This window comes from Aotus nancymaae, unplaced genomic scaffold (assembly GCF_030222135.1).
Source record: "Aotus nancymaae isolate 86718 unplaced genomic scaffold, 86718_ANA_hifiasm-v0.15.2.pri h1tg000041l, whole genome shotgun sequence".
Taxonomy (NCBI): Eukaryota; Metazoa; Chordata; class Mammalia; order Primates; family Aotidae; genus Aotus; species Aotus nancymaae.
Window position 1 is genome coordinate 12041652 of NW_026988455.1, and position 261463 is coordinate 12303114.

Sequence of the window (261463 nt, forward strand, 5' to 3'; positions counted from 1 at the left end):
ATGTTGGTCCTTCCCTTTATTGCACCTGGATTTTGAGTTAGAAAAGTTTTCTCATTTCTTTTCTTTTTTAATTTTCAATTTCTTGATTATAGAAAAATTTTGTCATAATTTCTTCTAGTATTTATATAGCTTTACTTCTTTCAAAAAATTAGATCTTTGATCCATTGGAATTCATCTCACAGTGGAAAAACAAATATGATGGTGCTCTGGTTTGAACATGTCCTCCTAATTTCATGTGTTGGAAATGTAACTCCCAAATTTATAGATTGGTGGCATTTGGATGTGAGGCCTTTGGGAGGTAATTAGGATTAGATAAAGTCATCAGGGTGAGGCCTCCATAATGGGACTGGTGGCTTTATAAGAAGAGAGACCTGAGAGGTTGACATGTTCTTGCTCTCTTGCCACGTGGTGCCCTCTGTTGTACTATGATGTAGTAGGAGGACCCTCACCAGATGCTGGCACCACACTGTTAGACTTCCCAGCCCCCATAATCATGAGCTAAATAAACTTATTTTCTTTATAAATTACCCAGTCTCAGGTATTTTGTTATAGCAACAGAAAACAGACTAAGACAGATTGTATCTTCTTCCACTGGCTACCCATTTATCATAGGACTATTTATTAAGAATGTCTTCTTTTTCTCTGTTGATTTGAGATGGTATCTTTATTATTTATTAGACTTCCAGATACCATTAAATTTATTTTTTTGGTTTTCTTATTTTTTGAAATGTTTAGGCTTTCTATTCTGTTTTATTCATGTGCTGCCATGGGTTGCCATTTGTCCCCATTCTATTCTGTTTTATTCATGTGCTGCCATGGGTTTGAACATTTGCCCCCATCAAAACTTATGTTGAAATTTATACCATTGAGACAGTGTTGGGAAGTGGGCTCTTTGGGAATAATTTGGGCCATGGGGCTCCACCCTCCTAAGTGGGTTTAGTGCCTTAATAAAGGGACTTTCGGGCATGCTCTCTCTCTGTTTCTCTCTCTCTCTCTGTCTCTCTCTGTCTCTGTCTCTCTCTCTCTCCCCACCCCTCGCCTCTCTCTTCCCCACTAGATGCTAGCACTCGGATCTTGGACTTCTCAGCCCCCAGAACTATGAGCAAATATGTTTCCTTTTTATTATAAATTACCCAGTCTCAATATTTTGTTACAGCAGTACAAAATAGACTAAGGTATGTGTCAGTATTATCTTCTTATTGTACAGGCTTCGTCGTCGTCCGTTTTTCTTACGGCTTTCTCAGATATTCTTATTTATCCTTCCAAGTGAATGTCGTAATAAAATTGTCTTAATTCTAAAGCTTCCTCTTCTGTTTCTTTTGCAAAGTGTTAAAAAATATGACATTGTAGCATCTGAGTTCCACCTCCTCTGTTCTGTTCCTTGACTTTTGTCTAGACATTATCTTTCTTTTTTCTCTAACATCTTAGTCTGGATAATTTGAATTCTACTCCCATAAGTTTCTCCTCAGAGAAAGCATTTCCTATATTCATCCAGTACATTTTGAAATTACTAATTTAGCTGCTGAATAATTATAGAATTTTGGGCAAAATTATCCTCATTTTAAAAATCTATACATTGTTAATGAAATGTAATTTATTTCATAAGGGTTTTTTTTTGACAATTAAAAAGTAATTTTCAATCAGTTCTCAGTCCTATCAGCAGAATTTGACTCATTTAATCATACTCTTGTTGAAACATGTTCTTCAGTTGACTTTCATGACACCGTACTCACCCAATTCTCCTGCTAATTGGCCTCTCCCCCTCTTTCAGGCTCTTTTAATGTTTCTTCCACAGCTTCCAAACTCAAAATGTTGGAGAACCTCAGAACTCAGATTTTAGACTTCTCCTCTCTATTTAAAGTTACTCCCCAGTGAGCTCATACCATCTCATAAATTTAAATATGTTGACAACTCTCAAATTTATATCTCCAGCCTGGACCTCTACTATGTGGTCAAAATTTATACATCTGCCTGCTTCCTTATCCTCTCTGCCTGGATGTCCAGCAGGTATCTTGGAGTTAACTTATTCCAAAACAACCCTAATATTTTCACCCAAACCTGTTTCTCTCATAGTCTTCCCAATCTCAGTTAACGACAATTCTATTCTCCCAGTAGCTCAGGAGAAAACTCTGTTTTTCCTCCATGTTAATCCACCTAATCCACCAGAGACTCCTGTTGGGTCTATATTTAAAACATATGCAAGAAGAGGGCATCTGCAGAGGAGAGCTGCCCAGCACAAGTGACAGAATCTGAGTGAAGTGAGGAAGATGTCTCCACATGGAGGGCACTACAGTGTGGCTCAGGGTTTTGGAGCCTGTGCAGGGTGAGTAGAATGCTCATTGCGATAAACAGTCTGTCCTGTGATGTCAGAGCCCAGAAGTGGCAAGGAGGATGTCTGTGGAGGGGGTGGTCAAGCATAAAGTGTCAGAGCCCCAGCAAGATGAGAAGAGTGTCCACATATCAGGAGCTGATGAGTGGTCGGCATGGAATTCTGTAACCCAAGTGGAGTGAGGAGGGCATCTGCATGAAGAAAGGGTAGGCAGTGGTGATGGAAGGTTGGGTATACACAGGGTAATTGATCCTAAATGTGCATACATGAAAGACATGAGAGTCTGTTAGAGACACTAACTCAAAATCCAGAAGCAATGTGTTACTGTGTGTTAGGTAGATAAGAATAAAAGAAGACTGAATGTAGTGGTTCACACCTGTAATCCCAATATTTGAGAGGCTGAGGTGGGAGGGTCCCTTGAGCCCAGGTATTTCAGACCAACCTGGGCAACATAGCAAGACCCTGTTTCTCCAAAAAAAAAAAATAAATAATAAAAAATTAGTTGGGTGTGATGGCATGTGCCTGTAGTCCCAGCTACTTGGGAAGCTAAAGCAGGAGGATCACTTGAGCTCAGGAGGTCGAGGCTGCAGTGAGCTATCACCACGCTGCTGCACTCTAGCCTGAGTGACAGAGTAAGACCATGTCTCAAAATAAAATAAAATAAAAATTGGTGGCTTCAGTGTATGAGGAGAAGACAAGACTAGGATTGTAGTGAAGGATGGAAGGGAAAAAATGAAAATAAATCCTAGAATATTAGATCAGAATCAAAGTTGTCAGTGTAAACTCATGGCTTCAATAATACACACATAAACACAGAAATAAATGTAGATGTAAAGGTGTGTGTAAATGAATACAAACATATTTACATATTCCTTAGCTCTGTCCTCTGAGAGGACCTTAAAGCAGCAACACATTAATAGTAATGAGCACACTGAATGCATGACCTGAGTTTCTAAATTCCATATTCCACTAAAGGGAACCAGTAATTCTTGGAGAAATGATTGATCTCAGCAGTTTCAATGTGTTGCTGGGTCTAGGAAGTACAAGATGAACCTGGACCTTCTTATGCCAGAAAATAAAGAACTGCACAAAGAGAAATGGGGACATGCCAAAAGGACACAGATGCTAGCTGACATGAAAGAGATTCCATTAGCCAAATCTTAAATGATTTGAACATCAAAATAAATAATAATGACAATGGCTTATAACCCATTTAATAAAATAAGAAACCATATAATTAAATGTAAGATAAGTGAGTAAATTTAAAGTTTGATGAAAGATGAGATATTTACAGTCTCAACTTCATCTACCCTCTCACAGAATACTTTTCTTTTTTTAAAGACAGTGTCTCACTCCATTGCCCTGGCTGTAATGCAGTGGTATGATCATAGCTCACTGCAGCCTCGACCTCCTGGGCTCAAGCGATCTTCCCACCTCAGCACCCCGCTCACTCAGCCCACTCCCTGAGAGGCTAGGAATACAGGCTGGACCACCATGTTCAGCTAATTTTATTTTTTAATTGTTGTCCAGCTGGTCTTAAACTCCTGACCTCAAGCAATCCTCCCTCCTCAGCCTCCCAAAGTGTTGGGATTACAGGTGTGAGCCATTGTGCCCAGCCTAGAATACTTATTAATTACAAATGGGAAAAGAGTAACTTTATAATGGAGAGATCTGGCAGACACCATCTTAACTAGGTGATCAAAGTTAGCATCATCAGTATTCAACACATTAAAATCATATGCCATCTGACAGAACATCACAAAATCACAGCACTACTTCTGTAATATTGTCTACCAAAGATGAATAAGCTGAATATAATAATGAGAAAACATCAGATAAACTCAAAGAGGGTGTTCTACAACAACCTTCCCATAATCTTCAAGAGTGTCAAGGTCATTACATCGGTATAGTATGGGAAGTTAAAAAAATTAACAAAAGAGTGTCAAGGTCATAAAAGTCAAGGAAAGACTAAGGAATTACTCCAGACTGAAAGAGAACTGAAAGAAAATAAAGACATGGAAACTAAAAGCAATGTGTGATTTTGGAAAATCACACAACTAAAATGTACTGTATTATTTAATAACTTCTGTTATAAAGAACATTAGTGGAACATTTAGGGGAAATTGAATAAGGTCTGATTAAATGTTAGTTATGTGACTTTTTTCTTATTTTAAAAGTTATATTGTGGTTATACAAAAATGTCATTGTAGGAAACATACATGAAAGTATTCAAGAATGATGGGCATCTCAAATGGCTCAGAAAAACAGAATCTTTGTACTGTATTTGCAACTCTTCTGTAAGTTTGACATTATTTCCAAAAAATAAATATTTGTATTTGGAATCCAACTAGCTCACATCGTCTATGACATGCAAGCCCAAGTCATCTTCCTCTCTCACTTGCTTACTTAAAAGCACCATGATTACTTTTATTTTCTCCCATGGCTTCTGTGTGTCAGGAATTTAGGAAAAGCTCAGCTATATGGTTTTGGCTTGAGGTGTCTCATGCAAGTGCAGTCAGATGGCTAGAATTGGGACACCTAGAGAATAAGGCACTTCTCTCTCCATGTCATCTCAGGACCTAAGTGGTTTCTCCATGTGGACTAATTTGTACTTCCTTACAGTCTAGTGGCCTCAGGGCAGTCAGATTCCCCATGTGGCAGCTGTAGGCTTCCAAAATGAGTGTCCCAGTGAACAAATCAGAAGATGCTTTGTCTTTTATGACTTAGCCTTGGAAGTCACATAACATCACTTCTACCATACTCAATTGGTAAAACAGTCACAGAAGCCTACTCAGTTAAAGGTGGAGGGGACAGGGACCTCACCTCTTGATTGGAGAAGTGTCAGAGATGAGCTCATGGACTGGGAGTTGGCATCATGGCTATCTTTGGACAATACCGTTTGCCACGGTGGTTTGTTAGGCCCTGTAGGGTCTGGATCCTCACTACCTCCCTGAGTTTTCCTGTTATTTTCCTTCTTGCTCTCTCTGTTTCAGGCATAATGGCTTCTCTGAAAACTCAAGCACACTCCTCCCTCAGGGCCTTTGCCTTTGTTCTTTTTCTCTCTAGAACATTCTTCCCCTATATGTTTATTATTTTATTATTTTATTTTTATTTTTTTGGAGACAGAGTCTTGCTCTGATGCCCAGCTCGAGTGCAGTGGTGCGATCTTGGCTCACTGCAACATCCATTTCCCAGGTTCAGGAGATTCTCCTGCCACAGCCTCCTGAGTAGTTGGGATTACAGGTGTGCATCACATGCCCAGATAATTGTTGTATTTGTATTTATTTATTTATCTATCTATCTATCTATCTATCTATTGAGACAGAGTCTCACTCTATCAATCAGGCTGGAGTGCAATGGCATGATCTTGGCTCAGTACAACCTCTGCCTCTAGTTAGGATTACAGGTGTGCACCACTGTGCCCAGCTAATTTTTGTATTTTATTTATTTATTTATCTATCTACTAAGACAAAGTCTCACTCTGTCACCGAGGCTAGAGTGCAATGGCATGATCTTGGCTCAGTACAACTTCTGCCTCCTGGGTTCAAGTGTTCAAGCGATTCTCGTACCTCAGCCTCCCAAGTAGCTGGGACTACAGACACACGCCATCACGCCCAGTTAATTTTTGTATTTTTAGTAGAGACAGGGGTTTCACCATGTTGGCCAGGCTGGTCTCGAACTCCTGACCTCAAGTGATCTGCTTACCTTGGCTTCCCAAAGTGCTGGAATTACAGGTGTGAGCCACCGCACCTGGCCAGGATATTTCTTTCTTTCTTTCTTTATTGAGACAGAGTCTTGCTCCGTTACCCAGGCTGGAGTACAGTGCTGTGATCACCGCTCACTACAGTGTCGACCTTCCAGGCTCAAGCAATCCTCCCACCTCAGCTTCCCAAATAGTTGAGACCACAGGTGCATACCACCACATTGGCTAATTTTGTTCATTTTGTTTTGTTTGTTTGTTTTTTGGTAGAGAAGAGGTCTCACTATGTTGCCCAGGCTGGTCTCAAACTCCTGGACTCTAGTGATCCTCCAGCCTTGGCCTCCCAAAGTGCTGGGATTACAGGTATGAGCTACCACACCTGGCCTGAAGTGGATTTTTATAGCAGTGGATAACTGATGCACCTTCCTTCTCTTTGTCACACTACAATCCTGGTCATGACTTCTCAAACATAAACGCTTCTTTTCTTTTGTTCTCATCTAGGTAACATATAGTGTGAAGCAACATACAAACACATATACATATATATATTTCTTGGAAACAAACTGCATTAGTTCCCTAGAGCTACAGTAACAAATTACCACAAGCTAGGGGGCTTGAAACAATAGAAAGTTATTTTCTCACAGTTCTAGTGGCTGTAATTCATAGTCAAGATGCAGGCAGGGTTATTCTCTCTCAAGATCCCTAGGGAGAATCAGCTTTGTGTCTTTCTCTTGGCTTCTAGTGTCCCCAGAAATCTTTGGTGTTCCTTGGCTTGCAGCTGTGTAAGCTCAATCTTTGCCTCCATTGTCACATGGCATTCTGCCCCTATGTTTTCAGGTCATATTGGATTAAGAGTTGACCATCTTCCACTATGACCTTATCTTAACTAATTATGTCTGCAAAGACCCTATGTGCAAGTAAGGTCATGTTCTGAAGTATTGGGGAGTAGGACTTCAACATATCTCCTGGGGGAATACAATACAACCCATACACATGCCCATCATTTCCCCCTCAGTTGTACATTCTAGAGCCCTTAAACATTTCAATCTTCAATGTGACAAAGGCCAGACATGGTGGCTCATGCCTGTAATCCCAGCACTTTGGGAGGCCAAAGCAGAATAATTTGAGGTTAGGAGTTCGAGACCAGCCTGGCCAACATGGCGAAACCTCTACTAAAAATACAAGAATTAGCTGGGTATGGGCACAAGCCTCTAGTCCCAACTGCTCAGGAGCCTGAAACAGGAGAATCTCTTGAATCTGGGAGGTGGAGGCTGCAGTGAACCAAGATCGTGCCACTGCACCAGCCTGGGTGACAGCGCAAGACTCTGTCTCAAAAACAAAGAAACAAACAAAAATGATAAAACTAATTCTTTGTATTCAATCAACAAAGACCTACTGAGTGCCTACTATGTGCAAAGCACTCATCTGGGCTTTATTTGCTTCAATCTAATCTGTATAAACACTTGGTCATTAAATTAGAATTTGCATTAATTTGACCTCAGTGTTTTTCCGTTGGAACAAGGTAAGCAAGCAGTGAGGAACAGATCCACACAAATGCCTGTGAATGGTGAAATGTCTATGCCAAGCATAGTTGCCAGGAGATTTGACAGACTGGCAATTACTCATTTGTAATCAACAACGTTTTGCAAAGCCAAAGTTGGTTGGTGTTTTGTGGGCCCGTTAATATGACCACAAAACTCAGCTTTTCGCCCTTGCAATGAGAGAGGATGATTCCTCAGCTATTGTTGTTTGTTTGAACATTTTTTTTTCTAAGCCAAATTTCCTCAGGATTTTCTTTCCGGTTTCTTTTGGAGTTGGAACCTCCTATGTTCCCAGCTTTGGAGATTAGAAGTACTTTCTCCACACCTTCAGATTTTCTAGTATTGCAAATTTGTACTTGTCCAAACTTTTTCATTCTTTAGTTAGTTCTGTTTAAGTTTTCTCAGCCTTTCATTTATGTTGTTTACTTCATCCCCTCCTCTGCATTCTATGGGTTTGGAATTTTGATGTCCTTTTCCCAATTACATGAATTCAATGTTTAATTCATTTATTTTCATTCTTTCTTGCTTAGTAATGAGCATGTATGAGCTCGGCTAGGCACGGTGGCTCAAGCCTGTAATCCCAGCACTTCAAGAGGTCAAGGCCGGCAAATCACTCAAGGTCAGGAATTTAAGAGCAACCTGGCCAACAGGGTGAAATCCCATCATTTCTGCTAAAAATACAAAATTAGCCGGGCATGGTGGCGGGCGCCTGTAATTCCAGCCACTCACGAAGCTGAGGCATGAGAATCACTTGAACCTGGGAAGTAGAGGTTCAGTGAGCTGAGATCCTGTCACAGCACTGCAGCCTGGGACCCTGTCTCAAAAAATAAAAATGTACAAGGTACGTATTTTCTTTCTTTTTTTTCCACAGCAGAATGTAAAGGCTAATGCCTTTTCTAAGTACCAGGCTGTCTACCTATTGAAATCCCCCCACCCATTCACCCAACTAAGATTCACTCCCTGAGCAAGTCTTCCCTCAGTGTCTTGCCCTGAAATCATTTCTATCTTCTTTGAAATCAGTTCTGGACCTCTGAGGAGAAAGGTAACTGTGTTCATTTTCACAGAGCCTTCTTTCTGCTTTAGCATAGTGTCCCCGCACAAAGCAATGATAATAAATGGACTTGACCAATTACCCCGTAGCTGTAATTGCACTAAGTACTACAATACTTGAACTCCTCCATTCTAATCCTCTATGTCCATTTTACAGACAAAATGCTACTCACTGAAATGTCTGTCCTCTGTTTCCATTCTTGAAACATGCCAAAACTCCAGTTTTAGGGTCTTCCTCCTAGCCTCTGTCTCTCCCCTTCCATATTCTAATTCAGTACTCAGCAAAAAGGCCATCTCTTCAAAGCTCTTCGGATCGCCTATAGACAGTAGCCTGCCTCCACTCTTTCACACACTCTCTTATGTTATTTATAAAATAATCTCACTTAACGAAAGCTGGATTTCCTCTCCTGTAAGATGAGGTAGGCCTTCTCGGCTCAAGGTCACTCCCTGTAATTCTACACAGAGAAGGAGTGGGAAGAGAGGGCGCTCGGCAGCAGAGGAAGAGGAGGAAGGAGGGAGGGGCGACGCGGAAGTGGGTGCAGAAGCGGCGCGTCTGGCGGTCCAGGGGAGCAGAGGGAGGGGGTCTCGAGTGGGCGCCAGGTGGAGCGGGGACAAGGTTGTCAAGGGAGCTCGGAAGTGAGTGCGGTGTGTCCGGCAGGGACTGGGGAGGGCAGCGCCTGCCATGGACCAGGGGCGAGGGCTACGAAAGGGTTGATGGAGGGGTGGGTGCGGGTGGATTCCGAAACCAAGCGGCTCCCAGGGGCGACTAGAGGTAGGCATGGGGCGCTCAGGAGTTACCAAGGTCGGACAGAAGGCAGCGCGGTCCACCCGGCCAGGACTGGGCCGGACAGGGCGAGAGGTGCGGGGGTCGCGGAGAGGCGTGGAGTAGATCTGAGCTGAGTGGAGGGCGCGCGGAGGTGGGTGCAGAGGGGCGCCCAAGGGATCCAGGCCAAGCGGCCGTTGGAGAAAGGCCGCAGAGCGGTGCAAGTGGTAGCCGGGCGGCCCAGCGAGCGCTGAAGGGGCGCGGCTTGCACTGAGGAACTGGGCCGGGAGCCGGACAGGGGGCGCGCCGGGGTTGCCGAGAGGCGGGCGCAGCAGTGGGGTCTGGCGCTAGCGGGGCGGCCCGAGAGGCCGTCGCCTCACTTCCGGGAACGCCTGGGAGCCGCAGTCGCCGCCCCTTAGGGCGCTGCCAGACGCCTGGCGCGGGCCGCAGAGCGGGTGAGCGCGCAGGCCAGGCCAAAGCCCTGGTGCTGGCGCGGCGCGGGCCTCGGTCTGCGGCCATGGGGGCGTCCGCGCGGCTGTTGCGCGCGGTGATCATGGGGGCCCCAGGCTCGGGCAAGGGCACCGTGTCGTCGCGCATCACCAAACACTTTGAACTGAAGCACCTCTCCAGCGGGGACCTGCTCCGGGACAACATGCTGCGGGGCACAGGTGGGAGCTCTGGACCAAGGGCCGGCCGTGCGCTGTCTCCCGGGTCAGGCTTTGCGGGCGAGGGGCGGGACTGGGCACGCGGGTGCCTGGCTGAGGGCGCAGCATTTCCCTCCCGCTGCCCGGGACAGAGACCTCGGGCTGCTGAGCGACTGCGCCCCGAAACCTCCGGCCTTCGTGGGTCTCTTTGGACGGGTTATGGGGTGAGGAAGGGACTAGAAAGTTAGGTCAAGCTCGAAGTCCAGAGACGAAGGGAAACCACCGGGCTTTGTTTCAGAGCCACAAGTCTCCCCGGTGGCAGCCACTCTTGGGAGTCCATCGAGCTGAGCTTCGGCTTATTCGATGTGCTGGTGTATATAGAAGACTGGCGTTAGCCCTGCTAGAGTTTGCTCGTCTTGTCTTTTCCTTCCTTCCTTCCTTCCTTCCTTCCCTTCCTTCCCTTCTTTTCCTGCCTCCCTCCCTTCCTTCCTTTTTTCTTTTCTTTTCTGTTTTATTTCTCCTCCTCCTCCTCCTCTTCTTCTTCCTTTCTTCTTCTTTCTTCTTTTCGGTGTGGTTAAGCTCTGTAGGATCTTGTAGTTCTGACCTTTCCCCCATAATCCAAAGGCCAAGTATTATTTACCCTTGTTACGATTACAAAATTATCTCAAATTTTGATATCCCTAGATTTCTTAGACAGCAAAGCTATTCTTGTACTTGGTTACATAAAATATTTTGTTTCTCATGCCAAATAAATTCTTACAACTCAGCACAAAAGCCAGTTAGCAATCTACACTATACAGTGGGTGAATTTGTGGTATGTAAATTCTCTCTTAAGAAGGTTGTTTTTAAAAAGCCAACAGCAGGAGTTTTTTTTTCTCAATAAATGTTGACCTTTACTTTTCAAAATAGAACCCGTTTTGAAACTCATTTTGAAACCCATTTACATAGAAATAATGCCTACACAAGGCCTTTTTTTTTTTTTTTTTTTAGGATAGAAAACAGGATAGAAGTGCATAGCATAAACAGCAAACACCCTCTTTCGTTCCCTACCTCAGTCCCATTCTTCGGTGGAGAACAGTGTTTCCTTCTAGAGAGGTTTATTTTACAAGCACAGATATGTGTGTCCTTTCTCGTATGTAATATGTGATCATACTATGTGTATACACTCTGCACCAGTGTGGTTTCACTTTGTATCTGGGATATATTTCACATGAAGATGGACAAATCCATTTCATTCTGTTTTTGTAGACATGTGTTTTCAGAATCTAGTATGATTTATTTAACCAGTTCCCCTTTAATGGACATTTAGGTTATTTCCAGCTGGGTTTTGTTTGTTTATTTGTATATTTAAAAACGACTGACATTTAAGTGAAAAACAAACAAAAAAAAAAGCCCAGTGTTTTTAGTTTGTCTCTTGGAGTTCTTTGGTTCAGTACCCAGCATCTCTGATGCATTACTACTTTTCTTTCTTTCTTTCTTTTTTTTATCCCTGCCCTCTACTTTTCTTTCTTTCTTCTCTAACATCTTAAAAAATAATGAAGTGTCTTGTGGTAATTAAACTTCTTCTTCAGGTTAAGTTAGGCCCAGCTAGGTGGCTCACACCTGTAATCTCAGCACTTTGGGAGGCCAAGGTGGGCGGATCACTTGAACTAAGCAGTTCCAGGCCAGCCTGGGCAACATAATGAAACTTTGTCTCTATAAAAAATTCAAAAACAATTAGCAGGGTGTGGTAGCAGGTGCCTGTGGTCCTAGCTACTTGGGAGGCTGAGGTGGGAGAATTGCTTGAACCTGGGAGGTGGAGGTTGCTGTGAGCCCAGATCACAATGCTGCACTACAGCCTGAGCAAGACCCCATTTCAAAAAAAAAAAAAAAGAAAAAAAGTTGTTTGACTTGCTTCATAAATGTTGTTAACGCAACATATTGAAGTAGTTAGGTAACAGTAAACAGTCCCAGATACTGGTACTGGTTAAGTCAAGTTAACCAAAGTATAAGAGAGTAGGCCTGGCTTGTTGGCTCAGGCCTATAATCCCAGCACTTTGGGAGGCTGAGGCAGGTAGATCACTTGAGGTCAGGAGTTCAAGACCATCATAAGCAACATGGTAAAACCTTCATCTCTACCAAAAATACAAAAAATTAGCCAGGCATGGTGGCTCACACGTGTGGTCCCAGCTACTCAGGAGGCTGAGTTTGGGAGTATCACTTGAGCCTGGGAGGCAGAGGTTGTAGTGAGCCAAGATTGCACCACTGCACTCCAAGCTGGGTGACAGAGTGAGATCCTGTCTCAAAAGAAAAAAAAATAAAGCATATTTATTATAAAAGAAGAAAATTGTGTCTATGTCATGCAAATATAAAAAAGGGAAATTAAGATCCCTCATAATTCTGCCTTGCCACACAGAGATAATTATAATTAACCCTTAGGTGCATTTTCTTTTATTCTTTTTTTCTTTCTCTTTTTTATCTCTGTTGCATTTGTATTTGCAAAATAGTTATATTCTAAAAACAAATCGTCATTGCTAAATGATGTTACTTTTGTATTCTCATTTATAGTCAGTATGTTCACACATCATTAAGCAGTCTTAAAAATGATGTTTAGGCTGGGCACGGTGACTCATGCCTGTAATCCCAGCACTTTGGGAGGCTGACATGGGCAGAGCACCAGAGGTCAGGAGTTCGAGATCAGCCTGGCCAACATGGCAAAACCTTGTCTCTACTAAAAATACAAAAATTAGCCAGGCATGGTGGTGGGCACTTGTAATCCCAGCTACTCGGGAGGCTGAGGCGGGAGAATTGCTTTAACCCGGGAGGCGCAGGTTGCAGTGAGCCGAGATAGTGCCATTGCACACCAGCCTGGGCTATAAAACCAGAACTCTTTCTCCAAAAAATAAAGATGTTTAATTTTATCAAGGTCGTATAGTTATTAAACATTTTCCTGTTATTGGACATGTACGTTGTTAACCATTGTTGGTAGTAAATACTGTTAACCTTTCACAGAAACATTTGGCACATCTTTGCTTATTTCCTTCAAATAAACTCCTAGTATAGAATTTCTACAAATGTGGTACTATCAAATAATACAACAGAAGGATTATGCCAATTTACTTTTCAACCATTGTTTCATGAGGGTGCTATATAGCCCATGGCTGTATTTTATAGCTAAGGTTTAAAGTCATCCCAGGAGATATGATAAGGACTCTGGAAACATTAGGTAACCCATTGACAGTAGCAAAGCTGGAATAACTGTAGATCATCACTGAACCTTTGAATCAGGGAACTTGAGTCTGACCTTTAGACATTTAGTCCAGTCCTCTCTTTTATTTTATATTTTTGAGATGGAGTCCCACTCTGTTGCCTTAGGCTAGAGTGCAGTGGTGCCATCTCGGCTCACTGCAACCTCCAACTCCTGGGTTCAAGCGATTCTCTTGCTTCAGCCTCCCAACTCAAGTAGCTGGGACTACACCACTGTGGCTGGTTAATTTTTGTATTTTTAGTAGAGATGGGGTTTCACCATGTTGGCAGGCTGGTCTCAAACTCCTGACCTCAGGTGATCCACCTGCCTCAGCCTCCCAAAATCAGGCCTCTGTTTTAAAGATGAGGAGACTGAGTTCAGGAGAGGTTAAAGAACTTGCTCGATAGTAAACAGCATTTATTGGGGGATTAGGGTGAAAACATAGATTTCCTTGTGTGCTAATTAAATACTCTTTTCTCTATGCAGTATTTCCCACATTGAGATTCATGAGATAGACATGAATAGATATTTTAGGTAGGAAAAACTTTTTAATCTATTTTAAAGTAGATTTGAAACAACCAAATAGACACAAAACTAGCGCACCAAAGCTGTATTCCATGAAAATTATAGCCATTAATTTTTAAAGCTAAGTCCCTATAAAGAACTATATAGTAAAGAAAACACTATAGTGAATAGTAGTTCAACTATGTTAGAAATTGTGAGGTTGATGTGTGGTTGCTCAGTCTGAGAAACTGCTTTTTTTAACTGTTGAGCTGTAAGAATTCTTTTTATGTATTTATTTATTTATTATTATTTTTTAGAGATGGAGTCTTGCTCTCTTGCCCAGACTGGAGTGCAGCAGCATGATCTTGGCTCACTGCAACCTCCACCTCCCAGGTTCAAGCGATTCTCCTGTGTCAGCTTCCTGAGTAGCTGGGATTACAGGCGTGTGCCACCAAGCCTGGCTAATTTTTTTTATTTTTAGTAGAGACGGGGTTTCACCATGTTGGGCAGGCTGGTCTTGAACGCCTGACCTCAGGTGATCTGCCCGCCTCAGCTTCCCAAAGTGCTGGGATTATAGGCGTGAGCCACCGCACCCAGCCGTATGTGTATATTCTTATACTGATACTTCATAGTCTTGATTGCAGTTTTGAAATACAAAATGTGCATCTTCCAACTTTGTGCTTTTTTTTTTTTCAAGATTGTTTTGACTGTTTTGGGTTCCTAGCATTTCCATGATTTTTAGGATCTGCTTGTCAGTTTCTGCAAAGACACTAGTGAAGATTTTGGTAAGATTACATTGAATCTGTAGATCATTTTCAGAGAGTATTGCCATCTTAACAGTATTAACTCTTAGGCCAGGTGCGGTAGCTCACACTTGTAATCTCAGCACTTTGGAAGGCTGAGATGGGAGGATAGCTTGAGCCCAGAAGTTCGAGACCAGCCTGGGCAATATAGCAAGACCACATCTCTACACATAAAAATTAGCCAGGCATGATGGTTTGTGCCTGTAGTTCTAGCTACTTGGAAGGCTGAGGTGGGAGGATTGGCTGAACCCAGGAGATCAAGATTGCAGTGAGCTATGATCAAGTCACTGCACTCCAGCCTGGGTGAGAGAATGAAATCCTGTCTCAAAAAAACAAAAACAACTCTTAAAAGTTATGAATATGAGATGTCTTTTCATTTAGTTAGATCTTCTTTGTTTTAACAATACTGTAGTTTTCAGATGAAAAGTTATGTACTTCTTTTTAAAAAATGTATTGCTAATTTTCTTATTCTTTCTTTATTTTATTTTATTTTTAAAAAAGACGGGGTTTCACCATGTTGGTCAGGCTGGTCTTGAACTCCCGACCTCAGGTGATCCACCCGCCTTGGCCTTCAAAGTGCTTGGATTACAGGCGTGGGCCACCACCTCTGGCCAATTTTCTTATTCTTTTTATGCAACTATAAATGGAGGCTGGGCATGGTGGCTCATGGCTGTAATCTCAGCACTTTGGGAGGCTGAGGAAGGGGGATCACTTGAGCCCAGGAGTTCAAGACCAGCCTGGGCAACATGGCAAAACACTGTCTCTACAAAAAATACAAAAATTAGCCAGGTGCAGCACACATCTGTAGTTCCACCTACTCTGGAGACTGAGGCAGGAGGATCGCTTGAGACTGAGAAGTCAAGGCTGCAGTGAGCCGTGTTCATGCTACTGAATTCCAGCCTGGGTGACAAAGCAAGACCCTATCTCAAAAAATAATAAAATAAAATAAAATAAATGGAATCATTTTCTTAGTTTCATCTTCAGATTTTTAATTACTAGATTTTTGTATATTGATCCTGTACTTGGCAACATCGCTGGACTCATTTTTTTTATTTTTTATTTTTGAGACAGAGTTTTGCTCTGTCACCCAGTCTGGAGTGCAGTAGCGTGATCTCAGTTCACTGCAACCTCCGCCTCCTGGGCAGGTTCAAGCGATTCTCCTACCTCAGCCTCCCTAGTAGCTGGGGTTACAGGTACGTGCCACCATGCCTGGTGGCTAATTTTTGTATTTTTAGTAGAGACAGGGTTTTACCACATTGGCCAGGCTGGTCTCAAACTCCTGTCCTCAAGTGATTCACCTGCTTCAGCCTCCCAAAGTGCTGGGGATTACAGGCATGAGCCATCGCACCCAGCCAAATGGACTCATTTTTTGGTTCCAATATTTTTTTAGTGGATTCCTTAGGATTTTCTATGTACAAGATAATGCCATCTGCAAGTAGACATAGTTTTACTTCTTTTTTTCTGGATGCTTTTTATTTCTTTTTCTGGACTAATTGCCTTGGCTAGAATCTCTAATATTATATAGAAGCGGCAAGGGCAGAGAAACTTTTCTTAAGCCTATTCGTATACAGATGCAATTAAGTACTTTATTAATTAACCCCATCTTTTAACCCATCTGTTGTAGCTGGTTGGGGATTTAGAAGAGGGCTTGGCCTGATGAGTGAGAGGTAAGGGGAAGGGCCAAAAACAATTTTTTGGGGACTTGGCTTCAGAGCATTGCACGTTTTTACAATTTTTTTCCAAATGCTGTTGATGAGGTTGAAGCTCTCCTCCCCAGAGCAGTGGTCAAAAGCCTGGAGACACAGAGGTTCACACATTAAGTATAAGGCTGTTTTAGTGAGTCCTGAGCTCTACATCCGCCAAGCCCTCTTCTAAGAGCAGTCTGCAAATCCAGCAGCACACTTGCCACATGACAGCCGGTGTCCATGCAATTACTGTTCTTGGTTAAAAATCCAAAGTTTCATGAATTTGACAATTTAGAATCTGTTTTGAGGTCAGTATGGTAATTCATTCCAAAGTCTTAGGAAAATGTTTATATGTACCTTGATCCTTTAATCTGACATCTGGGAATTTATTCATTGGAAATAATTCCAAAGAGAAATAAAAAAAAGCAAAGTCAAAAAAAAAAAAATAGTCTTTGGTGATGAGGAAAAATAAAGACTAATTTATGCAATTTAAATGTCTAGCAGTACTGTTGTAATAAAGTGTATTTTTATATATTTATTTCTAAATGTCTTATGTAGATATTTATAGTGGACTATACGTATTTATTAAATAATACTAAGTGACAAAAAGAACATAAAATTGTAGGTATGCAGATTACAATAGTATTACAGTTCTGAATGTATAACAATAATTCGGTAAAGGAACATGAGGAAATTCAAATACTGTTGCATAAGAGTGACATATAGTTGTAGGTAATATTATTAAATTGTTCATAAACCCTTTTCCAGAGTTGTTTTGTTAGTAAAACTGTAATATAATCATAATGCTAATCTGGTTAAAAATTGAATTGTGTCATAATAGCAGCACCTGCTTTACAGGATTGGAAAAGTCTCTACAATAACAAGATAGCAGGCATTTAAACTGAATCATTTCAAAATAATGATAATTTCAAATTCTTATTTTATTTTAAAAATTATTTTAAAAGAAAATAATTTTAGCTATTTCATAGTTTTTTTCTGGTAGAAAATACAGAAAAATACATATATATATTTTAAAACACTTATAAACCTATCACACAGAGATGACTATAATTAACTTATTGGTGTATACCTTTGCAGTATTTTTTTCTGTCTGTATATTTACATTTATGTAGTTTTCCATAATGAAGAATATGAAGTTTAGATTATTTTGTAACCTTTGTTTTTTGTTTCTTTGTTGTTTTTGTTTTTGTTTTTGAGACAGAGTCTTGCTCTGTTGTTCAGGCTGGAGTGCAATGGCACGATCTCTGCTCACTACGACCTCTGCCTCTAGGGTTCAAGCGTTTCCCCCGCCTCAGCCTCCTAAGTAATTGGGATTACAGGCGCCCGCCATCATGCCCAGTTAATTTTTGTATTTCTGTAGAGACAGGGTTTCACCATGTTGGCCAGGCTGGTCTTGAACTCCTGACCTCAGGTGACCCAACTGCCTCAGTCTCCCAAAGTGCTGGGATTACAGGCATGAGCCACCATACCCAGCCGTAACCTTTGTTTTTATCAGAAAAGTTGATGATGCACATTTTCATATGAGTATGCCATTCAGACTTTCCCTTTAGGCAACTCGTTCCAAGGTGCCTGAAATGGGATAAAACAAATGCACTTACTGATTTTCCCCCTCTGCTGTAGAAATTGGCGTGTTAGCCAAGGCTTTCATTGACCAAGGGAAACTCATCCCAGATGATGTCATGACTCGGCTGGCCCTTCATGAACTGAAAAATCTCACCCAGTATAACTGGCTTTTGGATGGTAAGTAGAGTGTCACGAGCATATCACCTGCCCAAAATAAAGAGTGCTGGCAGGAGAATGAACATTTCATGGGCTTTGGACAGACGTCAAGGATGGTGGTTGGGGGTGCTTGGGACTATCCTGAAGCCAGTCATCTTCTTCTCTGGGACCAGTTCTATATCCAAATGGAAAGAGGAAAGTGAATTGCATGATTTCTAAGCTCCTTTCAGATGGAGCTTTGGTTCATTTCCCTTTGTTTGAGAATATTCTGCGATATGGGAGGATCACCACAGAAGAAGCAAGACCCAAGAGTAATCTACAATAACCTGTAAACTTTCCGTAGCCAGAGGTATGGCAGAATCCTTGAGGGTAGGTTGATTTTTAGTTTTGCTAATATAGAGAGGACACAACAGAGATTTGTTTTAGTCGAGTCCTGAGCTCTCACTAAAACTGGGATAAACTTGGGATAAGCCTTTTCTTCAAGAAGATCTGAATCATAATCCTTTTTTGGAAGAGGGTAGCTAATCTAGTCTTGCTGCTTACATACTTTTCTCTCTTACTCAACCCCAGTACTCCACCTTCTCGCACAGGCATGCATACAGTCAGCTGCCCTCACCAAGCCCTGCAGCCCTGACTTGCTTTATCTAAGAAGAAGTGAGGAGACTGGGGTGGGGGGATCACGAAGTCAGCAGTTCGAGAGTAGCCTGACCAACATGGTAAAACCCCGTCTCTACTAAAAATACAAAAATTAGCCAGGTGTGGTGGCGTGGGCCTGTAAACCCAGCTGCTCAGGAGGCTAAGGCAGGGGAATCACTGGAACCCAGGAGGCAAAGGTTGCAGTGAGCTGAGATCTCACCAGTACACTCCAGCCTGGGCTAGAGAGCAAGACTCTGTCTCAAAAAAAAAAGGTTCTGAAGTCTTTGTCCTTATGTAAAGTACATTCTCGTAGAAGACGAGTAGCAAACAAGTAAACAAAAACGCGGGTAAGCACAGATATAAGTGCCAAGAGGTAAATTAGAAGTTGATGTGGGCCAGGGGTGGTGGCTCATGCCTGTAATTCCAGCGCTTTGGGAGGCAGAGGAGGACAGATTGCCTGAGGTCAGGAGTTCAGGATCAGCCTGGCCAACATGGTGAAACCCCGTATCTACTAAAAATACAAAAATGAGCTGGGCATGATGGCGCACGCCTGTAATCCCAGCTACTCGGGAGGCTGAGACGGGAATTGCTTGAACCCAGGAGGCCGAGGTTGCAGTGAGCCAAGATTGCTCCACTGCACTCCAGCCTGGGTGACAAAGTGAGACTGTCTCAGAAAAAAAAAGAAGAAGTTGATGTGAACAGAGAGTAATGTAGTGGAGAGACAGGCACTTTTTTTTCTCTTTAATTGAGACAGTGTCTGGCTCTGTTGCCCAGGCTGGAGTGCAATGGTGCTATCTCATCTCACTGCAACCTTCACCTCCCCAGTTCAAGCGATTCCCATTTCTGAATGTATATGTGTATATATATTGTGTATATATATATTTTATCATGAATTACAGAAAAAATTCTAATAAATTACATACCAATAAATTAAAAGTAATTATTTCTAAAGGATGTGATCATTGAGGATTTTGAGGCTCTCTGTGATACATTTACATCTTCCTTAATTTTTAAAAAGAAAAGGTATTTTTGCAATAGAACAATGACAAAATTGTCATTGTTGTCCCTCAGTAGCCTCAGGGGGATTGATTCCAAGACCCCTCCACCCACCTCCTGTGGATACCAAAATCCATGCGTGCTCAAATTCCTTATATAAAATGGTGTAGTGTTTGCATGTAACCTACGCCTAGCCTAGCCACCTGTGTACTTTAAATCATCTCCAGATTTCTTGTAATACCTAATACAATGTAATTGCTATATGAATAGTTGTTATAATATATAAGTTAGGGAATAATGACAAGAAAACTAAGTCAGTACTTGATCAGTACAGATGCCACTATCCATTTTTTTTCCTGAATATTTTCGATCTGAAGTCGGTTGAATACACAGATGTGGAACCCACAGATGCCACTATATTTGGTATAAGATGTGAGTTAAGTGTCTAGCTCCCCTCACCATGAGTAGTATCTAATATTGTTTATATGTATTTTGTATAATACACACACATACATACATATACCATGTTTTGCATTTTGCCTTTTCATTGAATAAATCTGTATTTAACACATAGATTTGCCTCATGAAATAAAAAAATGCATCGGCTTGCATTTTGTGTCTGTATCATAATTTAACTAATCTCCTACTGAGGAACATTTAGGTAAGACAGCTTGTGTTCAAATCCCACTTCCATCACTTTGCGAGCTTTGTGAGCTAAAGAGTAAGTTACCTAGCCTCACAGTGCCTCAGTTTCCTTATTCATAAAGTGGGAATAATAGAAGTACCTCTCTTAGGGTTGTTATGATGGTTAAAAGAAGTGATTCTTGTAAACCATTTAGCATACAGTACTTGGCATCTAGAAAGTGCTTGAGATTTAGCTGTTGAAGTCCATTTGTGCTTGTTAAATGTACTAAATTGTTTTCACCAGGATCACTTACTTCAGTGTAAATTTTATAATAAATACTTTATTTTTTATTATATAAAATTGTATAGATTGAGATTTTGCCATTATAAGCTTTCTTTGGGGGCCATTATTTCTCCCAAATCCAGTTTTTCTGGGTATAGTTATAGTCATTATCGTTATCTTAGCACATTGTAAGGTCTAGGTCACTGGCAAATTTTTCCACATTTCATTGTTAACAAGAAAATGTAATTTTTCAGGCAGTATTTTTAGTGCTAACAAATTGTGCATGTGCAGTTTTAACCTTTGTCACTTTTCTTTTCTTTTTAATTGGAGACAGTGTCTTGCTCTGTCACTAGGCTGGAGTGCAGTGGTGCCATCATGGCTTATTGCAACCTTGACCTCCTGGGCTCAGGCGATCCTCCTGCCTCAGCCTCCTGAGTAGCTGGGACCATAGGCATGTGCCACCACACCCTGCTAATGTTTTTCTTTTGTTATTTATAGAGAAGGAGTCTTGCTGTGTTGCCCAGCCTGGTGTCAAACTCCTGGGCTCAAGCGATCCTCCTGCCTTAGCCTCTCAAACTGCTGGGATTACAGGGGTGAGCCACCACACCTGGCCTAACTTTTCTTGCTTTTGAAAATATATTATTTCTACCAATTTTAATTTTTTTCTGGTATTCTGGACAAAATGTCCTTAATAACAACATTGCAAAGTCAAACATTTTTGATCCAAATATTTTAAATTCCCAAATATGCTTGGGTGTATTTCTGAATTCACTCATCAGGTACATTTGCCTCTCTATTTTTGAATCACATTGTTTAGCTGTGTAACACATCTGTTAGGGTTTGTTCTTTTGCATTAATAGTTTTCCTTTAGCTGAACTTTAGTTTCATTTTGTCATATTTCAGAAATACGGAGTTTTTGTTTGTTCATTTGTTTGTTTTTGAGAAGGAGTCTTGCTCTGTCACCCAGGCTGGAGTGGAATGACATGATCTCGGCTCACAGCAACCTCTGCCTCCTGGGTTCAGGAAATTCTCCCACCCCAGCCTCCCAAGTAGCTGGGACTACAGGCACCCAGCATCATGCCAGGCTAATTTTTGTATTTTTGTAGAGAGGGGGTTTCACCATGTTGGCCAGGCTAGTCTTGAACTCCTGATCTCAGGTGATCTGCCTACCTCAGCCTCCCAAAATGCTGGGATTACAGTCGTGAGCCACCATGCCCGGCCAGCCTCTGGAGTTTGAGTGAAGATCATGAGTTTGGTTTGAGTTGAAAGACAAGAAAAGACCTGTGTGCCAGTTAGAGGTAGCAGGCAGGAGGAATTCTCCATTATTTGGGTAAAGGTCAGCCTTTTATTCTATTCAGGCCTTAAAATTGATTAGATAAGACTCACCCACATCAGGAAGGGCAATATACTTTACCCAGTCTGCCTATTTACATGATAATTTCATAACAAGAGCAGCCTGACAGATATGCCCAGAATAATATTTGCCAAATATCTGGGCACTCATGCCCTAGTCAAGTTGACAGGTAACCATAACAGTTGCCCTGCAGCTGTGATCAACCTGCCTGGTGAGCCTCATTCCTTTTGTTCAGATTGTTCAACATTGTCTTTCTTTTTCTTTCTTCTCTCTCTGCCCCTCTCCCTGTGCTTGCTTTCTTTTTTCTTTTTCTTTTTTACTTTATAAAGGTTTTCCAAGGACACTTCCACAGGCAGAAGCTCTAGATAGAGCTTATCAGATTGACACAGTGATTAACCTAAATGTGCCCTTTGAGGTCATTAAACAACGCCTTACTGCTCGCTGGATTCATCCCGCCAGTGGCCGAGTCTACAACATTGAATTCAACCCTCCCAAAACTGTGGTAAGTAATTGTTGTGGAACTGTCCTATAGCAGACTGTCCCTGAATCCTCTTGCCCTCACAGACATAAGTTTTGTGAACTTGGAAATCCTCTGCCTGACCAAAACTCCTGAGGGTGTATTCTCAGGTTACTTGGTATAGTTGAGTGATCTAGTCCACTGAGCTTGGTGCTAAAGGTGCCCCAGGAGCAACAGGGGTTTGTTACTCATTCAAAAACATTTGTTGATTTCCTACTCGGTCAAGGAATGTGTTAGGAGTTGGGCTGATAGAGATTCATAACACCTTGGTTTATTTAGGACTTGCAGTTGAGATTCCCAGTTTATAGCTGAATCTCTTTGGATATATGTGAACTTACTTAGAGGCTGCTTAGAAAACCTTTTACTCCAAGGCTAAAGTGACTGATAACTATGGAAATGAAACTGGCATCTCCTGTTTCTGTTGGTGATGATCTGTCTTGAGGTTGGATTTCATTTATTTAAAAGTTAGCACATTTTTGTGCTTGGCACTTGCACAGAGATGTCTGTTTAAAAATAATTGAACCGCTTATGAAAATATCCTTCAGAAATATGATATCTGATACTAGTCTCTTCTAATCCTGTTTAGGGCATTGATGATCTGACTGGAGAGCCTCTCACTCAGCGTGAGGATGATAAACCAGAGACAGTTATCAAGAGACTAAAGGCTTATGAAGACCAAACAAAGCCAGTCCTGGAATATTACCAGTGAGTTTTTGCTTTTCCGAACTTCTCTTGCATAATGGTGCACTAAGTCTAGTTTTGATTTTCCTTACTCTACAGCTGAAATGCTAAAATACCAAAAGACCCAGTTCACATGGGCTTAAGTAATAAAGGAAATACATTAGCATGTGTAACAGAAGTCCACAAGGTAGATTGTGCTTCAGTCACACTTGGGTTTGACCATGTTGCTGTTCTCTTGGTTTTGCCTTCCTGTGTGTATTGGCTTTGTCCTTAGGCTTCCTGCATGGTAGCAGACATTTGGAGGAATAGCCAGGGCTTCCTCTTTCATGAAGGCTGAGGGGTGACCTTTCCCCCAGTGAAAAGAAGCCCAGAGCATCACTCAGATGGAGCTAACTTGAACAGCCACTGCAGTCAGAGAATGCCTGGCACTAATTGTTACAGGCTTGGGTTACTGCCCATTGCAGAACCAGTCATTGGGGTGGGAAGGATTACACTGATAACACTGACTAGCCACATCCAGAGCTGGTGGTGGGACAGTCTCACCCAAACTCTGCTATGTACAGATATTCCTCAATGTATAATGAAATTATGTCCTGATAAATTCATTGTAATTTGAAATACCAAGCACCATAACTTAGACTGCCTTAAACATGCTCAGAACACTTAGATTAGCCTACAACTGGGTGAAATCATCTAACACAAAGACTGATTTATAATAAAGTATTGAATATCTGGTGTAATTTACTGAATATTGTACTGAAATTGCAAAGCAGAATGGTTGTACCGATGCTCGAGGTACAATTTCTACTGAATGCGTGTTGCTTTCATACCATCATAAACCTGAAAAATCCTGCCTTGAATCTTTGTAAGCTAGGGATCATCGGTAGCAGAGGGAGGGCTGGAATGAATGCTGGGGAGGCAAATCTAATATTGCCCACCACATTTGCCAATACAGGATGCTGTGGTGTAGAAGAATCTCAGATGATAGCTAATCCCTCAGACTATGTAATTGGCTAGCAGTCTTTAAAAGCTTACATTCTAACATTGTTTTGTCTGCAACACATATGGGAACTGTACTGAATAAGTATTTGACTTAAGTTAAGAAACAGTCCAGTTTTATTACTGAGCCTTCCCTCTCCTTGCAGTGGATTGACTGCCTCCTCTTTCATTCATTTGCTTATTGAATACTGATCCTGATCACAGCAGAACAGTATCACGGGCAGAACAGTATCACAGGCAGAACACAGACTCTGCAGCCAGAATACCCAAGTTCAAGTCCCACTCACCATCTTTGCCTTCACCTTCTGCTTAACCTCTGCCTGTTTTTTCCTCTATAAATTGGGGAAGAGAGTAAAGGGTTGAAAGATTAATATGTATGACTCTTAGAACTGTGCTTGACACATAGAAAGCACTATAGAAATGTTAGCTATTGTTATTGTTGTTGTAATAGAGTATGTATGCAGTAAAAATCTGAAGGAATAATTTCCAAACTGTTATTATTTATTTATTTATTTTTTAGAGACAGGGTCTCACTCTCTGTTACCCAGGCTGGAATATAGTGGTTCTATCATAGTTCATTGCAGCCTTGAACTCCTGGACTCAAGCAATCCTCCTGTCTCAGCCTCCCAAGTAGCCAGGAATACAGGCCCATGCCACCACACCTGGCCAATTAAAACATTTTTTAGAGATGAGGCTCTTGCCATATTTCACGGGCTTGTCTCAAAGTCCTGGCTTCAAACAAGCCTCCTGCCTCAGCTTCCCAAAGCATTGGGATTACAAGTATGAGCCACCATGCCTGGCCTTTCAAACTATCTTAATTGTTTTTGGAGCATAAAATTACAAGGTTGGCAATCCACTTTTTATAGTAGCCATTACTGTAATTTTGTCATTTGTTTAATGAGGCTGGTTCTGAAAATTACTATCTCTTTTGCCCTGCCTGGGCAAGTTTTTTAACCTCTATGCAACAAATTCCTTATTTGTAAAATCAGGCAATATTAAATAGTATCTACTTTATAGGGTTGTTAAAGTGTTAGAATTCACTGAGGGTGGTTGGCAAAATATTAAGAGAAATATTAGGGAAAGTTATAAGACTATAGTCTCAAAGGTTTGAGATTATAATCTTATAACTTTCCCTAATATTTCCCTTAATGTTTTGCCAAAAACCCTGAGTGAATCTTAACAATTAAGTGAGAGATCCTAGAAAGTCTTACAACAGCCCTGATGGCTATTAACTCAGTTGTTGTCAGCAATTATTGTTTACTCTCTTGACACTGTGCTAGGCCCTTGGTCCACACAGACAATTAGATCCAGTCCCTGACAGGTCCCAAGAAGCTCTGTATGTGGGTGAGGTGGGGGGCTGGGTAGATAGTATTTATTATACAATGTGAAATATGCTTATATTAACTAGGAACCTAATTCACACCAGCTTAAGCAAAAGGGAAATTTATTGGTAAGGTAACTAAAAAGTCAAAAGTAGGTGGCTGGGTCCAGGTGTTGAAAAACACCCATCATGAGGCCTCAGTCTCTCAGCTCCATTGTCCTGTGTTGGCTTCAGTCTCAGGTGTGCTCTCCCTGTGTGGCAGCCCCTCAACTTTCCAGTTTACCTCCTACTAGTCAGGAACCCCAGAAGAAAAGAGCCTCTTTTGCCAGCAAAATCTTGGGGTTGGCACTGATTAGCTCTGATCATGTCCATCCTTGAAGATGTGGAGTGGGGACAGTCTCTCCTGAACCTCGTGACTGAGTCTGGTAGAGAGATTGTTTCCCAAAAGTAACCAGAAGGGAGAATGCATTGTTGCTGGGCAGATAACACCAGCACTGTAAGGTTATGAATAGATAATCCCCCAGTGCAATCACTTACCAGGGGTTGTTGGGGTTCGTTCTGTCAAAATATCAAAATATGGGAAGGGGCCCGGGACAGTGCCTCATGCCTGTAATCCCAGCACTTTGGGAGGCTAAGGCAGGAGGATTGAAGAGGCAGAAATTCAAGATCAGCTTGGACAACATGGTGAAACTTTGTCTCTACAAAACATGAAAAAAAAATTAGCCAGTCATGGTGGCACATGCCTATAGTCCCAACTACTTGGGAGGTTGAGGCAAAAGGATTGCTTGGACCCAGCAGGTTGAGGCTGCAGTGAGTTATGATTGCACCACTGCAGTCCAGCATGGGTGTCAGAGTGAGACCTTGTCTCAAAAAAAAAAATGTAGGAAAGGAAGTCGAGGAAGGCTGCGAAGATGAAGTGAATGACACAGGTCTCTATCTTAGGAGATACCTTAAAAGTCTTTGTAGGCTGCTTCTGGCTTTTGCTACCTCTTGCTGTTAATTCAAGCTTTTCTTTTCTTTTTTTTTTTAAGAGACAGAATCTCACTCTCTCTCTCAGGCTGGAGTGCAGTGGTGCCAACTCAGCTCACTACAGCCTCCGTATCCCAGGTTCAAGCTATTCTTGTGCCTCAGCCTCCCCAGTAACTGGGACTACAGGGGCGTGCCACCACACCTGGCTAATTTTTGTATTTTTAGTAGAGATGGGGTTTTGCCGTGTTGGCCAGGCTGGTCTTGAACTCCTGACCTCAGGTGATCCACCCTCCTGGGCCTCCCAAAGTGCTGGGATTACAGACATGAGCCACCATGCCCGGCCTAATTCAAGCTTTTCATTCTCAGCTCCCACACATAGAACTAGAGTGAGACTTAACTAAAAACTGAAAGTTAGATTTGCAAGAACGTTAGTAATAGTGTTACTAGAGTGAGACTTAACTAAAAACTGAAAGTTATATTTGCAAGAACGTTAGTAATAGTGTTATTATTTTATTTTATTTTTTTAAGACAGAGTCTTGCTCTGTCACCCAGGCTGGAGTGCAGTGGCACAATCTCAGCTCACTGCAACCTCCGCCTCCCAAGTTCAAGCAATTCTCCTGCCTCAGCCTCCCAAGTAGCTGGGATTACAGGCTTGTGCCACCATGCCCGGCTAATTTTTTGTATTTTCAGTAGAAACTGGGTTTTGCCATGTTAGCCAGGATGGTCTCGATCTCCTGACCTCGTGATCTGCCCGCCTAGTCAGCGTTGTTATTTAAAAATGCTGACAGTTGTATTGTTGGGGTTTTTATGTTTTGTTTTGTTTTGTTTTTAAAAAGCCTCTTAGCTGTGGGACATTTTAGAGTAATTGGTCTATGTTTACAAACAACATGATGACCTTACTCTTTGAAGGACCAATTGTTGAAGCTGGTTCCATTTTATTACACAGAAATAAAAATGACAAATGTTCATCCACGATTTAGGATTTAATAGGCGCCTGCAATTGTGCCCTCAGTAATTAACCCACTTGTGACATTGGCTTGATTTTTAAAGTGGCTCTTCAAGTGGCTTACAACAATTAAGAAGCTTGCTCCCTTGAAAGCTATATCAGGTGCCTGTGAATTTAGAAGCAGGAGGGTTTCTAATGTCCCAAGAATGCCGTATTTGCATAATTTCCCATCTTTGCAGTGTTTCTTACCAAGAAAACAGTGGGTGTTATTTAAGTTAACTGTGGTAAATTTTATGAGGTATCAAGAAAGGAATGCTTTTGTCCTTAGTTAAACCCCTGAAAACCTAGTACGAAGGGCTACAAAGGTATGAGGGATCCTGTTTTCACAGAAAATATTTCTGTGTAAAAATAAACCAGAGTTCTTAGGTTGCCCTTATGCACCCTTTAAACCAGTGCGTATATGTGTAGGTGGGCTAGAGGAGGGGTGTTAGCAAAAGGAATGCCAGAATCTCTGGAAGGAATCTGCGTGGCTTTAAAAGCAACCCAGGATTCTGATCCTCACTCCTCACTATATTATCCACAGGAAACTGGAGTAAATACAATATACTTTGGCTGCTGGTCTAGTGACAAGCTAGACAAATCTGCCTGGGGAGAAATGAAGATAGTCAATAGGAAACCCAATAAAACTAACAATTTTATTCCCCTTTCTGTTAAAATTCAAAAGAGTGGAATAGAGGAAAAAATAAATGTTGGCCTAGGCAAAAAGGAAGGATACTCAAGTATTAGAAAGTAGCTTTTGCAAAGGAGTAAGTAGACCAAAAAAAAAAAAAAAAAAAAAAAAAAAGCTGACAGTTGTCCTAATATCTTACAGGTTCTCTTCGGAAATGTACTACCAACTTGGTGATTGGGGCTAAGCTGCATTATGTGATTTTATCAGTAAAATAAGAAAATTTGAGTTTTGGAAAGGATTAAATAATGAACTATTATATGTAAAGCATGTAACACAGCCTTTGACACACAGTGCATGCTCAATAAACTCAATAAATGATAGGTGCTGTTATTATTTACTTAATTTTATTTATTTACTTTTTTGAGATGGAGTCTCCCTCTGTCGCCCAGGCTGGAGTGCTGTGGCATGATCTTGGCTCACTGCAACCTCCGACTCCCTGGTTCAAGCAATTCTCCTGCCTCAGCCTCCCAAGTAGCTGGGACTACAGACGTGAGCCACCATGCCAGCTAATTTTTGTATTTTTAGTAGAGATGGGGTTTCACCATGTTGGCCAGAATGTCTCGATCTCCTGACCTTGTGATCCTCCCGCCTCAGCCTCCCAAAGTGCTGGGATTACGGGCTTGAGCCACCGCGCCTAGCCTGGTGCTGTTACTTTTTTAAGTGCCCATTTCTGTAAGCCAAAGAGTACAACTGAAACTAAAATCTAAATTTTCCAATGCCCAGCCAAGTGCCTTTCTCTTCTGATTACACAGACCTATACTTACCAAGACTCCTAAATCCACATCATCATCATTTACAGAAAAGCTTTGAAAGAGCTTATTAGGAAGACTCAGACCTGTGTTTGTTTTGTTTTTGTTTCATCTTTAGGAAAAAAGGGGTGTTGGAAACATTTTCTGGAACAGAAACCAACAAGATTTGGCCCTATGTATATGCTTTCCTACAAACTAAAGTTCCACAAACAAGCCAGAAAGCTTCAGTTACTCCATGAGGAGAAATGTGTGTAACTATTAATTGTAAGATGGGCAGACCTCCTAGTCCTTGCATTTAGAAGCTGCTTTTCCTAAGACTTCCAGTATGTATGAATTCTTTGAAAATTATATTACTTTTATTTCTACTGATTTTATTCTGGTTACTAAGAATGTGCCAAATGAGTCAAATACTAAGATTCATCCTTTGAAATCAACTAGTGTGTTTTATTCAGTTATCCTCAAAAACATCAGTCATGTCTGAACTTTTAAAACATCTGTTAGAGCAAAATTAAAAGAGCATTTGGTAGTAATCTAACATTTTGTTCAGTTAATAAGTGGTCAGTAAAGTTTCCATATTTTTCTGGAAAAGCTAAAAAAAAGTTACATGTCATTTGGGGAAAATGTCAGAAATTTTTGCCTAGAGTGATGCCAAAAAAGACATTTCCAGCAGTTTGGAACATGGTGAGACACTATATAAAATTCCAGAACGAAGGCAACTGGATTTACAGATTTGTTGTAAGACACAAATTCACTGCTGCCTTTACACTAAGAAATGTATATGCTAACCACATATGCTGTATTTATTTTGTTGTTAACCATACTTTGTTTACTCAGAATTTACAATTTGCTATAAAAATTTATCAATTCACATATAGAAAAATCTTACTTTAAGATGACTTGTTTCCTTTGAAAATGCATGTGTACTGAGGGTTATGATTTATGTCAGAAACTGACATTGTAAGTCCTTGGACAAGCACCAAAGTTGAATGAATTTTCAACAAAATGTAATTAAAGTCTGTTTTCAGATGTGACTCAGGTTAAGAAATGTGTTTTAGGATCTACTTGCCAGTTTCTCTTTTTTTTGATCCAGATGATTTATCTGCCCTGATAAAATAACAAGTTATGGTACCATCCCCAACCCTGCAAAAAAAAAAAAAGAAAAAGAAAAAAGAGAAAACCCGTGGCACTATGTAAATAAAGTAAGCATACTGTCATTAGTAAATAGATGAGGCATGCCTGGGAAATGCTCCCTTGGCATAAATAGCAATCAATCATAATTAGTAAAAAGGTATGCCAATAAAAAGAATTTACTTGATATGTTAACAGGAAAGTAAGTAGGAGTTCTTTGTTCCTGATCAAAGAAATCAATACCTGTTCTCCAAGATAGCGGAGAAAAAAAAAATCAATACCTGTTAGCATTTACTGCCACCTTATTTTAAGGAGAAAGAACTCTATTGGTGTCATCTGAGCAGCCATTTAAAAATTGGAATCTAAAATGATTCCTTAGTGGGACAACAAGGATGGTTGCTGATGTACTGTTTGGTCTGGTAGGAGAAGTGGGGCAATATGAGAGGTGGAGGAAAAGCTTGATTGTCTTTGATGGCATATTTACTCTTACTTTACTTGGTGCCAAATCAAATGAAACAAGCCCTCGTACAAGCTTGTTATTGTTATTAATTACCTTTAAAAATGTTTTATTTGTTTCCAGGTACTTAAAATACAAGTGCCAGTAAGTGGTTCTTATGTATTTTGGAGGGAAAATTTTGTTTTCTTTTTCTTCCGATATTTTAAAAATTCATCGATCTTTTAAGATGAACCAAGGTTTTTTAAAAAGAATTCTAGTAAACATTTTATTCTTTATAAAACTTTCTCTAATGTCTTATTTGAATGTTAATCTTATATATTTTCTAAAAATGTTGTGAACTACCAAACTTATGGATTATCACTAGGTTATCAGGCATACATTAGTCTTTATCAGAATAAAATGAATTTCGTAACTGTGGCTACTACTTTGTTGTTGGTTCTTCACAGGGCCTGCTCCATCCACCTTCCTTTCTGCTGCCTGATGTCTCAGTGGCTTTGAATGTGCTCTCGTAAATGATTTTTTTTTTTTGAGACAGAGTTTTGCTCTTATTGCCCGGGCTGGAGTGCCATGGTGAGATCTCGGCTCACTACAACCTCCACCTCCTGGGTTCAAGCAGTTCTGCCTCAGCCTCCCAAGTAGCTGGAATTACAGGCATGCGCCACCATGTCCAGCTAATTTTTTTTTTTTTTTTTTTTTTTGTATTTTTAGTAGAGACAGGGGTTTCTCTATGTTAGTCAGGCTGGTCTCAGACTCCTGACCTCAGGTGATCTGTCTGCCCTGGCCTCCCAAAGTGCTGGGATTACAGGCATAAGCCACTGTCCCCGGCCCCTAATAAATGATCTTAAAACAGTCCAGGAGGCCGAGGCGGGTGGATCACGAGGTCAAGAGATCGAGACCATCCTCGTCAACATGGTGAAACCCCGTCTCTACTAAAAATACAAAAATTATCTGGGCATAGTGGCGCCTGCCTGTAATCCCAGCTACTCAGGAGGCTGAGGCAGGAGAATTGCCTGAACCCAGGAGGCGGAGGTTGCGGTGAGCCGAGATCGCGCCATTGCACTCCAGCCTGGGTAACAAGAGCGAAACTCCGTCTCAAAAAAAAAAACAGTCCATAGGCTTGTTTCAGTTTATGCAGTACTTTATCTCCTGCTATGGTAGCCATACCTGCCTTCATAATACCCTTAGGAGCTTGGAAATCAAAGTGAGCAGAGGAAGAACATAGCTATGAGAATTAAGACTCTTCTTTCCTGTGACCACTCCCTCTCCACTCCCAAAACACTTAGCCCAAAGTTTTGCACATACATTCATTACTTTGGGAATGAATATGACTGTAATACAAATTTTTTCTTTATTTTTTTGAGACAGGGCCTCACTCTGTTGCCCAGACAGGAGTGCAGTTAGTGGCATAATTGGGTCACTGTAATCTTGAACTCTTGGGCTTAAGCAATTCTTCCACCTCAGCCTTCCAAGTAGCTGGAACTATAGACGTGCACCACCATGCCTGGCTAATTTTATTTTTTGTAGAGACGGGGTCTTGATATGTTGCCCAGCCTAGTCTCCTGGCCTCAAACAATCTTCCCGATTCAGCCTCCCAAGTGCTGAGATTACAAGTGTGAGGCACTGTTTTCAACTCACAAAAAAATTCTGTAATGATCATCATTAAGAATTTGGAAATACATGTAGGGAGCTGACTGCCATGGCTAGGAGAAACTACTATGCTTTAAAAGTCAGAACAGCACCTCAACCCATTTATTTTATAGAGTAAAAGTTATGTTGCTGTACCTTTTGTAAGCAGAGTGTACTGTGGGGAATGCAAACTGGCAGTTGTTAGCACCATCCAGAAGTTTTCTTTCAGTTCTGAGTTCCATTTGAAATAGCTTAAATACTGGCTCAAATTTCCAAACCCCACCTGGTGGATACTTTTCCCCCAGCTATATATAATGGCATTCTAACAAGATATTTTGGATCATTAACAACTTGTGACAAAACTGCCCTATATTAACAACAAATCATTGTAATTATATATCTCAAATTATGTTAAATTGCTATACTTGCAACCAACCGCGAGAATTTGTATTTAGAACATGTTGTGTCTTCTCATTGACAGAAGTATATCCTCAGACCCTGATAAACTGTAGAAATAGCTTTCCTATGTTTGCAGTTAGAGATTTTCATCTCGGAAGTTATGGTTAAACAATTTTAAAACACAGTTAAAATAGTCTAGCTATGCTTCAAGCTTCTGGTAAAAGCCAATATGCTTTGTAGAGTCCTTATACCCCTCTCCTGCTTTTTGTTTTTAGCTCACTAAATGATACTAAACACTGAGTGAGTTTTTCCATATACAGTACTAAATAAACTGTCATGCCAAAGTATAAATCAGTCCAGCACTGTGTCATATTTTTCTAAAAGATTCCAAGTTAAATGTCTGAAGTGTAAATAACATGAAGAATCATGCTGTTAACTATGTGAAAGATGTGGGAATTTTAAAAAATCATTTTCTATATTTAAAGAAGATCAAACAAGTCTAATTCTTCAAAGCTTATGAGAATGGTTTCACTACATATTAGAAGGTAAACAATCCATAATGAACTTATATTCATCCTTGTATTCCCCTCCCCTGACCCCCTTGGCTCACATAGTAAGCAAATACTTTTCAGATAAATCAATTTCTCAGAACTATGCAATTGTATATAAATGACCATTACAGAGAAATGGATGGATAGGATTTGAGGGTTTTATTAAAAGTATAATGTTTGATATAGTGGCAAAATTGAAATGGAAAGCCTAACCTCAATCCAGACAAGTACCATGGTTTTGTCCCACATGAAGTTAAGAACTGAAATACATGACTTTTAGAAAAGTAAGCCTATGTTTTGTTCTCCTCTGAAAATATCCCAAGGTTGACTTCAGGATCACTTTGCCTAAACCTACAATGAACTTTTTTCATCCTGTAAGAAAATCTACTTACGGGTGGGTTGTGCTGACTGAGGCCCGAAGTCCTGACCTCACTGCCATGCTGAACCGAAAGGCCAGCAGGAATGCTTACTATTCCTTCGTGCAGGAGAAGATCCCCGAACTACGACGGCGAGGTCTACCTGTGGCTTGCGTCGCTGATACCATCCCCTACTGCTCCACAGACTGGGCACTTCTGAGGGAGGAAGAAAAGGAGAAATAAGCAGAAATGGCTCGAGAGTGGAGAGCTGCTCAGGGAAAGGACTGGGCCTTCAGAGAAGCAGAAACCTGTTTTCACACCACTGAGGAGGCCAGGCATGCTTGTACCAAAGCAGAATGTTTCACCTCCAGATATGTCAACTTTGTCTTTAAAAAGTGAACAAGCTTTCCTCGGAGGCATTTTTTATTTTTTGAACATTTTTAGCCATGGCAAGCTACCTCCTCATTGTGAACAGCGCTTCCTCCCTTGTGAAATTGGCTGTGTTAAATATACTCTCTAAGATGGTATTATGGCAGATTTCCATAGTTTTATAAATCCTGGTGAAACTCCACGAAGATTTCGATTTCATTGTCAGGCTGCAAGTGATTCTAGTCACAAGATTCCTATTTCAAATTTTGAATCTGGGCATAGCCAAGCAACTGTGTAACCAAACCTTTATAAATTTATTCATCCCAATCCGGGGAACTGGCCATCCATCTATTGCAAGTCTGATGATAGAACCAGAGTCAACTGGTGTTTGAAGCATATGGCAAAAGTATCAGAAATCAGGCAAGATCTGCAACTTCTTACTGTAGAGGACCTTCTAGTGGGGATCTACCAGCAAAAATTTCTCAAGGAACCCTCTAAGACCTGGGTTCGAAGCCTCCTAGATGTGGCCATGTGGGATTATTCTAGCAACACAAGGTGCAAGTGGCATGAAGAAAATGATATTCTCTTCTGTGCTTTAGCTGTTTGCAAATAGATTGTGTACTGCATCAGTAATTATCTGGGTACTCTCTTTGGAATCCAGCTCACAGAGGCTCATGTCCCACTACAAGATTATGAGGCCATCAATAGTGTGACACCCAAAATGGTTGTATTGGATGCAGGGTGTTACCAGAAGCTAAGGGTCGGGAGTCCAGGATTCTCTCATTTCAACTCTTCTAATCAGGAACAAAGATCAAACACACCCATTGGTGATTACCCATCTAGGGCGAACATTTCTCACCAAAACAGCAGTGTTCGGGGAAGAGGGATTACCCGCTTACTAGAGAGCATCTCCAGTTCCTCCAGCAATATCCACAAATTCTCCAACTGTGATACTTCACTCTCACCTTACATGTCCCAAAAAGATGGATACAAATCTTTCTCTTCTGGCTGGGTGCGGTGGCTCATGCCTGTAATTCCAGCACTTTGGGAGGCTGAGGCGGGTGGATCACAAGGCCAAGAGATCGAGACCATCCTGGTCAACATGGTGAAACCCTGTCTCTACTAAAAATACAAAAAATTAGCTGGGCATGGTGGCGCGTGCCTGTAATCCCAGCTACTCGGGAGGCTGAGGCAGGAGAATTGCCTGAACCCAGGAGGTGGAGGTTGCGGTGAGCCGAGATCGCGCCATTGCACTCCAGCCTGGGTAACAAGAGCTAAATTCCGTCTTGAAAAAAAAACTTTCTCTTCCTTAATGATGGTACTTTTTTCAATTTCTGAAAAAAATCACAGGCCCAACTTCCCTTCTGACTATAGTCATATTAAACAGATCACATCAATGATAAATGTCACTACTATAAAAACTACTTAATTTGTAAGGAAATTGTTTCATAGATTTAAAAAAAATGGTGGTTGGAGAGCATCTTGGCATTTTTGCTTTTTTTCTTGAGGGATTGTTCTGCTTCCTGACTGTACGATGGGTGTATCATTAAAGTTTGGAGTCCTATGTGCACAAAAGAAAAAAAAAAAAAAGAAAATCTACTTACTAAAACAGATGCATGTTTTTTGGGCAGCATGTTCATTTTTATTTTTGAGATGGAGTCTCGCTCTGTCACTAGGCTGAAGTGCAGTGGTACGATCTTGGTTCACTGCAACCTCCTCCTCCCTAGTTGAAGCAATTCTCCTGCCTCAGCCTCCCAAGTAGCTGGGACTACAGGTGCATGCCACCACATCCAGCTAATTTTTGTATTTTTAGTAGAGGCATGGTTTCACCATCTTGGCCAGGATGGTCTCGATCTCCTGACCTCATGATCTGCCTGCCTCGGCCTGCAAAATGCTGGGATTACAGGCGTGAGCCACTGCACCCGGCCATTCATTCATTTTTAAAAGGGCAATATGCCAGTCTGAAAGAAGAGGAGGACCTCATTTTCCTAAAGTTATAAGAGATTGTGAGCTCATTAGACAAAATTTGAAAAAGCCCACTAATGGTATAATTGGAAGAGACTGTTACCTATCTACCTAAGAGTAATAATTTTAAGTCAATATCTCCACTACCACTGAAAAAAATGATGAGTTAACAGAAAATAAATGGACAGCTATTTATTAAATTTTTTTATTTGAAGATTAATTGTATCAAGTGAAGCAAGAATCTTTGATGATACTTTGATGTAAAAAATGTTTCATTCATGTGTTTGTACTTCCCATGGTTTAATTTGTTTAGGGTAAATTGTCCAACCTGAAATCTAAATTATCCCTTTGCTTAGTATACTCTCATTATTTCTTAAGAAACAAAAAAAAAGAAAGGCATTTCATTTGGTCAGAATTAGTTTTTAATACCAAAGCAAAATAAAAAGGATGTCAACTGACTGTTTCTAGTACTAAAGTACGGCTATGTAATTTATAGTCTTTAAGTGCAAATTATGGCATCAGTCAGTGGTTCCCAAAACAAACCCAATCATACTTTCATACTCAAAACACAGCATTTTCTTTTGCAAGTAAAAATATATAAATCAAGTTTCAAAGAACATCTTTTCAGTAATTCCTGTTTTAAAAGCAAAACCCCTCAAGAATAGTTTACTCAGTTTTTGATACTTTATCTCCCGCCAGTCTTCAGTCATTAAATACCTCTAACTTAAAGAAGGCAAAATGAAATTCAAAACAATTTGAATGCTTACAGGCAAATCCTGGGCAAGAAGGGAAAGTAATAATTCAAGTAACATTTCTGTGAAACTGGGAATATGGTTCCTGTGTCTGCCCATTCTGTCAATTTGGTAGGAAGGGAAAAACAAGAGCTTGCTTCAGAAGAGAATAAAAAGAAAAAAGTGTCTATGACTAGGTCATGGGTTAAAAACAAAGTACAGGCTGACAACTACTACTATATAAATTAGTCAAACATTTTATTATAGAGTACATAAAGCACAAAAAGACTTTATTCTGAAAACCAGGAAGATTGTGATGTTACAGAAGTAAGATTCAATAATTCCAGTCCATTTCTAGGGTACTAAGTGCCTGATCACCTCAGTTAAAACAAGATACAAATGAGGCCAAGGTCACAGGTCTGATCACCCTATGGGTCCCTTAGCACTATTTGGTTTTTCAAGTTGAGACATGTATTCCCAATCCCAGTTAGCCACCTTCCAAGTGTTAGCTACTAGTCTTAATGGGTACTTAGCCAAAGATTAAACCCAAATGTAACTAAAGCTTATGTTTAAGTCATACGATTAATCTTTCAAGCATAAGGATAGCATAATTAGCATTGTTACCTAATTCTAAATAAACTAAATCATCAAATATCCTGGCGTAATTGAAATGACTTACAGAGGAACTAGTAAAGCTTGGAAGCATTCTATGGTAACTGAGCTGAAAAAGGGGAAATGCCAAATGTTGTAAATGCCATCATTACCGATAAGAGTCACCAAATTCTCAGAAATAGGTAATTGGCAGCTCAAGGCAGTTAGCACTATAAGATTTTTCTTGTTTTTGAAAAAATCATTTTTAAGAGTCCTTTTTTAAAGGGCTACAAGAAAAACCAAACCAAAAAAAAAAAACTAAAAGGCTACATCAGAGTGAAACAAACAACCTCAAATTTAAAAATCAGATTATTCCTGTTTGTTCTTACAAGCCATTAGTATTCTTTTAAAACTTACTCCCTGAGAGATCCCAGACTATGTTAAGAAATTAAGACTGAGCTTGATGTTATTCTTATTAAAAAAGAAAATCTGTATTAGCTCATCACTTTGATATTACTAAAACTCTTAATATTGAAGTTAGCAGAGTAAAATCAAATTCTAAGGAATTCAGTTTTGAGATTCATTTGAGGGCAAATGTAGTGTCCACATCAAATTTGTATTATAGTCAAGGACTTAACTGATGGTGCCGAAAGTCAAGTATTTAAGAGTTAAGACTTTTAATAATTGTACCCCCCAACTTTAGTAAAGCCAATTACCAACTACTGATTTATTGCTTTTAATGTGATTAAACACCAGATTTGACAGCTAAATTAGCAGTGGGATACAGGTACATTTTTATCTTTAATCATTTTTATAGAATAGGACATGTACATACATATCCATATAAAAAGAGACTGTAGCAGATGCCTCCCAGAATCAACCAGTTCTTGTAAACATTGCATTTGTGCAGATTTTCATACTTCGATTCCAAAATTGAGAACAATAAGATTAAAGGCAAATTTAGTAGCCACAAAAAGTCCAGTTTGACTTCCTGCAACATATGGTACCACTCCTCTCTTCAGAACAAAACAAAACAAAAAACCTAGCAGCACATTAAAAAAAATTTACAAAACATTTCAGTACTCTTTCCCTCCCATCAAAAAACGAACAAAAATAAAGTGCAGCACCCATAAAAGTGTCAAGAAAATAGCCAAGTTCTTCCTTTCTTGTAACAAAATAGCACTTGGCCTCAGCAGTTTTAACCAAATTATACAGTGTCCATCATTTTGGGTTCATCATCTTCTTTATGTACCACTGAGTTTAAGCTGCAGAGAGCTGTATTGATAGAATACTGAAGATAATCTGGATTCTGGGGAAAAAGAAAAGGTGGATCGGGGGAGAAAATGCATTATAACCAGTTTTATGATAGTACATACATACATATTCAATTTCACAGTCCTATTTCTCTGCAGTGTAGTAGAGTAGTAGGGAAGAAGATGGAGTCAGACTTGGGCTGAAATCCAAGAAAATAAAGAAAAAAACAGGATGCTACCACCTAAGAGATGTGATAAAAGAATGATACATGTGAAAAACAGAATTGTTAACAAATACCATCTTTCTTCTCCATTTAACAAAACATACATTATTTAATCATACAAGGCAAGGCTACAACTTCCATGTGATTATATATACATAGCTACTGATAATTTAAATACAGTTTGAAGCCAGCAATGCACTTTTAAGATTACCATCTAATTATAACAGTAAATACTAAAAATGCAAATCATCTGAATAAAAAAAAATCGGTTTACTGGGTAAAAGTTATGGATATCTTCAGGGTCTATTTTGTTTTCCCAAAAGTTAAAACAAACTCAGTGAGAAATCTGTACTCTTTTGAGAGGTATTTAGACCCTTATTTTTTAAACTGAGAATAAAATGTCAGGTTGTATTATACTATGAATAAAGGTGTAGCCCTTAAGACCCAGAACTTTAGAAAATTCTTCCCCAAGAATTCAATTTTGTTTACTCAACTGTTCTGAATATCTGCTAGTTACTTAAGACTTTTACCATTTGTATTACTAGTTTTATTTATATTTATTTTATTTAATAAACACCAATGAGGAAAATAGGTGAGATGCCTTAAACCTCACCATCCAACAGGAGAAATGCCTTAAACCTCACCATCCAATAGGAGGTTGGGAAGCAGAGTTTTCTAAAGATCCTCCTAAGAAAGTACAACACTTCATGAGATTCCTTTATTGTAAAAGTCAGAAAGCTAGCTGGAGTTTGGATGACTCCCAATCAGGTCTTTATAAAGTAAGTAGCAGAGACAACTGACTGAGGTCTGGGACACTCACACTGGGCCTCAGTTTTAATCCTGCCTCTATTTAGTAAAGCAATCCTCAAGGAGAAAAAAAATTCACAATTTGGTAAAATTAAAAGCTAGTCTATAGGATAAACCCAAAGTAACTGTTGTTATATCTACATCCAAGAAGACTTGGATTAGACCTTTCAAAACTAAGAATAATGAATGACATTTGGCTAATTTCACAAGATTATTGTCAATTATATATATATAAAAAAAATTAAAAGCTAAATAGTTATCCACACTTAAGCTTTATCCAAAATGATCAATATTCTTATCTTGTCCTAGTCTCCAAAAAAACAGCCTTAAGACCTTTTTCTGACAATCCAAGCCTAATTCTCTGTAAGCTCACTGGAACAGAGCTTACAATTAATTACTCTATTAAGATGGGCTCCAGTTTTCCATGACACAGTTTTGAATAAGAGAATTGGCTGAGGAGATTCTCCAAAACTCATCTACCCATCTTCCTAAGGACTATAAGATGCTATCATACAGAGACTTTCAAAAATAAGGAATTGATATACCCAACCTAACCTATACTTAAATTTCATTAACTGTCCCATATTTTCATCTAGTAACATTCTCAACACATATGATTCAACAGTCTGTGGTATAGGTGAACAAATAGTGAAGCAGAAAAGAAATCCAAAAGTAGAACATTAATCACTTATTGTGTTGACTTCAGGCAAATTACTTAAGTTCCATGACTTTCAGTTTACTCATCTATAAAAATGAAATGAAAATGAATCATAGGAAAACCGAGAAGATTAAATAATATGTGTGAAAGTGCTTTGTAACCTATAAACTGATATAAAAATGGGATGTTATTATTATGGTAAGATTTTTCTTCCAAACCTCTAAACTGATGATTTGGTCCCTCAAGTAGCCTCTTTTTATTTCCTTCAACTAGTCAATGATCCTTTCTGCACATGTAGCATCTGACTGAAATTTTGTCCAGCTCTTCTATCTTTCAGAAGGACTATACCAGGATGCTCAAATTACTCACCAAGAGAAATTGGTCTCCCACCATGAGGAGATTAGCCCAGATTAATTAAATCTGAATAACCCTGATAATATCAGCAACCCAAAAGTGTCAGAATTGTATAATCCTAGTCTGCCTATGACTCTAAGGGATGCTTAGTATCTGATATCAGTTGCTATCTAATATGTGTAACAAAGACTCCTCTCAAACCAGAGGCAATTTCTAAATAATATAGGCCTAAGACACTATAATGTGTACCTTTTCTTCTTATGTTTAGAATCAATTACACCCTTCCAAAGTCTCTTTTTTCTTTCCCATACATTATGTGACATTTTAATTGCAGGAGGTTTATATATTGGATTTCACAGTGACTTGGTCACAGAATTCCCCTGGAAAAACTACTTCGCAGTGGGCTACTTCTCAGGAACTGAAGAGAAAAATAATCACTGACATAAAATTAAGAGATAATCTGTAGGAAATTTGTAGGGGGAATATTCCTTACATGTCTAACTAAGGGGGAACATTACTAATTATTTAAAAATCAGACATTTATTATTTCCATCCTTGAGAAATTTTTTTTTTTCCAGGCAGCCTCTAGAGCCAGAGTAGGCTCAGAGACTCATGAGAATAATATTTTTGAGTGGGGTAAATATGATCAATTACTTCCCTTAAAGGGCATACACTACATGTAATTGGAATGGCGAAATTACAGTGACATAGGTCGGGTCACTGAAAATCTCAATTTTTAGCACTTTAGGAGGTTTAAAACTAAGTATAGGACTCTCCTCACATTGTCTTTTGAATGAAACTTTTCTTCTTACAATGTAGACAACAGATTAAAGTGGCTAAGGCTGGTCTTAAAATCTTGGAGCCTGGAAATGAGAGATGACTGGGCTCTATTGAAGTGCTACTAGTAAAATCAAATGGATAGGAATTATCTAATAACTTAAATACTAACTAAATGCTAGTTGTAATGCTAACTAGGATCAGGCAGACCAGTGGTCTGATGACCTCTCCTTTTTGATGTAAATTGTTTTGTGTTGCCCATATGACATGGTTTTACCTTGATCAAACCACTGAAGACTTTGAAGAGGCTCAAACAGTTGGCCAATATTACCAGATACAATATTATCAGCTACATTAATGTGTTCTAAAAATGTCACCTCTGGCAGACAATACCAACACTTAACAAGAAAATACTAAATAAATGTAAGCAACAGATCACACTGGTTCCACCTGCATGTCCACTTTGAAGCTAATTCCTCCTATAAAATTCAACATGGCATAGTTCTAACTCAGAATGAGATTTTTAAATTTGAGACAGAGTCTCGCTCTGTCACCAGGCTTGAGTGCAGAAGTGCAATTTCAGCTCAGTGCAACCTCTAACTCCCTGATTCAAGCAATTATCCTGCCTCAGCTTCCCCAGTAGCTGGGATTACAGGCACATGCCACCATGCCCAGCTAATTTTTGTATTTTTAGTAGAGTTGGGGTTTCACCATGTTGGCCAGGATGGTCTCGATCTCCTGACCGCGTGATTTGCCCGCCTCGGTCTCCCAAAGTGCTGGGATTACAGGCGTGAGCCACTGCGCCCAGCCTAGAATGAGATGTTTTAAGGAAGAGCCATCTTGAAGAGTTTATGATTGAGATGATCAATAGCTAACATTTGTTCTTAAGAATGGTTAGGTACAACTAATCACTACTACATTAAAAGGAGAGGAAATCTGGTGCCTCTTAAATACTTAAGAGGTGAGATTCAGTGCCAAAACATGGCATGAAATAAGATTCAACAGTTATCTTCTGAGGCAGGAATATTTAAAATGGTAACACATATTAAAAAGAAAAAGTGTGGACCAAAATAACAGAAATTATGTGAACTAATATGCTTATAAAATAAATATTTGGCCGGGCACCGTGGCTCACATCTGTAATCCCAGCATTTTGGGAGGCCGAGGCAGGGGGATCACGAGGTCAGGAGTTCGAGACCAGTCTGGCTAAAATAGTGAAACCCCACCTCTACTAAAAATACAAAAAATTAGCCTGGTGTGGTGATGTAATCCCAACTACTTGGGAGGCTGAGGCAGGAGAATTGCATGAACGCAGAAGGCGGAGGTTGCACTGAGCCAAGATTGTGTTATTGCACTTCAGCCTGGGCAACAGTGCGAGACTCCGTCTCTAAATAAATAAATAAATATTTACTTTTCCAACTTACCTGTGGTAAGGATTCTGATAAACCTATAGATCCAACACCAGAATGGGGAACACGATTCTGAACTGCCATAGGTTGAAAACTTTGTGATTGAGAATAAAGTCTTACTCTTGACTTGAAAGCTTCAAGTTCATTTTTGAATGCTTCAAAATAACCTTCTTCCTCTGCCTAGAAAAAAACAAAAAAAACAAAGACTGTGTTCTTCAAGATTTCTAGACATAGTAAACTCCAGAAAGCATATAACACATCTGAAGTAAAGAAGTAATGACAAGGTGAACAGTCTAAACATAGAAACCGCCACAATCCCTGTCACATTTGTGAAAACTACCTGATTTATAGGAACATTAATTAGTTTGCTCCATTTTGTTATGCTTCAGCAAAGTAAACTGATAAAAAACGACCCCTCCCTATACATATGCACACAACTTAAAGAAGCCTTTCTCTGTATTTTCCTTGATTTATTTGAATCCTTAACAGGATCCAAAATGGTCCTCATTTAATCTCTCAAATTCATTCTATCATATTCCCACTACCAAACAATCAAGGGATATTCTTAAAACCTTGTAATTCTTCAACAATTAATGAGGGGGCATTATTACCTGTTTTTAGTAATTTTCTTTCTTTTTTTTTTTTTTTTTGTTGAGACAGAGTCTTGCTCTGTCGCCAGGAGCCAGGCTGGAGTGCAGTTGCGCAATCTCAGCTCACTGCAATCTCCGCCTCCTGGGTTCAAGCAATTCTCCTGCCTCAGCCTCCCGAGTAACTGGGACTACAGGCGTGCGACCACCACGTCCAGCTAATTTTTGTATTTTTTAGTAGAGACAGGGTTTCACTACGTTGGCCAGGATGGTCTCCATCTCTTGACCTTTTGATCCGCCTGCCTCGGCCTCCCAAAGTGCTGGGATTACAGGCGTGAGACACCGTGCCCGGCCAGTAATTTTCTAACTCTATATTCCCTATTTATAGGAGCTATGAAAATCAAATAGAATTCGACAGTCAACGCCATTATGGAAATATCTTCTTGTTCTAGTTAGGCAAGTACCTTCTTTTCAATATTATGGAAAGAAAAAGTATGATAACTTACATTGAGGGAGTAGAACTCTTAGGCAACTCCCTATTGGCAACTGCCTCTGTTTATGTCTCCTCTGAATACAGAGAAATGATACAGAGTTTTATTCTACCAATAGAATGCAGGTTTTAACTTCAAGTAGTGTGGACTGTAGGTTGTGTAATCAGGTTAAAACCTGTGGATTAGTTATTAGCATCAGCATCTATTCAAATAATGCAGAGAATGACCTGTGCTGCCATCCTATCTTCTTACAGATTTAGGAAGAATTTCCTCAATTACATTTTAGCACCTCACTTTATAAGAACTTGTGTGGACACACAGTAAGTCATATCCAAAAGTATTCTTACTGAAAATTAAGAGCCACAATTGGTGACCTCACTGCATGCCTAAGGTTTAGGGATGCAGATAAAGAGTGATGACAGACTTTGTATTATTAAGTCATCTATGGGCCACTTGCTTAATTTCTTTATGCCAAGTTCTTCACCTATAAAATAGCAACAGTAATCTTCATAAAATGTTATATGGATTTAATGAGTTAATCCATGTGAAGTGCTTAGAACAGTCCCTGGAACAAAGTAAGCAAACCATGAAAGTGATTATTTCATAATTAAAACGTATTATTAAGAATACAATGTTAAGATTGAAGACCAGTGCCTTTCAGTTTTATTTCATTTACTCTGATAAAGTAAATGTCAAAGAATATATATATGGTTTGGCCATGTTCCATTCTTTTATTAAGGACCAGTTTAAACACATCTATTAATGTAAGATGAAAAGGAAAGTATAGTTTTTACTAATTTTATGTGTCAAGTTAAAATTTAGGCTAGATTGGGTGAGGTGGCTCAATCCCAGTATTTTGAAAGGTTAAGGTGGGAGGACAGCTTGAGCCCAGAAGTTCAAGACCACCCTGGGCAACACAGTGAGACCCTATCTCTACAGAAAATTAGCTGGGCATGGTGACATACACCTGCAGTCCCAGATACTTGGGAATCTGAGGCAGGATGATTGCTTGAGTCCAGGAGTTCAAGGCTACAGTGAGCAATGATTGCACCTCTGCACTCTAGCCTGTGTCACAGAGCAGGACGCTGTCTCTAAAAGCAAACAAACAAAAATTTAGACTAGTCACCAGAAGTAGCCTAGCTAAAATACCAAGTCAAGCATTTACTATTAAAGTTCAACTGTTTGAGGAAAACTTCGTATTTTGGTTCCACTTCAGAAGAGTTTAGGGCATTTAAGTTAGGACTACTGCCACATTGATAGGTTTTTTTAATATAAAAATAATAATTTTATCTGTTTATAAAAGGAAATGTTCATTGTAGTACATGAACTTAATGAAAAAGAAAATGGAAATCATTTATAATTCTACCACACAAATATAACTGAAGTTAAACTTTTGGTATATTTCCTTTTAACTTCTAATTGTATATGTCCAAATATATCCTATGTGCAGAAGAGCATGTAAAAGATATATGCACAACCCCCATTATGTACCCATAGAAATTAGGAAATAGATCATTACTAGTATCCTAAAAACTAGTTCCCAAGAGCATTCCCCCTCCCTCCCTGAGGTTATCATTATTGTAACTTTTGTCTTCTTAATTATTCCTTTGTTTCTTTGGTTTTACTGCATATATATGTATCCTTCAACAATATACTTAGTTCTCCCTGTTATTAAAAAAATACTTTATGGCTGGGCATGGTGGCTCATGCTGTAATCCCAGAACCCTGGGAGGCCAAGGTGGGTGGATCACCAGAGGTCAGGAGTTCAAGACCAGCTTGGCCTACATGGCAAAACCCCATCTCTACTAAAAATACAAAAATTAGCCGGGTGTGGCAGGTGCACACCTGTAATCCCAGCTACTTGGAAGGCTGAGGCAGGAGAATTGCTCCAACCCAGGAGGCAGAGGTTGCAGTGAGCCAAGATCACACCAGGCTGGGTGACAGAATGAGTCTCCATCTCAATATATATATTCATATACTTATAAAGTACTATATATACTTATAACATATATATATATATATATATATACACTTTAAAAGAAATACAAAATATGAACTTTGATACCAGATATATCTATTTAGTCTCTATCTAGACAGATATATCACTCTGTGGTTTGTTTGATTCACTCTCCTATTTTTTTCATCCATGCTGATGTTGGCTAGTATTTTATAGAATGAATATAAAGCTTGCATATAAGAAATGCTTGGTACCAGAAGTTTTTCAGATTGTGAATTTTTTCAGATCTGGGAATATTTGCATTATACTTACCAGTTGATCATCTCTAATTTGAAAACACAAAATCTGTATTTCCTTTGAGTGTCATGGCAATGCTCAAAAGTTTTGGATTTTGGAACATTTTGAATTTTGGATTAGGAATACTCAACCTGTACCACAATTTATTCATTGTTCCCAGGCTTTTTGCTATTATGAACAATCTACCATAAACATTATGGCAATCTAATACACATGTGTTAAGAGTTTTTCAAGGGAAGCAGTTCTCTTTGCAGTCTTGAAAATTATTGAGGACCCTAAAGAGCTTCTGTTTATGTGAGTTATATCTGTCAGTATTTACTGTTAGAAATTAAAACTGAGGAATTTTTAAAATATTAACTAAAAATAACAATGACAAACTCATTACACCACCATTAGTAACATTTTTATTTAAAAAAAATTGTTTGCCAAAACAAAAAAATTAGTGAGAAGAGAGCTGCTTTTCCTTCAGTTTTTCTAAATCTAATGTCTGGCTTTACAGAAGATGGCTAGATTCTCATATTCGTACTTTCGCATTAATCTCTGTTGTATACTACTGAGATAATGAAAATGAAAATAAAAAAATAACATCTTAGTTTGTACTTCTGCATTAATCTCTATTGTACACTACTGAGAGAATGAAAATGAAAATAAAAAATAACATCTTGTTATTATTATGAAAATAGTCTGGACTCAGGACCTCCTGAAAAGGTCTTGAACTCCCTCAGGGGTCCCTGGACCACACCTTGAGAATCTACTCTCTAGGTTGTATACACCTAGGAGAATTTCTGGGTGTTAAGGTAGGCACTTGTTGAACTTTACTAGGAAATTTTGCAAAGTAGTTGTTCCAATTTATACTCACACTAGCAGTGAATGCAAATTCTTATTGCTCTATTTCTTGGGCAGTTTTTAAATTATTACTAATCTTGTGTGAAATGTACTTAATCTTTCTAGACATCTATTTTTCTTCAACATGGCCAACATCCTCTAGTATGTACTGCTCCTTGTGAATTTATAACATAAGCATTTCTTCAGCTCACTACAAATGATCCATTAATATAATTTTAAAGGATGCATAATATTCTATGTACCATAGGTATTTTTAAATATTCCCTTAACTGATGAATTTTTAGGTTGCTTCTCATTTTTTCTTTGTAAAAGTCTGATTTTTCATTAAACTGTTGAGTTCTACATATGAAGAATCCTGTATCTATTTTGCTCAACAATGCATCCTGAGCATCTGAAACAGCTGTGCTTTGCATCAGGCACTCAATATTTACTGAATTAATTAATGATGGAACACAAGTTTCCTGAATACACATATTCCTTTGAATGGGTCTCAATTTCATACATATGCTATAGTACAGCCTCTTATATAGCTCTTGTAAATCTAAATTAGCATGAAATTAGCAATATAAATTTTCTTTTCACAAGAAAATCTACAGAATTTAGCTTGTGGCATACTGCTTGGATATTTTCTATTGATATGAATAGAACAAAGAGGTCTCAGCTGGGGCCTAATCTTCCCATTTATCAGTATCAAATAACTACTTACTTTGGCTTTCTGGAAAAATAAACGAAAACACCCTCTTGGATCCACATTACAGTTTTTGGCCATTTCCATAATAAACTGCATTACAACAGCCTGATGTGCTATTTGTTCCATTAAAGCCCCTTTCTGAAAAGAAAGAGATTTAAATGATATAATAAATATATAAATATATTTAATTGGCATACTGATTCAAATTTTGAATTTTTAGAATACTTTTTATTTACTCTCTTTAGTTATAAGTCAAATACTTTACAAACATATAAACAATATATCTTAGGGTTCTTTTTTTGATAATTTGTATGTGGACCAGAATAACTAATGGAAGACCATGCTCTGAACTTGATTTAATACCGTGATTACTGTCTGGATTTTTAAAAAATATGACTTTCTGCCGGGCATGGTGGTGGCTCATGCCTGTAATCCCAGCACTTTTGGAGGCTGAGGTGGGAAGATTACCCGAGGTCAGGAGTTTAAGACCAGCCTGAACAATGTGGTGGAACCCCATCTCTACAAAAGTTAGCCAGGCATGGTGGCAGGTGCCTGTAATCCCAGTTACTCAGGAGGCTGAGGCAGGAGAAGCGCTTGACCCCGGAAGGTGAAGGTTACAATGAGCCAAGATCCGTGCCATTGCACTCCAACCTGGGCAATCTATATATATATGACTTTCAGGTCAGGTGTGGTGGCTCATGCCTGTAATCCCAGCACTTTGGGAGGCCGCAGCAGGTGGATCACTTGAGGTCAGGAGTTTGAGACCAGCCTGGCTAACATGGTGAAACCCTGTTTCTACTAAAAATACAAAAAAATTAGCTGGGCATGGTGGCACATGCCTGTAATCCCAGCTACTTGGGAGGCTGGGTCAGGAGGATCACTTGAACCCGGGAGGCAGAGGTTGCAGTGAGCCAAGGTTGCACCATCGCACTCCAGCTTGGGCAACAAGAGTGAAACTCTGTCTCAAAACCAAAAAATAAATAAAATAATAAAATACTTTCAAATTAGTTTGAAAAAAGATTATAGTATATAGGAACAGGAGAGACAGGGGTAGAGTGGCAGAGAAAGTATAATGGAAAAGCCTCTGTGTGCTAACTCAAACAACAACAACAAAATCCCACATTAAACTCAAGCACATCTGAAAGCAAAAAATGGTAATTCCATCTAATGACCTTCCTGCTTTCTTTTAAAGGACATAATATAGAAAACAGAACAAAACATCAATAAAGTATGAAATCAGATTTCCACTAAGGTTCCCAGAAACTCAAGGTTCACATAATAATACCTTCTCAGCTTCTAGGTGAAAACACCATAAAATAAGATATTTAGCAGTTTCTTCACATACAAGGTATGGATGGTCAGACAAAAATCTCTGACTATCATCCCATCGACTCAACATACCTGTAAAAAAAAGAATTGAACCATAAATGTCAAATATTTTCTTTCTTCCTATAAGGAAGAAATACCAACCATTCTTAGTTCATTAATATCTCAATGGTATTTTTAAATAATTCTCTTTAAAGACAATTCATATTACCAGAGCAACAGATTATGGTAAAAGAGCAAGTGAGAGTTAATACTCTTTAAAGCAATATACAGTAGACTGGAAATAGCTTCTAAAATTCACAGAAAGCTGTATTTCAGATAATTAGGCTAGAGTGGCCAGTTCAATATTAGAAAGTCCTGCATCTAGGAATGCCCGAAGTCTTGGGCAAACTGAGAATTAGTTATGTAAGCCATTTACTCATGAGTCTGTTATAAACAAAGTCTTTCAAAAATTACTTAAGCATATTTGAAAATGGTTGCCATTTTGTTTCAAGATGTCAAAGAAATCCAAATACTATTTAAGGTATATCTGTACCTTTATCTAAATTAGTAGGAAATTTGGTCAAAGTTAATACCACCACCAAGAAATCATGGAACCAGCAAAATGTTAACTTTTTAATGTTGTCTAGTCAGTCTTATAAATGAATAGATTTTTTTTTCTTTTCTTTTTTTCTCCATAAAGATGAGGGTCTCGCTATGTTGCTCAGGCTGGTCTTGAACTCCCGGCCTCAAGAGATTCTCCTGGCTAGGCTTCTTGAAGTGCTGAGATTACAGGTGTGAGCCACTGTGCCTGGTTAACTGAATAAATTCAATACAGCAATGTTAGGTTTAGATTCTTTAGACTCATGCAAAGAAGTCTGATATTCATGGAAATTTTGTAGAGCTGACTCAAGAGTTTAGCAGTAACCCTTTCCTGTGGGCAGGAAATGAACTCCTATATATTTAATTCTACATCACTACACAAGAAAGAACAAAACTGAAGACAAATGTCCTACTGAGAATACACAGCAAAAATGCAAGTCAATTAAAAATAAATGATTAATTTTTACTCACTTAAAAAAAGGGGATAGGGCCAGGCATGGTGGCTCACACCTGTAATCCCAGCACTCTAGGAGGCCAAGGTGGGCGGATCACCTGAAGCAGGAGTTCAAGACCAGCTTGGCCAACATGGTAAAACCCTGTCTCTACTAAAAATACAAAAATTAGCTGGGCATGGTGGCAGGTGCCTGTAATCCCAGCTACTCAGGAGGCTGAGACACAAGAATTGCTTGAACCCAGGAGGTAGAGGTTGCAGCGAGCCAAGATTTTACCACTGCACTCCAGCCTGGGTGACAGAGCAAGACTTCGTCTCAAAGGGGATAGGCTGGGCATGGTGGCACATGACCGTAATCTCAGCACTTTTGGAGGCTGAGGCCAGAGGACTGGTGGAGTCCAGAAGTTACAGGCCAACTTGGGCAACATAGTAAGACCCTGTCTCTACAGAAAAAGTTTAAAATTAGCTGGGCATGGCAGTGTGCACCTGCAGTCCCAGCTACTTAGGAGGCTGAGGAGGTTGGATCACTTGAGAGCAGAGGAGTTGGAGGCTGCAGAAGGTATGATGGAGCCACTGTGCTCCAGCTTGGCTCACTGCAACCTCTGCCTCCCAGGTTCAAACAATTCTGCCTTAGCCTCCTGAGTAGCGGCATTACAGGCACGTGCCACCATGGCCAGCTAATTTCTGTATTTTCCTTCATCATGTTGGTAAGGCTGGTCGCGAATTCCAGACCTCGTGATCCACCCACCTCGGCCTCCCAAAGTGCTGGGATTACAGGCATGAACCACCGCGCCTGGCCAAACGTTAGTATTTTTTAACTACCTATTTAATACCTGAGACAAATTAACACTTGACGTTGAAAAAAAAATTTTTTTTTAAATCTGAGAAATACTTACCATCACTTGATTTCAAAAATGCACATTGAATCAGTATGAAATTGAAAAGTTAAGTTACAGGTAGTCGATACAGACCTTTGTGGAAATAGTGTGGAATTTTGTAAACAAAATACTTAAATAGAGGTGGGGTATGGTAGCCCACACCTGTAATCCCAGCACTTCTGGAGGCCCAAGCAGGAGAATCACCTGAGGCACAGAAATTTTAGGCCAGACTAAAACTTTATTTGGGCAATAAAGCCAGACTCTGTCTCTACTAAACACAAGATAATTAGCCAGGTGTGGTAGTCCCAGCTACTTGGGAGACTGGGGCAGGAGGATTGCTTGAGCCTAAGAAATTGAGGTTGCAATGAGCTATGATCTTGTGACTGCACTCCAGCCTGGGAAACAGAGCAAGACTCTGTCTCAAAAATAAATAAATAAAAGAGAATCAATAACTTAGTGGAACAGAATATACCTCAAAATAATGATATTATTTTGGAATTTGTAAACAAACTTGTATACAAATGGAAAGTAACAATCTAAGATGGTGGCTGAGAAAACAGAGCTTAACGGCCCAGGTTCAAATACTGGCTTCACCATTTTACCATCATGGGCAAGTCCCTTCATATGCCTCCATTTCCTCATCTGTAAAATAGGGCTAAAAATAGTATCCAACTCAGGATTTTTGTGACAATTAAATGCTATTAACTCATATAAAGCACTTAGAACAGTGCCTGAGACATAGCAAATACTCGATAAATGATAAACACCAATTTAAAAATGTTTATTTATCTAATCCTTTGGTTAAGGATAATACAGTCATTTAACAACCTAGCCAAACAAATTCTTTGAATGCTTGACCACTTTGACAAATTTAAATATTTTAATTATATGCTTTAGCCCATGTATTTCCCTAGTGAACATCTAAATCTGAATCCATCCATTAACCCTCAATATGCCACCTGATTCCTAAAATTGTCCTGAAATACACAAATACACATGTCCTTATTACTGATTTCCCCTTCCTCTTTCATTATACTGATAGAATGATTTTTTTTTTTTTTTTTTTTTTTTGAGAGACAGGGTCTTCCTCTGTTGCCTAGGCTGGAGTGCACTGGTACAATCACAGCTCATTGCAGCCTCAACTTCCTGGGCTCAAGCAATCCTCCCACCTCAGCCTCTGGAGTAGCTGGGACTACAGGTATAAGCCACCACAACTGGCTAATATTTTTTTTTTTGGAAGAGGTGAGGTTTCACTGTGTTGCCCAAGCTGGTCTTGAACCCCTGGGCTCAAGTGATCCTCCAGCCTCAGTTTTCCAAAGTGCTGGGATTACAGGCATGATCACCATGTCAGGCCTAGAATGATACATTCTAACACATTACAATAATTCATTTTAATTTCTCTATGTACTAAAAATCTCCCAGCTAGTTTGTGAATTCCTTGAGGAAAGCTGTATCACTTTCCCATATTCCTAAACTCCAGATCTCCTATATTTCCAATCATCTACCACCATATGCATTTCTACCAATATGTCTGCACATAAATCTGTCTTACTTGAATCCAAACCCTTATTTGTCTCTCTGCCATCCTACAATGCTTCCTAGCCTCCATGTTACTGAATCAAGCATTCTAGAAATTCCTCTGACATTTCCATTTCTCCCACATCAAATTGATCACCAAGTCCTGTGGTTATACTACTCTGATCAATTAATATTGTGAATCACATAATAAATTTTCTAATATTAAGCCATTTTGAATTCTTAGGATAAACTCTTTGAAAATATGTTTCTCAGATTATAAAAATAAAGTTTATTTATTGTGAAGAATTTTTAAAATCCAGAAAATAAAAGTTATCTGTAATTCTACCACAAGAGATGATTATTAACATTTTGATATATTTCCTTCCAGGCATATTTTTGAATAACTAAAAAAAAATTAAAATCATATACTTTTTATATTTATTTCACTTCATATGTAAGAGTGCTTTACATTAAATGTTTTTCAAAAATAGGATTTTGACGTTTTTTAAAAGCAATAATTATATTGAAGAAGTTGTAAATATTCAGTCAGTACAAACAAAAAAAATCCTACTATAGTACTTGCACAAATGTTTATAGCTCTTGATAAAATTTCCAGTGACAACATCCTACACATTAAAAAAGGCTGAATCACAGCTAACTTTCGCTGAAAGTGAAGATGATGTGCTATGAAAAATTAGATGACTCAAAAAAGCTTCTGACGATTATAAAGCCAGTGATGTCACAGATGCATGTAACTTTGAATATAACTGTTATGAAATTTAAAAGATAAAAGGCTTTGTTTCTAAATTAATATTTTATATTTATAAAATGTGAATTAACTAAATTAATAAACTAAATACAAATATAGAGGAAAAATCAGATTTCAGTGCGTTATAACATTCTATGATATACTGTACCATTTACCATTAGGTGGTAAATTCCACCTAATTTTAAGGGTAAAAGCAGCACAAGAAAAGTAGTCAACAAATAGTGTAAGGGAAAAGTTAGGAAAAACTCTGAAGAATATAAGTACAGATCAGACCAGAGAAACACTGTAGTGAAGGCCCTATAGCCCTACATAGCCCCCATACATACTAGGCTCATGTCATCCAAGAGTCCAGAATGCAATCCAAGTCCAGAAAGCCTCCAACTGGAAGCTTTAATTACATTTCCTATTGTAGATATATTTAAAAGAGTATACCACAGGCCATTATCCTGAGCAAACTAACACAGGAACAGAAAACCAAATATCGCACGTTCTCACTTGTAAGTGGGAGCTAAATGATGAGAATACATGCACACACAGAAGGAACAATGCACACTGGAGCTTACCAAAGAGTGGAGGGTGGGAGGAGGGATAGGATCAGGAAAAATAACTAATGGATACCAGGCTCAATACCTGGGTGAGGAAATAATCTGTACAACAAATCCCCATGACACATGCTTACCTATGTAACAAATCTGCACATCCTGCACGTGTACCCCTGAACTTAAAACAAAAGTTCAACAACAACAAAAAAACTCAAAGGAGTTATACCAATATAGTCATCATTTTGCTAAGCTTTCTTCTTTTATCACAATAAGCAGACATCAGAAACCTTCCATCAAGCAGGTATAGCCACAAATTTTTACTGTCTTGTCTCACACCTCTATCAACTCTGTGCCATAATTCAGTCTACAGGGATTTTTATTATCTCATCGTTCCCCATGACTACAAGTTGGTCCACTCCCCATAGATGGAATTTGGTAAAGCAGAAATAGCAGGTATTCCAGGTCCCTTGTTAAGATGTATCTATGCCAAAGTGGGAAATAAAACACATGAAAATTTTGGGAGCCTACTACCTTCGTAACATTCCTGGGGAATCCAAAGTGCTGTGGCAACTAGTGTATCTCCTCTGAAGTAAAAGGCAATATGCATTTCCACTAAGAAACAGGCACAATGTGACTCTGGGAATGGCTATTGATCTGGCCAGGTGTGAAAACAGCAAAGCTCTGGTATTACAAGATAATATATGGGAAGTTCACAACACACAATGGCAAAATGACTGCTTATTAATCACCTGCAGATGTTAAGTCAGTCTTTTTCCTCAACTATCTTATTATTTGCACGACAGTTTCATAAACTCAGGGGTCATGGTGGCACAGGTTTGAGATTATGCATAGATTCAACAGTGTAGGCTTTCCCCATCAAGGATGTTCCGGTATCCTAATCCAGTTTAGCGACTGAACACCTAATTTGCCAGTAGCAAAAAACACCAAAATCTCAATATGGCACAATGCACTGCAGACATCAGTCAGCGATCAAGTAGCAGGTTAATTACCTTGGTTCCATTTCACCTCAGAGGGACTGGTAATTCCTCACTTGAACGAGCCCACTCTAGATCTGGAAGTGCCCTCCCTCCTTATCATCCTCCAATCAGTAATACATCTGTAGTCTTACTAAATGAATTATGACCACATCACATTATTTTTTGACCCAGAAACTCATTTTACAGCAAAAGAAATAAGACTGTAGGGTTCATGAAATTCACTGTTCTCATCATGAACATTACTACCCAGAAGCAGCACGTTTTATAAAATGGTGAAATGGTTTACTGAAGATTTATAGTGCCAGATGGGTTACAACACTTTGTATTATTTGGATATTTTCCTACACAAAATTGCTTCTGAACAAGGCACTCAGCTTACAGTAAAAGTGAAACTGTTTCTCATTTACTAGGTTTCTCAGGGCTTCAAGGCAACCAGCTTTCAGAGTGCCAACTGGGTGAAAACACCTTGAGGAATGTTGTTTCACCAGATGCAGTACATGCTCTGAAATAGCAATCAGTATATGGTAGTATTTTTCTTTCAGCAGAAAAACATGGGCCTAGAAAGCAAGAACTGTAGGCGGGAGTGGCAACTCACATATCACAACTAAGATTCATGTGCAAATTTTTTGCCTTCTATCCTTATGACTCAAGGCTCTGCTCATTTAAAGATTTCACTATCAGTCCAAGGGAGGCCTGTGTATTCATTTTTTTCCCATTATAAATAATGCCACATTGATTTTATGTAGAAAAACTTTGTCTTTATTTCTTCAGGTACTATTCTTGAGTTAAATACAGTCTTTTTTCTTTTTTTAAAATAAAAAGTATGAGAAAAGTGAATATTTTAAGAAAAATTTGCAAAAAAGGAAGGGAAAAAATTGAAAGTAATATTTTTTGTATTGACATAACTGAAGCATAAATGAAATAAAAAACTTTAGGTAAAAAAAAACACCAATAGAAAAAGGATTTCAAAATACCATGTAAAAAAGTTCATGAACATATTACAAATAAAAACCATGTTTACTAAATTAACAAACTACTTGGAATTAAAAGTTTTAAACCTTAACCCCCAACACTTCCCAGTAGCATTTTCATGCCAGCAGTATCATACTGCCTATAATTCTCAGAACACACCATGCTGGTTCCTAACTGCCTTTCTCATGCTGTTGGTGTTGGCTTGCCTCCCTTATACATGAAAAACTCCTATCTGTTCCTCAAAATCAAGCACAGATGCTTGCTCCTCTGGGAGGCCTTAACTTATATCAACCACCCTCTTACCCCTTTTCCCCAGTAGAAAAAAAAGTATTTTTCAGTTATTTATATATATATTTCTATTACTGTATTTATCTGAGTAACAGTTCAAGGATCTGCCTGAATTATAAAGCATCATATCCAAAACCTGAAAAAAACGAACACTAATCTTTTAACCAATAGATAATCAGATTCCAAGAAAGCAAAGAGGAAAATGAAAAAAGCAAAGACTAGCTAGGAAATGGAAAGAGGCTATGGAATACATAAAGTGGCCTTAGAATGTAGTACCATATAATAATAATTTTGCTTCTCTTTGCCATTTGCTTTGCTCTGTCAATTAATTTTATTTATAACAAAAACAAATTCTAAAACAAGATCTATACAGCTGTGCCAGAAGTAGCTACAAAACTGGAGTTTGCCACTTTCCTTTTTGCCTCTCATTTTGTAAATCCATTTATTGCACATGTACATATGATACCAAACATTACAAAGAAGGAAACCCAAGTAGTAGACTTACCAAAATGTCTGATTTTTTGCTCATATTTTTGCATAAATGATTCTGATTTATCTTCAACTTCTGTTTCTTTTCTTTTATCTTGATTAATAAAACTCTAAGAAAAAATTTCAGAAACTTGTATCAGATTTTAAATTCTAATTGAATCTTCTTTCTCAAATACTGAATACCTAGCAATTCTTCCTATAGACAATATATGTGGTATAGTATCATACTGATACTACATGATTAAATTCATCTGTTAAACTATTTTTTAAAATTAAAATTTTCTTATATGGGAGACTTATTAATTTTGTTTAAAATGATGTATATGTGGAAAATTATAGGTTCATCTTAGAAATCATACAGAAAAGCAACCGAACTAACCTTTATGGTAAGCTGAATTTCTCAATTAAAAGCAGGTATGGAAACATCCTTTATATTTTACATGCATAATTTACTTTTGCATTATTTATTTCCTATAAATATTTGCAACTCTTGCCTAATCTTTTGCGTTCTTGCTGGAAATAAACTCAGAAATTCAAAGCATATAGAGAATAAAGTATATTTACTGTAAATTCTTTATTAAGACATAAACCAGAAATAGACCTTTATTGCATGTCTTTTTTAATTTTTTTGAGACAGGGTCTTGTTCTGTCACCCAGGCTGGAATACAGTGGCACAATTATAGCTCACTGTAGCCTCAACCTCATGGGCTCAAGTGATCCTCCCACCTTAGCCTCCAGAGTAGCTGGGACTACAGGGGTAAGCTACCATGCCCAGCTAATTTTTAAATTTTTGTAGAGATGAGGTCTTGCTATGTTGCCCAGGCTGGTCTTGAACTCCTGAATTCAGGTAATCTTTTTGCCTTGGCCTCCCAATGTGCTCGGATTACAGGCCTGCACCACTGCACCTGGCCCTTTGTTGCATTTCTAATTAACTTCTTAGAAGAGGCCAAACAGTTTGATTCTTAAAGTCAAGTACAAATTTCTATTAAGGAAGTACTTATTTTCATTTAAATAAGTCATAAAATACACCAAGAATAAAGTTTGTATCTAGCTAGAAAAACAGGCAGAAGTTTCTTAGAACATTCTGTGATCACATTTATACTGTTATCATCACTGCCAAAAATGAAAATTGCAAGCTAGATCACTGCCAGTTTACAATCAGGAAGCACTCAAAAGTTGACATAATTCAAAATAGAAGATTTTGTTCTGGCCGGGCACAGTGGCTCACGCCTGTAATCCCAGCACTTTGGGAGGCTGAGGCAGGTGGATCACCTGAGGTCTAGAGTTCATGACCAGCCTGGCCAACATAGTGAAACTCCATCTCTACTAAAAATACAAAAAAATTAGCTAGGCGTGGTGCCAGGCATCTGTAATCCCAGCTACTTGGGAGGCTGAGGCATGAGAATCACTTGAACCCGGGGGGCAGAAATTGCAGTGAGCCGAGATCACGCCATTGCACTCCAGCCTGGGCAACAACAGTAAAACACGGTCTCAAAAAAATAATAATTTTTTTTCTTTATATCGTCTGCCAGTCTACAGTCTATCTACAGTCTAGATAGATCAGCACTGTCCAACAGAAATATAATCCAAGTCACAAATGTAATTTAAATGTAATTTAAAGTTTTCTATTAGCCACATTAAAAAGCAAAAAGAAACAGATGACATTGATACATTATTTTATTTATCCTAACATATCCAACCTATTATCATTTCAACATGTAAGCAATACAAAACAATTATTAATATTTTACTTTTTTTGGTACTAAGTCATTGGAATCTGGTGTGTATTTTACATTTACAGCACATCTCAGTTCAGACTAGCCACATTTCAAGCACTCAATAGCAAATGTGGCTAGTGGCTATCAAGTTGGATAGCATAGACCTAGACCAGTTCTCTCAAGTCTCAAGCTCCCAGACAAAACCAGTGTAGGATTTTGAGCAAATAACTTGAACATAAACATAGTCCTAATTAATTTGTGAGATAAACGTAGGCTATCTTAGAACCTAAGTTTAAAGAAATATTTTCTTTGTGACCACTGTGTTAAAATAGAGACATTAATTTTACAAAACAAGAAATATTATGTTGAACATTCCTTCTGGAAGAAAAAATTACTTTAATAGTTTTGGGATATAAATGCAGAACAGAAAATAACAAGAAGATGCACCCCTTTCAAACAATATATACAGATAAAGCAAATTATTCAGATAAAGAATAATCCTATTGTGAAGGGGGAGAAAAAGTATATATAAATGAGTACAGGCACAGAGAAAGTTCAGAAAGATATGACTTGCTGTTAAAGTACTGATAGGATTAGTGGTGATGTACATTTATCTATGTGTGTTACTGACTGCTGTAGCAGAACTAGAGCTGGTCCAGGGAAAAGCAATTAAGAATGCTCATGAGGGTAGGTGAAAGCCAGGAGCACAATTAACAAGTAGGTTACATGCTAAGAAGTCTAGAAAATGATGGTAAAAGATAAGATTCATTGTGGACTTACACAAAAAAATGAGCAGTCTTTCCCTGAAACTTGAGGGTGAAGTACAAATATAAAGAAATACCACTTTACAAATTAGTAGAAAATGACTGAATTTTATTGCCCCATAGGTTACAGACTAAAGATTTAAATACTTATTTTCTAGGTGCTACATTTCATGCCTTCAAAGGAGTGTGGATTACACACATGAATGTATTTGTTAAAATTTTACACCTTCTTGCAGTAAAACAAAGCCTAAAGCAGTGTAAAAAAAAAAAAAAAAAGAAAGAAAAAAAAGTTACACTTAGGATTTGTGCATCTCAAAGTATGTAAATTTTACCCAAAAATAAAACAAAAAGTAACAATAATATGCAGGAATGTGTGTAGTGGAAGGTACAGATAAAATGAGAATGGCAGAATGATGACAGCTGTTGATGTGGACTGTGGGGTTCATCTGTTTACTTTGTGTATGTTGAAATTTTTCACAAAAAAAAGGTTGAAAATAGGTTTAAAGTCCAAATTCACTCCTAGATGATATATCCATGGGCTAATTAAGAAAAATGAGGAAACCTGAAGGCCTCTTTCTCCCTATTCTCTGATGTTTCAGGCCTAAAGAATACTCACAGTGGATAACATACAAAATATATCTTTGTGGTAAAGCCAAAAGCTTTTAGCGTCTGTGAACTGTGTTTCTTTTAGCCATTATGGGATAGTGAAAAAAATCAACACCAAAATATCTGTACCCATCAGCATGTTCACAGACTTCTTTATAAATGTTTCTCCAAAATAAGGCTTAATATACACTATTTTTCTTTTTTTTTTGAGATGGGTTCTCACTGTTGCCCAGGCTGGAGTACAGTGGCATGATTTCGGCTCACTGCAATCTCCACCTCCCGGCTTCAAGTAATCCTCCTGCCTCAGCCTCCTAAGTAGCGGGGACTACAGGCACACACCACCATGCTCAGCTAATTTTTCTATTTTTTGTAGAGACAGGGTTCCATCACGTTACCCAAACTGGTTTCAAACTCCTGGACTCAAGTGGTCCACCTGCCTTGGCCTCCCAAAATGCTGGAATTACAGGTGTGGACAATTGAGCCTGGCCTATTTTTCAATACATAACATTTTATTCCACATTTAAAACATTCGTTCATGAAGTTATTAGGCTTTGCCTTTTCCCCCCTTTTTAAGCATTTGAAAATCAATCTCTAGAAACTTTAGTTTTCAAATGGAATACTGAGGTATAAAATCCTGATGTCTGAAGAACACGGGATTTTAAAAGCGTAAGCCTTCATTCTTAAAGGCACTTAATAAAGGATATTCAACACTTCTCTTTATCTTATCTCTCATTCCCAGTCAGGAATTTTTCACATTTAACCCACCACTAAGTTATCAAGTCACTCTACTCATTTTTCTAGTTTCTTCATTTATAAAAATAAGGTGACTGAATTAAAGGAACTCTAAAGTAGTGATAATCAATGTAGCAGGTACAAAATATGAGATGTAGAAGAAAATATTTCATAACTGATATATTTTCTTATCCCTTTAAATATCAAATTTTTCTGAATGTTGTTTAATATATGTAATATATGTTGGGCAGTACATTTATATAAATATGTATATGAGACTGGTCAATTAACTGCCTGGAGTCTGCAGTTCTAGAGCAAGAGCTTTGAGACTTTTTGACTTTTATAAACTTTTCAAGTACCTTTCATTAACTGTCAAAATTGGACACTGTTTATGGGATTCTGCTGCTTTGCTACCAAATATGCACAACTGGTTTGCACAAACATGTAAGTTTTTCTTCTTTCATTATGGCTCAATAAAAGGTCATACCTTATTAAAAACATCCTTGCTAATGGCATCCATGCTCCACAGACACATCTTCTCTCTTTGCACCAAAGCCTCTTCTTTCTGTCGCCACTCTTCTTCCCGTTGCCTCAGTTCTGATACTGCTGTTTGTGCTTTGGCATGCTCCTGATCCAAGGACTCAGAATTATGCAGTGCTAAGCTACCAAGTTTCTGTTGAGCTTCAGCGAGATTCCACTTGCACGCTACAGAGCTCTTCACAAACTCTTTCTGCTTTTGGCAAGCCAATTCAATTCCATGGCTATACATCTGGATAAAAACAATATTTGTAAGAAATGAAGAAAGCAATGGATGTTTGTGCAGCACAGTTCAATTTCTTTTTAATTCAAAGGATTTCTGTACAATAATTTGGTACATAGTATATCCTGTGTTCTAGATCTGCAGTCATGTTTTTATATCTTAGTCCTTGTTTCATCAACTAGATTCTAAACTTCTTTGTTAATTTATGCCTATCCCCTGACAACAGCAACAAAAAGCCTGGCAACTATCACAGTGTCTTGCATAAAGCTAGTGCTTAACATTTAATTAATAGTCTTCATAATCCTCAACAAACAGAATAATGAGAATGAAGTTTAAATCTAGTTCACCACCTCAATACTCAACATGCTGACAACCAGACCTTTACAATTTTGTTCTGCAAATTCGTCACTCCAAAAAACCTCCTTTCATCTAGAAGTAATTGTTTCTTGGTTTCTATTTTCTATCTGTATAGTTCCAATCCTTGGAAATTTCTATTTATAATTGATTATATCAGATAGATATCCTTTAACTTATTCCTAATCAAAATAGGCAAAGTTAAATTTCTTTGAAGTGCCAATGGTCTACCATGCTGACTGTACTACTTAGAAGCAGTAGTAATTAGTTTTAATATTTACTTAATTACTACATGTAAAGTACTGTTATACACATTCAATTCCCTATATTCCTTGGCTGTATAAAACAAAAGCTGAAGGTACATTCTTCATGACTTCTTAGTCAAATGTAGATCAACTTCAAACTACTTATTCAGAATAATTTCTCTCCAATCTATTCCCATATCTGATTACTCTTCAAGTCCTGATTTTGGGAGGCTGACGCAGGTAGATCACCTGAGGTCAGGAGTTCGAACCCAGCCCGGCCAACATGGCAAAACCCCGTCTCTACTAAAAATACCAAAAATATTAGCTGGGTGCTGTGGTGGGCGCCTGTAATCCCAGCTACTCAGGAGGCTGAGGCAGGGGAATCACTTGAGCCTGGGAGGCACAGGTTGCAGGGAGGCAGAGGTTGCGGTGAGCCAAGATTGTGCCACTGCACTCTAGTCTGGGTGACAGAGTCAGATTCTGTCTTGGAAAAAAAAAATTAGAAAAAGAAGGAAAGATGACAATATTCCAAGAAAATAATATGGATACACAGAAATATTGTGCATTTTCAAATCATTTGGGAGCAAATATTCTTTTCTCAACTCAAACAATTCTAAAAATAATTTATGTCTAAATTCTCCACAAACTACCCAGACAACATTTGGCCATTTGGGCACACTATCCAACATGTATTCAGGTGATTAAATAAAACATTACATTACATTCTAATCCATGAACATACAGAAGTTTTAGAGGGACATTAAACATGGTCTTCCTTTACATTAATTGGATCTCAGAACTACATATCACATACTACATTAAGGAGTCTAGATCCCCCCATTTGACAAAATTAAGCCAAAGCTGTTTTTTAAATATTATAAAATGTTAATCAAACATTTTATTTTTTCCAAATATTCCAATCTAAAAATTTAAGTCTTAAAGCCAGCAAGACCAATAGGTAGGTTTGTAATAAACACATGAACTTAGAATTAATAATCACTTTGCAAATTTTTTTTGAGACAGAGTTTTGCTCTTGCTGCCCAGGCTGGAGTGCAGTGGCACGATCTTGGCTCACTGCAACCTCTGCCTCCCGGGTTCAAGTGATTCTCCTGCCTTAGCCTCCAGAGTTGCTGGGATTACAGGCACGCTCCACCACATAGGGCTAATTTTGTATTTTTAGTAGAGACGGGGTTTCTCCATCCTGGTCAGGCTGGTCTCAAACTCCCAACCTCAGGTGATTCGCCCACCTTGGCCTCCCAAAGTGCTGGGATTACAGGAGTGAGCGACCACGTGTGGCCCACTATGCAAATTTTAATACCATTTAAAGGTGGTTTCAGAAAAAGTTTTACAGTACTTCACAGGGTAGGCAGTGCAGTAGGTGGGAAGATATACTGGACTAGGAGTCGTAAGTGGGTTCTAGTTTTAACTTGGGCACTATCTAGTTATATGGTCTCTGGGAAATCACTTTTAATGAGAGAGACAAGCTTACTACTCACTTCTAAAATCTCTTCTAGCTAAACGAATTTATAAGCGCACAAGTAAGAAACAGATATTTCTCTAGATTACTTCTGTGATTCAACCACAATGCACTGAAATTCTTCATATGCCTTCAAAATTGACAATGGTACCTGCTGTTCACTCTTTCTTCCCCTTCTCTCCCTAACACATCGTGTGCTTATAATACATTTTGTATATAAAGATGACACTAGTGATCCAAAATTAGAGGGTGACTAACGACGGACCCATCAACTCTCATTCTGTCCTCCTAAAAAAATGTCTTGTAGTTCCCCAGTGACTAGCTGGCCACAGTACAGACTGTGGTTATGAAACAGCATTTTTCTCTGTGTGAAGCCAACTAACCCCGTTAGCTGGGCATAAGATCGATAATCTCATGCTTACTGGCAAACAATTTAACTCATCCTCATTTAACATCTAGCAAAATAAGTTGAGAGGAAAACTCTTAAATCTGTTACACTCTTGGGAACCTCATTTTGCAAGAAGGCGGCAGAACACATATTAGTGTTTAGTCTGTGATCCTCAAATATACATCCAAAACACACATGGATTCGGAGAAAAAAACAGGACAAGGTGATATGAGTATGTATCTCCTAAGATAGGTCCCTGAAAAAAGGCTTAACAGTATATCACATTTGGATACGTTTCAAACGCAGGAAGGCAGGAAAGCTGGACTGAAAACACAAATAAGTATCAGGAACCTAAGAGAAGTCTGAAGGAAAAGGCAAGTATTTGCGTATATATTTTCACTGGAGAATGACGTGAAGCAAAACTAAAAAAACAAAATAGTAAGGCAAAAATAGGCCAATGGGAGAGGTGTACGCCAGCGTCAAAAGCGAGGTTTAAAGAATTTAATCAGTTGTCGATATGGGTGAAATAGGATGTGAAATCTTTGTCAGGACTCAGTGTGATGTTGAACTGCAATCATTCACTGTGCCTATCAACTGTGCACAAGTATGCTAAAGCCTTTAATAGAATAAAGTGCTCGGGGAAAACCTCTCACAAGAGGACAAAGGGTCAATGTTACCGCACGGGCCGCCCCCAATCTGGGTGCTGACAGGAAGGGGAGATTGAGTAACGTCTTCCAAGCGTGAGAAGCAATCAGCCAAGGTGAAAAAAAAGGTGTGTGCGTAGAGGTGGAGGTTGGTAATATATGGCCACCCCGTTCCCCCTCTGAAGATGCTATAAAAGGGGTGGGATGGCATCAGGCATCAGGTCCCCGGCCCCCGGCCCCCAGCAGTGAGGTGGGCGCAAAAAAGACGTAGAAGAGGGTCTGGGAGACGCGGCATTCCAGGGGTTTGGCGAAAGCACAACTCCATCCCTCCGCAGAACGCGGCCCGCTCTCACCTGGGCGCCGCCGCCCGGCAGCTGCGGGCAGCGGGGAGAACTGGGGGACACATCCAAGTCACTCTCTTCCTCAGCCTCACCCTCGGCCCGAGGGAGGCTCCAGGGTCCCGGAGGCGGCCACGGTTGCTCCATGTCCGACTGCCCCGGGTCCTACAACCGCCCCTGGCCCTACAACTGCCACTGCCAACTGACTTGGCGTGAGTGGAACCTGCTGCGCCGAGCCAGAAGCCCTAGCCGGCCGGGGCCGTTACCCAGAATCCCTCTACCGGCCGCGATGCCAATGCACACCCAGCGATAGCCTGGGCCTCGCCACCGGCGGACGGCGGAAGAAATAGTCGGCATGGTACGTCACTTCCTGTTGGGGCGGAGCTGTGGGGGCGCGTCCCTGGACCTGCCTGTAGGGGCTGGATCTGCAATTGTATTCCTGTTTTAAGCACCGTTCTTTGGAGCTTTTCGGCACTGGAGCTTTAACCGCTGATGGCGCTGTGGGTGGAGAAACGTTTGTTAGGTAGTGTTAGATATTGCTATATGGTGTTCCCTACGCCGAAAACGGTGGGTCCTGGCCTCCGGGAGGTACTCAGACCAGGTGTCCACTTTGCATGTTGCTTGAAAATTGCAACTCATTCCTTTACATTGACATTGAAACCAGTGATTCTAAGGCAGAGCTGGGGTGGGTGGAGGAAAATTTTGAATAAGCGGAGCCAGTTTTCCTCTCATTTCTAATTACAAGTAACAACAGAATTCTGAGAAACTTGGTTGGTTGGAGGAGTACACCAAAAATAAAGTACCGGAGCGAGTACGGATTCAAAAAATTAGGATCAGTACCGCTAATAGCGAACGTATAAGGAGGGCTTCCTGTATTCCTACGTATCTTGTTTAAGCCTAAAGATATGTGCTTTCTTTATCCCCTTTTTTTGAGACGAGGAAATAGACCCAACATGCCCGAGATCATACATTTTACGAGGAAGAGGTAGGATCCAGCCTAGGGAGTTTAACTTAAAAACTTGCACGTTTAACAATCAGGTCTTGCTGCGCTACTCATAGAGACCCTAATAAAAACAACACGACGCCATTTTTTGCCATGTATTTAGATTGGCAAATTTGTGAAGTCGCTTAATACTAAATGTATACCAAGACGTAAGGAAATGATGTAAGAATGTCATTCGTGTAACCTTTTGGGAGGAGTGATTTGACAATGTGAAAGGCTTAAGCGGATTTATTCAGCAATTTCACCACCAAGCAAGTATGCAACAGTTATTTTTGCACCAATATCCAAAGATTTATCTACAAAGATTTTTGGCAGCAATTGTGTGTGTGTGTGTGGGGGGCGGGTAAGTAAAAAAAGCATTCTAGTTGTCCATCAATAGAGAAACTTAAATTATAGAATCTTAATACAATGGGAAATTATCTGTTTTTTAAAAAGTAAATTGTAGCAAAATATGCTGATGCAGAAATACCTCCTAAAGGTAGTGAATTTTTAAAAAGCAACTTGCAGAATTAAACACATGTGTGTAAGTATATAGAGAGAGGGGAAGAGAGATCGATCTTATTTGTCTGCATGCAGTGTGTGTGTGTGTGTATGTGTATGTGTGTGTCGAACATTCCTGGAGGGTATACAGGAAACTTAATGAATGATTACCTCTGGTAGGTGAGCCTGGGAAGGAAAGCTTCTGAGGATCTTTCCTTTCCACATTTAGCTTCTCTGTACTGTGTTGTTTGAATATTTTTCCAATTAAAGTATACTATAATAATAACAGTATCAGATTACCATAAAATTAATTAATTACAAATAAAAGCTCAGAATCACTTTTGCACCTAACCCTTTTGAATTTAGGGTTGAAAGTCACAAGAGAGACTGGAAAGGGAGGAAAAAAAAGGAAAACATTTTTATTTTTGCTTCCATGAAGCCATAAAGTGCTTTGAATAGTGCCTAGTGTAAAGAAGCCCTATAGAAACACTGATGCTGTTGTTTTTTCTCATACCTCTTTCACTACTTCTCCTTAGTCTTCTTCCCTTCTAGCTGATCTCTAATTTTAGAGTTCCTCATATTTTGGCCAGTGGGGAGAATCCTGTCTATTCCTGTGGCTTTAAATAACATCTGTGTATCTATAATTCCCAACTTGAAATCCAAGTTCTGACCTTACCCCTGTGCTCCAGACTCATGTCTACCTGCTGATTTGACATCTCTTTTTCAATGGTTCATACACATCTTAAATGTAACACATCCAAACCCTTGATCTCAGCCCCTTCCCCAAACTTCTGTCTTCTCCGTGGCAATCAATGGCATCACCATCCAGTCCAAAACCTAGAATTCAGCCTTAGTTCCTCCCTCTCCTTTACCTCTCATACCTCTCAACAGCAAGTCCCACTGTTTTTACCCCCAAATACACCTTGAATCTATGTACTTCTCTCAAGGTTTACTGCATCCTCCCTAGGCCAGAACACTATGATTGTTTCTAAGAACTACTGTAGTAGTCTTCCTTGCTTCTGTTCCACTCTTGCTCCTCACAATCTCTTCATACTCTTGCCAGAGACATTTTTTAAAAATACACAAATCATATCATGTCTCACCCCTGCTGTATCCATTATATGCTTTCAATGCGAATAACTAAAACCCCAGCTAAAAGAAACCTAAACTCTAAGGACATTTATTGTCTATTTAACAAGAAGAATTATTCCAGGATAGGCTTAGCAGTTCAAAAATGTCATTAAAGATTCAGGTTCAGGCCAGGTGTGGTGGCTTACACCTGTAATCTCAGCATTTTGTGAGGCTAAGGCGGGTGGATCACTTGAGGCCAGGAGTTCAAGACTAGCCTGGCCAACAAGGCAAAGCACCATCTCTACTAAAAATACATAAATTAGCCAGGTGTGGTGGTGTGTGCCTGTAATCCTGGGAGGTGGAGGTTGCAGTGAGCCGAGATCTCACCATTGCACTCCATCTTGGGCGACAGCGTGAGACTGTGTCTCAAACGGAAAAAAAAAAAGATTCAGCTTCTTTCAATCCCTATCCCTCCTCCCTAGCATCCTAAATCTGTTGACTTCCATCTTCAGGCTTGTTACATCATGGTTGCTGGATGGCTGCTACAGCTATGGACATCACATCAAAACATGGCGGAAGCTAAAGCAGGAAGAGAGAGGAGGAGGCAAAACAGCTTTATTCACTTGTGGCTCTCGTGAAGAATAAAGATATTTCTCAAAAGCTTCTAATGAAGTCTTTATATCTTACTGGCGAGAACTGGTTTAAATAAATTATGATTCATTCTCTGGAGCTGGATGCATTGCTACCTAAACAAAACTGGAGTTCTGTTAGCAAAGAGGAAGAGTTTATGGTGTAAGGTAGGCAATCACATTCTCTGCCATAACTGATAAAGTTCCTGTGCAACCTAGTGGCAGCCTAACTCCTGAATGTCAGAATGTAATTTCTTTTCTTTTCTTTTTTTAGATGAAGTCTCACTCTGTCTCCTAGGCTGGAGTGCAGTGGCACGATCTCAGCTCACTGCAACCTCTGCCTCCTGGGTTCAAGCAATTCTCCTACATCAGCCTCCTGAATAGCTGGGATTACAGGTACACGCCACCATATCCAGCTCATTTTTGTATTTTTAGTAGAGCCCGGGTTTCACCCTGTTGACCAGGCCCGTCTTGAACTCCTGACCTCAGGTGATCCATCCACCTCAGCCTCCCAAAGTACTGGGATTACAGGCATGCGCCACCATGCCCGGCCCTGAGTGTCATTTCTTTTTTTTTTTTTTTTCTTTTTTTGAGACAGAGTTTCGCTCATTACCCAGACTGGAGTGCAGTGGTGTGATCTCGGCTCACCGCAACCTCCACCTCCTGGATTCAGGCAATTCTCCTGCCTTAGCCTCCCGAGTAGCTGAGACTACAGGCATGCGCCACCATGCCCAGCTAATTTTTGTATTTTTAGTAGAGATGGGGTTTCACCATGTTGACCAGGATGGTCTCGATCTCTTGACCTCATGATCCACCTGCCTTGGCCTCCCAAAGTGCTGGGATTATAGGCGTAAGCCACCGTGCCTGGCCTGAGTGTCATTTCTTAAACCCTTTCCTTAACACTTTCCTTGCCCTCTCCCACCCTGATATCTCTCTTGGCCTTCTTTCAGTTCCTCAAACATACCAGTACCTTTCCTGACTCATGGCCCTTTGGAGTTGTTCCCTTTGCCTGAATATCTTTTCTCTTACTTTGAAAGGCTTGCTAGTGGTCATGCTTCTCTTTGTAGATCTCAGATCAAATCTCATACCCTTAGGCCAATCTGGCCAATGAGTCTAGATGAGGTTCTCATTTATTCTTTGATCTGTAACCTTCTATCTCACCACCTTGTATATTTCCTTTCTACTATTCATCATACTATTATTTTATGTTCACTTAGTTATTATGTTTCTTCTCCCAGTAGAATGTAAGCTCTATGAAAGGACAGATTGTTTCTTATTCACCCTTGTACATACATGGCTCAGAATAGTACCTGGCTTACAGTACACACTCAGTAAATGTGTGCTAAATAAATTGATAGAGAATGAATCAATGGAAACAAGGATAAAAGAAAAGGTTAAATAAAGGCAGAAGATGGTGAAAAGAGAACAGAAAGAAGTATATTTTGGTAGGAGATAAGGTGTGGATATAATGACATCAGAGGTAGCCTCATCTTGAGCTATTGCTGACTTCGGGGTCTGAATCCTGTGCCCTAGCATAGTAAACACTTTTTATTTTTATTTTTGAAACAGTTCTTGCTATGTTGCCTAGGTTGGCCTCAAACTCCTGGGCTCAAGAGATCCTCCTGCCTTGGCCTCTCAAGTGGTTGGGATTACAAGGCATGCTCCACCAGGCCCAGCTCCAGTAGACACTTTTTAAGCAAGTCTTGGAATGTAATCATACTCTTCTACTTTCTTATTTTGGATAATAAATAAAATTCCTTGGAAATTGCTTTGGGTCATAATTTGCCTACTACTTTCATGGACATAGAGCTAGCCAGCTGAAACTCAAAGGAGCAAATTGATTTTTTTCTGAGTAGAAATTACTTTTAAATGGAAAGACTATGTAGTCCAAAATGCCCAAGGGCAGCCCTTATGGAAGGGCTTGTGTGGCATCATTATGTAAGCATTGAGCCTACAAATGCCAGTAAATCAAAGTGCAAGCCAAAGAGTAACATATGAGTCTGACTCATGAACTCTAATAAAGTTTTGTGAAACAGAACCCATGTGTGAGTCCAGATCCCAGATGACTTCAAGATTGTTAAAAACTGTGCAATTGCAATTTGATTCTGTCCTTGGAATATTCCTGGAAAATTCTTGAGAAATGTGTATATGTAAATAAATACTCAAATTGCCAGCTCCTGTTTTGGATATTCATGCAGAGATCACTATTATAATACAGAGCTACTTTTTTCCCTTTAATTGGATGTCCCTCTGAATTACTTGTAAGGTATTATTACACACCACAATAATTTTCTCATCCTATCTGCATTTGAGGTGAATAGATCCACTCTATTTTCTCTTTCAGTATGTGTAAGACTCATATTGAAGGGAATTGTTTACGTTAAAGGTTTTTAAAAATTGTTATTATGATTTTTTTAAGAGACAAGATTGTGCTCTGTCACCCAGGCTGGAGTGCAGTGGCAAGATCACTGCAGCCTTCAATATCTTGGCTTCAGGGATCCTTCAGCCTCAGTCTCCTACTGCTATGCCCAGCTAATTTTTTTTTTAATGTAGACATGGAGTCTCACTAGGTTGCCCAGACTGGTCTTAAACTCCTGACCTTAAGCAATCCTCTGGCCTCTGCCTCACAAAGCACTGGGATTACAGGTGTCAGCCACCATGCTCAGCCTATTGTGAAGTTTTTGAACACACAAAAGAATAGAATTACAGAAACACCATTCATTCATCATCAAGAGTCAATAATTATCAAGATTTTACAGCATTTGCTTTATCTATCCCTTTTATTCACTGATTAGAATACTTAAAAGCAAAATCTTAGACATTAAATCATTTTACCACTACATATCTTAATATATATCTCTAAACAATGTTAATATTTGCCTTACATAAACACAAGGGCATTATCATATGTATCAAAATTAATTGCTTGTTGTTATCTAATGCCCAAACCATAATCAAATTTCCCTGATAGTCTCAAATTTTACATTTGGTTTGTTTGAATTAATGTCCCAACAAAGTCCACATGTTCCATTTGGTTGTGAGGTCTCTTAAGTATCTTTTAATCTAGATCCGTTCCCTCACCTCTTTCTTTCTTTCTTTTTTTAATGCCATCGATTTATGGCAGAATAACTGGGTTAGTTGTCCATTAGAATGTCCCAGATTCTATTTATTTATGTATTTGCTTATTTATTTATTTATTGAGAGAGGGTCTCACTCTGTGGGCCAGATTGGAGTGCATGGCACAATCATGGCTCACTGCAGCCTTGCCCACTCAGGCTTGGGTGATCCTCCCATGTCAGCCTCTCAGGCAGCTGGGATTGCACGTATGTGCTGGAATGTCCCACATTCTATTAGATATGTCTGCCTGCTTCCATGTGTTGTCATTAACATGTTTCTCTATCCTCCGTATTTCCTTTAAGTGAAATTAACTCTAGAGCAATGCTGCCCATTAGAACTTTCTATGATTATGGAAATATTCTTCCTGCACTATCTAATACCAGTAGCTACTGGCAACATGTGGCTGTGTGTGCTCTAAATGTGGCTAATGCAAGTGGGGAACTGCATTTTAAATGTATTTAGTTGGCTGGGCACGGTGGCTCACACCTATAAGCACTTTGGGAGGCCGAGGCGGGTAGATCACCTGAGGTCAGGAGTTCGAGACCAGCTTGGCCAACATGGCCAAACCTTGTCTCTACTAAAAACACAAAAAAATTAGCTGGGCATGGTGGCGGGTACCTGTAAACCCAGCTACTTGGGAGGCTGAGGCAGGAGAATCACTTGAACTCAGGAGGCAGAGGTTGCAGTGAGCCAAGATCGTGCCACTGCACTCCAGCCTGGGTGACAAGAGTGAGACTCCATCACAAATAAATAAATAGATAAATATATTTAGTTTTAGTTCAGTTAAATAGCTATAAATGGCCACTATATTGTTATTATTGGACAGTGCAACTCTCAGTGTAGTTGATTAGATTCAGCTACAACTTTCTTGGTAAATGTGCTTCATAGGTACTCCCTATGAATCACATAGGGAAGTATATAATGTTGACTATAATAATGTAGAGTGGGGCTGGAATTGATCAGTGAGTTCATATGGTGACAGCCAGATTCTTCTAGTGTAAAGTTTGCCCAAAGCATATGATGTAAAGTTTGCCTAAAGGATATTATTTTAACATTAATATATATTATGTAAATTACATATGTGTATATATGTATGTATGTATATAGTATATATGCACATATGTATATATATTATATATATATATGCACACACACTTCATCTTTTTTTTGAGACTACATCTTGATTTGTTGCCTAGGGTGGAGTGCAGTTGCATGATCTCGGCTCACTGCAACCTTCATCTCCCAGGTTTAAGCGATTCTCCTGCCTCAGCCTCCCAGGTAGCTGGGATTACAGGCACCTGCTACCATATCCAGCTAATTTTTGTATTTTTAGTAGAGACAGCGTTTCACCATGTTTGTTAGATTGGTCTTAAACTCCTGAGACACTGCTCACCTCAGCCTCCCAAAGTGCTGAGATTACAGGCGTGAGCCACTGTGCCCTGCTATACTTCATCTTTATGCTATTTGTTAGAACCAAGGAAAGAACTCAGTATAGTTCATTGGGCTTTCTCATACACACAAAAGTGAGAAAGGTAAAGCTTTCTTCTCTGTATATCAGAGTATGAGAAAACTAAACTATTATAATAAATTTTAGAGAAAGACTTTGGAGAAGGCCAAATATAAGACAATTATTTTTTGGGTCTTGCGGCTGGGCCCATGCTTTAAAACAAATAAAAAATCAATGACCTGGAAATGCACTACTACTGAAATAATCCAGATCATTTCATGTTCTTGGGTGTTTTTTGTTTTTGTGTTTCTTCCTTTGCAGGCAAAGGCAAATGACCAACTCACTTTGGAAACTCAATCTGCTGGTGTTATTCATACTTGCTAATGAATAATTCACTGGCTTAAAAGATTGTAGGGCCTGACAAATTAGTCTGTTGAGTTCAGACATAAATGGCTTAGAACAGGACTTTGAAGGTCTTTTTTTTTAAAAAAAAATTCTTATTATGGAATATAGCTGTCTTTTTGCTCTAATAAGGGAGTATGGATGTGATGGAGAGAACAGCCCTTCTTTTCTGACCTGCGACCTTGTCTGATAACCCAGGTGGCCTTTCTTTTTGCTGTAGGTGGGGAACTGATGGCAGGAAGAGGACTCAGCATGCACTGAACAGTGTTGTAAAACCTGACTTGATTAACCTTTCCTCTTTCAGATTATGAAAGCTACAGACTCTTTCCTGGACAAACACATATATGCACATGTGGAAAATGTTGCCAAACATTTCAGGAGGTTTATGACCCCTGAGATAGCCAAGGATCACAAGATAAGAAGCCCTGCACTGGAAGCAGAAATGGCAGACACACTTGCATGGATATTTTTATGGCATACTGTATATACAATTTAGCTAAAAAAGCTGAAGAAGCCAGTTTCTGCTCCTTTCAATATTCCCAGATCAATCCTTTCTATTATTTTACGTTTTCTACTTGTTTTAAGGTGGCTTCCTTTTTGGACTAAATAATGCAAGTCCTTGGCAAAAATATATTTTTAAGTACCTAAAGATATTTAATGAAAAATAACTTCCTCTCTGCCCCCCTACCTTGGGTCGCTCCCCAGAGGCACACATTATTAGCAGCTTCCAGTGTATCCTTTCAGGGATATTCTAAGCATATATGTAGATATAATATTCTCCTTCTCTCCCAAATGGCAGCACACTGTATACATTTTTATGCCATTTTTTTTCTTGGCTCTGTATTTTAGAGACTATTTACTTTTAGAATGTATAACTCTGTCTGTCTCATTCTTTTTCCATGCTGCATAATATTCCACCATATGGCTAAACCATAACTGATTTAATCTGATCCTAACTAATGAACATTTAGTTGGTTTCCAGTATTTTTTTTAACTAGAAATAATTGTGCATCATATGTTTTTGTGAAAGTATATCCATGGGATAAATTCCTAGTAGTAGAATTGCTGAGTCAAATTAAACATTTTGACAGACATCAAATTGCTCTTCAGAGAAGTTATACATAGTAGGCAAAATAATGGCCCCCAAAGATGTTCACATCCTAATCCCTGGAAACTGTGCATATGTTACCTTACATGGTAAAGGGGAAATTAAGGTTGTAGATGGAATTAAGTTTGCTAATCAGCTGACCTTAAATTAGGGAAATTATCCTGGATTATCTGGGTGTTCCCAATGCAATCACAAAGGCCCTTAAAAGTGAAATGGAGGCCGGGCATGGTGGCTCACGCCTGTAATCTCCGCACTTTGGGAGACGTAGGCAGGTGGATCATGAGGTCAGGAGTTTGAGACCTGCCTGGCCAATATGATAAAACCCTGTCTCTACTAAAATTACAAAAATTAGCCGGGCATGGTGGCACACACCTGTAGTCCCAGGTACTTCGGAGGCTGAGGCAAAAGAATCGCTTGAACTCAGGAGGTGGAGGTTGCAGTGAGCCGAGATCGCCCACTGCACTCCAGCCTGGGCGACAGAGTGAGACTCTGTCTCAAAAAAAAAAAAAAGGAAACAACCAGAGAGATGGCAGCATGAGAAGACTTGGCTCTATGTAGCCACTTTTGAACATGAAAGAAGGGAACTTTAAACCAAGAAATAAGAGCAACCTCTAGAAAAGCAAGAAAACAAAAAAGGCAAGGAATGCAGCCCTGCTGGCATCTTGATTTTAACCCAGTGAGATCTGTGTTGGACTTCTCATGAAATTATATGATAATAAATTTGTCTCGCTTTAAGCCCCTAAATTTGTGGTAATTTGTTAAGTAGCCATAGAAAACGAATACATTGTATGTATTTACACTCCCATCAAAGTGTTTTCCCATACCCTTCCTATTAGTGCTATCTAACAGTTTCTTCCTTTCCTATGAATACACCTATTTGAAATATTTACAATTTTTCTGTCTTATAATTTATTTTTTTAGTTAAAAGAAAAATCTAAGCCATAAATTATTTGTCATATTCTTGTTCTTTGTTAATTTACTCTTTGGAAAATCCCCATTTGGGGCATGTTTCTTTTTCTTGTCTGGGACCAGGATGTGAACAGGATGTGCTGCTGTATCATTTCTGCAATGCTGATGTCATTGCTGGCCAAGCTGCACTGCAGACACTCTCTGGAAATAGAGGTTGTTCATTGAAATGTTTGCTGTCACCAAGAGGTACCTACCCAGGTAATAAAGCCTTTCTTTTGAAGTGGTGACAGTTCAATCCTTAAAAGGCTTTGTTGGCTCCCTGCAGAGGTAGACAGCCTCAATGATAAATTACTTTGCAAGATGAGTGAGAGGCATCATGTAAGTAGCAACTTCCACATTTCCACAGCAGCTGAGAGCCTCAGGTGACCATGGTGGGTGGGGACAATTAAGAGAGTGTGAAGTATCCCCATCAACTCATTTAATATCACCATAGCAGACTAGCAGAAGTAGCTGTGCCTGGTCCTTTCTAATTCCACAGATTTCTTTTACCCCATGTGATGGGACCTCTCTTTGCCCATGTACGTTAACCCTTACAGGTTGGTTTGACCATCTCTGCATTTAATATTTAAAAATATTTGTTGAGTATCTTCTATCCTATTTAGGGTATAGACACTTAGCCATGCAGAGTTTATAGATTATGGAGACAAATAGTAATCAACAGTCACAGGAACAAATGTAAAACTGCTATTATGGCAGTTGCTACAAAGAGGAGACACATATATTTATATGTATAATATAAGATATGATATTGAGATTCCACCTTGTCAGGGGCAGCAGAAGAGAGATCTTGGTGGGGTATGTAAATCTGTGTACATGTGTTAAAACCTCGCACTCTAAGTTTCAATGGATGACATTCTAAGTAAAGGGTAGAGTGAGGAAAGGAAAGGACCTAGAAACATTGCTTAGCTAGAGAGAGGAGGACAAACAGACAGAGAAAGAATGACCAGAAAGTTGGAGGGAAACCAGAAGAGAGCTGTGCCCTAGCGGCCAAGCAAGGAGAGTCCAGTTAGATCAAGAGTTAAGACTAGGAAGGGCAGAGGATGGAACATTGTGTCTCTAGAGATCAACAAGATGTCTATGTTGCAGAACCAGTGACATAGCTGGGCACGCCTGGATTCAAATGTGGCTGCTCCCTTATTAGGTCTGTGGCTTTTAGTAAAAGGCTGTCTAACTTCAGATTCTGCATCTGTAAAATAGGGATAATATCTCCCTGAGAGTTATTGTGGGGATGAAATGAATTAGCATATGCAATGTGCCTAGCACTTTGCAGATCCTCAATAAAGACTGATTCATGGCCAGGCACGATGGCTCACATCTGTAATCCCAGCACTTTGGGAGGCTGAGGCATGTGGATCATGAGGTCAGGAGTTCAAGACCAGCCTGGTCAGCATGGTGAAACCCTGTCTCTACTAAAAACAAAAATTATCTGAGCATGGTGGTGTGTGCCTGTAATCACAGCTACTTGGGGACGCTGAGGTACGAGAATCACTTGACCCTGGGAAGCAGAGGTTGCAGTGAGCTGAGATGGTGCCACTGCATTCCAGCCTGGGTGACAGATTGAGACTCTGTCTCAAAAAATAAAAAAGACTGATTCTTCTCTCCCAATACATCTCCGATTGTTTATTAGTTTTGCTTGTCACTCTCCTTGATTTCTTAGCATTGGTGCTGGTGACCTACAGAGGTAGACAGCCTCAGTGATAAATTAGGATCATCGCAGGCCATGTCCCACATCATTCTGTGTGTCAGCAAGTTGTGAGTGACAAATCAGTGATCTGGACACTATAGGTAGCTAGGTTTCCACCTGTATCTCTTGGTGTGCAGAGACACACAGCACTAGGAACTGGTTAAGGATACAGAATGCCCTTCTTCATCGTACCAAGTCTTTCCCTTCCAGGGAAATGAATACCTAATCTTGTCTTGACCATCTTTCTGCACTATTTCCAATTGTATAACTCTCTAAGGCAAAATACTAGTAATAAATGACAACACAATTTAGGATTTTTAACTTTTTTTCAGAGACAGGGTTGGCCTTACTAGATTTTTTGGATTGCTAGAAGGAGCCACTACCTTCTCCTTTCCTTCATTATTGTCTATTAGACATAGTGAATGACCCCTATTCATTCAGAACTCTTGCTATGTCCATCACCTCTGATGGTTTTTACAGCGTAACTGTGGTTTTGGCAAATACAGTAACAACCCATTGGGCTACTTAATCCTTGCCGTAAACAAAACCCCAGAAAGGGCTGGACACCTTTATGGAGAGAATGACATACTTCTATTGTTGCTAACACGGGATACCTAACTTTTAAATCTGTTTAAGAATTAGCCTTGTAGTTTCCAAGGCGCGGAATCTTCCGCACACACCGATTTAAAGCGGCGAGGAAGGGGCCCTGGGACCATGGCTTTCCCTGAGCCAAAGCCGCGGCCACCGGAGCTGCCGCAGAAACGGTTGAAGACGCTGGACTGCGGGCAAGGGGCGGTGCGAGCCGTACGATTTAACGTGGATGGCAATTACTGCCTGACGTGCGGCAGCGACAAGACCCTGAAACTGTGGAACCCACTTCGGCGGACGCTGCTGCGGACATACAGCGGCCATGGCTACGAGGTGCTGGATGCGGCCGGCTCCTTTGACAACAGCAGTCTGCTCCGGGAGCGGAGACAAGGCGGTGGTCCTGTGGGATGTGGCATCGGGGCAGGTCGTGCGCAAATTCCGGGGCCACGCAGGGAAGGTGAACACGGTGCAGTTTAATGAAGAGGCCACAGTTATCCTGTCCGGCTCTGTTGATTCCAGTATCCACTGTTGGGACTGCCGCTGACGGAGGCCTGAGCCAGTGCAGACGCTGGATGAGGCCAGAGATGGCGTGTCCAGTGTGAAGGTGTCAGACCACGAGGTCCTGGCAGGCTCTGTGGATGGCCGCGTGAGACGCTATGACCTGAGGAAGGGGCAGCTCTTCTCAGACTACGTGGGCAGCTCCATCACCTGCACTTGCTTCAGCCGGGACAGGCAGTGCACCCTAGTGTCCAGCCTGGACTCCACATTGCGGCTCCTGGACAAAGACACAGGGGAACTGCTAGGCGAGTACAAGGGCCATAAGAACCAGGAGTACAAGCTGGACTGCTGCCTGAGCGAGCGAGACACACATGTGGTCAGCTGCTCTGAGGACGGGAAGGTGTTCTTCTGGGACCTGGTGGAGGGTGCCCTGGCTCTGGCTCTGCCTGTGGGTCGCGGCGTGGTGCAGTCGCTGGCCTACCACCCCACGGAGTCCTGCCTGCTGACCGCCATGCGGGGCAGCATCCACTGCTGGCGGGAGGAGGCCTACGAGGCAGAGGATGGAGCAGGCTGAAGCCAGAGGACCTACCACCAGGACCAAGCACAGACACAGACGCGGAAGGACCGCGGAGACCATTTTATTCTAGAGATGCAGCTGACCAAGGAGCAGGGGAGGGGCTGGGTCTGCAAATTAATAAATAGAGACGGGGTGGGTAAGGCCTCCCTGGGACCGCAAAAAAAAAAAAAAAAAAAAAAAATTAGCCTTGTATTTCTAATTAGCACACGTTTATTGTTATAGTCATGTTTTCCAAAGCAAATATGAGAACCTAACATTTGATAAGCAAAAGACTACTTTTAGAACAGGAAACTATATTAAATGAGAATTGTTCCAGAAATTCCAAGGCTTGGGGGTCGCGCAGCTACTAAACGTGTGTACTATTTAAATTATAACAGAGCTGTGATCTCATTCTACTTTTAGAAGGGAAACAGTAAACATTTTAACGTGGTAATTGGGGATAACAGGAACTGATGGAAAGAAATCTGGTATTGTTAGCATTTCTCGATCCGCCTACCACGCCAGAGAGGGCCCCTCTCTCTGGTTAGGGCACTGCGTGGGCGACCGCGCAGGCGCTTCCAGGCGGCGCACCGGGAGTGCGCGCGCCTGCGCTGGGGCCTATGCGCGCGTTCCACGATGGAAGACCGCGTTTGAGTGTCCTTGGCAACGCCATGCTTCCGCCTTCTGGAAGCCTGCACTCCAGCTTCGAGTGAGACCTGTCCCGGTGGGAGGGACCCGGGCTAGTGGGGGACGGATGGGGGAACAAGTGGGAGGGGGCTGGGGAAGCTTCTGGGAACATTTGCTCTAAGGATTGAGTTAAACTAAGAAAAATTGGTCCAAGGCTCGGCACAAAAGGATCTTTTCACTCCAGTCCTTTCGCCCACGCAGGGAACGATGCCTCTGGAGGTGGTGGTGGAGCTGCGTATCAGGGCGGTAAGAGATCAGTGAACTCCCCTCCTTAACCTCAAGTCGGACTCTTAAACGCTCTCAGCTGGTTTTCAACAGTCTGCCCCCATCTCCCCCACTTACCACAAACACATTATTTGCTGGGACAAATCGTACCTTTGTACAAAAGATTCCCCATATTGGTCTTCCCAGACTTCCTACCCTTTAATTCAGCTCCACCTGTTCCCACTTTTTTTTTTTTTTCTGTTCTAAAGCTAACATGTTTCTTACCTTTATCATGAATTTTTTGTTCTTTTGAAGCAATCTTGCATTAAGTCCAGGTAGAATTTTATTTTCTTCTCCTGGATAAAGATTTGTGAAAGGATTTTAAACTTCTTTAAGTAACCAGGGAATAATTTTAAACAGCTTCATCGCTTCCTGATTATTTGCCAACTCTATGAACCAATCAGATATTTTCTATGCTATTTTCCCCTTAGTGATGGCTCTGGCTTGCTAATTCCAAAAGGGGAATCAATCGATCAACAAATATTTTGTAATTAACCACCAAGTCTTTCCTAAGTGAGGTGCTGTGGAAGAGTGACTCCATGGTTCCTACTTGGGGGTCTGTCATTCCCTCTTATTTCAGTTTCCATGTTACAATCCTTCCATGTAGTTAGTGACAGAATGTCATGCACTGGCTGTGATTACAAGCAGAATGCTAACAGAAAATTGTCATGGAATCTGGCTAGCCTCCATCCAATTGGCAAATGCCAACGGATGTTTCATCATACATGCGGCAGTGAAACAAAGGTGATCAAAACTTCCTGGATTTGTCCCACTTTGCTGACAGCAAATAAGGCTAGACCATATTAGTCATGGTATACCAGTTTTAAGCTCTCAAAATTGTGCAGGAAGATGAAGGAACTCTTGAGAAGCTAAGTGATAAAGCAGTCTCCCTCCTCATCAAGGCAAAAATGAAGCAAGTTTTCATCTCACTTTGTTCAACATTATTGGTTAATTTTATTTTGATTTTTAAGAGGCATTCCTCAGTGTACAATTGATTAACGAAGAAATCCGTTTTCTACTCCATAGTACTTAGGATGCTTCAAAAACATCAGGTGAAATTGATTTATGCTTTAAAAAAGCCAGAAAACTCAGGCCCCAGCAACTAAAACAGGGAATTCCAAAAGTGTAATTTCGAACCAAATGGTAAGCTTGATTTCATGCCTCTAATATTCAGATTTGTGGACACTGCAAGAGGAAATATCATTTGCTTCCAAATATCTGGCCTGAATATTGCTGCAGTTAAAACAATCTCCCTAAGATTAAACAACAAACCCAAACCACTTAGAACTTCACCGTTTAGCTGCTTTTGCAAATGAAGAGGTAGTCGGTGTTCAGGGTGTTGTGGGAATGCAAATCATTTGATTTTGAGGCATAGCTGTTCCTTTTTTAGTATGCCCCTCATTCTCAACAAGTTCATGGTTTCACTCAATCAAAACATACTTATCACAGCAATTCTCTAGGTTCCTATCTGCACCTCAGTATGGTAGATAAAAGTCCATAATCATTTCTATTTATAAATGCCAAGATAGTCATTAAGATTATCTAAGGACAACACTTCCATAGGTAATTTAAAGGATTTCTTTTCAGGCAGAGCAGCACTTAAAGCACATACCTTCTCCAGTCTTTCTGGGTCAAAGAATAATGAGCAGAGCCCACCCTGCGTTTGGTGGTCTTTGGTCTTACGATTTGGGGAGGCACCATGGATGAATAGCTTTAAATGTAAAGGTCAATATAAACAGAAATTTAGGAGTTAAACTTTGTGCCTGGTATAGCAGCAGATGCCCCTGATGAATTTCAAGTTAAATACTGTTACCTAAAATGTGCTGTATCTTGGAAAACGGAATTCCATGTGAAAAGCTGTAGCATACAGGTATAAATGAGAAAACTTACGTTTTTGCATCGAGAAGACATTCTTTCCCCATTTTATTACCCTGCTAGAGGAACATTATTCTTTATTCAGGGGCGATGACTGGCAGCAGGGCTCCATCTCCTGTCATACTGGTAACTGGCATAACATGTGGGCAGCCTATTTCCAAACTTTCAGTTCCTCTGACTCTCCCCAGCAACTTAGTTTTTCTGCCCTCTCTCATGCCATGTTAGGTTGTAAACAGAAATAAGCATGGGGCCATGTCCCATTCTTTCTTTTCTATGAGCATCTTAGATATGCCTACCTTTTAAGTGTTTCCTCTTTACGCAAGTTCTTGGCTTTTTCTCTGAATGTTAAAAGGCAGGGAGTAGTGGGAAATCAAGATCTTTTGAGGGGTGGAGTGAGAGGAGAGAAAGACAAGTATTATAATCTCTTTTCCCACTACCCTATCCACAAATATGGATAGAGAGAGATAATAAAGAGATAATAAAGTAAAAAAGCTTACCAAGAAAATCAGGCTTAAGAAGAAATCTCCCAACTGTGGCAACAGATCTTCAGGGAATAAATTAGAAAAACCTATTTTTACAGTCTCTTGGACTTTAAAAATACTGTTTAAAATCTACCTCAGGAAAAGGACTAGGATTATTATGTGGCCTGTCTGCATGTATATTTACAGAATGAAGATGTTTCTCAAAGTTCAGTTTACAAGTGATATGTTGATTTTGGGATTACCACAAAACACAAAACTTACTGATAACAACTTTTGAAAAACAGCAACAGTATAGCCACCTCAGCTTGGCTTCTTTGCAGTTGTCCTGGAGATATAAACAGTTGAATAAATATACAATAGAGGGTTTGGGGTTTTTTTGTTTTGTTTTGTTTGCTTTCCCTAATATGGCTGTGTTCAGCAATGGCCGGCATGTGCTCCAGGCTAGCAGCACATCAAGATGATGGGACACCTGAAATCCCAAAGGAAGCCTGAAATGCCTAAGAGGGACAAGCAGAATGGCTGCTGGTTTAGGTTGGCATCATCGAATGTGGAAACCTTCGGACTTTCTGGTGCCATAATCAATGCGATGGTGTCATTGTTGACTCCACAGTAAAAAGAGGACAGGAGCATTATGGGGTGAGAGCCAGCAATAGTCCACGATGCTGTACTGCATGTATCCCAGAAAAAAGCCAAAAGCCACGTCGGTGACATTGTGCCGCCCCAGCATGACCCTGGAGAGGCCCAAGACGAAGGCCCACAGAACCACCAGCACCCTCAGTGGAATGGCCAGCACCAGGTGGTTCAGGATGAACCTCGACATCAGGGCGGCCCTTGTGGCATGGCCCGACGGGAAGGAGTACTTGTCCACCGAGAGAGTGACAAACATGTCCATCTGGTTGTGGGCCGGGCGGCGCCTGCGGACCAGCCCTTTGATCAAGGCCACCAGCATCAGGTCCAATAGCAGGGCGAAGAGCAGGTTCATCAGCACCTCGCGCCCGGCCCAGCTGTCGCTCCTGCACAGGCAGTAGAGGGTGCCCACCAGCCAGGGGATGCCGTGTCCCGAAATCTCCAGCAGTTTCATAAGGGGTCGCACGCTTCCCCACGACGAGCTCTCTCCCGCGCACACGCCCAGCTTCTTGGACAGCCACAAGTCAATGGCCAGCAGGGAGCGCAGAGCGATGCCCAGGAAGGACGGGTTCAAGTTCATGCGGTCCTCCTCGGGCAGCGGAGGCGGGGGCGCCTGCGAGGGGCCCGCCGCGGCCTGGGGGAAGGAGCCGCGGCGGTGCACCGGACTTTCCGACGCACGGAGCCGGGCGCAGGCGGGGTCGACCCCCGTAGCGCGGCTGCTGAGCAGCGACTGGAACTCAAACCTGCTGCCGCCGCCGCCATGGACAGGGCTGCCTGGGCTGCTGCTGCTGCTCGAGGCGGAGACGCCCAGCGGCCGTCCCTCGACGCTCCTCCTGGGACTTGGCATCGCGGCTGACGGCCCCAACCCCGGGACCCGGCCGGACTAAACAGACGCTTCCCGGCCCTGCAGCCTCTTCCGCTTCCGCACTACCATCCTGGAGGGGCGGGGAGAGGAGCCGGGGAGAGCGCGACTGTGACACCTGGTGGAGACGTGGGAGGGAACTGGAATTTGCAATGTGAGGAGAGCAGAGGGGAGGATGTTGGTGCTGGGAGGTACAGGTGAGGGCGTGAGGTGATGGGGGAAATGTCAGTGTCTGCAGGAGCTTGAGAAACAAAGCAAACAAACAAACAAAAGCAAAGCCTGTTTTCTCTCTCGTTTGTTGTTTTCTTTCTTTTTAAGATTTCTTGCCCAGGGGTGTTCCTGCCTGGCAAGCAAGATGTGTACCTCGGGGTCTACCTCCTGAATCAGTACCTGGAGACAAACAGCTTTCCTTCTGGGTTCCCTATTATGATTCAGCAAAGCATGAGATTTGAAAAGGTGACCTTGACTTTCTTATTGGGTTTTGTTGTCTGAAGATAACCTAATAGTTCTTGTAAAGAACACAGTTTTTACAGCATTATTTTGTAAATTTCCTTTAAAAAATTATCCGAAAGCACTTCAGCACAGTGCAAAACCGCAAGTGGCCTTGAGGCAAACCCACAGTTCCAAGACTTGCTTTTGTAATGCAGGTCTGAGCCAAGTTCTGTCAATCTAGTGCTAAATACCGCGGTTGATGCTTCCTATTCTTGGAACTCCCATGGCATTTTTTAACTGGAGCAAAGAGAGCATTTCTGAACGTTTTCGGAGGTGTTAGAGGTAGCTGCATTACATTTGTGAAAGGGATTATTAATAAACTGTGGACCTGAGGAAAAAAACTGTATTAGACCAAGAAAAATAATGAAAAAACTATAATGAAAGTAGTTAAATACTGTAATTGAAATCCTGTAACAAAACAAAAAGTCTGTTCAGATTTACTGTTTCCTTAGATCATACCTGTTTTTTTTAACTACAGTGATAAAGGCTAGATTCCATTCTGGTAAATAACGTGGTGATATAAATAGTCAAAACATTACCAGCCCTCTTCCCTCTAAACTATTTCACAGAATATTGATGCCATTACTATGTCATCACTGACAATTTCTTAACGTTTTTGTTTTGGAATTTGGAGATGGAATCAGTTTTAACCTTAATAAGTCTAATGATTTTGCTCCAAACAATGTCACTGAGGGAGATCTGGGGAGAAGGAGGGTACAGAGTAGAGCTTGTCACTTTTCAAGCTCTGGAAAGTGATGCCCAGAAAGTGACCTATCTGTTTCAACCTGAGGTTGAGAGAGGAGAGAAGGATCAATTTTCTGAAGGGCTGAGGTTGTATGTAATATTTTTTATAAATCACAACCTATTAATTTAAACAAAGAATATACCAAACTGGCTATATAAACGAGGAGAGAAACAAATGGCTATTACCTTGGAACATAGAATCTAAAGAAACTTAGTTCTCCCATTTACATGTTAGAAGTAGTAAAAAGTTGGTGGTAAAATTTCAGTCTTTCCTCCACTTCCCCCCAATAATTTCTTATTAGCTACATCGATTTTGAATTTGCTCTGTAGAAGTCTTTTTTTTTTGGAGAGGGACGGGCAGAGTCTTGCTCTGTCACCCAGGCTGGAGTGCAGTGGCAAGACCTTGGGTCACTGCAGCCTCTGCCTCCCAGGTTCAAGTTATTCTTCAGCCTCAGCCCCCAGAGTAGCTGGGATTACAGGCATCTGCCACTACATCAGGCTAATTTTTGTATTTTTAGTAGAGTCAGGGTTTCACTGTGTTGGCCAGGTTTATCTCAAAATCCTGGTCTCAGCCAGGCACAGGCTGACACATGTAATCCCAGCACTTTGGGAGGCCGAGGTGGGCGGAACGAGGTCAGGAGTTCAAGATCAGCCTGACCAACATGATGAAATCCCGTCTCTACTAAAAATACAAAAATTAGCCAGATGTGGTGGCCCGCACCTGTAATCCCAGCTACTCAGGAGGCTGAGGCAGGAGAATCACTTGAACCTGGGAGAAGGAGGTTGCAGTCAGCCGAGATCTCACCACTGCATTCCGGCCTGGGCAACAGGGCAAGACTCTGTCTCAAAACAAAACAACAAAAACTCCTGGCCTCAAGTGATCTGCCCACCTTGGTCTCCCAAAGTGCTGGGATTACAGCATAAGCCACCATGTCTGGTCTGTAAAAGCCTTTAAAAATATTTTTATAAGAAGCCCAAAGATACAAAATCATAGAAGCACACAAGTAGATAACTAGATAACTAGTTAAAGAATTAAAGTGTGAGCCTGAGTCACATTTCTGATGCCACTACTGCTGCTCTGTTGAAAAGCTGTACATTTCAGATTACTAGTCAAACAAATCATGGAACCATTTTTCATTTTATAAAATTAAGTAATTGTCCTCTTGCATGAATTGTTTGGGTTCATATTCTTTTCTTCCTTTTGGTTTTAGCTTCTTTATAACTGTTCTAACCGCAACTACTTGCAGCAGGTAGTGACAATATTTTCTCTTCCTTGGATCTTCTGTTTAATTCAAAATAGAATTTTCTGAAGCATTTGGGTAAACACATTACTCATAAGAATATATGAGCTGGCTGGGCGCAGTGGCTCATACCTGTAATCCCAGCACTTTGGGAGGCTGAGGTGGGCAGATCACCAGGTCAGGAGTTTGAGACCAGTCTGGCGCCAACATAGTGAAACCCCATCTCAACTAAAAAAATATAGTCAGGTGTGATGGTGTGTGCCTGTAATCCCAGTTTCTCGGGAGGTTGAGGCAGGAGAATCGTGTGAACCTGGGAGGTGGAGGTTGCAGTGAGCCGAGATCGCACCATTGCCCTCCAGCCTGGGCAACCATCAAGACTCTGTCTCAAAAAGAAAAAAAAAAGAATATATGAGCCATTGTTCAAGCAGTTCATGTTGATCCTTTATTTTCCAAGATCCTACTTGAAAAAATCCTTACATATGGATATCTTAGTTTCCTAGAGCTGCTGTACAAAAATACCACAAATTGAATGGCTTAATCAACAGAAACATATTGTCTTACAGTTCTGGAGGCTAAAAGTCTTGAAATCGGAGTGTCAGCAGGGCCATACTCCTTTTAAAGGCACTAGGGAAGGACATATTTCAGGACTCTCTCCTAGTTTCTGGTATAGTTTCTTGGCTTGTGGCAGCATAATTCCAATATTTACATGGCATTTACTCTGTGCATATACTGTTAGGAAAATTGGGGGTCAGGAGGCCATTAGACTGGAGCAGCTCCAGTGCCTTAAGTTCCTGTGTAAGCAAACTGAAGCCAAACATACTGTCAACTAACCTCTAACTAGAGATTTTACCAATAAGAAACTGCCAAGTTTAACTAGAAACTTTACTATCAGAAACTGCCGAGTAATCTCTAACTAGGGTCTTTCCACTCCAACCAATTTAATGTATTTTCTTTGTCTTATTTTCATGTTAGGCTGTAAAAGCTTGCTGCCCACAATGCAGCAGTGAGGTCTCTGAACCTCTTTAGTTCTGAGTGCTGCCCAGTTTATGAATTGTTCTTTGCTCAAATAAATTTAATTTTGCCTAAAGTATTTTTTCTTTTCTTTTTTTCTCTTTTTTTTAAAACAGTTTCTGTGCTCAAATTTTTGCCTTTCATAAGGACACCAGTCATATCAGATTAGAGGCCCACCCTATCCTGGTATGACCTCATTCTAACTTAAGTAATTTTATTTGCAGTGACCCTTTTTGCAAACCAAGGTCATATTCTGAGATACCAGGTTTAATAACTCAACCTATGAATTTTGGAGGGGACACAATTCAACCCATAACAATGGGTGAAATGAAAGGATTATTAAAAATAGTTTAGGCAAAAAACCCCACTTACTCACATTTGCTTGATAAATTCAAGTCAGTAGGACAAAACTGGATTATATGAGACATTTTCATTTTTGTTTAAGTTTAAACACCATTTAAATCAGAACTTTAAATCCTGAAATCAAACTCTGATGAAAATGTTTTGTTTTTCTTAGGGTTCTAGAGTTTAGGGGGAAAGACATGATGTACCTTTATTTCAATCCTATCCCAGGCCCTTTTATTTCAAGAGCAAAATATAAAGATTTGGTAGTGGCTAGACAGATATTACAATGTTTTTCTTGTGCTTCAAGATACACTTAAAACTTATGAGACTTTTCTTTCTTACTCTGTGGGATGTAGCTGCTAGTACTAGCTTTTGTGTTACACATAGGTAAAATTTCTTTTTATGCTCCTTTTTAGCACAACCAATTGCCTGGGAAAATCAACCATTCATTGAGTTAACATTGAATAAGTATCTGTTGTATACAGAATGTTTTCCTAGGTGGTCAAACAAGACTCTTTGAGGTTGATTCAGGATGTGCTTTTAGCAACAAACAGTAGAGCTAGGTCAAGTTAATAACATTTTTAGCATGTGGTAGACTTAGCTAATTGAGATTTTCTTGCACTTCTTATTGTTGTGTTAGTTATCCTTCATTTATTCCATCATCACTTGAACTTTTAGTCAGAAACCTACTAAAGGTGCATCTGTTGCACCTTTAGAACATATTCTAAAATGTTATGTGACTGGATTTTACATATGTTAATTATTTGGAAGAATATAATTTACAGTTTCTTTCTTTTCTTTTTTTTTTTTTTTGAGACGGAGTTTCACTCGTTACCCAGGCTGGAGTGCAATGGCGCGATCTCGGCTCACTGCAACCTCTGCCTCCTGGGTTCAGGCCATTCTCCTGCCTCAGCCTCCTGAGGAGCTGGGATCACAGGCACGCGCCACCATGCCCAGCTAATTTTTTGTATTAGTAGAGACAGGGTTTCACCATGTTGACCAGGATGGTCTTGATCTCTTGACCTCGTGATCCACCCGCCTCGGCCTCCCAAAGTGCCATGGGATTACAGGCTTGAGCCACCGCGCCCAGCCCTCTTTTTTTTTTTGAGACATGGTCTCACTCTTTCTTTCATGCTGGAGTGTGGTGATGTGAGCTCGGCTCACTGCAACCTCTATCTCCTGGGCTTAAGTGATCCTTCAGCCTCAGCCCTGCAAGTAGCTGGGAATACAGGCATGAGCCACCATGTCCATGTAACTTTGGTATTTTTTGTGGAGAGAGGGTTTCACCATGTTGCCCAGGCAGGTCTCAAATTCCTGAGCTTAAGCAATCCACCCACCTTGGCCTCCCAAAGTGCTAGGATTATAGATGTGAGCTACTGCACCTGGCATTTACAGTTTCCATATGCACTTATTAAGACAAATTTATTTTCCCCATTTTCCTCTGCAGGTATTTGAAAATGCAGTAGATCCTGGAGCTGTAGCAGACATTTTGGAAAGTAGGTACTCTGAACAAAACAGAAAACCAAAAGACTATTGTATGTAATTCACAGTTTTAAAATTCTGCTCTTTTCTAAACTGTGATATATTCATGTTTCATAAATATTTACATTCAAGACAATCTATATACAATTTGAATCATGTTTTTGATTCTGTCACATACCCTTTTCTAAATATAGATGGCTTTGATTGATGGTACGATTCTGTTTGGTTATTTATTTATAAAAATTGTTTTCATGTATTTCATTTAATTAAAATATCTTTATCATTGCAAAAGTCAGCCCTATGCCCATTAGTAGTTACTCGCTGTTCCCTACCAACCCTCCCAGCTATAGGCAACCACTAATCTTTCTGTCTCTATAGATTTGCTTATTCTGGGTATTTCATATGAATGAGGTTATACAAATTGTACTCCTGTGTAATTGACTTCTTAGTGTAATGTTTTCAAGGTTCATCCACATTATAGCATGTGCAAACTTAATTTTTTATAGCCAAATAGTATTCTATTGGAGGAATATATCACATTTTGTTTTTCTAGTCATCAATTGATGGACATTTGGGTTGTTTCCACTTTTAGGCTATGATAAATAATGATGCTGTGAATATTTGTGTATAAGTTTTTGTGTGAACATATGTTTTAATACCTCTTGGGTATACCTAGGAGTGAAATTGCTGGGTCATATGGATATAGGAGTGCTGGGGAGGGAAGAGCGTGGTACCTTTAAATGATAAGGAAGAGGGAAGAGAAGTGCTAGGTAGAAAGGGTGTGGTCCCTGGCTAGGGCTCCATCCCCACGGACCTAGGTGAGGACAGGCACTGCGCTCAAATGTTGCATTTCCCAAGAGCATCCTGGCCTGCCACGCCCCCATCTTGTGCCTATAAAAACCCAAGACCCTAGCAAGGCAGAGACAGAAGTGACTGGACATCCAGAGGAGTGCCTCAGCCTTGCAGAGCAACATGGAGTTTGGCCGGGGCAGTTGGAGGAGAGCTGGGGCTGCCAAGCGGCCCAACTCCAGGGGAAAACCATCTCCCTTCTGGCTCCCCCATCTGCTGAAAGCTACTTCCACTCAATGAAATCTTGCACTCATTCTCCAACCCCATGTCTAATCCAATTCTTCCGGTATACCAAGGCAAGAAACCCGGGGATACAGAAAGCCCGCTGTCCTTGTGATAAGGTGGGGTCTAATTGAGCTGACTAACACAAGCCAGCTATAGATGGCAAACTGAAAGAGCACCCTGTAACACACGCCCACTAGGGCTTCAGGAGCCATAAACATTCACCCCTAAACACTGCTGTGGGGTCGGAGCTCCACAGCCTGCCCCTCTGTATGTTCCTCTAGAGATTTGAGCAGTGGGACACTGAAGAAGCAAGCCACGACCTTATCGCATGTCCTGTGAGGGGGAAGAGGGAGCTTTTCCCATTTCAATATGGTAACCGTATGTTTAACCCTTTAAAGAAGTTTCACATTATTTACCAAAGCAGCTGAATCATTTTACATCCCACCAGCAATGTATGAGGGTTCCATTTTCCCATATCCCGGCCAACACTTGTTATTATCTGTCATTTTGATTGGTAGTCATCTTTGTGAGTTTGAAATGGTATCTCATCATTGTTTTGATTAGCATTTCCCTGATGGCTAATGTTGAACATTTTTTTCCTGGGATAATTGGCCATTCGTATAATTTTTTTGGGGGGAAATGTCTATTCAGATCTTTTGTCTACTTTTTAATGGGGTCATTTGTCTTTATTTATTTTTTTGTTTATTTTGAGACAGGGTCTTGCTCTGTCACCTAGCCTGAAGTGTGCAGTGGCATGATGATAGCTTATTGGAGCCTCGACTTCCTGGGCTCAAGCAGTCCTCCCACCTCAGCTTCTGAAGTAGCTGGGACTGTAGGTGCATATCACCATGCCCAGCTAATTTTTGTTTTTTATATTTCGTTTTGTTTTTATATTTTATTTAGACAAGATGTCACTATGTTGCCCAGCTGGTCTTGAACTCCTGGTCTTAAGTGATCCTCCCTTCTGGGCTTCCCAAAATGTTGGGGTTACAGATATGAGCCACCATGCCTGGCCTGTAAAAATTCTTTATATATTCTACATACAAGACCTTTGTCAGATGTATGATTTGCAAATATTTTCTCCCATTCTAGAATTGTCTTTCACTTTCTTGTGGTATTTTTTGAAATGCAAAAGTTTTTAATTGTGATGAATTTCAGTTTATCTATTTTTTCTTTGTTGCTTGTGCTTTTGGTGTCATGTCTAAGAAACCATTGCCTAACTCAAGGTCATGAAGACTTACATCTATGTTTTCTTCTAACAGTTTTATAGTTTTGGCCCTTACATTTAGCACTATGGTTTATACTGTGTTGATTTTTGTAGACAGTGTGAGGTTGGGGACCAGCTTCACTCTTTTGCATATGGATATCCATTTGTGTTAGCACCATTTGATAAAAGACCATTCTTTCCCTCGTTGAATTGTCTTGGCACCCTGTCTTGTTGAAAATCAGCTTACAGTAATGTGAGGATTTACTTTTAGGCTCTCAGTTTTATTCCACTGATTCATATGTCTATCATTATGCCAACACACAATCCTGATTACCATAGCTTTGTAATAGATTTCTTTTTTTCTTTTTTGAGACAGAGTCTCACTCTGTTGCCCAGGCTGGAGTGCAGTGGCGCAATCTTGGCTCACTGCAACTTCTGCCTCCTGGATTGAAATGATTCTTCTCCCTCAGCCTCCGGAGTAGCTGAGACTACAGGCGTGTGCCACCATGCCCAGCTAATTTTTGTATTTTTAGTAGAGATGGGGTTTCACTGTATTGGCCAGGCTGGTCTCAAACTCCTGACCTCATGATCCGCCCACCTTGCTTCCCAGAGTGCTGGGATTACAGGCGTGAGCCACTGCACCTGGCCTAGCTTTAGAATAAATTTCAAAACCAGGAAAGGTAAATCTTCCAGCTTAGTTTTTCTTTTTCAGAACTGCTATTTTGGGTCATTTGAGTTTCCATAAGAATTTTTTAAATAGTTTGTCAATGTCTGCAAAGAAGCCAGCTGGGATACTGATAGGGATTCCATTGACTGTATATCAATTTGGGGATTATTTCCACCTTAGCAATATTAAGTTTTCCAGTCATGAATGTGGGATGTATTTCCATTTATTTAGGTTATTTTTAATTTATTTCAATAATACTTTGTAATTTTCAGTTTACAAGTGTTGCATTTTTTAGTTAAATTTATTCCTTCGTATTCTGAAGCTGTTGTAAATGGAATTTTTAAAAATTTCATTTTCAGATCGTTCAAGTTTATAGAAATGCAATTGATTTTTATATACTAATATTTTATCCTGAAAACTTACTGGACTCATTTATTAGTTTTAGTAGTTTTTTCTTGATTCCTTAGGATTGTCTATATACAAAATTATGTCATCTGCAAATAGAAACAGTTTACTTCTTCTTTTACAGTTTGTGTGCATTTTATTTCATTTTCATGTCTAATTTCCCTGGCTAGAATCTCCAGTACAGTATTGAATAGAAGTAGTGAAAGTGAGCATCCTTATCTATTTCCTGATAGTAGGGAAAAAGCATTCAGTTTTTCACCATTAGTTGTAATATTAAATTATGGTTTTTCATAAGTGCTCTATATCAGATTGAGGAAGCTCCTCTTTATTCCTAGTTTATTGAGTTTTTATCATGAAGGAATGTTGAGTTTTATCACATGCCTTTTCTACATCTATTGAGATGATCTATGTTATTATTATTATTTTTGAGATGGAGTCTCACTCTTGTTGCCCAGGCTGGACTGCAGTGGTGCCATCTCGGCTCACTGCAACTTCCACCTCCCTGGTTTAAGCGATTCTCCTGCCTCAGCTTCCCAAGTAGCTTGACTTACAGGCACCTGCCATGATGCCCGCCTAATTTTTGTATATTTAGTAGAGATGGGGTTTCACCATATTGGCCAGGCTAGTCTTGAACTCCTGACCTCAAGTGATCCTCCCACCTCAACCTTCCAAAGTGCTGGGATTACAGGCATGAGTTACTGAGACCGGCCAATCATGTGATTTTATCCTTTATTTTATCGATATGTGATTTTTAGATATTAAACCAACCTTATGGTATATAATCCTTTGTATATGTTGCTGGATTTGCTTTGCTGGTATTAGGTTGATGATTTTGGGGCTTACAATCATAAGAGAGATTGGTCTGTAGTTTTGTTTTCTTATGATGGCTTCATCTGATTTTGGTAATGCTAACCTCGTGGAATCCGTTTTGGTATGTTGTATCCTCTTCTATTTTTTGGAAGAGTTTATGAATAATTGGTACTAATTATTAAGGTAGTGTTTACTAGTGAAGCCACCCGGACCTGAGTTTGTCTTTGGGTTGTTGTTTTTTGATTACTGATTTCTTTCTACACATTATAGGTCTCTTCGGATTTTCTGATTCTTCTTGAGTCAGTTTTATTAGTTTGTGTCTTTCTAGCAGTTCTTCCATTTTATTTATCTAATTTATTGGCATAAAGTTGTTCACAGTATTCCCTTAAAACTATTTTTTTTGGAGACCCTGTCCATACAACAACAACAAAAAAAATTAGTGGGGTGTGGTGGAATGTGCCTGTGATGTTCACTCCTCAGGAGGCTGAGGTGGGAGGATCACTTGAGTTAGGGAGGTTAAGGCTGCAGTGAGCTATGATCGTATCACTGCACCCCAGCCTTTTAAGACAGAGCAGGACTCTTTCTCAAAAAAAAAAAAAAGAAAAAAATTATTTCTAGGCCGGGCATGGTAGCTCATGCCTGTGATCCCAGGACTTTAGAAGGCCAAGGTGTGGGGATCACTTGAGCTCAGGAGTTTCAGACCAGCCTGGCCAATATGGTGAAACCCTGTCTCTACCAAAAATACAGACACACACACCCATAAATTAGCCAGGTTTGGTGGTGATTGCCTGTAATCCTAGCTACTAGGAAGGGTGAGGTGGAAAAATTGCTTGAGCCCCAGCAGCAGAGGTGGCAGTGAGCTGAGATCGTGCCAGTGCATTCTAGCCTGGGCAACAGAGTAAGACTCTGTCTCAAAAACAAACAAACAAACAAACAAACAAAATTATTTCTGTAAAATCAGTGGTAATGTCTGTCCTTTCATTTATGGTTTTAGTAATTTGAGTCTTTTCTGTGTTTTCTTGGTGAGTCTAGCTAAAGGTTTGTCAGTTTTGTTGATCATTTTAAATAACCAACCTTTAGATTTATTGATTTTCTGTGTTGGTTTTCTGTTTTCCATTTCATTATTTTTTGCTTAATCTTTATTTATTATCTTTCCTCTGTTTGCTTTAGGTTTAGTTTGCCCTTTTGTTTTCCCAATGTCTTTAGGTGAAAAGTTTGTGGATGGTGTGATTTTAATCACATTTTTAAGCTTTATGAAATTTGCAGCTGAGATGTTACTCAGTTGAAAGAATTGGACCAAGGTTACAGATAATAGCAGAATCTAGGGAAAGGACCAGAATCTAGGGAAAAGACTAGAGAACTTACTCATGTAATCAAGTACCAAGTGAGCTGAGGCCATCCTGGGTAGAAGTCAGAATGAAAGCAGGCTATGCCTCAGGCTGACATACCAGGTAGATTAAAAAGTTTGAAATTAGGTAAAGAGTAAGTCAGTGCCTACAGAGGTAGCATGGGTTAGGGTAGTCACTGAGCAAGTATGTGTCTCAGGAAGCCATCAAGGCAACTGGGTAAAAAATGATGCCTTTGGCATTTGGCCTTTAAAAAAGTGGATTCAATACCCAGTTGATTTACTGCATTTATGTTTCTATCTGAATCTTAAAAAGCAGGAAAGTGAAACATCTCTCTGAGATGGGTCACATCTGTAAGAACACTGATTCTCTCAAGCCTCTTTAAATTCAGAAGAAAAATTCAGCATTTTAAATGATTGTCTAAGAATTGGGATTTTTTTTTTCATTTCCCAATATTAACCCTGAGAGGTGGACTGAAGCATAAAAGAACATAAGAACAGTTCTCTAGGTCACTTATAAGTGATTTCCTCTGTCCTTGATATTTAAAGCAAGTATGAATTATGTTATGCCATTCCAGAAGGCAATTAAAAGGTGTAGTTATATTTATCAAGCATCCTAATTAACTCTCTCTGTGGAAGAATAGGATTTTTCAATGAAGTATCTTGTGGATAAGAGGACAGGCCCTGAGAGCAGACTACTAGGGTTCAAATACAGCCCTGTCACTGTTAGCCAGTGTGACCTTGCCTACATTACTATAGTTTTCTCTTTGAGATTTAGTTTCTTCATTCATAAAAATGAGGCTAGCCCTTGCTTTGGACTCAGAGTTATGTCGAGAATTAATTGACTATATAGAATTTAAAGCCTGACCATAATCAAAAAATAAAAAAATAGTAGATGTTGGCGTGGATGCAGTGAACAGATAACAGTTCTATACCACTGATGGGAATGTAAACTAGTACAACCACTATGGAAAACAGTGTAGTGATTCCTTAAAGAACTAAAGGTAAAACTACTATTTGATCCAGCAATCCCACTAATCGGTATCTGTCTACCCAGAGGAAAAGGAGTCATTTTATTAAAAAAATACTTAAACATGCTTGTTTATAGCAGCACAATTTGCAATTGCAAAAACATGGAACCAACTCAAAGCCCATCAATCAACGAGTGAATAAAGAAACTGTGAGATATATATATATATATCGTCATATACATGATATGATGGAATACTACTCAACCATGGAACGGAGTGAATTAATGACATTAGCAATGACCTGGATGAAATTGAAGACTGTTATTCTATGTGAAGTAATTCAGGAATGGAAAACCAAACATCATATATTCTCACTCATAAGTGGGAGCTAAGCTATGAGGATGCAAAGGCAGAAGAATGACACAATGGACTTTGGAGACTTAGGGGGAAAGGGTGGGAAGGTAGTGAGGGATAAAACACTACAAATAGGTGGCAGTGCCTACTGTTTGGGTGATGGGTGCACCAAAATCTCACAAATCACCACTAAAGAACTTACTCAAGTAATCAAACACCACCTGTTCCCCAACAACCTGTGGAAATAAACACATTAAAAAAAAAAGAATTTAGAGCCTGAAACAAATGAGGTGCTTAAATTACCATTGGGGTGATGTTTGTCAAATATATATTCCCTCCTCTCATTTTGAAAGCCTGAAGTTTCAGGCTGTGTTGGCTTTTAAGTTTCTTGGCATTTAAAGTTTTGTCCTATAAATTCAAAACTTTTTCATAGATCTACAAAGTTAGAATTTTACTTTTGTTGTCTATTTAAAATGTTTTCACGGTTGGTCACAGTGGCTTACTCAGTGTAATCCCAACACTTTGGGAGGCTAAGGTGGGCAGAGCACCTGAGGTCAGGAGTTTGAGACCAGCTTGGCCAATGTGGTGAAACCCCATCACTATTAAAAATATAAAAAATTAGCTGGGCGTGGTGGCACGCACCTGTAGTTCCAGCTACTCAGGGGGCTGAGGCAGAAGAATCGCTTGAAGCCAGAAAGTGGAGGTTGCAGTGACCCAGAATCACACCACTGCACTCCACCCTAGGTGACAAAGTGAGACCTTGGCTCAAAAAACAAAACAAAAAAACTAAAATGTTTTCACTTGCTATGTTATTTTGTGAGAATTATCTTTGTTGATGTTTAAATTTTATAATTGCACCAACCTAATGTATCATTTGTTTTAAGTTATCTTAAAGATCTGAATTTTATTCTTGTCCTTATTTTAGTTTTATTCTTGTCATTGTACATAGGCTCACTATTTCTAAATATATTTTGAACTCAAGAAAAGTTTAAAAAGTTATATTTTATATCTAATTTTTATAGCCATATTGCACACTTTTAAGCAAGATAAACTTTTGTATGTTAATGGATAACAAGTGGATTTTGAATTTTTAAGATGAAAAGTGCATTGTTATTTTAAAGCTCTATGTATACACTTATTTATTTATTGTATACACTTTTAGGAGACAAAATATTGCATGTTTTTTTTCCCAACACTTTTCAGGAGGCGAAACGCTGTTTTTTTTTTTTTTTAACTTTTAGGATTAGGGGTATATGTGCAGGTTTGTTACATAGGTGAACTTGTGTCATGGGGGTTTGTTGTATGATTGTCACTCAGGTATTAAGTCTAGTATCTTATAGTTCTTTTTTCTGATAGTCTTTCTTCTCCCACCCTCCACCCTCAGGTAGGCCCCAGTGTGTATTGCTCCTTTCTGTGTGCCCATGAATTCTCATCATTTAACTCCTACTTGTAAGTGAGAATATACTGTATTTGGTTTTCTGTTTCTGCATTATTTTGATGGCCTCCAGATCCTTCAAAAGACATGATCTTGTTCTTTTTTATGGCTTGTGAAATGCTATTTTTTTTTTTTTTTTTGAGACAAAGTCTCACTCTGTTGCCCAAGCTGGAGTTCAGTGGCTGTGATCTTGGCTCACTGCAACCTCCACCTTCCGGGTTCAAGTGATGCTTCTCCCTCAGCCCCTCAAGTAGCTGGGACTACAGGTGCGTGCCACCACACCCAGCTAATTTTTTGTATTTTTAGTAGAGATGGGGTTTCACCATGTTAGCCAGAATGGTCTTGATCTCCTGACCTCGTGATCCACTCGCTTTGGCCTCCCAGAGTGCTGGGATACAGGCATAAGCCACCACACCTGGCCTGAAATGCTATTTTTATAGCTCTGTTACTCTCATTTCACTCTCCTAATCTTGATTGATTAATTCTAGAAATAGCTGATTTGATGTTGATATGGCAGTTATTTTTAATTACTGTTTTTATTATTATTACTATTAAATGGATTTTATGACAGTTTAAAACTTAACAATTATTGAAAAACTGTGGCAATTTTTGGAAGTATTAAAATCTCGTTTTTTCCTTTTTAGGCTTCCTAACCAGGTTTGAATTAATACAGCTAGTTCCTCCAGGTAATGTGCCCATAAATACATTTCTAAATTAGCTTAATTTTAAAATAAACTTGGCCTGATAAAATGGGGACTGTACTTACGAGCTGTGTTTTAAAATAACATATAACTTCAATACCTGTAAGTCTATATAACACATGCCTTTTTTCTGCCAATCTATTAAATTTTGTCTATTTTCAGAAGAAAAATTTTATGATGTTTGGTGTCAGGGAGCATAACTTAAACAGGCTCCTTACCTTTCCATTTTTAAATAACTTTATCTAATTGTTAAATAATTTTTCAGTTCTGGTTTAGCTGATTTCAAGTTTTGACCTTTGGCTGTGTTCTAATTTGCTGTGTGTGTGTGTGTGTGTGTGTGTGTGTGTGTGTGTGTGTGTGTGTGTATGTAAAACCCAAAGGTATTTTCCCTGTTAGATGCTAGAACAGGGTGGGTAAACTATAGTCCCCAGCTAAATCCAGCCTGTAGTTCATTGCTGTATGGCTTGCAAACTAGGAATGGTTTCCACATTTTTTATTGTTATCGAAATTATATATCATACAATTCCTCATTTTCAAATGTACACTTCATTGGTTTTAGTATGTTCGTAAGATTGGGCAGCCATCACCACTAATTCCAGAACATTTTCTTTACTCCAAAAAGAATTTTTATATTTATTAGCAATCATTTCCCATTCCTTCCTCCTCCAGGCCCTGACCACCACTAATTCTGTCTGTTGGTTTTCTTATTCTAGACATTTCATATAAATAGAAGCCTACAATATGTGGCCTTTTATGTCTGGTTTCTTTTACTTAGCATAATGTTTTCAGGGTTCAGCCATGTTGTAGCATGGATCAGATCTGAATTCCTTTTTGTGCCTGAATAATATTCTTCCATATGGATTGGGTAATGAAGGCTCTACCATTATGAATGGGTTGATCTATTCATGGATTAAAGGATTGATGGGTTATCTTGGGGGTGAGACTGGTGGCTTTATAAGAAGAGGAAGAGAGACTTGAGCTAGCATGCTCAGCACTCTCACTGTGTGACGCCCTGTGTCACCTGGATACTCAGCTGAGTCCTCAGCAGCAAGAAGGCTCTCACCAGATACAGCCCCTCAACCTTGGACTTCTCAGCCTTCATAACAGTAAGAAATAAATAGTGTTTTAAAAATAAATTACCCAGTTTCAGGTATTCTGTTATAAGCAACAGAAAATGGACTACCACATTTCTACTTTTTGGATTTTATAAATAATGCTGTTATGAATGTTTATATACAAATTGTTATATATTTGCTTTCAGTTCTCCTGTGCTTATATCTGGGAATGGGGTATACGATAACTGTTTAACTTTGTGAGGAACTGCCAAACTATTTTTGGTTTTTACATTTTTAAATGATTGGAAAGAATTTTTGAAATGAATATTTAGTGATGTGAAAATTATATGAAATTCAAATTTCATTATTTATAAATAAAGGTCTTTTTGGAACATAGCCATACTCATTTGTTTAAGTAGTGTTTTTAGCTACTTTGGCAGAGAAATGACAGAGATGAGTAGTTCTGAACAGATGGCCTACAAAGCCTAAAACATTTATCTGTCTGACCCTTTACAGAAAAAGTCTGTGACCCCTGTGCTAGAATCATGAGATTCTAGGAGGAAACTGTTCTGTGGTACTTTTGCTTTGCGGTGTGTCTTGAGTGACATAAGACTTGAGCTGGTGAGAGAGGTTAGGACCTGCTACCCAGTGGCACCAATTCTCACAAATAGTCTTTCACTATAGCTATCTAGTGATTTTAGGGTTGTCAGCATAAGAGAGTGCGTGTGTGTGTAAGAGAGAGAGAACCCTGAAAACTCAGAAAATTCTCTTCTAATCTTTGCTATTACACATTTCTGCTTTTTTTCTTTCTCTAAATGAAAATAGCTTCATAATTTTTACTAGTAAAAGGCATCCCCAATTCACATAATCCTGAGATAACCTTTATATTTTGGTGAACATATTTCTTGATATTTCTCTGTAGATAGAAGAATAGATATGGAATTTTTACATAGCATCACATGCATTTATTTTCTGTTATTAACTTTCCCCATTATATGTTACCATTATATTGTTTATTATTATTTTTTTTTTCTGAGACGAAGTCTCACTCTGTTGCCCAGGCTGGAGTGCAGTGGCACAATCTTGGCTCACTGCAACCTCTGCCTCCCACGTGCAGGCAATTCTCCTGCCTCAGCCGCCTGAGTAGAGGGATTACAGGCGTGTGCCACCACGCCCAGCTAATTTTTGTATTTTTAGTAGAGACGGGGTTTCACCATGTTGGTCAGGCTGGTCTCGAACTCCTGACCTCATGATCCACCCGCCTGGGCCTCCCAGAGTGCTGGGATTACAGGCGTGAGCCACTGTGCCTGGCCAAATTTTTAAAATTTAATTTAATTATATATATATATTTTTTGAGACAAGATCTGACTCTGTCACTCCTACTGAGTGCAATGATGTGATCATGGCTCAATGCAACCTTGACCTCCTGGGCTCAAGCAATTCTCCTGCCTGAGTTTTGCAGTAGCTGGAACTACAGGCATGCACCATGCCCAGCTAATTTTTTTTTTTTTTTTAATAGAGATGGAATTTCACTATGTTGCCTAGGCTGGTCTCTAACTCCTGGATACGAGCGATCCTCCCACCTTGGCTTCCCAAAGTGCTGGGATTATAGGCATGAGCCACCATGCCTTGCCTGTGTTGTCATTTCTAAAAGCATAAATCTACATCATTTTTATTTTTTTTGAGATAGAGTCTAGCTCTGTTACCCAGGCTGGAGTGTAGTGACGCAACCTTGGCGCACTGCAACCTCTGCCTCCCAGGATCAAGTGATTCTCCTGCCTCAGCCTCCTGAGCAGATGGAATTACAAGCGTCTGCCAACACACCCAGCTAATTTTTATGTATTTTTAATAGAGGTGGGATTTCACCATATTGAGCAGGCTGGAGTTGAACTCCTGATCTCAGATGATCTGTCCGCCTTGGCCTCCCAAAGTGCTGGGATTACAGACATGAACCACTGCACCTGGCCTACATCATTATTTTTGATAACTATAAAGAATTTCATTAATTTATATATGTGTTTTTATGGATCTATAAATGGCATTTACATAGTATTTTGGGTTTTACTTTTCTTACTTACATTGTTACCTATAGTTTACTTGTCATTTTCAATAGCTATGTATTTTTCCATAGTGGTGGTTTTATCCATAAATTAATATTGTTGAGCATTTAGGTTTTCTTTGTCTTTCACATTTTTATAAAAATAATATTTCTCTCTTGGTTTATGTACAAATACTAGAATTACTAGATTGAGCCATGCCTTCTAAACTGGGGTAGACGAATCCCCAGTAAGGTTCCAATACTTGTACCGCATCCAGGAGTGCATAGTGTGCCCATTCCCCTATCCTAGTAAATGCTGGATACTGTCATTTGGATTTGTTGTGTTTGCAAAGTATGTCATGGCTCACACCTATAATCCCAGCACTTTTGGAGGCTGAGGTAGACAGATCACCAGGTCAGGAGTTTGAGACCAGCCTGGCCAACATAGTGAAATCCCGTTTCTACTAAAAATACAAAAATTAGCTGGGTGTGGTGGTGGCCATCTGTAATCCCAGCTACCTGGGAGGCTTAGGCAGGAGAACTGCTTGAACCTGGGAGGCAGAGATTGCAGTGAGCCGAGCTCATGCCACTGTATTCCAGCCTGGGCGACAGAGCAAGACTCTGTCTCAAAATAAATAAATAAATACATAAATAAAAATAAAATAAATTTTATCCTATTTTATGATCTGTCTCCTTTTCAGATATGACTTATGACAACCCTAAATTTAAAACTTCTTAAAAATTTCCGTTTTACCATATTATGATTCATTTTATTTCCTTCTGTATAAAGTGACTGTCGCTGTCTTTTGATTATTTATGGAGTGATGTCTGGACATAAATGTTGTATTTTGGTATAAACTCTTATTTTTAACAAAGTTTTAAATCAGTTATGCTTAAAACAGTTATATTTCCCCTGTTGTGTTGCATTATTTTGATGTTTTATGGTGTGTGCTTTTCTTTTTCTTAAGAGAACAGACTAGCAAATGCCTCAGCTAAAGCAGAGGGGACTGGAGGCTTTTATAGGGATCATAGTCCTGCCTGTTGTGAATGTCACTGGAGCAGGTCAAGGGCCTGGGTGAAGTGCAGTGAACCCAGGAGTCTGTAGTTCTTTCTTCTGCTACTTGGTTCTTTGGCAAAGGCTGCCTCTGGAGACAGATAAGAGCCCCACTCTGTGAATTTCAGAGTAAGTGTTTATGGAGATGCCATTACCTTCGTAGGTAGATGCAAATGAGCAGGTGCCTCCTGCCTACTTTTTAGAAATTCTCATGGAATTTTTTTCAGCCTAAAACTGACAGGCTGAAATCAGGACATTGAGTTTTTTTCCATATGTTTTTTATTCTTATTTGACCCAATTTTTTGATCAAACATATATCATTGCTGACAAATTATATTTTAGTATGCTAATAAAGTAGAAGCATCCCCACTTTGGTCTTATTTAATTTCACATGGATTTTTTAAAACTTACCCAATACCTAAGTAATCTCACTATAAAAAATTTAACTAACATGAAAGTATATAAAATAAAATGTCAAAAGCACATTCAACAATCCCTGACAGATAATTACCATTAACAATCTGATGTGGGCTAGTAATCCCGGCACTTTGAGAGGTAAAGGTGGGTGGACTGCTTGAGTGCAGGAGTTCAGGTACAGCCTGGGAAACATGGTGAAACCTCATCTCTAATGAAAGTACAAAAATTAGCTGGGTGTACTGGTGCATGCCTGTAGTCCCAGCTACTTGAGAGGCTCGGGAGGAGGATCACTTGAGCCAAGGAGGTTGAGACTGCAGTGAGCTGTGATCTTGCCGCTGCACTCCAAGTTGGGCGACAGAGTGAGACCCTGTCTCAACAAAACAAAACAGAACAAAACAATTTGATGTGAATCTTTTTAGACCTTCTAAAACACATTTAGTATTTTCAGCCAACCCTAAAATACATATTTACTTGCACATGCATGCTCCATATATGGTTAGGCCTTCTGATGGTCAAGATCCATAGCCATGAATTCAGCTAACCATGAATCAAAAATGTAGTTAGACCTATGATGGTTGTGTCTGTACTGAACATGTACAGACTTTTTCTTGTCATTAGTCCCTCAATCATACAGCATAACAACTATTATATAATATTTACATTATATTAGGTATTATAAGTAATCTAGAGATGATTTGGAGCATACAGGAGGATGTGTATAGGTTATATGCAAATACTACACCATTTTATTTATTTATTTATTTATTTATTTATTTATATTTATATATACTTATTTATTTATTTGAGACAGAGTTTTGCTCTGTCGCCCAGGCTGGAGTGCATTGGCACTCACTGCAACCTCTGCCTGCAATCTTGGCTCATTGCAACCTTTGCCTCCTGGGTTCAAGCAATTCTCCTGCCTCAGCCTCCTGAGTAGCTGGGACTACAGGCATGCACCACCACGCCCAGCTAATTTTCATATTTTTAGTAGAGATGGGGTTTCACCATGTTGGCCAAGCTGGTCTTAAACTTCTGACCTCAGATGATCCTCCTGCTTTGGCCTCCCAAAGTGCTGGGATTACAGGCATAAGCCACCGTGCCCAGCCTATTTTTTATTATTATGCTCTTTTTACCTTCAATCAAGTTACCCCAACTACACCATTTTATATCAGGGACTTGAGCATTCGTGGATACTTTCATATCTGCAGGGGTTCCTGAAACCAACCCCTGTGGATACTTAGGGATGACTGTATATTAAATATGGTATATATAAACATGAATATTTTTAGTATTTAGTATATACAGTTGTGTGTGTATATATTTTATGGTTGGTTGAATATACTAAATGTTGGTTTTCTGGTCTCTTGAAAAACATATGACAGTCCAAGATATATTACATTTTAAAAAGCCAGTTGCAGAATATGTATTTTCAACACACGCACACACACACACACACACACACACACACACGTTGACTATATATATATTCTACAGTTTGCTTGTTAAAACTTAATATGTCTTGGACTGCTATATGTTTTTCATGTGACCAGAAGCCTGTCTGTGAGAAGATTATAAGAATAGTTGTTTGAAAAGAATGATTGCAGAATATTCTAGTTGACGTTATAAATACCGGTTATAACTAAAAAGTTAATCAGATGCAAAATGGAAGCTGTGTTATACTTGTTTTCTTTTTATCTCCTATCAATTTCAGATCATAATTTTAGTGGAATTGCTCAAGATAACAATTTAATTGTTTTTACTTAGCTTCGGATGTAATACAGAGTGATCCATTAATTTGTTCAGCATATGTTACTGCAGGCATACTTTGCACATGATCTACACTGTACCAATCTTCGTAGTGTGATGTTGGTAGCACTGGGCATGTAGCCGTGGCAGTGAGCCCTCATGATCTGCTGGTCCTTGATACTAACTAAATCTTTTTTTTTTTTCTTAAAGTCTCTTGTGGACTGCACTGTGGGGTCACATGGGCCACATTTAGGTTCCCAGGGACTAATTTCTTTATTGGCTGAATTGTTACCTTTTCATTTTGCTGAATTTATTGCTTGATTTTTTTTTTCTCATTGCTTTCAAACACACTTATGGTCAAAAGACATGTTACGATCATTAATAGTGCAAGTAAATTAATAATACAAGTAATAATATCCAGATGTGCATATGGCTTTACTGCCAAAGAATGAAGAAGTCCAGTGATTTTTGCAGCTGAGTAGTAAAGACCCCTCCTGTTCTTCAGTTTACAAAGGTGGACAAAAGGGAATGGACACAGGGGGGCAGCGTGATCCTATTTGACAGTCAGCTTGGCGCTTTCCTTTTATTAACCTCTGAAATAAATACCTTCACTTTGGGTAAGTCATGTATATTCAGTCCAACTGTAAAAGCCTATTCTAGTGGGCACCCATTCATTTAATCAGAGCTTAATTATATATTTTTATAGCAATGCTTGTATAGCAATATTTTATGCTTTTATAGCAATGCTTTTATACTTTTATAGGCACTAGCAAGGAAAGAACTTTTTCCTCAGATGATTTGGTTTTGAATTCCTACTTTGCCATGTAGTATCTATCACTAGCCATGTGGCATCATGACAGGTCAAACTCTCAAGCCTCAGTTTCCTTATCTGTAAAGAGGGAATCAAATGTGATCCTGTATCTGGAAGCACAGTGTCTCTCAATTCCGATATGCACTAAAAATGTTAGATATGCCTCCAGCCAATATTGTTATTAAAATTGTTAGTTCTCTTAAAGTCTCATTTGTTTCCTTTTTGGGGGAGAATTTCATTTATGCCATTGATGATGTCACTATCTGTGTAATTAGCTCTTTTTTTTTCCTCTTCCTAAAGCTTTGAGCAAAATGTAATTAGCTCTTTAAGGAGAGCACTGAGTTCTTTCAGATACTTCCCTTGACCTATAAGACTTGTTCAGCCTGTAAATATGTTTATTATTTATAACCTAGGCTCTTGCTGTACCATCCTTTAAGTGTGCTGACATTTTCACACTGGGTAGCAATTTGGATTTCTAGAAAATGACTATACCAGAGAGACTGTTTTGAGAAGCTTCATAGCCTTCTATTTATTTGTCTAACCCTGTTTCAGTCTATTTTTATTCCTGTGATTCTAAAAATAGAGTATGAGCTCGCTTTCAATTTTCCCAGCCTCTTAATTTTATCTAAATTCTTGCTAAACACAGCAATAATATTTTAGCAGTTATTTAGGTGCAGTGACAAGAACTAGCCAAAAGCATATGAAAGGAAAGAGGGAAAAGGAAAGGCATCCTGTGTAGAGCATCATATCATGCACCTAGGTGTTTGTTCCTGATAGGAACATAGTGATGTTTACAGAGACCAGAGCAGTTCTGGGGCCACTGCTGGGCTGGTGTCAGGGAGCAGTTGTGGTAATGGTAGGTAATGTCAGGTGCTGTGCTGTGCTCTGCCCTCTACATACCTTTGTCATTCATCCTCACAGTAGTCCTAAAGGGCAGGTACGATGACAGTTTTTACATTTTCTTGAACAGGAGACTGAAGTTAGTTTACGTGATTTGCCGAAGATCACATAGTTAGTAAGTGGTGGAGCAGGGGTTTGAAACCAGCCCTGCCTGACCCTAGAACTTGAGTTCTTAACTCTATACTATAGGCTTCAGGAGAAAGTTGTATTTTGTTGCTAGTGATAGATGGGGAAATTGGCACATCACTTTCCATTTGCAGATTGTACTTCAGAGTTTCTGGATGGAGGCAGAGTCTGTTTTTGGCCAGCAAAGTTGGGAGAATTATGTCCATCACAGGGAGCATTGTAAAAGGAGTGCTGATGAAGAAAATGCCAGGATGAGACTAGTAAATAAAGCAAAGAATTGATGTTAGAATTACACCCATTGGCTGGGTGTGGTGGCTCATGCCTGTAATCCCAGCACTTTGGGAGACTGAGGCAGGTGGATCACCTGAGATCAGGAGTTTGAGACCAGCATGGCCAACATGGTGAAACCCCATCTCTACTAAAAGTAAATACAAAAATTAGCCAGGCATTGTGGTGGGTGCCTGTAATCCCAGCTACTTGGGAGGCTGAGGCAAGAGAATCACTTGAACCTGGGAGGTAGAGTTTGCAGTGAACCAAGATTGTACCATTGCATTCCAGCCTGGGCAACAAGAGCGAGACTCTGTCTCAAAAAAAAAAAAAAAAGAATTAAACCCACCTTCCCTCCTGTCTCCCTACCCTCTCTATCTCTTTATTCCTAGTAATTTACTCTTATAGAACCTACTTCTTATCATTTGTGGCACTTATACTTTTTAATTACACGTTTATTTGTGTAATAGTTTAATACTCACATACCATAAGCTCTAGGAGGGCATTGATTATATTTATCTTGTTCACTAGTATAAATTCAGTGTCTATAAGTCTTGCTACATAGGAGGTTCTCAATGAATGAAGTATTTTTTGAATGTATGAATGAAAACAGATTTATTTTTAAATTTATTTTTTTGAGAGTGCAAAAAAAAAAAGACGCTGGAGTGCAATGGTGCCATCTTGGCTCACAGCAACCTCCGCTTCCCATGTTCAAGTGATTCTCCTGCCCCAGCCTCCCAAGTATTTTTAGTAGAGATGGGTTTTCGCCATGTTGATCAGGCTGGTCTTGAACTCCTGACCTTAGGTGATCTGCCCGCCTTGACCTCTCAAAGTGCTGGGATTACAGGCATGAGCCACCACATCTGGCCTGAAAATAAATTATTGAAAAATGAATGAAGGGTAAGAGTTAGGAAAGCTTTTAGAGAATATTTAGTCTCTCTTTACCCCTTGCCCCTTTTTTAATAGTGTGGAAACTGAGTCTCAAAGAGGGTAAATGCTTATTGAGTGCTAACATAAGCTGGCACTTAAGCAAGTTATCTTACTTTAGTCCTCATGTTCATTCATTTAAGAAGCATTTATCAGGTACCCATTATGTCCCAAGCAGTGTTCCACAGGTTTGGGGGCAGTATCCAGGATGCTGCACTTCACTACTCGTCTCTGAACATCATTGAAGTTCAATTTTAAAATGTCTATCTTTAGTGATATTTTAAGTGGCTTGTTGAAGATGCTGACAGTGAGGCCCCTTTTCAGGTGTGATTGTTTTGGCTAGGCCCTGTACTGATTGAACTGCTCTGAGTTCACACCTTTCTAGGGACAGCCCTGCCAGAAGTAGAATAATGTACAGAAAAGACAAATTCACTGCTTTCATGGAGCATTGATGGAAGCAGATCATGAATAAATACGTGGACAAAAATATCAGTTAGTGGTAAATATTATGTTGAAAGTAAAATAGTGTGATACGGTGGGGAGCATCTGGGAAGGAGTGCTCTTTTGGGTTGGGTTGCCACCTTCTGATAAGATGACATTTAAACCAAGCCTGTTATTCAGTAAGAAGGAGCCAGCCATGCAAAGACCTGGGGAGGGAACCTTACAGGGAGGAGAATGATAAGGCAAAAGCCTTACATAGAGGTGAGCTTGGTGTGTTTGAAGGACAGCAAGAAGGGTAAAGGATGACAGGGAACAGCGATCAAGGAAGAGAGTGGCAATAAATGAATTAGGAGAGGTTATTAGAAGCCTGATTATATAGAATCTTGAAGTCTAGGGTGAGGTGCTTAGATTTTGTTCTAATATGATGGGAAGTCATTGGAACGTTTTAAGCAGCAGAAAGGCACAGTCTGATGTATTTAAAACATTGTAGTGTGTGGACAGTGGATTTGAGTGCAGGAGAATGGAGGCAGGGAGATCAACTAAGGCCATCGCAGTAGTGCAGGAGAGAGGTAGGTGGTGGGGGCTTGGACCTGATAGTAGCTGTAAAGATGGAGAGAAGGGGACAGAGTTTAGATTTATTTTGGAAAGAGTCAACCGGACTTGATGATGGATTGATGTAAGGTGTGAGAGAAAGAGCAGAATCAAGGATGAATCCTAAACTTTTAGCTTGAGCAACTAGTGCACATTCCTCTAGGGAGAACTGATGTTTAGGAAACAATCAAGAGTTCCACTTTGGACCTATAAGGGGAAGATACTATAATACATTTACAGTGAAACTTTAAAGATTAATAGGGTCCCAACAGGATGAGAAGAAGGAATAGCATGCATGGTGGAAGTACATTGCTGAGGAGGGAACATCAATCAATTGTGGCTGGAGCAGGGCTGGGAACACAAGAGTGGAAAGAAATGCTGTTTATGATGAAAAATGTAAAATAATCTCTTTTTGCACTTTGATTCTTTCCTTGGTAGAACCCAAACATTCATATTAAACGGAGTTAGTAGGAGGAAGAATTTAATGCATCATATTATTTGATGTAAGGACAATTATGTTCTATGGTTGATGTACCGAAAACAAAACCACCCTCGTCAGAATTCTCAAAGTAAAAATTCTTCGCAGTAACTAAATAGCAAAACTGCCTCATTGGCTACAGTTACTTTTTTGATGGTCCTCTGTGTAGGGACTCTCAGTCCACAGCACTTGTGTGGACCTGCTGTGCAGTCGAGGATGATTCAGATGGCAGCTTTCTGTCCTTCAGCTAAGTAAATGTTCATCCCATTAGACCCAAGATCTTTTGGTAATGAGTATTTTGAGGTGTCTGTTTTGCAATACTGAAAATAATATTTGTAGTTAATATAATCAACTTTTACAAATAAGTTGATTATATTGATGTAATATTCTGACTAACATAAAGGAGAAATAAAAGTAGAGTGGTTTATAATAAAATGTGTATGTTAATATGTAAGTGTCAAGCATAATGAAGCATTTAGGTGGGATGTCATTTTCAAAATGTCAAACAGGTCTGGTTAAAGAGTCAAACAAAACAAAATACAATTGTTCCTTGATTTACATGAAACTTGGAAAAATTCCGTGTATTTCTAAATTATGTAAGAAAAAATGCTTTGCATTTACATGTAACATAGAGTTAGTTAAGTTCTAGGCTTAGACAATTAAATAGTTTTTAGCCTGCAAGAATGTCTGTAGGATATTAGAAAGTCATTGGGGATGGGGAGATTGCGTGATATGCATGAGTGTCTTGAGCACTGCAGGACTCCCTCACACCTTTGATTCCTGCCCTTGAAATATTTCCAAAAATGTCCAAAATGTCCCTTGGGTTGGTACCCCTCCTGAGAACCACAGTTGTAGCTGTCATCTGGGTCCTTGGCATCCATGCATCACAGAACACATTGAACCCCAGTCTAAATTGTAAACTTTGTGTGAACAATGCTATGTTCACCTTGTTCCTCTTCTATCCCCAGTGCCTGGCTTTAGGTTATTAGTAAATATTTGTTGCAGGAAAAATTGGATGGATAGATGGAAAGATGATTTTCCTTTTTGTTCTGTTTTGTGGAACACCTCTTTAGTCTTTTTTTTTTTCTCTGTTATGACTTGGGAAGGCTTTAAAAAATTGTCCATGAGATAAAAAGTAGTAGAAATTAGTCTCCTCTTGAATAACAGGTGCTAGGATCAGTATGTCTATTTTTACCTGAGTGCCATCTCTGCTGTCATCTACCTAAACTTTTTGTTAAGCCTGGAGCTGTAAATATAGACGTTTATGCTTTTTTTCCTTTCTTTCTAGTGTGGAATGAGTTGGCCTGCTATGAAGAAAACACACGGGATTTTCTTTTCCCTGAGCCCAAGCTGACACCTTCATATCCTAGGAGGTATAGGGAGGTGCTCATGAAGACGGCTCTAGGTTTTCCGGTAAGTGATTTGCCCATCGGCTTCTGTTAGGAGAAAAATTCTTGGGACCTGAACATTTTATTACTGACAGGGTTTGATATTTATCTTGGTTAGTACCTCTGCTGTTCTGTTTAGTAGCTGTGTTTAGATGCCCAAATCAAGGTACCAAATTATACTGATTTCCAGTATTGATCTGAGAGGTGGAAGTTTTATCTAATCAGGCTATATTTACATTGTCACATAGTTATAAAAGCCTCCTTTTGTTGCAGATTAGCAGAAAGATTTGTTTGTTTAGTCATAGCTATTATGACTAAATAGAGTAGCAATAGTAGCTGTGTTACCTCTCATTTATTTTGCGCTTTCAATTTTTTACATAAGATATTTTCCTCCCAACAATTCTCAAGTTAGCCAAGGCAGATATGGTCTCCATTTAACAGAGAGGAAACTGACAGAGGCCCACAAATTTATATTTCTGACGGGATCTTAAAGGATATAGCAGATATTCTGTTGATAATTTAACTCTTAGGGGGACATTATCTGAGCCCAAATTCAAGATATTCATTTTAATGTTGTCTTTGACAATTTCTATCCCGACAGCAACCCTGACAATTTTCTTGACTTTTACATCACTTGAATGATCTCCATTTAAAGGGCCACACCTTTGAGAATTATAAAAAATTTTGATACTCAGCTTTTCTCTTATTACCGCATGAACTACAATCATTATAATTAGATGAAGTGTTATTGTTTCCACTTTGTTGAGAGTACTGTGTAGAACATATTTAATGTAACAGTCAGGACCTCTGTTTCTGTGAAGCTTAACATGACAGAGCTTCTAATACTTCAAATAGCAAACATGCATCAAAGGTTGTCCTAGTCAGAATTCCTAATGACTATAACCCCAAGGCTTTCATTATCTTTGAGAGTTTAATGAATCTCATGGAAACTACCTTTGTTTCTCCAATATCTTCGTGTATCATTTAAACTCATGGTATGTGTGAGAAGCTTGCCTTTAATTATTTTATTTCGAGTTACTGGGAGATTGCTCTTTAGAAGCTGAAAGGGAATAAAAACTGATGAGAATCAGGTAGGGGATACTTTGTTATAGTTACTTTGGTTTGCCTAGTTCTCTGTTAAATAAAAGGCATCTACGAACACTGAGCTGGCATGCAGCTAACTATCAAGATAAGAAGAAATAAACTTTCTTATATTTTTTTGAGTGTTAACTCTGTTTATGGTCATAAATAAGAAAAATAACCTGTAGGAGGTTGTATTTATAGTTACTTATAAATGCAGTTAGTCATTAGAGAAAGGGGTTTTTAAATGTGTGGAAATACCTGCATGCATTAGAGGTATTCTTACAATTAAGTTTATCAAACTGTATTTTAAACCATTTGTGAAAAGATAGAGGGACTCAATTTCTCTCAACCATTCTATAAAGCAAAATAAAATAAATTGCCATTGCAATGGTTTTTGGAGGGTGGGATCTGATCTTATTTGTTACTCAAAAAATTTTATTTTTGACTGGACTCAGAAGTAAAAGCTTGCAGAGAGGGCAGCCTGCATCTGTTGGCAATCTATTCCTGGCATTTTTCTTTGGTCTCTTTCATTCTCTTGGCCAAAAGTTTAGCATATTCTGCAGCCTTTTTCTTATTTTCCTTAGTAGTCTGTTTCTTCAGAGCAATATGCCAGAATTTGTGTTACAGGACATGTGGAGTAACAAGACACTGAAACTTGGGTGCTTTGGTTCTAGATTTTTTACCTTCTTTGTTTAAGGCCTTTATTACAATATATTGGCAGCTATCATCTTTTTTAGAGTGATTGAAAAGTGTAATCTTTTCTGCTAGGTCTTTTGGGCTCCAGGTGACAAGGCACCATAGAGTCAGTCAGTCCAAGAATATCCTTCTCTGCTTTTCTGATGATAACCAAGTTGAGAATGATCAGACTGGTGACCACATTGTGACCCTGAACATATTTGTACTTTATTTTTCCAATTCTCTTTGGTTTATAACAGGAATACCCCTTACACAGTAGCAGGTGTACATGGCCATTGGTCAAGACACCCTGCTTTACAGAGAAAACATGTTTGTCATTCCCACCACTGATTTGGATCACATAACCCTCCCATTCTTCACCTAGAGCATCTCAGTAGTAACTTCTGTGGCCATATGCTTTTCATAAAAAGTATGAAGTTTGCTTTCATCATCTCCTTCAATGAGTTTCTCGCAGCCAGTGACTGGAAAGGAAATATTCAGCTTCAACTTTTTTTTTTTTTTGAGATAGAGTCTTGCTGTGTCGTCCAGCTGGAGTGCAATGGAGCCATCTCCGCTCACTGTAACCTCCACCTCCAGGGTTGAAGTGATTCTCCTGCCTCAGCTTCCTATGTAGCTGGGATTACAGGTACCCACCACCATGCCCGGCTAATTTTTGTATTTTTAGTAGAGATGAAGTTTCACTATGTTGGCCAGGCTAGTCTCAAATGCCTGACCTCAGGTGATCCTCCTGCTTTGGCCTCCCAAAGTGCTGGGATTACAAGCATGAGCTACTGCGCCCGGCCTTCGGCTTCATCTTCAATTAGCTGATTACCTCCAAGATACCACAAAAAAGAGCCATCACTTTCAGAATAGCTGATGTTCCAGCCTGACCAACATGGTGAAACCTCATCTCTACTAAAAATACAAAAACTAGTTGAGCGTAGTGCCAGACACCTGTAATCCCAGCTACTCAGATGCTGAGGCAGGAGAATTGCTTGAACCCAGGAGGCAGAGGTTGCAATGAGCCGAGATCGTGCCACTGCACTCCAGCTGGGTGACAGAGTGAGACTCCGTTTCAAAAAAGAAAAAAAAAAAGCTGATGTTCACTGTGTTCTACCTGTATACCAGGCAGTGTGTTGAGCTCATTACATGGATCATCCTATTCAGTTCTCCTCCACCTTGTGAGGTGGCAGCTATTCTTTCCCCACTTTAATGGAGAAGGAAGCTGGTGTAAAGAGTTTCAGAAATGTATTCAGGGTCACAGAACTGGTGAGCGATGGAGCAGGGATTTTCATGCTGGCCTGTCTGGCTTCAGGGCTTGCGCTCTTACTCACTGAATGATGCTCATTTTCTTTTTCTTTTTTTCTTTGCATGTCCTTGAATTAGATGCTCATTTTCTTATATTTATTTCAGCCCACTATCTGATTTTTTTTCATTAGTATTGTAAGAAATAAGAATGAATTACATGTACGTGAGACAAATCATTCACTTTATTTTCTCCTAATTTATCAATTCATTAATTAGATTTATTTCCTCCACTAGAATGTGGCTTTTTGTTTGTATTTCTGTATTTTGTTGTTTTATTTCACTTGATACTTTAACAGTATTTTTTATTTCCTGGTGAGGTCAATTTTTTTATTTTTTATTTTTGCAATGGTATCTAGTCTCATCTATTAGATAATAGATAATACTACTGTCTCATCTATTAGGTAATAGATAGTAAAAGATAATAATACTGTCTCCCTATGAGGCAGTGAGAAGATTGCACAATTATCTATTATCATGTTAGGTTAATACTGACTTTGTAAGGTGAGCAGAAAAAGCATTTTAAAAAGATTATTCTTTATTTTTTTGGTGGAATGATTCTAGAAAAATTCTACCGTTAAATCCTTTCATTGACCTAACCATTATCACCATCATTCCATTGGTAAGGAGAGTGGACAAGATATAGTCTCTGAATTTCAACTCTAAACTATAATGTTATGCTAAAAGCAGCACTGTGTGAAAAAGAAAATACATTATTCTTTATTGTCAGTAAGTCATTGCAAGGAGTGGAGGTCAAATAAGATAAACAAAAATGTGTTACAGTGTGTGCATTCCTTACCAGCAGGGGACTTCCTTCCTCCTCTCTAGGCAAAGTGGATCAGGAATCTGTTAGGCAGCTGCATGTATAGTGGTTAAGTGTGGAATCAGATTGTCTGGGTTCATTCCCAGTTTTGTCATAAATGGCTGTGAGACTTTGGGTAAATTAATCTCTGTGTGCCTTAGTTTACTCATCTGTAAAATGGGACTGTAATAGTACATCCCTTATAGGATTATTGTGAGTGTTAGATGAGGTAATATATAGTATTTAGCACAATACCTGATAGTTAAGTATACAATAAATATAAGTTGTTATTATTTATTGTGCTGTCATCCAAGGGTTAATACTGTCTCCCTATGAGGCAATGAGAAGATTGCACAAGTCTGTGGCATGAGAGATGATGTTTTCAGGCTCAGGCCACTGGGCTATGGGAGACCTGGAACTTGACACACGTGTGAGGGTCTTGTGATTCTACCAGTAGCACTGTGGACACTGGAACTCTCCCTGCCTTCTTCATGTGCGCCATCTCATTAACAGGAGATGAGGCTGTGCTAGTCATATTATTGTATATTCTTTATCAAATGTTCCTTTGCATTGTCTGACTCTGTGTAGCATCTTGGCCCTTGTGTTTATATGCCCAAAAACGTTTCCTTGAATTGCCATCCAGGCTTTGCACTCTTGTGTGCATACTGCGCATTCTATAGGCAAAATAAAAAGGAGTTAAGGATATAGGTTGTACCTGTAAGGACTTGTATAGACAGGATAGGTGCACGTGAATGAATGAATGCACAGGAAACAAGCTGACTAGCTGATTGACAAGGCCCCTCGAGAGGTAGCATGGGGAAATGGAAAGAAGGTAGTTTGGCATTCAGCAGAGTTTCAGATCCTGGCTCTACCCACCTGAGTGACATTGGGCATACTATTAAACCTCTCCAAGCCTGTTCTCTCCTGTGTAAAATGGGGATACAGTAGTCTACTACACAGGTTATATGAGGATTAGATGAGATTATGCCTCTGGAAATCCTTAATAGCACTTAGCACATGTAATAAGCATCCAATTCGACTTCTTTTCCTTCGAGGGCTTTAGCTGGGGTAAACCCTTTTTGGAAGCACCTTGACTATAAATTTTATAAATGAAAATGAAATATTAGAGGCTGGAGGGAGAGACTACTATGGGCTTACTTGGAGGAATTAGAGTGAGACCAGACATTGAGAGATGGGCAAAATTTGGATGGAAAAGAAGAGAAGGAAGGTGCCTTGGGGCAAGAGGTAACTTGGCCAAGTGGTGTTTTCTGGGGGAGAGTAGAGCAGAGAGGTCATGAAGAGGGGCCACAGGTGAGTTGATGGGGTCAGGGAGACAGTGTAATTTAGTCAGATCCTGGTCCTGTCCCTGTGGTGCCATTTATAAGCCTTGTACATTTCAGAAAGTTGCTTTAATGTCTCTTTAAGCCTCATTTTTGGAGGGAAAGCAATTGTATTTTAAAAATTATTATACAACAAATTGATGCTTTTTTGGCCTACAGTTCTATAAATTTTAATGCATGTATAGATTTGTAAAGCTACTGCTATGATCGGGATATAGAACAATCCCATCACTCCTAAAATGCCCCTCATGTTACCTCTTTATAGGCACACCCTTCCCCTGACCCTAAGTATTAGTCTTTTCTCCATCACCATAGTTTTGTTTTTTTGAGAATGTCACATAAATGGAATCATACAGTCTGTAACCTTTTGAGACTGGCTTTTCTCACTTAGAAGAATGCTGTTGAGATCCATCCATGTAGTTGTGTGTGTCAGTCATTTGTTCATTGTTATTGTCAAGTAGCTTCTATTACGTAAATCACCACAGTTCATCTATTCACCCATGAAGGACAATTGGATTGTTTCTAGTGTTTGGCCATTTTTCAGTTTTGTCATCTACAAAATACGATGATTATAATAATTATACCTACTTTATAGGATTATAAGAATTAAACAGGATAGGGTATATATATATACATATATGTATATAAAACACAATATTTTAGACAAATGGTACTGAGGGCAAAAAATAGAAGTATCAAATCAATGAAACAAAATGAATTTGGAATTAGATCTAATAAATATAAGTATCTGATATGAGATATAAAGCAAGTTTTTCAAAGCAGGTAGGTAAAGAGGAAGACTCTCTATTCACACCTCTCCCTAGGTAATCTCATGTGATTCCATGTTCCTGTGTTTTAAATAGAGTAGCTAACATCATGGACACTGGAGCTGGAATGCCTGGGTTCAATTAACAGCACTTAGTACTAGAGGGACAAGTTACTTAAAACTGTGTCTTAGTTGAGGAGATACTATTATAAAACCTGCCTCATGGGGTTGTGTTAGGAGTAGATGAGTTAATATGTACAAATGACTTAGGCCTGGCTCTGATACATAATATACGCTACGTAAATGTTTAGCTATTTTTATTACAGATATATTTTGGATAATGTGTGTGGATTATGCCAACCACATAGAAGAGTAGTTAGGTTCTTGTATGATTTCAAGTTAGAATGAGATGGCCAAATAACTGTTTCTAGTAATTTTATTTGCTTTTTTATGCTCTTTTATTTTTAGGGCATTGCTCCCAAAATAGAGTTTTCTACAAGGACAGCCATCAGAGAATGTGTGTTTCTGCACAGAAACAGATTTCTTGTAAGTACAATAAAAAATCTAGTGATAGATAGAAATGACCGGATTTTTTTTTTTTTTTCAAATTTAAAGAATTTTTGCCCAAACTGAGTTTATCAAGTTTACATGAAACTAAACAAGAAGAAACCTGGAAAGTTTTTAGTAGGTTTGAATTTCTGTAATTCAAACTGTTTGCTCAGCCAGTCATATTAGAGTATGTTTGGCACATATGTTTGGTAGCATGATATAGTTGGAAGCAAGGTTATTCCAAAGCTAAAATCACAACTCAGCTACTTAGCTTTTGTTGTTGTTCTATGACTTTTACTTTGTTGTTGTTGTTTTTTCCTGAGACGGAATTTCGCTTTTTCGCCCAGGCTGGAGTGCAATGTTGCGTTCTCCCCTCACTGCAACTTCCGCCTTCCGGTTTCAAGCGATTCTCCTGCCTCAGCTTCCGGAGTAGCTGGGAAAACAGGCACCTGCCACCACGCGGGACTAATGTTTGTATTTTTAATAGAGACAGGTTTTACCATGTTGGCCAGGCTGGTCTCACTCAAAGTCCTGACCTCGTGATCCTCCTGTCTCGGCCTCTCAAAGTGCTGGGATTACAGGCGTGAGCCACTGAGCCCGACCAACTTTTACTTTTGATCTTAGGAACAATAGTTTCCATCTTTCTTTTTTAAAAATTAAAAAATTTTAGGCTGGGCGTGGTAGCTCACGCCTGTAACCCCAGCACTTTGGGAGTCCAAGGCGGGTGGATCACTTGAGGTCAGGAGTTACAGAAGAGCCTGGGCAACATGGTGAAACCCCATCTCTACCAAAAATACAAAAATTAGCTGGGCTTGGTGGCATGCACCTGTAGCCTCAGCTACTTGGGAGGCTGACCTAGGAGAATCACTTGAGCCCAGAAAGTCAAGACTGCAGTGAGCCGAGATGGCTCCACTGTACTTCAGCCTGGGTTACAGAGTGAGACTCCATCTAAAAAAATGAAAAACAATAAATAAATAAAATAAAAATTTTAAATTTTTTTTTTTTTTTTTTTTTTTTTGAGACTGAGTCTCAAGTCTCACTCTGTGGCCAGGCTGGAGTGTAGTTACCCGATCTTGGCTCACTGCAACCTCCACTTCCCATGTTCAAGTGATTCTCCTGCCTCAGCCTCCCGAGTAGCTGGGACTATAGGCGTGTGCCACCACGCCCAGCTAATTCTTGTATTTTTAGTACAGATGGGGTTTCACCATGGCTTGACCTTGTGATCTGCCCACTTCTGCCTCCTAAAGTGCTGGGATTACAGATGTGAGCCACTGCACTCAGCCAGAAATTTTAATTTTTTTATGGATATATAGTACCTGTGTATATTTATGGGGTACATGAGATATTTTGATATAGGCATACAGTGTGTAATAATCACATCAAGGTAAATGGGGTATCCATCACCTAAAACATTTATCATTTGAGTTACAAACAATCCAATTATATTATTTTAGTTACTTTAAAATTTACAATTAAATTACTATTGACTATAGTCCATGTTGTACTATCAAATACTAGATCTTATTCAGTCTATTTTTTTTATACTCATTAACCATCCCCCCCACCCCCCACTACCCTTGCCATCCTCTGGTAACTCTCATTCTACTCTCTGTCTCCATGAGTTCAGTTGTTTTAATGTTTAGCTCCCACAAATAAGTGAGAACATGTGATGTTTGTCTTTTTGTGCCTGGCTTATTTCACTTGATATAATGACCTCAACTTCCATCCATGTTGTTACAAGACAAGATCTCATTATTTTTTGTGGCTGAGTAGTACTCCATTGTGTGTATATATTTTCTTTATCCATTCGTCTGTTGATGGACACTTAGGTTGATTTCAAATCTTGGCTATTGTGAATAGTGCTGCAGTAAACATGGGGCCATCTTTCTTTTGCTGAGGCTGACACTTGGAGTTGTATTCATGGTCCATCTTTGGTAAGCGTGATGGGTCTTAGGGCATCCATGTGTCTACTACCTCAATTTTACTGTCTTCTTCAGTCCTAGTGTCCTCTCACCCCAATTTCTTTCTGTTTTGCTTTTACCTTATTGTATACAATGTTGTTGCTGTTTAAAATCCTTTCTAGACGAGATGGAGAAGAAATAAAGGTAGAGTGTGAAACTTTGGGACAGGGTAGAATAAAACCTGTCAGTGAAACAAAATGCTTATCCCAGATCCCATGTATGGTCATAGAAAAGACCTTGAAAATGTGGGCTGTGTGTTAAGAGATATTGAATGAGAAGAGCCAATAAACTGTACAAATCTATCAAGCCTCTCAGCATAATAACTCATATAATGGGAGACCAATGATTAATTTTAAGGAAGGCATTATCTGCTTTTTGGTTTATCCTTATTTATCCTATCTTCTCACCAATTTATTTGTGATGTGTTTATAGCAATTGTTCAGTGTTTCTTTCTCTTCCATTCTACCATTTAAATTCTGTTCCTAGTATAGGTCTTCCTTTCAGTGTTAACTTTTTAAACAAATAGGTTTTTTTTTTTTCTTGAACTCCTGACCTAAAGAGATCCTCTGCTTCAGCCTCCCAAGGTATTGGGATTACAGACATGAGCCACCACATTCAGTCTGTATTTTTCTTAAAACAAAATATCACTTTATTTTAGAAAATTAGAAAACAAAGATAAATAAGCAAAAAGGACCAAAAATTAAAAAACTCTGTCTCATTCTTGCCATTTAGAGATCAGCATTAATGTTTTTTAGTATATTCTGTACACACATACATACTTTTACAAACGATTGAGATCACGATGCAGTGCATATTATTTTGTACCCTTCTTTCTTCTTTTTTCCCTAAGACATCGTGGCTTTGGAATGTACCCTTCTTTTTTCATTTAATTTATCATGAACATTTTCTCATGTCCCCAAGTATTCTTATGCCAGACAGTTTTTTATGGCTTCCTAGTATTCCATATCGAAATACTATAATATATTTGGCCATTCTTTTCCTTTTGTTGAGCACTTAATGGATATATCAGTAAGGGTCCAGTCAGGAAACCATACCAAACTTGTGATTGTAACAGAAAGATTTAATTTTTAAAAATTGCTGGTGGGGTGCAGTGGCTCATGCCTGTAATCTCAGCACTTTGGGAGGCCGAAGCGGGTAATCAGGAGGTTAGGAGATCAAGACCATGCTGGCAAACATGGTGAAACCCTGTCTCTACTAAAAATATAAAAATTATCTGGGCGTGGTGGTGAGTGCCCGTAATCCCGGCTACTTAGGAGGCTGAGGCAGGAGAATCACTTGAACTAGGGAATCAGGAGGTTGCAGTGAGCCGAGATCGCACCACTGCACTCTAGCCTGGGAACAGAGTGAGACTCTGTCTCAAAAAAAAAGGGAAAAAAAAAGCCTAAACAGGGGTTGGAAGACTGAAAGATAAAAGGGGAATGCTGAAATGACAGAGTAACTGCAGGAAGCAGCTTCCACCTTTAGGGCTGAGAAAACAAAGGGAAGATGTTGGGTCAGGAAGAACACAGAAGCTTAAAGAAGAGACTGCAGAAATGGGACCCAGACCTCTGGAGAGGGGCTGTTTTCCTGGATGCTTCTTCATTAATTCAAAGGTGGGACTCTGATGAGCTGGGACTCAGATCTCTATGGAGGGTCACTGCTCACTGCTGGTGCCACAGGAGCTTGGAGGAAGGTTCCTGTGGTGCTAAATGCAAATCTGAACAGGGGGCTTTGGCCAGCTGCTGCTGATGCTATGTCTGAGGGGGTGCAGTGGGGCTAGTTCTGGCATAATAGGGGAAAGGCTGTAATGTGGAGCCATTTGCAGCCGTCAAGCGAACAGTTGCTGGAATGATGCTAACAGGAATAGAATGCAAAACTGAAAGTAGCCAGTCACCATAGCTCCTCCAGCCTTGCACTTTCTCTAGCACCCTCTAGTGGCAGAGGCTACAGAGACCAGCTGGAAAAGCAAAAAGGGTTTGTAGAGTCCCTGGACCAGTCTCATATAGCTGAGGTGGATTTGCAAGTGAGTGCAATTGCTTACTCACTAATACAGTTGATTTCTACTTTTAAACTATCATAAGCATTTTTGTAGATATACATATAGCCATAGTTATTTCCTTATAATATATTCCTGGAAGTGAAATTGCTAGACCCCAGTGTGTGTGTCAAATTCTTTATCATCTATCTATTGGAGGTGTCTGACACTTTCTAACTTTCCCCTATTATAAATGAAGCTGACTGTTAATTAGTTGAATACATTATACTAGCAAGTTATAAATACTACTGATGTTAAACTGAACAGGAAAAACAATTAGAGAAATGTCCTTCCTTAAGTTTGTGTTTTATATATCTGAGATGTCCAGTGTTCTACTTTAATTTGTAAAAGTTCAATTAAATACAGTTATATTCTGATAGAATTTTCTTCTTTTCTTTGTTTATTTTAAAAAATATTCTTTTTTGTTTGTTTCAGGAAGAAAGACATAAGTCACGAAGCCCTTTATTTACATCACATGAACCAATATTAAATACTATAAAGATGAAACCAAAGGAGAATAATCTCAATAGACTGCCCAAAGGCATGCAAGCCCGGGCTCCCTCTCCATGTTCTTCCAGGCGTTTCTTCCAGGACCAGCCAGCTCAGTTGAACCTTGGAAATAATTTCAAAATCTTTGGAGGAAGCAAGCCTCCATTCGTTGTTAGACACGTGAGCCTAAAATTATTTTTTAGAGTATTTTGCAATAATGAGGATGTGGATGAGAGTGGAATAAAGGAAGGTTGAGCTATAAAAACAAATGAGTAATATTAAATAAAAAGGGACTTCAAATTGAATAATTGTGATTAAATTATGTTAATTTCCTAGATCATTGTCAGGAAACTCCTAGAAAGGTACCTTTACAGGGGATTTGCTCAGTAAATGTCAGCCATCCCTATTTTTAATTTTTGGAAATTATTAACAGAGTATAATGTCTATACATGATAACTTGCTATTATCCCGAAGAGTCAATGAACTGACAGAGGTTGAAGACACATAACAAAGGTTGGCATGCACTCTGTATTAATCCAAAACTAAAGCTTCATCAGTTTTAAAGAAAACTGCCTGAGTTTTCTTCCTTTTTTTTTTTTTTTTTGAGACAGAGTCTTGCTCTGTTGCCCAGGCTGTCAGTGCAGTGGCATGATCTTGGCTCATGGCATCCTCTATTGCCCGAGTTCAAGCAATTCCCCTGACTTAGCCTCCTGAATTTTCTTAATGAGATTGATGCTCAGTGGCCATACTTTGAAAAGCCAGAAAAGTTTGTTTGCAGGAAGAAGCAATGTTGTGGCATACTCAAAACCCTTAATTAAAGTCATCTTAGATTTTGCCCTCAGGTAGTAGTAGGCAAATTTAATCACACTAGTTCTCTTAGTCTCTTTACAATTTTTTTTTTTTTTGAGACGGAGTCTTTCTCTGCCAACCAGGCTAGAGTGCAGTGACATGATCTCAGCTCACTACAACCTCCGCCTTTTGAGTTCAAGTGACGCTCCTGCCTCAGCCTCCTGAGTAGTTGGGATTATAGGTGCCCACCACCACACCTGGCTAATTTTTATATTTTTAGTAGAGATGAGGTTTCACCATGTTGGTCAGGCTGGTCTCGAACTCCTGACCTCAGGTGATCCACCCGCCTCAGCCTCCTGAAGTACTGGGATTACAGCATGAGCCACTGCACCCAGCCTAGAATCTTTTTGCTACTATAAAAGTAACGGAAAACACAGAAGAGTTCAAGAAAAAAATTATCCATTGGTTCACCAGTATAATAAAATCATTGTTTGATTTAATTTGACACAATTTATCTGCCTTATTTTTGCATTTATAGGCTTTATTTTTTCCACAAAGTTGTAATTTTACTGTATGTATAGATTAATTTTCCTATATATTTCAAATAACAGTATATTAAAAATTTTCTGTATTATTTCATAGTCTACATGAACACCATTTCATGTTCTAATTAATGACTTATTCTCCAGAATGTTAACTGTCGATAGTATCATTACATTGCTATTTTGTTTTAAAGCCACCCCTGGTAATGTTTGTGTATTAGACAGAGACTGTGAAGTGTAGTAAGTCTTGAAGTGAAGGTGCTTTTGAGATGACTGTATGTAGAGTTGGTTTGCAGGTAGAACAGAGCTGTTTGGCTAGAAACTGCCGAACAGCTACCTACAAAAAATATACAACAGCTGTTGTCTTGGAGGCCTGGGTAATGACATCTGGCTAAAAATCTCACGACCAGTCTTTAAACATGGCACCATAAAATATCTAATTGAGTTCATTTATTTCATTTTATTGAAAATAAATCTGATTTACTTCATTTGATGCAAATTATTGTAAAATACAACTTTAGTCCATGCCATTATGAACTAAGTAACCTTAAAATCTTGGTAGATTTCTTAGGGGATTAAAACTTGCTTGATACTTATTTAATTTGACAAATTCTTATATAGCTTTTTCTATGTGTCAAGCTCTTTTATCAATGATTTTACATAATTTTTCTATTTAGTTAGATTTTTGGATATGTGATATTTTCTTAAGTGGAAGCATTAAAATTTGGAAAACCTGATGTTGTAAAGACTGTAAATTCAAGTCAGTGTATTAAAGTAGAATGAAAAGTAACATTATAACCTGCCTTATTAAAATTTAAAAACACGAAAGTAAACAAAGTAAAAAAGATTCAGCAACTCTATATTGTAGATATTTTAGAAGAGTCCCTAGTTCAAGTATTTTGACCTGTTTGCAGATCATGTTACCCAATTTTTCTTTAGGAAAATATGATCAGTCACCATAGGTAAAATAATATAGTTATCATTATTCTTTTTCCAAGAATGTAGACACTGAGACCAGAAACAAATGTGGAAAGTAGAAATGTCATCTTGTGGGAATTCGTTGCTGTCAGTGAGGACCCCACTTAGGCCAGCACTACTCATAGTGTTTAAGGAATGTGGAATGCTGTCCTATTTTACGAGATTGTGAAATAAAGCTTCACTTGCTCTCTTTCTGTGTGGGATCCTTACCAGTTGTTGGAATATAATGTGGGTCCAACTTTAGTTTTTTATGCTAATATTTAGCCCGTGTCCTCAATTTTCTTGCCTCAATGAAGGACAGTTTCTCCTTTAAGGCATAACATGTGACACACTCGGAGACTGTGATGTAGATGGTTTTGCAGCCTTCTCTTTACAACTGTGTGATTGAAGGGGAGACAGTCATTACCAGTAATGAGGGGAGGGTTCTAGAAGCTACAGTGGATTCTAGTCTTACTTCTTTCCTTTACTTTCAGGTGGACAGTGCAAAGCCCTTTGGTGAGAATATTTCAGAGCATCATTTGAGGAGGTCTAGAAGAAAATCTAAGTTTTCAGACTTTCCGTTTCCAATGAGAAGAGGTACTCGAGTTTCTTGTTACTCCTGTACGTTTCCCTATGGCCACAAACGTGTCCTATGTATACTCTTTCATTCTGAGGAATCACAGGTTAAGTTGGGAACTTTGGGCCTAATTCCTAAGTACTTGCCAGCTGTGGAATTTCCAGGCCAGTATTCCCACAAAGCACAGTCAGCTGAGAAGCTCCTGTCTGAGTTCACCTTACCGTTGGAGAGGACGGTTCTGAGAGGCATGCTGAGTGAGCTGTGGTTGCAGTCGTTCCCTAGCGGGGCTGGGAAAGCAAGGTACAACTTGTCCTGCTGCAAACTCCTTGCAAAGTCACCATTGATGCCTAATAAATAAGACTTTCCATTTTTCTTGATGGAGAAAAACAGGATATTGATGGTGAACAGGTGATGTAATATTTGCTTTAGAAGATTTCATGCGAAGGAGGCGGGAAGCCAACTCTATCTGAAGCAGTTAGGTGAAGGCAGGGTGTTCTCCTTTAGATTTCAGGCCCTTTTGCATTCTTGAATATTCTTGAGGAGCCCAAAGAGCTTTTCTTGATGTGGATAACATCAGTATTTAGCATGTTAGAAATTAAAACTGATAAAATTTTTTTTTTGAGACAGAGTCTCCCTCTATTGCCCAGGCTGGAATGCAGTGGCATAATCTTGGCTCAGTGCAACCTCTGCCTCCTGGGTTCAAGCAGTTCTCCTGACTCAGCCTCCTGAATAGCTGGGACTACGGGCACATGCCACCAGGCCCAGCTAGTTTTTTTGTATTTTTAGTAGAGATGGGGTTTCACCATATTGGCCAGGCTGGTCTTGAACTCCTGAACTTGTGATCCGCCCGCCTTGGCCTCCCAAAGTACTGGGATTACAGGTTGAGCCACTGCGCCCGGCTAAAACTGATAAATTTTTAAAATACAAGAATAGACTAGCACACATTCCATTGGCCATCCAAATGGTGATGCCATGACATCATTGTAGCTTTTGGAAAACTCCATTGTGTAGTCATGAGAGAATAAGAATGAAAGCAGCAAATCATGTCTTAGTATTGTTATGAAAACAGTCTGACCTTGCAGATCTCCTGAAAGGTCTTGGGAACCCCTGGAGGAGATCCCTGGACTACACATTGAGAGTCAGTGGGTTAAGGAATCCCTTGTAGGCTTTTGACTGAAATCCATGAATCATGGCAGTAGTGAAGGTCGTGTCAGTGAAGATCAGTCATTCCTGAACTTAATCAAAATTCTTAGGCTGGAAAGGAATGGTGGCAGTCCATTCTTTTGCCTGCTGGTAGTACTGGACTTTCCATCTATTGCCATCCCTGACAATAGAGTTTCTTATCTTAGACTTAAAGGTTTATACTTTTAGGGGCTACTTTTAAGTCTCTTATGGTGACTTAAGCTAGTGTTCTTAGACTGTGGTGGCTGTTTGACAGCAGCTGGCCAAGGACAGAGTACAGGGTTTGAAGCAGAAAGTGCTTCATTACCTATGGCATTTAAGTTCTTTGAATTGAAAATCACCTGTGTAGCTTATAAAGCAGCATTGTTTTCCCTACTGCAGAGAAATCAGGCAACAGCAAATGTCCTTTCCTGGGGAGGACAAGCTGGGTTTAATGCAGGCTTTATTGTGATGGGACTCACATATCACATTGGTCTCGGCCTTTGTCTTTTCTTAATCCTGGCAGGTGGAAAACTAAGGTTCCAGAGAGGTTACAATGTGTGTAAAGGTTACATATCAAGTTTTTGACCTACCTACATTTAGAGAAGACATTCAAACCTCTGGGCTCAGATCCTTGGAATCCCTGTAGCTTTCAAGCCAGACCCTTGCTTAGGTCACCTGTCAGCTCATTCATCCAGGCCTAAGGTAGAACACAGAAGTGCTTCTCAAACTTGAATGTGCATTTGAATCACCTGGAGCTGTTGTTAAACTGCAGATTCTGATTCAGTAGGGCTGACGTGGAGCTTAGGATTTTCCTTTTCTAATAAGCTTCCAGGTGATATGGATGCTACTGGTCCATGGACTGCACTTTGAGAAGCAAGGGAATGAAGGCAAGCCCCCCCTGTGAAAGGAAGGGCTCAAAACCAGTAGGAAGGAGGTTATAAGGCCACAGGGCAGGTTTGTGGCTATTGCTGAAAGGGCCTTAGCATTGCTAATTCTCTGCCTAGCTGGGGGTGGGAGAGAAGAGAGCTCCTGGGACAAGGTGGCACATACATATGTGTATGCCCAAAGGATATGAAAATGGTCAGACTTTTAAAAAATCTCATTTTATATCTACCAGTGACATGGGGAGGGGGATCAGCAGTCCAGAAAAAGTCCCTTGTCATTGCCTGAGTCCTGGTCACATTGGGGGAAGCCATGGTGACCTTACCATTACCTTACAAATACTCATTTTAAAAACATTTTTTAATCAACCTGGAAAAGTCCAACCTAGTTTTCACTTTCCCTGTATGTATTTCGTACTTAATTTCCTAGTCAGCCTTACCCTACTCCAGCATTAGGTCTACTTACCTATCATGATCATTGAGGGTCATCATAATGATTTCCGTTTTTGCTATGTTCTATGTTTCTCCAAGCCGTTACATATTTGTTGTCTCAATTTAACATTTGTGTCTATCTTGGACAAATATATTCAAGAGCTCCTGCATAAATGGGATTCCATGAAACCCAAAGAAAATGGCAGAGGAGGCAGAGTTTATAAATTTTATATTAGACCACAGTACTTTCTTTCAGGTTTTGGGCACAGCTCAGATATGAGTTTTTGAGGCTGCTTAAGGGTTATTGAACTTCCACATTCACTTTAGACTTGCTTTACCCTTCCCCCTTCCATATATGCTGTCATTGAAAATAAAGCCTCATTGTTGACCTCTCAAGGGAGACTTAGAAGTGATAGTGTAATTTACAAGGGAACATTTAAATTTTTAAATAATTCATTCATTGTCTAAAATTTTTGTACTGCTGTTGAATAAATATAATGGCAGTTTTAAAGTGAAATGGTATTAATGAGTCATTGAAACACCTATTCCTCTTTCTTGTAGCTTCTTCTCTTGACAGCCTTGCAGCTAACATAAAGGTAATTTTAGAAGTAGAATTTGTAAAATGATTTACTTCCAGCTATCTTATATCAAATATTGTGCTTTTTCCAATCAGTGGTGGATATTTCTAGTTAGTCTGCTTAGGTGGAATTGCTGTAGTTTAGTGTTTACATGAAGATGTGTCCAGACGCCATGTTATACTTTGTTTTGGGGTTAGTTGGTTTGTGCCCCTTATATAAGTAGGATGAATCACCAAGGAGGGTGTGTGTATACCCAATACCTACTTTATTGGTAGTTATTTTCATTGCTTTTTCTCTAATCAAATGCCTTTATACATAGAGGTGGCAAATCACTTGTTCTTGAAGTTTGATTGGTTTGTCAAAGTGAAGCTTCAAATTTCTCTGACACAGCATGAGAATAGATTTATGCAAAGAAAATGAAATTACTATATTTCTTAAGCCATAGTGCTTAAATATTTTGTTAAAATTATATTCTTCCCAGACCCAATAATCCCTAGTCCCCAGAAATCAAAGTTCAGAACATGAGTTTATTTTGGTTTATTAATATATCCCAAACATACAGACCTTTGGTTATTTTTCTTCAGTCTTAACTCCTGAGCATTTTGTCGCTAGTATTCTCTGCTCCAGACCCTCTTCTATTTGTAGGACATCCCTGGGCCAATATTCTGTCATCTTAGCCCTAGTTGTCTTCCTTGTCCGACCCCATCCCCAGCTCTAAATTAAGCAAACAGAAGCAAAATTACAACTAAATAACGTGCATTGTCACTCAGGTTATCAAAGAGCCAGATGAACGGATTGTTTTAAGAAGTGAGTCATCATCACATTTAGATTCAAGTAAATTTGGAAAGTCCTCACTCAGTAAACAAGGGGGTGCCAATTTCCATGGGAAAGCTTCATTTTCTACCTCCCAGCCTTCCAGATCTCCTGGCCCCCTGGATCAGCCCCTTCTCCGAGAAAGGTCAGTGGCAAGCACCCATCTGTTTGCCTAAAGAGTACATTGTGGCCTGGCAGGGGTAAAGCCAGGTCATTTCATCAGTTTCTTTTCTTAGGAATATTCAGCTGGTGACACCTTGATATGAAAAAAATGGTTGTTTCTTTAAAAATCTACCCAAAAGTCAGAGTGGAGCCTTTTCTCTTGCCTCTGGAAAGCATATATCAGGATATTTGCTATAAATTGGATAGACAACTAACTTTGACATAGGTAGTATTTAGATACCCATTTTTATTTTCATAAATTTAAAAGCTAAACCTTTTTATTTTACCAGTACAAAAATGTTCACTACAGGAAGTTTGAAAATTACAAAAAAAAAAGAAGTAGAAAAAAATTACACATAGTCCTACTACCCAAAGACAAATGTTGTTAACATATGGGTGTATAATCTTTTTTTAGACATGATTTCTTTGTTTACATTATTTTCACAAACAATAAAAATGCATTTGCATATGTCTGGAGTGCAGGTCAGAGAGTAAGAGCAGAAATAGTTTTTGCTAAACTGCACTCTCTAGTAGAGTAAGGAACCATTGGTTTGCTTGGGTCTACCTAATTTTAGCCCTGAAAGGCCTGCATTCTAGGAAACCCTTGAGTCTTAGGCAAACCAGGACAGTTGGTTACTTTAACTTCAGGGAAGTGACACTGAAAATAATATTTATAAGATCATTGTTTTGGATGAAGGATATGCCAATCTACTTTTCTCTGCATTATTAGTGACGAGAATAAGAAGCAAACTTTGCATACTAAAATAACACAATTGCTTGCAAAGAGACTCAGAGTAAATACATCCCAGAATCACAGTAGCTCTGAAATTTTTACAGGAATTATATTAACTTTGAGGTAGACTAAGAAAGTGGCAATCCCTTCTTAGTGTTTTCAGAATGACAAAATAACTTTATATTCAAATGTTAAATCATGGATTTAAGGACGTCAGATCAAATATTTTAATAAAATCAATTAATATATGGTGAGCTTTTGATTAGTTACTTTATTAGAAGAAAAGAATACAACATAGATTTTTAAAAAACTGGCTCTGGCACACAGAGACAGGTGGTCAGAGACACACTTACACCCCTCTCTGTGCCTGGCCTCTGTCCCCTCCTGTCTTATGCTTTTGCCACCAGCCTGGAATTCAGCAGATTGTCAAAGCACAGGAGATTATCCTAGATTTAAAGACTTGTAGAGGATTGGTTTTAAACGAAGAATGGAAAGAACTTTCAATTGGCAGTGGTCAGGAGACGTGGGCTGTAGTGTTCAAGTGTCTCTAAGTGCTGGGTGATTTCACACAACTACTCAATCTATTTTTTTAATTAATTTTTATTTTTGAGGTGGGGTCTTGCTTTCTCACCCAGGCTGGAGTGCAGTGGCACAATCACAGCTCACTGTAACCTTGACCTCCCCAGCTCAAGCAATCCTCCTGCCTCAGCCTCCTGAGTATCTGGGACTACAGGTACACATCACCATGCCTGGCTAATTTTTTTAGAGATGGGGTCTCACTGTATTGCCCAGGGTCTTCTCAAACTCCTGGACTCAAGCAATTGTCTTGGCCTCCCAAAGTGCTGGGTACAGGCATGAGTCACTGTGCTTGGCTTCAACCTTTTAGACCTCAGTTTCCTCATCTTTAAAATGGCTGTGATGGGCTGGGTGCAGTGGTTCACGCCTATAATCTCAGTACTTTCGGAGGCCGAGGTGGGTGGATCACCTGAAATCAGGAGTTCGAGACCAGCCTGACCAAAATGGAGAAACCCCATCTCTACTAAAAATACAGAATTAGCCAGGCATGATGGTGCATGCCTGTAATCCCAGCTACTTGGGAGGCTGAGGTAGGAGAATTGCTTGAACCTGGGAGGTGGAGGTTGCAGTGAGCTGAGATCGCACCTTTGCACTCTAGCCTGGGTAACGAGGCTGTCTTAAAATAAAATAAAATACAATAAAATGAGTGTTATGATCAAAGATCTATCTTCTTACAGACATAAAATGCTTCTCGGCTGCCAGAACTGGGGATAGCCATGGTTTCTGTCCCTCTGCCTTGTATATATAACATCTCCCAAACTCCTTAAAGTCAGTACAGCAAGCTTTTCTGAGAGACTGTATTGAGCACGCTGTTACTGGTCAACTGTTATGGGCAGTAGACACCATCACGACACATCTCTGCTTTTCACTGGTCCACACACTAGACAGGAAGGCAGACATACTGCCACGTCACTGAATATGAGATAGATTGTGGTAGGTACTTAACAGAAGTACAATCCAAATGCAGGGGAAAGACAGAGTGGGAGGAAATTAATTCCATCAGGAGAGAGATCTGAGAAGGCCTCTTTTCTCTTTAAATACATGTTAGATAGTTTATGCATTCATTCAGCCAGCCTTTCCTGAGTGTCTTTATGCAGCAGGCCAGCAATTCTCAACTCTGGCCAAAAGAAGAATTGCCTCATGTTTACTGAGTCAGAATCAACTGGGATTGGAATTGAGTATGTGGGCGGGGAGCACATGAAATTCGTGGTTAAGAGGGAAAGCAGGATTGATACTCAATCTGCTAGGCCTGGAATGGGAACACTAACATTTAAGACGTTTCTTCTGATCTCTGAAAACTTGCAACCTAGCAGAAGATATAAAAAATAAATAATAATAAAAAAGCATGCAAAGAGCTTTCTACAAGGCAGAACTTTGTGAATATTGTGGAACAAAAGTTACTGGAGTATAAAGAAGAAGGTGGTACTTCCAGAGTGTTTTATGGAGGAGGTGATGCTTTCTTGTGGCCGTGAAGGGAGAAGATTTGATTATGATGGGGTTCATGGAGGTGAGTGAGGATAGATGGGAGACAGCGGTACTGCCAGCTTCCAGCAGTGAGATGAGTTTGGGAGAAAGTAGGTGCCAGGGCTCAAAGTTCTGAGGGGGACCTTGTTGGGTGACCTAAGGAGTTTGGGCTTTGCTTGGAAGGAGTGAGGTGCTCTGTGATGTTAGTCACAGGAGTAGGCACAAGTGATTTTAGAAAGATGAGTCTTAGCAGCAGACCAGAGTTTTATTGACTGTCTCTGATGAGGCAGAAAATTCTTTGTGCTCAAAGTCTCTCTAAACTGGTAACTTGGGACCTAGTTGGACTATGTGTTTGTAAATAGGCCATGATTATCAGCGACAAAGAATTACACAACCACAGAAAGGCCATCCAGTTTGCCCATGACTGTCCTGGTTTTAGTACTGAAAGTTTACACCCTGGGAAACCCCTGAGTCCCAGGTAAAGTAAGACAGCTGGTCACCTTAACACCAAAGAAGTGCCCTGAAGATAATATTTTAAAAATGGTTGTTTTGAATGAGGGATGTGCCCTTCCTATTCTTGCAGAAGAACTCATTGCCCGTTGGCTTTAGAGTGATCACAGGGGCAGATTCCTGGGACACTGGGGGTTGTCAGCACTGTGCCTCCACTCACTCGCTGTTCTTTCTACCCCAGCACTATCAGGACCACTTTCTCTGTGCCCAGATCACAAGGGTGCATGAGAATACCTGTTGCATTTCTGTAGCTGAACTCAGTAAGGGCCAAGCTTGTAGGGACGAATTGGGAGTTAAATTTCGGAATGAGAGTCAGCCCAAGTTTTTTAATGGAAGAAGTAAAAAAGGCTTTATCAGAGTGAACAATGATAGTACTAAAGGAGGGAGGAACACTGCCACGCCTGTTCCCTATATCCACCATCTGAATAGTGTCATGCCCCTTCAGCATATCCTCTCCCTCCACGTTGCTCGAGGAGAAGGTAGATCCCATGGAGAAGGCTGTAGTAAAGGCACAGTCCTGCTGCCATCTGTTGACTCATCAGTCTCCAAGATCTTCAGATGTAAAATAAATTGCATGTAACAATAATGGTAACAAATATAGGAGTGACTTTGGTACTGGTTACTCTAGACCTATGAAAAAACATTTACTGTATCCAGCTGCTGGTGGCTGTTTTTAAATGATAGCTTTATTTATAGCTTCAACATATTTCTATTCCTTCCTCTTAAACATTCTTCAAGAAAAGCTGGGCATGGTGGCTCACTCCTGTAATCTCTGCACTTTGGGAAGTGAGGTGGGCAGATAACTTGAGGTCAAGAATTCAAGACCAGCCTGGCAAACACGGCAAAACCCTGTCTCTACTAAAAATACAAAAATTAGCTGGACATGGTGGTGCATGCCTGTAGTCCCAGCTACTCGGGAGGCAGAGGCGGGAGAATTGCTTGAACCTGGGAGGCGGAGGTTGCAGTCAGCTGAGATTGTGCCACTGCATTCCAGCCTGGGCAACAGAATGAGACTCTGGCTCAAAAAAAAAAATTCTTAGAGAAGCGTAGAAATAATGTATGGAGTCTTAAACATGGGCAATGCTTCATGTGGTGCTTCCATTTGCTATGAGTTTTCTTGGGGTGGCAATGGATTTGTGTAGATTCATTCATACTCTTGGTCTTGTTTCCCTGGAAACCAGTGGAACATGCTTGTTGCAGAGAGAGCTGGAATGGAGGCCTGGATGTGGGCCGGAACCAGCCAAGCAGAAGGGCAGCTGCACAGGGCGGTCATTCGTATGGTAGCCATAGTAACAACTAAATTTCCAGATGTTCCTGTCATTTCCAGTGTTTACTGTACATTAATTAAAGAGAATCTTTTTTCTTTCCTTTTATTTATTTATTTATTTTTTTGAGATAGAATCTCCCTGTGTCGCTCAAGCTGGAGTATAGTGGTGCCATCTCGACTCACTGCAACCTCTGCCTCCTGGGTTCAAGCAATTCTCATGCCTCAGCCTCCCAAGTGTCTGGGACTACAGATGTACCACCACCACACTGGCTAATTTTTTGTATTTTTATTAGAGATGGGTTTTCACCATGTTGACCAGGCTGGTATGGAACTCCTGGCCTCAAGTGATCTGCCTGCCTCAGCCTCCCAAAGTGCTGGGATTATAGGTGTGAGCCATCACGCCTGACCCCAAGTGGCTATAATTCTTTGAGTGTTTTTAGAAAAAAGTATCTGTGCCTTTCATTATTAAATTGCTATGTACACTTTTAGCTTAGTTATACCTCAGACTTTAGGATTTGGTAACCATCCCTATCCTGAATACAAATGAATGGATGAATGAATGAATGAGAGAATGAATTCAGTCACCCAAGAAATATTTATTAAATACTTACTGTGGTATTCAGTTCCTATTCTGTCCTGGGATGAGTTATTAAGCAAAGATTCTCAGTCTCAATTTCACTCTAGGAGTAAAGACCGCCACTAACCAAATAATGACAAAATGTCAACTGGTGCAAGTGATATTAATGAGGTATAGATAAATGAAACCGCAAGTGCGTATAACAGGGAAGCTGACCTACTCTGCAGGAGAGGGCTCAGAAGGGATTTGCTGAGAACTCAACAATTGAACTGAGCTCTGAAGGGTGGGTAGGAGTTAATAAGAGTAGTGAGAGGGGTTGGAAAGTAGAAGAGGGAACAAATAGCATTGCCAAATGCATATGGAAGGTAGAAAATGTTCTATGTTTGGGGAACTGAAAGAGACTATCAAACCTGTGGTTCAGTTTGGAGTCTGGGTGGCCTAAAGAAAATGAGATATAAGATAAAATCCTGGTGGTAGGATTTTATCCTACCAGGATTGGGGGCTGGGCATAGTGACTCACACCTGTAATCCCAGCACTTTGGGAAGTTGAGGCAGGAGGATCATTTGAGTGCAGGAGTTTGAGACAAGCCTGGACAGCACAGGGAGACACTGTCTCTACAAAATATTTTAAAATTAGCTCCTCATGGTGGAGCATACCTGTAGTCCTAGCTATTTGGGAGGTTGTGGTGGGAGGATCCCTTGGCCCAGGAGTTTGAGACCAGCCTGGGCAACATAGCAAGCCCCTATCTTAAAAAAAAAAAAAAAAAATAGCCAGGCATGGTAATATGTACCTAGTTGGTGTTCTGTATGTGAGAGGCTGGAGTTGCAGGATTGCTTGAGTTCAAGAGTTCAGGGCTACAGTGAGCTATGATCATGCCACTGTACTTCAGCCTGAGTGACAGAGCAAGACCCTGTCCCTAAAACAACAGCAACTGGGATTAAGTTTTATATTAAAAATTTTTGGATTAAAATTTTAAATGTAAAAGTAGGGTTTGTTCATGAGAGAAATATCTGAAAAACACAGGAAAGTATAAAGAAGAAAAGAATCACTCAGCCACACATAGAAACACAAAAAATTCTTAATATCTGAGCAGTTTTTATTCCCCAGTGCTTTCCCTATGGGTAGGTTTAAGAAAGACTTTGAAATCACACTACGTTTACCATTTTGGATGCTGCTGTTTTTTATGATTAAGTTTTAAATATCAGTCCATATTGTCATACACTTTAAGTGTCTTTTTTGGTAGATGCTTACTACTACACTCTGTTCCATCTGTTGTGCAGGTTCCATCCTGGTTCTCAGTCCACATGGAAGAATATCCATGAGAGGGTATGCAGTCTTCTGACAGCCCACAGAGCTCAGCAGCACAAAAACAAGGTTAGACTTTCTTATAAAACTAGATATTTGCTCACTAAATAATATGGGAACAGGGACTTACAGTCTGGTCGGGGAGACAGACATTAATCAAAAAAACCACAAAAGTAAGTGGAAAATTGTGAGGCTTACCGAGGAGATTACCTGTTGTCCTGAGAGTGAATGGTAGCAGATATTTGACTTGGTTGGGAGTCAGATCTGGCTCCCTGAGGATGAGACAGTGGGGCTTGGATCCGATGGAAAAGTAGTAGCTAATTTGATTCGCAGCAGTCATCAAGCAGAGGTCCTTTCAAAAGACTAAGAGAAGACAGGCCCACAGAGCATTCTCTTTCCCTGCACACATGACTCCCAATCCAGGGAAGAATACAGTTGGATGTGTGAGCTCTGTAAGGCCACAACCTGGAAGAAACTTGTTTTAAATTTAATAAGGTGGTTTTGGCTGTATGACTTTTATGGAGGTGTGGGGAGTGCTTCTAATTCATTGGTAGATATTCCCAGTCCTCTGTCACTGCTTCAGATACACAGCTAAGTGGCCTTTCACCAGGTCAAAAGAATTTAAATAAAGGGTAACAGTGCCCCCAGTGGCTGACTTTAATGATGCCATGTAGTTGAACGAGTCTTGACTTATTAAGTACTAGCATATGCTAGATTTGCAGGATGGCACTTAAATGTTGTTTACCCTAACCATGGGGGTAGTGAATTATTTTACTTCTTTTTTGCAAAGTCATTGGCCTTGCTTTATTCCCAACCTTTTCAAGTAAGGAATCTCTTTAAAATGTAAACAAAGGCCTGGTTTGGGGCTCAAACCTGTAATCCCATTACTTTGGGATGCTGAGGAAGGAGGATCCCTTGAGGCCAGGAGGTTCGAGACCAGCCTGGCAACAGAATGAGACCTCGCTTCTACAAAAAAAAGAAAGACTCCACATACACACATATATAGTGAACCCCATATACAGCATAAATGGGATGCACAGACCTCTTACATGCAAAACTACACATCTGGGTATCATCCACTCTGTTATGTTATGGATAATATAATTGCTGGATTTGTTTTTGTCGTAGGAAGATTCTACGTCTGAAGTAAATTATATCATTGAAAGACCAAGCTACCCTCTGAAGCAATACCCACTGCGTGAACAGAGATATTTTTAAGCTACTGTCTTATATAAGTAAGCAGCTTAAGTGCTTTTCCTTATCTTGATTTGCTAAAAGACTTTCAGTTTCATCCTTTCAATATGAAGTAACTAGAAAGTGTGGAGGATGGGAGACTTGGAAGAGACCCAAGAACCACGTTCTTTCCTCACTCTGTAGAATAATGGCAGTGCATGTGTCTTCCAGCTCTCTTGACTCCTCTTGTAATCATTTCCCCTGCCCTCAACATCACCCTTTATCTAATGGACCTTCCGGCCTTCTTTTAGCTCTTTGAACATGAGCTCTTTCCTGCTGTGGGGTCTTTGCACATGTTGTTTTCTACATCTGGACTATATCTTCCTGACTCTGCCTGGATAACTTCTGTTTGTCCTTCTAGTCGCATGACTTTCTGTGACACAACACTCCTTCTCCCTCTGATGTGTACCCTTTGGCACCCTGCATTTTTCTTTCATAAATTATGACACAATTTATTATTATATTTGATCTGGGCTGATTGTTTAAAATCCATCTCTTCTACCAGAATGAAACCTTTATGAGATGAGGGATCTGTGCCTGTTGCTCACTGCTTTATACCCAGCATTTAGTACCATACAATGGAATCACATTTAATTTTTCAAACACATGTAGTATGTGTGTACTGAACAAGAACCTGCCTTCCCACCTCCACCTTGCTGCTGTCCTTGTATCACCTGACCCTTCACGATGGTTGCTGCTCAGTAAAGAGTTTTTATAAATGTATGTTGAATGAGATAACAAGGCAACTCTAGAATTCAGATTGGTGGCAAGTAGTTAGTCACATTTTGGGACATCATTGTTTCTCATATGTTCTTTTCTTTTCCGTTTCTAATCCAGGCCCAGAATAATAATCGCCCTTCCTTATAACATGAGGCTTGAGTGCTGAGACTTGTCCACATACTTCATGTATATTAAACAAGTTCATATCTAATTCTCAGGACAATCTGATGAGATAGGTACTATCATTAGTTTCATCTTACAGATAGGGAAACTGAGGCATAGGTTAGGTCCCTTGCTCAAGGTGACATGGCTAATGAATAGTGGAGCTGAGAATATGGACCTGGGTAGTATGGCTTCAGAGAACAGCCTCTTAACCACTGCATTCTATTGCATTTCCAAAGCTAGAGTATAATCATACATGGAAATCCATGGGGAGAAAGAGCAGGTGTGTGAAAGAGGGTCCTTTGGAACCCAAGCAGAGTTTGTGGGCATTGCCTTAAGAAGTCTCCCACTAGGATCCTATAGCTTTGTACTGTGTAGTCCTCATTCAGCAAGATCAGAATAATTATGCGTCTTTTTAAACAGTAAAGGAGTATGGGATGACCTGCTAAGTTTTCATTGTAGTCTAGCTCCTGAAAGTCTGGTTTGAGGGTCACCTGTGCTTTATAGCACAAGTCGGCTTACCCTAGGGGTGGCCAGGGCTCCCCACCTTTAGCACAGAAGAAAGTGCAGGACAGCTAAGTAATTGCCCATTCTACAGGCTTCTACCTTAGAACATTCTGCTTGCTAGATTAAAGGATGGATTCTGGGCCATTTACTCTCTGCTTACCAAAATAGCCATCTAGGCAATTACTTAGGTAGTTATAGGAACATAGCCCACATGGTTACCAAATGCCAAATTATGTTGAATTTCAACATGGGTAATATCAAGTTACATAGAGCCCTGAACCAGCTGATATGTGTACTCTGATGTTGGGGGATAGAGAGAAGGTAAGAAAAGAAAAAAAAAACCACATCAATTCTATATTGGAAAACAGGTTTCCTACATAACTGGAATTCCCACCCAGTGGTTTGGAACACGCTTAGAATACCTTCTCTGGAAGCTCTCCCCTGACCCCACTCCTTGAGTCATGGATTCCTGGTGAGGCTAGGATCCTGGAGGGTCATTTTAGTGTAGGTTTAGTGATTATGAAAAAGACTCTGGCTAATCTTAAACGAACAGGGCATGTATTTGAAAAATGCTGAGTATCCATCTTAGTGAGTCTAGGAAAGATCCAAACAAGCAAGATGAAGTAGCTAAAACAGGACAGCCAGAGCCACTCCTGTGGGTTGGGAAGACAGATCCCAGGCAGGAGGTATCCGACACACACAACACAGTGGCTCCCACTGCGTGTCCCAGTCCCAGCTTTTCTTGAGGACTCTCTTCTAATGGCAGCACCAATTCCTGTCCCTCCCCTTCTCCGTATCACCTGTTTCACTGCCAGCCAGCTTTCCCTCTCCTGTCTCCCCAGCAATCTTGAGATACCAGGGAGATGAAAAAGTAGATTCTTACCACAAAAAGGTCAGAAATTCTTGAGCCAAAAACAATGAGTCCAATGTCTGACCAGGTAGAGGGAGGGAATGAGTGGAAGAAATGGGTTGAAGGGGTCGGAATACATCTATTTCTGGATCTTTTGGGACTTGGTACTTTTGGTATAAACAGAGTATCCCTTGTATATTTAGAAATGCTGAATTTTACCGCACAAAAAACAAACATCCAAAAAAAAACCTAAACAAAACCTCCCACAAAGAAACCCCTCAGATTATCCCTAGTTCTCTTGGAAGGCATGATTGCCACAACATTGTGGCCTTGCCAAGTGTGTGACCTGGTGTTCGTTCACTGAGATTCTCCTTCCAAGGATGGCTGACAAGGTCGCTGCTGTGACACCTCTGGTCCCTCAGGCAAAGTCAGGCCCTCTGCCTCTGTGAGGTGGCGGAGATGACTGAGCTGCATCCACCCTGGCCTGCTGACTTTTCCCTCCCTGTGCTTCAGCAGCTCCCTGTGATTCCAGGTTACACTATGTGCCTGGCCTTCAGCAGGAGCCAGTCCCTTTGCAATGCTCCCAACTGGAGTGTCAGTAAAGAATTCAGGCCTAGATTTCCTCAGACGCAGACAAGAATTGTAGTTCCAAACCTTTGATAAATGAAAGAACAGCAAAAAGGAAATAACCAAAAAATTTTTAAAAAAAGGGAAAAATTAATTGAAGTGCTGGTTTCTGACCATGTTATTGCTCGTTAGGACTCCAGCTCCTAAAACAGTGGCTGGTAGTGGTTCTAACCTCGCCTGTCTCTATTGGGCAGGGGTTATTTTACTTTCCCTCATGGGGGCCCCTTCACCTCCATTACAACTAAAGCTGAAAGCAAAGCAGCCTGCAGATTTCAGGCTCCACTATTTGGTGCTCTCCCTCTCTGATTTGGTCATCAGCTTCTCAGGAATTGGTCATTTGGTAGCTTGTGGGCATTGATGCACAGATGTACGTCCCTTCATCCCAGTACTTCCTGGTCTTGTCGGGATCCAACAGACCACACAGAGAGTGACCATGCATCCAAATCACAAGGCAAATTCCTGGATCAGCTGTCCTCAGTGGGTGTTAGAATCACCTGGGGAGCTTTGAAAAATACTAATGCCCAAAACCCACTTCAGACCAACTTAATTGGAATCTCTGCAGGTAGGGTCTGGCATTGGTTTTTTTTTTTTTTTTTTTTTTGAGACAGAGTCTCGCTCTGTTGCCCAGGCTGGAATGCAGTGGTGTGATCTTGGCTCGCTGCAGTCTCTCTCTCCTGGGTTTAAGTGATTCTCCTGCTTCTGCCTCCTGAGTAGCTGGGACTACACATGTGTGCCACCATGCCCGGCTAATTTTGTACTTTTAGTAGAGACGGGGTTTCACCATATTGGTCAGGCTGGTCTCCAACTCCTGACTGGGTGATCCACCTGGCTTGGTCTCCCAAAGTGCTAGGATTACAGGTGTGAACCACCATGCCCAGCACATTGGTATATTTATAAAAGTTCTTCAGGGGAATTTTTTTTTCAGTTGTCCAGGCTGCAGTGCAGTAGCATGATCTCAGCTCACTGCCACTTCTGCCTCCCAGGTTCAAGCAATTGTCATGCCTCATCCTCCTGAGGAGCAGGGATTACAGGTGTGCACCACCACACCAAAATAATTTTTATATTTTTTGTAGAAATGGGCTTTCACAATGAGAACACATGGACACAGGGAGGGGAGCATCACACACTGGGGTCTGTTGGGGGGAAATAGGGGAGGGACAGCAGGGGGTGGGGAGTTGGGGAGAGATAGCATGGGGAGAAATGCCAGATATAGGTGAAGGGGAGGAAGGCAGCAAATCATGCTGCCATGTGTGTACCTATGTAACAATCTTGCATATTCTTCACATGTACCCCAAAACCTAAAATGCAATTAAAAAAAAAAAAAACGAAGAAATGAAGTTTCATCATGTTTCCTGGGCTGGTCTCAAACTCCTGGCCTCAAGTGATTTACCCGCCTTGGCCTCCCAAAGTGCTAGGATTGCAGGCATGAGCCACCACATCAGCCTCTTCAGGGAATTCTGATGTACATTTAGGATTAAGAATCTCTGCATTCGGATGTGAGTTTCTTAAGGATGGGGAATTTGGAAGCTTTCCATCCCCAATCCCACAGTGACCCCCATTTATACTCAAATATAATTGTTCTGGCTGGGTGTGGTGGCTCTCTCCTGTAATCCCAGCACTTTGGGATGCCAAGGTAGGAGGATTGATTGAGCCCAGGAGTTCAAGACCAGTCTGGGCAACATAGCAACACCCTGTCTCTAAAAAATAAATAAATAAAAAAGAAAGAGGCCAGGTGTGGTGGCTCATGCCTGTAATCCTAGCACTTTGCGAGGCCAAGATCACTTGAGGTCAGCAGTTCGAAACCAGCCTGACCAACATGGTAAAACCCTATCTCTACAAAAAAAAAAAAAAAAAAAAATTACCTGGGCGTGGTGGCCAGTGCCTGTAATCCCAGCTACTTGGGAGGCTGAAGCAGGACAATTGCTTGAACCTGGGAGGTAGAGGTTGTAGTGAGCCAGGATTTCGCCATTGCACTCCAGTTAGGTGATAGAGCAAGACTCCATCTCAAAAGAAAAAAAAAAAGAAAAGAAAGAAAAATAAAGAAGGAAGGAAAGAGGGAAGGAAGAAAATTTGTTCAGTAGAATATAGTTGATTGGAACATGTTTAACAGCTAAACTGAATAACACCTATTTTGGCACATTTACTATTGTAGCAAGGACTGTGCTAACTCGCCACAGTAATAGTAGAAGGTAGATACCCTGTCATCACCCTGATGTTTTACAAAGATGTCAAGTAACTTGCCGAAGGTCACAGAGATGCTCACTGGGTAAATCTGTTGTGGGAATCCAGGGAAAAGGCTCAGAGACCAAGTGATCCCAAGGCATAGCTACATGCCAAGACTGGGGTAGTATGAAATTATCTTTTTCTCCTTACTTGTATTGATTGTTCACCTTCTTCTCAATATCACATGTAGAATGTGATGTTTCAGATTTTGCATGGGAAGTGAATGAAAGCCGAATGAGGATCATGAAGAGCTGTCATTGAGACAATTGAAGCATCCTTAGAGAAATGAATAATTTTTGTTGTCTGTGTCGAGTCACTGGTGTCTAATCCCCTTTAAACCAAACCCTGTACTCAAGTCCTTTGTGCCCAGGTAAGAGTTGTTGATTAAAGTGTTTGCTGTTTGGGGGCTCACATTTTCTTGTCAAGCTGGAAAATTTGTGTTTTTGTACGTTTGTTTTGAACATGAAATAGAAAGCACCATAGTTGGGTGACAGGTGCTTTTCCGTTTGGAAAGCACTTCTTAGAATTCTAACGAAAATGTCAAGATGCCTTTTAAGGTATTCTTCATTTTTGACAGTGGATGTGTTCTTGAAAACTTCTTTTCTTCTATTTTCCTCCTTCTGATCCCTTCTTCCTCCCCTATCTTTCTTTCTCTCTCTCTCAAATTAGTTATATATGAGCTAGAGGAAGTTGCTATTCAGAGGAATAGCCTGATAAATCCTCCAGGAAAACTGTCAACTTGACCTTCTCTTTTTGGTAAATCTGGTTTTTTTGTTGTTTGTTTATTTATTAGTGTTAGGCTTGATTTAGATGAAGTCCACTAAAAACCTAGAAAAGAGAGCATTGCCTCTAGAGAATTCAGATCTTGTTTTAAATGTTGAATTTTGCAAGAGGAAGCTAGCTCCTTTGGAGTGTAGTTGAAACTACTCCTTCTGTTTCCTACTTCTTTGTTCCAGGAATTCTTTGTAAACTTAGATGAGGAACAAAAGCTTCCTCAAATATTTCTCCAAAAGAACTACATTAAATGAATAGGTTCTACAGATAGGACTGCCAATGTCAGGTTTTTTTTTGTTTTTTTTTTTTGAGACGGAGTTTCGCTCTTGTTACCCAGGCTGGAGTGCAATGGCACCATCTCGGCTCACCGCAACCTCCGCCTCCTGGGTTCAGGCAATTCTCCTGCCTCAGCCTCCTGAGTAGCTGGGATTACAGGCACGCGCCACCATGCCCAGCTAATTTTTTGTATTTTTAGTAGAGATGGGTTTTCACCATGTTGACCAGGATGGTCTTAATCTCTTGACCTCGTGATCCACCCTCCTCGGCCTCCCAAAGTGCTGGGATTACAGGCGTGAGCCACCACACCCGGCCTATGTCAGGTTTTAAAGTTGGTTAGGAAGGTGCATTTATGAAGTACTTATGCAGTTTGAGGGAGCAGGAAGAGGAAGGGGATGGGATAAAGACAAAGTAGAGGCACATTTGTCTTCATTGATACAGACCCAGAGAAGAGGAGCCTGAAAGTGGAAACTCATGTCCCTCCTTCATAGTATAACCATAGCATTTTCCTCTGCCAGCCCTGCTATAGTGTGAATGTTTATATCCCCTCAAAATTTGTATCTTGAAGTCCTAACCTCTAAGGAAATGGGGCCTTTTGGGAGGTGAGGTTGTGAGGGTGGACCCCTCATAAATGAGATTAGTGCCCTACAAATAGGCTCAAGGGAGCTTGCTTGCCCCTTCCACTGGTGAAGAGACAGTAAGAAGCCTCCATCTTTGAACCAGGAAGAGGGCCTTCACCAGATTCTGAATCTGCCGACATTTTGATCTTGGACTTTCCAGCTTCCAGAACTGTGAGAAATAAATTCCTGTTGTTTATAGGCTACCTGTTTTATGACATGTTGCTATAGCAGCCTGAGTAGAGTAAGATAATACCTTAAAACTTGTTCCATTTTTAGAAGATTCAGTGAGAGCCAAGTTTTTTTTCCTCATTGTGATAATAGTGATTAGTTCATTAGGTAGATTAAGAAAATGAAATTAAAAACTAAAACAGAAAAGGAACTCCAGAAACAAACAACAAAACAAAATTCATTTATCTTCTTCTTAGAATTTCAGCCAAATAAAGGTATATCCAAGTTGGACATCCCAATCTAAAAATCTCAACTCTGAAATGCTCTAAAATCCAAAACCTTTGAGTGCCAATATGACACCATAAGTGAAAAATTCCACATCTGACTGCATGTGGCAGGTTGCAGTGAAATGCATTTGAAACTTTGTTTCATGCTCAAAATTATTTAAAATGTTGTGTAAAATTACCTTCAGGCTTATGTGTATAAGGTGTATATAAAACATAAATGAATTTCATGTTTAGATTTAGGTCCTATCCCCTATCCTGAAGATATTTCATTGTGTTTATGTAAATATTCCAAAATACAAAAACAGAAACCTAAGTTTGAAACCCTTTTGGTCAGACCTAAGCATTGAAGATAAGGGAGACTCAACCTGTATTACAACCAGCATTCCACCTTGACAAGGCCAACAGCAAGCTTAAATTACATGTGCTAATATGTTCTCTCTGAAACTATAGTTGTCAATTTATAATTTTGATGTCGCCTCTAAATAGTCATCAAAAATAAGAAAATATTGTGTTACATTAAGATTATGCTCTAAGTCTCAGGAGAGGGCTACTTACGTAAGCAGCTGAAGGAAAGCAGCCCTAATTAACTGGTATCCCATTTCAGTTATTGTTAAAATATATACCATGACATTCAGTGTTCAGTGTTTTTTGAAAAGGTTTGAGAATAACTCTTTAATAAGATCTGCCCATTCCTAAAGTCATTTTTATTTTTCACACTAAATTGTGCTTTTTTCTCTCTACTTTCAAGTCTATTAACTCTATTCCTTAACTTATTCTTGTTTTAACTTTTTGTTTCTCAAGGAATTATTTCAATTTTGAGGAATCATGCTGGGGCAAGGGTTGCAGCTGAGGTATTTTGCTTTTGGAGCATGAATAATTTTGTGATGTTTCGGGGTTTGGATTACTTTGGGAAGATCTGCGTCATTAAACATCATAAATAGGATTCCCATCTGTCTTGCTTCAGTTTGTAATTCCTTTCTTGACTTTTATGGTTGCAGATCTGTCAAAGCCTGGAGCATATTTCATGAGCATGTTTCATGGGGTCTCGGTTTGCAGAGGCTCCTAAGAAAATCTCCTTTGTGGAACCTGGGCCCTCCAAACAATAGCTACTGTACAATGAGGCCATTTCTCTATGGTCACCTGACTGACCCAAAGTTAGCCGAAGCCTGTAGGCCATGAATTATAAAAGAGATTTTTAAAAAAATGAGAGTGCAGATGATATGTTTGACGTAAAAGAAGTGGTTGGTTTTAGGTGTAGTTTTAGAAGACTGATGGATATGTGTGTGAATTCAGCCCTAGCGCCCAAATGCTGCACTACTCTCAGTATAGCCAGTATTCCCCCAAGTTGCTTACATCAAAAGAGCCCACTGGCTTCTCTGGAGAGCAGCCTAAGGAACAGGATATGCCCTCTAGTCCAAGCTGTGACTAGAGAACCCGCTAGCACCACTGGATGGGACTGCTGTCTTTCTCTGGTTAGAGGACCCCCTCCTAGCACTACTTGGGGGACCTGCAGGTCTTGGGGAGACCTCCTCTCCTCTCTTCCCTTGTGCTGGGAACCCTGCTGACAGTGATAAGAGCCCCAACTCTTTGCTTCTTTGGCGTGGGAGCCTTCTATCCTCCACACTGGATCTAGGGGCACCAAATTATGGCAGTAAAGTTACTTTGTTTATCAAAGGAAAGAACCTGTGCTTAATTTCACATTCAAAAATAGAGAATTTGGTCAAAACAGGGTCATGTCTAGGACAGGAGCTTTTCCTTGGTGCAGATGAGTCCTTTTCTTGATGGCTGAGTTGATGGAGTTTCTTTAACAAAATGAGGAGTTTCTAGTCCAAGATTTTACCTTGGGATTCTGTATCTTTTAGAGTGATCCATTAGCACTGCCCCGCCTCACCCTCCTCACCCTCCTCACCCTCCACCGTGTATGTGTGTATGTGTGTGTGCGTGTGTGTGTGTGTTTGTATGTTTATTTTGATTTATTTTTTCAAATATAAAATATAGAGACAGGGTCTTCCTAGATTGCCCAGGTTGGTCTTGAACTCCTGGCCTCGAGTGATCTGCAGCCTCAACCTCCTAAAGTGCTAGGCTTACAGGTATGAGCCACCACGCCCCACTGAGTACCTGGATTTAAATCCTAGTTCTGCCATTTACAGGCTGAGTGCCGTGGACAGATAATTTAAATATCATAATATTATGATATTTAAAGACACTCTTTGTGTCTCAGTGTCCTCATCTGTAACATGGAGGTAATAATAGTATCTATCTAATAATGTTATTCTTGGTAGATATTACATTTAAAGCACATCAAATCAGTGCCTGACACAAAATGAGCACTCAGTGAGCATGAGCTGTTCTTACTCTCATCTCATTTAATTTTTTGAGGAAAGCATTGCTCCCCCTGTTTCTTGCTAAGGACAGTGAGGCTTAGAAGCAAGTGTCAGAGCCAGTTTGCAAACCCTGCTCTGTCTCATTTCCAAGACTCAGGTTCTCTGTATCACTTCCTGTCACCTCTTGGCTGCCACTTGGTTGGCCCTGAGGCATCCCGGATAATTCAACCTAAAGGGTTTGAAAAACATGAACTCAGAACATTTTAAAATAACAGAGCAACTTAGGTCTCTTGACAGAAGTTGGAACAATTAACCACTTCTTATTTAGGCCAAGAAGAGATGCTTTCTGCCGTTATTTCCTGTCATTGGAATGTTATGTTTGTAAACAGCATTTTTAGGAAGTCCCCTCCTCCCCACCACCCTCAGATAAACTTTCCTGTTCCTTTTCCTCCAGGAACTGACACTCACTGGAATTGGAATTTTGAACTGGGATAAACATCTTACTTGTTTTATTGGGATGACTTCCAGGAACAGACTGTAGGCAGTAGGTGTTATTGCTGGAAGTGTTGCATTTGTGGTGGGAGCTCTTCATTATGAAAACTCATTTGGTATTGCGTAAGGATAGGATAACGTCCTTTGTTCAATGGGTCTCCTCCCAGCCCTGCAGTTAACCAAATTGATTCCACAGCCTTGCATGGACCCACTCAGCTTGTAATGATTAAACTCCTTCTGTGTGCTCAGTATTATGCAGGACCCTGTGGGGCAGGGAGGGGTCACACTAAGGGGTATAAAATACAACCTGTGCCCTCTTGAAGTTTCCAGACTTACTGGGGCAATAGGATGTGAAATGAGATATTTCAAGTGTGATTCCCAAAAGGTGTTGTAAACTCAGATGTCTTTAGGATCAGGCAGGATTTGTGAATGTCAGAAGCAGTGGAGTTTGAAATAATGGTGAGTGATGGGAGCTGGAGTGAAGTGGAGCATGTAATCCTCCACCTCCCACAAGGTGCGCATCTTCAAATTCAAATCTAAATCAGCCAAAAGCTCTGCAGCCACACAAAGCTGGTCTGAAGCTGGGTCTTGCCCACAGCCACCAGTTTTGACTTCTGTTTAGTAGTGTAAAATAATGATATTGATTTACAGTAAGGTTTGTGGAACTCAATTTTATTACTTTATAATCAAGTCTCATGTTGATTTACTTAATAATATAAGGCAGTATTTGATTATGTACCAAGATACTGTTGCTTCTGTAAGTTTCAGGAGGTTAGAAACAATGGAGCCTTGGGGTTGGAGGCCAATAATTTATTTTCAGTATTTAAAAAATACGCAGACTAGGTAGAGAAGAGATTTGGGAGAAATGATTGGGGAGAGTATAATGAAGCATATGTGTATGGAGAAGAGGAAATACCCTCTGGGGTATCTTTGGAAGTGTCCTAAATATTCAGGCAAGTATTTTCAACTTTGTGCTATAGACAATAAGAAGCCATGGAAAGATAATTTAAACATCATAATGTTATGATGTTAAAGACACTCTTTGTGTCTCAATGTCCTTATGTGTAATATGGAGGTAATAATAGTATCTAATAATGTTATTGTTTGTAGATAATACATTTAAAGCACATTAAATCAATGCTTGGCTCAAAATGAGCACTCAGTGAGCATTAGCTATTCTTATTCTCATCTCATTTGATTTTTTGAGAAAAGTATTATGTGATATAAAATGCTCATCAGGTTAATACTTTGCTTTCTGGCTCTTTTATATCTATTCATATGAAAGCATTATGTGAATTATAAAAGCGATTTTAAAAAAATGAGAGTGTAAATCATATGTTTGACATAAAAGAAGTGGCAGAGGGGAGACTCTGATAAAGCCTTTGAAGAAATCTGGAAATTAGGGCAATAGAACCTCAGCTGACTGGGAGAGTCACAGGAAAGAGAAGGGCTGATTATAAATCGGGGCTGGGAAGACATCAGGAGACAACTTATTTTATGGATGCTTAAAAACCTGTGGATGTATGGGGGAGATGCCTGGCCCTTTTAAGGAAGAAGTGGTTAAGTCAGGTGGCCTGGGCTTGTTGCAAGTGAAGGTGAACTACTTAGTCAGCAGAATGAAACATTGATGGAGAGAATAATTGCCCTGCAGAAATAAGGACATGGTGTCCTTCATTTTGTGGATTCATATTCTTCATGATGTGTGAGGCAAGATGAGCTAAAGGACTAAGAGAACAAAATAGGAGCCCAGATGAAATCCTTTAGGGAGGGACTTTTGTTTTTGTGGTCTCTTTTTGACCAGGGAGATAGAATAGGGAACACTCAGTATTACTAGGGGGCAGGGTGGGTGTTTTAGAAGCAACGGAGGCCTCGTCTGCGATTTTGTTTCGTACTTTTTTAATGCCTCTGAATCTTGTTCTTGTTGTGAAGGCCTCATGGTTGTAATTAGAGTTTAGAGGATTATCAAAATAGAAGTTGTTTATTCAAGAATTGCATGGGAAGAGAAAATGCAGGAGTACACCATGTCCAGTGATTCATGTCTGGACAGTGGCTAGGCTTGGGCTACTCAATTCCCAAAGAGGCATTACTGTTCACTCAGGGTTCCCACCTGAAGCCCAGAGCAAAGGGATTCAAATAAATGGACCAACCTCTATAGACCTGCCTTGCAACCTCTTGGGGTTAAAAACAAGAAGAAATGTTTATGTCCTAGATTGTAGGAGAAATAATGATTTTTTAAAACACAATTCCCAATCTAAGAGAGACTACAGAAAAGATTGAAGAGATTGATTTTGGATAAGTTCAGTTTAAAAAGATGGCGGCAAGGCTACCAGAAAGTGATTAGTAGAAGTTGGAAATGCGGAGCTGAGGTTTGGCTTGGAGATCAGGGCAGGAGAAACCAAGGGCAGCTGTAGATTTTGTGGATACACATTTTTGTTAATCATCTGCATAGAGATGGCAGTTAAATCCATAATATTGGAGAAATATCTGGTGGAGAGAGAAAGACCAGAAGAATGTAAGCCTGTTCATTCATTCCACAAATATTTGAGGGGACCCTGTGTGTGTGGCCCAGGCAGAGATGAGACCCACAGTAAGTGGAGCAGCAGGAGGAGGAGATTACAAAGGTGATGGAAGAGTGGTGGAAAAGGTCAGGCGGGGCAGAACCTGATAATGTCTTGGAAGCCAAGGAAAAATAACTTAGTGGAATATAAAGCTAATCAGTAGTGACAAATGTTGTAGAAGAGTAAAAATTGGGCCGGGTGCGGTGGCTCATGCCTGTAATCTCAGCACTTTGGGAGGCTGAGGCGGGTGGATCACGAGGTCAAGAGATCGAGACCATACTGGCCAGCATGGTGAAACCCCGTCTCTACTAAAAAAATACAAAAATTAGCTGGGCATGGTGGCGCATGCCTGTAGTCCCAGCTACTTGGGAGGCTGAGTCAGGAGGATCGCTTGAACCCTGGAGGCAGAGGTTGCAGTGAGCTGAGATTGTGCCACTGCACTCCAGCCTGGCGCCTGGTGACAGAGCAAGACTCTGTCTACAAAAAAAAAAAAAAAGTAAAAATCTATGACTGCGAAAATGCCTTTTGGGTTTCATGAGCAGGGCATTGATGACCTTGGAATTTCAGGAGCATTGTGGAAGCCCGACTGTAGGGAATTAGGAGTTTGTGTGTGGAGAGGAAATGGAGTCACAGCATAAAGACCAAAAAACAGCCCCCAAAATTTGGCAAGAAAAGGAAAAGAGAAATAGGGTTCCAGTTTTTATTCTGACACCTCCCCATCCCTGGTTTTGGAAAAAAAAAGGGATTTAGGGAAGACTTAGGGTTTGAATGAAATAGTTAAAGGTGACATGAGGGAGGGATATGATGATACTGTATACCATAAAGGAGGTGAGGCTGGGCAGCTAGATGAGGTGGGAGATAATCTAGACATACTTAAAATTAATCTTTGCTAGAATGAGAAAACAAATGGGCAATTCGAGGGAGCAAATTTGGTTGTATCAAATAAAATGAGATGATTAGAAAAGATAACTTTTAAAGAGGTGATGATTAGATACTGTCATGCATTTCCTTTTACCTTGTAGGCATTTTGAAGCACTGTATCTTAATACCTAGGAAAAGACTTGGAATCATTTGAGTCCCAGCTCTGTGAACTTGGGCAAATTACTTAATCTTTCTAAGCCACAGTTTCCTCAACTGGGAAACAGATGGTAATATGACCTGCCTAATAGGAGTGGTTGGAGGAATGCATGAGACTATGCATGTAAAATATTTAGTACAATGTCAGCACATAGCACTTAGTATTAGGAGTGATTCTTTTTGTCGTAAACTACTTTATTGAGGTTTGACTGGCATACTGAAAGCTGTACATATTTAGCATGTACAACTTGGTGAGTTTGGAGATAAGTATATACCTGTGAAACCATCACCAAAGTCTATACCATAAACCTATCCATCACCTCCAAAAGTTTCCTCTTGCTGTATTTATTTATTTATTTATTATATTGGGGGGTATGATAAGAACACAAGAGCTACTATGTTAGCAAATTTGTAAGTATACAATGCAGTGTTAACTACTATGCTAAGCAATAGATCTAGCCAATGATTCTTATCTGCTTTGAAAATTTTAGACCACCCTAGACTTGAGTTATCATTAATATTCTAGCACTCCTGGCACTCTCTGCCTTGTAATGCCTGGTGAAGAACCATGACACTGGAGCCGAATGGCTGAGCCACCTATTTGTTGTGTGGTCTTTGGGGAATGTTGCTTAATGTTTTGTGCTAGTTTCTTCATTTGTAGAAAGGGGATAATAATAGTACCAACTTCATGATGCTATTATGAAATTAAATGAGTTCATATTTAAGAGGTATGAATAGTGCTTGCTACACAGTATTTACAATGCCAGCATTTGCTGAGTAAATAAAAATGTTTTTCCTCTGTGTTGTTGTTGCTGGGTTTTTGTTGTTGTTGTTGAGACGGAGTCTTGCTCTGTTGCCCAGACTGGAGTGCAGTGGCATGATCTTGGCTCACTGCAACCTCCGCCTCCCAGGTTCAAGCAATTCTCCTGCCTCAGCTGCCTGAGTATCTGGGATTACAGGTGCATGCCACCACTTGTGGCTTATTTTTGTATTTTTGGTAGAGACAGGGTTTCACCATGTTCACCAGGCTGGTCTGAAACTCCTCACCTCAGGTGATCCACTCATCTCGGCCTCCCAAAGTTCTGGGATTACAGGCATCGGCCCCTTGCCTGGCCTATTGTTGCTGTTTTTCCTTCTGGGCTCAGAACATCCCACTTGCTTGGGCACTCATCCTAGCAGGGAGAAATCTCAGAGGATGCCTGCAGCTGTTAGGTCAACATCTTGAAACTGAACCTTGGTTTGCCTTAGAATGTCATCTCTAGGAAAGGTAATGATGCCCAAGAATAGGGTAGGTGACTGTCTGCCTGGATTGATATAGAAAGAAATGTTCTCTTAGTGGCAAGAAAAGCAGACTGAATGTCCTTGCAGGCAGAGTCGGCCTTGTTTGCATGTCTAATGTTTTCGTCAGCTAAAGTGGTATGTTTATCTAACTTAACTGGCCCCTTCCGATGGAGCAGAGAGCCTTAGGTTTGTGATTCATAGTTGACACGTTATTGTCTATCTTAACCTTTCTGGCTAAATTAGGAAATGAGAGGATTAGCTCCAAAGTACCTGAGAGTTAAAGCCAACTTGGCATGCTGGGAAGACAGAAGCAGGTGTTGAGGATGGATCAGCCAGGGTGCCTCTGTCACTGACTGGTATTGCTTTCTTTCTTTACGTGAGTTTACACAGTAGCACTTCTCTGACACCCATCAGACCTACCTGGTCTCCTAAAGTTATCCTGGACAGGATAACCTTGGACTCATTTTGGAGAACCTTTATAATTTTTTTTTTTAAGCCCTTGGCTCAGAAAAGCCTTTTGGCTGGCCTTTTGTTATTCTTGCCAAGCTAAGCTAATAACCTTGGAAAGACAACACAAGTGTTCTTTAAATAAATGTTAAGTTTGAATGCTTGGAGGAGGATCAAAGTCATCTTTAAAATGTGCATGCCTTGAGCTCTTTGTGAAGACATGCTCATAAACTGAAAGGAGTAGTGCCTTTTCTCCAGTGACTACCCTCCCAGGATGACTGAAGTCATTTCAATCTGTTTTACCTTCACCTTGGAAAAGGTACTTTTCCATGGGGCGAAGAAAAGATAAAGCAAATCCTGGCTGGTGTTAGATCTCCAGACTCCTCACCCTTTTCCCTGCAACCACACCCTTCGCCCTGAGATGCTCAGATGATACAACTCTGCATCGCATTGTCTCAAGTGCCCCGAAGCCAAAGAAGATGATGCAACATGGTTTTAACACTTGGTGATGGCTTTCTGGAGTTATGGAGGAATGGCAGCTACCAGAGCCTGCAGTTTGTCAGGAAAAGGCAGCTCTTGGAGGGAAAATGGGGTAGGCATCCAGACACTAATGCTCAGTTTAGTTGATTCTGCATTTAGTTCCTGCGTTATTGCCTTCCTCCGTTTTTTTGTAAACAGTACTTTTGCAAGGCAGGTTCCTCTCTACCTGGTGTTATCCCCATGGGGCCAGAGCTTCCCGGCTGCAGGCTGCCGGAGCGTTCTAGAAACCAGTGGAACTTCTCCAGAATAGGCCATGGCATTCCTTTCTCATTTTCTTCAACCAGAATACCCAAAGAAATATAAATGTTTATCTTGTCTTTTGGGGGTTTACTCATAACTGTTTTGGACTTGGTGATACCTTAAAAGTGGCAGGTCAAGTGGAGATTTGTAGACGAAATCATAAGTGTCACCCTAATTCTGGAGAGACACCTTTCAAATCACACATGACAGTGGTTGGTCCTAGTGAGGGAGAAATGGAACATCAGTTGTGTGGTTAGATCTCACTGCTTGCTTAGGAGCTTTGTGGCACTGTGCATGTAGCCTAGGCCATTGAGAAATGTCCTGATCATTTCCATCCCTGAAGGGTAACTTTATACCCTTAGGTGCAATAACCCAATTCTATATATACAGGTCACTCTGTTATTCCCAGCCGGGTGCGGTGGCTCACACCTGTAATCCTAGCACTTTGGGAGGCTGAAGCAGGCAGATCATTGGAGGTCAGGAGTTTGAGACCAGCCTGGCCAACATGGTAAAACTCTATCTCTACACAAAATACAAAAATTAGCTGGGCATGGTGGTGCATGACTGTAATCCCAGCTACTTGGGAGGCTGACGCAGGAGAATCACTTAAACCTAGGAGGAAGAGGTTGCAGTGAACCAAGATCACACCACTGCACTCCAGCCTTGGTGACAGAGTGAGACTCCATCAAAATAAAAATTAAAAAAAATGTATATATATTGTTCCCAAAGCTAATTTAACAAAGTCTGCTTATTTATATTATCTGGCTTTCACTTTAAAAGTCTAGGATTACAGAGAGGTACATTTCTTCCCACAGGTTGTATTAAAAAGCCCCAGGTGGGGCCCTGCTTCCATCAGGTGGGGAGAGAATTTTTGAAAAGTCACACGAGATTTATAGGCTGACTGCAAAAGTGAACTTCATGGTATACTCTCATTTTCAGGATGTAGGAAGGAGTGTTACGCGAAGGTACATCTCAGCTTGACACAGCCCAAGCATCTCAAACCCCTCTCTGTGTCTCAGGGCATAGGAAAAGGACTGCAAACACTTATTTTTTGTTTACTTCCTACTTTATATGTTTACTTCCTACTTCATATGACACTTTGTAGGAAAAATTCAGTTTGATACTCTTTAGATTAAAATGTCCCATTTTGGGACGTAATTCAACTAAAGAGCTATGCACAGGAAAGGAAACTATCATCAGAATAAACAGGCAACCAACAGAATGGGAAATTTTTGCAATCCATCCATCTGACAAAGGGCTAATATCAAGAATCTACAAGGAACTTAAACAAATTTACAAGAAAAAACAACCCCATCAAAAAGTGGGCAAAGGATATGAACAGATACTTCTCAAAAGAAGATGTTTATGCGACCAAGAAACATATAAAAAAGAAACTTACCATCACTGGCCATTCAAGAAATGCAAATCAAAACCACAAGATATCATCTCACACCAGTTAGAATGGCGATCGTTAAAAAGTCAGGCAACAGCAGATGCTAGAGAGGATGTGGAGAAATAGGAACGCTTTTACACTGTTGGTAGTTGTACAGATTAGTTCAACCCTTGTGGAAGATAGTGTGGCAATTCCTCAAGGATCTAGAACTAGTAATACCATTTGACCGAGCAATCCCATTACTGGGTATATATTCAAAGGATTATAAATCATTCTACCATAAAGACACGTGCACATGTATGTTTACTGCAGCACTATTCACAATAGCAAGGTCTTGGAACCAACCCAAACACCCATTGATGATAGACTGGATAAAGAAAATGTGGCACATGTACACCATGGAATACTATGCAGTCATAAAAAAGGATGAGTTCATGTTCTTTGCAGGGACATGGATGAAGCTGGAAACTATCATTCTCAGCAAACTAACGCAGGAACAGAAAATGAAACACTGCATGTTCTCACTTATAAGTGGGAGTTGAACAATGAGACCATATGGACACAGGGAGGGGGACATTACACACTGGAGCCTGTCGGGGGTTGGGTGGCTAGGGGAGGGATAGCATTAGGAGAAATAACTAATGTAGATGACGGGTTGATGGGTGCAGCAAACCACCACGGCATGTGTATACCTATGTAACAAACCTGCATGTTCTGCACATGTATCCCAGAACTTAAAAAAAAAGTAATGACAAAGTTAAAAGACAGCAAGACAAGTCCCCTAGAAATGAAATAAACCCATTTAGAAGACAAAATAAAAATAAAAATAAAATGTCCCATTTTTGGAAGAATTTCCCCTTTATAGAAAGGTGGCTGTTTATGAACTCTCACTAGGTTAAATATACTGTTTGCTCTGATAACCCAAACAGGACCATGTGTTAGGAGCTTCATTCCTTCATCATGTCAGGGACATGGGTCCTAAAACACTGGAACAGCAATTGCATCTCTGTGGATTACTCATGTTAATAAATGGGGGAAGGAGAAGGGTGTCATTTTTTCCCAGATGCAGGAGTTGGGAAGAAGAGGTACTGGCATTTATTAGATGTAGTGTGTAACAGAATCTTTGCTACATACATCACATGCATTTTCTCATTGACCACTGAAAGCAGTCCCATGAGGAAAGAATTGTTATTCCTATTTCATGGAAGAGGAAACCAAGGCTTAGATTGTTGGCAAGAGACACAAAGCTGGCAAGGAATCAGAGCTGTGTGCCTGCTCATTGTGTTCCATGGTCCCTTGCTGGGCAGTTGGGGAATACAGAATATCAATCCTGTTGCATAGAAGCTTCTAGCAGCCTTCCAAGGTTTCCAAAGGACCATTTCTTATCTCCTGTTTCAGGAGAGAAGATTCTTGAACCCCTGCAAAGCAAACACTGCAGCTAGCCTACTGCCTGATTATAAGCCCAGCACACTTCCCATGGTTCTTCTCTAAGAATCAGGGTGTGCTGTAATAAAGGGCCTTGTACCCACTGGACTCATAAAGATTTGCTGAAAGAATAAAGTCATTCGCCAGCTGATAACACCATTTCTCTGTTCATGAGTAAACTTCGGGCAAAATCAAAATCACGTGGAGGCCCAGGGGCACCAGCTTTTCCAAACAAATATTTTTTCTAAGGAGTCGTGTTGTTGAGTATTTTCTCCCATGTTGTACACAAAGGAAACTACCCAGTGTTCCTTTGGCCAGGTAGTGATAAGCATTTTTATGAGGAGGTAGGATCCTGTCAGTGGGAAACAGGGAGCTGGCCTTTCCTTTGTTGTCTATCACAGCAAGTGAGTTGATCATCCCCCACCCCCACCCCACAGAATCCCCTCATGACTGGGGTATTCCAGGCAGGACTGCACCATCCCATCAGAGATTACTCTAAACACAACCGTTTGTAGCTTGTAATTGTATTGCAGAGGGCAGGATTGGTCCTTTAGTGAAACCAAGCCACCACCATATTGAGAGAGAATACTTTCTTTTTTTAAAAAAAATTTATATAGGATGTCTGTCACTCAGCCTGGAGTCCAGTGGCACTATCACAGCTCACTGCAGTTTTAACTTCCCCAGGCTCAGGTGATCCTCCCACCTAGGCCTCCCTAGTAGCTGGGACTACAGGCACACACCACCATCTCCGGCTAATTTTTGTATATATTTGTAGAGACAGGGTCTTGCTATGTTGCCCAGGCTGGTCTCAAACTCTTGGCCTCAAGTGATCTGCCTGCCTCGGCCTCCCAAAGTGCTGGGATTATAGGAGTGAGACACCACACCTGGCCAACTATCTCTTACTAACAAAATTCTACTTTCATCTCTGTCACAAAATATGCATGCAACTATTGATAATGGCACTGTATTTCCACCTTGTAATCCCACTGGCTAACATGAAGGATCGGATTATTTTCCTCAAGCCTCACTTTTCATTCTTGGTGTATAAAGTTTTGAAAACAATAATCCAGCTAGGCACAGTGGCCTACGCCTGTAATCTCAGCACTTTGTGGAGGTGAAGCAGGGCATCACTTGAGGCCAGGAGTTCAAGACAAGCTTGGGCAGCATATTGAGACCCCATTTCTACAAAAAAAATAGAAAAATTAGCTGGGAATGGTAGTGTGTACCTGTAGTCCCACCTACTCAGGAGGCTGAGGTGGGAGGATCGCTTGAGCCCAGTAGGAAGAAGCTGCAGTGACCTGAAATTGTGCCACTGCAACTCCAACCTGGGTAACAGAGCGACATGATGTCTCAAAACAAATAAACAAAAAAACTGTAAAATATGATTCAACTGACCATATCTCTGCCTTTCCACACCCATCCAAGCAAGTAAGATAAAAGGATAGATAACAGGAAGAAAAAGGCAGGGGAGAAAGAATGAGGGAAGTGTTTACTGAGACTGAAATGGAACATTGTTCTCTTTTATGAGTTAACAGCGTAGTGTGTTAAGAGGCTGATTACAAACCGACTCCAAAATAAGGGTAACTCGCAGCTCATGAACAGCTCTGCTAACTCTAGTGCCACTAGTTGGGGCAACCTAGTAAGGGATAGAACCATTCAGCCCAAGAGAAATTACTGATTCAACTTTATTTATATTTAGATTTATTTCCTATAAACAATACCAATATTTGCATTTTAAAATTCACATTGAATCATTATTTACTATTTATGATGTTTACATAACAATTCAGTATCATTATGTTGTAGATTTCTGATGTAGGTGGTCAGTGCTGAGCACTTATTTACTCTTCTGCTATCTTTGGCACAATTTCTCGTTTCTTAAACATGAAAGCACAGGTTTAAGTTGGCTACACAATACTGCAGAAACATGACTATTTTGGATCTCTGTAAGTACAAGTTTATGTTAAGCATTATTTACAAGATGAGAACTGAAGCACAGACTTTAATAAACTATCTTCATAAATTAGCAGAATGATAAGCAGAGGGTGTAATGAATAGGGCCAAGATTACTAGTTAGAACAGTCCTCCCTGGAGGAGGAGACAAATGTCATAGAATGGAACTATTTACCCTGAACCAGTGATATCAGTTTATGTTGTGGGATTTACTCTGCAAGAACCCAGGTTAGGGGCAGCTCTTTTTCTGCAATGTGGCTTGTTCAACCCATGGAATTTTTATTAAAATACAACTTAGTTGGTAGCTTGCCACTCTTATTTTGGCCCTGAAAACAGAAGTGCAAGGATGGCAAAGTACTGGCCTCTTTGAGTGTGAATGAACTTGGAAGAATAAAGCCTTCCAGTTGGATAAAATCACATCCAACCTTTTGTGAGTGACACCTTTATATATAACATTATGCAGAGCTGATATGGATTTCCTGCAGGCAGCTCATATCTGGAAGTTGTATATGAATGGCTATGCTATCTCAGAGTATCACAATAATACATCTCTGCTTTAGGGTCGATATACAGATGTGAAATGATTGAACAACATGATTTCTCATTCTAGTGCTCCTGAGAAAGGAGTTCTGATAAGCCCCAAAGCAGACCTGGGTTGGAATTGTAGTTATTATTCAAGTACAAGGAGAACTCTATTTCACATTGACGGTTCAATTCTTATCTCTGTCTGGCAAATTACATGAAAATAATAAATATATACACACATACACACACATTATATATATATATATATATATATATATATATATATATATATATATATATCTACGCTGAACACTGGGTTAACAGTTACCAGTGTCCCAATACAGTACATTGAAAAAAGAATCCTTCTCCCTTCCCTCCAAACCCTATGCCCGTCTTAAAACTATTATTGCAGAACTGTGCTGGTCTGTTTTCTTTGAAATTGGCTGGAGATAAGTTGAAAATGGACATTTTGGCACATTAACTGGGGAGAAGTGGTTTAGATGCATTATAATTTATAAAAGAGTGAGAGGTCAAAGGAAATCCATGCCAATAGAAAGCCTGAGTAAAAATTTGTAACTGATGACAGAATATTTTTTAAAAAACCCAAAACAGTTGTCTGTGCAAGAGAAAGCATTTTCTCTTTCATATCCATTACCTAATTCTAACAGTTATTACTTTATATACTTCCAAACTTTGTCTCTTATAGAATTTCTAAAACCCAGATAATAGAACTTTCCTTTTAATCAATTTTCCTTGATCTTACCCCACCCCCAAATCCCAAAACTTGGAGAGCAAAGGCTGAATCCAAATATAGAAAATAATCTGGAGGTCTGTATATCAAATCAAATGTACACTTGGCCATTAGTGTTTCTCTTTTCCTTAACCAGTGTTTGAGATGACTCTCATGGAGATGTCCTTCCTTGTTTCCAGTCATCTGCAGCCAGGGGCCCTAGAACTGTGAGGTCTGGGTGAATGAGATGGTATCAGACTTGTCTACTGCAAAGCCTCCATTGATATAGGACTTCTTGGTGTCTGAGTCTTCATTATCAAGGATTGTGGATTCTAAGGCAAAGGGGTTCACGATGTTGACTTCAGATGAAACATCCATCTGCTCCAGCTCCTTCTTGGAGAGCTTTTCCACGATGCCTGTCCCGAAAGCATCGCCGAGGACATTGACCATGGTCCTGAACCGGTCCCTGGGGAAAGACAGGAGGAGTCAGACAGGAGGCCCAGATTTCATTTTCCTTCATCATCAGAGAGATGGAAGGACCTGATGTGTTCAGTTTCAACTTAAGTAAATGCAGAAAGTGCTGTCCTCAATCTTTATTAAAATACAACTTAGTTTATTATTGTATTAAAATATAACTTAGACTGTAGGCTCCTCACAGGCCTGGGGTTGTTCATAAAGGCTCAGCATGAGCTCCCCAAAAGTAACAAATGACTCCCCTAAGTCTCCCTAAATTCCCTCCTCTTCTCCCAAAGAAACATGAATAGAGTCGTTCCAGATATTTTGGGGGGACTCAGAGAGGTTCAGAATTCAGTAAGTTTTTCAGTTCTAACCTCTCTGTCTTGTGGTTTTCTAGATCCCAAATGCCACTGTGGGAAATCATTGGGCTAAGGTCAGAGAACTTGGGTGTTTTGTGGGTGGTGTATGTACCAAGTGCATGTGGGGTATGTGTGTGTTTGTTCAGGTCCATGGTGTACTTGTTTATTTACCAATTTAGGTCACTCTACTTAAGAGCAAACCAGTAGGCATGGCACAGAGAACAGGGTCAGAAAACACAGGTCAGCCCAGGAATGGATTTCTCCTGAGTCACCCTTATCCAGTCTTAACTCCCAGACGGCCTGGAGAAGAGGCCAGTGGCAGGAAGACAGGTAGAGAAGGCATACTGCAGAGGGGAGAATCCAGTTTGTTACTGGTGCTTTGTTGATAGGAACAGCATGCAGGGGGAATCTTGTGAAAACTACACCTGCAGAATAGAAAAGGCTGACAGTGCTTACCCACGGCCACCCTGGATGCCCTTCTCTTATTTACAGCAAGGCCAGGGATTGAACTGGCCCTAGTGTCTTTTTATCCCATGCCTTCAGTTGGACCTTTGACTCATCTGGGTATCTTGGAAATGAAGGTAACTGGTTCCAAGAAGACTCAGGGAAAGGGGAAAATTGCAAATCCATAATCATCACTAGAAAGAACTAAATCTTGCCTCAATGACAGGATATCTTTGCAAGAAGGGTGCCACCTCATTTGGGCCTATAGCCCAACTAGCTGCTGAAGGGGCACCCCATGGCACAGCTTCCAAGCCAGGTGCAGGGGCTTTTGCCTTCTGAAATGTGAATCTTTGTTTTCAAGCCCACATAGGATGTCTCTGCTTCCCTTTCCATTTCGTCTGCCACCTGCAAACTACAGTATGTAGCACTGGATTCCCCAGTGAGCCTGAGCTGGTTCTGAGCAAAGGCTCTATGTGGAGCAACACTTACCTACAGTGCCAACGGACAGACCCAGACCTAGATGCTGCAAGTTCCATGCACAGGAGTGGGCATCAAGGGTAAAGCTAGGAGCTAGGCTGTTTCTAACTTTAACCTTGAGGGTCACTGAAGGTACGTTCTCACCCAGATGTTCTACCATATTCCGTGTGTGTGTGTGCATGTGTGTATGATATATGTGTGTGTATGAGAGACAGAAAGAGACAGAGAGACAGAGAGAAGTGTTGATTAGGGCCTGAATGGTCCAACTCATTCTAATCATAACAATAAAACTTGCCATTTATTGAGCACATGTGGGCTGCCAGACACTGTTCTAGACACTCCATTCACATGAACTCACTCAGTCCTTAAAACAACCCAATGAGATAGGCAGACTTTTTCCCATCTCACAGATCATGCAGCTGAGCCTCAGGTTAAGGAACTTGCTCGAGGTCAAGAAGCTGGTAAGGCATTGGATGGAGATTCAAACCCAAGTCAGTCTTACTCAAGCCTTTCCTCGTGCCACTGTCCCTGATGGTTCAGAAGATGCTTAGGATAATGGACTGATTTTGAACTAGGTGGTTCTGAGCCCATGATGCTGAACCAAGGCTGTGATAGGCCAGGATGGTCCCAGTACCCTGCCTGGCTTCTTCAGCCTGTTCTTCTGTGTTTATCTTTGTCCCACACCCAGCTCCTAACCTTGAGCATTACCAGGTATGATGAGCTAATGGAGCTCACTGGCTTTTTAAAATCACTGCTCCACATTATGAGGAGTTAATTATTAATCACGTTATCAGATGCCCTGGTCAGAGGAAACTTAAAGCAGCAACAGGTGGCTCATTAGGCAATCTGAGGAGACAGTTGCAGAGCCCGCAAGGCTAGGAAGCCCGTCTGTGCATCCGGCTGAGGCAGTGCATTTATTCCAACTCACAGGAGCCAGTCGACAGCGATGATCAGGGTGACATCCTCAGCGGGCAGGCCCACGGCACTCAGCACAATCACCATGGTCACCAGGCCGGCCTGGGGCACGCCAGCAGCCCCGATGCTGGCAGCTGTGGCTGTGATACTGCAGAAACAAACCAGCAGGAAAGGAGTTAGACATTTACCTCTCCTGTTAAAGCCTCTAGCCTGAAATGTTTAGTCCCGCTTAGTCCCGATGGCTATTACTGCTGTGTCCTTAAATTGGGCAGTCAGAATCTGTGACCTGCTGAGTCCCAGCTCTGCCTCATTACAGGATGAGAGCTGTGGGAAGGGGCTGGGAGGGGTATAATGCCATGTCCTTGCAGAGGGAGATATGGCACACTACTCTAATGTAAGGAAGAACTGCATAAGTGGCACCACAAAAAATGAGCAAGATAGATTTTCAAGAGGAAGGCAGGAGTTTACTAAATGAGGTATTAAGAGAAGGCTTTGTCTACTCATCCATGTATATATACACTCATCCTAATTAAGTGCCAGGTACCTCTGCACCTGCCTTCCTACTCCCTTCTTCCATCTACTCAGCACCTAATAATTTACTGAGCACCTAATATATGGCAGGAATTTAAGTTGTCCTGAAGGATGGGCAGAGGGATAGTGGTAGGGGCGGATGGGCAATGGCATTTCAGGTGAAGGCAAAGGAATGAGACAATGGTTAAGCAGGCTTTATGCACTCCCTTGACATCCCAGGACTCTACCTCTGGGAAATGCTCTTTAGGGCACTGAATTGAGAAATAGCTGACTCCTGTCCAAGGTACAAGCATTTACTCCTGACTGAGATGCACTTTGTGTGAAAGAAAGATCTGGAAGAGGCAGCCAGATGAACTTTATTACCAGGTATTTAAAAAGATCCCACTTGGTAAGATCAGGTGAGGCAGTAGAAATTTTTCTGTTTGTAATGTGCAGTTTCTTTTTATCAGCAACATCTTCCTTATTTTAACTGTATAATTCTGAAGGAAACAAGGACTCACCATGCCCTGAAAAGTCCCTGGACTTGGATAAGCTTGAGGTCACACCCATGATACTTTCTGGAGACAAGTCCTTGCCCTTGGGCCAAGGTCTCAACTGCTGCCCAGGTGCCACTGGGTTTAAAGGTGAAAATGTAAAAATTGCCAATTTAAATGGGAAGAATCCCTGATTCTATCCACAAATCCATATTCTTTGGGGCTAACAAAGTCTTAAGAGTTCTTAGGAAGCTGATTCTTCTGCCCATTCGTCTGCCTACTGAGGTGTTGCAGAAAGCATTTGAGGGTACAAACACAGGCCAGAGTTCTTTGACAAGTGTGTTTTCATTCAGTGGTTTGACCACCAAATTACAGTAATTAGAGATTTGTGTACCAATCACTCTAAAGGTTTCTGGCCTCTATAACCCTTTGGATCTCTTCTGACCTAAGTCCTCTTTGGAAGGCCCAAGTTTATTTTAATACTGGTTAAAAAATTTAAATGGAATGCATCAACAGGTTTTCTTTGTCAGCAGTGATTTGTGTCCATGCCAACAGATCCCTCTTAGAAACCCTGACGTGTCACAGTTAACCATGTCTCTATAGCCTGAGGCTGGGCTTGAAACTCAAAATTCATTTAGTCAAAGAAAACTCTGTCTTTGAGCCTTGATCTTGCTTGCTAGACTATGGCCATCTGACTGGCGTTGGTCTGGAACTCAGAACTATAAACCTTTAGATGGGAGAAAATAATATAAAAAGCTATTCCTGCTGCTTGAACATATTATACTTTGAGTTAGAGGATTTTTATCAACTATCAGTGGTACAAAGTTGTTTCCTCACACTGAGGCCTAGTTTTAGGACAAACATTGAACTCGGCTCTCTAAACAGGTTGAAGGATGGGTTGTAAATTGGAGGGAATACAGGTTTTACTGTCAGGCACCCCTGGGTGATACACTTTGGGCTCTATTTTACTGATGGCATTTCTTTAGGCAAGTTACTTCTCTGAATCTCAATTCCTTGCCTGTAAGACAGGGACATTATGTCTACTGCAAGCTGCTGTGCAGATTAAATGAGGTTTATACACATAAGGCATCTGGTATAGCACCTGTATAGTAGATGCTTAAAAACATGCCATTTCCACGTGTATACTTATGTAACAACCCTGCACATTTTGCACATGTATCCCAGAGCTTAAAGTAAAATAAAACAAAAAACAAAAAAAGATTGAAAACATGCCAGTTCTGCTGCTGCTTCTGAAATAACAGCAGTGGCTGCTAATGCTTCTTCTACTGCTACTGTCGCTGCCGCCGCTGGTATTATTACTACTGCTACTGCAGCAACCAAAACAACGATCACAACAACAACTACTACTGCTATTACTACTGCTACTCTTTTTCTATCAGCTCTTCCCAGGCCCCAAATCTTATAATTATCTTTCTTCTTTATGATTTTTTTTCCCAGAGACAAGGTCTCACTCTGTTACCCAGGCTGGAGTACAGTGGCATGATCACAGCTCACTGCAGCCTCTACCTACTGGACTCAAGCAATCTTCTTGCCTCAGCCTCCTAAGTAGTTGGGGCCACAGGTGCGCTCCACAATGCCTGGCTAATTTTTGTATTTTTTGTAGAGATAGGGCTTCCTCATGTTGCTCAGGCTGGTCTCAAACTCCTGGGCTCAAGTGATCTGCCTCCCTTGGCCTCCCAAAGTGCTGGTATTACAGGCGTGAGCCACTGAGCCCTGCTGTATAATTAGCTTTACTTGTCTTTTTCTTTCTTTCTTTTTTTTTTTTTTGCCTAGACTAGAGTGCAGTCGTGCCATCTCAGTTCACTGCAACCTCTGCCTCCTGGGCTCAAGTAATCCACCCACTTCAGCCTTCTCCTGAGTAGCTGAAACTACAGGCATGGGCTACCATGCCTGGCTAATTTTTCTTTTTTAGAATATTTTTGGTAAACATGAGGTTTTGTCATGTTGCCCAACCTGGTCTCGAACTCCAGACTCAAGCAATTCACCCACTTAAGTCTCACAAAGTGCTGGGATTACAGGTGTGAGCTACTGCTCCTGGCCCTAATTATCTTTATAAGACAATTCATCCATTTTCTTTTTGACATCTATACTCACACCAATTTTCAATCAGTTGTAGCCTTTGAGTATTATGATAAAGCCACAAAAGGGCATGTTTTGGGTAGATGGTACCTATGTTTCTTTGATGTCTAGTCCACAGAAATATATTTTGGGCCTAAAAACTATTAGCCACATGAACTATAACTGTAACTCTCAAGTAAAACCAACTTTTATTATTTCCCAAGTAGAACCAGCGATGATTTTTAATTTTAAGCCAATGATTACTTTGGGTCTCACAGTTCTTACTGGTTCTGGGCCAGTAGTTATCAGCAAATCTGATTTAAGAATACACGGGAGAGTAGGGGGAGAGCTTTTAATGTGAATTGACTATTTAGCCTCTAGACCCAGAATTGATTCCTCTGGCACTCAGGTTAAAAAATTGATTAGAAAGATTTAGAAAACTTGTAACTAAAAAAGAGGGAGGGATTTCATCATAAAGTGGTAAATACACAAAAGAATTGGCACCTCGGGGCTGGGCACGGTGGCTCACGCCTGTAATCCCAGCACTTTGGGAGGTCGAGGCGGGTGGATCACGAGGTCAAGAGATCGAGACCATCCTGGTCAACATGGTGAAACCCCATCTCTACTAAAAATACAAAAAATTAGCTGGGCATGGTGGTGCGTGCCTGTAATCCCAGCTACTCAGGAGGCTGAGGCAGGAGAATTGCTTGAACCCAGGAGGCGGAGGTTGCCGTGAGCCGAGATGGTGCCATTGCACTCCAGCCTGGGTAACAAGAGCGAAACGCCGTCTCAAAAAACAACAACAACAACAAAAAAGAATTGGCACCTCATACAACCACTCCTTGGAAATCAGTTCAGTGGAGACTGGGTTCCACAGGCCAGGGTTAGGGAAGTGGGAAAAAACCCTTGGAAAAGTAAAAGTAACAACTGTTGGAAGAACAGGGGTGGTTTTGGAGCAGAAACTTTCTCAGGCATGATTCCAGATTTCAATTTTAACATACTCTCTGCTGTTATAATTACAGGACTTTACTCAATCTCTTTGGCACGGACTTCTTTAGCCACTAACACTTTTTATAGATTACACGGCATTGGGATAGTTCCCCAGCTGGTGTGCCAAATGGTGTATTTTGCACTTGTCTTTAGCCAACAGAAATACTTTGTGATTTAGGGGTGGGGAGGATTTAAAAAATGCATTGTATTAGAACATTGTTAGTTAACAAACTCTGACTTTTTGCCTAGAATTTATGTCTAGGCTGGAAACACAAGAATGAATTGACTTTAAAAAGTTCAGATTCAACCTTGAGCAGGCCTAGGGACCCAGTTTAGTCTTAAACTTGCATTCTAAACTGAACAAAAGTCTCCAGGTTAACTCTAATCCCAGCCTATCACTCTAACACAGCACTGTCCAAAACACCTTTCTGCAATGACGAAACTATTCTATGTCTGCGCTATCTAATTCAGTGGGCCACATGGCTAGTGGTTACCATACTGTACAGTGCTGTCCTAGAGAGACAACTCTGGCAAAATCCACTAATGACAGTTCTGCCATCTACTTGGGCAGACAATTTCTGTCCTTATTTCATTAAAATTATCTGCAGCATCTGACTCTGTGGACCATTTCACCCTTGAAAATCTCTCTTTTCTGCGTTTCCATGATACCAAAGTTTACTGGCTCCCCTCCCATATCTCTCCTTCTTCCTTTCCCTCTCCCTCTTGGATTTTCCCTTCTCTATCTACTTCTGATATTAGGATTTTCCAAGCCTCAGTCCTTAATCTCCTTCTCTTCTCTACAAACTCTCCCTATGTCATGCCATGCATACCAGGATATAGTTGTATTTAATCTTGGAAAGGGACTTCGTAGATCAAGAAAAAGAATCCATCACTGGGACATTCTTGGTGTCCCTTCACAAACCATCTTTAGTGGAGGTAATCCCTGTATCACCAATGACAATGAATGTGACACCACACCCCACCTGATGGTGATGATCTGCCCAATGCCCAAGTCCAGATCATTCAACTGTGCAATAAACACCGCTGCCACTGCTTCATAGAGCGCCGTCCCATCCATGTTGATTGTAGCACCAACGGGTAACACGAATCGAGTGATCCTCTTGTCCACTTGGTTCTTTTCTTCAGCACAGCGGAAGGTGACAGGCAGTGTTGCCGAGCTGTGTGATGAGAGGAGAAAGGAACTTATGGTCTAGAATGCCAGTCTTCAGTCCCCACCTGAAGACATGCCTGTCTTTCAGAAAGGAAACAAAGGGTCCTTTTAGGTTATCTTGTTGAGAAAAGTAAAGAAAACTACAAAACAAAACAAAACAAAGGGTCCAAACCATGCTGGCCCCGTTGGCAGGTCCAGGAATCAGAAGGTGCTGCGCGCACCGCTGCTCCCAGTGACACCATAACCCTTCCCTGAGCTGCAGACTATGCTAAGAGGGCAGGAAATAAGCAACAGTGTGAAGCAATGTATTCAGGGTCGGGGCAGAGAATATGGAGGTCATTTCTCAAAGGCGGCTACAAAACCCGCTAACTGGAGTCTGTTTTGTGAAGTGAGGTGAGAGTTGATAATGTTGTTAGGTCTGGAGGCTTCTTCCCGAAACCCCTTGTCTGTTTACCTGGAAGAGATCATGAGAGCTGTCAGGAGAGCCTGGGCCATTCCCATGGCAAATCGGAAAGGGTTCTTTCGTACGACTATGAAATATATCAGTGGGAGAATTACAATGGAGTGGATTGCAAGCCTGTAAACAAGAAAGATAAATTAAAGTTTCAAAAATAATACTACCTCCCCACACTTAATCCTTTTATCAGACAGCTTTTTAATTTATTAAACTGTTCGACTTTCATAATGGCCCAATGAGAAAATGGGAGTAGAGCAGGAATATACATCCCCATTCCACATGTGAGGGTGTAGAGGCTCACTCAGCAAATGAAGCATCTTGTCAAAGTTAATGACAAAGCTAGTAGCTGAATCCAAATTTGAGGCTTCACAGAACAAAGTTATGTCATGCTGCCACACCCCTGTGTGTACTATTCCTGCCACATGCACAAAAATGCCCTTTATTTCCTTCTGCTGCTGCTGAAGTCTTCTCCTCTAAGACTCAGCTAGGCATCCCCCTTCCTCCAGGAAGCCTTCCCTCACTTCCCCAGGTAGGGCTGAGCCTTTCCCCCTTAGCGTCTGCTGTGTCACTACTACATGGTACCTCATTATACCCCTCATCACAGGGCTGAGTCCTCACCCGCTCCATCCCCTGTACCAAGCTGCTGTCTTGCTAGTGGGGCCCACTGCCCAAGAAGGAAGTCAGAGTTACAGTAAGGAAAGAAGTCTCAGCTCTTCCACAGTCATATTTTAGGATGGACTTTCTTTTCTTTATTATTTCTGTCTTCTCAAACTGTTCCTTGTTTCACATGGAAATACACAGGTCACATGAACTAGGGGGCTTAATATGAGACTCATTTGGCAGATGGATATATATGTAACTGGCAACTTAGAGTTTACAGATCAGTTATGTGTGTTTGAAATAATAGGAAATGGTCATCAAAAATATAGATCCTGGAGGTCTGGAGAGAGGATCTTCTTGAGAGAGAGCTTGTAGCTAAAAACCATGAGGACTGACTTTTAGTTTTCTGTTAGACACCTAGCTGGGGTGAAAAAATAGAAACCGGCAGAACTCCGTTATGAAATGGCTCAGCTCATACACCCCAGCCACATGACTGCTGAGACACAATCCCTGGCACTGCCTGTTTCAGCAGCCCTGCAGCCGGGTGGCCTCCAGTGAGGTGGAGGTCCTGCCTCCCTTGGCACCATGGTCCTCACACTGTAGGGACCAAGGCTGCCTCTGTGTTGATCTGTGTTTTGGCAAACACAGATTAAGAACTAAATGCTCTGTGCTGGAAATCTCCAGTGCCATCAAGTTCCAATAGATGAGTTGATTGCTCAAGTTGGGTGTTTGTAGATATTGACTTGTGGGGTCAAATCAATGATATTTACTTATTCCCTTGGTCTGTATTTCTTAGCATATGTGACATATTCTGTCCCTGGCTAGGTGTCCAGGGGCACCATTCATAACTTACTCACTGCATCTTTTCTCAAGGAAACAATAGCTAGGCTGCAATAAATATGCAAACAACCCATTCCCTCTGCCTTCCTGTTTAATGGCTTCTAAAAAGGCCCATATAATTCCTCCCAGCCTTGAGAGTCTCCTGGCATCGTATCTGACATTCTGATGGTATAGGCCATGGTGGTGGTTAATAGCCCCAGCAACAGTGTTGGAACCAACAGCCATCCTGTTCCTACTTGCTCAAGTCTGATTTCATTTAGGCCCTTGCTAATTTCTTTCAGGTTCAGGGTACATGGAGGCTATTCTTACTTACTTAGCTAGTTTACATTCTTAAGGAAATGAAGGCCAGGGGAGAGCCAAGAGAGGCTACAAGTGGGTTTCTCTCTTATTTAAAAAAATTGTTTTAACATAACCAATAAAGGCAGTGACAAAGCCTGGTCCAGGTTGTTCTGCCAAGAGCTGACAATTAGCGCAGCATGATCCACCTACAGTACAGCTGTTAAAGGGCAGCCCTCCTCTTCCTGCTCTCTTATCTCTGAACCCTATCTTTCCCAGCACGTAGGAGAGAAGCCAGTTTTAACCAACTAAAACCCAGCCTCTAGTGGCCATCCTATTGGATCAAAGGAGCTTTCTCTCTCTTCACTTGAGTCTGACATACCCAGTTAGGACTGTAGCCATGTAGAGGCCCAGCTTGCGGAATATTTCCCAGTCTTCAACTTCTATGATCTTCCCGGCAATCAGGAACAAAATACCTAGTGGCATGTAACTGGAAAGAAAGCACAACAGAGCGTGATTCCGTCATCAAGCGTCTTCTCATGCTGGGTTGGTGGGGAAGGAACATGCCAGCGCGTGCACCCTCAGCTGGGCATGCACACCTCCAGCTGGGCGTGAGCACAGGATGCAGAATTGAAGCTAAGAGCTGTTTCAAGTCCTGGGTGAACTATATTGGCTCTTGTTTTTAGTACCTGTGTGCACCTTAAATTCTACCCTTCTAAACTACCATAGATAGGGTAGTTTGCAAACTTGGCAAGAACATGTGGTTAGATGGGTGCACACCTCAGGCCGTGTTCCTAGTGCATATATATCCTGCTGATTGTCATATCTGCAGATCTCACTTGAGCTTGATCCTTACTGCCAAATATGGCTCTTTCTAGCCATGGTCATCTCTTATTTCCCAGATATCAGCAATGGAGGCAATAGTATTAGTACTGGAAGTGGTCATAATAGCTCTATTTGTGGAGCTCTCATTACATCTTACGTTAGGGAAAGTATTTTATGTGCATCATTTCATTTGATTCACTTCTCCTATCCTTGGGGGTAGGTTTTATTGTCCTTTTTAACAGATGATGAAGCTGAGGTTTCCGCAGTATTAAGTGCCTTGTCTGGCCATTTTTACTGAATCCTTTACGTCACTGTCAATGCCTACACTTTGGATTAAGTAATGTTGAATCAATTAAATATGAGGTAAGTAAGGCAGATGCCTCTTAAGAAAGGTGGGCTTTTTGGCATCTCCAGGAATAAGGCAGACATTTACACAGTGTAACTGGTATGCCCACAGATGGGCATGGGTTAGTGCCCATGCTGTACCAGTTATAAATATTTTGAAACTCACTTTTGCATGGGGCAAAATAGGGAAAGCACTTTGTGTTCTTATGCACCATGAACTCCTTCAGATCATTTTTTAAAGAATTACTTCTTACATGAAGGCTGTTTGGGTGCAAGATGATCCCCCAAGGCTTTAAGGGAAAAGACAATGGTTGAGAGCTAGACTTTTGTTCATGAACTTACTCCTAGGTAATAATGTGAAATTATTTAATACTTGGGTGGTGGCTGGGTATGGTGGTTCATGCCTGTAATCCCAGCACTTTGGGAGGATGAAGTGGGTGGATTGCTTGAGCCAGGACTTTGAGATAAGCCTGGGCAACATGGCAAAACCCTGTCTCTACAAAAAATACAAAAAAATAGCTGGGCATAGTGGTGCATGCCTGTAGTACCAGCTACTCAGGAAGCTGAGATGGGAGGATGACTTGAACACAGGAAGTAGAGGCTGCAGTGAGTCGGGATTGCACCACTGCACTCCAGCCTGGGGTGACAGAATGAGACCCTGTCTCAAAAACAAAAACAAACAACAACAAAAGCCCCCACAAAATACTCTGGTGGCTTGATATTAAATGTCCAACTTCTCTAGCATGAGGTCACTGAGAAACATAAACCTCTTCTTTCTAATTTTGAGGAGAGAGAATTGTCAGGGGAAGCAAAATGACATTAAACAGTGTCTGCTCACCACATGATGATCTGAACGATTTTCATGGTTGCATCACTCAAAGCATTGAAGAAATCCACCAGAATCTGTCCCTTTTCTCCCATTTTTCCAATGACAAGTCCAAAGACAAGGCAAAAGACAATCAAGCCCAGGACATTTATGCCATCTGAATACATGCCAACGATTTTATATTCCTTTGTTTTGTTCTGTAGATCAAAACCAAGAAAACATATTGATGCATGATTATAATCTTGTTAGAAAGTACAGGTCCCCAAATGAGAAGATACAATGACCAAACATATTAAACTGGTGGTCTCCCAGGCAGAGTCAACAAGACTTTAGAAAATATAAAAATACCTATGCATGTAACAAACTTTACCCTTGCTTCCCGAAGTTAAAATGCTTTTTCTTCTCTCAACAAGTCCATATTTGAATATTTCTTATAAAGATTTCTTATTCTGGAATGGTTTACATTTTTATTATGAATTTTAGAATCAAGGCACTTTTCAGGGTCATTTTAACTACTAGCTATATATGGAGTCTGCTTGAAAAAAGACATGAATTAATAATGTAGGAAGTTCAAAGTATTTACCAGTGTCAACACTTTTAGGACATCTTACCATCTGTTTTACCCTGATAATGAAGCACAGTAACATTCTTTATGCCTATGGTCTTGGATGACCAATAGGATTTTTTTTTTTTTAGACCAAGTCTTCCTCTGTCACCCAGGCTGGAGTGTAGTGGCATGATCTCAGCTCACTGCAACCTCTGCCTCCCAGGTTCAAGCAGTTCTCCTGCCTCAGCCTCTCAAGTAGCTGGGATTACAGGTGCCCGTCACCATGCCTGGCCAATTTTTTGTGTTTTTGGTAGAGGCAGGGTTTTGCCATGTTGGCCAGGCTAGTCGTGATCCCCCCGCCTCAGCCTCCAAAAGTGCTGGGATTACAGGTATGAGCCACCGCATCCTGCCAGGATTTTTTTTTAACTTTTACATTCAGGGGTACATGTGGTGCAGGATGTGAAGGTTTGTTACACAGGTAAATGTGTGTCATGGGAGTTTGTTGTACAGATTATTTCATCACATAGGTATTAAGCCTAGTATCCATTAGCTATTTTTCCTGATCCTCTCCCTCCTCCTACCCTCCACCCTCCGAAAGGTCCTAGTGTGTGTTGTTCCCCTCTATGTGTTCTCATCATTTAGCTCCTGCTTATAAGTAAGAACAAGCGGTATTTGGTTTTCTGTTCCTGTGTCAGCTGGCTGAGGATAATGGCCGCCAGCTCCATCCATGTCGCTGCAAAAGACATGATCTTGTTCTTTTTTAATGGCAGTGTAGTATTCCATGGTGCATATGTACCACATTTTCTTTATCCAGTCTATCATTAGTATGATTTTAGACATATAAAAATTAATTTAAATACCTACTACTGTGATATGATCATAGCTCACTGTAGCCTCAAACTCCTCAAGGGAGGGCTCAGGTGATTCTCCCACCTCAATCTCCCAAGTAGCTGGGTCCACAGGTGCATGCCACCATGCCGGGCTTAATTTCTTCACTTTATCCTGGGTAAAAGCCTGATATTTACAGAGAGACAACTGAGTGCTGCCAACTAGGTTTATAAAGAATTATGTTAACCAGGCATGGTGGCTCATACCTGTAATCCCAGCAGTTTGGAAAGCTAAGTCAGGTGGATCACCTGAGGTTAGGAGTTTGAGACCATCCTGGCCAACATGGTGAAACCCGGTCTCTACTAAAAATACAAAAATTAGCCAGGAATGGTGGCAGGTGCCCGTAATCCCAGCTACTTGGGAGGCTGAGGCAGGAGAATTGCTTTAACCCAGAAGGTGGAGACTGCAGTGAGCCAAGACTGTACCACTTTACTTCAGCCTGGGTGATAGAGCGATACTCCATTTCAAAAATAAAATTATGTCGAGGAGCCACTGGGCTACCAGTCATTTCTTACTTATGATCAAACATATATTTAGGAAAAAGCTAGAGCATTACTGCACTGGCTACAGCATAAGGTCTTAGGATTCAGCTGGAGAAACAAGACTGTGAGAAGCATGAGACAATCATAGCAGGATGGTATGTAATTAATTATGCAGCCAAACTATGAGATATAAGCATCAAATGGAGAGTGGGACATGAATGAGGGTTTCGAGATTAGGGAAAGCTAGGGCTGAGGAGTCGGCAGCCAGGAGAAAAAGCGTATTTCAGAAAAATGGCAAGCAAAGGCAAAAATCATCATGCATTGGGCCTTTGCACCCTGCTTGAATATAATTATTGCAAATTCATCATGGCCCCCAGATTAATTTAACACCCCTTGCTAAATGCCCCCAAAACATCCCATTCTTCCTGATTATAATGCTCATCATTCTTTGCATGAGGACGGAGGCCTGACATCTGTCTTTTCACTGTTATAATCCCAGTGCCTAGCAGGGCCTGGCGTATGGAGGGTGCTCAGAAAGTATTTGTGAAACAACATCAAAAGGCAGGAATAAGGAGTGATGGGGGCAGTGGATCTGGAAAGAAGAGAGGTGCCCACTAGAATTAAGTCCTGAAAACTAGAGAGAAGCCAGGTCATGCAGGGCCTCTGAACTCAGCCAGAGGAGTTAGGGATTTCTGCAGTAGGAAGCAGGGAGCCAACTGTGGTTTACTGAATTTGAATTTTTTTTTTTTTTTGAGATGGAGTTTTGTTCTTGTTACCCAGGCTGGAGTGCAATGGCAAGATCTCGGCTCACCGCAACCTCCGCTTCCTGGATTCAAGCAATTCTTCTACCTCAGCCTGCCGAGTAGCTAGGACTACAGGCACGCACCACCATGCCCAGCTAATTTTTGTATTTTTAGTAGAGACAGGGTTTCACCATGTTGACCAGGATGGCCTCGATCTCTTGACCTCATGATCCACCCGCCTTGGCCTCCCAAAGTGCTGGGATTATAGGCGTGAGCCACCGCGCCCGGCCTGAATTTGAATTCTTAAGTCTAATGAATATTTCTTTTCTCCTTAAATCATTCCTTCCTGTGTGAAGTTGAGAGAACATTCAGGAGAAATTTATTATAAGCCTGCAAAGGTACCACTGCACGCCCAGACAGTCTGATCTCCAATTCTGAAATTGGAAAAGCTCCCAAAGCACATCAATTTTATTCATAAGTTTATACTAAACTCTTTTGGCAGCAAAACCTATCCTGAACTGACATGAGGCTCCTGGCTACTAAGGGTCCATTTCTCTCCCTGGTAGAATATTTATGAGTTTGTTACAAAAACATTGATGTGCTTGATTCTGGCATGTTGTTGCCCATCCTACTTAAAAAGGTTGCATCATATGCAATACATACACCAGATGGCCTTTCTAAAGTCTGAGAAACTCTGAACTCCAAATCACATCTGGGCAGAGAGAGTCAGACTATGAATTGTGGACCCACATTGCATGCTAATATACCTGCAAATCTTCAGCAGTTCCTAGAGATGGCCAGCTCTACTGTAAGCAGACACAGAGAGGTAGAAGAAACAGGGCTCATTTTTTCACTCTTTATGGTTGATTCTCTCTATTCCAGTAGTTATGTTCTATAAAGTCCCCATGAACACTGAATTAGCAAATACTGAACTGTTGCACCAGAGGGAAATGCAGGGTTAACTTTCTGGGAACCTTGGACACATCCTTTTCAGCAAACAATCAATATATAACATTGTTGTATGTGTTTCTGTTTAAAGACACCTTGTTTCATATAGATTGTTGACTTATTAATATTGACCTAATAGCCAACAGGCTATAACTCATGTCTGAATGAAGCTTGTCTAAAGCACAGATTTTCTCCCTAAAGCACATCACAGTCTCCTTGTGCTTAGCAACACTGGAGAGCACTTCAGTATGATGATTTGGTCCTTTTTTTTTTGAGACAAGAATCTTGCTCTGTCACCCAGGCTGGAGTGCAGTGGTGCAGTCACAGCTCAAATGATCCTTCTGTCTCAGCCTCCCAAGTATCTGGGACTACAGGCATGCGCCACCACACCTGGCTAATATTAAAATGTTTTGTGGAGATAGGGTCTCACTATATTTCCCAGGCTGGTCTCAAACTCCTGGCCTCAAATGATCCACCTGCCTTGTCCTCCCAAAGTGCTGGAATCACAGCTGTGAGACGCCATGCCCAGCCTGGTCCATCTGGTTCATTTTATTCTTTTTTCTGACACTGGGTCTCACTCTGCCACCCAGGCTGGAGTGCAGTCATTAATCATGGCTCACTTGACTTCCCTGGCACAAGCGATCCTCCCACTTCAGCTTCCCAAGTAGCTGGGACTATAGGTGTGCACCATCACACCTGCCTATTTTTCTTTTTTTGTAGAAGTAAAGTGTCATTATGTTGCCCAGACTGGTCTGGAACTCCTGGGCTCAAGCGATCCTCCTTCCTTGGCATCCCAACATGCTGGGATTATAGACATGAGTCACTGAACTGAGCCCTGGTCCATTTTAAACAGCGAAATCAGCAAGAAAAATCACAAAAATACAAAAAAATGTGACATGAACACACTGCAGAATGGACACTGTTTCCAGTATGAGAACTAAAGCAAGAAGGCAGAGCCCAGCCTCATTCAACCTCAGCTGGGAACATGCCTGTCGGGTGACTCAAATATTTTGCTGCTCTTTGTGTGCCTGCAGATTACTGAAAGCCCTGTAAGGATGGGTTTTGGGATCAGAAATAAATTTTAGCAAGTAGGTGAATTCACAAATGCAGATGTTATGAATGATGCGGATTGACTATATTTCCTGCTCAGTTATGACTCAGTGCCTGTCTCCTGGGGAAGAGCAATAGGAAACAAGAATGGTACCTTGGAAATAGCAGTTGTCATGATGGCTGTGAAGGACTGTTCTGTCATGTTCATCTCTGAGTCGCTGGGAGGTGTCACTTCTTCACGCTTAGTTTTGTACTGCATGTTGGAGAAAATCAAGGACAAGCAAACAAAAAAAGAATTCTTTTAAGCGTTTGAGGCCAAATCACAGGAACATGTTATTTTGGCCAAACAGGAGCCACTGAAGAGATCTACCTCCCATGTCTTTGTTGGCTCCAGTTGTCAATGATACCTCCCATCACATTTTGGAACTAAAAGCAGGACTGAGACATTTAAACCCCTGACTCCCACAATCCCATTCAATTATGTCAAAATGTTCCTTCACTTTCACAATAAGTCACAAGTTGATGGAGCAATAATACAAAAGAGAGTACTGGCTAGATCTGCAGGTACTTTCAGAGACAGACTCTGTAAGGATTCCTGTCAATCATTTTTTTTTTATTAATTCATGAATTATTTAATATTTATTATTTTAAATTAATAAATTATTTTTAATATAAGCAAAAACACTTCATCACTTTGATAACATCACCACAACTTTAATAAGTGTCAAGAAAGGTTTAATGATATGGTTGTTCCAAAATCAACAGTCCCCCTAGGGCTATTCAGTGAGTAAGACTGCTGTTGAATTCTCTTCTTTCAGCTCTGTTTGGTTCTGTGGAGCTTCCACATGGGAGTTTAAGAAAGAGTGAGTATATTATTACACCAGGGATAAATGTCCCCCCACAAGGCTCTGCCAACACCGAGAACCTTATAAACAACCACTGTGACTGATCTGCAAGGCCCCCCTGCAATAGAGGAGGTTCTGTTCCTTGTGGAGGCCGGCAGGGAGCAACAGAATTGCCATTTTTGTTGGTATATACAGAAGTCTCTGTTCATGTAATTTACATAAATGAATACAGCACTTTGTGATGGACTCAGCTGTCTTAAAGCACATAGATAAATAGGAGGGAAAGGCTTGAAGTAAATGGAGTGAAGATATTGTTCAATTTTCCTAGAGAAAAAAAAATCATGGCTTTGTTACACTTCTCTGTAGAGCTCAGCAATGGGGATGAAATGATTTTTTATTTTATTATTTCTTTTTAGAGACATGGTCTTGCCATGTTGCCCAGGCTGGTCTGGAACTCCTGAGCTCAAGAGATCTGCCCACCTTGACCTCCCAAAGTGCTGGGATGACAGGTGTAAACTTCTATGCCTGTGTGGGACACAATGATTAAGGAGAAGACTGAACCCAGACATGGACCACACCATCAATGTTAGATCCTGGGTTCTGATACCAGAGGAAAAGGAAAGAGGAGAGAGAGAGCTACATTTTTTTCTGCAGACAGTTTAAATTTCCGTACAAATATATCACGGTTCTCTAAAAGTAGGCACTGGAGGCCACATTTTAAAATACTCATTATTTGACAGATTTCTGACTTGTACCATTTGAGCCTTTTTGGGGGAAAAAGCATAAAGGAAAAAGGAAGCAGAGTAACTTGTGACATGCACTTTACTGTGAGCCAGCAAGGCTGGACACAAAACAGAGACATCACATTAAACTCTGCCAGTCACAGGTGTACTTCCTGCTGCCATTTTCATCAGGCTTATTCCATTTCTTGGAAAAAAAACTCTTAATTAATAATGGGAAGCAGAAAAAAAATCTCTTAATTAATAACTGGAAGAGGGTAGCAACTTAAGGGCACAAGTAATTAATATTACCTGCTGAAAACAGGCCTGGACAAGATTCTCAGGGAACATATTCCTGTTGGAGACATGAAAGGCAGTATTATGTAGGGCAAACAGTATTGTTTTGTCATACCTAATGTATTGGTGGAAATGAGTATAATATAAAATTAACACTCTGGTTTCTCTTCTGGCCTCTCCTTTTCCTAATACTTCCTTGTTTTGAGATTTCTCTTTTCCTGCTGTGCTTCACCCAAGTATAGAAAGCTCTTCTAATCAACCATAAAGGAGGTTGTATAGAAAGCTCTCCCAATCAACCATCATTTAACTGATTCACTGAGTAACTGACATGCTTGCTCTCCTTGGTGAAATGGACACTCACAGTTAAGAGACTATTTGTTCTTTAATATTCTGAACATTTCTGTTTTCATCAGTGAGGATGTATGCTTACTGATACGATTTGGCTTCGTGTCCCCACACACATCTCAGGTCAAATCGTAATCCCCACATGCCAGGGGAGGGGCCTCATGGGAAGTGATTGGATCGTGGAGGCAGTTTCTCCCATGCTATTCTCATGATCATGATTGAGTTCTCATGAGATCTGGTTGTTTGAAAGTGTGTGGCACTTCTTCCTTTGCCTCACTCTCTCTCCTGCAGCCATGTAAGATGTGCCTTGCTTCCCCTTTGCCTTCTGCCATGATTGTAAGTTTCTTGGGGCCTCCCCAGCCATGTGGAACTGTAAGTCAATTAAACCTCTTTTCTATATAAATTACCAAGTCCCAGGTAGTTCTTTATGGCAGTGTGAAAACAGACTAATACACTTACCAAGAGTTCATTGTATTTGTTCCCCAATTCTTTATACCAGTTGCAAATATCATCATAATTACTGAATTACATATTATATCAACCAATAAAATATGAACATAAAAAAGAAGGTATGGTTTCTAAAACTCTAAGCTGCATGCCTGGAAACTCAATAAAAGCCAGTGACTAATATGTTTATGGTTAGATTAGTTATGGGGAGATTATAGAAATAAAAAGAAAAACTGGAAAGATTTACACTCAGCTTTATTTGCAATGTCTAAACGTTTTGGTGCTCTCTTCTATAGAAACTTTCTCTGGAAATTGCAGATGATGCATTTATAAGGGTTGCATATGCAACAGAAATGGTATGAAATTACCATGAGCTGACAAACTCGAAGAAAAGACCTTGGTCTTATGTCAAAAAATTGGTGAATAAATTCATTAAGTTTTAAGTGAAAACAAAATATGTAACATTTATCTTATATCATTTTTTATGAGCCTCTGCTTTAACTGGTATTTTTTTATTGATTGACCTATTTACAGCTCTGGTTGCTTTAGATAAGAAGGTTTCTCCTGTACAATTTAAAAATGTATTTTTCTAAGGGTGTTCCAGAACTGACTACCAATCCATCTCAGCATCTCTCTGCAACATACATCTGCATCTCTCTTCATTCTAAATCCTGATGCAGAAGGCTGTTTCTGTCCTTCCCTCTTGGAACCAAAACTTGGCAAGCAGTATTGGCTATGTAATTTGTGGGTTCCTGGGCAAAATGAAAGTACAAAATAATTCAAAAATTATTAAAAATTTCAATACAGAAACAGCAGAACATTAAACCATGCACAAGGCCTTGTGCTACTATAGGATCACAGGCCCTTGAAGCCACCTTGTGGCAAGACACTTACCTGATGAGGTCTAACATGGCATCTACTGTACTGACTTCAGGGGTGCTGCCTGTCCTCTCGATTTCAGTCACTTTCTGGGTGACACCAGGCTTGATGCTCACCACCAGCACAATACCTGTGGCCAAGGACAGTGTCCACAGAGCATTAGGAACCTTCCAGGGCACCTGGCACACCTAGCACCTTTAGAACAGTGGGCATGGTTGTACTAGACAATACTGTGATGGGGAGGACCCTGAGGTCCAGCCAAAATACTGAAAATGCTGAGCCTCCTCTGGAACCTCAGCAGCTACCTTAATTACTCTTCCATTTAAATGAGGAAACAGAAAGAACTCCATGTGTGTGTGTGTGTGTGTGTGTGTGCGGGCGCGTGCTTCTGGAAACACCTGCTGATGAGAATATTCTTTTTCTTGAACTTAGGAGATCAGTCTAGGAAGGTGTTAGGGTAGGGATGATCCATTTTCCAGCCCAGAGAATGCATCGATGTCTTTCTGCAACTTTTATCCACAGATGCTACAAAACAAGCCTTGCCTTCCTTCCATACCATAGGTCTTCAGGTATCTAGAAAGCAGCCATGTGGGAAAATGTTGTTCCAGGGGTGGAATGAGGACAAATAGATGGAAGTTATAGGGAGAGAAGGTTCATCTCTCTGTAAGGAAGAACTGTCTACATGACAGAGCATCTGACAGCACCATTGTGGCTGTGGGAAGTAATGGGTTCCTGTCACTTGAGTGTCCAAGCCAAGGTGGGAGGAAAAGAGACCAAAGCATTGGAGGGTGTTTGACTGGAGGGAAGTGAAGAAGAAAAAGGACCTCACGTTCTTTATTGCTCCTCCCTCAAGAGGTGGCAATACTAATCCAAGGGGTACAGGGCTCTGGGATGCTGAATGGGTCCATTTTGCTAGTGAGAGGAATCACAGGGCAGTAAGGGACCTTCTCCTCTCTCAGGGTTCTAGAAGGGATGTACACCTCCAGCTAATAAGAGAGCAGTATATTGCTTCTTACTGCTACTTTTTCTCTGTGTCTGTCTTCCTCAGCAACGTCATGAGATGATGTGATTTTGTTTTATGGCAGAGTTCAGGCCCTCCTGGGTCCCTTGACCTAATACCAGTAAAGCCTCACCACATCCCACCCCTTCTTATCAGCTCGTTAAAGCAGAGCTACAAGGGCTGAGCTGCTGCCACATCTGAGTACATGCTCTTTCTGTCTTCCCATTCTGGGCATTCTTCTTAAAATGTCACACAGGGTTACAAAGACTAAGCATTCTTCAAGACACCATGCTAAAGGTATAAGAACAGCTGCTCCCTTATTAGAATTTTGTCCCTCTTACAAGTGGGGTTTATCCTTAGCAAGGCTCTATTAGCTGTTAGCTCTTGTTACTGTGTGAAATGCACTAAAATGCTGTATTTCTGGAAATATTTTATAAGTATACTCAACTCCATTATTAGAGAGTAATTATCCACTTTAAGAATTATATAAATGGCCAGGTGCAGTGACTCACACCTGTAATCCCAGTACTTTGCGAGGCCAAGGCGGGAGGATCACCTGAGGTCAGGGATTCGAGAACAGCCTGGTCAACATGGCAAAACTCCATCTCTACTAAAATAAATACAAAAATTAGCTGGGCATGGTGGTGTGCACCTGTAATCCCAGCTACTCGGGAGGCTGAGGCAGGAGAATCATCTGAACCCACAGCCTGGGTGATAAGAGTGAGACTCTGTCTCAAAAAAAAAAAGAACTATATAAGTGCTTGGCTTCCTTTCCTTCTACCTAGTGATCCTGACAAGGCGTAGACCTGTTACCCTCTTTCTGTTTTTCACTTGAAACTTTAATAAGTAGCACCATGGCTCAAATATAGCCAGCATTACATTCATCACATGAAAGATACCATGCAGACAGACTTCAAAGGAAAAAGCTTCATGGTACTTTGACAATACTACTTTCTGATTTAAAAAAATTGTGTGTTAGAAGAAGCCCAACTACTTTTTAAAAAATATATTTTTCTAAATTATAAAGAGATTTGAGGGTCTTGCTATGTTGCCCAGGCTAGTCTTGAACTCGGGGATCTGCCTGCCTTAGCCTCCCAAAGTGCTGGGATTATAAGCATGAGCCACTGTGTCCAGCCCTAACTACTTTTTTTTTTTTTTTTTTGAGAGGGAGTCTCACTCTGTCACCCAGGCTGGAGTGCAGTGGTGTGATCTCAGCTCACTGCAACCTCTGCCTCCCAGGTTCAAGTGATTCTCCTGCCTCAGACTCCCTTGTAGCTGGGACTACAGGCACATGCTACCATGCCCAGCTAATATTTTTGTATTTTTAGTAGAGACAGCTTTTCACTATGTTGGCAAGGCTAGACTCAAACCCCTGACCTCAAGGGATCCTCTGCCCACCTCAGCCTCCTAGAGTGCTGGGATTACAGGCCTGAGCCACTGCGTATGGCCGCCAACTACTTTTTGAACAAAAGAAAATCACCATTACTAGAGTAATAAGGATTCAGAAATAAATTTTACCTAGAACTACAGCAATGACAGTGGTACAGAAATAATACACGACAGCACGTAGACCAATTTTTCCAGATACATTGGAATCCAGTGCAGCAACACCTGAAGGGGGAGACAGAAATGAAATCACATTAATTTTAAAAGTCAGGTTTCCAGGACTGGCGATTTAATCCTCAAGGTGTGAAATAAAGAGCCGAGGGATGTTCTCTAAATCTACCAGACAATGGGCAACAACATGCAATGGGCAAAGGCAACACTTGAAAATTCCACACGCAGAGTTAAGAGAGGAAAGCCCAGCGAGGTGCAAGTCCCTCTGCAGGCAGCTTCCCACAGCCTTAGCCTACAGGAGAGCCCTGCCTTCAGATCTTCCTGGAGTTGGTCAGGAAATAGTCATAAGGAGACTCCCTTCTGCATTTGCACTAAGAACCTTACCAAGATTTGTATTATGTCATTCAACATCCCTTATGATAAACCTCTTTTGGAATTCAGTTATCGAGGAAAAGTCTATCTTGAAGAACTGAGACAGTTTTTGTTGTTGTTGTTGTTGTTGTTGTTGTTGTTTTGAGACAGAGTCTTACTCTGTTGCTCAGGCTGGAGTGCAGTGACATGATCTCGGCTCACTGCAACCTCTGCCTCCCAGGTTCAAGCAATTCTCCTGCCTCAGCTTCCTGCGATTCTCCTGCCTCAGCTTCCTGAGTAGCTGGGATTACAGGTGCGTGCCACCACACATGGCTAATTTTTGTATTTTTTTGTAGAGATGAGGTTTCACCATGTTGGCCAGGCTTGTCTTGAACTCCTGACTTTAGGTGATCTACCACCTCAGCCTCCCAAATTGCTGGGATTACAAGTGTAAGCCATCATGTCCGGCTTGAGAGAGTTTTGTTTTTTTTTTAAACACTTAATGAGAATCAGGTAACTCATAATAGTTTTCCTTTCTGGCTTTTCTGTCAGGAAGCTCAGGTGCAACTGAAAAAATAATTTTTATATATGATTGTAAAAGTAATATATATTCATTACAACTATCTGAAAATAGGAGAAAAGGTAAAGATGAAAACAAAAATCACATCATTTCAACAACCAAGTTAATATTCTGGTGAATTTTCTTCTAATATTTTTCTCATTTTTTGTAAATAGCTGAGAGAATTTTATAGTTTTTAACCCCCTCTCTTCTTACTATTGTAGTTGTAAGCATTTTCCCTCATTGTTACAAACTCACCCTGGCTCAATAATCTGTCATGTGGCTGTACCAGAATGTACTTAATGATACACTTACTGCTGGATCTTTAAATGATCCCGGGGCCAAATTCACAGTAATGTCATTATGCATTCTGGCTAGCGTGTTTCCTTCCTCTTTTCATGATTTTCAAATTGCTTCTAAGTGAAAAACCTTATTATGTATAGCTTTTATTGTGAGACATCTTAAAATTTCCATTTGAAAGAGGAAGGATATAAATAAATAATTTCCCAGAGCACAGGTAATGTCAGAGACTTACAATCATATTGTTAGATCTTGCTTCAAATGGTCCTTGGCTACCAATAAGGTGACTAAGTGTTGCCCACATTTGAAAGAGCTGTCTGGAATGTCAAGGACAGCTGGATTTGAGGCGGAAGGCAGGCATCCCTCCTTGCCAGAAACCCTTGCTCTCTATCAAAGATGCTCATATAAATGGAGTCAAATGCCGCTCTGCAACTGGACTTGGACATGGGAAATGGGCCAAGTTGAGAAGCAACTGAATCATCTTTCAGCAAGCTGTCATTGGAGGTTTCAGACACTACCCAGCCTGATTTCCAAAATGAAGGTCAAAGGATCATCACAGAAAATTATTTTTGCATCTTCAACACACATAAGTTGTCCCATAACCATTTGCAAGCCTAAAAGTACAGGGTAGCAGGAAAAAGGAAGAGGTTGTCAGAAGGCAACCCCAAAGGAAAGGTAGTAAACCTGTATGCCTATCAGCATGCACAGGTAGCTTTTTTATTCATTTCCCACACTATAAAAGGCATATCCATTTTTTTTAAGTGACTAGGGATTATGCTTCTCATATATAATCATACATATTTGACGTACAGGAAAAAATCTGCAAGGAAGTGATCATCATTATGATGACAGAACAAGTCATTTCTCACTCTAAACACACCATTTCTCTGGCTGTTGATTGCTCCTTTGGAAGTTAATATTTTGAGAGAAGGTACTCTGGCAGCTACCCCAGGATGTTGTTAAGGAGCCATTTGCCAACTTCTGGGAAAAAATTGTGCAATTGCCATATAATGGCCATACTGCAATAGTCACATTCTAGAATAACCTTGATGATGGATTCTATTCATTTTGAGAAAAATGCAGTTTGCCGCGCGGAAGAGACTTTCTTTTCCTCACAGTAAGACAATGAAAGATAACAATCAGGCAAGGAACAACAACAACAACAAAAAAGTCAAGAGGGATTGAAGGCCAAAATTCAGAAACAAATTCACTATCTCATATTTAGTTTAGGTCTCTTAAAGAAAGAGCAAATCATTATGCAAATATGTAAGCTTGCTAAGTATATTATATAATTTAAAATATATGCCTGTTTCATTTTAGAGCTCGGTACATTATTTTGATAACTATGATAATTATTTCTAACAATAATCATAGATTTAAAAAGAAACAAAAAAAAAAATCACCACCTTAACAGACTCCAAGTAACTCACATAACTACCTGTAACCCTAACATGGGATCTATTTCCAGATATAACGTCTTTCTTTGGTAGATGCCCAATTTAAGCAGATTCCAGCCCCTAAAGTGCAGTCAAGTGAGAGTCACAGAGTGGTTACAGAACTGTCCTCGGGTATGTGTTTGGTGCCCTCTCAGGATTTTCTTCCAGCAGTGAAGCAAATTAAATCTATATGGGTAATTGTTTCCAGCATATGTTATTACGTCTTAATTTGTCTTAATGATTTGGCCATGGGCTGGTGCCTCTGCTTGTATTCCAGGACTCAGCTGGCAATAAAAGGCTTGATAATGATGAGATCCTTGGTGGAAATACCTTAAATAATACATCCCCAAGTAGTCATCCAATTTCCACTCTGTCCTGGAGCACAGCAACTGTCTTGTAATAACTTTCAGCAAGGGCCTTTGTTTCCCATTCCACTTATCTGCCTCCATCCTATCATTTTCCTGGATATATCGGAAATGTACTCGAATCAACAATTATACATCTCTACACTGTATAGTTACCCCTCTACCTCTCTAGTCATCACTGATGGGGGCAGAGCTGGCCCCCCAATCCAGGCTCTTAGATGATTAATTGCGTTGTTGGGGATAAGGGTGGTGACCACTGTAGAGGGAGAGAAGAAATACAGGGAAACAGCCGAATCTTCGAAAACCTCTATAAATAGGAACTTTACAGAACTCAATGACCATAAAATGTCTGTGTGGATGGTTATAAACACCCCATCTGCCAATAATGTCAATAATGATGAGAATGATCATTATAATACAAATAACGATAATGATCACAATAGACATCATATTGAGCAATGACTACATATTAATGCATCATCTTTAATTCTCATTATAACCCAAGGAGGCTGGCATTATTACCCCTGTTTTACAGAGGACAAAACTGTAGCTCAGAAAGGCTAAGTACCAAATGTTCATAAAGCTGGTGAGGTGAGTGGTATTGCTGGGATCCCAATCTACATTTGACCTCAAAGGCCATATTCTTAACCACTGTTCCATATTGGCTGTATCCATGTGCTACAAAATTCTAGACCAGCACTGTACAGTAGAACTTCCTGATGATAGAAATGTTCTATTTTTGTGCTGTCCCCTGCAGTAGCCAGAAAGTACACATGGCTAGCAAGCACTTGGAAAGTGGCTAGTGTGATTGAGTTTTCATTTTATTTCATTTTAATTAATCTCAATTTATTTTTCTTTTAGTTTTAGAGATGAGGTCTCACTATGTTGTCCAGGCTGGTCTGGAACTCCTAAGCGCAAGTGATCCTCCCACCTTGACCTCCCAAAGTGCTAGGATTATAGGTGTGAGTCACCATACCTGGCCAATTTTAATTAATCTCAATTTAAGTAGCCACACATGGCTAATGGCTCTCATATTGGACTGCCCAATCTCTCTAGACCCTACCAGTGTTTCGTGTTTCATGGGTGCTCAACATGTTGAGTGAACCAACTATAGCTTAACTCCATTACCAAATCTGGGAAAAGCTCTTTGCCTTGCAAACATGGGCAGGGGAAAGGAAGACACTAAGCCCAAATCTCCTGGCACGTAGTTCCATCATTGTGCTGACCGTATTGCTCTAAGGCCTGAAGCTTATTCTTAACTGGGTCCCAGTGCATTAAATAAGGTTCTCCATGAATGTTTGTACTTGAAGCTTTCCACGTGACAGAAAGAGCTGCATTTTTACAAGTAATCCTTCCCTTACAAATGACTCCACTTCAAAGATCCACTTGTGGGTTCGAAGCTTGGAACTCAGCATGGAGTCTCCTTAGAAACCACTTGTATATGGTGGTTTAGTTTGGCTCCCAGGGCAGCCAAGGAGAACACTTTTCAGCCATAAAAGACTTCACGGGAACATATGTAGCATCTCAGTGTTTTTCAACCTTGTTTTGTTGTCATTATTGTTGTGCAAACCCCACCCCTCCAAGCCTTTTTCCTAATCACCGCTCCTGTGAAATTCTAAAACCACAAACTGTATATCTGGTTATACAGTAGATGATACATGTGTTGTTGTTGTTGTTGTTGTTGTTTTTACATAAAAAGAGTAAGATTTTCTCCCCGAACCCACCACCACCAAATAAAAACAGCTTTTGCTGCTTTGGAGATGATATTGTCTTGGTGAGAACTTGTGCTCTAGCTCAGTGAATGTTGACTGTGAGAATGATAATCCAGGCATTAGACTATAACTGGTGGGATGTCAGACAGCTGGCCCACCCTAGTCCCAAACAAGTAAACCATTTGTGCTTTATTTCTGAGTTTTTACTCCCAATGGCCACCTGGGTTTCTTGCTCTCAGGCCATCTTTTGTGGCTGGTAAGGTCTAGAGGACCCCCTCTCTTTACAGTTCATTATCAGAACTGGTTTCTCCAGGGAGCTGAAAGCTGTCCTATGGGAGGTGATAAATGAGAGGAAACTAAGCAGGTATGATGGCATCTGCACAAAAATCAATAGTGAGTATTTAAAATGTTTACAGTAATTGGACAGTAACTTTATTTCTGTTGAATGTAATAATAAAAAATAGGGGCTGGGCGCAGTGGCTCATGCCTGTAATCCCAGCACTTTGGGAGGCTGAAGCAGGTTGATTATCTGAGGTCGGGAGTTCAAGACTAGTCTGGCCAACATGGTGAAACCCCGTCTCTACTGAAAAAAAAATAGCTGTGTGTGGTGGCATGCATCTGTAACCCCAGCTACTCAGGAGTCAGTCAGGAGAATCGCTTGAACCCGGGAGGTGGAGGTTGCAGTGAGCTGAGATAGCACCATTGCACTCCAGCCTGGGCAATAAAAGCAAGACTCTAACTCAAAAAAAAGTGGGGAGGGGGCTAGTATTTTGTATGTCTATTTTTAATATAATTTTTCTAGTAATTTGCTTTAACTATAGTTTACAAATGTTATTAATCTGTAACAGATCAGAAATTTTAAAAACTGGATTTGCTTCATCCAGTTTAAAAACTAGATGCTTTGTGAAGCCCTGGTGCAGAGAATAGGTACTGTGGGCTTTCAGAAGAGCCTGAGCTGTCACCAGATTGAGATGACCAGGAGAGGCTTGATGGAACAGGTAGCACCTGCATTGGGCAGAAAATGAAGAGCAGGATTCCAGTTCCCTATGAGCCCAGGGTTGTCCGTTAGAACCTGGGACAGTTTTGAGGCTGGGCTGTGGCCTAGAAACAGGGATAAAATCCCCGGTTGTCCTTGGAAGTCCGGGGCACCTGCTAGCTCTTTATTTTAGGAAAAGGCATTTGCTTTCTTCACCTCAGGATAAGGCTCTGATGAGCAAGTGCATTGGCTCCCAGCCAAAGCAGTAATCATCTGAACTTTTTACAAAAACACTCCAAAGGAAGCAGTTGCCTGGCTAAACAATAGCATGTTTTAAAAATAAACATCCGAGGGCAAAAGACTCCTCCTAGAGCTCTCTGATTAAGCAACCACCCACTGAGAACAAAGCTTTTGTGACAATCTCTCCACATTGTTGTTAAGGTATCAAAATTAAATCCCTTATTGGAAGTTCTTTTAGGTCTGGCATTTGGTGATGTTACACCATTTTGAGTGGATACCACATCCAAGAAACCCATTGTTGCATAAAGTTAAAATCCACCATGTAGATGACTCCTGTCTCTGTCACCAGCAGAGAGGCCACCTGCGCAGAGAGAAGACATGGGCTTTGGTGGGACAGACTGGGCTCAAATCCCAGCCTCCTCCCAGACTCAGCTTCTCTATCTATAAATTGTAGGATCTAAAATGCCTCTATCATCTTAAGGTTGTGAGGAACAAAGTGAACAATCTCAGCTTGCACAGCTGTTGTGAGGATTAGAAATAATGTCTATAACAGGCCTAGTACAGGGCCCAGAACCAAGTGTGTTCTCAGTAAAGAGCCTCCATGATTACTGAATAAATGATAAAGATGACGTGTGTCACTGAACAAATGGAAGGCATTCAACAAGCATTAACTGATTCATTCCCTCCCTCATTCATTCCTTCATTACATGGTCACTAAAGAGATCTTTTACAAACATAAATCAGGTCATTTTATATATCAGGATAACTTCAATGGCACTGAAGATAAAATGAGAAAATCCTTACCTTGGCAAACAGGCCTTGCAGGGGGGACACTGTCTGCCTCTCCAGCCCTGCCTTGTTCCATCTTCCTGTCTTGTCACCTCCTCCAGCCTTTTCTGGAACAGACCAAGTTCCTTCCCACCCCAAGGCCTTCAGGTACTTCCGTCTGCCTGGAGTGCTCATCCTCACGTTTCATTTGCCTTTTAAGTCCTTTCCTCAGAATCCTTCCCTGATTATCCAGGCTAAACCAGGGAGTTCTGATTTCCTTGCTTGGCATCCTGTGCGTATCATGTCTCAACAATTTTTATCATGGGTTCATTATTTTACATCTCTTTCTTACTAAGTTTTAAGCTCCATGAAGGTTGGAGACCTTGAGACATGCTTGTTCACAAATGTATACTCAGTGCCCAGCACATAGGAGATGCTCAATAAACATGCTGATTGAATGAATAACAGTCATTTAAGTATGGCTGCCTGCTCTGGATCCCTCTCCCAGGCTCTGACCCACTGGCAGCAGCGTGTTGCCAGAATAAAACTGGCCAGTCCCAGGTGCTGCCCTTATGATCTGTGTGATCTTGAAAAAGTGGCTTAATCTGTCTTCAACCTCCTGTTTCCTTATCTCTAAAGATGGAGTTAAGGTCCCACCTACTTGTCGACTTCATAGGGCTACTATGAGGATTAAATAAACAGGTTCACAATTTTCAAATTCCAAAATGTTTCTTTTATTCCCCAGGGAAAACAAGGCAGGATATGATTTTACTTTGTTAATCCAGGACATAGGGAAATCTCTGCAGCCTGGATTAGTACTCCCTGGATGTTCAAAGGGAAGGGAAGAGGCAAAGGGGAACATGCAAAATATCTTTCTGTGCATGTGTCACCTACGACATCTACTTTTCTTAGAGACATTAAGAATTCCCTTAAAATCGGTAATATCACCACTCCAGGCTATTTGGTGATGTTAACAAAATAAACTGGTCTTTGAACAGAATCAGCTAAAGATCCCCTTGAAGCGTCTGTCAGCTGGTCCACATTTGATGTTCAAAACATGCATCAAGAAGCAGTGGGCTGGATGAGCATGGTGGTTCATGCCTGTAATTCCAGCACTTTGGGAGGCCGAGGCAAGTGGATCACTTGAGGTGATGAGTTCAAAACCAGTCTGGCCAACATGGTGAAACTCTGTCTTTACTAAAAAGTACAAAAATTATCCAGGAATGGTGGCACACACCTATAATTCCAGGTACTTGGAAGTCTGGGGCAAGAGAATTCCTTGAATCCAGGAGGCAGGGGTTGCAGTGAGCTGAGATCACACCACTGCACTCCAGGCTGGGCCACAGAGTGAGACTCCATCTCAAAAAAAAAAAAAAAAAAGTGGTGGGCTGTGTCCTGGTTTCAGCAGTCCAGGAGCTGTTTTAACATTTTTACATTTTTTTCATTACTATGGAACATAGTGGTATTTGTAGTTAGGACCAGTTTTTCAGAGGACTTCATGAACTTTTTGACTCCCTGAACTTATTGTCCAATAAAAACATTAAACACACCCCAGAGGATCTGAGGAACTCCACTTTTCTCTTCCAAAGTCTGTATGATTGCTCTGACAGCAGCAGCTAGCTAATGGGTCAGTGAGACTTTCCTGGGTATGACTGAGCTGTCTCTGCTTCTCTTTATCCATAAAATTGGTATCTCAGATTTCTAGGCAGAAGCTTCTTACATGCTGGTGAACTTTCCAAACTGGTAGCAGAGCAAGTCTTTTTATATTGTTCTCATTTCCCGAATGAATGCATTCGGTGCGTTCATATCTGTGTAGCTCAATTCTAATATTGGCCCTGTAGATTCTGCTGCTAATTCAAGTACTTTCTAGGAACTTCTGAAAGTTTCAGACAAAAAAGAATAAATAAAAAAAATTATATAGCATTCTAGATGTTCTATGACACATTATTATTATTATTGTCCCTATTTTAAAGCTGAGGACAAGTGAAGTAACATCCAGGGTTTCACAGCTAATCCATGGCAGAACCAGGATTCAAACCATGGCAGTATGGCTCCTGTCTGTGCTCTTAACCACTAGACTCTCCTGCCCCTCTAGGATGGATTCTTGTTCCGGTGCCCTTATGTAGAGAATGGCACAAGTGGAAGTCACTGCTAGAACTTGCTTTCCTCACCTGCAGGCTCAAGTACAGTCCTCTTAGCAAAGCACACGAGGCCAATAAAGCCTCATGTTCACCTCTTCCATCCCATTCCTCTTCCCCATGTTTCCAGCATTCCACTTCAAGTCCCACTGTCCTCCCAAGATGCTATTTTGGGAGGACAAAGTTGCTGTTTTCTTCTGCCTGGAATACCCCTCCTCTTCCTTTCACTTGATTTCTATGCTTCCTTCAAAATGGCTCCTTGGCTCCTCCCAATATCCCCTCCACTGTCCTCATTCCCAGAAAGTGCTTATCACACAGCATTGTAAAGTACTCTTTCTTGCTGAGATAAGACTTAATTTTACATCTTGTGTGTCTATCAGAGCCTGGCTTATTAAGGATGGAATGAATGAATAAATGGTCTCCCAGGTCCATGCATCCAGTACATAGAAGATCCTTAGAATCCCTTTTTAAGAAATACAGTCAGGTTATCTTACAGCTGAACAGAGCTATGAACAAGTCTAGTACCTGTTTAGTTGGAAAGCAGGCTCACGCATGGCTGATTCTCTGGGTTTCACTATCTGAGGGCAGGACATATTTATCTCTTGCCACTATTCATTTTATTACTTGCAAATGGCATGTTCATTATGGGAACTCTTCCTTATACGCTATGTGGTCACTTCATCTTTGGAGGCCAGGCATTACAGAAATCAAATTGATATAGTAAGTCCTTTTGCTTCAACAGCTGTATTCTAACTCAACACAAATTATTGATAATCTTAGGGAAAGGAGCACTTAAAGTACAGGAAGACACCACTGGTCCCAGATGTTGCAAATGGGGCAAGAAGTTCACTCTCAGACTGTACAGTCTTAGGCAATAACTTTGTCTTCCCCAGCATGGAGTTCAAGTTTACAAACCACCTTGAATGACAATTTTTATAAAACTAAACTGCACAACAGACCATGAATGTTTCAAGAAAAGAATGTATACTTCTCTTCCATAGCTAAAGTTGACATTAAATGCTCTTAGCCACCTATGTTTATGAACAGAGGCTTATATTTAATAGCGCATTGGACAACGAAGTGATGTGCATCTTCAAGTCTTACAATTCTTGCTAACTAGGGACTCCCGGACCTGGCTATCAGATGACCTCAGCTCCATGACCATGTGAGTGGCAGGGCCTCACATCTTATATGTGGTTTTCTGTTAGTCTGTTTTCATGCAGTTGGAGTTAACAAATGTTAGCGGAATAAAACTGAACCTTGTCTCAGGGAGGCACGTGGCATGGTTCTTTTCATTGGAGGATGTGGGATTCTTTCCAGATACACAGCTGCCTCTGAGTAAATGAATACATAGCTTTTAAAAAAAGCCTTCCCCAGCACCAAAGATTTAAGTGTGTCGTCTGCTGTAAAGCCTGAGTTTACAAATAAGGTGCTCTAAAACTATCACCAACTGCACTTGATTCTGCTGATTCTCTATTCTTCAGTCTCTTCAGTGCATTCATACTCATTCCCTGATGTGGTAGTTTATTTTGTTACCTGGATTCACCCTCAACTAGATTGCATCTGGAGTGTCAGAGTCTAGCTGGGCAGGGGTCAGCTCCGGGCTGGCCTCCTGTTTTTGTAAATAAATGTTTTGTTGGCTCACAGTCACCCTCAATCATTTACATATTGTCTGTGGCTGCTTTCCCATGACAACCAGAGATGGGTAGTTGGGCAAAAAACACAGGGCCTGTAAAACCTAAAATATTTACTATTGGACCTTTTATAGAAAAACCTTGCTTGAAAGGTAACTGACTCACATACGTATTCTACATCTGGTTGTTGTTTAATAAATACTGAATATATCCAAGCTTTTATAAGGCTTTACACTTTTTTACTTGGTAATCACAGCAGTTTGGGAGACCGAGGTGGGAGGATCACTTGAGGCCAGGAGTTTGAGACCAGCCCTGGCAATATATCAAGACCCCATCGCTACAAAAATAAGAATTAGCCAGGCATGGCGGTGTGCACCACCTGTAGTCCCAGCCACTAGGAAAACTTAGGTGGAAGGATTGTTTGAGCCCAGGAGTTCAAGGCTGCAGTAAGCTATAATGGTACCACTGCACTCCAGCCTGGACCACAGAATGAGACTCTGTCTTCTCACCCTCTCCCCCAAAAAAGTGGTAGAAAACCTCTGCGCTTATGGTTGAGGTCAAGCCCTAAAAATTTTGAAATCCTGACATGAAAACTGTAGTAACAATCATCTAAAAGTCTGGAGCAGATTTTTTTTTTTTCTGATCTTCCAAGGGTAGAGTGTTAAATTTATCTTTGGAGAAGTTCCTCAATTGTAAATCCAATCATCCAACCAGTGTCTGGTGGAAACTGAAAGTCATTGATAAACAAAGCACAAATATTTTCTCCTGATGTCTAGTGTTTAGTAATGTGACTTGCTCAGGAAGCAGAATCAGTACTAGGACTCATACTCAGTGGCCTGGGGGAGAGAGGAGGGAAGGGAGGGAGTTTTCTTGGATGGATACCTGCTTGGCTGGACATCCACTGAGCTGCAAACTGGTGCTATTTCTTGAGGAGTTGTGTGTGGCCTGTTTGAGCAGGTGTTTTATAGGAAATCCAGAGCTGCGATATCATAGGAATGGTTAGGAAGGAGCTTCTCCTTGCTCTGGAGGAAGAAATATGCGCAGGAACTGGCATGGACTGACCTGGACATACTCCCAAGTTCTGCAAGCAGGGTGGTTGCAATAACCCAGCAGGTACTAAGGTATGGATTCTACTGAAGGCTCCTGGTGGGGTCCACGAGGAAAAACTATCCCCCTGTGACTGTGAGGCAGGGGTTTCTCTGAGGTGGATCTTCCACAATGGCAAGCATTCCAGGAAGAGGTCACTCCAGGTCAGAACAGGATGGCCTGTGTGATAGTAGAATTTTTCCTTCTTAGAACCTGGTGTCACATTCTGGGATTTGTGGCGCAGGGACTCTCTGAACACCTTCAGTGGAGAGATGAGCTGGTCCCAGCCTCCTAGAGGCAAGCTGGCAGCTAAGAAGAGGGGCATCCCTGTTAAGGGACACTGGGAGCCCCTTAGGGAACAGCTCGATGTCACCATTGGTGTTTCATCTGCTTTTGGTTTACTTTTAACAAAGATTATGTCCTAAGTAGCAGTGTGGTCTCACTGCGCTTTGGAGAATTAAGCTTCTGCTCCTGTCTTAGGATGGAGAAGCAAAGAGGGAAACTCCTTAGGTCACACGCATAGTGGCAGCCGTAGCAGACACCAGGAGGTGGAGCTGTGCCCACTAGTGCTTCTGGCCCAGGCAAGGGTGGCAGAGGCTGGAGTGGAAGAGCCGGAACCTCTTCCTGAGCAAAGTTATGAGCATCAGGGAGGGATGCTAAGGGGACCTCTGGGAGTGGGACTGGAGGTGCTGTTCTGTTCCTGTGCTGATCATAGGAGGCTCCAATCATGACAATTTAATTTTGAGAGGTATTAAAGAAAATGTGACCTGAATTTAAACTCACTGGCTGCTGAGACATGGATCAGGATTTTTCCAGTGCCACAATTCTCAGGCATATTCATAAGGTATTTCCTGTTATTTCTCTGGTGGTTTGACATAAATGTGACTTACAAGCCTAAGTGTTAGCAGACCCCAAGCACAGATATTCCTTGGCATGGCATGAGTGTGTTCTTTAGTATGTAATTTATGGGTAGGATTCTATTAGTACCCACAATGTCTGTCTTGGAAAATGTCTTGACTTTATATCGACTGTGCCATTTCTTTCTTTTTTTTTTCTGTTTTAAAGTAAATTTGAGACATTATGTCATTTCATAACTCCATATGTATTTAAAAAGTAAGGGCATTTTCTTATACAACTATATGCCATTATCATCTCTAAAGAAATCATTAACAATTTATTGGTACCATCTAATAGCCAGTATATATTCAAATTTCCATGGTAAATATGGCTTCTTAACCTTACCATCACGTAAAAGGGTGTTCTTCCTGTTTTTAAAAAAACCTATAAAATATTTTTAAAATCTCACCAGAGGCTTTGATGACAGGATTTTTTTCTACCTGTTAATTTGGCAAGAGTTTCCTTTAGGCAGGAGCACAGATGATTAATCTTGGTCTGAATTCCAGCTGTGTTTCTGCTTCTAATTTATGTATCCTTAGGGGACTCATTCAACCCTCCCAAGCTTCCCACCTGCATCCTCCTTCAGCCTAATAACTGTATACATTAAGTTACCAGGCTGGCAGACTTGTGAGGGTGTTTGCAATGTGAAACGGCCCTTCCTGTGTGTTTTCCACAGCCATCTTCTTTGTGGGGAGGCTGAGGATGCAGGGTTTGGAGGAAGGAGCTACATACCAGGTAAAGGAGGCACTGAGCTGGCATGGGCAGAGAGCAGAGATGGGGCAGGGAAGTGACCAGAGGCAGAATTGGAGGAGCGCAGGGCAGAATCCATCCCCATCTCTTTCATTAAAAATACAAACCAAACAAAAACACATGTTCACTTGAAAATGGAAAGAAAGCATAAAGGATCATGTTTTCTTACTTTCCAGATGAAAATGTTAATCTTTTGGTTTGGAGCACAACTTTAAAAAATGTATATATACAACAGGATATTGTATTTTATCCAATTTTACTAAAATTTGGATTGTATACAATATCCTGTTGTGTAATTTGGTTTCTTTTCCCATTTCATGCTGTATTGGAAATGTTTCCACATGTCATTAAATATGATTCTAAAACAAGTTTTTAATAGTTGCTTGGTATTCAAACATGTATACTATGTACACATAGTATACAATATAAATTTGTATATATAGCATACATTTATACATTTGTATGCAAATACACAAGTATACAAATGTATACTGTATTTAGGTATAGTATACCTAAATGTATACTATACGTTTAGGTTGCTTATAATTTATTACCATTATAAAAAAATGCTACCATGAATATCCCTGTACTTAGGAGTTTGAACTTATCTCTGCTTATTTCTTTATGATCAATTCTGAGAAACAGAATTACTAGGTGATGAAATTAGAACATGCTCTAAACTGTCCTCTAGAAAGCTTGTTCCAATTTTTACACAGTAACTGAAAGTGTATGAATGAACTCACTTTCCCATAACTGTGCCAACACTAGTCTTGTTGCTCTTCCCCTGTAATCTGACAATTTAAAACATGAATTTGCCATCATTGTCCCCACCCTGCTTTGTTCATGTCCCTTGAATCTTTGACTATTTCATTGCCCCAAATCAAAAGATGGGGTGGTGATTTTGCTTGCTGTCTCTAGTTCTTGACTGGCTGCTGGGATTTGGTGAAGGAAAAGTGGAGAAACTACCTGACCCATACTATAGCTTCAAAAGTAGCTGGGCTATCAATGGAATGCTGAGTTGTAAATTATTTTCCTAGATTATCTGCAAGGTTGAGCTAACACACAAAACATCCAGACTGCAAAAATCTCACTAGAGGAAGTACCTGTTTCTGGCTTCTGGCCAGAGGCCACACTTCCCAGAAAAAAATAAACAAACAAACAAAAAAACTCATTTGTTATTGACTGCCAAGAGTGGTGTGTATTTTCAAACATCTGATATTTCAGAATTAGTATATTCATACATGTATTTTTACCTTTTCTTCTAAAACTCGAGTTTTGGGTTTGCTGCATAACTTGGATCAAGCTTCTGTATTTCCCCTCATAGACACAAGTTAAATAGTATTGCTCATCAGGTGGTTTATGCATCTTGTGCATAAACACTGCAAAATACAGTATATATGTACAATTGTGCATGTTTTTCTTGAAAAGAAGTCCAAAGCTTTCATTGTATTCTCAAAGGAGCCCACTAAAAGATTAAGAATCTTTGGCTGGGTGCAGTGGCTCATGCCTATACTCCCAGCACTTTGGGAGGCCAAAGTGGGTAGATTGCTTGAGCCCAGAAATTCGAGACCAGCCTGGGCAACATAGCAAGACCCCATGTTTTTTTAAAAAAATTATTTTTTTAAATCCTTGATATGGAGAAGATTCTAAGGGATTATAACTGCAATCCTTACAGGGGCCAGGCAGGTAGTATTAAGAGTGAAGTGGACAAGGTATTGAACAGTAGGAAGTGGTGGAGACTGTGATATTCTCAAATGCATTTTCTCCAGCTAAATGGAGAAGCTTTCTCTTGGTTTCAGACCACTGTTGGTGGGTGGAAATATTGGGCCAGTGTTCCCAGATCTTCATCTCCCTCATCCCGACCCGACAGAAGAAAGCCTGAAATCTGGATATTTACATGAAATCTTTCCAATTTTGAATGCTTATGACAATTTAAACAAACAAATATATGGGACAAACAATTGGTCTGCTACTATGTCACTCAGGCTGCTAGGGTTAAAAGAAATCAGGCATTTCCAAACATAATTAAATATATTCATAAAATAATTAAACGTTCTCTTTAGGTTTTTTATAAGCCAAGAACATCAAGACCATTTAAAGACAAAGCTCCCAAGGGACTCTAGTCTGTTTGGAGTTTGGTGATTGGGAAATTCAAAGGCCAAATGCGACAGCTCTTCAAGCAATGCGGTTGCTGAATGCAGCAGATCCTGACCCCCACCCTCCCTTCCCCCCACCAATGTCCAGTACTCTACCAGGTCCAGTCCCGGGCCTTTACAGTGGTAGTGGAGAAAAATGTTCTGGAAGGGGACATGTCATGACTTCTAATTTCATGGTTACATAAAACCTTGATTTTCAAGCCAACAACACCAGCTACTGTCATGCCAGGTTTTACCAATTACCAGAGTTAAGATAGGTGCAAGAAACTATGCAATGCAGAGAAACTTACCACACCCAGACAAATGACTTTTGTAAACCAAATTCATCTCTATCTACATAAGGAAGCTTGGTCTTTAAAGGAACACTGTGATATGATAATCAATAAGGAAAAAGTCATTTCCAAATGCAACTGTGTCAAAAGTTTTAAAAATACTGGGCTTTTCAAATATGTTGCACTTCTGTATTTAAACCCTTCTCACAGAACTTGACTGCTGGTCCCCACAGCAAATATGTAGGGCACGTACATAGCAAGTTCTGGGTTTAAATAGAAAGTAGGGGAGGAGTAGAGAGATCTCGAAGACAGCTGCTGAGAGGCTCGGGGCAGCACAGCTGCAGTTGGGAAGTAAATGAGTGAATGACTGAAAACATGATCAAAATTGATAACCATATTTTTCCTGAGGACACTAGCTAACATTTCAGTGACCAAATATGCCTTTTTTTCTTCTATGCACAGATAGTGTTTTGTTTATAGTATGTTTGAAAATGACATTTTCCTCCCAAGACATCAAATGCTGGTCAAATGAAGATTTGAGCAGTGGTGGACAGTGCTGTAGGCACAGCATATGACAAAGCAATGCCATGTTGAGAACAGCGAAATGTTTCCACAGAAACAAATATAGACATTCCAGGTGGAGAGAGGTGGAGAAAAACGGGTGGGGTGGGGGCAGGGGGGAGAGAGAGAGAGAGAGAGCGAGCGAGTGTGTGTGTGTGTGTGTGTGTGTGTGTGTGTGTGATGTATCTAATGCATTTCAATTTTTCCCATAATTAGAAAAGAACAACTTAGGTGAAAGCTTTTTAAATAATTATAGAAAATGACATGGTTAGGCTTTGTGTTCCCACCGAAATCTCTTGAATTGTAATCCCCGTAATTGTGTCAAGGGAGAGACCAGGTGGAGGTAATTGAATCATAAGGGCAGTTTCGCGCATGTTGTTCCCGTGAGAGTGAGTGAGTTCTCACGAGATCTTGTGGTTTTATAAGGCATTTCTCCTTCCTGCCGCCTGTGAAGAAGTTTGCCTTGCTTCTCCTCTGCCTTCCGCCATGGTTCTAAGTTTCCTGAGGTCTTCTGAGCCATGCTTAACCGTGAGTCAATTAAACCTCTTTCCTTTATAAATCAACCAGTCTCAGGCAGTACTTTATCGTAGTAGGAAAATGGACTAATACAGAAAGCATCAGTTTTCTCAAGGTACCTGTAATCATGCTGGATATAATTAATGGCAAAATGATGAGTTTCAGCATCCTCATTAGAATTTCTCCAGGAAAAGCAAAGTAGAATTTCTCCAGATTTGAGAGATTGCTGTGTTCTCGAACCAAAACTCCTATGGTAATGCCTAAGAAAAAAGAGAGTTGGAAAGAAGGAAGAGGAATGTTATTGAGTTCTCCTGTATCCATTTTTATGGAAAAAATACCCCAAAATGCACATTTTAATGGCAAGAAAAATAGTTTAGATTATCTCCCATGAGTCTGTAAAATTTAGACTTAAAGTTATATATTAAAAGGTAGTGAACAGAAAGTACACATTATTCAGTAAATCTATAAAAAGTATTCTACACATGAAAGCTTTGTTGTCATTTCTTCCTCATCAATTATACTTATTATAATGACAAAATATCAAAGAATACTATAAGAAAAAAATTCGTCATCTTAGTCAATCCAATATAACTCTTTTGCTTTTACATACCACCTTTGTTTACCTGCAGAAATATTTTACATATTTTATTTTATTATTTATTTTTATTGAGATGGGGCTCACTCTGTCACCCTGGCTAGAGTGCAGTGGTTCCATCTTGGCTCACTGCAGCCTCCACCTCCCAGGCTCAAGCCATCCTCCCACCCCAGCCTTCTAAGTAGCTAGGACTATATGCACACCACTATGTTCAGCTATTTTTTTTTTTTTTTTTTTTTTTGGTAGAGATAGGGTTTCATCATGTTGCCCAGGCTGGTCTCAAACTCCTGGCCTCAAGTGATCCACCTACCTCAGCCTTTCAAAGTGCTGGGATTATAGGTATGAACCACCACTATTGACTATTTTACATATTTTATAGTTTACATATCAGTTTGTATTTTTCTCACATTTTTATTATAAGTACTTTTTATGGTATATTTGTATAATCTTTCCTGTTTATGCAACTTTTATAATTTTAAGAGGACTATATCCTCTTGATTTGATATATTTACCATATTATCAAATGACTGTTCTATAATGTTTTATACTCTTTTCAGTTATTTCTAGATAATGATATGTTCAAATTTATCTGACTAAAAGACTTTTTACAAAGTTTCTGATCTTGAGTACCCTGTACACAAAGACTTATAATTATGTGAGTGTAGGGATGTGTTTACTATTAAGAAATGTTAACATTCTCTGAAAGCTTTCCCTTAACAAGATGCCCATAGTGAAATTCTGCAGTTGTATGGATAACACAATTTAATGACTTTGATAACTAAAAATCACAAATTTTAAATTTCTTCTTTATTCCCTTCCAAATATTTCTAATAGCATCTAACTGCTTTACCCTTTCCTTCTCCCAATACACACACCCACATTTTATTATTATTATACTTTAAGTTCTGGGGTACATGTGCAGAATGTGCAGGTTTGTTACATAGGAATACATGTACCATGGTGGTTTGCAGCATCCATCACCCCATCATCTACATTGGGTATTTCTGTCCCTCTCCTAGCCCTGCATCGCCCAACAGGCCCTGGTGTGTGATGTTCCCCTCTCTGCATCCATGTGTTCTCATTGTTCAGTGCCTACTTATGAGTGAGAACATATGGTGTTTGGTTTTCTATTCTTGTGTCAGTTTGCTGAGAATGATGGTTTCTGGCGTCATCCATGTCCCTGCAAAGAACATGAACTCATCCTTTCTACGGCTGTATAGTATTCCATGGTGTATATGTGCCACATTTTCTTTATCCAGTCTATCATTGATGGGCATTTGGCTTGGTTCCAAGTCTTTGCTATTGTGAACAGTGCTGCAATAAACATACATGTGAATGTGTCTTTGTAAGAGAATGATTTATAATCCTTTGGTTATATACCTAGTAATGAAATTGCTGGGTCAAATGGTATTTCTAGTTCTAAATCCTTGAGAAATCGCCACACTGTCTTCCACAATGGTTGAAATAATTTACACTCCCACCAGCAGTGTAAAAGCGTTCCTATTTCTCCACATGCTCTCCAGCATCTGTTGTTTCCTGATTTTTTAATGATTGCCATTCTAACTGGTGTGAGATGGTATCTCATTGTGGTTTTGAATTGCATTTCTCTAGTGACCAGTGATGATGACCCTTTTTTCATATGTTTATATGTTTCTTGGCTGCATAAATGTCTCCTTTTGAGAAGTGTCTGTTCATTTCCTTTGCCCACTTTTTGATGTTTTTTTTTTTTCTTGTAAATTTAAGTTCTTTGTAGATTTTGGATATTAGCCCTTTGTCAGATAAGTAGATTGCAAAAAAATTTTTTTCCCTTTCTGTTGGTTGCCAGTTCACTTTAATGATAGTTTCTTTTGCTGTGCAGAAGCTCTTTAGTTTAATTAGATCCCATTTGTCTATTTTGGGTTTTGTTGCTATTGCTTTTAGTATTTTAGTCATGAAGTCCTTGCTCATGCCTATGTTCTGAATGGTATTGCCTAGGTTTTCTTCTAGGGTTTTTATGGTGTTAGGTCTTATGTTTGAATCTTTAATCTATCTGGGGTTAATTTTTGTATAAGGTGTAAGGAAGGGATCTAGTTTCAGCTTTCTACATATGGCTAGCCAGTTTTCCCAACACCATTTATTAAATATGGAATCCTTTACCCATTGCTTGTTTTTGTCAGGTTTGTCAAAGATCGAATGGTTGTAGATGATACACCTGTATTTTAAGGAAAAAAATAAATAGGATGACTTTTGCATCTTTTTCCTTCATCAGCCTCTGATGGATGTTATGATACTTGGAAGTAAAATGACTAAATGGCAGAAAGATTCAAGGAGGATATCACTGGATATGTGAATCTACAAACTCAAGTAATTAGTTTGTGAATACCAAGAGTTGTTTGGTCACAGTTAAAAACTATAGAGCAATAAAATGATATGTGAATTATAGTCAGTACTAGAATTTTCATTTAAATTCAGGCATCCTTACCATGCTCACTAGTAGACCAAACAGATGAACCTCACAAGATGCATTTTGTGTCCTAACCTTATCCTTAGCTTAATTTTATTTCCCTAAATATTCTACCTTCGCCTTGATCTCTATTTTGTGCACACACTACTGTAGGCACTTCTGGTGATTCAGTAGTGTTTACACACAGTGCATTGTGAATACAGAATTTTAAAACATTTTGGAACAAACATATACACATAAACATTTCCCAAATTGTAGCTAAGACAAAGATGAAACAAAACTCTATTGTCAATGCTATTTTGTTTCTATTTTACAACCCTAGTGTTAGAGACCTTGATAAGAACACCAATAATTCAAAATATTTTAAGTAAATCTAAAAAGCACAATGTGCTCACTTTCTGCTTTATAAACTGCCTATGTTCAGCTGTTCTAGATGAACATACCTATATTATGCCCTAAGGATGCTCTGTAATTCTCAGGACTTTAAAAAACAAACATTCTCTCTCACACTATTCAGGTTGCTTCAAGTAAATTTTTGGCTTGTATGTCAAAGAAAGCTCAGTACATAGAAAATAAAGATGTGTCTGTGCTCAAAAACTAGACACAAAAGGACTCTGTTGAGTAGCAAAAGAAGCCCATGTGCTGCAATCTCAGGGCTTATATTACTAATGATTAACTTTGCCTCTAATTATCTCTACACTAAATTAGTGTAGGGTTGTTAGAAAGATATGTACTTGCTATTTTTCAGCCTTCAGCCAGATACAGGATTTTTTTTAAAGGGAGAAATAAAAGAGTTGCCAGGTACAGTAGTTTGAAAGCAATCAATGTTGACATGCACCCTAAGTAGGTTACTGTATTTGGCAATTACAACTTTCTATCAAGCTTGTTCTTGAAATTGAGTGCCACAAATTGTATTCCAATCTTTTTTATTTTCTTCTTTTCTTCTTTCCTTCTTTCTTCTTTCTTTTTTCTTTCTCTTTCTTTTCTTCCCTCCCTCCCTTCCTCCCTTTTTCCCTTCCTTCCTTCCTTCCAAAGAACAGAACTACCAATCTAGTGCTGGAAATGAAGTTGAGAGAGTCAGCAGTGTCACCCTGCGACCCTCAAGTACAAGAAATGGCCAGTGAATGACCTCACCTAGGTGTTATGCCTTGTAAATTGCTGTGCTTTATCTTGGTCTCAAGCAAGTTTGGAAACAGCAGATTTGGGACAAGGAAAATCACCAGAAGATTTTCCAGATCCCAAGAGGAGGTCAGAGTCTCATAGGGCATAACCTTTCCTTACCCATTAACAGAGTCAGAACCTTGGGCTGGATTAAGGATTACGGAGAGGTCCCCAAAGTCAAAGGCTGCTAGGAAGAACTGCCCTTCTGGGAGTATGCAGGCCAGGCCCACGTGGTAGGGCCACCCCTAGAACTAAGAAAGGTGATGATTGTAAAAATAAGTAATTCAAAATATCAGCTGTTGAAACTTTATTTTGAGACTTAAGGGAATGTGATTATGGAACCTGAATGGAATAAATAGACAGCCGTAACGTTTGTTTATCTGATTATAGAGTAGCCTTTTCCTTACCTACATTGTTTTGTAAAATGTTGTAAATGACTAAAGGGTGCCAGGGAAGACCCCTTCCCTCTAAGTGTGGATCTTCATTATAGATTAACCTCCCTGTTTCCTCTTTCACACAAAGGCTTCATGATTATCATACTGTCTAGGATGGAATGTTAAAAACTCACTTTTAAATTGGAAAAGAAATGAAAAGCTGTATGGAAAAGAAAACAAACTAATTAAATTGTTACACATAAACCAGACTTGTATAGAAAATATTATAATCCTACTAAACTTTGTTTGCTATACGTAAGCGAGTACTTAACTTTTAACTTCGAAGCACTGACCCCATTTCTCTGGGGTCCATGTTTCTTGGATGGCCATTCCCAGCTTTTCACCCGAATAAATTATTTAAAACTGGATTCAGATCCGTTTGATTATTTCAGGTTGACAAGATCAACAGTTTCCCTGAATGGTATAGCAGGAAGGACTTCAGCAGGGCCAATAAGGAATTCCCAAAGGTAAACTAAGTACCTGGACCCCTGAAGCCTCAGCAATGGATGCAGGACACCATTCTTGGGCTTCTATCCTGCCACAAGGCAAGGTAATCCCAAGCAGATGCTTGGGAAGCTTGAGAAGGACACTAGTATTAGACAAGCAGGCTCAAGTCTGGTTCTCCCAATTGTGAGGTTTGGAACCTGGTCTATAAATTTAACTTCTCCTATTGTCAAGGGTTAGATAAGCTGCCTTCAAAAGTCCCTTCTAATGCCTCTAATCACCTCTGAGCCTTAATGTCCTCAACTTTAAAATGAGATTACATTATCTCATTTTCAAGAAAGCTGTCTGTGCTTTTTGAAGCAGGAAATTTCCCTGACACCTTAGCAGGTGGGAACTGGAGTGCTGGATCTAGCTGGCCACTTTGGCACTAGCAGGGGCAAACTCCACTTACTTGGACCCATTGCACTTCACCTCTTACAGGAGGGAGTCCGCAGGTGAGCAGGTGCAGGAGCCGGGGCCAGTGCTTTTGGGCACTGGCTAGAGTGAACTCCCTGCAGAGTCCTGAGGCAGCGAGGGCGTGCCCACTACCCCTGAAGCCCCAGAGGGCATGTGTTGCAGTCAGTGCTCTTTTAGCTTTTGCCATCCATGGATGGCTCACATGTTAACAGTTCAGTGGGCTCTCTGCCTTTTCACATGAGACAGTTACTCTCCACTGAGGGTAGAGGGTCAGTGTGACAGGCTTTAGCATCCTCACTCACGGCACCCAAGCTCTTGTTCGGTGTTCAGGAAAAATTAGGTTACACGAACGAATTGAAGGGTGGTGAATATGGAGGATTTTATTGCCGACGATGAAAGTAGCTCTCAATGGGAAGGGGAGCTGAAAAAGGGATGGAGCGGGAAGATAATCTTCCCCTAGAGTCCAGCCATCCATGGCCGGACTCCTCCCAGAGGCAACACTGTCAAGCCATCCCTCTGAAGTCAAGCTGCTTCTCTCTACTGTCCAGCTGCTTCTCCTCTTCTCCTCTCTCTGCTGTTGAAGCCTAGAGTTTTTATGGGCACAGGATGGCGGGTGGGTGGGCCATGGGTGGTCTTGGAAAAGGCAACATTCCAGCAAGAAAACTATAATTCATGTTCTCACTTTGGGCTGTGGATCCAGGCTTCAGAGTGAGGCCCTTGCTGGCGACTGCCCTCTTCTGCCCAGAATTTCCCTGCCTCCTTGCCCCTATCACTTTCTCCAGCTTTTATGCTAAATATAAGTTGGTAAAACACAAAGAAAGAAACATGGGAGGAAAACAGCCAAGATCTCAGCTAGGGATTCTTCAAGTTTAAAGATAAAAGTTTAAAACAGAAGATGTACAGAATGTCATTTCTTCCATATTGTCTCAAAAAACAATTGCCAGTCCACAGCCTTGTCTCAGAGGTTCTGAGGTGATTTGTTTTTTTGTTTGTAAGTTTATTTAAAAAAAAAATGCTGCTCAGGGAACAATACTGGAAATCAGAAAAGAACAAAAAAGTCACATATCAATACATCAGTCTCTCTCTCCCTCTCTCATTATTTCCAGGTCCTAACCAGTCCTTGTTCTTATGCACACACATGTTTTCCAGTTATAAAATTCACCCGGGAATAGCAATTGAACTGCATTTGACTAAGATCTATGAAAACAGCATTGTTTTTCTTTTGGGGTATTTGCAGAAAAGAGATTAAAATCATACATGGTTTTTAAAATGAAAGCCATAGAGTAGTTCTCTGGTACAAAAATTAATTGTGGCTTGATTAAATAAGAATTACTGGCAAAGGAAAAGATGTTTTTAATTACTGCTGAAACAGATATCTAGCCATCTCATCATGCTAGGCACTACATTTAGCAAATTAATTATGTGCCTTCTTGCCCTTTGGGAGCTAATCTAAGATGAACGTTGATATGAGTAAATAAGTATATAATGAAGACTTATTGACAAATGACTACATGCATTCGGTGGATAAACAGAAAGATAGTTTCTCCATCCTGTCCTTACGCTGTAATATCTATACCTCCTTCTCATCTCTTTTTGCATTCCTAAAGAGCTGACTAGCTCCACCAATACAGGCTCTTCACAGGAATTCTGGCTCAAAACACAGAGGCCAGAGTCTGTAAAGCTTTTATTTTTTGTTTTCAAATCCTTTAAATTAAGTATTTACTATACTGACAATATATTGTCACAGCTCTACCTGAAATAAAAATAAGTGCAAAAATTCATCCACAAACACGTCAACTCTAATATATGCAAGGTTGAATTGTTTCTACTTTTCCTTATACTATTGCAATTGTGAAAGGAAAATAAATCTTGGGGCCCCAAAATCACTAAGGTAAAGGGAAAAGTCAAGCTGGCAGCTGCTGAGCGCAAACCTGCCTCTCATTCTATTCAAAGTCATCCCTCTGCTCACAGAGATAATCACATATCTCTGATTATTGCAGTATCTGATTGCCTCCTTTGGAAAGGCTAATCAGAAACTCAAAAGAATACAACCATTTGTCTCATACCTAACTGTGACCTGGAAGCTCCCTCCCTGCCTCAAGTTGTCCCACCTTTTCTGGGCTGAACCAATGTAAATCTTACATACACTGATGTCTCATATCTCCCTAAAATGTTTAAAGGCAAGCTGTGCCCTGACCACCTTGGGCACATGTCCTCAGGACCTCCTGAGGCAAAATAAACTTCCTAAATTAACTGAGACCTGTCTTAGATATAGTGAACACATACTATATGTCAGGCCTTGCACTAAACATTTCAAGTGAATTATCTCTGTATATTATCTCTTATAATTTTAAACGTTATTTAAAATCTGTATTCTGAAATATCTCATAATAGCTATATTTGTAGTTTTTGTATGCTTTTATTGAGATCAAATTCATTGAACTAAAATTTACCACTTTAAAGTATATAATTCCATGGTTTTTAACATACAATGTTGTACAACTGCCACCAATGTCTAGTTCCAGTATTTCTATCACCCCCCAAAAATTCCATACTTGTTAGTCATTTCCACTTCCCATTACCCGCAAGGGCTCCTGGTAACCACTAATCTACTTTTCTGTCTCTATGGATTTGCCAAATCTGGCATTTCATATAAATGTGATCATATAAGATGCAGTCTTTTATATCTGGCTTCTTTCACTTAGCATGTTTTCAAGGTACATCTATGTTGTAGCTTATGATTTTTTTTAAAGGTACTTTTCATTTAGTATTACATCATAAGCATTTCCCCCCCATTAAACAGCTTCATCTTTTAAAAACACTGAGTAATACTACTTTGGCTGTTTAGATAGACTTGCCTCTTGACTATTAGCCAACTATTAAATGTTCCAATCCTTGTCAATTTTGCTGAATATTGCTGACTTTTTCTAGCAACCAAAGAGGCAAGCACTTTGAATGAACTGGATCTACTTTTAGTAGATATCTCAAAAACACAAAGAAACAATTTCAGAAATACAAAGCAAGTTGCAAGACAGTACATCCAGGCTGATACCGTGTGAGTTAAATTTTCAGGCACAAACAGCATAAGACCTTTTAATGGATAGAAATGTGTAGTAGATTTATAAAGGCATGGACTAAAAGTAGCCTCAAATTAGGGATTATCTCTGAGGAGGGAAAGAGAGGATGGAATTGGGGAGGATTCAGTGAACTCTCAACCGTAATGATTCATTTGAAAAAAAAGATCTGTAGAGTATTTGTTCAGTCTGTATGGTGGGTGTACACATGTTTTATGGTTTTTTACTTTTCATTGAAACATTTCAAAAGAATACTCTTTCAAATAATCAATAATTCAGATTCTGTACATTGAATAGAATTCTAACAAAATTACAATTAAGAAATAAAGTTAATGCCAGTATTGCATGAGGTTTTTACTCATGCAGTTTGGTTGTGGGAAGGGATCTACGTAGATGTGGTAGGCAGTTCTGAGACAGTACCCAAGATTCCTACCTCTTGGCAAACATACCCTGTGTAATCCCCTTCCTTTAAGTGTGGATATCATGGGATTTCATATTTGTGATTAGATTAAGTTATTTGGCAAAGGTAGAGAGATTTTTGCAAATGTAATTAAAGTCCCTAATCAATTATTTATTCCTTACCCTTTCTAATATGCTCATTTTAAGATGGATAATGGAGTCAGTAAATATTAAAATTGAGAGTTCCATAATATATAGGAATGGTCTTGCTACATCAAGCCCTCATTATATTAATGCAATCATTGTTTTTCAAAGTACTCCCATGTAAGCATGTAGAATAAATCATCCACAATCATTTACAGATCACCTAATTTATACAATGTATTGGCCAACAGGGACATACAGATTAATGTATAAACAAAGGGCCTTTAATGTACACAATGAAATAAGGCATGCTAAATCACATGAGGCATTTTTGAAGAAAGGAATTCAGCAGCAACCCTTCAGACTCTGTAAGGAGAGACTGTGTTCAAATCTTGGCCTCACCACTTAATTAGCTGTGTTATCTTGGGCAAAATACCCTCTAGCCCGTGCCTCTGTTTCCTCACCTATAACAATGGGAATAACAAAATATCAACCTCATAGAGTCATTAGGAGGTTTTAAAATGAGAGTATATTTAAAGTACTTAGAATAAAAAATACCTGGCTCACACTATAAGCACAGCTAATAAATGTTAGCTATTATTACAGGCTATTCATACTCTTTATAGATTTTCTCATGAAATGCTCAAAAGAGTTTTGGCTCTGACAGGTAAGTCATGGTTACAGAGCTAAAGAGCAGCAGAGTCAGAAGTTGAGGAGAGAAATTAATGTTAAATATATTTGGTATGACCAAATTTATAAAATTCTTCCCTCAGTCATATTTATTTTGGTAGAGAAATATTTGCTTTTGTTCTATAAATTAAAAACTTCAGAGTTAAAATTATGATATATAAAGGATCCATGAAATGAATATAATATAATGTTTGTTAATGTTTATACCACTTGATATCACCAAAATAAAGGTCTCAGGGTCTTAGTGGTACTAGAACAAATGGCATTTGAAAAAAAAAAAAAAAGGAAGAAAAGGCATTTGGTATCTTCTGAAATAATTTCCAGTGTGACTCAATAACTTAATTAAATTCTGGTAATATTTACTATGTCCAAGGACCTGTTTTAGGTCCAGGGCGGGAATCAAGATATAAAAATGGATGATGTAAGACCATCTAATGAGGGCCAATCATAGATGCAACTCAGCACAGGCAGGAGTCAGAGTGGGGTACTGAACGATGGAAGGTGGAAGTATTGAGCTGCAAGAAGACAGGGAGGGCAAGGAGAAGGAAGGGAAGAGGGCTGGGGAAGGCTTGAGAGTAAACACAAATAGGTACCTATCTCAGAATTTCTATGGAATTGTTTATAAGTGCTTCAGGGAAATGGCTAGTTGATCAAGAGATTGTTTTTCTTCACCTAGTAATGAAAGGAAGCTGCAGCTAGTACTAGGATGGTGATAGGGTTTGGCTGTGTCCCCATCCAAATCTCATCTTGCATTGTAATCCCCACGTGTCAAGGGAGGGATCTGGTGGGAGGTGATTGGATCATGGAGTTGGAATGAGTTGTCATGAGATCTGATGGTTTTATGAGTGTATGAAAATTCCTCCTTCACACACTCACACTCTCTCCTGCTGCCTTGTGAAGAAGGTGCCTGCTTCACTTTTTGCCATGATTGTAAGTTTCCTGAGGCCTCCCCAGCCATGGAGAACTGTGAGTCAATTAAACCTCTTGCCTTTATAAATTACCCAGTCTCAGGTATTTCTTTATAGCAGTGTGACAACGGACTAATACGGATGGCAACAAGAGTAAACCAGGTGAAATCCATGGAAGACATGACACGAAAGAGGAAGACTGACTCAAACAGACATTAGACTGAATAACCATGTGAGATGTGCAGGGACAGACAGAATATAATGTAAATTTAAGCTTCTTAAACTCTGATGTGCCATGAATCACCTTGGGGTCTTGTTAGAAGGCAGATTCAGATTCATTAGGACTATGCTTAGAATAGCAAAGAAGGAAATGAGCCTAGCAAGGGCATCCATAAGACCTTGCCACCAATAGCAGCACTCACTTTGAAAAGCATAAAGATGCTGCTGCAAGCCTCAAGCAAATGGACACTAAGGTTTGGTTCAACCAACATGCAAACAAGTAGGGCTGCACCCTTTGTAAAGGTCCTGAATAAATAACTGTCTTTGCTGACTTTCTCTCCCACTTAGTTGCCACCTTAAACTGTACTTCCTCCTTCCCTCTGCTGCCTCAGTGTGGGGCTCCAGGAATTCCATAAAGTATGCAGGTATAAAGTCACAGTTGAGCCTAAATGAGGGAAAATGACACTAGCCAGCCATTATAAAGCTTCTAATCATACCATCTCAAACAGCAAACTCATCATGATGAGAAGAAATGCACTGCAAATATTCTTCCTGGATGATGATGGGGGTTCATCTGCCCCAGAATTCTTCTCTAAGACCAATTCTGAAGCAAAAACAAGGTCTCTATCCTGCCATGGATAAAAATGTGATAAACCCACACGCTTCTTCCATGACATGCATCCTTAGCCACCAAGGCACTTTCTACTATACCAGTTGTAACCACAGCCTTCTCTGAGGTGGTGGAGAGGATTAATGCATGGCCTCAACAGAAACACCTTCTCCAAACAAAGTGCTTCCTTCTCACCCCAAACTCCATTTTTGAGCATAAATCCTGATGAGCTTCCAAATACTTATGAGTAAATAGGAGGTAGGACCTGGTAGAGACAACCAAGCTTCACAATGTGGCAGAAAGTTAAAAGCTGTCTTGAAAAATGTTGCTTTGCAATTTATTTAAAAAAGAGAAATGTGCAAATTATATATCTAATAAGGGTCTAGAATACATAAAGAATTCTGACAACTCAACAATAAAAAGACAACCAAATTTTAAAAAATAGACAAGGGATTTAAATAGACATTTCTCCAAGGAAGATATACAAATGAACAATAAGCATATAAAAAGATGTCCAACATTATCAGTCATTATGGAAATATAAATCAAAACCACAAAAGATGTCACTTTATACTCATTAGAATGGATATTTTAAAAAAACACAAAAAAGAGAAAATGATATATGTTGGTGAGGATGTGGAGAAATTGGAATCCTTTTGCCTTTTTGGTGAGAATGTAAAATGGTGCACCCTCTGTGGAAGACTGGCAGTTTCTCAAAAATTAAACATAGAGTTACCATATGATCCAGCAATTCCATGCCTAGGTATATGCCCTCTAGAATTGAAAACATGTCCTTACACAAAAACTGCACAAGAAATGTTCAGAACAACATTATTCATAATAGCCAAAAGTGAAAACAATCTAAATCCCCAACTTATTATTGGATAAACAAAATATTGTATCTCTATCCAATGGAATATTATTCAGCCATAAAAAGGAATGAAGCACTGCTGCATGCTATGGTATAGATGAACCTTGAGAACACTATACTAAGGAAAAGAAGTCAGTCACAATAGGCCATGTATTGTATGATTCCATTTATATGAAATGCCCAGAACAGGCAAATCTAGAAGCAGAAAGCAAATGAACCAAACTGATTTTCAAAATGGGAAAAAAGAAAAGTATAGAATAATAATATTAAATGTGATTCATTTAATTTTGATTGGTTGGTAATTTGATGGCTTTTTCATGACGTGGGAAAGCTGATGACATCACAGTGAAACTTTTTTTTTTCCTTTAATCATCATACTAATAGCACAAAGATTGCCAAAGATGTGACATTTTGCTCAAACTTCCACTTGGCAGGATGTGTGTGAGCTTATCAGATCTGAAAGTCTCACCATCTGGAAATAACAATTTGAAAACCTAAATGATGCCAGACATGTTTATTAACAGCTCAAAAGAAGATGATCAATTTAAAGAAAAGTTGTGATTACAGATTGTGGAACATAGCCTGTAAAGGAGATGCTTAAGAGCTTAATTTTCAGTTACAGTGTCTAAAGATAAATCAAAACAGACAACAGAAAACCAGGGTTATTTTGAGAACAGTGTGATCTGAAAATCCCTGTAGGAAAAGTAAAATAAAAACTAATTGCCTAGAAAAAAATCAGCTATCATTAATCAATGACTTGCATACCTATGCATACAACCATTTTGCTAAGCTCTGTGGAAGATGTGGTCCTGGTCCCCATGTGGTTTATAATCGAGGTGAAGATGTAAGACATAGCAGAAATTTCCATGAGTCACCTAGATCTGGAGTTGAGTATGTTCTACCAGTTACTAGCAGTATGACCTTATATAAGTTACTGAATCCCTCTAAGCCTCTGTATCCTCATCAGTTAAAGAGAAGTAAGAATAGTACCTGTCATATGGCTGCCGTGAGCATTAAGTGAAATAATGAATGCACAGGACTTAGCCCTGCCCTTGGCCTGCAGGAAGGCTCAATAAATATCTATGATTGAATAATAACAACAGATAATAATAACAGCACAAGTAGAATGAGAAAGCTTTCAAAATTAACTTATGGCCTGGTGTAAGTAAAAACCAAGCAGGATCAGATAATGAAAAGAGGAGTCGAGAATCTGGATTCCAATTCTATTTCTACCATATATATACTTAGCTATGTCATTTAATCCTCTTGCTTTTTGATTGCTTTATCTAAAAACTTCAGTGAGGGTATCTTGAAAATGTTGGGAGAACCAAAGGAGAAAACGTACATAGGAAACACTGTGTGATCGAAACCGATGTCATGCATTATTCTTATTTTAGGATGTATTTATTATTCTTATTTGTTCCCATTCCATTGAAGACCACTCAAATTATACAGATATTTATGGTATAAAATTTAGAGGCCTATAGACACACTCCCAGTGGAGGATTGAACAGAGATTTCTCTTTAAAGCAAACAGAAACCAAAGTTTTATTTCAGCTCAGTTTGTAGCTGTCTAATAAACAGTCCTGCTAGTTTGCAAGACTTATTAGTTTATAAGCAGGTCTGCAAACACCAGTCTTATAAATATAGCTGAAAGGAGTTTGAGAGCCCTAAGGCAGATAGACCAGTGGAAAAACATGACACAGTTAGACACAACTGGGCCCAAATCACTCATCATTTATTTTCTCTGTCCCATTAGTTTTGGGACAGAGCATAAATGACAGCCTCTATGTGCCTTAATTTTGCCATAAGTCAAGAAGGAATGATGCCTGACTCAGACTCAGGGTGAGTATTAAATGCAATAAATCATAAAGTGAGAAAATTCTCTTCTTCTTTCTTCCTTCCTTCCCTGTCACTTCTGCCTCTCCCCTTAGGGAGTGGAGCCATCAGTGCTGATAGGTGGTAGAGGCAGCAGAGTGACCTGATACTTTTCACTCTACTCTGATGGACTGAATGGGACTGATGGCTTCTCCATCTGAAAGAAGCTACAGATACTGCATTGACAGGCAGCCGGAGTTGGAATAAGGCATGAGGCTTCCATCACCACAGATTCTAAACAAATGAAAGATGTCTGCAGAGGGAGAGCACAAAGTTATTTAAAAATCATGCTGCAGGCCGGGTGCAGTGGCTCAAGTGTATAATCCCAATTACTCAGGAAGCTGAAGTGGGAAGATCGCTTCAGCGAGCTGAGATCATGCCACTGCACTCCAGCCTGGGCGACAGAGCGAGATCCTGTCTCAAAAAAACAAAAACAAAAACAAAACATGCAGTAGAAGAACCTTTTCACCACTCAAGGAAATAATACCTCCATGGTCATCTGTCCTAAAATAAAAAAAAGTAACAACTTCATTTTTTTTTTTTTTTTTTTTGAGACAGAGTATTGCTCTGTCACCCAGGCTGGAGTGCAGTGGTCCAATCTTAGCTCAGTGCAACCTCTGCCTCCTGGGTTCAGTGATTCTCCTGCCTCAGCTTCCTGAGTAGCTGGGATTACAGGCACCTGCCACCACGATTGGCTGACTCTTTTTTGTATGTTTAGTAGAGACAGAGTTTCGCCATGTTGGCCAGGCTGGTCTTGAACTCCTGACCTCAAGTGATCCACCCACCTCAGCCTCCCAAAGTGCTGGGATTATAGGCGTGAGCCACTGTGCTCAGACACAACTTCATTCTTAAAGATAGAGTTGAAATACATTTCAACAATTTGCAGTTGACATCAAAGACTGAAAACATCCAAGGCTACAGGGGTCAGGGCAGAAGTGAGGGAAGCAGGCCTGTGTGTCTGTGGTGGTCCTGATGTCTCTGCCCAAGCCCTGTCACATGAAAGTGAGGGTCCAGGGTACTCATGTCTTCTAAACTTTTAAAGAGAAACTAAAAATCTAGGTCTTTGTGTGATACCACCCAATTTTTAAAATCTTTCCAAAAGCTTAAAAACAATTGTTAAATGCTGTGAGCTCACCCCAAATACCTCTGCAAGCCAACTTCCTCTTGGCTGTCGTCTTTCATTCTGGTACACAATAAAAGAAGAGGGAAGGTGACCAGTGTTCAGCTGAAAGCAAATATCACAGCAATCAGGAAATGAGCACAAGGAACACACGAAGCCTCCCGTGGTCTTGAGTCAATCTTAACAAATGTGTTCTGGGTGACTTCTTTGTGCCAGCACCATAGGAGGTGGTATGTTGTGAGGTCAAAGAGGAATTCACCAGGTGGGGACTACTGAGGAGGGTAGAGAGTGGAGAGAACACCTAAAGACAGAGGGGCAGGGGAAGAAGAAACTAACATGTCAAGTGCCTATGGCCCAAACACCTTTATAATATATTATTTAATCATCTAATCTAACAAGCTGTTATTTACAGATAAAGACACTAATGTGAGACAGGTTAGGAAACTTGTCCATTGTCACATGCCAGCTTCAATATCCAGTTCTGATGGACACCAAAGTTCTGTTTCTTCCATAAAGAGGTGATAAGAGTGGGCCGGGCACGGTGGCTCACACCTGTAATCCCAGCACTTTGGGAGGCCAAGGCGAGTGGATCACGAGGTCAAGAGATCGAGACCATCCTGGTCAACATGATGAAACCCCGTCTCTACTAAAAATACAAAAAATTAGCTGGGCATGGTGGTGCATGCCTGTAATCCCAGCTACTCAGGAGGCTGAGGCAGGAGAATTGCCTGAACCCAGGAGGCGGAGGTTGCGGTGAGCCGAGATTGCACCATTGCACTCCAGCCTGGCTAACAAGAGCAAAAACTCTGTCTCAAAAAAAAAAAAAAAAAAAAGCATGGCTAGTGCTTGAGGAGTGTTTTAGAGAACCAGCACTAGAAAATCACTGGGGGCACACCATGAAAGGCCTTGAATGCCAGGGAGGAGAATTGCTGTTTCTCTGACCCTAAGTTCCCTTCCATATAATGGGTTCGTTGTGAGGATTAAATAAGATAAACCGTGTGTTAAACTATAAAGTAATATACAAAGATTAGATATTAAAAATGATGAATAACCATTCAACATGTTTGTATAAGGGCCAGCCTAGACTGGAGATAAGCCTGGTATGTGTAGAATGGGCCGTGCGCGGTGGCTCATGCCTGTAATCCCAGCACTTTGGGAGGCTGAGGCACATGGATCATGAGGTCAGGAGTTCTAGACCAGCCTGGCCAAAGTGGTGAAACCCTTTCTCTACTAAAAATACAAAAATTAGCCAGGCATGGTGGCTTGTGCCTGTAATCCTAGCTACTTGGGAGACTGAGGCAGGAGAATTGCTTGAACCTGGGATGTGGAGGTGAAGTGACCTGAGATCATACCATTGTACTCCAGCTCTGGGTGACAGAGCAAGACTCCATCTTGGAAAAAATAAATTGTGTAGAATGGATTGGCATAAGGAAATTAGGCAGTTGGGAGCTGTTTATAGGCAGGAAGGTAAAGCCCATAGAATTACAAGATGAGAAGGAGCATCAGGAGTGGGATAGATTGAAGGCAGGAGAAGAATAAGAATCCCAGACCCATGATTTGGGTTGGGCAAAGGTTTGGTGAGATGATAAGGGTGGTTTATTTCAGACTTTGGGTAAAAGGGAGTATGAATCAGTTTGTTAATTCATCTTGTTTCCCAGAGAGAAGAAAAGATCAAGAGAAGCCATTCTGGCTCTGCCACATCCCCACAGCCAGTCCTGTTTTATTTCAACTGTTTGCTCAAACTAAACCCAGCACAGTGGGGTGCAACATGACAGGAGCCAGCTGGGGTGTATTGTGTTCAGTTGTTCAAATGTTCAGGCCCGTTCTGGGTAAGTTCATGCTGGTGTCTCTTGGAGGGATGCCTAGGGTGAAGAGCTGAGCTCCGAAGTCAGACAAATCTGTTTTAGAACCTGGCTGTTTCATAAATTGCAGGTCACTTCTTCTTTCCTTATGACAACTCACAAAAGAGGAACCAGGGAAGCTTCTGTACCAATGTGGCTCTCTAACAGGATCTGGAACTGAAGACTAATTATTTGGACGTGGCTTGAATTCAAAAGGACATTTTGAAGTGGTTGAAGAGGAGGAACTTTCCTAACAACTTGTTCAAAGACTCTTTTACTCCAGGGGACACAACTGACTGGAGTAAGGGTAGAGGAGCTAGTGCCTTGTCCCACACTGGAAACACACAGGACAGAAGGCTCCACAACAGACCCTGGCCTTGGGAGGAACGTAGGAAGTCCTGACTCAGCAGCCAGCTGAGAGAGGTGGGAGAAGACCCTTGATCTGGGCAAGCAAGGGTCTAGTCCTGCTGGAAAGATGACTCTTTTACCAAGCGAATCCTGAATCCCAGAGAAAGAAGTCTCAGACTACAGTACTCTAGGAGTGAAACCAGATGGACATCTAGGGGAACTCATCCAGACTGGGAAAACTCTCATCTCTCCCTCCTTTGACACTGTGCTCCACACCGATGTTGATGTTCACCAATGGTTTTGTCTTCTACCCTCTTCTAGGGCAGCACACTCTCCCACAGGGATTCCATCTGCTCCTATAGCTTCCATTTCCATCTCTATCTTTGCCTCATTCTGATTCCCAAGTGACAAACTCAGTGTACAATTATCTGCCAGGAATCTACCCGGATACCTGCATATGGGACCCAACAAGGGAAGAATAAACTTATCTATCCTCCCTTAAGAAAACCTCAGACTTTTCATTCTGGGCCCCCTGCTGGTTTAAAAATAGGACTATAGAATATTTGATAACTCCTCCCATCAGAAAATGGAGGCTCTGTCCCTGTCTCTTGAACCTGTGTTGGCTTTCGTGATCACCTTGATAGACAAAATGCAGCAATAATGAGGCTGTGTGGAGTCCAAAGATAGGTTAGAAGAAGCCAGCATCTGATGAGCTTTCTTGGGACACTCACTTTGAAGCCTTGAAGCATCATGTAAGAAGTCCAGCTACCTTGAAGCTGCCATGTTGGAGAGACAACATGGGAAAACCAGAGCAAGAGGAAGGGTATTGGGGGTGAGGGGAGAGAGAGAGAGTCAGAGAGAGAAGGATACAGGAACCCCATCTGCTTGAATCTTGCCAGCCCAGGCAGAAGACAAACCTTTAGATGATCCCAGCCCCAGCCACCAGCTCCCTGCAATCACAAAAAAAGACCCCGAGTGAGAGTTGTCTAGCTAAGCCCAGTCAATCCTCAAAACTGTGAGCAATAATGATATGGTCATTGTTATTTTAAGCCACTAAATCTGGGGGTGATTTGTTATCTAGAAATAGATATTGGAGAGCTTACCATGTACCAGACCCTAGGCTAAGCATAATTAACTCTGATCTCAACAACTCTATGAAGTAGCTTCATTTTCAGGTGAGAAACTGAGGCACAAGCAAATGAAATAACTTGTATAAGACCCCACAGCAAATAACTGATACAGCAGATACATTGAAGCAGTTTGGGTCCAAAGTGGTACACTTTTGGAACATTCCAACTGACTGTGTTGCATGCCACATTCCAAGTTCTGCTGATTTTACTGGCCAAATAACTCAAATTCATCTCTTTCCCTTCAACCCTCACTGACATTGCCTTGGTTCAGGTCTGCTGCAGTTCTCACCAAGGCTACTTCATTAACTCCCTAACACAGGATGGCACGTGAGCTCCATGACCCACCCTAGTCCCAGCCACAGCCCCAACCATGCCCACTGTATCAGTTCTGCCCTGTGTTCATGTCTTTGAGTCTTTATTTATTGCTCCCTATGCTCTCTCATTTATCTGATTACCATTTCTTTGACTTCAAAACTCAGCTCAAGCATATTTGGAAAGCCTTCCCAACCTCCTCCATGACCCATGTGACATGTGTGTCCTCGAGCCAGACAACCAGGGAGGCTCTGGTTGGCCCTGTGGATGTTATCTTAAGAAGTCAGTGAACCTTCCATGCCCAACAATACCCGAAACAATTAGGTCACATATCCTCAGTGGGAATTAGGGCAGCATTAAGCACTCAAGGTTTTGCTCTTTGCAGGGATGAGAACTCACTAGAAAACAGGAATTCCCCACCATTAAACACAGACCCCCTCTTACAAATGCTGGACATGTATCTACCAACTGACTTTTAAGGAGATGTATGTATGTGTGTGTACATGTGTTGATCATATAATAAAATTGACTTGTTTAGTGTACAGTTCTATGGTTAACATGTTAAAATTCTTATAACCACCATCAAAATTAGAATATAGAACTCCACACCAAAGAACTCTCTCATGCTATATCTTTGTAGCCACACCCTTTCTCCACTCCTAACCTCTAGCAACCACTAATCTGTTTTCCATCACTATGGTTTTGTCTTTCTGAGACTATCATGCAGATGGAATCAAAGTCTATGTAAGTTTTGAGACTGGTTTCTTTCACTGAGTATAATGCCTCTCAGATTCATCTGAGTTTTGTGCATGTCGACGGTATGTTCCTTTCTCCTGCTGAATGGATCAAATTTTATGGATAAACTGTAGTTGGTTTATTTACTTATTGAAGAATATTTGGATTGTTTCCTATTTTGATTGATTATGCATAGTGCTGCTATAACATTCATATACAGGTTTTTGTGTGAACATGTTTTCCTCTCTCTAGGACCTGTATGTAGGAGCGGGACTGCTGGGTTATATCATAAAGCTGTATTTAAGGTTGTAAGAAAGTGCCAAACTGTTTTTCAGAGTGGCTATATCATTTTACATTCCCATCAGCAATGTTTAATAGTACCAGTTGCTCCACATCCTCATCAGCACTTGGTGGTGGTAGTGCTTTCTTTTTTTTCCTCCATACTAATAGGTATTTACTGTCATTTTCTTGTAGTTTTAATTTACTTTTCTCTAATGGCTAAAAATGCTGAACATCTTCTCATGTATTTATTTGCCATCAGTATACCCTCTTCGGTGAAGTTTCTGTTCAGGTTTTTGCCTTTTTTTTTTTTTTTTTGAGATGGAGTTTTGCTTTTGTTGCCCAGGCTGGAGTGCAACGGCATGATCTCAGCTCACCGAAACCTTTGCCTCCTGGGTTCAAGCAATTCTCATGCCTCAGCTTCCCAAGTAGCTGGGATAACAGGCATGTGCCATCATGCCAGGCTAATTTTGTATTTTTAGTAGAGATGGGGTGTCTGCATGTTGGTCAGGCTGGTCTTGAACTCCTGACCTCAGGTGATCCGCCCACCTCGGCCTCCCAAAGTGCTGGGATTATAGGTGTGAGCCACTACACCCAGCTGGTTTTGCCTATTTTTAGAGTTTGAGCATTTGTTTTCTTAATACTTAGTTTTGAGAGTTTATATATTTTGGACACAAGTTTAGACATGTTGGATATATGATCTGCAATTCTTTTCTCCCAGTCTGTAGCTTGTTTGTTCATTCTCTTAAGTGTCTTTATAGAGAAAGAGTTTCTATTTTTTAAAGTCTAACTCATCAATTTTTTCTTTTATGAATTGTGGTTTGGTGTCTAAGATATCTTTGCTTAACTCCGGGTCATGAAGATTTTCCCCCTATGTTTTCTTCTAAAAGCTTTATATCTTACTCTTTTCCTTTTGAAGTTAATTTTTGAATGAAATGTGATTTTAGGTTGAAGTTTATTTTTATTTTTTTCTGCATAAGATGTCTAGTTGTTCTAATACCATTTGTTGGAAAGACTATCCTTTCGTCTTTGAATAGCTTTTGTACCTTTGTCAGAAATCAATTGGAGGGCAAGGTACAGTGGCTCATGCCTGTAATCTCAGCACTTTGACAGGCTGAAGCAGCAGGACTGCTTGAGCCCAGGAGTTTGAGGCTGCAATGAGCTACGATCATGCTGCTGCGCTCCAACCTGGGAGACAGAGTGAGACCCTGTCTCAATTAAAAGAAGAAAAAAAAAAAAAAACACCAACTGGGTATATTTCTGTGGGTCTATTTCTGGAATCTTTGTTCTGCTTCATTGCCCTATTAAGTTGGTGCAAAAATAATAGTGGTGTTTGCCATATATGTCTGTCTTTTCACCAATATTACACTTGGTATCTTGATGGTTATATTGAAATAAGATAGGATGATTCCTCCAACTTTCTTATTTTTCAAAATTAGTTTAGCTATTCTAATTCCTTTGTCTTTCCATATGAATTTTATTTTTGTTTGTTTGTTTTTTGGAGACAGGATCTCACTCTGTTGCCCAGGCTTGAGTGCAGTGGCGTGATCATGGCTCACTGCAGCTTCTATCTCCCAGGCTCAAGCAGTCCTCCCACTTCAACCTCCCAGATAGCTGAGACTATAGGCACATGCCACCATGACTGGCTAATTTTTGTATTTTTTTGTGGAGATGGGGTTTCGTTATTTGCCCAAGCTGGTGTTCAGTTCCTAAGCTCAAGCAATCTGCCCTCATCAGCCTCCCAAAGTGCTGGGATTACAGGTGTGAGCCACCACCTCCTACCTCCATATAAATTTTAGAATCAGCTTCTCTGATATATCTACAAAAAACCCTGCTGACATTTAGCTCAGAATTGAATTAAATCCATAAATCAATTAAGGGAGAACTGACATCATTATTACGTTGCATCTTCCACTCTAAGAACAAGCATGTCTCTCCATTTATTTAGGTATTCATTGATTTCTGTCATCAGTATTTTAAAATTGTCACAGTATAGATCCCACATATATTTTGTTAGCTACATGCCTAATCTTTATTTTTTGGAGCTATGATACACAGTGTGTGTAACTTTCTATTTTCAATTATAGATTGTTAGTATATAGAAATAGCAAGTGATTTTTGTGTGTTAACCTTGTATCTTGCAACCCTGCTAAAATCACTCATTAGTCTTAAAAATCATTTTGTAATTTATTGGGATTTCCTATGTAGAAAATTATGACATCTGTCAACAGGGACAGTTTTATTTCTTTATTTTCAATATGCCTTTTATTTCTTTTTCCTGCCCTGTTGCACTGGCTCAGGGTTCCAGTGAGGTATTCAATAGAAATGGTGAGAATGGAGAACTTTGTATTATTCCTGCTCTTGGAGGAAAGCACATTCAGACTTTCAGCATTAAATATAAGCTGTAGGTATTTTGTGTATGTGTGTGTGTCTGTGTGTGTGTAGAATTCTTAAGCATTTAAGGCAAAACTTGCTTAATTTTTCTCCTCTCCTCTATGATATGAATGTGTGTGTCCTCCCTCAAATTCATATGTTGAAACCTAATCATCAATGTGATGGTGTTAGAAGGTGGGGCCCTTGGGAGGTGATTAGGTCATGAGGACAGAGCCCTCCTGAATGGGAATAGTGCCTTTATGAAAGAGTCCCAGAGAGCTGCCTTGCCACTTCCACCTTGTGAGGTCACAGCTAGAAGGTATCATTCATAAGCCAGGAAGTGGGTCCTCAGCCGACATGGAATCTAATGGCACCTTGTACTTGGACATCCTGTTCTCCAGAACTGTAAGAAACAAATTTCTGTTCTTTATAAGCTACCTAGTCTGTGAGATGTTATAGCAGCCAGAATAGACTATGACACCCTCTCTCAGGTTTTAAAGTGATTTCTGTCTAACTTCCATCAAATTTTTTTTCTTTTTTTTTTTTTTTTGAGACAGAGTCTCACTCTGTCAGCCAGTTTGGAATGCAGTGGCACAATCTTGGCTCACTGCAACCTCCGTCTCCCAGGCTCAAGCAAACCTCCTGCCTCAGCCTCCTGAGTAGCTGGGGTTGCAGGTATGTGGCAGGGATTACATGCCCTGCTAATTTTTCTATTTTTAGTAGAGACAGGGCTTCATGATGTTGGCCATTTGAAACCATGTGGTTAATAACTAAACAACTTCACTGGCTTTTCTAACTATGAATTCAATAAAATTTAACTTATGAGTGTTATATTGATTGCTTTCAGGAAATAGGAGCATAACAGATAAAAGGCAGACTTGTTGTTCTTGTCAAGGGACAGTATCCCTTGTCCCTGCTGTGAACAGCACACCCGCTAATTCTCAATTTGTTTCCAGCAAAGCTGAAGCCCTAACTAGTCCAGAAGCTTGGGGAACACAGTAGGATGAGGGAATGACTCTGGTCCCTCAGATCGCCATATTCCTTTGGCCCAAGACTTTATTGAGGAATGGAGCTCTGACGCAGTTATGGCTGAGTTAGCCTGAGGCTAGGCCCAGGCATCTTATTTAAACTAATAGGGGTCAGAAACTTTATCTTTCCTGCTGGGTGTGGAACTGGGAAAAAGAAACCTCTACCTGTGCTGGCAGCTATCTCACCACCAGGGAAGCCTGGGAGTAAAAACAACACAGGTATAAAGAGACTATGTGTAAAGAGAGAATAGGTCTAGATGATATTAAACCCCTGTACCTGAAGCCAGGTACTGTTTCTAGACTCTTAAGTTGTCTGAGCCATAAATTTTATATGTCACCCCCTACCCCGACCTTCCACCTTTCTGGATTAAGCCTATTTGAACTGAATTTTCTGTTACTTAGAATTAGAAGAGTCCTAAATTATAGTGGGGAGACATACAAGGTATCACTGGTATTCTGGGTGCCTTCTCCACCAACCACACTTGCCCTCCTTGCATGGAAGAAAGGCTGGTGGATTCAGGAGCAATGCCCTCTAGATGTGGAGGCCCAGGCTAGGCTTGTGTGACCAGCAGAATATGGTCCCACTGGTACCTAGTTAGAGGCTGTGGGAGCCATTCTTACCTCTCATTTCCCACAATGCCCATAAGTAGCAACCACCAGTATCACCAGATGTCATCAAAATAGGCCGGGCATGGTGGCTCACACCTGTAAACCCAGCACTTTGGGAGGCGGAGGTGAGTGGATCACTTGAGGTCAGGAGTTTGAGACGAGCCTGGCCAACACAGTGAAACCCCATCTCTACTAAAAATGCAAAAATTAGCCGGTTGTTGTGACACGTGTCTATAATCCTAGCTACTTGGGAGGCTGAGGCAGGAGAACTGCTTGAACCCGGGAGGCGGAGGTTGCAGTGAGCTGAGATCATCCCCCTGCACTCCAGCCTGGGTGACAGAGCAAGACTCCATCTCAAAAATAATAATAATAGTAATTTCCCTGCCATCATTCCTAGACTTTGTATCTTTTCAATACTTCTTGATGTCCCGAGAAAACCTTTCACCTGGCACTTCCTGCCATATCGCTTTGTGCTGGTCACTCTCCATTTGCCCTCAGATTCACCCTCTGTCTTTCTTTGTCCTGCTCTGTGTGCTGGGAGGCTAATCCAGGGTTGCTTGCCTCTGGTTTTGGCTGGTTTTAGCAAATGAAAGGCAGTAACTGTAGGTCTTAATGGTGGAAAGAGACAGAGGTTGGGGTTTTTCATTTTCTCCCTCCTTCCCTGCCTGTGTTCCTCTGTTGCCACATAGGCCCTGCCATTTGGTCCCTGGCACAACTCAGCCCTCACTGGACTGTAGAAACCCCATCACCCTCCCTTGCCTGTTCAGGCCTAGAGGAGCTAATAGCTTCCCAGTTATTCATCACTGGGTGCCTCACCATCCCTTGCTGATTCCTTTTATCCTGCAGAACTCTATAAATAGTCCCTTGATTCAATTCTGTTCAGTGAAACCCTTTTGAGTGAGTGCACCATCTGCTTCCTGCCAGGTCCCTAACCAATACAGGCCTGCATGTCCTCACTCCCAATCCCAGCAGATCCAGTCACAGCAAACTCCTTGCTAGTTCTTAAAGATGCTCCATGCTATTTTGCTTTCATGCTTTTTTTGCTTTCAAGCTTTTTTCACAGAGATCCTCCTCTCTAGAAAGCCCTTTGCCTCTATCTCTGCCTAATAAACTCCTACTCACCCCTTAATGCCTTTAAAAAGCCACCTCCTCCAGAAAGCCTTTCCCAGGCTTTCTCACCTGGTGGAAGGAATCTCTCCTCTGGACTCTACTCAGTTGTATCTGTATTTCTAATACCCCCTCAAAGAGGTCTAATTCATGTTCCCCTTCCCTTTTATCTCAAGCTTCCGAGGCAGAAGCATTTGCTCATTCCCATACCCCACTGCTGCTGGCAGCAAGCTTGACACACTGTAGGTGTTTGATTGACACCTGCTGCATTGAGCTGAACCAGGAATGCATTTTAATTGCTATTTAATGCACAGGCCCAGGAAGGCACTGCGTTTTCTACTCTTTGCTCATCAAACCTGATAATGAAAGGCTGGAGAAAATCACTGAGGGAGAATGTTATGAGCAGAGCTTGAAAACTGGGCCACAGGAATGTGGATAAATTCTGCTACATTGTCTCAGGGCCATCCAACCCAGAAGTGTGTCATAAACACAGCCTCTCCAGTAACTCCTGACTTGTGAGATGATTCTCCTTTTGCAGTGGCTATGATGCTCATGAGAAGTCGAGTGTCCAGCTCCTCACCTGGGGATGCCTCATGGGGATGGAGTCTTAAGAGGCCTTTGGGCTTAGCTGGGAAAGTTAGGACCAGCCCACAGGAATCTAGTCTCTAGAGCGAGCATCCAGCTGGCTTAGAGCCCAGCAGGTGGGTGAAGCTGTGAGTCTCAGAACAACCAGACTCTCACTCCTCCACATGTGTGTCAGTCCCACTGGATTGTTTTCCTAGATACCTATCTGTGACTTGACTTGTAGATACCAAAATCTCACATTTTCTACCTGTGGTTTACTCTCTTTATTCTACTTTTTTACTCTTAAACTGATTCCTTTGCTAATATCATGGGTGAGTCTACCTATCAGCTTGTTTGCATTTCTGTGAAAACCCTCTATCTATTCCGTGGCCACATTCCACTCTTTCCTCTCCTCATATCTGCGCAAATATTTGGCCTCCAGGCCACTGATGGAATCACTATCCCTTCGCTCAGAATTGTAAGGTTTGGAGAGGCCCTGGAATCCTCTGCTTGAAGGACACACCTTTCCCTCCAGTTTAACTGATATCACATCTCCCAGATCCCTTCCTCTTTACAATAACCAGCTTCACATGCCTGTAAACACCTTCATGGTTCACTACACAATTTTAGGAAGACCTCTCCCTGTGTGTAAATGAAATCCAACCATCTCTCCTCCAGCAAATTTTAGTCAGGTGCAACTTAAGATCAGATTGACCTCTGGGAGAAAGAAGGTGGCCCAGCATCCTGGATTTTCTAGACCTGCCACAAGCCTGGAATTCCTGGATGAACCCTCAACCCAGAATGCTAAGTCTAAGTAACTAGGTCTCTAGGACTTTCTTCAGCCTGTTCCTTATCTCTGCTTATTATAAAACTCATGTCATCTTGAATGCTTTTCTTCATGACTCCTAACTATGCTGCCTGCCTGCTGTCTACTTTTCTCTCCCAACTTTTGTGGAGCTGTAACTTTCCCCAGTCCCAGAAGGACCACAGAAACATTTACTTTTATCTTCAAGTGAGTTAAGACATATTTTAAGAATTTAAGACATAATAACAACCATTCGTAAGGTACTTTATGATTTCAGAAAGTACCTCCATATAGATCAGTTCATTTAATAACAACAGTAGATTAGATTAAAGGTCCAGAAATGACTGTGAATGCATCTAGGATGACCACCAAAGACTAAAAAGAATCAAACATGGTGAGTATAATCTTTCCACAGTAACACTGGAGGATTTTGTTTACTCTTGGAATCTTTTATTATATGTTTGTGAGAATCTTCAGCCCCCTTAATATGGCCCTCGTGGAAAACAGATGTTCCCTGAAAAATGAGAGGAGGTTTTAAGAGGGGAGAGAGAATCTAAGGAAAAAGTCCTGGCTGCATACTCCACACACTGCAATCTGCCAACCCTTTTCCCTAGTACAAGGGCCCTGAACAGACTTCAGGAAGCCTAGAGGAGCTCAGTGATGAGCACCGATTCAGATAATTTCAGGGTTTTAGATCTTAGATGTAGTAAGTCCAGTCTTTTGTGGTTATTGACTTGAGGTTAAAAAAGCAACCAAGAATTACTCAATTATTTCCACTTAAGCAGAAGTAGATGTAGATTTCTAATTTTTTTCAAAATAAATAAGCTAGCTGGAGATTATTAGAAAATACAAATATCCAATGCAGGTGTTAAACTAGATACAGAGGAGACCCAGGCATTCTTTTCAGGGTTATGGTTTCTGAATTGGCAACAAGATCTTGTCTTAGGTTGTATCAATTTACTTCACAAAGAGCAGCATATTTCAGGCCTTTTCCATGTAGTAATAAAAACCATCTGTACAGAAATTCCAAACACAACCATATAGCATTATATGTAATGTGAAATGTACTTTAAAATGCAAGTTATTCTATAGCACTTGCAGGATAGAATTTCATAGTAATTTGGCCAGGCACAGTGGCTCATGCCTGTAATGCCAGCACTTTGGGAGGCTGAGGAGGATGGATCACTTAAGGTTTAGGTGTTCTAGACCAGCCTGGACAACTGAAACCCTGTCTCTACTAAAAGTAAAAAAATTAGGCCAGAAGCAGGGTCAGGCGCCTGTAATCAACAGCACTTTGGGAGGCAAAGGCAGGCGGATTACTTGAGGTCAGGAGTTCGAGACCAGCCTAGCCAAAATGGCAACATCCCGTCTTCTACTAAAAAATGCAAAAGTTAGCTAAGCGTGGTGGTGGGCACCTGTAATCTCAGCTACTTGGGAGGTTGAGGCAGGAGAATCACTTGAACTCGGGAGGCAGAGGTTGCAGTGAACTGAGTTGGTGCCACTGCACTCCAGTCTGGGTGACAGACTCTCCATCTCAAAAAATAAAAAATAAATAAAAGCACAAAAATTAGCTGGGCATAGTGGCACACACCTGTAATCCCAGCTACCCAGGAGACTGAGGCAGGAAAATTGCTTGAACCCAGGAGGTGGAGGTTGAAGTGAACCAAGATCGCACTGCTGCACTCCAGCATGGGTAACAGTGTGAAACTCTGTCTCAAAAAAAAAAAAAAAAAGAAAGAAAAAGAAAAATTTCATAGTAATTAAAGAATATCTTCTTCATCCTAACTAACTTAATCTTTTACATGAAGGGTCAATGGAAATCTACAAAGCCCAACTTAGCATTGATGCTAAATTGTGAAACAAACACCCTCAAATTATTTATTTGACTATATTAATATGTTTGTTATTTTTTAATGAATCTGGAGCTCAATTCTAAAGCTTTATAAAGTATTACACTGATAACATATGTGTGGTCAGGACAGACTGTTCCCTGAATTTAAAAAGTGAAAGACAAGACCCTATATTGCTATCCAGTATTAAAAAAGAAATATAGGCCGGGTGCAGTGGCTCACCCCTGTAATCCCAGCACTTTGAGAGGCTGAAGCAGGTGGATCACCTGAGGTCAGGAGTTCAAGACAAGCCTGGCCAACGTGGTGAAACCCTGTCTCTACTTAAAATACAGAAAAATTTTTATTAGCCAGGTGTGATGATGCGCATCTGTAATTCCAGCTACTTGGGAGGCTGAGGCAGAAGAATCACTTCAACCTGGGAGGTGGAGGTTGCAGTGAGCCAAGATCATGCTACTGCACTCCAGCCTGGGTGACACAGTGAGGCTCAATCTCAAAAAAAAAAAGGAAATATACATATATGGAAACACACAGACCCAGCCTCACATCACACACATGAAACTCCCTATAATCCAAACAGAGGCCATTTCCTTATTAGCAAAGGTGTTTCATGACAGTTGAAAATTATTTACCACCTATTTTGGTCAATCTTGCTACAAAAAGACAGTGAAACAGACAATTTTCTTGTTCAAGGTAAAGATAATGTCTAATTTAGAAAATCTTCCAAAACTTCAGCAGAGACTCAACAAAAAAAGAAAACTTCAGGCCAATATCCATGATGAACATAGATGCAAAAATCTTCAATAAAATACTGGCAAACTGATTGCAACAGCACATCAGAAAGCTTATCCATCACAATCAAGTAGGCTTCATCACGGGGATGCAAGACTGGTTCAACATACACAAGTCTATAAATGTAATCCACATAAACAGAACCAAAGACAAAACCACATGATTATCTCAATAGATGCAGAAAAGGCCTTCAACAAAATTCAACAGCGCTTCATGCTACAAACTCTCAATAAACTAGGTATCGATAGAACGTATCTCAAAATAATAAAAGCTATTTATGACCTACAGCCAATATCATACTGAATGGGCAAAAACTGGAAGCATTCCCTTTGAAATCTGGCAGTAGACAAGGATGCCCTTTCTCACCACTCCTACTCAATATAGTACTAGAAGTTGTAGCCACAGCAATCAGGCAAGAAAAAGAAATAAAGGGTATTCAATTAGGAAAGGAGGAAGTCAAATTGTCTCAATTAGCAGACAACGTGATTGTATATTTAGAAGACCCCATTGTCTGAGCCCAAAATCTCCTTAAACTGATAAGCAACTTGAGCAAAATCTCATGATACAAAATCAATGTGCAGAAATCACAAGCATTCCTATACACCAATAATAGACTAAAAGAGAGCCAAATCAAGAGCAAATTCACATTCACAATTGCTACAAAGAGAATAAAGTACCTAGGAATACAACTAACAAAGGATGTAAAGGACCTCTTCAAGAACTTTGAACCACTACTCAAGGAAATAAGAGAGGACACAGATGGAAAAACATTCCATGCTCATGGTTAGGAAGAATCGATATTATGAAAATGGCCATACTGCCCAAAGTAATTTATAGATTCAATGCTATCCCCATCAAGCTACCTATGACCCTCTTCACAGAACTGGAAAAAACCACCTTAAACTTCATATGGAACCAAAAGAGAGCTCGCATAGCCAAGACAATCCTAAGCAAAAGAACAAAGCTGGAGGCAACATGCTACCTGACTTCAAACTATACTACAATGCTACAGTAATCAAAACAGTATGGTACTGGTACCAAAACAGAGATATAGACCAATGGAACAGAACAGAGGCCTCGGTAATGCCACACATTTACAATCATCTGATCTTTGACAAACCTGACAAAAACAAGCAATGGGGAAAGGATTGCCTGTTTAATAAATGGTGTTGGGAAAACTGGCTAGCCATGTGCAGAAAACAGAAACTGGACCCCTTCCTGACACCTTACACTAAAATTATCTCCAGATGGATTAAAGACTTAAACATAAGACCTAACACCATAAAAACTCTAGAAGAAAACCTAGGCAAAACCATTCAGTACATAGGCATAGGCAAGGACTTCATGACTAAAACACCAAAAACATTGGCAACAAAAGCCAAAATAGACAAATGGCATCTAATTAAACTCCAGAGCTTCTGCACAGCAAAAGAAACAATCATTAGAGTGAACCAGCAACCAAGAGAATGAGAGAACATTTTTGCAATCTACCCATCTGACAAAGGGCTAATATACAGAATCTACAAAGAACTAAAACACATTTACAAGAAAAAACAAATATACGCATTCAAAAGTGGGTGAAGGACATGAACAGACACTTTACAAAAGAAGACATATGAGGCCAACAAACATATGAAAAAATGCTCATCATCACTGGTCATTAGAGAAATGCAAATCAAAACCACATTAAGATACCATCTCACGCCAGTTAGAATGGTGATCATTAAAAAATCTGGAGACAGATGCTGGAGAGGATGTGGAGAAATAGGAACACTTTTACACTGCTGGTGGGAGTGTAAATTAGTTCAACCATTGTGGAAGATAGTGTGGTGATTCCTCAAGGACCTGGAAATAGAAATTCCATTTGACCCAGCAATCCCATTACTGGGTATATATCCAAAGGATTTTAAGTCGTTCTATTATAAAGACCTATGCACACGTATGTTCATTGCAGCACTGTTTACAATAGCAAAGACCTGGAACCAACTCAAATGCCCATCGATGATAGACTGGACAAGGAAAATGTGGCACATATATACCATGGAATACTATGCAGCCGTAAAAAACGATGAGTTTGTGGCCTTTGTAGGGAAATGAATGAACCTGGAAACCGCCGTTCTCAGCAAACTGACACAAGAACAGAAAATCAAACACTGCATGTTCTCACTCATAGGCGGTTGTTGAACAATGAGAACACATGGACACAGGGAGGGGAGCATCACACACTGGGGTCTGTTATGGGGAGGACTAGAGGAGGGACAGTGTGGGGTAGGGAGGTTGGGGAGGGATAACATGGGGAGAAATGCCAGATACAGGTGACGGGAGGATGGAGGCAGCAAACCACATTGCCATGTATGTACCTATGCAACAATCCTGCATGATCTGCACATGTACCCCAGAACCTAAAGTACAATAAAATATATATATATATAAAAGAAAATCTTCCTCTTAAGATTGCACAGTGAAAGGTAACATTTAATTAAATATAAAAGCTTACTGCCTTTAAAGAAATTATTTAAATCTACACAGAAGAAAACGTCAACTTTTTAAAAACCAATAAGAGCACTGTCTATAACACAATCCAAAATCTTTCAAACCCAATCACAGTGCTCTTTGCTGTTTTATGACAACAAGACCTTTATCTCCATCACTTCATAGAACTCAGAATCTCTTCAGTCTGGTGAAACGTCAGAAAATTCTCCACATGCAAGAAAGAAATTCAAGAAGCAATAGCAGAAATGGAGCAAGCCTGTTACATCTTCTGGTTGACAATTAACTTTTGCTAATAAAAAAGTAAAAACTTATTTTCAGACTCTTTAATGACCACATCTAGTGTTTGCCCACGCGGTTGTTCAAAGTATCCTGGAACAGGTAGCACAGACAGGCTAATTAATTTCTTATCACAGACATAATCTCCAGACAGGGAGAGAAATGGGAAGAATTTGGATAAGGATGTGAAAAGATACTTGGAGGGGAAAAATCCAGAAATAAATTCACTAAATGGTGTAAGAGTTGCTAAATACCACAGATGAAAACCCATCCAGGGTTGATTTGGCTCCAAGCTGTGGCACAATTATAGGAAAAAGAGATGGATATTCCATTTTCTCTTTTTAGCCCAAAGAATTCTCTGGAGATCACACTGGTTCTGGCACTGGTTTCTTGAGAAGGTCAGAGCTTCCTTAGGGTACAGAGATGTTCCATCAGGGCTATGCTATGCTCACACTAAAATGGCTTCAGAACTGTTAGTAACCAGACTTGCTCTTCTTCTAGGGTCCCCAGTCCAGGAGTTAAGTATGTTTGGGATGACTCAGGCTAGCATAAGAGTTCCTCATGGTCTTCACTCAAAAACTCATACAACTGAGTGGGTTTCTAAAGGATCAATGAGACTGGCTCATCAAAGATTTACTTTTTTTTTTTTTTTTTTTGAGACAGAGTCTTGTTATGTTGCCCAGGCTAGAGTACAGTGTCACAATCTCGGCTCACTGCAACATGCACCTCCTGGGTTCATGTGATTCTCCTGCCTTAGCCTCCTGAGTAGCTGGGACTACAGGCATGTGCTACCATGCCCAGCTAATTTTTTGTATTTTTAGTAGAGATGAGGTTTCACCTTGTTAGCCAGGATGGTCTCAAACTCCTGACCTTGTGATCCTCCTCGGTCTCCCAAAGTGCTGGGATTACAGGCGTGAACCACTGCGCCCGGTGACATTTACATTTTTTATTTTTCAATGAAGGAAGTTGTAATCAGCCAAAAATATTTGGGGGCACCTCCTGTGAAGTAAGTGCCATGCTAGATGCTATGATGTGACAGACCTGTGTAGTATTGCATTCTTGTCCTCAGTAAACAGGTAAGAAAAAGTGTGAAAGCATAATAACACATATATTAAATTATAGTTCCATGTAATACTGAAATTGAACCTAAGAGACGATAAGCCCTTCTTACTCATATCATCACCTTTATGCAGACTTGCTCTTACTAATCTTCAAGCCCAGAAATCCTACCACACCTGCTCAAGGCCATTCCAACTATGGCCTCCTCTAGGAACTTTCCAGTTGTACCTTTCTTCTTTGAAGGCTCACAGCATGCTGCAGCCTTCTTGCAGCATTTACCACACTCAGGATCATGTTAGTGATTGTGTATGTATTGCCACCAGTGGACTGAGAGGACAAAACAGACTTTGACTCTGCTTCTTCTCTTACCAGTAACATCAGTAGTTGCTCAATTTAAATTCAGTTCCTAATTGATAGCCAAATGAATAGATTTTTTCCAGCAACAAACAATACTTTTCATCTTATGTGCCAGTTCTGCTTGATTAACAGTGGTTGCCTGGAGCAAAGTTTTGAGGATTCTGAGGTCATGACAGAGCTCAGTAGTGAAGAGTTCTGTAATCAATTAGTGATGTCTGCCACAAAACAGGCATGGGAATGGTGGTGCAAATGCTGATAAATCAAGGATTAAGAATGCAGAGAAGGGAGATTATCTCCAACCACCGTCAGAGAAGTCTACAGGACAAAAGTGGAAATTAGATCCATCTTCAAGGATGGGCAGGATAACAGTGAGTAAAACATTTGAGCAAAAGGATTAGGGTATGAATGTACAACAGTTCTGGGAAAGCAACCAGACAAGTTCCACTAGAATTCGAACACAAACAGAAGATTTATGTAGGAGAAGTGTAGGGGAGAGGACTAAGCACACATGATAAAGAAGAGCAACAAGACTGACAAAGGATGAAGCAAGAAGGAGGAGAATAGGCTTTATTTTGCTACTTTGCAAGAATGAAGCTTGTGTTAGGTTTGCTAGGAAGGAAGAAGACTTGCTTACTGGTTCATAATTAATAACCTAAGCTTTGGAATCAGACAGTCCTGGGTGCCAATCCTAGCTCTGACTGTGTGCTCAGCTACATGACCTAAGCCTTGTAAATTCCAGATTCCTCATCTGGTAAAATGGGAACTCCCTAACTCATTGTGCTGAGGGTCAAATGGGAGATAAATGTACAGAAAACTTACAGTAAACTCTCAATAAATACTGATATTAGGGTTACTTAGCCACAAGAGAACTTTTCAAAAGAAAGTATGTCACTCTCTCTTTCAATGTCTCATACTTTAGGGAATCTTTTCTTTTCTTTTTTTTTTGAGACAGGATCTCATTCTATCACCCAGGCAAGAGTGCTGCTGTGGCATTATCTTGGCTCACTGCAAACTCAACCTCCCAGGCTCAAGTGATCCTCCCACCTCAGACCCCTGAGTAGCTGGGACTATAGGCGTGAGCCACCACATCTGGTTAATTTTTGCATTATTTGTAGAGATGAGGTGTCACCATGTTGCCCAGGCTGGTCTGAGACTCCTGGGCTCAAGCAATCTGTCTGCCTTGGGCTCCCAAAGTGCTAGAATTAGCACTTTGTGTGCGTGAGCCACTATGCCTGGCCCATAATTTGGGTAAATCTTCTTTTTTTTTTTTTAATTTGGGTAAATCTTAAATGAAACCTGCAAAGTGGCTAAGTGGCTCAGAAAAGAAGTCTTTGAGATACCCACAGAAATTGAGCAGTATCAGTTTATTTCCCAGTAATGGGGAGAGGCTCAGAAGTCAGGCTGTCTGTTGTTTAGGCATTTCTGGTAATGGTGCATTTTTTGTTGCTGACTTAATTCCTTACTGAATTATAAGTAACTAGGTTACTCTTAAGCAACAGAACAGTGGTAGAAAAATAATTGTACAATCTCACCCAAGCTTTCTCCTATAAGGATTTCCCCCTTGGTTGAGTGAGTGCTGTAGTTGTAACCATCTGAAACTGTTACATCTAAATAGTTGTCTCAGAGAGACTGTAAGAATAAACACACTGTGTGGCCATGTGGACCCTCTCTGAGGGTGTTTCTGAAGCCAGGTTCCAGTCCCAAAGGCCACTATTGCTTCAATATGCAGACCAAGCAGAGTCACTTGATGCTACTATCAAGAGCCTTCCTAGATGTGTGGAGATCTGCTGTGACAATTGTCCTGTTTTAGATGCAGGTAGGGACTCTGAGGCTAAGAAGGGGCTGGGAGTGGTGACCTCAGCCTGAGTGCAGAGTGACTGGTGGAACGCCTTGTCTTCTCAGGGCTGGTTCTAGGGCTTAGTGGCAGAGAACAAGGCACTGTATCCCTCCCTGTCTTGGCTGAGTGGCGACTGCTGCCCTGAGCTCACATAGCTGAGGCTGGGCCTGGGAGAGGAACGTGAAGCACCTGTGAGCTGGGATGAGGTCTGTCCATCCCAGACAGTACAAGACTATTTACTAGAAAGGAAATATTCTACCTTTGGTAATGGAACAGGCAGTCAGCAGATATTTTTCAAAGTAAGGTAGTAACATTTCTGGCAAAGAGTGAGTCACTGAAAAACTTCCTTTCTATTAACAGAGGTGTTACTGTGGAGTGTACTAATTACAACAGAGCACTCTTTGTTGCAGTTTGGGGCTGTTGCCTGAGCAAATATAATGGATTAACTCTTTCTAAATCAATCTCTGGGGTGGGGCAGCTCACACCTGAAATCCCATTTGAGGTGGGCAGATTACTTGCAGTCAGGAGTTCAAGACCCTTCCGGCCAAAATGGTGAAACCCTGTCTCTACTAAATATACAGAAAATATTAGCCAGTTGTGGTGGCAGGCACCTGTGCTCCCAGCTACTTGGAAGGCTGAGGCAGGAGAATTGTTTGAACCTGGAAGGTGGAGGTTGCGGTAGCCAAAATCACACTACTGCACTCCAGCCTGGGTGATGGAGTGAGGCTCTGTCTCAAAACAAAACAAAACCAACAAAATAGAAAAGGCCATTTAAAACACTTACTACTTTAACAGACACTGCTATGGGGGATTTAAATGGGCCACTCAGTGTCATCTAAAATGAGTCCATTTTATTTGAGAGTGCTTGAGTTGCCAGAGCATATGTGACCCCAGATCTCCAGCGACATGGGAAATTTGCAGTTCCTCAGGCGAACACAGCTTCCTGGCACCAGACCAGTGTGTCATGGACTCTCTAGGATAGTTATTTTCTGTCTCAGCTCTGTTAAAGGTAATCACAATTTCTCACAAGTAATTAATGTGGAAAGCTTTCTTTCTTTCTAAGCAAGGGCTCTTCACATCCATACATGTTCTGTAATGACTGATTTCTAATCCCACCTGTTTATACTTTGTCTGACATAACCCAGGCTTTACACATCTGAGCTCCACCACATCCTGAATTTGCACACAAAAATTTTCTATGCAGTTTGTCTTCATTTGAAGCTTCCTTTTTTCCTTTCTTTCTTTCTTTTTTTTTTTGTGATGGAATTTTGCTCTTATTGCCCAAGCTGGAGTGCAATGGTGTGAGCTTAGTTCACTGCAACCTCCTCCTCCCAGGTTCAAGCAATTCTGCTGCCTCAGCCTCCCGAGTAGCTAGGATTATAGGTGCATGCCACCACACCTGGCTAATTTTTTGTATTTTTAGTAGAAATGGGGCTTCACCATGTTAGCCAGGCTGGTCTTGAACTCCTGACCTCAGGTGATCTGCCCACCTTGGCTTCCCCAAGTGCTGGGATCACAGGCGTGAGTCACCATACCCGGATGCTTCCTTTATTTCTTATGTCCAGTACTCAAATTTTTGACCTGTGGGTAACTTCTGTTTTGTAATTTTACTGTACTAACCGTATCTTTTTTTTTTTTTTTTTTGAGACGGAGTCTTGCTCTGTTGCCAGGCTGGAGTGCAGTGGTGTGATCTCAGCTCACTGCAACCTCCGCCTTCCAGGTTCAAGTGATTCTCCTGCCTCAGCCTCCTCAGAAGCTGGGATTATAGGGACCTGACACCACAAACACCATATCTTAAATTAAGCAACATCTAACAAGATATTCAATATTTGCCAGCCATTAGCAATTTATATTCAAAGTCTTCCCAATAGGTGGCGTTAAGATTATATATTCCAACCTGCATGTGCAGAGTCTAATATGTAAAATCATTTTCAAGATTCATTTTTTAATTTTGTGTTTAGATCATTTTGTTTGGGGTTTTGATTTGATAGACTTGAATTATCAACAACCAAGAATCAGAATCTTTTCAGTGATGCTTCAAATCTGATTCTGATTTGGTTGCAAAAATGAAAACATCAGGCACAGGCATTCAAAGCTCAAATTCTCTTTATAATTCTTTAATATGTAGAACTTTGGCTACACCAGAAGAAAGATCTCTTCTCTAAGGTACTTAACTAAGGAGATAAGTGAGATTGATAGCTGATAGAGATACATTATATGTATACATATATAATGTATATAATACATAAAAGTTATATGTATATGTATGTATACATGCATATATAGAGACAGAGAGAACACATTTCTCTCAGTATTTTAAAGAAAATATAAGCAATATCATATATATATATATATATATATTGGAATGAACTTAACACACTATCAACTCCCACATTTCTAGAAAATATTATGGAAACCAATTAGTAGTGCTCATTATTTTGCTAATATTGTCATGTCTATGGCATGCTATGGAATAAATATATTAATACAAATTAAATATATATGAATCAACTAGCAACCTTATCTGTTTTCAGATAAACATAAAGCTATATTCCTCATTAAAAGCAAAAGTCCCCATTCTATATGAATAACTATGCTTTTTTTGTTTTCCCTATGTCTAACTGATTATTTATTGTTGTGGAAATGACTGGTTTTGAGGATATAGGAACTAGGCTATTCCTGTCATTTTAAAGAAACTATTATTTTATTTAGTGTTTTGGAGTATTCTGTACTTTGCAAATATTTTAAATTAGAGACATATAAAGTTCAAAAACATACATATATTAGAGCTTCTATTACTGTCGTAATAATCTAATACTGACATAGAACATATTACCATGGTAATAGCCCTGTATACAATTTACATTTATCCTTATGTCACTGATCAGCAGTTCAAACACAGAACAGTTGACTCAATGTCAAAGTCATTTCATCCTCTGGTAATACCCTTTAATCCTCACTTAGCTCCCTACAGAAGAGTTCCTCTGGCTCCCAGCAATGAACTGAGGAATGACTATACAGTCATAGAGCTAAAAGTTCTTAAAGCTAGAAGGACTCTCAGAGATTTTATAACCCAAGCCAACAATTACTTAGCACACATTCCACTAGTTTCTGATCCTAAGCCCTTGGCAGACAGCAGTAATCAATTTGAGAACTTTTGTTTTCAACTGTTTTTCAACAAACATCATACCAGATATTCCACCACCTATAAATGGTAGTAGGCATATGAATAGTCTTCTTTCTCTCCCAGCTAATCTAAATCCGTTTTTTGTTAATAAGAAACAAAAACCCAGAGAGTGTAAGTATCAGATATACTTTAAAAATTTTTTTTAAATTAGTTTTTAAGAGTCAGTCTCATTACTTTATGGTCTCATTTTATTTTTTAGTGCCTGTTAAATGTAAAAAGAGGGACCTCAAGGGGTCTGTAATCTAGTTTTGAGAAAGAAAAGATTAACATGCTTGATATTTAGGTAGACTTATTAAGTGTTAATCTGTGTTGCTGACATAGATCAGAGGGGGCTGAAACAGGCAGAGGAGAATTTATGAAGGAAATAGAGTTTGATCTAAGCTTTAGGCTCTTTTATTCCCTTGACAAAAAGGACAATCTTTTACTAACTCTCTGGGTCATAAATGGCTCAACAATTCAACAAATGTATTCAGGCTACTGTGCAATGTGACAGGTACTGTGGGCACCGAGAAGAGCAACACAAAATTCCTTTCCTCGGGGTTCATGAGTTGGTGAGGGAGGCAGAAAAATCAGAATATAGGATAATAAACACTACACAGCAACAGGAGAGGATAGTGGTTAGAAGCAGAGTTTCTGGAGCCAGACTTCCAGGGTTTGAATCCCAGCTCTGCTCTTGGCCTTGGGAAAGTTTCTTAACTCTCTGTACCTCAGTTTTCTGAAAATATGCTTGATGGAAAGATTAAACAGATTAGTAAGTATATAGCACTCAGAACAGTACTTGGCACAGAGTAATGGATACATAAGTCTCAAAAAGAAATTCTGTGTTATTTTAAGCCACCCAGTTTGTGGTAATTTGTTACGATAGCCACAGGAAAGGAATACAGTGCTTCACCATTAACTCCTCCCTTCCATCCCAGGATTATAATGTCGTGTTCTCTGTTCAGGGCCAATCCCTGACCACGTCCCCCACTACACGCTTTTACTATCCCAGGCCTCACTCCACCCAACATCATTCATTGTCTTCTCTCTCTCTCTTCTGCATTTATTATTATTATTATTTAGAGACAGGGTCTCACTCTGTCACCTCGGCTGGAGTACAGTGGTGTGATCACACTCACTGCACCTTGGAACTCCTGGCCGCATGTGATCTTCCCACGTCAACCGCCTGAGTAGTTGGGGCTACAGGTGCACGCCATCATGCCTGGCTAATATAATTTTTATTTTGCAGAGACAGGGGTCCTGCTGTGTTGCCCAGGCTGGTCTTGAACTCCTAGTCTCAAGCAATCCTTTCACCTTGGCCTCCCAAGGTGCTGGGATTACAGACATGAGTCATTATGTCCAGCTGCATTTTTATTTTTAATGATTGTTTCTCTTCGGGTTCAATCAGACTCCAGTCTCCTTAAAAAACAAAAAAAAAAAACAAAACAAAAACTAGTCTGGTGCAGTGGTTCACACTTGTAATCCTAGCACTTTGGGAGGCTGAGGCAGGAGGATAGCTTGAAGCCAGGAGTTGAAGACCAGCTTGGGCAACAAAACGAGACCCTGTCTCTTAAAGAAAAGAAAGGAAAGAAAATACTCTCTGGATTTTAAATGTGACTTCCACTTTCTCTGAATTCTTTCACACCTAAGTGCCTCCAGATAAAAGCCCAGAAGGTCACGTCCATGTCTTTTGTATCCCCAATCCTGCTGAACATTATCCCCAGACCCCCTCACTCCTGCCCCTGTCTCTTACCCATCACTGTTTCTGTTTTTAATTTCTATCATACCACTTCCAGTTTCTCCTATGGGCCCCTTCTCTGTCCAGGCCTCCAATGTTGGGGTTGTCCAGGACTCTGTCTTTGGTCTTCTCTTCTCCCTGTTCTCCGAGAATAGGTTCATTCATTCCCAAAGCCTTAACCAGGTGCCTGACATGCTCTCTTAAGTCAACACTTCACTTCACATTTGTCTCCTGGGCACTAGACTCACTTAGCCAGCTGCTTGCTGCCTATCTTTACCCAAACACCCGCCTGGCTCCTTGAACTCAACATGTTCACAGTGGAACCTGCCATGTTCTTTTCCAAGTTGGTGCCCCTTCCAGGACTCTCTATGCTGCTAGAGATGGCCATGCCTTCTCCCTTGGACCAAATCCAGCCAAGTCCTGCAGGTTAACCTCGAGCAGCTGTTTTTTCATTCTGTTCCACTGCTGGCTGCTCAGCTGAGGCACCCATCCACCCTTGCCTGGACCTTGGACCTGAACCACCCCATTCTTCTCCCCCGTGCCTCACCTCCACTTCATCTTCTCCTACTCTCTCCCTCCCTCATTCCAATCCTTGATGTTTCTCAGACAAACTAGGATGCTCCCCAGATATCTGTGCGACTTGTTCCTTCACCTCTCCTCAGTCTTAATTGTCACCTCCTCAGTATGGCTTCCCTTGTCACCCTGTTTAAAACTGCAACCCCCCACCTTGCCAGCCCACTCCCTGTGCTAAACTACTTCAGAACACTATTCCCATCTAACACACTCTATACAGTAGCTTACCTATGTGTTCTGTTTATGGTCTACCTCTCGCTACTTGAACATTAAGTCCCATGAGGACATGTAACCTGGTGACAGGAGCAGGGCTGTGGGGGTGTCCCAAAGACGCTCACTGTTCCCCTATCGGATGTGTTTTTCCAGGTCCTTGGGCCTCACTCACCCAAGAATGGGGAGGGGATTCCAGAGAGGGAAATCCGTATAGGTAAGGGAATAGGGGGAATTTAACCCCGGAGTTACTTCCGCCGCATTTAAGTTCTTGTTCAGTGAGAGGAGCCTTTCCAGACCTCCTCTGGAGTGATTGATCTTTGACTCTGATATAGTATTGGTTGCCTGGCCCGCAATCAAAGCCTCCTCCCTTGGAGCTTTTGGCGGGCTTTCTAAACAAAGGAAGCTCACCTGGGCTGCCTACCTAGCCCACGCACTGCACGGGAAAGTTCGGCAAAGAACTCTAGGCTCCCGGATGGGGAGGTGGATGGAGGCATTGCGCTGGGAAGTTCTTGCCTTTGAAACCACGCCCCTTGTGGGCCCGGGGAAGAGAAATTTACATAGTCCCTCAGATATGCTGTGTGACCCAGCTCTAGAACAATCCCTGGTGCACAGTGGGTGATGTCTGATACATATGTGTTGAACGAATGGCTGAAGTGTTGATTGCTGCAGGGATATTCCTACACACAGCTGAGCCAAGGTTCTGTGCAGATGCGTGGCTGGGCCTGGAACCAGCATGAACCGCTGCCGGGCTCTGCCCTCGGGGGCTTCACAGACAAAGCGGGAAAGCCTATGCCACGTCTCAAATTGGCACGGCCAGATGCAGCTACTTGAGCTCCAGGGTAGGAGACATGAGGCTGGGTAAGGATATTACTAAGACCGTGAAGGAACTGTTTCTGATTTTAGACAATGGAATCAGAATCTATGCATGATTGCTTCCTTAGCACTCCAAAGAAAACAATTGAGGATGAATAAGCTTGCCAGCTCCATCATATAAATCCCAATACCTATTGCTTTTTCTGAATATCTCTAAGTTGAAATCACAGATTTTTCAAATGACTAAAGTAATAGCATAACTGGTCTGGAAAGATTATGTTTTATATTGTGACTAGGGTAAGGATATAATAAGTACCTTAACATTATATGCTATCTAATCATTATTGAGTGGCCTGAACTAGAAGGCTGGTAGAATTTTCACTCAGTAATTCTGCTTGGACAGAATTCCCACTTAGAGCAAAAAACCTTCCTTCAGAATTTAAATACATACTTAAATTATATTTATATAAATTATGTTTTTAAATATTTAAATGAATTGAGGATTAGGGTGTGTGGCACAAAACAAAATGATTTATTCTACTTCCCCTTTAAAAAAAATGACTAATACTACAGAGGCAGGTATTAGCTCAGACAGAACATGTCATCAGAACACGTGAATCACCCTAGACTAAATTATAGGCTGGACACTAAGCAAAACTGAGAAAGAAACATAGCATGAGAGAATTTATTTCATAAGAAAATTTTAATTTTCTCATAATCAAATTATTCAGATTTACCTTAAAATAACAACTATTGAGTGCTGAATATATTCCAGCCACACAACTGAGTATTTTCACATTATCTTAATCACCTCTAATAGTAAATGAGGTAATGACTGATATCTCCAATTTCCAGAAGGGGAAACTGAGGCTTGAAGGGAATACACAATTTGCCTAAATGATAGAGCTTGATAGGGAATTCAAATCCCAAGGATTCTTCACTCCAGGCTCCGTGCTCATTCTGCCATTGTATGGAAGCAGAGAATAAGCCTATAAGAGCTGTAATGAAAGCCATGAAAATGTTCCTAGTGGTATTTTAGTAGAGGATTTTCCTGTGAAAATCCAAGACATTATTTTCAGGACCATGTAGGGTGTCACAGCAACTAACAAAGATGGTCAACTAGCTATTCAATCCCTTCATCTTGTGAACAAGAATTTGAGAAATGTTTAATTCTTAGCATTTCCTTGTCCATGAAAAGAGTGAACTTCCACACCTAATAAAGATGACCTTTTATTACATTTTCCCTCATGTGCTATATCTAGAAAAATCAGAGGCTTTAAGTTGGCTAATAAAAATCTTTGTCCCTTATTTCCATAATCAAATATTTTAAAGTATTAGGGCTACTGAATTATATATAGCAGGGACCAAACATCTCATTTCATTATTATTTCTTTAAACTATATTTTTAGAAATAGAGATGAGATCAGGCTGGTCTCAAACTCATGAACTCACTCATTCCTCCCTCCTCGGCCTCTCAAAGTGCTGCGATTACAGGTGTGAGCCACTGTACCTGGTCAGGGACCAGACATTTCAATGGCTATAATCAGAAGATGATGCTTTGTCAGGATAGTTAATAAATTTCACAGGTTTGTGTCTTTTTGAGATGGAGTCTTGCTCTGTTGCCCAGGCTGGAGTACAGTGGTGCAATCTCAGCTCACTGCAATCTCTACCTCCCGGGTTCAAGCAGTTCTCTTGCCTCAGCCTCCTGAGTAGCTGGGATTACAGGTGCCTACCACCATGCCTGGCTAATTTTTGTATTTTTAGTAGAGACAGGGTTTCACCATCTTGCCAGGCTGGTCTTGAACTCCTGACCTCGTGATCCACCTGCCTCGGCCTCCCAAATTGCTGAGATTACAGGTGTGAGCCACCGCGCCCAGCCACAGTTTTTTAATTCTTTAAGGTCCACATGCTGAAAAGTCCAGAAGGGAGGTGACATCAGAACTCTTGTAATTTTCCTGGATCAATTAAGGCAGTTATAAAATAAACTCTTACTATCATGATCTAGCAAAAGCTTATGAATAGACTCAATGTCACTGTTATAAGTCACTGGAATTTCGCTGCCAGTTAAACAAGTCAGCCCTTACAGGCCACACAAACAGAGGTATGATTTTCCACTCAGGCCCAGTACTCTGAAGAAACAGAAAAAGAAAGGACCCCTGTTAATGGTGTGCAGCAGCGGATCTAAGTTTGAGACTTCTCAGATCAGAAGCAGAACTGCCCTTTGTTGCCATCTGAAGGAGCAATATCCAGGAATATTTTAGCTGGGCACTTACAATTTTTAAGTAGTGGCTTTCCTTTCTAGAGAAAAGTACTCAAACCAAGCTCATGCACATTAAAATTGGAGGAAAGTGTCAATCTGAGACCAAAGGTCATGTCTGCAAAATGGGCATGTATTTCTTGACCCTGAAGATGTATTCATGCAACTGGTTCCAAAAGCCCGGGAACAATTGCTTAAAATATTTTCCAAACCAGTCTCTAGTGAATCGGCATGCTGACCAAGTAGTGTGCAACATTTGGGTAACAAGTGAATGTCTCTGAAGAGCCCCATGCTGAAAAGGCAAGATTACTTCACTTTCACAGGAAATCAGGAGGGAGACACAAGCCAATGTTTACCTTGCAAAGTCTTTTTCTTTTCTTTTAGACAGGGTCTCACTCTTGTCGCCCAGGCTGAAGTGCAGTGTCATGATCACGGCTCACTGCAGCCTTGACCTCCCTAGGCTCAGGTGATCCTCCCACCTCAGCCTCCCGGGTAGCTAGGACTACAGGTGTGTACCACCACACTAATTTTTATCTTTTTTTAATTTTTTTTTGTAGAGATGGAGTTTCACCATGTTGCCCAGGCTGGTCTCCAACTCCTGGGCTCAAGCAGTCCTCCCAACTTGGCCTTCAAAAATGTTGGGATTATAGGTGTGAGTCACCACGCCTGGCCCTCTAAAAGTCTTTTTTTTTTTTTTTTTTTTAAGGTGGATTCTCGCTCTGTCACCCAGGCTGGAGTGCAGTGGTGTAATCTTGGCTCCCTTCAGCCTCTGCCTTCTGGGTTCAAGCAATACTTCTGCCTCAGCCTCCTGAGTAACTGGGATTACAGGCATGTGCCACCACACCTGATTAATTTTTTATTTTTAGTAGAGATGGGGTTTCACCATGTTGGCCAGGCTGATCTTGAACTGACCTCAAGTGATCCACATGCCTCAGCCTCCCAAAGTGCTGGGATTACAGGCGTACACCTCTCTCAAAGTCTTTAAAAAGAGTTTTAACAATTAATCCTCGACTCTTATCACTAGGAAAATAAACAAGTCCATCTCTTCTCTTTGCCCTAAAGGAAATCAAATCGTTCTTTGTAGCTGTGATTTAAATATGGTAGAGTAGGATAAACCGTCCCTTAAAAATGTCCAAAACCACTGGGCACTTCTTGGGGGAAATATTCCAGATTTGCTTCTCTACTTCTCTTCTTTCCTCCTACAAATAGCCTCTCCTAGGGCTATTCCAGGATGTTATTTATTTACTAGAAACCTCACTTTCCTTTGCACAAGGTTCTGGAGAATCCAATCTGACCCCAAGAATTCCATTAACTTCCAAAGGCCATTTCCCTCCCCTTCCTCCGCCCTGAGGGAGAGAGGGTGGTTCAGAGGGGAAGGAGGCAACACCATATATTCTGAGATTTAGAAGCAGCAACTGGAAAGGAAAGTACCTGAGGTTGGGAGGGGACAAGGTGTCCCCCCACTTGCCTTTTCAGCAGACACTTCTGCAGTTTCCAAAGGGAAGGTGGAGACTGCCAAGGAATCCACATTCCCCAGAGGGTGCAACAGCCCTTACCTGCTGAGAGTCCCTACTTTGGAGCTATCACAGGAAAAGGAGACGGATACGGCCCTAGCCCCAAGGAAGTGTATCCCCAGGCCCAAGCTAGAAAACACACAATCTTGGCAAAAAATCAGAATCTAAATAGGAGTAACTCATACCTCTGAGCAGTGGCTCAGACATCCACCTGGTCCAGTGATCTATGAGGGGTGGATCACTTAAATACACCCTTGTTTAAAAACAGGCAAGGATGGCTTAAACATTATTTTAAATACAAAAACAACGTGGAGAGCAAGGAAGGCAGGAGGGGAGGCGGCTGAGTTCTTTTAGCTCTCTTCCCCGTGACCTCCCGCGGGCCACAATGGCACATCCCAGAATTCAGGCATGAATCTGGCAGCTTTTCAGAGTCCGGGTGCAGACAGTTGGCGCTTGCCGCGTGGTGAGGCACCTTTCCACGCACTGCCCAGGGTGAGCGGCGGCAACGTTCTCAGCCTCCCGCCCCTAAGGGTCCAGCCCATCCCGGAGGCCAAGGTGCCTCTTCCAGTTCCACTGAGAACTGTAATCCACACTCAATCTCTGTCCAGGCAGCGTGGCTAGGGGTGGGGGATGAGAAAGGTGTCGGTGGTAGGGGGAGATACGGTGCAGGATTAACAAAGAAAAAAATCGAACCCTGTTTTCAAACGAGCAGAACCGAGAGCTACTTGCTTCCCTTTCCACCCCCAAGCCCCTTTGATCATTTTGGGTAAAGCAGGAACCAGCAGCTCAAAGAGCACTCAAATGGGAGTCCCTGAGGAGCTTTGTTCTTAGTGTGCAGTAATCAGAACGCTTGGAGTAAAGCCCCCGCGGGGGGAGGGGGGCGAGGCTAAGACCTAGGGGGCGCCGAGGGACCCTGCACGGAGTGCGCCAGCGCCAAGCCCACCCTTACTGCCGCACGCGGCCTGGGCGCAGGGAGCGCGTGAGGGTGCCCGGATCTCCCACCCGCCGCGCCGCTCACCTAGCACCACTGCCGCCACGGTGGACAGCAGCAGCCAGTTATTCTTCAGGAAGCGCTTCCACTCGCATCCCTTCCTCGCCGGTTTCCCCATGGCGGTCGCCGCTATTGTGCGCCGAGCTCGGCCGTGCGCGCGTGGGCTAGGCGACCCGGGGACCGCTGGCTGCCCGGCGGCTGGCGAGATGCGGGTGTATAGGGGAGAGGTGAGCGCTGGTCGCTGCAGTCGCCGCTGTCACCACCGCCGTTGCTGCTGCCACCTGGGATCGAGCACCGCACCAGCCGCCCTGCTAGCCTGGTGGTTTTGCGTGGCAGGCGCGCCCGGCTCCTCCTGCCGCCGCCGCCGCGATCGGCGGCGCCCGGGCCAACCAGCGAGGCAGGAGGGAGGAGCGGTGAGCCCGGGTGGGGAGGGTGGGTGCGTGCGTGGGGCACCCGGGGTCTCCACGGAGCAGGCGTGGGAGGGCGCCCAGCGCTGCGGCAGGAGCTGGGGCGGCCTCTCTGGGAACCCTGCGTCTTGCTCCGCAGCCTTCCGCTGGAGTCTGTCTCGCTTTCCACGCCCCGCCTTACGTTAGGTCTTTGGGTTCAGGGTTTTCTTCTGTCCCTACCCCAGAGAGGCGGAGCCACTGAACCCCTCGGCGTGAACTTCATCCTGCACGCCTCCCTCTCCTTTCTCCACACCAGCAATTTCCAGTGCCGGCACCTGGAGAACCGGTGCCCTTTCGAGTTGAGGGAAACTGATTTTGCCTTGGGTCTCTCTTGCCCCGCTACGCAGGCTGGGATTTGCCAGCAGCTGCAAAAGCCTGAAGCCTCTGGGAGGAGAGAAGGGAGTCCTGGGGCAGAACAGGGCTTTGGAAACTTTCACGCGGAGCCTCCTTTGCCCCCACAGATTATTAACTCTCCTCTTCGAGTCGCGGGAGGTTATTTGTCTGTGGACACTGGGCTTGGAAGTGATCCCTGCACACGGAGAAGGTGATCCCTCTTAGAACTTTACTTCCGCTCCTTGGGACTTGCTCTGTGACCACAGGCCCCGGAGCTTGGAGAGTTGGTGCAGTAATTAGGACTGAGAACCCTCCGAGGAGCTGTTCTGGGGAGATAGTGGGCAGTCCATCCTTAAGGCCAAATGCATTGGAAAGGCAATCACAGGAGAAACTAGGTTAGTGGTGCCAAATATACTTGGTGTTGCTAAGTGAATTTCTGATTCTCTCCCATTTTTCTACCCATTTTTTTTTCACTCTCACACAAACTCTTTCCCTCCCTTTACCAAATCAGTACCTCCACAGCTGTAAGCTGTCTTATTATCAGCTTTCCTAATATTAAGCGAGCCTGGAACCCTTTTTGCTTATGGTAGACTCTACCCTGATTGCTGGTAGGGAGAATTTCCCCTACTAGATTTTCTAGTGACTAAATCCTCGCAATTAGAGTTTCATTCCTTTGGCGTAAATTAATAAAGCATCTTTGAAGCGATAATAGATTAAGATTTACAACCCTGTAGACTTTAGTATGAATGAGTTTATCAGCTCCTTTCTAGAAAGTAAACTTTGAGAGAAAGAAGGGTAGAGGGATATTAAGGTCATTGGGTGTCTGAGGAAGATGTAAAGAAATGTCAGAAGGGAAACTATCAAGAAAGAGAGAACAGTGCCGGGCACGGTGGCTCACATCTGTAATCCTAGCACTTTGGGAGGCCAAGGCAGGCAGATCACTTGAGGTCAGGAGTTCGAGAGCAGCCTGACCAACATGGCGAAACCCCGTCTCTACCAAAAATACAAAAATGAGCTGAGTGTGATGGCGGGCACCTGTAATCCCAGTTATTCGGGAGGCTGAGGCAGGAGAATCACTTGAACCCACGATGTGGAGGTTGCAGTGAGCTGAGTTCATGCCACTGCACTCCAGCTTGGACGATGGGAGTGAAACCCTTTCTCAAAAAAAAAAAAAAAAAAAAAAAAGGGGAGAGAGAACAGATTTATACCACAGTAAAAAGCAGCTGGAAAAAACTCAAATGTCCAACATGAGTGGTAAACATATTATGGAACTGCCAAGCAATATTACCATATTACCTATGCAGCCTATATAAAGGAAGTTTATGAAGTTTTTAACAGCATGGGATGGGATAGCACGTTATAAATCTATATTTATAAATATAAAGGGAAGAAAGAAATACTAAAATTGTATATACAATTTGATCACATATATGTAAATTAAACATAGTGGCCAGGTGCAGTGGCTCTCACCTGTAATCCCAGCACTTTGGGAAGCCAAGACAGGAGGATTGCTTCAGCCCAGGAGTTCAAGACCAGCCTGGGCAACATAGTGAGACCCCTGTCATCTTTGCCTTCTATCTTTTGTATTTCCACCCTGTCATCTTTGCCTTCTATCTTTTGTATTTCCAAAGTGTCTACCATAGAGCTGGGTGTGTCGGCTCACATCTATATTCCCAGTGCTTTGGGAAGCTGAGGCAGAAGGGTCACTTGAGGCCAGGAGTTCGAGACCAGCTTGGGCAATATAGTGAAATCTTGACTCTACAAAACTTAATAATAATCTGGGATAACCGAGTGTGGTGGTGCATGCCCGTAATCCCAGCTACCTGGGAGGCTGAGGCAGCAGAATTGCTTGAACCTGGGGGGCAGAGGTTGCAGAGCCAAGATTGTGCCATTGCACTCTAGCCTGGGCAACAAGAGTGAAACTCCATCTCAAAAATAAATAAATAAATAAAATAATCTGGGCATGGTAGCATACACCTGTAGTCCCTGCTACTTGGGAGGCTGAGGCAAGAGGATGGCTTGAGCCCAGGAGTTTGAGGTTGCAGAGAGCCTTGATTGCACCACAGTACTCTAGCCTGGATGACAGAGCAAGACCCTATCTCAAAAAACAAAAAGCGAAAAAAAAAAAAAAATAGTGTCAACCATAAGCATACCCATGCTCATCACAGTTGTAGATAGGGCAGTACTTACAAAATAAACATTCCTGAAGGGAGAGAAAAGCGGAAGCACCTGAGAAACTATGTGTACATCACAACTATTTGGGTTGTAGTAAGACAATTTCACCTGGGTTTTGGGGGTAAAGTATTTAGGTTCAAATCCCAGCACCATCACTTATCAGCTCAGTGACCCTGGGCAACTTGCTAAATTTTTTATGTCTCAGTTTCTTCATCTGTAAAATGGGGGCATTAATTATCTTTACCTCATGGAGATATTTTAAGAATTTAATATAATAATGGGTGTGAAAGGCTTAGGACACTCTGGCACAAAACTAATATTATCACCAATTTTACTTAGAGTTAACCTGAACAGGCATCTTTTAACACCATCTTTTAACACTTGCCTGTTATCAACACACCCTGAACCACTTCAGACCCATGAGAACGCTTGCTTATTGACAACAGGAATTGTGCTTTAGAGGTGCAAGGGGCCTTATATCACCCATTGCACTTTCACACTGGGGGGACCAAGGCCGCTGGTCCCCTGAAGGTTTGCTGCAAAATCACTGACCTGAGGCAGATTTATTTATTATTTATTTATTTATTTTTTGAGACGTAGTCTCGCTCTGTGGCCCAGGCTGGAGTATGGTGGCATGGTCTCGGCTCACTGCAACTTCTGCCTCCTGGGTTCAAGTGATTCTCCTGCCTCAGCCTCCCGAGTAGCTGAGACTACAGGTGTGTGCCTCCACAGTCAGCTAATTTTTTTTGTAGTTTTAGTAGAGAAAGAGTTTCACCATATTGGCCAGGATGGTCATCTCTTGACCTTGTGATCAGCCCGTCTCCGCCTCCCAAAGTGCTGAGATTATGGGCATGAGCCACTGGGCCTGGCAAGAGGCAGATTTATTAATAGGAGAAAAAGCATACAAATGTATTTGACACATATACATGGGAGCCTTCCAAATGAAGCCCTAACCTCCCAATGAGGTACAGCAGTTTATATACCATCTTGAGGTTACAGAAAGAATGGGGGCTTGAATCCTGGTAAAACAGGTTGTGGGAGGTGGGGAGAAGACAAATTGCTGAGGGGATTACTAGGGAGAATGAATGGATCCCTGAACAGAGATTAATTTGTGAATAGTTCTCTTTGATAGTGAAAGTGTCTCTTCTGGTGTGGTTACATTCTTGTTCTTACAGGGAGGGGAAGAAGAACAAACAATTATTTTCCTTGGTGAGTCTGAATCTTAGGCAGATAAAGGCACTTCCACTTCTTTGTGAGAGATGGTGGCTGGGGAGGTCAGAGAGAACTTGAGGTTTCTTCATTTCAGCATGTCAAAATGCCATATTTTGGGGTATTGGTTTCTGAGTCCAACAACTTAAAGCCTCTACAGTGCATACTTGTTTTATGTTCATTTAAATTATGCATTGAAAATAGTGCAATATAAAAGATTAATAAATTTCAGTATATACAAACATTTTGAAATAATAAAAATCTCCCCAACTAAAAGCAAGTCAGGCCAGGTGCTGTGGCTCACACTTGTAATCCCAGCACTTTGGAGGCTGAGGTAGGTGGATTGCCTGAGGTCAGGAGTTCAAGACCAGCCTGGCCAACATAGTGAAACCCTGTCTCTACTAAAAATACAAAAAATTAGCTGGGTGTGGTGGTGGATGCCTATAATCCCAGCTACTCAAGAGACTGAGGCTGGAGAATCGCTTGAACCCAGGAGGCAGCGGTTGCAGTGAGCTCAGATGTCATGACATTGCACTCCAGCCTGGGCAACAAGAGCGAAACTCTGTCTCAAAAAAAAAAAAAAAAGCTAAAGTCAGGAATCTCAAAAGCTCAAAGCTTTTGAGTGTAATCCCCTGATGGGTTCTTCTTGCCTGCTGCACAGATAGAGCTGATTCACTGAGACACTGGAATTGTTGTCAAACAGTTTAATTAATGCAAAGCTAGTCACATGGAAAGACAGGAGGTTATTACTCAAATCAGCCTCCCTGGAAACTTAGAGACTGGGGTTTTTAAGGATAACTTGGCAGTCAGGGTTTAGGGAATAGATGCTGCTGGTTGGCTGAAGATAAAATCACCAGGGGCGTGGAAAGTGGTCTTTATGCTCTGAGTCAGCCTCTGGGGTGGGGCCACAGGACTGGTTGAGTTGTGGATCTGGGTGTGGTCAGCCAGTCCTCAGAAATCCAAAGGTCTGAAAAACATCTCAGAAAACCAACCTTAGGGCTGAGTGCAGTAGCTCACACCTGTAATTCTAGCACTTTGGGATGCCAAGGCGGGCGCATCACTTGAGGTCAGGAGTTCAAGACCAGCCCGGCCAACTAGGTGAAACCCCATCTCTACTAAAAATTCAAAAATTAGCTGGCCGTGGTGGTACATGCCTGTAATCCCAGTTACTTGGAGGCTGGGACAGGAGAATCACTTGAACCAAAGAGGCAGAGGTTGCACTGGGCCAAGATGGCACCACTGCACTCCAACCTAGTTGAAGGGAGGGAAAAAAGTAAGAAAAAGAGAAGGAAAACTAATCTTAGGTTCTATAATAGTGATGTTATCTACAGGAGTAGACTGGAGAAATTACAAATCTTGTATCCTCTGTAACAATGGTTAGTTATCATTTATGCCTACATCTTAGCAGAATTCAGGACCCCTTCATAATCCTAATCTTGTGTCCTTTCATTGGTTCTAAAGAAAGATGATTCCTGTTCTCCAATGAGGAGGGTATAGTTTGGGAAAGGGCTGTTACTCTCCTTACTTTAAGGTTAAACTATTACTTCCTCCTAAAGTTAGTTTGGCCTATGCTGGACACAGTGGCTCAAGCCTGTAAGCCCAGCAGTTTGGGAGGCTGAGGCGGGTGTATCACCTGAGGTCGGGAGTTCGAGACCAGGCTGGCCAACATGAAATCTGTCTCTACTAAAAATACAAAAATTAGCCAGGCATTGTGGTGGGCACCTATAATCCCAGCTACTCAGGAGGCTGAGGCAGGAGAATTGCTTAAACGGGGAAGGAGGAGGTTCCACTGAGCTGAGATCACACCACTGCACTCCAGGCTGCACAACAGAGCAAGACTCCATCTCAAAAACAAAACAAAGCAAAACCCCGAAAGTTAGTTTGGCCTATGCCCAGGAATGAACAAGGACAGTTTAGAGGTTAGAAGCAAAACGGAGTCAGCTATGTCAGATTTCTCTTACTATTATAGTTTTGCAAAGGCAGTTTCAGTGGGCCAAGTGGATTTTAAACTGTATTTATACTATTGCTACATAGAAATTCCATTTTAGTTGGTAATACACACACACACACACACACACACACACACACACAGAGACACAAACACAATAAATAAAACAAACACTTACAAAGCACTTATATACCAGGCACTGTTCTAAGCACTTGGCACAAATTAATTCATTTGGTCCTCTCAATAGCTCAGTGAGGTAAGGACTATTGTTTCCTCATGAGGCTCTTGGAAGAATCAAATGAGCTATTGTGGCTCATCATCCTTATCTTACAGCTGAGGAAACTGAGGCACAAAAAGATTCAGCTCCTTGTCTAAGTTTCCCCTGTTAGTAAGAGGAGGAGCAAGGGGTGAGTCAGGTGGTCTGGCATGTAACCAACACCTCTTATGTAAGGAACAACTATAGAGTTGTTACAAAAAACTAGCCGAGTTACATGTGTATTTTGTGCAAGGTCTTTAAGAGTCCATTTGCCTGTGTCCAGCAGATACTTTGGTTTCTAATGTGCTGTGCTCAGTTGGGCACTAAATACATTTTATGGGGGCAGTGGTTGAACTCCTGAATCCTCTCCTTGTAACTGCTGCTGGCACCTAATTCTATAGCATTTCTCTGCCTAAAGCAGGACATAGTATATGAAGCATCACTTTGGGGACATGTCTAGTGATCCTAATCTTTAACTTAGATTCTTTTTTACTTTATTGTCCTGTGATAGTCATGGACAAAAATGATCTCAGACTGGACAAAAGTTGAGAGGCATCTCCCTTGCAAGCTCTACTTAAGAACTTGGCCACTCAGTTCCTGGAAGAAAAAGTTCTTTCTCCAAGCCAAGTAGAAAGAATTGTTAGATTTTTTTTTCCTTCCAGTAAATCTTAGCATCTCTTTTTTTTTTTCCCCTAAGTCCTTTAAATTCCATTGTCCAAATAAGCCTTTGGCTAGTTTTTATTAATTGCACTTTACTCATATGCTGCTGCTGCTTTTTAAAGATTTAAGTAACTCTGGTATTTCCTTTGTTATTTTTTCCCTTTTTAAAAAGTAGTTGACTCATGGGCTCCCCTGTTAGTTATGAAAGGAAGGAGACTTTGACTTAGCTACACTAAGTTACATCAGCAGGACTTACATATTATTTGGGACATAAACAAAAAGGCATTCAGAAACAAAAAGTAAGACATCCGCTTCTGAGTATCTCTAGAAATAGTTTCCTGGTGTATTCTACCATCATATAACAGTTTTGGTTGGTTGCTTTGTCCTTATGCTGTGGCAAGTGAGGAGGAGGTCATGGAGTACCAAAGTCTCCTTCAGCATCTCAGCTGCACAGATTTTTATGACCCATGGGTCATGGGTCAGGGGAGAAAGAAGCTGTGAGCACAGCTAGATACACTTTTTAACAGTCTCTTCATCTTCCAATCTCAATTGAGATCTCACTTATCTTGGAATTATAAATCGAAGAGCAAAAGAACTGTAACTCATTAAACTTTCACAACAACTCTCCAAGTAATATTTTATAAAGATAATTTGGCTGGAAGGAACTTATCTATTAGTTATATGACCTTGAACTCTTGGCTTCAATAGTACTTTACCCCATGGGCATTATTGCTCACTCTGACAAATTGAAGAACAAATTTATTTCATTTTAGGATATGAAAAAAAAGTTCTCTGCCTGAGACAAGCTGTGTGTCCTTGACCAAGTCATTTAAACTCTCTGAAACTCAACTTTCTTATTTGAAGATACCTTTTAAATTAATAAATGCAAATAGTCAATACATATTTGAAACATGAAAAAATTTTCAATCTCACTAGAACTAAAGGAAATACAAGTTTAAACCAATATTTACCAGCTGGGTAAAGATATTTTGACATAAAGTATTTTAAAATTTACAATTGCAAAATTTGTACTTTTAAACTTAGAGAAGGTATAGAGAAATGGGCAGTGTCACACCCTGCTGGTGGACCCAGAAAATGCTGTGACTTTTCTTTTTAATAAACAAAACTTTATTGAAGTTAAGTTCATATAACATAAAACTATACACTTTAAGGCTAACAACTCATTGGCATTTTGCACATTCACAACGTTGTAGAATCACCCCCTCTATCTAGTATCAAAACATTTCATCACCCCAAAATAGAACCCATTAAACAGTTACTCATCATTCCCACCACCCCTCAACTGCTAGCAACCATGAATTTACCTATTCTGGATATTTCATATACATGAAATTATAGATTATATAACTTTTGTCTGTCCTCATTTACTTAGTGAAATGTTTTTGAGGTTCATCTACCTTATAACATGTATCAATACTTTATTCCTTTTTTGGACTGATTTTAATAGTCTATTATATGTATATGCCAAAATTTATGTATTCATTCATTGATAGACATTTGAGTTGTTTCCATATTTTGGCTATTGTGAATAATGCTGCTATGACCAAGTGTCTTATGAATATTTGTTTGAGTATGTGTTCTCAGTTCTTCGGGATATGTATCTAGAAATGAAATTACTGGAACATTTGGTAATTTCATGTTTAACTTTTTGAGGAACTGTCTGCATTTCCCCACATCTTTTTTTTTCTTTTTTTAAAAAAATGATTTTATTTACTTATTTATTTATTTATTTATTATACTTTAAGTTCTGGGGTACATGTGCAGATTGTGCTGGGTTGTTACATAGGTATACATGTGCCATGGTGGTGGTTTGCTGCATCCATCACCCTGTCATCTACATTAGCTATTTCTCCTAATGCTATCCCTCCCTAATCCCCCCACACCCTGCTATTCCTCCCCTAACTCCCTACCCCCTAGGTCTTGGTGTATGATGTTCCCCTCCCTGTGTCTATGTGTTCTTCTTGTTCAACACTCACTTATGAGTGAGAACATGTGGTGTTTGGTTTTCTGTTCTTGTGTCAGTTTGCTGAGAATGATGGTGTCTAGTTTCATCCATGTCCCTGCAAAGGATATGAACTCATCCTTTTTTATGGCTGCATAGCATTCCATGGTATATATGTGCCACATTTTTTAAATCCAGTCTATCATTGATGGGCATTTGGGTTGGTTCCAAGTCTTTGCTATTGTGAACAGTGCCACAATAAACATATGTGTACATGTGTCTTTATAGTACATTTATGCAGCCAACGAACATGAGAAAAAGCTCATCATCCCTGGTCATTAGAGAAATGCATATCAAAACTACATTGAGATATCACCTCACACCAGTTAGAATGGCGATCATTAAAAAATCAGGAGACAACAGATGCTGAAGAGGATGTGGAGAAATAGGAATGCTTTTACACTGCTGGGGAGTGTAAATTAATTCAACCATTGTGGAAGACAGTGTGGTGATTCTTTAAGAATTTAGAAATAGAAATTCCATTTGAGCCAGCAGTCCCATTACTGGGTATATACCCAAAGGATTATAAATCACTTTTTTATAACGCTGTGACTGCTGAGGACAGTTAGGCAATTAGTAACATCAGTCATAAGAGCTTGTATTCTCTAACTCAAACATTCTATCTCTAGAAACTTATAACAACAATCAAAAAATACCCTAAGATGTGCACAAGGGCTGTTCATCCCAGCTCAGTTCGAAACAACTTAACTGTCTGGGAAAGTGGACTGGCTACAGATTAAGTGTGTAAAAGTACACTAGGTAATGGAACATCACTTAGAGATCGAAAAGCATATTTTAGCTTTGACCTGAATTACATGGGAACTACATGGGATAATGAATTACATTGGAAAGGGTACATACACATACACACAAAATTATGTTTTTATTTTTAAATTTTATTTATTTATTTATTTATTTATTTATTTTGAGATGGAGTCTTGCTCTGTCGCCCAGGCTGGAGTTCAATGGTGTGAGGCTCACTGCAACCTCCACCTCCCGGGTTCAAGCCATTCTCCTGCCTCAGCCTCCCAAGTACCTGGGATTATAGGCTCCCACCACCACGCCCAGCTAACTTTTATATTTTTAGTAGAGGGGGGGTTTCACTATGTTGGCCAGGCTGGTCTTGAACTCCTGACCTCAAGTGATGCACCCGCTTTGGCCTCCCAAAGTGCTAAGATTATAGGTGTGAGCCACTGCACCAGATCTTTTGTTTTATTTTTAAAGTTTAAAGTATTAGTACAAACACATGGATTTATATGTGTTTTGGATAAAATTATGTGTTCCAATTACTTACAATCATGATCTTTTCCTGTGCTCAAATCATCCCATCTTTGGTCAATGGGAGCCCCTTCATTTTGGCAGCTGCGTTTTTTAAACAACGATTTGTCTTCAATAGTGTCTTTGTTTTCTGACTCAGCAAGATGTCCCAAGACCATTTTGTATATTTTTTGCCCTGAAACCAGAATCAGTTATTTCTCTAAAGGGTTCAGGTTCCTTTTCATGGGGAATAGTATTCAGAAACTACAGTCTTGGTCCTGGGGGTTCATTACTATAAGGTTGTCATTGTTTCCAGGCCTTTTCAGTGGACAAGGCTTAGAAATATGTATTTCATAGCAAGAGACAAATAAATAATAATTTCATACTGTTATTTCCAATTTTTTTTATTATGGTATAATATACATAATGAATTTTACCGTGTTAATGTTACCATGTTTTTAAGTTTACAGTTCAGTGGCATTAAGTACATTCATATTGTTCTGCAGCTGTCACCACTATCCATCTCCAGAACATTTTCATCTTCCTAGACTGAAACTCTGAACCCATTAAACACTAACTTCCAGCCAGGAGTGGTGGCTCATGCCTGAGATCCCAGCACTTTGGGAGGTCCAGGCAGGAGGATCGCTTGAGCTCAGGAGTTCAAAACCAGTCTGGGCAACACAGGTAGACCTTATCTCTGCAAAAAATACAAAAATTAGCTGGGTGTGGTGGTGCACATCTGCAGTCCCAGCTACTCCAGAGGCTGATGCAGGAGGAGTGCTTGAGTCTGGGAGGTTGAGGCTGCAGTAAGCCGTAATCACACCACTGCATTACAACCTGGGTGACAAAGAGAGACCCCTATCTAAAAAAAAAAAAAAACACACACGAAAAACCATCCCTTCCAAAACCCACTAATGTCCTATTCCCCACCTGCCACCCCCACCACACTCTAACTCCCAGCAAACATCATCCTACTTCTGTATCTATGAATATTTGCTCTTTTGTGAGTGGCTTATTTCACTTAGCGTGATGTCCTTTAGGTTCACTCATGTTGAAACTCGTATCAGAATTTCCTCCTTTGTAAGGTGGAATAAGATTGCATTGTGTGTGTTTACCACATTTTTGTTTGTCCATCCATTGGTTAATGGACACTTAGGTTGCTTCCACCTTTAGGTTACTATGAATAATAATGCTATGAATATGGATGTACAAATTTGTTTGAGTCCCTGCTTTAAATTATTTTGGGTATATACCCCAAAGCATAATTACTGGAGCATATGGTGATTCCATATTTAATTTTTTGAGGAGCTGCCATAATATTTTCCATAGCAGGTGTACCATCTTATATCCCACCAGCAATGAACAAGTGTTCCAATTTCTCCACATCCTCACCAACATTTTTATTATATTTTCTAGCTGTTAAAATTCAATAAAAAAGCTATTTTAACAGAGATTAATCAATTTAAATTTAAGATTATAGAATTTTGACTGCACTTTAAAAATTTTAATTTTTTTCTTTTCTCTTTACTTGAAAATCTTGATCCTTAAAAACATTAATTCAAGTACTTACTTCCTAATACTGTAATGTACCCATAAAAGTTAAAAAAAACAAGACCCATATTACTTCTAATAATAAGATCACTGAATTCAGTTTAAGATTTCTCTGTTATTCTTGTGGTCCCCAGAGAAACACCAGTAGAGATATATAATTAAATTACTGTATTTAAAAGTTACTGTAAATAATTACTTTCCCTGTGTTATTCCATCAATCTGATATACAGTTATGAGTATATTCATCATATGGATATGATTATATTCATCAATGGATTATATTCATCCATTTGTTTTCAGATGTGAGAAACTGGTTTTTAAGAATTTAATAACTTTTAAATTATGTAAAGCATTTACATAGTCAGTCAAAACTATAAAACAATACAATCAGGCCAGGCATGGGGGCTCACATCTGTAATTCCAGCAATTTGGGAGGCCGAGGAGGGAGTATTGCTTAAGCCTGAGAGTTTGACTAGCCTTGTTAACATAGCAAGATCCCATCTCTATTTCAAAACAAACAAACAAAAAAAACCAAACAAACAAAAAACTGGCATGATTAGAGAATTCTCACATTAATATCCAATCCCTCTCTTCTTCTACTATCCTTCCTCCCACTGTAGGTAGCAATTATTTATCTATTAGAGTGTTTAGTTTATTCTTCAGTTGCTTCTTTTTAGAAAATATAAACACATATATTCATATTCTCTTCCCTTGTACACAAAATGGCAGCTTGTAAGCCCTGTTCTGTGCTGCTTTCTTTCATTGAACAGTATATCCTCGTGCTTACTCCGTATCATAATACTGAAATCTTCCTCATTCTCTTTTCTACTTAATATTCCTCTGTGTAGGTGCATTATGAAGAAATCTTCCTCATTCTTTTGCACTGCTGCAGAATACTACACTGTGTGGCTGCATCCATAGTTTATTTAACAAGTTCACTAGTGATAGACATCTGGTTTGTCTCCAGTATTTTGCTATTACAAATGATACCACAAGGAATAGCACTGACCTCACACAAGAGTACTCTGGTAAATGTTTACCAACAAGCTCTCTGGAAAAATGAAATGAAAAAACAAGCTTGATTGAGCACCTTTTTATGATATTTAGTGGGCACATTTGGATAGCTCCTCTTCAGTGTAGCGTCTGTTTAAGCCTCTTCTTACTTTTCTATTAGGTTGTCCATCTTATTTTTTCCTCTATATGAGCCCTTTACTGGACATATGTATTTCAGATACCCTTTCTCATTATTCACTGTCTTAGCGATTTCTTCTGAATTTAAAAATTTTAAGATAGTTCAATTTATGAGAAGTTTTCTTATAGTTCAATTTATGAGAAGTTTTCTTTAAGTTTGGAGCAGGGTTCTGTTTAAGAAATATTTGCAAGCCTGGGCAACATAGGGAGACCTCATCTCTACAAAAAAAAAAAAAAAATTTTTAAGTGAACTGGGTGTGGTGGCAGGTGTCTGTAGTCCGAGCTACTCCAGAGGCTGAGGTGGGAGGATCACTTGAACCTGGGAGGTTGAGGCTGCAGTGAGCCATGTTCATACCACTGCACTCCAGCCTGGGTGACAGAATGAGACCCCATCTCAAGAAAAAAAAATTGCTTTGGACTTCACATTGAAAGTAAAAAAGAAATAAAATAAGAAAATACATATTTGCTTACTCCAAAGGTGTGAAAATATAATATGTTTTATTCTAAAAGCTTTATTGTTTTGCTTCTTTCATTTCTATCTAAAATCCATCTGGAATTCGTTATTTTCTATGATATAGATGAAGATTCATTTTTCTCCATATGGATATCCAGTTAACCCAGGAGCATTTATTGAAAAGATCATCCTATCTCCACTACATTGCAATGTGACTTTGGCATATGAATCTGTTTCTGAACTTTCTGTGTGTGTGTGTGTGTGTGTGTGTGTGTGTGTTTAGGGTTTCTTTTTTTTTTTTTTTTTTTTTTTTTGTAGAGATGGGGTTTCACCATGTTACCCAGGCTGGTCTTGATCTCCTCAGCTCAAGCCATCTGCCTGCCTTGAACTTTCTATTTTGTTTTATTGATCTATTTGTCTATCTTTCCATTAATTTTCTCTGTCTTGCTTATCATAGCTTTATATGTGGCTTTGATATTTGATATTGTAAATCCTCTAACTTTTTTTTAAGATTGTCTTGCTTATTAATGGTCTTTTGAATTCCCGTATAAAATTTAGACAGCTTATGAATGTACACAGAAACGCTTTCTGACATTTTGTTTGGAAGTGACTTGAATCTATAGATCAATTCGGGGGAATTAACATCTTTACAATATACTAGGTTCATGAATTTTGTGCCTTCTAATACATGAAGCTGGTCTATTTTTTCATTTATTTAGGTCATTTTTAGTTTTTCTGAATAATATTTTGCAGTTTTCTGCATAGATGTCTTGTGCATCTTCATTAGGTTTTTCTTTCAGTATCTAATGTGCTTTGATATTATTGTAAATGGCAACTTTTAAAATTTTTATTTATTTTTATTTAACTTTCAAGTTTAGAGGTACATGTGCAGGTTTCTTATATAGGTTAACTTATGTCACAGGGTTTGTTATACAGATTATTTCATCACCCTGCTACTAAGCTTAGTTTTTTTTCCTGATCCTCTCCTTCCTTTCACCCTCTACTCTCTACAGGTTCCAGTGCATGCTTTTTTTCTTCTATGTGTCTATGTGTTCTCATCCTTTAGCTCCCACTTGTACTTGAGAACATGTGGTATTTGATTTTCTGTTCCTGGGGTAGTTTGCTAAGGATAATGGCCTCCAGCTCCATCCATTTTCCTGTAAAAGTAGACACGATCTTTTTTTTTGAGATGGAGTCTCCCCTTGTTGCTCAGGCTGGAGTGCAGTGGCCCAATCTCAGCTCACTGCAACCTCCACCTCCTGGGTTCAAATGATTCTCCTGCCTCAACCTCCCAAGTAGCTGGGATTACAGGTGCCAGCCATCATGCCCAGCTGTTTTCTGTATTTTTAGTAGAGATGGGGATTCACCATGTTGGCCAGGCTGATCTCATTCTTTTTTATGGCTGCATAGTATTCTATTCCATGGTGTATATATATCACATTTTCTTTATCCAGTCTTTCATTGATGGCCATTTAGGTTGATTCCGTCTTTGCTATTGTGACTAGTGCTGCAATAACTGGCAAGGTTGCAGAGAAAAAGAAATGCTTATACACTGTTGGTGGGAGTGTAAATTAGTTCAACTATTGTGGAAAGCAGTGTGGTGATTCCTCAAGGACCTAAAAACAGAACTACCATTAGACTCAGCAATCCCATTACTGGTTATATACCCAAAGGAATGTAAACAGTATTTTTAAAAAGATTTTTCAATTGTACATTAGTGATATCTAGAAATATAATTTTTAAAATACTTCTCTTCGTATCTACAATCTTGCTAAGTTCATTTACTAATATCAATAGTTGTATATGTGTTATTTCTGATTTTTTATATATATAACATGTTATCTGTAAATAATGACAGTTTTAGTTCTCTCTATTGATTGGGTTTTGCCTGATACATCAAGCTGCATTCCCAGGATAAGCTCCATTGATTATGATGTATTATCCTTTACATATATTGTTAGATTAAATTTGTTAACATTAAAAATTTTTTTACATCTATGTTATGAGGGCTAATGTTCTGTTATCCTATCTTCTTATGGTGTCTTTGGGATAAGGGTAATACTGGCCTCATACAATGAGTTGATGTTTCTTCCTTCTCTATTTTCTGAAAAGGTGTGTATAGGATTACAACCTTAAAATGTTGGGTAGAATTCATCAGCAAAGCCGTCTCGGGCCTGGAGTTTCTTTGTGGGAAGTTGTTAACTATGAATTCAATTTCTTTTATTGGTGTTGGGAAGTTCAAGTTTTCTATTTATTCTCAGATCAGTTTTAGTAATTTGTGTGTTTCACTGAATTGTCTATTTTATCTAAGTTATCAAATTTATTGGCATAAAGTTGTTCATAATATACCATATATTTAATGTCCTTTAGGTCTGGAGTGATGTCTTATTTTTCACTTTTGATATTGGTAATTTGTGTCTTCTCTTCATTTTCTTCTTGATCAGTATGGTAAAAATTTATGAATTTTACCATTTCCCCCATCAAAGAACCAGATTTTGAGTTCACTGATTTTCTGTATTTTTTTCTGTTTGGTGGGCCACATTTTTAAAGTACTCTCATCTCTATGATCTTTTGCTCTCAAATCTTGGCAATTTTCTGTCAACTTCAAATGTATTTAATACTTTCAAATCGATTTTTAAATTATGTTTTCTGGCTTTTCACGTTGTTCTCAGCAGGAGCACTAATCTGCTACATGTTACTTCATTAGAGCCAGAGGCAGCAATCCAAAAGGTGTAATTTTGGTGGCTGATGTTGCATGATTCCTGGTTGCAGGATTCCTTGGTTCAAGACCTTTCACCGTTGCTTACTAATAATGCTACTAATAACCTTGAGCAAGTCATACAACTTGATTAAGCTTTAGTTTCCTTTTTCTGTAAAATGAAGCTAATAGTGTCTTATATTGCAATGTTTTTGTAAGAATTAAGTAATTCAAAGTGAAACTTTTATAAACTATGACAAATTTTTTAAATATAGCAAGGCTAATATTTAATGTCTACAACTGTCAGTGTCTTGAAGGCAGGACTGTGTCTTTTTTATTTTTGACTCAACACCTAGAGCAGTTCTGAGAACATATTTTGGTGTTTAATAAATGTGTTGAGCTGAACCAAAGCCATTATAATTCTCACATACTGACTCCAGACTATATGTATACTGTATACCCTAGTTATTGACAACATCTGAATTAGTTAGATCATGCTGAATTTTTTTTTTTTTTTGAGACGAAGTCTTGCTCTGTAGCCCAGGCTAGAGTACAGTGGCATGATCTCAGCTCACTGCAACCTCTGCCTGCAGGATTCAAGTGATTCTCCCGCCTCAGCCTCCTGAGTAGCTGGGATTACGGTCCACACCATTGCAACTGGCTATTTTCTTGTATTTTTAGTAGAGACGGGGTTTTACTATGTTGGCCAGGTTGGTCTTGAACTCCTGACCTCAGGTAATTTGCCTGCCTGACCCTCCCAAAGTGCTAGAATTACAAGCATGAGCCACTGCACCCAGCCTGAATTGTTTTTTGTTAATTTTTTTAATTTTTTAAAATTTTTGTGGGTACATAGTAGGTGTATATATTTATAGGGTACGTGAGATGTTTTGATATCGGCATGATACATGAAAGAAGCACATCACGGGGAATGGGGTATCTATCCCCTTAAGCATTTATCCTTGGACTTACAAATAAGTCCAATGATAAGAATTGTTATTTATTATCTTTTTTTTTTTTAGACAGAGTCTTGCTCTGTTGCCCAGGCTGAAGTGCAATGGCATGATCTCAGCTCATTGCAGCCTCTGTCTTCTGGGTTCAAGAGATTCTCTTGTCTTAGCCTCCCTAGTAGCTAGGACTATAGGTGTGTGTCACCATGACCAGCTAATTTTTTGTATTTTTAGTAGAGGTGGGGTTTCACCATGTTGGCCAGGCTGGTCTTGAACTCCCGACTTTTGGTGATCCCCTTGCCTCAGCCTCCTACAATGCTGTAATTACATGCGTGAGCCACTGCGCCAACCTATTTTCATTATTTAGACTAAGAATGTATGCAATGTTATGTAAATTTCCTGCATTCTTACAGGATTATCTTTTCTCTGGTCACGAACAGAAAAATGTGCTGAAACATCTGTAATTGATGGGCAGTCCCCAAGGACTATTTTATAGGAGGAAGAGAGAGGTAAATGCCCTGATTCTGGTAATGTTGTAGCTTGAGTATGCACATATAAGGCAGAGCTTCTGAAGAAATGTATCACCGAAGTTTGTTATTGCTAGCCATTTGGCCACATCCATTTATAGCTTGTGCAAATATATTTATTTAGAGGAATAAACTGCTCTAACTACCAGTGACAGGTTTGTGTTTTATCTTAATACCTTTCTGGGGGATTTTTTCCCACATTCACATGTGTCTTTCCCATCAGGTTTAAACTCAAAGGTGAAGTTTATTAAGGTCAGATCAGCATTTCCTGGCTTCAATATTCTGCCTTTATAAGTCTTTGCTTCTTCTATGTGCCACTTATATTATTTGCCTAAGATTTTCTTTGAACTCCTTTTCTTTTTCTTCAATTAATGCCTTTTAAAAGAAAGTATCAGGCTGGGCATATTCTCATGCATAATCTCATGACTGCAATTGCAGCACTTTGGGATTCCACGGTGAGTGGATCACCTGAGGTCAGGAGTTCAAAATCAGCCTGGCCAACATGGTAAAACCCTGTCTCTATTAAGCATAAGATAATTAGCCTGGTGTTGTCGTGGGCACCTGTAATCCCAGCTCCTCAGAAGGCTGAGGCAGGAGAATCGCTTGAGCCTGGGAGGAAGAGGTTGCAGTGAGCTGAGATGATGCCACTGCACTCCAGCCTGGGTGACAGAGTGAAATTCTGTCATAAGTAAATAAATAAATAAAAATAAAACAAAATAAATAAAATTTTAAAAGTAAAAGAAAATATCATTATCACAAATTGAAAATCAATGCTGCTTGTCAAAATCACGGTAAAAATTAAAATAGTGAAAATAAATCAATTTTATTAAATGCTACAAAGAGACCATGACCTATTGAAGACTCTGACCCACAGGCCTGCTCTCTTTAAAAATAAGCAACGTTAGAGAGGTTTGTTTTTTTTTTAACAGCAGGTAGAGTGAAACTTTAGAGAGGTTTTAAAGCCCAC

The 261463-nt window shown here is 40.5% G+C and overlaps 5 protein-coding genes, 1 long non-coding RNA gene and 3 pseudogenes across 15 annotated transcripts; 5 read left to right on the forward strand and 4 right to left on the reverse strand.

The window, feature by feature from the left end:
• The first annotated feature begins 8310 nt into the window (after nt 1-8310).
• Nucleotides 8311-30792, forward strand: AK3 (adenylate kinase 3). Of its 4 annotated transcripts, none has more exons than XM_012454560.3 (5): nt 8311-8411; nt 17887-18006; nt 22208-22380; nt 22982-23100; nt 28909-30792. In XM_012454560.3, the coding sequence occupies exons 2-5, from the start codon at nt 17946-17948 to the stop codon at nt 29027-29029; spliced, it is 474 nt and encodes a 157-aa protein (XP_012309983.1). In that variant the 5' UTR covers nt 8311-8411; nt 17887-17945; the 3' UTR covers nt 29030-30792. The 4 variants fall into 4 exon arrangements, with proteins under 4 accessions (XP_012309983.1, XP_012309982.1, XP_012309980.1 ...); XM_012454559.2 differs by lacking the exon at nt 8311-8411 and adding an exon at nt 9157-9256; XM_012454557.2 differs by lacking the exon at nt 8311-8411 and adding an exon at nt 9901-10051.
• A 98-nt stretch (nt 30793-30890) lies between these two features.
• On the forward strand, nt 30891-37134 carry LOC105718688 (protein maelstrom homolog; annotated as a pseudogene).
• Nucleotides 36607-64497, reverse strand: CDC37L1 (cell division cycle 37 like 1, HSP90 cochaperone). Its single transcript, XM_012454561.3, has 7 exons — nt 64169-64497; nt 60435-60716; nt 56144-56237; nt 48600-48715; nt 47330-47452; nt 42461-42625; nt 36607-38272 (listed from the first exon to the last, which is right to left on the reverse strand). Exons 1-7 carry the CDS (start codon nt 64298-64300, stop codon nt 38171-38173), a joined length of 1014 nt encoding a protein of 337 aa, XP_012309984.1. The 5' UTR covers nt 64301-64497; the 3' UTR covers nt 36607-38170.
• Nucleotides 64498-64552: 55 nt separating this feature from the next.
• Nucleotides 64553-67921, forward strand: LOC105718693 (uncharacterized). The gene is made up of 3 exons (XR_001107807.2): nt 64553-64720; nt 67220-67504; nt 67611-67921. It is a non-coding gene; the product is annotated as an uncharacterized LOC105718693 (long non-coding RNA).
• An 8562-nt stretch (nt 67922-76483) lies between these two features.
• Nucleotides 76484-77723, forward strand: LOC105718694 (WD repeat domain-containing protein 83-like; annotated as a pseudogene).
• Nucleotides 77724-78334: 611 nt separating this feature from the next.
• Nucleotides 78335-213722, forward strand: SPATA6L (spermatogenesis associated 6 like). Of its 7 annotated transcripts, none has more exons than XM_064361479.1 (14): nt 78335-78414; nt 78594-78638; nt 82821-82958; nt 87783-87831; nt 96730-96771; nt 108926-109050; nt 115465-115542; nt 119977-120210; nt 122813-122915; nt 125934-125968; nt 126721-126908; nt 133334-133427; nt 134487-134593; nt 213697-213722. In XM_064361479.1, the coding sequence occupies exons 2-13, from the start codon at nt 78600-78602 to the stop codon at nt 134574-134576; spliced, it is 1215 nt and encodes a 404-aa protein (XP_064217549.1). In that variant the 5' UTR covers nt 78335-78414; nt 78594-78599; the 3' UTR covers nt 134577-134593; nt 213697-213722. The 7 variants fall into 7 exon arrangements, 3 of the variants coding, with proteins under 3 accessions (XP_064217549.1, XP_064217548.1, XP_064217547.1); XM_064361478.1 differs by lacking the exon at nt 213697-213722 and adding an exon at nt 174774-176552; XM_064361477.1 differs by lacking the exon at nt 213697-213722 and adding an exon at nt 139871-140093.
• On the reverse strand, nt 79586-82609 carry PLPP6 (phospholipid phosphatase 6). The gene has a single exon (XM_012454568.2). It carries the CDS (start codon nt 82485-82487, stop codon nt 81606-81608), a length of 882 nt encoding a protein of 293 aa, XP_012309991.1. The 5' UTR covers nt 82488-82609; the 3' UTR covers nt 79586-81605.
• Nucleotides 110544-113392, reverse strand: LOC135268688 (small ribosomal subunit protein eS6-like; annotated as a pseudogene).
• Nucleotides 155250-242963, reverse strand: SLC1A1 (solute carrier family 1 member 1). Its single transcript, XM_012454562.2, has 12 exons — nt 242849-242963; nt 196438-196578; nt 179563-179655; nt 177060-177174; nt 175389-175431; nt 173667-173765; nt 168867-169051; nt 167241-167348; nt 165140-165262; nt 164498-164692; nt 159455-159589; nt 155250-157256 (listed from the first exon to the last, which is right to left on the reverse strand). The coding sequence occupies exons 1-12, from the start codon at nt 242937-242939 to the stop codon at nt 157010-157012; spliced, it is 1575 nt and encodes a 524-aa protein (XP_012309985.1). The 5' UTR covers nt 242940-242963; the 3' UTR covers nt 155250-157009.
• Nucleotides 242964-261463: the final 18500 nt, after the last annotated feature.

Bases quoted from the DNA above. Each gene is read 5' to 3' on its own strand.
- AK3 (XM_012454557.2), top strand. From the start codon at position 9,901: ATGGGGGCGTCCGCGCGGCTGTTGCGCGCGGTGATCATGGGGGCCCCA. The intron at 10,052-17,886 runs GTGGGAGCTCTG...CCTCTGCTGTAG, and splicing joins CAACATGCTGCGGGGCACAG to AAATTGGCGTGTTAGCCAAG. The intron at 22,381-22,981 runs GTAAGTAATTGT...AATCCTGTTTAG, and splicing joins TCAACCCTCCCAAAACTGTG to GGCATTGATGATCTGACTGG.
- CDC37L1 (XM_012454561.3), bottom strand. From the start codon at position 64,300: ATGGAGCAACCGTGGCCGCCTCCGGGACCCTGGAGCCTCCCTCGGGCC. The intron at 56,238-60,434 runs GTATGACCTTTT...ATTTTTTCTTAG, and splicing joins GCAAGGATGTTTTTAATAAG to AGTTTTATTAATCAAGATAA. The intron at 38,273-42,460 runs GTAAGTTGGAAA...CTTTTTCCCCAG, and splicing joins TATCAGAATCCTTACCACAG to AATCCAGATTATCTTCAGTA.
- SPATA6L (XM_064361479.1), top strand. From the start codon at position 78,600: ATGCCTCTGGAGGTGGTGGTGGAGCTGCGTATCAGGGCG. The intron at 82,959-87,782 runs GTGACCTTGACT...TTTCCTCTGCAG, and splicing joins AAAGCATGAGATTTGAAAAG to GTATTTGAAAATGCAGTAGA. The intron at 133,428-134,486 runs GTTAGACTTTCT...TTTTTGTCGTAG, and splicing joins CTCAGCAGCACAAAAACAAG to GAAGATTCTACGTCTGAAGT.
- PLPP6 (XM_012454568.2), bottom strand. From the start codon at position 82,487: ATGCCAAGTCCCAGGAGGAGCGTCGAGGGACGGCCGCTGGGCGTCTCC.
- SLC1A1 (XM_012454562.2), bottom strand. From the start codon at position 242,939: ATGGGGAAACCGGCGAGGAAGGGATGCGAGTGGAAGCGCTTCCTGAAG. The intron at 173,766-175,388 runs GTAATATTAATT...TCCAACATGCAG, and splicing joins TCCAGGCCTGTTTTCAGCAG to TACAAAACTAAGCGTGAAGA. The intron at 159,590-164,497 runs GTGGGGTGTGGT...TTGTTTCTGCAG, and splicing joins GGGCAGATCATCACCATCAG to TATCACAGCCACAGCTGCCA.